General features: G+C 36.0%; 7 protein-coding genes and 10 non-coding genes across 28 annotated transcripts; 12 read left to right on the top strand and 5 right to left on the bottom strand.

Annotated features, from left to right (window-relative positions):
• The first annotated feature begins 15,030 nt into the window (after positions 1 to 15,030).
• LOC138309649 (SMC5-SMC6 complex localization factor protein 1-like) lies at positions 15,031 to 43,694 on the top strand. The gene is given in 18 exon segments (XM_069250865.1): positions 15,031 to 15,214; positions 15,216 to 15,302; positions 19,659 to 19,978; positions 21,100 to 21,283; positions 24,065 to 24,449; positions 25,248 to 25,405; positions 26,268 to 26,300; positions 26,654 to 26,836; positions 29,318 to 29,493; positions 32,246 to 32,359; positions 32,910 to 33,069; positions 33,415 to 33,571; positions 38,086 to 38,249; positions 39,374 to 39,435; positions 40,263 to 40,384; positions 41,182 to 41,253; positions 42,312 to 42,446; positions 43,093 to 43,694. Coding segments are annotated over 18 exon segments (2,892 nt in total). The 5' UTR covers positions 15,031 to 15,172; the 3' UTR covers positions 43,431 to 43,694.
• Positions 43,695 to 60,598: 16,904 nt separating this feature from the next.
• Trnak-cuu (transfer RNA lysine (anticodon CUU)) lies at positions 60,599 to 60,671 on the top strand. The gene has a single exon. It is a non-coding gene; the product is annotated as a tRNA-Lys (tRNA).
• Positions 60,672 to 64,448: 3,777 nt separating this feature from the next.
• Trnay-gua (transfer RNA tyrosine (anticodon GUA)) lies at positions 64,449 to 64,538 on the top strand. Its single transcript is given in 2 exon segments — positions 64,449 to 64,485; positions 64,503 to 64,538. It is a non-coding gene; the product is annotated as a tRNA-Tyr (tRNA).
• Positions 64,539 to 66,484: 1,946 nt separating this feature from the next.
• On the top strand, positions 66,485 to 66,557 carry Trnat-ugu (transfer RNA threonine (anticodon UGU)). The gene has a single exon. It is a non-coding gene; the product is annotated as a tRNA-Thr (tRNA).
• Positions 66,558 to 68,564: 2,007 nt separating this feature from the next.
• Trnat-ugu (transfer RNA threonine (anticodon UGU)) lies at positions 68,565 to 68,637 on the top strand. Its single transcript has one exon. It is a non-coding gene; the product is annotated as a tRNA-Thr (tRNA).
• A 5,736-nt stretch (positions 68,638 to 74,373) lies between these two features.
• Trnat-ugu (transfer RNA threonine (anticodon UGU)) lies at positions 74,374 to 74,446 on the top strand. The gene has a single exon. It is a non-coding gene; the product is annotated as a tRNA-Thr (tRNA).
• A 2,187-nt stretch (positions 74,447 to 76,633) lies between these two features.
• On the top strand, positions 76,634 to 76,706 carry Trnat-ugu (transfer RNA threonine (anticodon UGU)). Its single transcript has one exon. It is a non-coding gene; the product is annotated as a tRNA-Thr (tRNA).
• A 645-nt stretch (positions 76,707 to 77,351) lies between these two features.
• Trnat-ugu (transfer RNA threonine (anticodon UGU)) lies at positions 77,352 to 77,424 on the top strand. Its single transcript has one exon. It is a non-coding gene; the product is annotated as a tRNA-Thr (tRNA).
• Positions 77,425 to 81,017: 3,593 nt separating this feature from the next.
• Positions 81,018 to 81,090, top strand: Trnat-ugu (transfer RNA threonine (anticodon UGU)). The gene has a single exon. It is a non-coding gene; the product is annotated as a tRNA-Thr (tRNA).
• Positions 81,091 to 81,621: 531 nt separating this feature from the next.
• On the top strand, positions 81,622 to 81,694 carry Trnat-ugu (transfer RNA threonine (anticodon UGU)). The gene has a single exon. It is a non-coding gene; the product is annotated as a tRNA-Thr (tRNA).
• A 966-nt stretch (positions 81,695 to 82,660) lies between these two features.
• Trnat-ugu (transfer RNA threonine (anticodon UGU)) lies at positions 82,661 to 82,733 on the top strand. The gene has a single exon. It is a non-coding gene; the product is annotated as a tRNA-Thr (tRNA).
• Positions 82,734 to 83,863: 1,130 nt separating this feature from the next.
• On the bottom strand, positions 83,864 to 136,775 carry LOC138308473 (protein tyrosine phosphatase type IVA 2-like). 4 transcript variants are annotated; one of them, XM_069249456.1, is made up of 6 exons: positions 136,631 to 136,775; positions 106,650 to 108,065; positions 105,804 to 105,896; positions 90,324 to 90,454; positions 87,771 to 87,845; positions 83,864 to 87,402 (listed from the first exon to the last, which is right to left on the bottom strand). In XM_069249456.1, exons 2-6 carry the CDS (start codon positions 106,761 to 106,763, stop codon positions 87,291 to 87,293), a joined length of 525 nt encoding a protein of 174 aa, XP_069105557.1. In that variant the 5' UTR covers positions 106,764 to 108,065; positions 136,631 to 136,775; the 3' UTR covers positions 83,864 to 87,290. The 4 variants fall into 4 exon arrangements, with proteins under 4 accessions (XP_069105557.1, XP_069105559.1, XP_069105560.1 ...); XM_069249458.1 differs by lacking the exon at positions 136,631 to 136,775 and adding an exon at positions 129,940 to 130,082; XM_069249459.1 differs by lacking the exon at positions 136,631 to 136,775 and adding an exon at positions 115,883 to 116,253.
• Positions 136,776 to 141,585: 4,810 nt separating this feature from the next.
• Positions 141,586 to 150,304, bottom strand: LOC138308446 (stromal cell-derived factor 2-like). 2 transcript variants are annotated; one of them, XM_069249429.1, is made up of 7 exons: positions 150,146 to 150,304; positions 148,440 to 148,552; positions 147,068 to 147,150; positions 146,139 to 146,278; positions 145,568 to 145,601; positions 145,364 to 145,411; positions 141,586 to 144,631 (listed from the first exon to the last, which is right to left on the bottom strand). In XM_069249429.1, exons 1-7 carry the CDS (start codon positions 150,222 to 150,224, stop codon positions 144,466 to 144,468), a joined length of 663 nt encoding a protein of 220 aa, XP_069105530.1. In that variant the 5' UTR covers positions 150,225 to 150,304; the 3' UTR covers positions 141,586 to 144,465. The 2 variants fall into 2 exon arrangements, with proteins under 2 accessions (XP_069105530.1, XP_069105529.1); XM_069249428.1 differs by lacking the exon at positions 145,364 to 145,411 and having other exon boundaries at positions 145,520 to 145,601.
• Positions 150,305 to 155,452: 5,148 nt separating this feature from the next.
• Positions 155,453 to 190,563, top strand: LOC138309442 (uncharacterized). Of its 3 annotated transcripts, none has more exons than XM_069250638.1 (5): positions 155,453 to 155,548; positions 165,889 to 165,978; positions 174,289 to 175,926; positions 189,065 to 189,230; positions 189,524 to 190,563. In XM_069250638.1, exons 3-5 carry the CDS (start codon positions 174,868 to 174,870, stop codon positions 189,658 to 189,660), a joined length of 1,362 nt encoding a protein of 453 aa, XP_069106739.1. In that variant the 5' UTR covers positions 155,453 to 155,548; positions 165,889 to 165,978; positions 174,289 to 174,867; the 3' UTR covers positions 189,661 to 190,563. The 3 variants fall into 3 exon arrangements, with proteins under 3 accessions (XP_069106739.1, XP_069106740.1, XP_069106738.1); XM_069250639.1 differs by lacking the exon at positions 155,453 to 155,548 and adding an exon at positions 155,633 to 155,674; XM_069250637.1 differs by lacking the exon at positions 155,453 to 155,548 and adding an exon at positions 164,628 to 165,156.
• Positions 190,564 to 193,499: 2,936 nt separating this feature from the next.
• On the bottom strand, positions 193,500 to 208,089 carry LOC138309444 (transmembrane protein 272-like). Its single transcript, XM_069250640.1, has 8 exons — positions 207,944 to 208,089; positions 204,842 to 204,977; positions 201,290 to 201,346; positions 200,187 to 200,255; positions 199,433 to 199,543; positions 198,143 to 198,202; positions 197,324 to 197,533; positions 193,500 to 197,112 (listed from the first exon to the last, which is right to left on the bottom strand). The coding sequence occupies exons 2-8, from the start codon at positions 204,966 to 204,968 to the stop codon at positions 196,925 to 196,927; spliced, it is 822 nt and encodes a 273-aa protein (XP_069106741.1). The 5' UTR covers positions 204,969 to 204,977; positions 207,944 to 208,089; the 3' UTR covers positions 193,500 to 196,924.
• A 7,600-nt stretch (positions 208,090 to 215,689) lies between these two features.
• On the bottom strand, positions 215,690 to 230,441 carry LOC138308835 (glycoprotein-N-acetylgalactosamine 3-beta-galactosyltransferase 1-like). 4 transcript variants are annotated; one of them, XM_069249855.1, is made up of 6 exons: positions 230,187 to 230,441; positions 226,444 to 226,523; positions 225,141 to 225,229; positions 224,045 to 224,107; positions 219,781 to 220,448; positions 215,690 to 218,491 (listed from the first exon to the last, which is right to left on the bottom strand). In XM_069249855.1, the coding sequence occupies exons 2-6, from the start codon at positions 226,455 to 226,457 to the stop codon at positions 218,300 to 218,302; spliced, it is 1,026 nt and encodes a 341-aa protein (XP_069105956.1). In that variant the 5' UTR covers positions 226,458 to 226,523; positions 230,187 to 230,441; the 3' UTR covers positions 215,690 to 218,299. The 4 variants fall into 4 exon arrangements, with proteins under 4 accessions (XP_069105956.1, XP_069105957.1, XP_069105955.1 ...); XM_069249856.1 differs by lacking the exon at positions 230,187 to 230,441 and having other exon boundaries at positions 226,444 to 227,626; XM_069249854.1 differs by lacking the exons at positions 226,444 to 226,523; positions 230,187 to 230,441 and adding an exon at positions 225,976 to 226,340.
• Positions 230,442 to 240,065: 9,624 nt separating this feature from the next.
• On the bottom strand, positions 240,066 to 255,753 carry LOC138308527 (glycoprotein-N-acetylgalactosamine 3-beta-galactosyltransferase 1-like). Of its 3 annotated transcripts, none has more exons than XM_069249543.1 (6): positions 255,637 to 255,753; positions 254,927 to 254,991; positions 254,125 to 254,237; positions 250,936 to 251,016; positions 248,940 to 249,607; positions 240,066 to 243,649 (listed from the first exon to the last, which is right to left on the bottom strand). In XM_069249543.1, exons 2-6 carry the CDS (start codon positions 254,956 to 254,958, stop codon positions 243,479 to 243,481), a joined length of 1,065 nt encoding a protein of 354 aa, XP_069105644.1. In that variant the 5' UTR covers positions 254,959 to 254,991; positions 255,637 to 255,753; the 3' UTR covers positions 240,066 to 243,478. The 3 variants fall into 3 exon arrangements, with proteins under 3 accessions (XP_069105644.1, XP_069105646.1, XP_069105645.1); XM_069249545.1 differs by lacking the exon at positions 240,066 to 243,649 and adding an exon at positions 243,656 to 244,517; XM_069249544.1 differs by lacking the exon at positions 240,066 to 243,649 and adding an exon at positions 247,323 to 247,382.
• Positions 255,754 to 268,226: the final 12,473 nt, after the last annotated feature.

Raw genomic sequence — 268,226 nt, 5'->3', positions numbered from 1 at the left:
GATGTTCCACATAATATTGTTGGGAAAAAACTTAATTCAGATACATGTTATGTTATATATTTTGTGTTAAACTTATAGGCATGTTATTTTCGATTCAGTTCACATGCATACATCATCAAACAGTATTTACAACCTAGTCAGAAGAATCCTTGTGTTTTCTATATAATAGTGAACTCTACAATCAAATCATCACATACTCTGTAGTATCAAAGTCTCAGTCAGGGCTTAACAGTAGTTATCTTTTTTACCATGTTAATTTTCAAGAAGGAAATCTTAAATATTATCATTCAAGTTCAGCTTAAATGAATATGTATTCCATTGTATTTCTCTATGACTTTTGTAAAAAAAAAATCCTGATGGATTAGAGAATCATGACTGCATATAAATAACTGTCATACTTTACATTTGGAATATATGTTTACATTTTTTTTTTTTTTTTTTGTATAGCATACTTTGTACTTTGCTTAGGAAATTGTAATCTCCTACTTACAAGTATTTCTGTACTAAATAATTGCTAACACACAACACATAAAAACTAAACTTAATAGTGAAATACAACACAGTGTAATTATATATAAGGTGACCATGTGTTATATGAAGCTTACAATGTACAGTTAAGCATAGGTGAATGAACATGTGGCTTTGCGAGTGCTGTACTCTTTTCAAAATAGCTTAAATGTTTTGTGTGGCATAGAAATCGGTCCAGTGACTGATTACATGTATATACCAGTACTACACCAAGCGTATGGAGTGGGTGTGTGCCATAATAGTATCTCTGCCAGGAATCTAAGCATCTGGGCTCCTCGGCTGCCCTTGGTAACATACCTACTGACAACAACACTCGCCTGGTATTATGACATTTTACAGCGCTGATGCATACACATGTATCTAAAACAGATTAGTACTGCAAAAAAAGCTTACAATTTATTAATCCACATAGATGAAAAACATTCTACAGCATCAACATTATTGTGAGATCAAAGCAGACGGACAATGAGATTAAAAAATATAATATGTAACTGATACTAGGTTCCCCGCTGGCTGCTGATAAAAGTATTAATTAAAATATGCAAAATAGATACGGATACTTCAATATTAAGTATATGTTTAATACCCACCAGAAAATATGTATTAATATACATGTGTACCGTTTTCTCTTATAATCTTACAGTAGATATATATGGCAGTGTGCCCAGATTTTTATAGCCGGTTAATAATATACATCAGCTGCTGATTACATAGACCAAGTATAATGGAAGGTCACTGTCCCTAATATATATATAATATATTATATAGTAATCCTGGCTACTCTACAGTGATAGGGGCCGCGTTATATATATATAGAGGCATTTAACCGGATATATAAATCTCTATACATTATTATAGATAGTGTAATATGGTTATATTATATACCACCTGAGATGCTTCAATGTAATGGCATGGTATCAAAGGATACATATAAGTTTAGAATATTTGGTTTAAGTTTATACTTTTCATGGTAACAGACTGTATTATTACATACATGTACCTTTACATACTGTATTTGTATACGTTACAAAACAATACTGTAAAATTGCAAAGTTGTGCAAAGAGAATTGTTGTCTTATTATTTTAGATGTCTCATTCTGAACGATTCGTTCTAGTTCCCATCTATAAAGTCCACTAGATTGTATCCAATTATATAATATCATTACTATAAATAGGGATAAATTCCGTTATTCTATGTAAACCGAGTATATTCGATCGAGGGCTATTTAAAAGACAACTAGCTAATTGTTACAATTAGTATATAAAATAAAACAAAATCTTTTACACCGACTTTCATCTCAGAATCCAGCTAATTACAATTGTAACTCAAAGAATTTTTTACAAAAACTCCAAATGTAAACCTGAAATAAATCCAATAGTAATAATGATGTTCTATTACCCTGGCCGTCTTCATGTTTCAACCAGGTCACACACTACTAACGTAAACCTTGATGTATACTCATCAACAACCTTTAACCTTAATTCTCTCTTCCTTTACTAATCTTAGACCTTGACCTTCTCTAATAACCTGACACGCGAACCATGGGGGGGGGGTGCTTTTCCCAATACATTTTACCTGACCAACAATTGTTAAATTTGATCTCTTTTCTATCTTCTATTAGCCTGATAAACTAATGTTAAACCTTTAACGGCTCTTTTCTCTACGCTTTAATTACCTGATAAACAAATGTTAAACTTGAGCTCATTTCTACCTTTCTTACCTTGATAACATTGTTAACCTGTGATATGTTTTCTACCCTTTATATACCTGAAGCCTTGTGAACCTTGACCTATTTTCTAGCGTTATTTACTGATTAGCAATGTTAGAACCCTTGACCTGTTTTTTCTACCTTTATTACCTGCATAATCAATGTTAACCCTTGACCTCTTTTCTACGCCTTATTACCTGATAGCTAATGGAATGTATTAACTGACTCTCTTTCTAGCTTTTTACCCAACTAATAATAACCGTTGACCTCTTTCTACTTTTACCTGAGCAAAAATGGTTAACCTGACCTCTTTCTACTTTTATTACTGGAGTCGAACAAAGACCTTGAACCTCTTTTTTCTTACCTTTATTAGCCTGGCAATAGATACGCTAGACCCTCTTTTCATAACTTTATCTACCTGACAACCGACTTACCTTGACTCTCTTTTTCTAACCTATATTACCTGATAACAATGTTATACCTGACCGCTTTTTCTACCTTTACTTTAACCTGGATAACAATGTTAACCTTGACCTCTTTTCTATCCCCCTTTATTACCTGAATAGTCAGAGTTAACCTTGACCTCTTTTCTACCTTTGGTACCTGATAACAATGATTAACTTGACTCTTTGATTCTATCCTTTTTTTACCCCAACCATAAAGACCGTATGACCTCCTTTAATACTTTTTAGGCCTGACTCACAAATGTTAAAACCTTGACCCTCTGTTTTCCGTAACCTTTATTACCCGACAATCAATGACGGCTTGACCTCTTTCTACTTTTATTACCTGAGTAAAAGGGGGGGGGGGGGGGGGGGGGGTGGGGGGGGGGGGGGGGGGGAAATATGTAGAATAATATTGAATTGTTATTTATTTAACTATTTTCATAAATTGTATTAAAGGAAAAAAGATATTAAATTAGGTAATATTAAGGATAAGTGATAATGTTAACTTTCAAATGATATTTTTTAAGTTCGCTATCATCAGTCTGACATTCAATATCATTGAGGATCATTATATCATGACTTATTTTAGTAATATATAATAATAATTCACTATACATACCATGTTTTATAGAGTTTAACAACACATTATACTGGGTAGATGTCTCTAATAAGTAACCATTGATATTCTGAGGATTTGTAAAAATTTTGTTCCTGTTATTGTAGATAGGTGGATTGACATTTCAAGAAAGACTAGAAAGGACAAAGAAACAGCCACGTTGTGAGCTTATTGCCACTACCAGTTTTCACAGACACAAGCGCTTCAAGGTAATTAAATAATCTTCATTAAGATACTTCAAAAACTGTACAATAAAACTATAGATTTTATTATGTAATACTGTATTTCCAGGTTTAGGTCCAACTGTTTGACACAACTATCGAACTGACCTACTTCTCATCCCAAAACTATGGGGGTAATTTAGAAAGTTGGTGGCTCAATAATCCTTATTAAAGTGTATATGTAGGATTCTGCGTAATATTATAATCAACAGATACTTAGTCCTACCTGGTTATTACGAATTCTGGGGACTCTCCAATTGCGCTTTTGTATAATGCAGGTTTTGTGTACTAAGTGGGTTAACATTTGTAAACAAAACACAGGTATTATATAGTGTTAGGAGAAACAAAGTGAGACATTTAAACAAGTTGATGTGGATATATCCGCAATTTATGTCATAACACTTTACAGTATGTGTATAAACAACTACACGGCATTAATGTGGATTTAAAACAACACAAAAAAGTACCCCAGGGGGACTCAAAATCATTACATTTTACCTGGGATTTTCGTATTATCCGATTCCTCTACTAAACGGACAGTAAAATGCAATGTGCTGGGGATGTTCAATTCCATTCGTATAAAACTGAGATTTTGATTTTTATATCCGAGTTTGTATTAAGTGGGTTGAACTAGTACTTGTATATATAGAAACAAGATAACCCCTCCACCTTTTTTTCAGAGTTGATGCCCTCTTTGTTACAAAATGGTGATTTAGGAGTCTAGGAAGTGAGTTTGTCTTTGTGGACGACATATACAGTTATTTCAACTTTATTGTTTGAAAATTAGGAAAAACTGTTTAGGATTAAAAACTATTAGAAACAACTAGAGATGCTTTGTCACTTACTGCTTCAATTATCTGACATAAGGCTATAAAAAAGGTAACATGTACATGACGCTATGGGGATTACCTGCAATAGGTGTGAGACAATCCCAAAGCTAGCTACTTTTTATTGTACTATCACAAGAGCTCTGTACTTGATTGATATGCTATCTCATGTATGTATAAATAGTCTCTGAGCGACAGGCCAGCCTGCAAATAAAACTCTATATACCTGTAGCACGGCTGGCTTACTTTATCACTCTATTTTGTAAGTTGTATAACAAGAAACCTAGCTGTTTTCACGCAGTTTAAAGAGAAGTTATATTCTAATTTATGATAAGGTATATATAGGATGTATGAGGGATAGATAGCAAGTTTGGTTTGGTTTCTAACTTCGTGTAAACAGCTAGGGTCATTTAGGGATCTGCCTGGTTTTAGTAGAGGTGAAAGATAAACAGAAGTTAGCCAGAACAAAAACCCACTGGCGCGTATTACACTGGTAAACTAGGCATACCTCAATCATGGGATTTGAACTTGAGATTATTATTACCACAAACAGCCATTATACACCAAATCTAGACTTACGTGGTTGGTTGAGATCCCATGTGGGCAGTTTGCCAAGTACAAGCGCTGGTCTGCGTTGTTTTTCTCCATGTACTCTGGCGTTTTCCATCTGCACAATCAAAACCGTGGCACATCCTTGCAATGACCCCCTGGCTGTAAGAATTGTAAAACTAAACAAGCAACAATCTCAGGGATTTGAACTTTCACCATTATTATGTTTACATAGTTATAATGTATGAATATGACAGGATTTATATATAGCATTGGGCATAATGATGTTTATCTAAATAACAAGATAGCAATGCTTGGCAGTCCGATGTTAATTAATGCTCTCACCTTTTTTCATCAATCATTCTTTGTATAACAATTACAGCAAAAAATCAATCAGGCCCGTAGATTTTCTCTTTGAAATTAAAATTAACAAACATCGTGATTTAATTTAGTCAGAACTTTAAGGCCCCAATCACTACATTACATATGTAATACTTAAATTAGCTAAAAATAATTCGACTGAAGTCTTATTTTTGCTTACGTTTCAAGAAATTGGTGCTAGTACTAAGTTTATTTAAAAATTAATAATCATTATAGACATGACTGATTGAGTGGCAAACATGTTTCAGCCGCAGTACCTAAACAATGAAAACAATATCTTACTGATATTTGATATTTTTTGTTTATTTCTAGTTCAAGAATTGGAGAGATGGCAAAAAGTGAATACAAAGAGACAAAGATTCTCCATATAATTTTCTTCCCTGAATTCCTTCACTCATTAGTGATTTGGCTGTGCTATAGCAACAGTCCAAGATGTGCTTTTTATCGGACAAAGGTGCGCAGATAAGCCTCAATTTTCCTAAGAACAAGTGGAGCTGACCGTGGAAGAGATCATGCACTCTCGCTGGTGCGTGTCATGTTTTTTGTGGCTTTCTTCATTAGCAATGACAAGTAGAATCATAAATAGGCTAAGCATACCAGGCTACAGCAAACGCTATGACATGAAATTCAATTGTTCACAAACACAGAGTGGAATTGTCCGAGCTCCTTAACGACCGGACAGGTAAGGGACATCTACTGGTTCTCAAAGTATCAGCCCCGCAGTAATGTCATTGATGATAAGCTACAAGATAACTACGACGAAGAGACTTATTTTCCTCTTATTCGAATGTCTTCACAGAAAACCAGGTTGATAAGTCAATGAAAAACAACTGCTGTACCTTCTGATTCAAAGTGGTCATAGAGTGTTAAGAGAGAACACTTCATCAAAGTTCCGCGGAAGCAAATAACTCTCCACATTAAGATTTATTCATTGGTAAATATTGTGTTATAAAGACTTACAAGAATCCCATTGACCTGTCTATTGAGTAAATATTTTACGCTAGTTGATTAAGGAGATATGTCATTATTTATAGTAAGGCAATTGTGAATACATTACAAATTTCATTGGAATTCAAGCCTTGGGAGAAAAATTACGATATAAGTTATAGCTTTACTGGATAATTAAATTGTACCCAATACAGGAAGGAGTATGAAGAAGTAAGTGGCTTTTATAGGGAGTGAGTGGTAATGTATAGATCAGTAGAGCCTAGCTTATTAAGGATGGGGATATTCTTGATCAGGCGTCTGCAGTACAGATACAGACTGTATTAATGGGGGAAGTGTAAATGAATATTAACCTCATACTTGTGCATTAAATTGAATTAAGGTGTTACTACATAAAAACCTCAGGAAAATGGTGTCTGGTTGATCAGGAGATCTATGGTGTTTTAGGCACTTTTAGATACATAGAAAAAAGTCATCAGCTTTTGTGTTATGGGTATATATATATATCTGCGTCATAGCTTCAACTTTCACAGTGGTTTTGATAATATTCATTAAGCTTGCAATAATGGCCCCTCGCCAGTTGAAAGTTTTACAAATAGGAGGAATGATGTTTATACAATGTGCTTACTGTTGGTGCTATTGGAAGCAATACATATTATAAAACTGATCACAAAGTTCTGTGTAACGGCCATTATACTGATACCAAACTACTTAGGATGTGTATTAGATGACACAGCTCCGATATGCACTTGTATAGAGTCTAAGACACCATGGTAAATAACCAGACACCAGCAGAATGAAGGGGAAATTTCCACCTGTTTGTGCCTTGACATTAACAACTTCTATTTCAAACAAACTTTATAACATGAATATAGTCATGCATTGTGTTTTACTCACAAATAACAGAACTGTGAAGTTTGCACTTGATCAACTTATATATAGTTTATATCAATGAGGTCACATAATGTACCCCTGTCCTGTGCATTTATTTGTTTACAATACTCTGAAGACAGCTGTATTCCTGCTAATTGTAAGTTAGTTAATATATTGAGATTAATATATGATATCCTCAAGATCACAAGTAATTAGTTGAATACCAAGATTTTTGTTGGTTCCATGTCCTGTCACAGTTCATGAATGTATACATTACCTGACCTGCTCATTTCATCGGACATATTAAGCTGGGTTGAGGGGTGTTATTTTTTAACAAAATGTTATATTCATCATTCTTGAAATCTATAAGGATTCCCGGCCGTCCATGCTATTTTTAGCTGTAATGATTTGTCTAACCAATCTTGCAGGGTTTGTGAAAGGGCCTGTCAGAGAAAAAATGTATCCAACATCAAGCTGCTTTATGCACGTTTTAGTGTTTTAAAGGTATTCAAAAAGTATTTTCATATAGAAATGAACTAACCTGCTCACTTTGTTAATTTGTATAAACTATTATTTACGAGTGAATGGTAAACTAGGGCATCTGAATGACTGTGATATTTGTGTGTGAGGTTGTTACGTGAAGCTGAGGTGTGATATATATGTTGATAATGAACATTTGATTTTTAAAATACAAGGTTGCTTAACTGAAATGAAGGGCATTTGTTTGATGTCTGTCGGTTTGTCACGAATGTTGGGTTTGAGTTATTTAAAGTGCTGTCTCTAAAAACTTTTTTATCAAACATGTAATTGTCAATTTTTTCTTGAGTTTGGGAAAGATGTCACATTTGCTAAAAAAATCACTTCCATACGTAAGGTCTAACCATGGCCATTGATTGTAAAAAGCCAGTTTGGGGGCCATTTCTAGGCCAGCATTGTTTGATATCTGTACATGCAATAATATTACGTCATACATATCCGGAGATGACTTTCATTTTTTTTACCTGTTTGACAACCCAAAGTTTTAACTGGTGCTTTCTTAATAGGAGGATCATCAGCATATCAGACAATAAATGCTCCTTATAACCATGTGTAGACTGTAGAACAGAATGCATGGTGGTGATGTATAGATTGTCTACAATGTAAGACACACTGTTTTGTGATGGTCTGTATTTATCATACATACCAAAGCTACTGGTTATATACTCTCCTACATAGTCGTGTTGATTTTTTTTAATTTGTCAATATGGCTAATTCTCTCATCCTTTCCTTTACATATTGGTGTAGTATTTTCCTCATTGAGAAATTTATAGGTATATTGCTAATTCATTGTCAACATTTTCCTTCCAACACTTAATTATAACCATATATCTCTACATTGAACTTGACATACATATTGCAAATTAATTACATATTCATTAAAAGTTTATTGTATATATTATGATTACTTATATATGTAAAATGTACTGCATTTTGTGGGTCTTGTCAACCATTATGGAACATTTAGTTCTGTCAAGAAACCTATAATTTACTTATTGATAGCGAGAAGAAGGAAGGACAACTGCTAATGTTTGTGTTGTTTCATACTGAATATATTTCATGTCGTAATTTTTGTTTTTCTTTAGAAATACCACAAACAAATAATGCTGTCACTAGTTACTGCCTTTGAAGATATTCATAATTATATAGAAATGTTTATGATATCTTTTACTAACAAAAGTGCTATTTCTGTAAATGTGTTAGATTTTTGTATACAATGTAAATAATGATAGCTTGTATATAGTGTGTAAACATTCATAAAATTGTAAACAAATAGAGCTTATCTTAAGCTCAGGTGTTACATATTTAAAGAGGCATATGATTTATTGGGATGTACCTGTTTTTGTTTCCTGTTTTTGATCTTTGTGTAATATTTATACAAACTCTCTGTTAACTTGTTTCAAAATTGATGTAAAAATTAACCTGTTGAAAGCATAATTCCTGGATGTATGAGGTTATAATTTCATATGATGTAGAATCATGTAGTGCCATATAGAGATCTCATCACATCCATTAAAAACATCAATACCGGTCGCTGTTTTGGTGCAACCTACTTAACGTTTTGTTTCTTGTTTTAAGTTATTGTTATTAATTATTTTTAGTGGAATATTCATCACAGGGTTCTGATATTCTATCAATAAGAACCTTATACAATATCACACCCATTAAAAATGATAAACAAAACAATAATGTTTTGTTTTATATAATGACAGGACTCCTGTGGGGATAATGCCTGGTTTAATCTGTAAATGTAATTTCGATAAATGGTTTTTCATTGTATACAAACCATGATCAAATATCTATTTAATCATTAATTCCTTAATGTCTATAAGGTATAAAGGCTGTGAAAGTCACCAAGCACTTTGATCACCCTCCATATGTGTGGATTTTGTAACAACATCAATTTTTAGGTGAGAGAGATGGTTTTGTCAGTGGCATGTCTGAAGATATGCATATCATTTTAGTGCCAATTTTTATGTGTCACACCATATAACCAATGTTATTTGCTTTAGTTTCTGTTTTCAGCAGATCCATATAAAAACTCAGTCTTTGTGTTAGTATATTGTATTTTGTAAAATTGTTCATGTTAGTGAGTTCTTTGACAATTTTTGTTTCAATTCCTCGGACCAACTAGGATTTTTCAGAACCATCTGGTGCTATAATACACATTTAAGGAAGATCTTGAATGTTTTTATTTAGTTTCCAGTACTGCCTAAATTCGACAGTCCATAAACACTAATATAAAATTATTCATTGTTTACTCAACTGTTTGTGTCCTGACATAATACATTACGGGGGTTCATTTACTATTGAAATTCACAAATGGGGATGATGCTATCATTAGTAATAATTTACTGTGAACACTTTACTTTTAAAAAAAGGTGCATATTGTAAAAATTTACTAAAAAATGGTGCTACTATTCTAACTCTGAAAATGGCCCCCCCCCCCTGAGGATAATTTTACTGTCTTTATTGTTTAGTGCCTCATAAGTAACTGGCTCCACGATCATGATGATAAAATAATGTATAATTAGCAGTGCTTTTATAATTATTGTACATGTATGTATAAACACTTGACAACGATGTTTTAATTATTTTCTTGTACATTAATGTTACATACTCACTCTTCTATTTCATTAATTAACTGTACATACACTTATAGTGCTACTCGACATCTCTATATTTTTCATTATTTGTGATATATTATGTTGAAATAATGTTTTCTATCAAATAAAAGAGGAAATACACACATTTTTTGTGTTTTCATGAAAAACAGAAGTATCTCAAAAAATATCGGTTATGGAATTTTTGGTGAGTTTAAATCTATGTAGGAGTACATGTATTTCCAAGACATAAAGGTTACGATTATATTGGTGAGTAAAATCTATGTAGAAGTACATGTATTTCAAAAAACATAGGTTACACTTATTTGGTGAGAATAAATCTACTAGGAGTACATTTATTCCAAAAACATCAGATAAATATTAAGTGTAAGTGTTGATATAGAATTTTGAGATGGTATATTTTCTGTCTTTTAGACACTCAATTTTGAAAAAAACAAATTTGGAATCATTTGGTTTTTATAGTTGTGGACTCCAAATAACAAAAATTACCCTGCTGAATTTGAAGACTTTAATTCACTTCAGAAGTTTTAACACATATTACTGACCTGATGGCACTGAGAACCGTTTAACAAATCAACCACGACTGTGGGGAGATAAATAAAATCACAACTGAATCATTCTCATAGTTATTATGTGTAATACCCGATGTTGAATCAGGCTTGGAGTCTCGATTGGTTTGACCTATTTATTTATATATATAGAGAGAGAGAGTTACACCCTAGGAAAAGCCAGGCACAGCAGTGTCTAAACCGGCACTACGCTACGATTCAGATCGATTAACGTATCCCGATAGAGGTGGAGCACTATGGCTTTTTACAGGCTTAATATATAAAAGGATTTTTAGAAGATAGGTTTTTAATTTGAGAAATAAAGGAAAAGTGGTCATGCATTGCCACTATTATATCCGTTTAGCTGTTACCCGACCTGTTGGATCACCTATTTCGCGAGTAGCACCACTAGGGATTATTAATTAACTGTCCCTACATACCTTAAATACATCAGATGACTCCCAACTGCTGGCCGGTCCCCTCATCAGGTCGAATCCTCCTTCCCTGTAGAACTTTCGGCGCTTTTTCCACGACGTACCTCCAGAGGGTTTGAGACGGCTGGGTTTGATCAGCAACAACCAGGGTTAGCCGGTCCCGGCTTTTCGCATCCCGCTTGTTGTTGTTATGCGAGTAGTTGTCTAATTTTTTCCTGTTTCATCGCTCACGGGCCAGCGATACTGTCAGGTCCTTCTGCAATCCGTCACCTTTTGGCTAAGCATCGTTGTTGCGTGACACAAATCACCTTATCCTCCCTCTTTCCTCAGAATATTCCAAACTGGAAGAAACTTCTGCCTGCCTGCTAAATACCGCTGCTATCAAGGTTACTCCGGGCCTGCTCTGGTTACCCTAATAGACGTAGGGCTATCATTAAGGATTGGGACGGGACAAACACTACATCCGACTTCTATCGGTAAGCACCATGTCTTCCATCCTCGATGTTGGAATTCTTCCACGCATCTGCTGGTATTTCTGCTGCTATCCGTCTTTGGGCCTCCTCCATCATGTCTTCCCATGGTTACTGTTAGCTTCCACCAACACTAGCTTGACTATAGGACTGACGGGACCATAACACAACATCGGGCGGAGTGGTGTTGAAGCCACCTCTGCTGGGAAACCCATCCTCTGCTTGATGTCTGCCCTCATTTCCCAGTCTCTTGCTGTTGCGAGTATCCCACCAGCCTCTACGTTTCCTGTAGCCCCGGTTTCCCGACTTCACAAATGTGACAAACTTTGGCCCTTTCGATATCGTCCGCTTTTTCCTCCTTGCACGGTCTAGACTTGCTGCTACCAGCCCTCCTTGAGGACCTGGTCGTGGCGCCATGTGTATCTTCCATCTGAAAGTGCCAAACTGGCATGATGGTGAGGACATGTGCCAGGTTAGCTGGTTTCCCTGCAAAGTACACACTCAGCGTTGTCGCTTGATTCCCCAGGTGAATAGGGCTTGTTGGGCTTGGCAGTAAAAATAGCCTAGGTTGACTTTCAGAATGGCAAGCTTAGTCTGTTTTTGAACCTTCCATCTTCCTGATATCATTCCAAGATAATTTACTCTGACTCACCTCACCTACCCAGTGTGTCCCAACTGCCCTGCTGTCTCTTGCTCACTGCCTTCAACTGCCTAGCATCCTTCATCCTCCGTTCTAAAATATGCTGCATGCGGCTCATGTCCCCATACGTGTCCGTTGATTTGCATTTACCCACCTCTGGCCTTGTGCATGGTCCCCAGGCCAAACCGCCATGATGCACGCGAACCCTACGATAATCACCATGCCGATAGTCTTTGCCTCTGCTCCTTTCACCCAGAGCTGTTTTAGCGTCCTACTTTCTTCCTGTTCGATGTAACGACACTCGCTTACCTGTCCTTGGTTCATCCGCATCTGTCCCTCAACAGTGATGAATTGACGTACTTTGGTAACCTCGAATCATCGTTTAACGGATTTGAGCGGGAGTTGGAGTTTGGTCCCTGAGCTGTTACAAGCCTACAACTGCTGAAGCTGCGTGGAATGTTCAGCATCTTCGAAGGTGTCCACTGATCATCCTCTCCATTGCCTCTACAGATGTAAGTGGTACTTCGTAGACAAGCAATGGCCACAAGAGTCTGGGTAGTACGCCATGCCGGTATATCACAAGCTTTGGATTTCCCTGGTAAGTCCACTTCTCAACTGCCTTCATCCATTCTTCTGCTGCTTTCTCATCTCCAACTACACACTGTTTCCCTGTCGTTGAGGAGTGAACCATCAAACCACTTGCCAAGGCTCTTCACTGGCTTCTCTGCAAACAGTTGGTATGTCCACAATCCTCCGATCTGAATCCTTTCCTTCTTCACCTTGCCTGCCTTAGAAGAACGAGACTTCCGAGACTTTGGCTGGTTTTGAACCTCATGGCGGGCCCAAGTGATCTGCCTCTTCTAGATCTCTCAGAGTCCACCTTCCTTTCCACCACACGGTCTTCGTCGTCACCGTCATATCGGCCATAAACGCTCTCGTTGGCGGTTGCCCTGCTGCCTGCCACGACAGGTACGGGGACCCCCTATCTCATCTTCTATCATACAGCTTTGAAGATTAAGGTTCATCCCTTACGCTGCTGCAAAGCGTATGACTGATATCAGTGCAGCCCATAGAGACAATCCCGACCTCACAGCTCCTCCTTTTCCAAGCTGTTGTGGTAGATCTCATACAGTCTTTGAAGCCGCATCTGGAAAACTGTCGAAAATAATTCCTTGAGAAGAATTCTGAATTTCTCGGGCACAGTGATTACTTTTCCATCGATCCATCTCTACTAGTTTGTGTGGGTATGGAACCGTACGCATTGGCCAGTCGAGCCAAAGTACCGCAACATTGTCTTTGTTCTCCCTTGCTTCTCTGATGATTTGGGGTTAGTAACGCTGGTGTGTTTCCAGACATCCAGATACACCAGGGATGCCTCCCTTCTGCACTGAAATGTCTATGTATTTGTTGTTCCAGCATGTACTTCGTCAATCGCCCCGGCTAAGACGGCTAGCATGACCTTTCCCTCCACATTCAGTAAAGATATGGTTCTGAACTGGCTGATGTCCCTTTGGAGTTATCTTCCTTGGGTATGAAGCACCCCTCTGCTCTGTTTTCCAGCTCTCCGCCAAGCGCCCTCTCCTCCAAACCTTCCGAAGCAAAAGCCATAATCTTCTCAGCAGTCTTGGGCAGTTCTTGTAAACCCTATATGGTAATCCGTTGGGTCCAGGTGCTGATCCTGCTCGTGCCTTTTTGATAATTTCACGAACCTCAGAAAGCTTCGGCTAGCTCTCGTCAAATGCCTCTGTTGGCTCTTCGACCTCCCTTATCTTGGTGTTCTCTGCCAGATCTTCTGCTCTCATAGGATCACTGTGGGTCTTCCTTAGGTGCTCCTCCACTTCCTCCTTGGAGCTTACCAACTTCCCTGAACCCTTGCTCCCGAAAAGTTTCTTCACGAAACTGGAAAGGGTTTGTCACAAAACTTGCCCTCTTCCTGCTTCTCTCTTTCCGATTCCTTCTATTGGTTTCTGCTCTTCTCAGTGTCTTCAGTCTTTCCCTGAGACCATGCGTCAGTTCTCTGATAGGTTGTTTCTGGACGTCTGATGCTTCCCTGAATTGTTTCTTCAGTGCTCTCAGTTCCCTTCTGATGTTACCAATTTCCTTCTCTCTTCTATTTTCCCGGTTGTTTCCACCTCCTATTTTTCGTTTCCTCAGTTCCAAATCTCTCTATTCCCATGCTGTATATGCATGTGGCCATTCATTTAACCTTCCTATCGATATTTCCAGCTAACATTGCCTCAAGGATGTTGTCGACGTCCTCATCAAACTGCTGCCATACTACCTTTGTTGACACTCCCAGGCCATTTTACACGTTTTCTTCTCTCCTCTCCTTGCCCTATCTGATCCTCCGCCGATTCCCTCTGAGAGTCTGCCTCTCCGCCTTGCTCCTCTCCCCCCTCTGGTGCATGGAGACTGTGGTTACTGTGGTTGTTTCCCGGAACCTCCTCCTCCTCCGTCTCACCAGATTTCTCTGCGCGTTGCGCCAGGTAATATTCAGGTAATATTCAGTTGTGCCTGCTATAATATAAGGACACTGATTTAATAATTATTCGCTAACATTTATTTTGTTTTATTATTCCTTTTATTCGAGCTATTAAATAGACTGTACGCTTAATTACATTACTCGTCGGAAAATTCCGGAACGAATGCAGATTTCTTCTATTATAACTGCAGTATCTACTTCCGGTGGAATTGTCGAAGAGAAATGAAAGCGGGAAGCTCGAAGTAATCTGTAAACATTTGGAATCAAATGAAACAGTTACACTGACTGTGACACATACTCATGGCCATTAAATCTGATTGAAGTGTGATTGATTTATACAAAATGGCAGCGAATTTGAGGACAAGACAGAATGGCAAACGAGTGTTTTCAACTGTCAGGATTTTCTGATGACGAAAGGAAGGAGATGGGGAAGATGGTTGCAAGATTAGGTGGAATCGACTTCGATTCACAGGTCCCAATTCTTTGTAATGTATTCGCTGTGGTATTTTGAGCTCGTTCGGTTCACGATGCTAATCGGATTTTGATATTGCTTTGTCACAATATTTTAATCATGGCCTGCTGTTGACGATCTGTTAGTGACAGATAGTCAAATGCAACAGGTCATTATTTTTTTTTTGCTATCAAAAAATAGGAATAGACGAATCAGTATTTCTCTTCAGTTACTTTCTTTACACCATTATCACCATTGAAAAGTTTGATATTAGTTTACTTTAAATATTAAAAATAATTTATAATTATTGTGTCCCGAAAAAAAAATTGGTAGCACTAGTCTATGTCCTATATTGAATACCCCTTTTCGTCGAACTGGTCGTACTGTCCCGACCATGTCCCTATATAATCTATGTAACAAAACTCCGGATAGCTCGAACAGCTATTCGTTGAATACCCCTTATTCCTCGAACAGAAATATGTCCACGTTTCATCAAATACATAGTATTTACCCATGTAATTGTCGAACAGGTGTTCGGCCCTTGAGATTTTTTGTCACACCTGACTGCACCGACCGACATGGATAATTGCTCACGATCTTGTGTATATACAGGTGATGTGTCAAGCCATTAGGTAATTAAGGGATTAACGGTGTCATTAATACCTACCTATATGATCGCAAGTCGTTGATTGATGCTAACTTTATTTGAACATTTAAGAAAAGGCATTAAATTATTGATGTTTCTCTCGTAATAATCTTTGCTGTAAATATGAAAATACGGAAGTTGTTGATCCATGTTAATAGAAATAACGCATTGTGAAATGACAAAAGAGGCAGAAGATATTGCTGACGTCCAACTAATTAAATAAGTTCATTTAAAAAAAAAATTCTTTGTTGTTTTCATTCGACAGGCTAATACAATGTTATTTATTGAAAGATGTAAATGATATCAAACGATATGCAAAGTACATTTTATCTGTGTGTTCCGTATCTTTTCCTGTACAATTGTATTTTGTAACTTTACTCGCAAACACATGTATTACCTAACATTTTACAAAATAGACATCTATATACATATCGTTTCTTATGTCCGTAATTATGCTGGTTAATTCTTTATTGTGAGTATGTATTAAAGTAAATGTTTCCTTTACATTTCCTTTAAATCGCTATTAGTCATAGAGTTCTGCATGGATTTTAACCAACTTTGGCCACAAACATCCATGGGTGAAGGGAAACAGAACTTGAATAGGGAAATAGAGGTAAATCCTATAAATCTCTACTTGTCTAGAGTTCTGCATGGATTGTGACCAAATTTGGCCACAAACATCTTTGGGGGAAGGGGAACAGAACTTGTATAAATTTTGGCTCTGACCTCCTGGGGGCAGGAGGGGGTGGGGCCCCAATAGAGGAATTAGAGGTTAATATTCAAATTCCTTCAGAAAAGAAACAATGAACCTGTATTCAGAACATTATATAATTACATGGCATTACAAATCAGGTGAGCGATACAGGCTCTCTGGGCCTCTTGTTAATTACATATGTTACATTTTTGTATGTGCAAAATATCTCCATGTAAGGCCTTATAGATGCATATTGTACTGGGAATTAAAGGGACATGAACCTAAAATAAACTTTTCTGTATGCTAAGATACGGTGTTCAGATGTTTATTGAATATTTTATTACAATGTTTGGTTATCTAGAAGTAACAGGAAAACGTGGGGAATACCTACCCCCAAATGATAAAAATAATCCCGTTATATTTTATTTTTTTAACACAAAACGAAAGCTGGTCAAAAGCGAGGTATTATAATTAATGAACAACAAACTTGCTGACACATCAAGAAATATCAGTTTTCCACATTTTAAGATGATTTTTAGCCCTCCATCATCAGCATGGTGGGCTATTCAAATCGCCTGCGTCTGTGTCCGTCGTCGGTCATCTGTCGTCCGTCCGTAAACAATGCTTGTTATCACTATTTCTTAAAAAGTGCTAGCAGGGATTTTGGTTCAAACTTCACATGGAGTGTCCCCTTGGTCCATATTTGTGCCATACAGATTTTTGAGGCTGATCAGAAAAACAAGATGGCCGCCAGGAAGCCATCTTTGATTTTTAGGCAGTTGAAATTTGTTTATCAACAGATATTTCTTGATAACTACTGAAGGGATTTTGTTCAAACTTCACATGGAGTGTCCCCTTGGTCCCTAGTTATGCCATACAGATTTTGAGGCTGATCAGAAAAACAAGATGGCCGCAAGGCAGCCATCTTTGATTTTGGCAGTTGAAGTTTGTTATCAATATTTCTTGATAACTACTGAAGGGATTTTGTTCAAACTTCACATGAAGGTTACCCTTGGTCCCTAGTTGTGCCATACAGATTTTGAGGCTGATCGGAAAATTAAGATGGCCGCCAGGCAGCCATCTTTGATTTTGGCAGTTGAAGTTCGTTATCGATATTTCTTGAGAACTACTGAAGGGATTCTGTTAGCTCACCTGGTCCAAAGGTCCAAGGTGAGCTTATGCCATACCGTGGCGTCCGGTGTCCGTCCGTCCGTCCCTCCGTCAACAATCGACTTCTTCTCCATAACCGCTGGTTGGATTTCAACAAAATTTGACTGGTAGCATCCTTATGGGCTACTAACTGAAAATTGTACAAATGATGCAGCGGGGCCAAAAGGGGTCAATTTGGCTATTTCCATTTAAAATACTTCTCTGAAACTAAGCATGGGATAGCACCCAAAATGCAATGGTAGCATCCTTATAGGGTGGGGATTCAAAATTGTACAAATGATGGGGCTGACCCCCTGGGGGCCTGAGAGGGGGGGTCAAAAGGAGTCAATTTGGCTATTTCCATTTAAACGGCTTCTTCTCTGAAACTAAGCATTGGATAGCACCCAAAACGCAATTGTAGCATCCTTATATGTTTGGGATTCAAAATTGTACAAATAATGGGGCTGACCCCCTGGAGCCTGGAGGCCTGAGGGGCGTGGTCAAAAGGGGTCAATTGGGCTATTTCCATATAAACGACTTCTTCTCTGAAACTAAGCATGGAATAGCATCCATAATGCAATTGTAGCATCTTTATAGGGTGGGAATTCAAAATTGTACAAATGATGTGGCTGACCCCCGGGGGCCTGAGGGGCGGGGTCAAAAGGGGTCAATTTGGCTTTTCCATATAAACGACTTCTTCTCTGAAACTAAGCATGGGATAGCACTCATTATGCAATTGTAGCATCGTTATAGGGTGAGGATTCAAAAATGTGCAAAAGATAGGGCTGACCCCCTAGGGGCCTGAGGGGCGAGGTCAAAAGGGGTCAATTTGGCTATTTCCATATAAATGACTTCTTCTCTGCAACTAAGCATGGGAGATATATATATATATATATAGCACCATAATGCAATGGTAGCATCCTTATAGGGTGAGGATTCAAAAATGTGCAAAAGATAGGGCTGACCCCCTAGGGACCTGAGGGGCAAGGTCAAAAGGGGTCAATTTGGCTATTTCCATATAAATGACTTCTTCTCTGCAACTATGCATGGGAGATATATATATATATATATAGCAACCATAATGCAATGGTAGCATCCTTATAGGGTGAGGATTCAAAATTGTGCAAATGATAGGGCTGACCCCCGGGGGCCTGAGGGGTGGGGTCAAAATTGGTCAATATGACCATTTCCGTATAAACGACTTTTTCTCTGTAACTAAACATGGGATTACGCTCATAATGCAATGGTAGCATCCTTATAAGGTGGGGATTCAAAATTGTGCAAGTGATAGGGCTGATCCTCCGGGGGCCTGAGGGGTGGGGTCAAAAGGGGTCAATTTGGCTATTTCCATATAAACAACTTTTTCTCTACAACTAAACATGGCATTATGTTCATAATGCAATGGTAGCATCCTTATAGGCTGAGGATTCAAAATTGTACAAATGCAGTGATCCATTTATATTTACCTACTTTCCTAATCGCGCACGTTACTAACTCTTGTCGTAATCCGGTTTCTATCGGAATTTGTTTGTGTTTGCTTCACCCACGTTTTCGACCCACCATTTTGTTTACGTTCATTTAATTTGTACAGTGCATTGTTGGAGGTCATTAAAGTTCAATACTACTATTTTTATCACACTGCAGTCTACAAAATTTGACCGGGCCGGTTCAAAATACAGAAAGATGGAATTTCCATTATAATTATTTCATTCGACACATTTGCACAATATATTACTTAGTAAGGTATCTGACACGTCTTAAATATGTATTTTACTCAACTTAACATGGTTTATTTAGGTTCATGTCCCTTTAAGGTTTTAGAAAGTAGTTAGCGAGCACTTCATGTCTAACAGACATATTTTTAGTTTGATTTTCAATTTATTTACAGGGATTCAGGTCAAACTGCACTCACGTTGTCTGTAAGAAACTCTCTAGAAGTGAAAAATTTCTTGGTGGATGTGCCACTGCCAAATGGATTTTACATCCAGATTACATCCTAGAATCATCAAAGGCTGGTCAGTGGCTGGAGGAGCAGTGCTATGATTGGAGCCAGATCAACACTCCTGATGCAGCAGATGTTCCAGCAGAAGTTCGAGAAGCACCTCGTAGATGGCGTTATCATTTTGAAGTTTTTGGAACAACAGCATTTGCTGGGTGGAAAACGGCTGTTGTTGTCAGTGGTGCAAGAAAGAATTCAGTGTATAAAAGGTTTGATGAAATTCAAGATTTAGTGACTAAATATAACATTTGCAATTTGCATTGTATATTTCACTCGTGCTCACCCAACTGCGAACAATGCAAGTATATATAAACCCCTACCGCTCAAAGGCTGACTTGTATTGAAGTACTGTTTGAGAGTAATACATTGTTGCACTAGTAGGTCAACACAGGTTGAGGTAAATCAGTATTACTGATAGAGTAGTGGAGATGTCATTTGGGTGAAAACAATGTAAATGTTCGTTATAACTGTTGCAAATATATGGATCTGCTATATGAATATCTTGTAACTTTCATTCTGCCAGTCTAATCAGTTTGATGTACAATGTACAAATAGCCACACAAAGTTTAAATGATTAATCAAGGGTTTCATTATCTTTCAGGAGAGGCAGTGTAATTGCAATTTCAGGGGGTACTTTTCTATACCATCTGTATGCTATCCAATGTAATTTAGTCCAAATCAGGTGGTACCACAGCTAGGTCTGACCGGCAAATAGTACCGGATACCACCTGATATTGAAACCCCTGGGGTTGTGATTTCTTAGAGTTTAAATTTGTTGGTTTTTCATACCCCTTGCAATCATTTGGTTAGGTGCCCAGATTGTAACATTAGTAATAACCGATTTATCTATGCCATATGTGTAACGACAATGTCTTTAAATAGCACATCTACAGTACTTTCAAACAGTACTTTGATACAAGTCAACCGTTGAGCTGTATACTTGTATTGTTCGCAGTTGGGTGAGCACGAGTGTAAAAATTTATTTAAATGTTCATTATCTACAGACTTGTTTTTGACACAATTTAACATTCCAATTTAACTATACACAGGCTAATCACCTGTTAGTGTTTTGTTTTGCCGTTTAAATAAAGTTGAAGATAGTTATCAGCTTATTGATTTCTGTTACTTCATCAGCAATTCTGAGAATCTTTAATATTCATTCAGAGTTCAAGAGTTGCCTCCATTAATAAGCTTGCTATATAATTTATTGTAATTCATACCATAAAGTTCTCATTGTATGATATTAGTTGTGTATATCAAGTCTAATAAAATTAATCCTAAACCGTATAGAACTTATTAGGATATCTGTAATGAAGTATCTGTTTTTCAGTTTACTCCATAGTGGAGGTGCTGAAGTGTACAATCTAAAGCTTCCTGTTACACAGCCTGAGAAAGTAACCAACGCACTTACCTATGTGTTTGCTAATGAAAAGTGTGCAATACATGTGGCTCACCTGATCGAGTACGGTGTGTTGTGTCTACGGCCGGAATACATTGGTGATTATCTCATCAAGGTAAGTCTATGGCTGTAACATGTAGCCCATAGAGTATGGTGTGTTGTGTCTACGGCCAGAATACATCGGTTATTATCTCATCAAGGTAAGTCTATGGCTGTAACATGTAGCCCATAGAGTATGGTGTGTTGTGTCTACGGCCAGAATACATCGGTGATTATCTCATCAAGGTAAGTCTATGGCTGTAACATGTAGCCCATAGAGTAGTATGGTGTGTTGTGTCTACGGCCGGAATACATCGGTGATTATCTCATCAAGGTAAGTCTATGGCTATAACATGTAGCCCATAGTTGTATGGTGTGTTGTGTCTACGGCCAGAATACATTGGTGATTATCTCATCAAGGTAAGTCTATGGCTGTAACATGTAGCCCATAGAGTATGGTGTGTTGTGTCTACAGCCAGAATACATTGGTGATTATCTCATCAAGGTAAGTCTATGGCTATAACATGTAGCCCATAGAGTATGGTGTGTTCTGTCTACAGCCGGAATACATCGGTGATTATTTCATCAAGGTAAGTCTATGGCTGTAACATGTAGCCCATAGAGTATGGTGTGTTGTGTCTACGGCCGGAATACATCAGTGATTATCTCATCAAGGTAAGTCTATACCTGTAACATGTAGCCCATAGAGTATGGTGTGTTGTGTCTACGGCCGGAATACATTGGTGATTATCTCATCAAGGTAAGTCTATACCTGTAACATGTAGCCCATAGAGTATGGTGTGTTGTGTCTACGGCCAAAATACATTGTTGATTATCTCATCAAGGTAAGTCTATGGCTGTAAAATGTAGCCCATAGAGTATGGTGTGTTGTGTCTACGGCCAGAATACATTGGTGATTATCTCATCAAGGTAAGTCTATACCCGTAACATGTAGCCCATAGTGTATGGTGTGTTGTGTCTACGGCCAAAATACATTGTTGATTATCTCATCAAGGTAAGTCTATACCTGTAACATGTAGCCCATAGAGTATGGTGTGTTGTGTCTACGGCCAAAATACATTGTTGATTATCTCATCAAGGTAAGTCTATACCTGTAACATGTAGCCCATAGTGTATGGTGTGTTGTGTCTACGGCCAAAATACATTGTTGATTATCTCATCAAGGTAAGTCTATACCTGTAACATGTAGCCCATAGAGTATGGTGTGTTGTGTCTACGGCCGGAATACATTGGTGATTATCTCATCAAGGTAAGTCTATACCTGTAACATGTAGCCCATAGAGTATGGTATGTTGTGTCTACGGCCAAAATACATTGTTGATTATCTCATCAAGGTAAGTCTATGGCTGTAACATGTAGCCCATAGAGTATGGTGTGTTTGTGTCTACGGCCAGAATACATTGGTGATTATCTCATCAAGGTAAGTCTATACCCGTAACATGTAGCCCATAGTGTATGGTGTGTTGTGTCTACGGCCAAAATACATTGTTGATTATCTCATCAAGGTAAGTCTATACATGTAACATGTAGCCCATAGAGTATGGTGTGTTGTGTCTACGGCCAAAATACATTGTTGATTATCTCATCAAGGTAAGTCTATACCTGTAACATGTAGCCCATAGTGTATGGTGTGTTGTGTCTACGGCCAAAATACATTGGTGATTATCTCATCAAGGTAAGTCTATACCTGTAACATGTAGCCCATAGAGTATGGTGTGTTGTGTCTACGGCCAAAATACATTGTTGATTATCTCATCGTTGATTATCTCATCAAGGTAAGTCTATACCTGTAACATGTAGCCCATAGAGTATGGTGTGTTGTGTCTACGGCCAAAATACATTGTTGATTATCTCATCAAGGTAAGTCTATACCTGTAACATGTAGCCCATAGAGTATGGTGTGTTGTTTCTACGGCCAAAATACATTGTTGATTATCTCATCAAGGTAAGTCTATACCTGTAACATTTAGCCCATAGTGTATGGTGTGTTGTGTCTACGGCCAAAATACATTGTTGATTATCTCATCAAGGTAAGTCTATACCTGTAACATGTAGCCCATAGAGTATGGTGTGTTGTGTCTACAGCCAGAATACATCAGTTATTATCTCATCAAGGTAAGTCTATGGCTGTAACATGTAGCCCATAGAGTATGGTGTGTTGTGTCTATGGCCAGAATACATTGGTGATTATCTCATCAAGGTAAGTCTATGGCTGTAACATGTAGCCCATAGAGTATGGTGTGTTGTGTCTACGGCCAGAATACATTGGTGATTATCTCATCAAGGTAAGTCTATACCCGTAACATGTAGCCCATAGAGTATGGTGTGTTGTGTCTACGGCCAGAATACATCGGTGATTATCTCATCAAGGTAAGTCTATGGCTGTAACATGTAGCCCATAGAGTATGGCGTGTTGTGTCTACGGCCAGAATACATCGAGGAATAGCCTCATCAAGGTAAATGTATACCTGTAACATGTAGCCCACAGAGTATGGTGTGTTGTGTTTACGGCCAGAATACATCGAGGACTATTCATTAATGAATCTGATATCAAAACTGATTTACTGTAAATCCATTTAATTTTGTGTATGTGTCGTCTATAGTATTAACTTGCAATCATAGGTTCTTACTGGCAATCATTCATACACTTTTATACAATTATTCATGAAATATTGGAATTTGTGTTAAAACTTTCTTGTAAACTAATGCACAAATTTGTATTTCAGGAAAGAAAGTTGTGGTCGTAAAATTCTTTTTACCAATTAATTGTAGTAAAAGCTCTAAATCTACTGTTTTTGGCATTTAGTATATTATTTCCTCTTTTTGTTATTGGCAGGATCCACAACCTGATCCGTTGGATTATCTAGTCAAAGTACCGCAGAATTCCATTTTTCAAGGAGCTTTCCAAAATGACAGTGTTGTGAGCAGTCAGACATCAGACTTAGAACTGAGTCAGCATGTTGGACCATTAAGTAGTCAGAATACACCAGAGAGGAGATATTTGTCAATCCCAGGCCTCGGAAGCACTAGTTCTGTACCGTCACCACTAGCTATTCCAAATCGACTTGACATATCTGAATCAGACCTAGACTTTCCTCAGCGGTTCGGGTCATCTAGTTGTCTAAACACACCAGAGAAAGCAGTCCCTTCCATTTCTGAACTTGCTAGTAGCAGTTCTAGACTGTCACCTCTTAAAATTTCAAACAGACAGGTAACAAGAGGTGAGTAAAACATGTGGAACCCATCACAGAACTCAACCATTATGTATCCGTCTGATAACAATAGACTCTAATAATGGATGACTCCAATGCTGGCCTCAGTAAGTTGATCCTTCCTAGCTCCTTAGACATTTCAGTGCTTTCTATAGGTACAATTATTTTAGATAAAACTCATCGATAACAAAACTTACTAGTGTGTCAGGTTTTATTTTTAATTTAGGCCAAAAAAAATTAAATTGTTAGTTTCTCAGGCCACTTTTTTAAAAAGTCAGTGCGGGCGGCGGGAATATTTTTTTATTTCTTATTACTCTGAAAACAAATGCGGCAGATAACATTTTATTTTTTTCTCACTTGAAGGACATGAAAATCAATGAAAAACACGTGTAGAAAATGTAAATTCTTACTCAGTCTTTAAGAACAGCTTTTAAATATCTCAGTCGTCACTATATCCAAAAGAAAAAACAGTTGAAAATACATAATCCTGGGAGGAAACATTCCGTTTTGAGCAAATACTGACATCGGCAGCCATTTTTACCGGAAATGAAAGGTGCATACTAAAATTGGAGCCAATTTCTGGGTGCGTTTTCGAATGGAAATTTCAGGCGAGTTCGAATGGAAATTGGGGGTGTGTTTGATGCGGCGGTCTCGATTTTAATTTTAAGTTATGGCGCATAAAAAACGTTGGTGCGGGGGGTAAATGTTGATGCGGCGGGGCCTGAGAAACTAAGAATTAATTTTGTTTGGCCTTAGTAACAATTGAATAAAATGTAGTGATGTATGATTTCCATTGTTTTGTTTCAGTAAGTGATAGAGTAACAAGAAACAATAAGAAAGGAGTGCAGTCTCCCCTGAGGGTAAAACCTGTGTTGCCAAGTCCAGTCCTACCTGTTCAAAAGAAACGAAAGGCCAGCGAAGTTGAAGGAATAGAAGATGCCTTTCAAGAACTGAAAAAACTTAAAGTAATGTAGTTGGTCATGTACACTTAAATAATTTGACACTTTTCCTAGACTAAATATAAAAATTCTAGGTTAAGGGTGCACAAATTACATTGATATAGGTTTTGAAATTTTATGTAACACAAGGCAAAATTGCCATTAGTACGTTTTACAAACATTTGATGTTGCCATATATGACAAAAATGTGTAATTTTGGTTAGCTGTTTGTATTTATCAATCAAACTACAATGATAGAATTTTAGTTTTAAGGTAAAAAAATACCTGCAAGCAAGTATTTGACATAGTTTAACCAATCTAATCTGTATGCCTCCCCCACGAAATTGAGAGGGGTCACACACAGTAGTGTTACAGTGTTTTTCCTGCCTATATATTTGGGGCAAAAAATAAGGCCCAATTCCCAATTGTATTTCTTGTTATTTTTCCAAATATCTATGTCTAAAGCTTCCCAATCATCGTGAGTTGATGCCTATATTTTGTGCAACGAAACTAAAATATTCTGTAAATCCTTAAGTCTGAAACATGGTATTTTAATATTACATTCTTACACTTGATTCTTAGAGAAGCATAATTGTCTATTTCTACCTTTTCCAAAAATTCCATAAAACACTGTTTTTAATTTTTCATTTCCTACTTTTATCGCAACAACTAATTTCCCAATTTTAACCAGGTGGCAATTTCCCAAAATACCCAGGAAAAACACTGTGTTACTCTATAACCATCAGATCTTATCCCATTCAATCACATTGCACATTTATGTTTTTCTTGATAAAATTACTGGTTTAATGAGATAACACAAGTTTTAATGTATTTCTTGTGTTTGTCCTGAATATAGGTGTCTCAGGAATAGATTCCTATGGAAGCCTAGTGGTCCTGTGTGGTGTCCAACAGCATGCAGCAGGTAAGTCATCTGTTCTCTTTTGATTTGATTTGTTTAACATTCTATCAACAGCCAGGGGTCATTTAAAGGATATGGTAGGTTAAGATCGTGGAGGAATAAGTCTAAGTACCTGAGAAAACTGAATAACCACAGATGGTCACAGAACCTGGCAACTGCTCCATCAGGGTTCTAACTTGTGATCCCAGTGGTGGAGGGCTTTGATATAAATAATTTGATAAAAATGCTTGTAATTTTGATTTACTTGTATTTATTTTATACCAGGATTTCATTATAGAAATGCTGTTATAAACTATAGTAACTATTAGATACTGATATATTTCTGTGATTCCTCTTTACTTGCTTTATTTTTGCAGCCCAACAGTGTTCCCATGGAATTTTCTGTGGCTATGACCAATTTTATCCACACCTCTTTGGAGGAGGAGACCTGTAGCTCAGAGTCCTTGTCACACGCCATAGACCTCATCTCGTCCATGATTGTGTCGACAAAATACCCCAAGATAGATACCATACACTTCATGATGGTCATGCTACTACAGGTAATTAAAAACTACATTAACTCCCTTAAGGTGACAATTGTCAGTGCTAGTACTACCTGGGTTTAGTACAATCTCATAACAATACAAAATGTCAGACTTTATTATACACTATATTCATATCTTTTATGACACAACTATTATCATATCTGTCATTTGTAGTATCTATAGTGTGAAGATTATAGAACACTTTGTCGTTTGTAGTATCTATAGTGTGAAGATTATAGAACACTTTGTTGTTTTTTTTATTATCTATAATGTGAATGAAGATTATAGAACACTTTGTCGTTTGTAGTATCTATAATGTGAAGATTATAGAACACTTTGTTGTTTGTAGTATCTATAATGTGAAGATTATAGAACACTTTGTTGTTTGTAGTATCTATAATGTGAAGATTATAGAACACTTTGTCGTTTGTAGTATCTATAATGTGAAGATTATAGAACACTTTGTCGTTTGTAGTATCTATAATGTGAAGATTATAGAACACTTTGTCGTTTGTAGTATCTATAATGTGAAGATTATAGAACACTTTGTTGTTTGTAGTATCTATAATGTGAAGATTATAGAACACTTTGTTGTTTGTAGTATCTATAATGTGAAGATTATAGAACACTTTGTTGTTTGTAGTATCTATAATGTGAAGATTATAGAACACTTTGTCGTTTGTAGTATCTATAGTGTGAAGATTATAGAACACTTTGTCGTTTGTAGTATCTATAAATGTGAAGATTATAGAACACTTTGTCGTTTGTAGTATCTATAGTGTGAAGATTATAGAACACTTTGTCGTTTGTAGTATCTATAATGTGAAGATTATAGAACACTTTGTCGTCAGTATCTATAGTGTGAAGATTATAGAACACTTTGTCGTTTGTAGTATCTATAATGTGAAGATTATAGAACACTTTGTCGTTTGTAGTATCTATAATGTGAAGATTCTAGAACACTTTGTCATTTGTAGAATCTATAGTGTGAAGATTATAGAACACTTTGTCGTTTGTAGTATCTATAGCGTGAAGATTATAGAACACTTTGTTGTTTGTAGTATCTATAGTGTGAAGATTATAGAACACTTTGTCGTTTGTAGTATCTATAGTGTGAAGATTATAGAACGCTTTGTCGTTTGTAGTATCTATAGTGTGAAAATAATAGAACACTATGTCATTTGTAGTATCTATAATGTGAAGATTATAGAACACTTTGTCATTTGTAGTATCTATAATGTGAAGATTATAGAACACTTTGTCATTTGTAGTATCTATAATGTGAAGATTATAGAAACTTTGTCGTTTGTTAGTACAGTGGAACCTCTCCGAAAAACGATCATGGTCGGTGCATATAATTTCGGTCCGGGTTTAGAGAGGTTCGGTTTGGAGAAGTGAACCGAATACCGATCATTATGATCCGGATTTAATCGATCGGAAGTCGTTTTTTACACTAGTGCACCGCATGTATGCCTAGTGTTCGTTAAAACCGACCGATATTGATTGTTAATGTGGATGTTATCACAAAAGAGAGAATCATACGTTTAAAAAGGAATGGATAACAGCAAACTTGACTTTGTTACCGCTTATAAACGTAGTTTAGTTAGTTAGTTGTGTGAATGTTCTTGGGGATGTTCTCGTCTGCAACCTACGACCGATCGCTTCCGGTTACGTCAAGAATCAAATTATATGGTCTAATTACACGATGATCAGTCGATGCCGGTCATTATATGACATAGTCATTTTCTAAAACAATACATGGCTTCGGTTCCTTCATACAGATAATTTACGTTATCCGACAACTACATATATGTAAATAAAAAACCTGTGTGATTTGAATACGAAACTTTCTCTTTATTACTAGCTCTGCTTGTTTTCCTACAGTAAACAAACCGCGTGCACATGGTAGACCTTCGTTAGATATCTAAACAATAGACATAATTAAATAATTACACCACGATCTCCGGTATAATTACCGTGTACCTATAGCCTTCACATCTGTATACATGCCCAAGGACATGGCATGCAACAACTATGGTACAGGTAAGCTTACGTGTGTATTTCACGGTCGGTTGATCATTCAAGCAATCTATCGTAGTATCTATAGTGTGAAGATTATAGAACACTTTGTCGTTTGTAGTATCTTTAATGTGAAGATTATAGAACACTTTGTCATTTGTAGTATCTATAATGTGAAGATTATAGAACACTTTGTCGTTTGTATAAACACTTTGTTGTTTGTAGTATCTATAATGTGAAGATTATAGAACACTTTGTTGTTTGTAGTATCTATAATGTGAAGATTATAGAACACTTTGTCGTTTGTAGTATCTATAGTGTGAAGATTATAGAACACTTTGTTGTTTGTAGTATCTATAATGTGAAGATTATAGAACACTTTGTTGTTTGTAGTATCTATAATGTGAAGATTATAGAACACTTTGTCGTTTGTAGTATCTATAATGTGAAGATTATAGAACACTTTGTCATTTGTAGAATGCTGCCTGTGAGAGTCTAGCCATGAAGTCATACACGGCTTTGATGAAGTTATTACAAGTACATCCGCCGACCTCTCCAGCTTTGATCAACATGTACATGAAGACATTGATGCGGGGTACAGAAGAGATAGACGACTCCAACCAACCCTGGCAGTTCATCAGGACAGTTATTCAGTAGGTCTTGTACAAGCATTAAATTAGCTTCCTATAGAGTCTATTGCATATTATGAGATGATTGTTTGCAATGCGCTGGCATTTATAGATTCCATAGAATTTGTTTAAGTTAGATCTGGAAAACGGTTTATCAATGATGATTTAATTCACAAGATAGAACAGCCATTTTGATGGTGACCGTTTAACTTTACCTTGTCAACATTAGTGATGTCGTAGCAGTCATGTTTGGTGTCATTTACACCCTCATAGACTTCACTTTGGCTTGGTTGGTTTATATACAGTGGAACCTCTCGAAACCGATCATGGTCGGTGCATATAATTTTGGCCGGTTTAGAGAGGGTTAGGTTTGGAGAAGTGAACCGAATACCGATCATTATGATCCGGATGTAATCAATCAGAAGTCGTTTTTTACACTAGTGTACCGTATATATGCCTAGTATTCATTAAAACCGACCGATATTGATTGTTAATGTGAATGTTATCACAAAAGAGAGAATCATACGTTTAAAAGGAATGAATTACAACAATCTTGACATTGTTACCGCTTATAAACGTAGTTTAGTTAGCTAGTAGCGTGAATGTTCTTGGGGATGTTCTCGTCTGCACTAACCTACATACGGCCGATCGCATCCGGTTACGTCAAGAATATGGTCTAATTACACGATGATCAGTCGATGCCGGTCATTATATGACATAGTCATTTTCTAAAACAATACATGGCTTCGGTTCCTTCATACAGATAATTTACGTTATCCGACAACTACATATATGTAAATAAAAAACCTGTGTGATTTGAATACGAAACTTTCTCTTTATTACTAGCTCTGCTTGTTTTCCTACACTAAACAAACCGCGTGCACGTGGTAGACCTTCGTTAAATATCTAAACAATATACATGATTAAATAATTACACCACCATCTCAATTACCGTGTACCTATAGCCTTTACATCTGTATACATGCCCCAGGACATGACATGCGACAACTATGGTACAGGTACGTGTGGATTTCACGGTCGGTTGATCGTAGACTTCAATGCAATCTATCTGTGTCGCTCAGGTAAGGCCGGTTTTCAGAAGTGTATTTTAGACACATTTGACTATTCCGATCTCAAAATCGGTCCGGTGTTCGGAATTGGGAGGGATCGATTTTGAGAAGTTCTATATACTATTAATAAAGAGGAATTCATTCCGTACATGACATCCATGTTCGGTTTCTAGAGGTGATCGGTTTTGAGAAGGTTCGGTTTTGGGAAGTTACACTGTAGTAGAAGTGACAAATGAATGTGAATATTATAACATAGTTTTACAGTTCTTAAGTACTTTGTATAAGTACTTAAATGTGCATGTGACAGTTGCATATTAGTCTACACAATTGTACAAATGTTTTCACGTTCATATTTTATGTTTGTCATCACAATATTAAAAGTTAACATGAAGGAACAAGGTCATAAAGCTAGACTGATCATCATGATGTGGTTTCTTATCATTCTGTTGCTTGTCTTAGTATTGATAAATGATAAGTTTTGGAGCAAATGTAAATTGATTCAACTTTGTTAACTGTAAATCAGAACTCAAAATATCCTGTTTAATTTGAAGTGATTAGTTATTATCACATGTGTTTGCTGGGATATTGTTTTGGTCTCTGTCCATCAGTCTGTTGCCATGGAAATACTTAGTCAAACATACCAAATTACTGTCCGTTTTGTTTGCGGACTATAACTCCAAAACCATTCAACACAGCTCCAGGAAATTTCCTGAATACATTTGTATATCAGACAAGTGCTCTTGTTTTGCCTTTTGATATTGCAAACCTTCCATGTTAGATGTTTTTTTCTGTTTCCATGGAAACTTAGTCAAAAATAGCAAATTAATGTTTCTTTTTGTTTCCGAACTATAACTCAAAAAACATTCAACCCAGCTCCTTGAAACTTTCTGTATACATCAGACAAGTGTCCTAGTTGTGCCTTTTGCTATTGCAGACCTTCCATTTTTGGATTTTTTTCCGTTCCATGGAATAATAGTCAAAAATACCTAATTACTGTTTCCTTTTGTTTTGGTAATATAAATCCAAAACTGTGCAAAGTAGATCCATAAAACTCTCTGAATATATCAGAAAAGTGCCTTTGTTAGGCCTTTTGCTTTTCTGTGTAACATGTTTCTTCTGTTACCATGGAAACTGATTAAAAAATATCAAAGTACTGTTTCTTTTTGTTTCTTGGCTCTAAATCCAAAAGCATTCAATGCAGCTCCTTGAAACTTTCTGTATACATGTATATCAGATTACTGATTCTTTTTGTTACCTGATGTTATTTTTTCAGTTTTACAATACTCACATACATTTAAAGTTATACTTGGATAGTTGTTACTTTGACCTTGATGTATTTGGGTTTTTATACCAACTGCAAGGCGCAGGGGATAATGCAACGCTTTGCAGCTTCTTGTTTTCAACTAAACTTTACACTATATCTTGAAATGCTGTTAACTCATATATTCATTGTATACTCTGATTACATACAGTTTTACAATGGGCCTACCAACTTTGTGTTCATGTTCAAGGTTGACTGTTAAATGCTATTCATGCATAGGAAAATTATATCATTTTCTGAAAAAAAAGTGAATTTATACCTTGTAATTAATACCTGCTCAAAACACTTACAAACTCATTGTTATCTAAAGAAATAATTATGTAAGCTGGACATAATCTTTATTTTTGATTTTTACATGACTAACCATATGCTGTGATTTTGACAGGAATATCATAGAACAGCCATTGGAGTCGGAGAGTGCTGAGTTCACCAATAATTTTGTGCTGTTGGAGTTTGTTGTTGCGTTGCTAGAACAAAACTTCAAATTCTGTGTACACAGGTATGTACCTTGTTTTGTCTGCTTCATAAATGCTAACAATGATACAAAAGGTTAACACAAATTTGTTATTAGTTATTAATTTCCATTTTCAACAACAACAAAAAAATGAAAATGAAAGGGATCATCCAAGTAAGTTTCAGTTTGGTCCCATCCTAATGTTTTGTTCTGTCATGTCACGATTTCATATAAAGGCTGCAGGGCATTTATGTCTTAAAGATACTTCTAGTTTCAGTAATAAGATTTCTGTAGAGTGTAAAAGGGACGTGTTAGATTTATGTCTGTTTTGTTTTCTGTAAACATGGAAATTTATGTGACGGGTAAATTTACGCTAATTATGTGAAGGATGTTTAAGCGAGAAAATTTCCATAGAGCGTATTGTTTCATATATATATATATAATGGAAAATGTTGAAAAACGTTAAATGTATTTATCACAAAATTAATGTCATTGTGAAATGTTTACCTGTGAAAATCGTGAAATTAAATTTTTGTTAAAATGTCTATATTTACAGTAATAGTTATATTAAGATTGAATCATCTACATACAACAGATTTACTGAGATTGACCAGAACAACAAGAAACTGTTGAATTGTATGATCACTCGGGTTCTGTGGCCAGGTTCATCACAATTCACTATGAACGCCAAGTGTCATGATCTCCTGTCGTTCCTTAGCAGCTGTGTCTCCAGTAACCTATATAAGACCCAAAAGGTGAGTGATGCATACTTCCATATGTCAATTTAGATTTTCATGAATTAGCTCACCTGTCTAAAGCGCATGGAAGCGACTGTCTACTAGCTGTGAACTTTTCACTTTAAACAACATAAATATGAAGGGCTTATAGACTTTATATCGGGCATGTAGTAGACTAGGATGAAGGGTTACCAAGTTTTTTCAAATGAATCACCTTGACCTTCATTTAATGTAACAGGGTTCAAATGGGCTAAAATTGTTTTTTTCCTGACATTAAATTAACGGATATTTCTCTCATTGGATAGAAATCTACTAATTGTTTTGACTTCATGTCACTGATTGATCATATCACCTACTCTGTAGATGCGGGTATTGCCAGTGTTACTGAGCCTGATATCCATGGTGGGGGAATGCTGTCGACTAGCCCAGACCATACCAAACAACCTTACTGGCAGTCTGCTGACTTCTAAAGAGGAAGGAGCTATTGCATTTGTACAGGAGTTATCCAGAAACATTGATGGTATGAAAACTTACTGTACACACATAAGAAGACTGTAATCTTAATAAATAACTTTCCTCATGAAAAGCATTCTGATAAATCATGTTGATTTAATTTTGATTCAGTGTTTTGTAATGGCTTTTGTATCGCCCGCAACGATAGTTTGACTATGGTGCTACTTTTTCCGGCAGTGGTGGGACAGCATTGTCCTCTTCGTTTCTCAAAAACTTTTTAAGTCTAATCCTAACCAAACTTTAAACATAGCTGAAGGACATCATTATCACCTCAACACATCTAATTATTGCAGGATTCATTTCAGGGTGTGGGATTCAGAAGCTGCGATGCTAAACAATACTTAGTTCTTTTTCTTAAAAAGTATAAGTCTTATCCTAAACAATCTTGGAATAGAGCTAAAGGCCATCATTTACACCTCAACACACCTAATTGTTTTTCAAAATTTCATTATTTTCATTTTTAGAAAAAAAACAAAAATTTTGAAAAACTCCAGGAAACGACATCATACGACAACCCTAAAAACACCATATATTTTAAAATAAGAAAAACAATTGCTGAATGGAATATTTTTGAAAGACATGTGACTTGAATAAACTAAAAAAATGTCTAAACTTTCTTTAAATGAATTTGAACATTTTTATCATACCTGGGCATTTATTAATCAAACGTTATTTAGGAGATGTTACATTTTGGGTACTCAAACCTGCTGAAACACAGGACTGGACTGGGCATGCTTCCAAGCTCTGTATTTATAAATATACGCACTGCTGAGGAGTAAACCAAATCATGAAATTAAAAATAAAAGCATCTATTTGTGGAATATTAAGAAAAAAAATCTGGATTCAAGCACAAGTAAGAAAATTTTTACAATTAATTTTAAAAAGAGTTCCAATTTGTCATGTTCACCTACTGGATATCAGTTCTAGTTTCATTAAACTTGATGGGTATAAAGTTTGGATGCAAAGACAAAATATTGAATACTGTAAACATGAAAATGTATGTGATGGGAAAATTTTTGCTAATTATGTGACTGAGTTAACATTTCCATGTAACCTTGCTTTAAAAAAAAAAACTATTTTTTGAGAACTGTTTTTTTACACAGGGCTTCTCCATAATTTCAGTGGTCAAAATTGGACATCATAAGCAGAACTTACTGTCTTTAGCCCACCATCATCAGATGGTGGGCTATTCAAATCGCCTTTCGTCCGTGGTCCGTCCGTCCTTCCCTCCGTCCGTTAACAATTCTTGTTACCGCTATTTCTCTAAAAGTACTGAAGGGATCTTTCTCAAATTTCATATGTAGGTTCCCCTAGGACCCTAGTTGTGCATATTGTATTTTGGGACTGATCGGTCTACAAGATGGCCGCCAGGCAGCCATCTTGGATTTTGATAGTTAAAGTTTGTTACCGCTATTTCTCAAAAAGTACTGAAGGGATCTTTCTCAAATTTCATATGTAGGTTCCCCTAGGACCCTAGTTGTGCATATTGCATTTTGGGACTGATCGGTCAACAAGATGGCTGACCAGCCGCCATCTTGGATTTTGATAGTTAAAGTTTGTTACCGCTATTTCTCAGAAAGCACTGAAGGGATCTTTCTCATATTTCATATGTAGGTTTCCCTAGGACCCCAGTTGTGCATATTGCATTTTGGGACTGATCGGTCAACAAGATGGCCGACCGGTGGCCATCTTGGATTTTTAGCCCACCATCATCAGATGGTGGGCTATTCAAATCGCCTTTCCTCCGTGGTCCGTGGTCCATCCGTCCGTCCGTCCGTCCGTCCGTCCTTCCGTCCGTCCGTCCGTTAACAATTCTTGTTACCGCTAATTCTCAGAAAGTGCTGAAGGGATCTTTCTCAAATTTCATATGTAGGTTCCCCTAGGACTCTAGTTGTGCATATTGCATTTTGGGACCGATCGGTCAACAAAATGGCCGACAGGCGGCCATCTTGGATTTTGATAGTTAAAGTTTGTTACCGCTATTTCTCAAAAAGTGCTGAAGGGATCTTTCTCAAATTTTATGTACAGGTTTCCCTAGGACTCTAGTTGTGCATATTGCATTTTGGGACTGATCGGTCAACAAGATGGCCGACAGGCAGCCATCTTGGATTTTGATAGTTAAAGTTTGTTACCGCTATTTCTCAAAAAGTACTGCAGGGATCTTTCTCAAATTTCATATATAGGTTCCCCTAGGGCCCTAGTTGTGCATATTGCATTTTTGGACCGATCGGTCAACAAGATGGCCGACAGGCGGCCATCTTGGATTTTGATAGTTAAAGTTTGTTACCGCTATTTCTCAGAAAGTACTGAAGGGATCTTTCTCAAATTTCATATGTAGGTTCCCCTAGGACCCTTGTTGTGCATATTGCATTTTGGGACCGATCGGTCAACAAGATGGCCGACAGGTGGCCATCTTGGATTTTGATAGTTAAAGTTTGTTACCACTATTTCTCAAAAAGTGCTGAAGGGATCTTTCTCAAATTTCATATACAGGTTCCCCTAGGACCCTAGTTGTGCATATTACATTTTGGGACCGATCTGTGAACAAGATGGCCGACAGGTGGCCATCTTGGATTTTGACAGTTAAAGTTTGTTACCGCTATTACTCAAAAAGTACTGAAGGGATCTTTCTCAAATTTCATATATAGGTTTCCCTAGGGCCCTAGTTGTGCATATTGCATTTTGGAACCGATCGGTCAAAAGATGGCTTGGATTTTGATAGTTAAAGTTTGTTACCGCTATTTCTCAAAAAGTGCTGAAGGTATCGTTTACAAATTTCATATGAAGGTTCCCCAAGGACCCTAGTTGTGCATATTGTTAATTGGGACCGATCGGTAAACAAGATGGCCGACCGACGGCCATATTGGATTTTGATTGTTAAAGTTTGTTACGGCTATTTCTCAGAAAGTACTGAAGGGATCTTTCTCAAATTTTATGTGTAGGTTCCCCTTGTACCCTAGTTGTGCATAGTACCTTTTAGGACTGATGCATAATGCCTTTCGGGACTGATCGGTAAACAAGATGGCCAACCGGGGTGCCATCTTAGATTTCATTGTTGAAGTTTGTTACCACTATTTCTTAGAAAGTACTATAGCGATCTGTCTCAAATTTTATATGTCATGTGTTTGAAAAAGTTTGAAAAGCAGGGAAAAGACCCCTCTTTCCATTGTCAGACATAGATCATTCTTTGGTGGGCGCCAAGATCCCTCTGGGATCTCTTGTGACAGATAAAGTTTGTTACCGCTATTTCTCAGAAAGTACAGAAGGGATCTTTCTCAAATTTCATATGTAGGTTCCCCTAGGACCCTAGTTGTACATGTTGCATTTTGGGACTGATCGGTCAACAAGATGGCCGACCAGCCGCCATCTTGGATTTTGATAGTTAAAGTTTGTTACGGCTAATTCTCAGAAAGTACTGAAGGGATTGTTCTCAAATTTCATATGTAGGTTCCCCTAGGACCCTAGTAGTGCATATTGCATTTTGGGACTGATCGGTCAACAAGATGGCCGACCAGCCGCCATCTTTGATTTTGATAGTTAAAGTTTGTTACGGCTATTTCTCAGAAAGCACTGAAGGGATCTTTCTCAAATTTCATATGTAGGTTCCCCTAGGACCCTAGTTGTGCATATTGCATTTTGGGACTGATCGGTCAACAAGATGGCCGACCAGCCGCCATCTTGGATTTTGATAGTTAAAGTTTGTTACGGCTATTTCTCAGAAAGCACTGAAGGGATCTTTCTCAAATTTCATATGTAGGTTCCCCTAGGACCCTAGTTGTGCATATTGCATTTTGGGACTGATCGGTCAACAAGATGGCCGACCAGCCGCCATCTTGGATTTTGATAGTTAAAGTTTGTTACGGCTAATTCTCAGAAAGTACTGAAGGGATTGTTCTCAAATTTCATATGTAGGTTCCCCTAGGACCCTAGTAGTGCATATTGCATTTTGGGACTGATCGGTCAACAAGATGGCCGCCAGGTAGCCATCTTGGATTTTGATAGTTAAAGTTTGTTACGGCTATTTCTCAGAAAGCACTGAAGGGATCTTTCTCAAATTTCATATGTAGGTTTCCCTAGGACCCCAGTTGTGCATATTGCATTTTGGGACTGATCGGTCAACAAGATGGCCGACCGGTGGCCATCTTTGATTTTGATAGATAAAGTTTGTTACCGCTATTTCTCAGAAAGTATTGAAGGGATTGTTCTCAAATTTCATATGTAGGTTCCCCTAGGACCCTAGTTCTGCCTATTGCATTTTGCGACCACCATCTTGGATTTTGATAGTTTTAAGTTTGAAAAGCAGAAAAAAGAAGTGTAAGTTTGAAAAGCAGAGAAAAGATCCCTCTTTCATTTGTCAGACATAGATCAATCTTTGGTGGGCGCCAAGATCCCTCTGGGATCTCTTGTTTTGACATGTGAGGACTTTTGAAAAGATCCTATTTAGATTGGTTTTCATTCCTGACTGTTTACCTATCATTACACTTTTTGATCCATTGATAATCTGTGTTTATGTGTTGGTAGTGAGCCATACCGATGAGGAACTGTTGGGATTGATACTTCGCTCACTACAACCTGCCTGGCTGTGTCTGTATGTGTGTCTAAGCCAATTAAACATCCTGGACGACTATCTGGTGTTGGAGGGGCTCCCGAGGGACGACATCTACAAAATTTCCCTACACACCATAGTAAGTATATAATGGTACTAGAGGGGCACCCAATGGACAACCTTTACAGGATAACCCTACACACTATATGTTTTGTAAGTATTTAAATGGAAATAGTAAGACATCATATACCTTATTAATATTTAATTTTAACATGATTCATTTTACAACGATTGTGAGACAAGTTGAATATCATATACTGGGTGACTAATCACTTGAGTTAGTCTGGATGAAAGTTCCTAAGGCATCAAAATGTGGGAGGAATCGCGGTATCCGGGGAAAACCCTTTTGATGGAGCAAACCTATTCAGGTTTAGTCGGGAACATTACCTCACCTGTCCTGGTGAAAGGCAAGCATTTTACCACAATGTCATTGATCCAGCCAGGCATCCTTCATACTGTGATAAATTTAATGGTACTGGAGCGGTTCTGAGAGAGAATAACACTAACAGTGTCATTGTATTTACTATATTAACTCCAGTATTTGCCCAGGGCACTTCAAAAATTGCAAACAAAATACCAAAATGCATCAATAAAGAAATGAATAATTTCTAATCTGTATTTAACAGTAAACTTGAGGCCTTGAAAAGGGGAGGGCTGTTTACAGGGAAGAGGTGCTGATTGGTGTGAATGCAGTGATTTGATGCATATTACAGTCCAGAAAATCTGAAGATTTTGCAATTAAAAATTTCAGATTACATGTATATAATTGTGTGAATGGAATCTGTTGCGACATTCATTTGGCTTGATTAGTTTAATGTCCTACTATAACAGTTAGTGTCATTTAAGGACATGTTGGGTTGCTGGAGTACCCAGAGAAAAAACCACCAACCAACGGTCAATACCTGCATGACGACTGTTCAACATATGAGATTCAAACTGGTAACCTGAGGTGGAGACCAATGGTCAATACCTGCATGACGACTGTTCAAAATGAGATTCAAACTGGTAACCTGAGGTGGAGAGTTTCTGGTAATACATTGTATGTTGGGGATATCTTAACCACTCATCCGCTGCAGCCTCACATCAATACGATTCTTTAAAATCTTTCATAAGAGAAAGAATTATAGGTTACTGTTGTGACCTACCTGGTATTACATTGCTGTATCTTTTCCATGGTTAAGGATCTTGCGTTATTTCTTTCAGGTAACAAAGTATTTTTTCCTGTTGCCAAAACTTCAACTTCTTAAAGAAAAGCAAGATAATGGGTAAGTTATTGATTATGGAATCATAAGAGCTGTATAAAATAACAATATTGACAGTGTTTAAAAGATTCCTGTTAGGCTAGTGTCATTTAAACATAAAAGATAATTTTATCCATGACATTCATATTTAATATTGTTTCTGTAATATACAGTTGTCTTGCATGTATAAGAAGTGTTAAGAATCAATTTATAAATCAAAATTGATAATTGGTTGAGGATTACTTACTAATTGTTGATTATATAATTGACTGTAATGTACTCTCCTGGATTTATGTTTTAGCTACTGTTATTTTCATGCTTTTATGATGGTAATTTTTTTGTAATAAGATTTGATTATGCAATTTAGACTTCTACACTTCTACTTGATCTGTAATTGAAATGTTTGATACAATTTATTTTTGTTATTTCTGACTGTCCGCAAAATTTAATTGCACTTGAAAATCAGTTTACAATACAGTAGATGTACTTCTCCCTGATGAATTATATAAAGATGAAAAGTTGATTTATTGTTTGATGTTATTGTATGGTATATCAAAAATGTCTTAAAATGTTATTTTGCACTTCAAACATAGGATTTCACAAAACTTGTATATAGTGTAGATTCAGAACTATATAGCAAGTTCATGAGTTATCTTCCCTGTCATAATTGATTATTATCTTTCATATCTTTCATAATAGTCATTGAAATGGCACTAGAACTATCTATTGAATTGAAAAATTGATTTAATACTACTGTAATTACAAGCAGTTTTTTTTCAAAATTATCAAAAAAAATTTGTCATTGATTACTAGTTATGTTTCTTAATTAAATTTTTCAAAAAATTTTAAAGGCCAAAAACTGTTGTTTCAACTCGGAAGAGAGCAACAGACATGAATGACACCATGGCCAGTCACTCAAAGGAAAACAAATTTGTTAAGGATGCTACTAAGGCCAACAAGCGTAATGTCAAAGGTAAGTATACAAACATTTTAGAGAAAAGTAAAAATCAGATACCAAATTAACCCATCAATATTTGATCTTTTTGAATTTAAATGGAACCTGCTTACTTTTTAAACCAGTCACATAAAGATATCTTTTAGAAATTAACTCTGCAGTCTTGACACTAAAGGTTATGAAACAGTATCAGGCAAGTACATAATGTACAATAGTAGAATTATTTAAGGCATGTAAATAATTTCATTATAGATGTTTAGTGTCAAATTAATAGTGAGAACAGTTTGAAAGCTGATTAAACAAAAATATCCACGTTATCATTTCGTGGTAGCTTAGTGGTTAAGATTTACCCACATATTACCACTAGCGGAGTAGCCCTCCACCTCTGGTTACAACTTTGAATCCCATATGGGCATTGACAACTGGTCGGTAGTTTTTCTACGGGTACTCTGGCTTTCTTGGTTTTATTAGTTTAACATCCTATTAACAGCCAGGGTCATTTAAGGACGTGCCAGGTTTGTTGGTGGAGAAAAGCCGGAGTATCTGGAGAAAACTACCGATCAATGGTCAGTACCTGGAAACTGCCCGACATGGGATTTGAACTCGTGACCCAGAGATGGAGGGCTTGTGGTAATATGTCTAGACTTCCGCAGCCCCTGTTCTCTGGCTTTATGACCTATAAACCTAACACATCCTTAAATGGCTGTTAACAGGATGTTAAACTAATTAAACAAAACTTTGAAACAAAGTCTTTTATCAAAGTATCTAACTGTAGTTGATGGACTAATCGATGTAAATGTTGTATTATTTACTAGGGGAAACATCCCTCCACAAAGCCTGTATTAAAAATGACGTCATCAACTTGAGAAAACTGCTAAAGATACCAGGTAAAGTTATGTAACACAAGTAATTGATGGTATGTTGGAATCTTCATATTACTACATTTCTTAATATTTTACTCCCTAATTGAGACCCATCTCATTCTTCCACCCACCCAGCAAGCATGATGAATGAGTTTATATCATTTATGGAATTGTTCCTAAATAATCAATAACATCTGTAAAAACAAAACTGCCTTGTGAAACTACTTGATATACTGGAAGACTGTAAACAGACTTATTTCAGTACAATCAAATTTTAGTGCAAAGGATGAATCTGTGCAATCACCACAATGGCTATATAAACGATATACACAAAAACAATTAATACAGTCATATTTAAAGGGACAATTCTAAGAGAACATTAAAATTTGTACATATATCGGAAAAAACCCAGTTCTAATGGAAATTAGATCAGTCGGTTTTACTGTGATATGCCTGAAAAGATATGTGTGTAGAAGTTCAAATTGGCTCGCTGTCCACCATTACACATTGTGGTCGAACTTCTTGTATGCTGAACCCTGTCTCTTGCTCGTAGAGTAATGCAACTGTTGTCTAGAACTGCTCAAATCGCTATGACAGTAGTATGTTTACCTTATTAGATGAATTGTCTTGTCTAAAAATCATTTTATCATCTCAGTGGTTATGTAGTTTATTTGTTTAACGTGCGTGACTTTGGCTCGGGTATGGGTACAGCGTCCATATTGTACTTTCTTAGTCGTATTGATCAACGATTTGATATTTCAATGATATTAATTAAATACTTAACAACGTCGTGGAATTTGTCAATTTTTTACGTTACATGTTTCATAAGAAATGTAGAACAATACATTTATGCCATATTTTGCTTTGGTTATGTAAAAGAATTAGCCTGAGTGAATTGTCCCTTTAAGCGTAGCATTTCCGCAACAAAAAGTGCTTAGATGAGATTACCACTGAAATATGTATGTTTACAGTATACATAAGCTGCTGCATGAGACAAGTCTAGAAATTCTCATTATTGATGGACTGTAAACTACAAATATATATAATAATTACAGCTGTTGCATAATATTTTATATGTACAGGAATAGACATTAATGCCAAAGACAATGCTGGCTGGACACCGCTACATGAAGCCTGTAACCATGGCCACATACAGTGTGTAAAAGAACTCCTAAGCTTTGTACCATCAAAAACTGTAGACACTTTCTTCAGTTCAGGTATTTACTTAATACCCTCAAAATGATGTCAGGGATCTACAATAAACTGCTATATTGTCAACCTCTGTATAAAGACCACCTGTTTGATAAGACCACTTTCTAGCATCCCAATCGACTAATTTTAATATTTAACCTGTGTATAAAGACCACCTGATTATTAAGACCATGTTTTCCTTGTGTGGTCTTTATAGACAGGTTTGACTGTATCTCCTTGTCAATATGTCACTGGAAACCCAAACTACCAAATTTTTTAACTTGACCTTTAGCCTAAAAATTCTGTGGCACAATGTCCTATATGGAATGAATTACTGATTTCGCTTGCACCAAAAGCAAAATAGATGATTTTATTTATATGTGTTTTTGTGTCAGTTAGGCACATATAAACACGATTATACATCAGTTAATGTTCAAATGATTGGTATCGTTTAAGCTGCGATTGAGCATCTTTAAAAATTATGGTTAGGAACATTAACGACTACCTTCTTAGACTGATTTTGAAGAGTCCAAAGTCTCCAGAATAACGGATATAACTTTAGGTTTGTTTTAATACCTGTTGTAAGTCAAAGACATTATTAAACGACATTTGTGTTTGTTTCCTGAGATATGTTTGACACAACACCTACAGGGTTTCCATTGTACTTTACAGGTGATAATGTTTGTAGAAAGGCAGACCTGTTGCTAAGTAACAATGAAGGGATTACTCCTCTACATGATGCTGTTATGAACGACAGACTAGATGTGTGTCGTCTGCTGCTTCAACATGGTGGTAAGATTCATTGTATAGGTAAATTATTCTTATCTAATGCACTGCTTGGTACACAAAATCTTTCTAAAGAGGATAAAACAAAAAAGGATGGTGTCAAATTAACAGGCCATTCTGTTGTTCATTTGGCTGAGCAAATGTACATTGTGTGCTGTTCAAAAACTTCTTTTGTAGGACAGAACACAGAATCAGAGTATCAAAATGAAATTTTACTTGCTTGAATTAAAACAAATTAAACATAAGAGAGACCACAAAATATACCAATATTTAAGGCAAGTGAACTTGAATATAAAGTGGAAAGTTTGGTGGGGACAAGGTTGTTATAAGTAAGATAGAAGGTTAATGTAACTGTATCACACCATTTAGACTTGGCAGAATGACTCAATATGAATCACTAATAATGTTCTGAGTACTTTCAGATGTCCATTAAAGCTATTGTGATACCATCTTTTCTGTGTTAGTTTATTTGATGTTTAAAGGTGATAAAAACAGATTTTAAGTATGCTATTTTTGTGTTGATATTTGTTTATTGTGATGCACTTTATGATTTCCAACAAAAAATACAGGTTGTATTTGACGTAATTTCAATAAAATGTGCTTGAAACGAAGTCCATAAACACCCTTGTCTAGAACGATCGCATCGCTTATCGCCCCTGATATCACCAGGTGGCCGTAGATTCGTGACGTCATCTGAGACCAACAGCTGTGACAAGAGCCGGGAAATTCAATGGGACAGTGTTGCGGTATTGGCGATTATAAATATATAAAACAGTCGCGCTACGTGTAGTTGCTATATTGATAAGTGGAAATGTATCCGTATATATAGTATACAATCTATAACATACCCTGATATAATAAAAACGATCATTTACTCATTCTAATCGTTATATTCTGGGCTATAAAATTGTTATGTTCTTTAGGTCAAAAGTCATTTGACATCGTGTCCGTGTGTGTCAACTCAGGTTCGAGGAGGTTGCGGTTGACTTTTGTCTGTAAATTAAAACTCTAAACATACACTTTAAAGTTAATATCAACAAGAAGAAATAAAAGTTTACAAGAAAATGGACCAAAACAAAAATGACACTACATATGCTACATGTACATACATATAATGCATATTTATAAAAGTAGACCCCGACATCCTTCATACCCTTTCTAAAACCCTATCATACCGCGACAAACGTGCCCCCTTCCCGACTCATGTATGTATGTACTACATACCTCTGTTTCCTATTTGGAAATCCTTCAGAACACCGCACAGAAAGGATTAGGCTTATTTTTTTTTTTAAAGTTCTGTAATAAGTTTTACGGATTTATTCGACAAAATTTCGGGGCTTTCCGTGTACGAAAATAGAATAACATGTAGGCCTACAGTAGTAATAATGCACGCACGACCGATAAAAAAGACGGGACAAAACATAGATACTAGATACAATGGCCAAATATGCATGACATGTACTCGTGGACAAGATATGCACGTTTAATAGTTCAACTAACACAGGGCCATGAAACAACCTATTTCTTATAAAAGACAAATCATTTACAAGACCGCTTCATTGTATTATCTAACCGTGCGCAGTTTTGGAAAATTTCAAAAGTATACGAACAGTCCACAGGGATTTGAGAATTAGTTTGTATCAATATGGACACGCTAGATAGCCTATTGACCATTATGAGACGATTTAGGGGTCTAGATGAAAAAAAATCGGTAAAAATCGTATTATACATATACGCAAGTGTACTATGAAGAATATAACAGGAAATTAATGAGCACGCAAATTGCGGGCGAAATTTGCGAGCATACTATTTACAATGGCTGTGACGAGTTTTACGATGTATTATGATGATTTTAAAGCGTTCTTAACATTGTAATTTTTCGATTTTAAATTACCTGCATTTATATACTGATAATATTGTGAATGTCGTCATATCATTATGCAACCCTACTCGATCTGAACATACCGGCTTCACACCATCGGCACATTGTTGTGTAACTCAAAGTACATGTACAAAGAAATGTAATAATGAATTAATTGTCTTGCTAAGACTTATACACATTTTTTTAAATACATGTAGTAGAATCTCTAAAAGGAAGTATGAAAACTGTGCAGGAGGACCCTTTGTTTTTTTCTTTTATCATGCGCGTATGTTTGTAACAGATGATTTTTTTCATCAAAACGTAGGTCTAAGGAGGTGAGCCGCAATGTATATCAAAACTCCCCGGTTAATTTTATGTGTAAACTATAAATTACATACATGCACAGTCGTATTACTCCAGGGTGGAATGAATAGGAAAGTAATACTTATTCATTCGTGAAAAATGACCTTATGTTTAACCCCCACATGATACTCTACATGATATATGTACTCGACATTAATGACATCATCATTTACATATAGTGACGTCATTTTATAGGTTATGACGTCAATAATGTGTCATTATGTAGGGGATAAACATGCTACCCAATAAGTCGGAATATAACATATTTTTCTCCGTGTGTAAGACCTAAGACCTGTGGCTAAAATCCACATGCATGTTGGCAGTTCCGCGATCGGCACACCGGCTTCCGCTAGTTGATTGTCTCAGATGACGTCACAACTCATCGGAACTCAAGGGAGGTAAGTCATAGAAAAAATTATGTCGTCAAAAAGATGTGAAGACTGATTTCATTAATTTTACTATTTAGAGACAAAATATAAGCAAATATCAAACTGATATATGTTTTAATAGGACATACAAATGTTTCTAGCGTATTATCTCATTTTCCATGTCCCTTCTGTTTTTATCACCTTTAATGTTGCCCCATTGAAAATAGAATGTCACGTGATTGTTTTTGCACTAAAAATAGAATGTAAACATAGGTCGTGTTTGATAAATATCTCTGTTAGCAAGCAAGTTGCACACTCTTTCACTGTTCGTGAAGAGTGTTGAAACAGTATATGTTAATGGTGTGTGCTTGTTCAAATTTATAACAAATATGCATTTTACAGTGGCTACTTTCGGTGGCCTAGTTAGTCTAGTCGCTGCGAACACATGTGGGCCTAAACAATGCATGTAATTTGTAAACACTCACTGTTTTTCATTGACAGCCTATGGTCCTTGGTTACGAATAATCCACGCACATTATATAAATCCTAATTGTTACGACACAGTATTGTTTGCCAAAGTGTTTCCTCTTAAAATATCTACATCTAGACACTTGCAAAACGCTCACTTGCCAGGATGTGACGTGGTTGTGACGTATGTTTTCTTAGGGGGGCGTCTCAAACTCAAACGCATTGGGTTATTCATTATGCGACAAAGCGCCGTTGTAGACAAGCTTTATATTATAATTACGACTTTGACTGGTTATAGAGCTTATTGTCAGAACCGTAACCCACTCCAAAATAAATGAAATAACAAAAGGGCAATTGTTAATAACTCTATTTGTCCTCTGGAGACGATTCGTAAAAACATGTGAAAAGAATGTAATAGTTAGAAGAGTTAGTTCCCTTACACCTCACGTTAATTAAAAGTCTTGAAATGACGCTTCACAAAAGAAATATTGGAAGACTTTTGTTAAAATTATTTGTAAACAAAATTCTACAGAGAGCTTGAATTCAAACAAAAATCTGCAAGATGTCTTGTTTAGTTTATTTGATTTATTAATAAAACAGTTCTTTAAAAGATTATTAGGGCAACCAGACTTATCACACATTATCAACAATTTTTATATCAAGACAAAGTATAAAAATACACAAGTTTGTAAAAATCAAGTACATTTATATAATTCTAAAAGTTTATAATATTTTAGAATAAAAAATAAAACACTAATTAGTACAATCTATTGCAATTTATATACACCTGAAATGCCCCACTAATTTTCCGAAACAAAAATTAAAATGTTTCTTAAAAAAACAATTTTACATAAGAAAATTCACTGAATAATTGATGTTAACAGTGCAGATTTATTTCGATGTTTAGTCATCTGACACAGTGATAGTCAACTAATGTGAGGTAATTATAACGAAGTCGGGATTACATAAGACGACCCGCATTATAAAAATTAACATTTAGTTGTTGTTTTTTTTAATTAAAGTGAAAAGGAAGAAAAGGCTAAAAGAACTTATCTAAAAGCATCAGCTAGCAGACAATCAAAGAAATCAAAAGTTCAGGTACACACCAAAACGACAAAAGACATGGTCCGAGAAGAAGATATTCAGTGCATGGGATGCCACATGACATAGGGGGAGGATTTCGACATTGGTGACGGTTCAACATGGATCTAGTGTGATGACTGCGACAAATGGATTCATGTCGATTGCTGCTCTGATGAGGATGGCCAACACAATGAACACTTTCAGTGTCCAGAATGTCGATGATCGTCTAACATAAGACTGCACGATGGGTCGTTGATTAGTCTATAGGCCCGTGTAGTAGGCTGTACGAACTACAAGTACCTGTGTACCTATGCATGTACATTTACACACATCGTATTATTGGCTTTTCATTGTATTATGTTGTAGGCATAACATGAAACTCCGATAACCATGAAAACCACCTCTCGTGTGGGTCTCCATTGGCACAGACATCTTGATCAAGGCAACAAGATGTATATTTGTTGCAAGTCATATTCATTAAAATATGAAAAGTAGTAATGATGAATTGAAATATGACATTAAGAATGTAGTCTCATAATAAGGGAGATAGATCATGATTTTTTCATGCAGACGCTTAAATTATGACAGTGTCCCAAGCTCTACAAAATTTAATCACTTACTTATAGAGACCGCAGAACCAAATGATTTCGCTATATACGATATATTAACGTTTACCACTGTCCAGGTTAAATGGAGTTTTCAAGTCTGGTCACCTGTCACTAATTTTGAAGAATGGCATCTGGCATACCTGTGAATAAAAAGAAATAAAGATCTACCATCTTGCTAAACTTTTATGTGGGGGGTTCCATCTTATGTTGAATTCCGCACCAAAAATTGACCAAAATATTCATGAAATTCCAATATTGATTACCTCCCCCTGTCAGACACACACTTGACAGAATTTTAAAATTTCTTTACATATTTTACATCTACATGTATTGCCCAACCCACACATTAAACATTTGAAACTGATGCGCCCTGAATACCCAATCAGCAGGCTCCGAAACATTCACCTCTCTATGAAATCTTGTGCCCAAAAGGGGATTTCCAGGAATCTATTTTTGGTTTGATTCTGCGGTCCCTATAGCATTTTACATATTTTTCAAATTTACCATTTTTGGAAAGCTACATGTCCATAAGGTCTGATTCCAAAATGGGAGTTTGCTCTCTGCATGGGTTGGTCTGGTACTGCAAGCTATGTACTCGTATCGACGATGAGAGTTCCTGTAAGAAAAATTATGAGAATTGAAACATTTTAGAAATAAAAAATTAAATATTTCAATGAAATTTGAACCTAGACTTTTGACTTTTACTTATAACTATAGTATAGTTAGTGTACTACAGGATAATATGAACAACTGAATTAAACTTGAAGATCAGGGGGAGATAACTCATATTCTTTACCCCCACCCCCATTTTTGGAATATCTAGCAAAAAATATCCAGAACTAAAAATTTAAGCAAAGCAAAGTTCCAAAAATGGCCCAATACTATAGATATATGACTTAGTAATCAAAACAATATCATAAAGAAATGATTATAACATATTATGTCATAATTTATCTGATATAACACAGAGAAATGATGGTGCAGCTTATAAAATATGGATACAAAACAGCCCCAAAAATTTCAAATTTGCCCTGATTTTCTGAATGAGATGATTCTAAAATTACAAATGTATACCAATTGATGTGAAAAAGGGAATTATTAACCTCTGAAAGATTCCAAGGACAGATAAAATCAAATCTAGAGCAACGTTTGAACCCGAAAGACTGGTCAGAACTTAAGAATCGTGGCTATTAGAAAGAAAATAATTTTGAAAAATAGAATAAAGCTTATCCTTCACTCACATCTTGATGTAAACTAGTCAGTTACAAGATCTGGAAGTGAAAGAATTCCACAATTCACCTCTAAAATTGCACCAGGCTGACTGCTTATGTCTCCGTTTACCAGAGACCTACAGACAATGGAAGGGAGATAACTCGAATTTCACTCGACTATCCATCTCGAAGAAATTAAGAACACTGATAATTGAACCAAAGAGGTATATAAGAGAAATATATAGAGAAAAAAGACAAATTATACTCACAAATAAATACTCAGGTCATTTATGGAAAGGTAAATCTGTCTAGTATTTTCGTGAAATGAGTTAACTCCCCTTGGCGCTGTCTTCAAGTCAGGAATAAGCTGTTAAACTTGTCTGCCCAAAAGGTATCATGTTCAAAGCTCGGCTGAAACAGGAAAAATGAATAAATGAATAAATAAATGATAAAATAACTAAAATGAATGAGTGAAAGTAGCTGATTAATGAACACTAAAAAACAGAAAGTGTTTTATATAGATCGATTAGGTTTCATGGCCATTTAAGGATGTGTCAATTGTACTTGGAGGAACCCAGAGTACCCAAATGAAAACCACCGACCTACAGCCTGAATCTATTACCTATTCCTGACCAATCTTAAACACTTAATATTAAAAAAGAAGACTATACTGTATATTTTACAGAACCAAACAACACTATATATCCATATGATGAATAAATACATAAGATATTTGAGTTACATGTACAGATAAATAGATTAGTGATTATGATAAATAGATAAATAGAGGGAAAGAGATAATGCCTAAAGCCTAATATTATGCCTGAATAACTCCTAATCACAGTGTATCATGCGGATGCATAGAAGTTTACTAAATATCATTGAAATACACATCATATTCTAAGTCAGCTGACTTCTTACATGTACACCCCCCCCCCCCCCAGCCAGGACCCTAGACCCTGTGACTGCCCCAAACCCCTGTGTCATAATCGTGACATAAACATCTTCTGTATAATCACTTTCTAAGATATTGGTTCATGTGCTAAGCTATATTAACAACATATGTGTAATGTGATTTTTTTAACAAAATCCTCCAATTTACAGTGTTGTTATCAAGACAGGAAGGCCTCCGTATTAAAAATAACTACCAAATATGTATAAAGTACAAGCAAAATACCTTCAACATTCGATTTCCAGTCAAAAACATGCAGATTGGGTTCAGTCAAATGGTGTCCAGGGACGCTGAATGATGAAAACGTCATATCCGGTTGTCATCCTATAGAGACCGCAGAACCAAATGATTTCGCTATATACGATATATTAACGTTTACCACTGTCCAGGTTAAATGGAGTTTTCAAGTCTGGTCACCTGTCACTAATTTTGAAGAATGGCATCTGGCATACCTGTGAATAAAAAGAAATAAAGATCTACCATCTTGCTAAACTTTTATGTGGGGGGTTCCATCTTATGTTGAATTCCGCACCAAAAATTGACCAAAATATTCATGAAATTCCAATATTGATTACCTCCCCCTGTCAGACACACACTTGACAGAATTTTAAAATTTCTTTACATATTTTACATCTACATGTATTGCCCAACCCACACATTAAACATTTGAAACTGATGCGCCCTGAATACCCAATCAGCAGGCTCCGAAACATTCACCTCTCTATGAAATCTTGTGCCCAAAAGGGGATTTCCAGGAATCTATTTTTGGTTTGATTCTGCGGTCCCTCTGATGCATTTGATTTCAATTTAAATGGAAATATGACATATGACATTTTTAAATGAAATATAACTTCAACATATTGAACACATCAGTATCAAAAGATATTCATTCTTTTTCAGCAAAGTTCCAATACCAAGGAGGAGATATCCCAAACAACAGTTGTGTTGGAGACCCCACCCGGTCACAATTTACTGACAACGGGCGAACCAGTCGTCACACTCCCTGTATGCTGAGCGCTAAGCAGGAGCGGAAACTACCACTTTTTTAGACTTTGGTGTGTCTTGGCCAGGGGACAGAACCCAGAGCCTTCCTCACAGGGGCGAACGCTCAAATCAAAACCAAAAGTGAGGCCGTGCCAAGGGAGGCATAAGGAAAGATAAAGTCAACCAGGAAGAAGAGAAAAGATCCTTAATTAAGTCGCCTTTTACGAACATGCAATATGGGCAGCAGGTACAATTCTAACGCCCTACCTGCAGGGCAGTACTGATATCCAATGAATGGCGTGACTAAACTGATGCGAGGTTCATTTGCATCTAATTTTCAAACAAAAAGCATTCTGTTAGACAAAAAATTATTTTGTTTGTTTGATTAATTAACGTCCTATTAACAGCTATGGTCATGTAAGGACGGCCTCCCATGTATGCGGTGTGTTGCGTGTATGTTGTGCGAGGTGCGTGTTTTGGGATTTTGTTTTTGAGTTTTACGGCCCATCGAAAACTAAGGTCATTTAGGGCCAAACTACAACTACAAACTATTATCAGGATAAAAAATCAGGGTAAGAAAAGGCAAGTAAGGATTAAAACACAGATTGTAAACGTTTATTTGATAAAAAAAGGTTTGCATGGGATAAAATAGTTTTGGCTAAAACACACGAGAAAACTCATGCAAAATGTTGATGAAACGATGAAATGTTGAGTTGATACGATGATATGATGAGAAAAACGTTCATATTTTATCTAAAATACCGATTTCTCTGAGATAATTAAAAATACGATTATGTCTCACGGCATGAAACAAAGTGTACATGTCGGAGACATCGTAGTGCTTATCTCGTATGTACTTAAAATCAATACAGTGCACTAAGATATGCTCCACTGTGAGAGGAGAATCACATGCATGGCATGTGGGAGGATCCTCCCCTCTCAATAGATAAGAATGTGTAAAATATGTGTGTCCAGTTCGGAGCCGAGAGAGAACAACTTCCTCTCTGCGGTCTCTCCGACTGGACAGTTTAGGATTAAGTGTAGGTTGAATTTTAAACAGTTTGTTGTTTGTTTCGGTAGACCACCTTTGTTGCCAATGGTGTTTGGGCTGAGTGAATTGAAGGTTTGATGTCGGTGTATGGTAGTTTCAAATCTGTTTGTGCTAGGCGAAGAGCAGTCTTAGCTGCTTTATCAGCCTGTTCATTCCCCTTTATACCCACATGACTAGGAATCCAGAGATAAGTAATTTGAGTTTTAGAAGACAATCGAAATGTTCGGATCAAAAGATTTTGGATTAATGTGTTTCTAGGGTTTCTTGATTTCAAAGCCTGAAGAACCGAAAGAGAGTCGGAACAGATAATTGCCTTTTCAATGCGGTGTTCTTCGATATGGTCAAGAGCCAGACCGATAGCACAAGATTCCGCAGAGAAAATGGAGGCAACATCCGGGAGTCGGATAGAGGAGCAGTGATTAGATGTACAGCATGCTGCCGCAACATTATCACCATCTTTTGATCCGTCAGTGTAGATCTGAACATGGTCAGGGAAAGCCCTAATGCACTGGGAGACTGCGGTAAATTCATATTATGTCTTCTTGTATAGTGGAACTATTGCCCTTTTTATAGTGCTATATCACTGAAGCATGCCGCCGAAGACACCAAGCAACACACCCCACCCGGTCACATTATACTGACAACGGGCGAACCAGTCGTCCCACTCCCCGTTTGCTGGGCGCTAAGCAGGAGCAGAAACTACCACTTTTATAGACTTTGGTGTGTCTCGGCCAGGGGACAGAACCCAGAGCCTTCCTCACAGGGGCGAACGCTCAACGCAAGGCCAAAAGTGAGGCGGTGGCAAGGAAGGCATTAGGAAAGATAAAGTCAGTTAGGAAGAAAAGAAAAGATAAGATCCTAAATTTAGTCGCCTTTTACGATCATGCAATAGGGGCAGCAGGTACAATTCTAACGCCCTACCTGCAGGGCTGAAAAATATTTGGAACGCAAAACTGACAAGTCTTGTGCAAACATAATAGTATCATTAAGCGATTGATTTTAACAGAGAAGTATGAAGAAATATAAATTCTCCAGCAGAGTGAGAAGGGTCAACTACAAAAGACAGATAATCTGTCAAACTCAAGAGCACTATAAAAAGTGCAACAGTTCCAATACAAGAAGACACAACACGAATATATCACAGTCTCCCCAAACACTACACACCGCATACATGGGATTATCTGTCAAACTCATGACAATTTTATTGTGCATTGGATTTGTAACACGCCACATCTCACAACACCATTTCATAGGAACGATAGCGCGTGGGAGGAAGATAAACAGCAATGTAGGATTTATGGCAAAAATCACAAATTGACCAGTACAGCGCCAATTCAGTCTCGCAGGCATACAGATTTGGCAAATTAACATAAAAAATTGCGAAAAATTGACTTCCTTGGTGTGATGATATTGATCTCCAGATAAGATGTCTCCATTCTGTTCTCATTCTTAGTTTCTTGACTGCTGCGTTAGAATTTTACCTATTGCATGATCGTAAAAGGCGACTAAATTTAGGATCTTATCTTTTCTCTCCTTCGTAACTAACTTCCAACGTCTCCCTCGACACGACCTTCCTAGGCCTCCTGCCTGTGAGAATGGCTTTGGGTTCTGTCTCCCCAGGCCGAGACACACCTGCTCCTAACTCGTTTGCCCGATATCAGTATAATGTGACCTGTTGTGGCATGTTGCTTCGTTTCTTCGGCAGCATCCTTAAGTGATATAGCACTACGAAATGTGCAAGAGTAACACTTTACAAGAAGACACACCACGAAAATACCACAGTCTAACGGCACACCTCGCAACTCATACGCACAGCATACATGGGAGGCCGTCCTTTCATGACCCTGGCTGTTAAGAGGACGTTAAATTAATCAAACAATTTCCTTCAGTTCCTTTGGAATTAGTCCCTGTGTTATCAAATGATGGCCATGAACTATTGCCTACATTAATCGCAGAATGGAGACACATACAGATTGTCTCCTCCAGACCCACGCCTTGGATAGGCGTAGCCGCTATCAGAAGGAGTTAATCTGGATTTGTCTATCGCATTGACACCCCGTGGGAAAATTTCACATTTTCTGAAAGTAGTCTTGATCCTGTTTAGAGGAAAATGTCTGGTCAATGGCACTGTGTAGATCTGTAAAGGATAGAAACAGGAAGATTTATGGATAACATTTTGTAAATGTTTCAATAGTAGTAAGAAATCTTAAAATTTGTATCAGGAATTTCTTCTCGTTTCTGTTTTCCCACAAGGTTCTATAAGAAACACAGCTCGTATATATATTCAATAACGATTTATTACATATACGGTAAGCAATGACATAGACAGTGTACGTTAGGTTGTATTGATCATATCACATATGTAGATATATATATATATAATGAGTAACACTCACCAATCCTAGATATTTTCTTTTGATACTTGAAGCTCTTTTGTCTTGCTGTTACAGTCTCCGAAACTCAAATCTCAACAAAACTCACTAATTTTATGCACGTGAATGTTTATATGACGACGGCTACCCCGATCGGGCCCCTCGTGCTTGACCGGTAGTCTACCACGACCGGTCTAACATACACATACTTAAACATTATAAAAACAAAGCACGATAATTACATATTGAAAGAAACTTCCAACCAAAAGTATAACAAATAGCTTACATTACACATTATATATACAAGTGACTTCAAAGTGACAACCGTCACAAATTTATAGGATTTGTAACTGGTTGCTTTAACTGGAAGTATAATCTTTATATCCATCAAAGAATTTTTTTTTTTTTTTTTTGTATCAAAAATGTCATTTTTCAGTTTACAGGCCTTTTCCAATTATCAAGTTTGAGTTTGCAAAACCCAAAGTTGTTGACTAATCAAGCTGCCGAAATAATCAACATCAACGTGCTGCAACAGATGAGTAGTGTACGATGGCAAAGACAGCTTAACACTGTTTTCTCTGGCCTCTGCTTGGCAGCATGTGGAAACAAAAAAAATGGTCCAGCCATTTTATCAATAGTTTTCCGTCCATGTAGCCATAAGGCGATGTTCCAAACAGCCATTCCTCAGGTATACCTGTAATTGCAAATTAATCAAGTACGTACTTACTTTGCAATTTCAACTCAAAATAGTAATAAATATTGGTAACAAAATCTTTTAAAAGTAAACTGGCGAGTGAATTTGCGACCCGAATTTTTGATCAGTTCAAATGTCACTGAATAACTATTCATTATGCATAATGAGAAGATATTCAGTACAATTTATAACAATAGGACCAAAATGCGGATCTCAATTCAAATTCACTTTCAATTCCACTTTGTGATTTATTTCGTTTTTCAATACATTTTCAAAATTTTAGCTCGTGCACCTATCGCATGGTCGTAAAAGGCGACTAAATTTGGTACATTATCTTTTCTCTTTCTCATAAACTTTGTTATTTTTTACGTCTACCTTGACCCCTTCTGTTGTGCACTCCCCTCTGTGAGGTAGCCTCTAGGTTCTGTTCATGGCCGAGACCAACCATAGTCTATAAGTGCTCGGCATAAAGGGAATGAGACGACTGGTTTGCCCGTTGTTTGTTTGTTTGATTTATTAACGTCCTATTAACAGCTATGGTCATGCAAAGACGGCCTCCTATGTATAAGGTGTATGTTTTGGGAGACTGCGGTATATTCATGTTGTGTCTTCTTGTATATAGTGGAACTGTTGCTCTTTTTATAGTGCTATATCACTGAAACATGCCGCCGAAGACACCAAGCAACACACCCCTCCCGGACACATTATACTGACAACGGGTGAACCAGTAGTCCCACTCCCGTTATGCTGAGCGCTAAGCAGGAGCAGAAACTACCACTTTTATAGACTTTGGTGTGTCTCGGCCAGGGGACAGAACCCAGAGCCTTCCTCACAGGGGCGAGCGCTCAACCAAAGGCCAAAAGTGAGGTGATGTCAAGGGAGACGTTAGGAAGAATAAAGTAATTTAGGAAGAAAGAAAAGAAGATCCTAAATTTAGTCGCCTTTTACGATCATGCAATACATTGTAGGGACAGCAGGTACAATTCTAACGCCCTACCTGCAGGGCAGTATAATGTTACTGGGTGAGGGCTAGTTGCTTGATGTCGTCGGCGGGATGTTTCAGTGATATAGCACAATGAAATAGGCCGTCCACTATATTTATATTTCCACTAAGACAACACGAATATACCGCAGTCTCCCAAAACACGCACTTCATACACGCAACACATAGCATGCATGGGAGACCGTCCTTACATGACCCTGACTGTTAATACGACGTTGATTAATCAAACAAAGATTCATATGAATTTTGTATATATGAATTTTTACACGTACATGGGATATATTGTTTTAGAGTTAATTAATCAAACAAACAAACAAACAAAGTATATATGTTTTCCCTATTACTAACATCTCTGTAGGAGAAAATGACCGAGGACGGAAGCACCTTCCCATCAACAGGCAAACATACAACGGCTGTGGTATGGTTCGTTGTCGAAACCTGTCTTGTATAGGCTCCTCACTTGGTGACACATAATTTGTCTTCGGCATCAACACCATTGCCAAAACCAGTCTCGTTCATTTTGGTTTGTTCTTAAGTCTGAATTGTATATTGAAATTACAAAGAAATTACGTTATAAGTGGACAAATATTATATACAGGTACTGTCAAACATGCAAATAATGATTTATCTGCTCTTTTGTAATGATCAATTTAAGGGAGGAAATTCGTTAATTACACCTCCCTTTTATTGATCTTTAAACATTTAGGTGATATAAAAAAATTATTTTGATAAAATAAGAGAATAAACATTAACATTATGAACTAATGCATTTTAAGTATCATGCTGGTAATATGATAATTTCAAATGAATTTAATTTTTGTTTGTTTTTCCAAAATGAAAGAAGATATCTCGGCCCCATCTTTTGTGCAGGTAGGGCGTACCTGCTGCCCCTGTGGAATGATCGTGACTAAATTTTGGATATTATCTTTTTAGGTCATCTTTTTTAGGTCATCTGACTGAAGGTCAAGATGACCTATTGTCATCGTGTTTCGTCTGCCGTGCGTCGTGCGTCAAACTATTTATACAAAAGCTTACTCCTCTTAAACCCTTACGTAGGTTACATCCATAATTGGTGTGAAACATCATTGGGGAAGGACAATTATATTTCATGTAAATGAGATAGGTCCGACCCTAGGGGCAGAGGGGCGGGCCCCAAAAGGGAAATTTTCTTAATTTAAGCTTTAAAATCCTCCTTTATCCTTGGATGAATGGCACACAAACTTGTTTTGAACATTGTTGGGAAAGGCTAATCATATTTTATATAAATGAGCCTACTCCGACTCTTATGAGCAGAGGGTCGTGGCCCCAAAAGGGAAAATTTTCTAAATATAAGCTTTAAATCTGTTTTTGAAACATTGTTGGGAAAGGCCAATCATATATTATATAAATGAGTCTGCTCCGACCCTTAGGAGCAGAGGGTCGTGGCCCCAAAAGGGGAATTTTCTTACTTTTTCCTAGCTTCTCCCTTGACACCACCTCACTTTTGGCCTTTTGGTTGAGCGCTCGTCTCTGTGAGGAAGCTCTAGGTACCCGCGGTCACATTATACTGACAACGGACGAACCAGTCGTCCTACTCCCCGTATGCTGAGCGATAAGCAGGAGCAGAAACTACCCCTTTTACACACTTAGATGTGTCTCGGCCAGGGGACCGAACACAGAGCCTTCCCCACAGGGGCGAACGCTCAACGCAAGGCCAAAAGTGAGGCGGTGCCAAGGAATCATTAGGAAAGATAAAGTAAGGAAGAAAAGAAAATATCCTCAATTTAGTCGCCTTTTACGATCATGCAATAGGGGCAGTAGGTACAATTCTAATGCACTACCTGCAGGGTGTGTTGCTTGGTGTCTTCGGCGGCATGCTTCAGTGATATAGCACTATAAAAAAGGGCAATAGTTCCACTATACAAGAAGACACAACATGAATATACCGCAGTCTCCCAAAACACGCACCTCTCACAACATACACGCAACACACCGCATACATGGGAGGCCGTCCTTACATGACCATAACTGTTAATAGGACGTTTATTAATCAAACAAACAAAGATACCGGCGGAGACTTACCATTTTTAAAATATACTGCAGTCTCCCAAAACACTTCTTATTAACTGTTAATGAGACTTTTATTTAATCAAACAAAAGCCAACGCATAACATGCAATACCGTGCTTACAAGTATACGTTCTACTGTATAATTAACTTAATTTTGATGTTTCTAACTATTCGTAAACTGCATGTGGGTTAATACATTAATATGCAAAGAATGGAATAAAAAAACTTAGTACAATATGCAGGGTACTAATAAGTTACCATGTAAATATATTCAAAATATTGCTAAGAAAATAGACACGATAATCGAGTCGAGATTCTCCTGATGGGCGAGGATTAAGTTGACAACAACTATAACAATAACATAAAAACGTTTATGCTTCTTTTAATGATGATATGTTCAATAGCAATAGGTTAATTACGTTTCATGATTGATAATCGAGAAATCTACATTGTCGGTTTTAATTAAAATATAATTAATTTACCCTTAATATATATCCCTTGTTTATTTATGTATTTTCATATTCCAATCAAACGAAATAACTATAAAATCAACACTGTATAATTTCTTAGTAAATACTGTATATATTTTATACGTCCTTGGTGGAGACTAATGCGCGATAGCCTTTAAGACCGATGTATGATGAAACAGCCAATCAAAATCACGGAACAAGAATGAGTTGACCAATCAAAACCGTAGAAGCCGAAGCATTGTACACAGGCTTTAACATCTACATCTACTTGTTTTAAATAAGTCGGTATGGAGTTATTTTTCCCTATTACTGCAGACAAAAGAAGCGGGGTTTAACTGGATCGACACTAGCAAACGTACACCAATAGAGTTATACCATCATAATTGTATGCAGAGCCTGTCTCGTCCGCCACAACACGGCCTAGCACATTCACCGAATGTAAACACTGCTGACCTACATTTATACACACATGGGTCCGACTGAGTCGATAAATAACTACTGTTCATACAGAACAATACAGTATAACTGGGAGTTATTTAACTCTGTCTTCATCGAACTCTTAAAAGTTGATACATCATTGCATTAATCACATTAGAAGCTATTTACGCAACGGTATATTCAACTGTGTTATGAATAGAACGAAAGTTTCGTGGTTTTGATTGGTCAATCATGATCATCTGCCGGGATTTTCTCTGGCGGACACAGCACACCAGTCTCCATTACAACCATGTTTATTGACTTCTGTTTATATCGATTAAAACTCAAACTTCACAAATTCATTCACCTAGCATTTAACGCATAAACTGATTTAAGATTTATTTAAAGATCAGTAGACCGAAGGCAGCCTAAAGAGAAAGAAGTAGAAAATCTAATTAATATAATAAAAACAATTACATAAAAACGAAATTAATTATAATGAATGTATAATGAAATATTTAATCTGGTTTTAATGTATAATCATAAAGATACAAAATTATGGGAAACGGGAGAGGTATTTCGATCAGTATTTTTGAATTCTTTTTCGTTATCTAAATTGTGATTTAATTTCTCTGATAGCAGCGATCAATAAAAAATAATAAAATTCAACACACACAAAAAAATATTTTAAGTCTAACGTTCAAAGCATCTATTAATAGTGTTAATTGAAACTTTTCATTTGAAAATCATTCAATGTTTTAATGAATTGTATTAATTAAATACCCACATTACAATTTACAAACACATAATATTCCTTTGAATTTTAATTGGAAAAAAATTATTTCACATCAAATGGTTTTCTTTTGTATTAGAACATAATTTTTTTAATGTCCAAGATCAATTGCGAAAAAAAGCACCTTTTAATTGTTACTTCAATACGTGATATTTTTATGATGTCCAAAAGTTTATAAAAATAATTTATCTCTGGAATCCAGTGCTACTCTACCTTTGTTATCTATGTGTATAACATCGTTTTATCAGTCATTACAATTGTAGCAGTTGGTTTCGTGTACCTACTTAGTACATATGGGTATTCATTTTTTTTTTTTTTTTTTTTTTTTTATTCATTTTCAAAAGTTTTGTACATACAAATACAATACAACATATATGAAAGATGTATGTTGGAGTTATAGTTCATAGTTGTCAGACTGCTGTACTATGGCGGGAAGAGATAACAAAGAGACACGAAAAGGCGGGAAACGGAAGCGTAGAAAATAACACAATGTAAATATTTTTTAGCTTTCATAGTTCATGACAGCTGTTTAACGATACGTAGAGGTAATTTATATATTTATATCAAATAATTAATTAAACATTAGAACAAGTAGTTCTGATTAAATGATATATACGATAGAATGCATTATTTTGTGTAAATAACAGCCCGGCTAGCTCAGTCGGTAGAGCACGAGACTCTTAATCTCGGGGTCGTGGGTTCGAGCCCCACGTTGGGCGTTTATTTTTTCTCCCTTGACCAATTGATCAAAATATGTAGTCTAAAATGATTGAAATCAAATATTCGCATATGGCTTAAGTCGTAAACATTAAATTATATTTTTTCTTCTAAATTTAAAAATTTCATATAAGAGTTATCTCCCTTAGCACACTCAATGTGAAGCTGCTGTTATATTACTTTAATGGTTAAACGTCGGTCAATTTAATATAAAAAATAGACTCTTCCATTTGCCAACGTTATCAACAGTGTCTGTCTTTGATTATATTTACTTATTTTCGCATTTTAATTCAAAATTAATGTGATGTCTTCATAAATGTAAAATGGTTAAATACCACCTAACTTAACTTTTTTAATATTTATAATATAAATATATATCAAACACGGAAACAGGACGGTCAATAAAAGCTAAGACAATTTGAAATCTACGCGTTGTCGACATTACTTTATCCTAAAAGATGATTAATTTTGGGATGTCATCATATCTCGTTGATATAGTCCTTTGACACCACCTAACTATTGGGCCTAAGATGAGCGTTTGACCGGACACAATATAGTCTATATAAAAGAGTGGTAGTTTCTGCTCCTGTTATGTCAGTATTAAATGACCGGGTAACAGGGTGGGATGTGCTGTTTGAAATCTTTGGCAGGATGCTGTCGTGTTAAAGCACTACAGAAATAATATTGACCCCAAAATTTCAAGGATGCCCCACAGCCTTTCGAAAACATATACATTATTTACATCGAACTCTACTTTTAAAAAGCTGTTAAAATGACGTTAATTAATCAAACAAACAAATTGATCTGCTGCCAATTTTATAGTGTTGTCTCACTGAAGCATACTGTCAAAGAAAATCAAACACCACATCCGGTCACACTTTGCACTACTAAAGGCATTCTCTCTTTCTGCTGTCTGTTACGCAAGGACAGAAATTACCACTATAATAGAATAGAGTGTGTTTCGGACACATGCATGTAAGAAATGATATTGAACTTTTATTTCATTAAATTTTTACTTGAATGTTGTATAATAATTGTGACTCTAAACGTTTATATAATTATTTTCTTAGTCCCGACTTTGATTAGTGAAAAGTTTAAATCTATATTAGAAGATTAAACGATGACTCCAATACGATTTCAGTCAGTTCACCCCATGGTGCATGATGACGTATTTATTCCATTGATAAGCAAAAGTTTTACATTTCAATCATATAAGACAAATAACGTCATTTTGTAGATAGCGTTGACTTATCAACATGCTGCGTTTCAAATGACTGATTTCTTCCTCAAATATATTCTTATTCTTTCTCTGAAATTTGTCAAAAGAATTTGCAGACTTTGTTTGAAATATGTATTTCACTGTTAATTTAAATTCATTGATGTTTGGAGCGGGGAATTACACATTGTTTTTAGATAAACCCATAAAAATTCTTCAGGATTAAGTCCAGACGAGTGAGAAGGTCATTCGATGTTTGATGGTATTGAGATAAAATTGAATGTATCGAACAACTTCTCTAAAATAATAACTGATTGCTGTGAGGGGTGTCGCTCAGTCTTGCTAAAATCATGCTACTTCTAATCTGATCCCTCTGTGAACAAACCTGTGGATAAACGTCTTCAATAGATCCATATACCACTCCGTAGTATAATCTGATACTACAGTAACAGTATCGGCTTTTAAAAATCATAGTCCTATTATCTAAAAGTGCTGATACTACTAAGAGCTGCCAAACAGTTACTGTTTGGCTATGTTATGGCTTTTCTGCGTGAAAAGCAGGCTTGTCTATTCACCAGAAACACATATTCTGTTTATGTCCTTGCCCGTTAAAGGCCCATTACCTTTCCGGAGCAAAATATAAAGGTTTCTTAAAAAAACATTAATAACACCAGAAAATGCATACCGATGATCTAAAATAAGGTTACGACACCAAACATATGCAAGATTGCCTGCGTAATATATGAAAACAGCGGAGAGTCAATTCGCTGTTTTGCCGTCTGGCGCAGTGATATTCAACTACCGCGCGGTATTTAGGACGACGGCGGGAAACATAATACGACCCGCGTTATGAAAATAAACATTTTATTTATTTTAATCAAATCGTTCAGAAGGTGATGATAAATGTAGTATTAACGGTAAGTTAATAATTTTTAGGACTCTACAAAATTATCGATCCTGTTTTACATTCCCATTTTAAAAATTAAAAGCCGTTTCGGAAAGGTAGTGGGCCTTTAAGCATAAAATGGGTTTTTATTAGAATACCAAATGAAACCCGTAAGTTCTCTTGTGTTCATTCATTTTTGTTGTAAATACAATACGAGAGGAAATGTCAGTATATTTAGGTGCTGCGTAATTGATATAGTGTAATGTTTTAGTTTTAAGTCTATCAACAGATGAGAGTGCCATCCAACTTCCTGAATACTCATTTTGTCGATTCCATCGGTGTTTCGTCCATGATTCTCAGATATTTGTTAATAGTGGCATTATTTCTTGTACTCTTTCCGTTCAGACTTCCATCCTGTTCAAGGGGAACCCAAATGCTACTTTTTATTTCAATGATATAGACCTATAAAAAGGGCATGAGTTCTACAATACAAGTAGACACAACACGAACATACCGCAGTCTCCCAAAACACGCACCTCGCACTTCACACACGCTGCACACGGCATGTATGGGAGGCCGTCCTTACATGACCATAACTGTTTATAGGACGTTAATTTTTGAGATAAGAAAACAAACATTTGTATTGTGGGAATCATTATGGGATCATGTAAGACCTCCATTTTTCCTCTCTTTCCTTGATTATCATTTCCACCCCTTTGTCGCCAATATTCCTGATTGACTTTATATCATCAAATGTTGCAGTATTGCCATTATTCGCCTTTTAGTTGATGTGTGACAAAACTTGGTAATCAATCAAATATGTGAAATTAACCCCAATGTGGGGAAAATCGTTCGTAGATAGAGAAGAGAAAATTTGGCTAATAACCCACAGAATTTTTTGTATAAATACAGGGTATGGTGTTTTCTTTCATACCTACACGTGTAATACTGGCTGGTCTAGGGCAATACACTCATGTCGCCTGAGGCTGTATTGCATGGCTACCCATGCAATAAAGCCTCGTGACGTCACGGCGTCAACAAAATCTCTATTTCCTCGGTAAAATTCCCCATTTTTTTCACAAAATCGACTGGTTTTACTATAAAAGATGCAAGCAACGGAATTTGTGTTGAAAACATCACGTAATTTTTCATGTATGGAAATTGACTTCCAGTCGTGGATTTCTTCGAATTTATTTCAAAATGGCGGGATATTATAGTTGTGAAATTGCAGTAAAACGTCGTGGTATGAAAGAAAAATATTCTTTCATAAGTGGATATGAAGGATCCGGATATTCTACCCTTGGGATCACAAAATGTTGCAAAACCCTCGGCAAGCCTCGGGTTTTACTACATTTTGTGACCCTCGGGTAGAATATCCCTATCCTTCATATCCACATATGAAAGAGTCTTATAATATTTACCCTTTTGAAATAGTTGGGTTCTTTCTATGATAGCTTTATATTCTTTTGTACTTTCTTTATATAGTATCTGTGGTATGTAGCTTTAACATTCCCTATACATTGTACATACCGGTCGATGGAAGATCACCTAACACCAGTAATGTATATTCGACGACTGAACCAAGAGGTACAGGTAGTGCATATATGTATATAACACCTGTGTATACTCGAGATCGAACGCCCACTAGCTAATTTTGTTTGTCAGAATTACGCATGGCCCGTGATAGCTCAGTTGGTAGAGCGGAGGACTGTAGTGGTTGAGATCAAAGCTATCCTTAGGTCGCTGGTTCGACTCCGGCTCGCGGGATATTTTTATTTTTTCTAACAACAAAATCTGACGACTTTTATTGGTATTTGTTTATTCCCTTATCATTATTTGATAACATTCGTTATCTGTTTTGAAATGGATAAATTCTTTGAAAACGGTCCATGTTAAAAACATTCTCATTTCGTTTTATAGAGGATCTGACAACATCCCATTAGGGTCATGTTCTAGTCACCTTCCATCCTGACTGATTAAATAATGACCTCTCTATGTCTTGACAGAAAATTCACGGAACGAATAGTTTCCAAAGCTGTCAGAATCATTTCATAAATATGTGGTCATTTGACATATTGAAAACAACAGTCATTTGCATAGGCATGCTGTGACGATAAAAATCCTTTCTGCCGTGTAGGTAAGGTGTTCGTAAAAGGCGACTAAATTTAGGATCTTATTTTTTCTCTTTTTAATAAATGACTTTGTTTTCCCTAACGTCTTCCTTGACAACGCCTCACTTTTGGGCATCTGTCGAGCGCTCGCCCTTATGAGATAGGCTCTGGGTTTTGTCCCCTGGACACACCGAATTCTATAAAATTGGTAGTTTTTACAACTGCTTAGCGCTCATCTTACAGTTATTAGTATGGCTGGTTCACCCGTTGGCAGATGACCAGATGGGATGTGTTGCTTGGTGTCTTCGGCAGCAGGTTTCAGAAATATAGCATTACAAAAAGGGCAACAGTCCCGCTATACAATCAGACACAACACGAACATACCGCAGTCTCCCAAATCACGCACCTCGTACTTCACACAAGGCCGTTCATATATAACCCTGGCTGTTAATGGGACGTTAATTTAACCAAACAAACGGAACCACAGATGTGAGCGCTCAACAGAAGGAAAAAAAGTGCGGCGGTGTCAAGAGAGAAGTTAGGATGGATAGAAAATATAAGTCTTAATTCAGTCGCCTTTTACAATCACCTGACTGTTAATAAGACGTTAATTAATTAAACAATACACAACCGTTTTCATATGGGGAACAAAGGTATTTAAACAGAGTACAGGGAAGAGCATCCCCAATGAAACAAATTACACTGATAAAAAACACTGATAAAATGACATTAAATCGTTGTTCACGTAGGTCTGCCATATCAGAAGTAACATTAAAAAATCATGTATTTAAACTGCTGATAATTCCACCAATCATATTGTGACATTAAAGGAAGGTTTTGTCAAATAAGACAGATAAGCTTAGTATCTGATTAGCATAATCTTAACTTTTACACGGACACGTTATTTTAATTTCTACGTGTGACATTTAAATAAAATAGAATTGGGTTTTTTTTTTAATTTTCAAAATATTGTAACTTGTCTGAAATAGACGTCTCCGGGATAACAATATAAGACCGGTGTGTATAAAGGTTCCGGATTATACAGGTATTAATTTCTATAAATAAAAATTTCAACAGGGATCCTGATTAGACAAGGTTACATTGTAACATCTAAGTGCGTACCTGTATACTAATGTCAAACGTCTTTTTCTTCCTCAAAAACTTGATACCGATAGAAAACGAGGTAATCAATATTGTATACTGTATATTGACAATGGGGACAACCTACGTCACCGGAAGTGATATAGGACACACAAAAACAATGAAAAAACGCCCGCTTCAAAATGAAAATGAAAATTTAATTCGCGGGTATTCGTCGAAAATAGCGAACTAAACTACACGCGAATGATAACAAATATACAGTAAACATGGCTAATCAAGGATTTACTAATCTGTACCACGGATATAATCTATAGTTTGACTAGCATGTTTACCTGTGGCTGAGTGCTATCGCAATAGAATGTCGTAGTAAGTGTTATATAGTCTGATATACTCCCACAATGAAATCGATTCCTGTCTTATGTAGACTCCCTTGAAGGCAACAGCTGTTAATTGAATTTACTTTCTCAAGATAAAATTATATATAAATTCCATCGAGACAACGCCTCCATAGCTCAGTGGTTAGAGCACTGGTCTTGTAAACCAGGGGTCGTGAGTTCGATCCTCACTGGGGGCTTCTAATCATACTTTTTGACTATTTGAGAAGTTCATTTAAGCATTGAATTATATGTTTGACATGTGTGAACTACACATTGATTGTCTGCAAAATATGCAAAGACGGAAAAGATCAACTGGGATTTAAAATTTTTGTGCTTACATTTCATATTCATTGTGTGGTTTCTACTTATATAAAAGTGTTCAGGTTAGACCAAGAAAGTCGTGTATAAACGATGTATAGACATTTTGACGGTAATCAGTATATAGACTTCACTTTGTATTGGTTAAAAATGTAAACTTTATTTCTTTTACATTGATTACGAACTATTTTAAACAACTTATGCAAATTACTCTCGATTGCCCGGATATAAGCGAGGAGTGCCCGGAGAAAACCCAAGTCATCGGGCAGGTGACCCCTTACCTTTTCATGTCCTTGCCGGGGATCGAACCCCGGCCTGCTAGGTGAAGGGGGAGCGACATTTTTATCCTTAAAAATAATCTTTCAATGTTCCCAGCAATTAGGACCCCCGGGGTTGGGGCCCCGAAGGCTCCTCACATTTCATTTAATATAAACATTTGAAATCAATATATCACAGACTTTAAAACGCATACATTCAATTTATTTTCATTTGCAATAATAATACAAAGATCATGAGTACAATAGTGTTAACTAGATATCTAAAACAAAGGAACTGCAATCATTAGAAATTAAAGATATATCGCCACCTTTAAACAATGTAATATCTGCAGCAATATACATTTTGAACAACTGATATTTCTTCTGCCGTTTGATAATAATATCTAATGTAATCAATGTATTTTCTAAGTGTATACTTAAAGAAAGTTTTCAAATTCAACTTTTGACATATCACTTACTACTAAGTTGCGCCTTTTAAATATACAGAAACGAACTTCTCCAAAAAAGAAGTTAATGAAATACGGATTAGTAAGGCGAGCGACTTAACCACTACACCACCCGATCACCCTTTGTATTGTTTATTTGTTTAATATTAAATATATAGAAATAAACTGGTTCTGAACATGTTTTTGTTTTTGTGAGGGAGACTTTGGGTTCAGTTCCCTGGCCGATACACACGAATGCCTATAAAAGAGGTAATTTCTACTCCTGCTTAGCGCTCAGCATACTGGGGTTGGAATGACTGGTTCGCCCGTTATGAGTTAAAATGTAACATTCAAACAGGGGCTCAACTGACGACCAAAAGGTGGTGTCAAGGAAGAAGAAATTACTTTATGAAGAGAATAAAAAATAAGGGAATAAATTCAGTCGCCTTTTACTATCATGCAATAGGGGCAGCAGGCAAAATTCGAACGCCCTACAAAGAACAAGGAATTCTAACTCCCTACCTTCAGGGAAGATGTTAGATACTACATATAATGGGTTTTATTTGCATATGTGTACCTGTTAAAACATAGACCTGCAGCAGCCTTGTATCGTTTATTTACGCATTGATGTCACTACTTTAAGTGAAACGGATTTTCACAAAAGTTTGCAAACAAAATTCATAATATTTCATAACCCGATGAAGTTAAAAAATAGTAACATTAACGCTTGTCATTATCTTTAAACTAGATGATACATAAAATACGTTTAAACGTACAATTCCATTGATTTTCCAACGATTTTTTTTTTCTTAATCAATAAGCTTTTTTTTTTTAAAATTATGACCATTTATTATTCTGTTAAATAGAGTACATCAAGTGTTTTCCTTAGAAACCACTCTTCAATCAATATTAATGATGCTCATACACAAGGTTTCTTCATGGCTGTCCTTACATGACTATGGATAGGACGTTAATTTAATCAAAGTCATCATTTGCTGTGTGACATATAAGATTAGCAGAGAAGTTTGAAAATTAAACGTCATTGTATAGTGATTTGAGAAAACAATAATTTGAAAGTGTCCTACAAAATGTATCTACTAAAAAATTGATTTATACATATTATTTAAGACAGCTGTTATCTGTGGTTTGATTCATAAAGATGATTTATGATTACATCACCATCGCCTCCATAGCTCAGTGGTTAGAGCACTGGTCTTGTAAACCAGGGGTCGTGAGTTCGATCCTCACTGGGGGCTTTAACATCTTATATCTGGTATATTGGGACTGGTACGAATTCTTTTAGATTTTTTTTTATAGAGAATGACGCAAAACCTGGTTAGCGATATAAGCATTTGTCCAATACTAAATCAAATTTGCTAATGTATCCTTTTGTTGAGTGAAAGAGATTGAATGAATTGTTCAAGGTCATCGTTGTTTGATTTCGTTTTTCACCGAAACGGAGGGTCCATCCGTCTGTCCCTCGGCCGGCTGTCTGTCTGTAACGCTTGGTATCCGTGCAATAACTGCCACAAGTCTTCAGAGATTTTCTTGTAACTTGGTCACATGGTCAAATGTGCTAAGGGCTCGGATGAGTTCGCTCGGAACTGTCATCGGACCCTATTTGGCGGAATTATGGCCGTTTGAAAAACGAAAATCGCCATTATCGTCGGTTTCCGTTCAATAACTCTCACAAATATTACCGGATTTTCTCGAAACCTGGTAACATGGTAAAATGTCTCGGGGTCTTGGCCAAGTTCGAAAGGCACTTTCATTGGACCCTGTTTGGCGGAGTTATGGGCCTTTAACGAAAGCGGGGGATATAAATTCCACGAATTTGCTTGTTTTTTTTTAAGATTATAACCCGCACTTCATGCACACCACATACATGGGAGGCCGTCCTTACAAGACCATGACAGATATGACGTTATTTTAATCAAACAAAGAAAAATACACCGACTTAGCTCTTACAGTCTTATTAATGTCAAAATTTTAGTTGATAATTTATAAAGAAGTATCAAGTATGTTTTCATAAATAATAAAGTATATGATTATTTGCATCAATAGCTCAGTGGTTAGAGCATGAAAACACTTGAAGAAAATTGGCACATTCGATAATGATCAATGTCTAGTATGTAAATCCGATTAGGAAACATTTACAGAATGTGTTTCTTGAATTTTTCAGAACTTTGTTTTAGCTTTTAGCCTATATTCAAACGTTAACAAAGACACTTTTTCATTTTTTTGTTTGAGTTTTACGGCCCATCGACAACTTAGGTCATTCTGACCTAGGTGGATCAACATAACAGGTTCGAATTCCTTGTGCTATAGGAAATATAACATATCTAGATGGCAAATGAGATCATCCTATCAAATTGAAGAACAATGTTCTACTTCCTTGGTTTAATTGTACAAATGAAAAAAGGACATATACACAGACATGATCACTATAATAATACTTAAATGTACAGCTTTAAACTTAATACGATTTGTAAAACAACTTTTTAGCAACTTTATATACTGTAAGCTTACCTTTGTTTTGTTTCTGAATTCAGTCAACAGTCCCACTATACAAGAAGACACAACATAAATATACCACAGTCTCCCAAAACACGCACCTCGCACAACATACACGCAACACACCGCATACATGGGAGGCCGTCCTTACATGACCATGGCTGTTAATAGGACGTAAATTGATCATACAAAACAAACAAATCTGATGCATGCTGTTTTGACTGTTAATGAGGATTGAGATGCCGTATTTTGTGGAATTTCCTGCATAACTTTGTTAATCTTGTTCTAAAAAAATAAGCAAATTTTTTTTTTAAACATTTATTTACATTGCCTCTGCAGTGACTGCACAGTACCTATATATACATGTAAGCAATATCATGCGCGTTATTCAATTTTTCTGCAATCCAGGGAAAATTATAGGACCATAAATCCCCCCAAGAAGGCAATTTAATGCTTATCTCTCCGTTTTCTGTTATTTTTAAGCCAACCTGTCGTGTACACTACAATCACTTATACTTCCGACGTCATTCGCGGTAAAACAATAAGTCCATGAAAATAAACATAAATCATCAGTACACTTCCAACATTTTGATGAACATGTTTCATCCTTAGGACATTCAATATTTTAAAATCATAACTACAATTATTGTTGCGAATATCATAGAACGATTGGGGTTTCTCATTCCGGTAGCACGCAAGTATGCACAAAAATTATGCAACACGTCATGTCGTTCAGAACGACGTCCCAATACATGTTATACATATCACTACACCAACGGGAGTTATGGGAGAATTATGATCTCATAAATACCTTTTTGGGTTGGTAAGGTTATAGTGTCCGTCCCGAGCATATGGAGATATTATCAAATGACAAAGAAATATTAATTGTTCAAAAATTATATTGATGCAGATAACGTATCGTTAAAAGGTTGTGAGATTTCTTTAATTTAGAATTATTTGAATTCTTATATTCTTGATATCTAATTCTTACTCTCGCATTGTGTTCGAATTAATTCTCGGTAACTTTTTTTCAAATGAAAGAGAATTGAATTATGCTTTGTAATATTAGTGATATATTGATTTCAATTGGGTTTTTTTATTAGATATTTAGATGAAACGTGAGGAACCTTTAGAGCCCAACCTCAAGGGTAACATTAAAAGGTTATTGTTTGAAGAAACACTGGTCTTGTAAACCAGGGGTCGTGGGTTCGATCATCACTGGGGACTTGACAACATAATTTTAGAAACTACCACTATTATAGCCTATGGTGTGTGTCGGGTTCTCGGCCAGGGAACAGAACCCAGAGCGCTCAGACCTCAGAGGTAATGGTAGACAAAACTGGTTCTTGGTATGAACGTGGCAATTCACATACTACTACATAAATCATGCATTTACATCCTTTTTCGGGAAAGAAAGAGAATAAATGAATTCTTTAGAAATAAATCGATGGAAGATGTCTCCTTTTGTTTTATGGTTAGTATTTAGCATACTTCCTTAAGGGTATACGCTCTCTGACAACATGTTTACCAGTTCGCTTGTACGATATATGTTGTATATATTCTAAAATTGATGCTGGTTTATCTAGACCTCTTTTTTCTAATTTACACTCTACAAATGTCTCTTTTATAAATTTTCGCCCTCATCGCCATCCTCAGGTACATAGAAACAAAATCCTCCTTGAACTTCTTGCTATCTATCCTAAAGATATAAAGAAGTTTAAGGTGTATTTATACTGTTTAAATTATACATATTTCCCCCTCAGGGGGACGATATTTTGCAAATGCGTTTTTTTTCTAAGGGTGTGTTTTCCATCTATCGTAATAAGGATTTTGCCCAATTCCTTCAGGTTAGATAATCTGTAAATATTCGTATATCTAAATGAAATGTTTGTTTATTATTTCTTTAAAGATGCTACACCACCGATAGGCCAAAATCAATAGTTAATAATTGACACTAACAAAATTGAAAAACATTAATTAGTTTTTCTTTACGAAATTTCGGTAGTTCTACTCTTAAGACAAGAACTTTTTGAAAATTTATATTTGGCTTTTCTGCATACACAATCAGTTCTAGGTTTTCATTCACAAACAAGAAGACAAAAGCCGAATATACGGCAGCCTAAAAAAAACACGCACCGTACACTACATACACACTACACACCGCATACATAGGAGGCCGCCCTTTATATGAAACTGGCTGTTAATAGGACGTTAAATAATTAAACAATCAGTATTAGTATATAATTTAATATGGGGACAGCGCAAATAAATTCATTCGTAAGGGCAACTACCTTCGTGTGTTAAATGGGTATTGTAGAATTCTTAATTCATAATCATTAGTGTGTAGTAATTAGCATATATTCTGTAGAACTATAATCCAAGTGTAGAATTCTTAGTTAATAGTCATTGGTGTGTAGTAATTGGCGTATAAACTGTAGAACTATATTCTTATATCATTATAGTGTCCAATAAGGGAGGGAATGGGTGTTAGGGGACAGATACAAATAGGTACGCGGTAGATCTCTGAGACTGGAAGTGATTAATGAGTTTTAGGTCTGAAACTTAAACTGTATCTAAGTACCCCGAGCTCTCTGTATCTTAATGTCCCCCTCCCCCCTGGTCAAGTAGAGGTTTGTGAGATATAGGTCCACTCTCTCAGATGCGGGCATTCCGGCATTCGGTATCTAAAATGTCCCTCTCCCTTCTTATATAGATACAAACAATTAGGTCTAGTTTAGATACAGTTATGGGTATAGGGGTATATAAGAAGCAAGTAGGATAGTTGGGGGGGTTCGGTTGGTAGTTTTGAGTTGGGAAGTTTTTAGCGAGGCGGGTAGTTTAGAGTTTGAATAGAGTTGCTGTTTTAGGACTTAAGGATACAACTATATTTGATGTAGATTGTGACTAATGTGTTTATTGTTAATAAACTTGTACATAAAACTTCTGCGAATTGTTGTATCACCTGCCCCCGGAACGCTACAGTATTTTTCAAATAGTGGTAAAAAGGTGCAATCTCTATATGTACAGAAACATCATTCTGAATATGAAGCGAGTTAAACAGCAACAAAATGTATGTTTCAGGGGAATAAACACACACTAGGTGGCATCGAGGGAAAGGAAGCAGAGTAAAGATAAAGTCCTAAATATTGTCGGTCTTAAATCATAACAGATACACACACACTGGGTCACATCGAGGGAAAGGAAGCAGAGTAAAGATAAAGTCCTAAATATTGTCGGTCTTAAATCATAACAGATACACACACACTGGGTCACATAAAGGGAAAGAGAGAGGAGAAATCACAAGATAAAAATAGATAAAAATAAAATAATGAAATGTTCTTAAATCATGACAAATTTAAATCGTATATCTGCTAGTGATAATCCCTTCTTTACTTTCGACATAAATGGAGTGAGACAACTGATTTGCCTGTTTGAAAATGCGAATGGGTCGGGAGTGTTTTTTCAGTTTTTCATCACATGCAGGCCCTGCAGGTAAGCCGTTAGACTTGTACCTGGTGCCCATATAGCATGATCGTAAAAGGCGACTAAATTTGGGATCCTATCTTTTTTATTCTTCCTAACGTCTTCACTTTGGCCTTTGGTTGAGTGTACGCTCCTGTGGGGGAAGGCTCTTGGTTCTGTCCCCTCACCAAAGTCTATAAAAGTTTCTGTCCCTACTTCCTGTTGCTTTGCAGTTTCATTGATATAGTACTATAAAAATGGCAACAATTACACTATTCAAGAAGACACAACACGACAGCTTGCACCTCACACACACTACTCACCGCATACATGCATGGGAGATCGTCCTTAGATGACTCTAGCTGTTAATAGGATGTTAAATAATCAAACAAACAAACAGTATATTTCTTAGCATTCGTTTATTTGATCAAATATTTCATCCGATGGTATTTGGCCTTAAGTAGCAAAGATACAAAATTGGGCCCTGCAGGTAGGGCGTTAGAATTGTACCTGCTGCCCCTATTGCATGATCGTAAAAGGCGACTAAATTTAGGATCTTATCTTTTCTCTTCTTCCTAACTGACTTTATCTTTCCTAGTGCCTCCCTTGGCATCGCCTCACTTTTGGCCTTGAGTTGAGCGTTCGCCCCTGTGAGGCAGGCTCTGGGTTCTGTCCCCTGGCCGAGACACACCAAAGTCTATAAAAGTGGTAGTTTCTGCTCCTGCTTAGCGCTCAAGCCCAAAACACGCACCTCGCACAACATACACTCAACACTACGCATACATGGGAGGCCGTCCTTACATGACCATAGCTGTTAATAGGACGTTAATAAATCAAACAAACAAACAAACAAATATATACCATTGGTTTGCTTATAAAGCGTTTCAGTGAGTTTCAATCAATATCACATTTATTTCCACAAAACGTTGTCTATTCAAAAGAAATTTTATTGATGTTCCTGGGAGAACAGCTGTTATCTATGATTTATGAAGTTGATTAATTACTGGAAGAGTATCGCCTCCATAGCTCAGTGGTTAGAGCACTGGTCTTGTAAACCAGGGGTCGTGAGTTCGATCCTCACTGGGGGCTTCAGAATTCAATTTTTAGTTATTGAAGAAGTACATAATATATATTAAAACACAGTTAGCGTAAATCGTTTTGTTCTTTTTGTGTTGTATTTCGTTGAATGTACAGGATGTACCCATAACTGCTCTATAATTGACCTGTAGCCAGTTTATATTCAGATTTTGGACCGCTGCCAGGTTTATGTGTGACATTTTTTTGGACAGTCACTTATAAACCAGTTACAGGTAAATCCTGATCACAGCTCAAAGGGTCAAGGCACAATTCCAGAAGAGTTTTAAAACACTTTTATAAGAAATACATGTATGTAAACAACATATCATTCACAGACAATATTGACAACAATCAGAATTTCAAGCCGTTAGTATCAATTCCAACTTTGAAAATAAACTTTTTTAAATTCATCCTGCACTGTTTTTAGATGGTAATATTCTTTTAGGACTGAATGTACAATGTTCTTCAGCACACGAGCATGTTCCATGTTGCACGTACATAGCAAATACTGCATTACTGCTGCACCATCAAAATTACATCCAACCAGTTTGTGTGTAAGATCGTCAATTTCGATGTTAGTTTCTTTCAACCCGAAGTTCAAGTATTCCCAATATTCCTGATTATATCAGCCGACTGCAGTAGAACTATACTGACAAATTCTGTATTTGGATACTCAGTTGTAGAAATGTCAGCACCAACACATTCTTTACGTTCAACTATATTTCTGTATATCTTATCCAAAAGTAAAATCTATTTGTTCTCCTGGGTTGTGAAAATGGAAAAAAAACTGCAGTAAGATTGCCTGAAACTTACTGATACGAAGACGCAACAAGAATATACCGCAGTTTCCCAAAATACACACCCGCACTTCACAAACGCAACGCACGGCATGCATGGGAGGCTGTCCTTGCATGACCCTGACTGTTAATAGGACGTTACTTTAATCAAACAAACGAACAAACAAAAGATCAGCAAGGCTGTCCTTCCATTGGACTTCTGGTATCGTATAGTGGTTCGATTATGTGAATTATCTAGGAGGGCTGAAGTTGGTTGCGAGTTCCTAGTTCCTAGTTCCGTTTAAGTTAAACGGAACTCGGGTCTGGTTCCTAGTTCCGTTTAAGTTAAACGGAACTGAGGTCTAGATATCAGATCCGTTTATTTTAGGAAATCTGTGTTATAGATATTAATTCTGTTCTGTATTATGAATGTAAGCTTTAAGTTCGATTCCCGTATATAATATGTAATTGAACATGCAATTAGAGGTAGAAATCCTAATAAACGGAACTCGGCTCGTTGACCAGTATTTTTGTTAAACGGAACTCGGGTCTGGTTCCTAGTTCCGTTTAAGTTAAACGGAACTGAGGTCTAGATATCAGATCCGTTTAAGGAAATCTGTGTTATAGATATTAATTCTGTTCTGTATTATGAATGTAAGCTTTAAGTTCGATTCCCGTATATAATATGTAATTGAACATGCAATTAGAGGTAGAAATCCTAATAAACGGAACTCGGCTCGTTGACCAGTATTTTTGTTAAACGGAACTCGGGTCTGGTTCCTAGTTCCGTTTAAGTTAAACGGAACTCGGGTCTGGTTCCTAGTTCCGTTTAAGTCAAACGGAACTCGGGTCTGGTTGCTAGTTCCGTTTATTAAACGGAACTAGGAACTAGGAACTCGCAACCAACTTCAGCTTTCCAATTATCTATCTCTCAGGTCAGAAGGCTTGGTTGGTTTTAAAACAATGATCGCTTGACAAAAGGTTGTTTTACTCGTTAGATTTTTTTGCAAACAAATATCATTCAGCGGATGTATGTCCATGTGGTTGAAAATGACCAAAAAGAAGAAAAATTGTATTGTTTACATTTTGCAGTTTGATTATTTTGGCGTAAGGTTTATCATCAATATTAATGTGACACTTTAAATCATGTAGTATTTGGTTTTACTGAAATTTCGAATTGGGAGGTTTTCGAAATATTTTATCAAAAAGAATTGATGTCTATGGGGATGACAAAGCGTACAGGACGAGATTTAGGGTGAATCATTAAATGGGCTAAAACATCGTATTAAAAGAAGGAAAATTGAAAGTTGAGGATTCTACAAAACCTTATCAGCTCAAAAGGAAATTGATTTATATTTGTTGAGGAAACAGCTGTCATCTATAGATTGATTCATTAAAAATGATTTACAATTACTTCACCAACGACTCCATAGCTCAGTGGTTAGAGCACTGGTCTTGTAAACCAGGGGTCGTGAGTTCGATCCTCACTGGGGGCTTTAACATTATTTTGGGTATATTTGGACTGATCAGAATTATTTCTAGAAAGTGTAATACCGAAAGGAACGTATTAAAACCCGGTACGTACGGTAAGTAATTTCTCCAATACTGAATCAAATTTGCTAATGTATCTTCCTTGTTGAATTGTACAAGTAGGTCGTCGTTGTTTTTTATTATTGTTAAGATTAACCATAATGCTATACGACGATATAGCTTCATAATCAGTGCCAAATCAGTAGTTGATGTATATCCATATTACGTACTTTTAATAGCCAGGGTCATGTAAGGTCGCCTTCCTATGTATGCGATGTATTGTGTGTATGAATTAAGTGCGTGGTGCGTGTTTTGAGAGACTGCGGTATATTCGTGTTGTCTTCATATGGGGTCTTCAACAGATTTTTGATGGTATAGTGCAACTAGATGAGAATTGTTTTTTAAGATTATTACAATAATAGAAGGAATGTACTATCAACGTATACAATTTGCGAATGTATCCATTGTTGAGGGAAACAGATTAAATAATTCAAGATACCAGAAATCAGCTTTTTTTTAAATTTTGTCTAATCAACTCTTGGTGCACATATCTTATAAAGTAGGTCAAGTATATATCCATTGATAAAGTATATCAATATGTCAATGATAACGCCTTCATAGCTCAGTGGTTAGAGCACTGGTCTTGTAAACCAGGGGTCGTGAGTTCGATCCTCACTGGGGGCTTCCGTACATATTTTACACCCTGTAACTACATTATTTGTTATGATGTTACAAGGCTTTAAAGTTAAATTTCCATCCATGTTACTCACCGTCAAAAGTAAGCAACATTTTGAAAATTACAATATTCACAATGCACAGGTTTTAATTTTACAAGGTGAAATAAAAACTAAAAATGAATTTTGGCAGCACTGACCAAAATCATGATATTTACGTCTACGGTAGAGTTAAATGAGAACACATTCATATTAAGAAGTGAAGATGTTGCCAACAATTTTATTTCATATTTTTAATATTGTTATTAGTATTGAATTATGAATTGGTTTCTCTAGATTACTTTTCACCTAAAAATACATAAAACATAACAAACAAGAAATATACCAGTGCATAAATTCGGTGTTGTTTCAATTTTTTTTAATTTGTTTGTTTGTTTGTTGATTAATTAACGTCCTATTAACAGCTATGTTCATGTAAGGACGGCCTCCCATGTATGCTATGTGTTGCGTGTATGTTGTGGAGGTGCGTGTTTTGGGAGACTGTGGTATATTCATGTAGTGTCTTCTTGTATAGTGGAACTGTTGTCCTTTTTAGGTCATCTGACCTATTGTCATCATGCACCGTCCGTCGTCGTGCGCCGTCCGCCGTGCGTAAACTTTACATTCAAACGACTTCTTCTCAAAAACCAGAAGGCCCAGGGTACTGATATTGGGCCTGTGACATGCTGGGATGAAGGGCTACCAAATTTGTTCAAAATAATGACCTTGATCTTCATTCAAGGTCACAGGGGTCAAATAGGCTAAAATCCTTTATACAACTTCTTATGAATAACTAAGAGGCATGGAACTTGATATTAGACCTGTGGCATGCTGGAATGAAGGGCTACCAAGTTTGTTCCAATGAATGACCTTGATCTTCATTCAAGGTCACGGGGGTCAAATAGGCTAAAATCTTTAAATGACTTCTTCTCAAGAACCAGAAGGCCCAGGGTACTGATATTGGGCCTGTGACATGCTGGGATGAAGGGCTACCAAATTTGTTCAAAATAATGACCTTGATCTTCATTCAAGGTCACAGGGGTCAAATAGGCTAAAATCCTTTATATAACTTCTTATGAATAACTAAGAGGCATAGAGACTTGATATTAGACCTGTGGCATGCTGGAATGAAGGGCTACCAAGTTTGTTCCAATGAATGACCTTGATCTTCATTCAAGGTCACGGGGGTCAAATAGGCTAAAATCTTTAAATGACTTCTTCTCAAGAACCAGAAGGCCCAGGATACTCATATTTGGCCTACAGTATGCTGGGATGAAGGGCTATCAAAAATTTGTTCAAATGAATTGCCTTGATCTTCATTCAAGTTCATGGGGGTCAAAAAGGCTAAAATCTTTAAACAACTTCTTTTCAAGACCCAGAAGGCACATGGTACTGATATTGGGACTGTAGCATGCTGGGATGAAGGGCTACCAAGTTTGTTCAAATGAATTACCTTGACCTTCAATCAAGGTCACAGAGGTCAAATAGGCTAAAATCTTTAAACGACTATGTTGTATTGTACTAATAGTCAGATGACCGTTAAGGCCCATGGGCCTCTTGTTATAGTGTTATATCACTGAAGCATGCCGCCGAAGACACCAAGCAACACACCCGAACCGGTCACATTATACTGACAACGGGCGAACCAGTCGTCCCACTCCATGTATGCTGAGCGCTAAGCAGGAGCAGAAACTATCACTTTTATAGACCTTAAATTAGCCTAGCTGTTAAAGGCCGCGTTAGCGTTTTGTTGAAGAATAATTTATTCTTAAGCGATTGAAACCCTCCAGCGGTTTAATTTGGTCTTCAGATCTAATTCGATGTAAAACATGTCATTGCGAAAAAGTTTGACACAAACATATAAGTTTACCAAGAGGAATCCTTTGAATCTTGATAATGAAACAAAAACATAATGTACATTACCCCGAGGAAATGAAAAACAAAAAAAGCTCTTACACCAACAGCTATGTTTATTTTCTACCAGATAAATTATGCATGTCTAACCTTCCATTTACTCACTCAATACACGCCGAAGAATCGTTTTGATTTATATATACCATAACTGGGCGAAGATTTTCATTTATTATTTCTTCTCTAGTTACCTACTAAAACCATACGTTTTGATGAATGAAGTTGTGAAAATCATTTAAAGGCAAGGGAAAACATGTTTAAAAAATTGCTAAATTTAGGATCTTTTCTTTTCTCTTCTTCCTAACTGACTTTATCCGTCCTAATTTCTCCCTTGTCACCGCCTCACTTTTAGCCTTGAGTTTGAGCGTGCGCCCCTGTGAGGAAGGCTCTGGGTTCTGTCCCCTGCCCGAGACACATCAAAGTCTATAATAGTGGCAGTTTCTGCTCCTGCTTAGCGCTCAACATACAGGGAGTGGGACGACTGGTTCGCCCGTTGTCAGTATAATGTGACCAGGTGGGGTGTGTTGCTTGGTGTCTTCGGCGGCATGATTCAGTGATATAGCACTATAAAAAGGGTAACAGTTCCACTATACAAGAAGATACAACATGAATATACCATAGTCACCGAACACACGCACCCCGCACAATATACACGCAACACACTGCATACATGGGAGGCCGTCCTTACATGACCATAGCTGTTAATAGGACGTTAATTAATCAAACAAACAAACAAGTATAGTGTGACCGGGTTGGGTGTGTTGCTTGGTGTCATCGGCGGCATGCTTCAGTGATATAGCACTATAAAAAGGACAACAGTTCCACTATACAAGAAGACACAACATAAATATACCGCAGTCTCCCAAAACATGCACCTCGCACAACATACACGCAACACACAGCATACATGGGAGGCCGTCCTTACATGACCATAGCTGTTAACAGGACGTTAATTAAATTAAACAAACAAACAAACAAACAAACTGACCTTCCGGGGTCGCATAGTGATTCGATTAGGTGAATTATCAATTCATCAGGTCAAAGGATATGGTTGGTTTTAAAAACAAAGATTATCTGACAAACGTGTCTTTTGCCAATTAATTTTTTCAGTTTACAAACAATAAAGAGAGTATTTCCATGTGCCTGGGGATCGCCTAGAGGCCGAAAATTTGTAAAAGAAGAAACCGTGGTATTGTTTACACTTTGCATTTTGAGTTAGTATTATCATTTTATCAATATTAATGTGGCAACCCTTTCAATCATGTGCTATCTGGTTTCAGATAACTGAAATTGTCGCAAGACCATAAAAGGAGACAAATAAATACCAATGATAAACTAGGTAAGTTAAAGCTGTTTTAAGTGGATTAAGCAATATTCCATCAATATAAACTAATATCCGTTCGCGGCAAATTCGAATTGAGAGGTTTTCGAAATATTTTATTAAAAGAATTAATGTACATGCGGTGACAAAGCTGACAGAATTGAATTGATGGTAAATCATTAAAATGAGCTAAAACATCGTATTAAAAGAAGGAAAATTGAGAAAGGATCCTACAAAACATTGTCTGCTCAAAGGAATTGATTTATATTTGTTGGAGACAGCTGTTATCTCTGGCTGGATTCATAAAGATGATTTATACTTACATCACCATCGCCTCCATAGCTCAGTGGTTAGAGCACTGGTCTTGTAAACCAGGGGTCGTGAGTTCGATCCTCACTGGGGGCTTAAACATCTTATTTTGGGCATATTGGAACTGAATTATTTTAGAATTCTAATACCACAGTAAACGATTCAAAACCTGGCTTGTGATGTTATAAGCGATTTTCCCAATACTGACCATAGGCTAGATCGTCGTTGTTTATTATTTTTGTTTTTTCTCATGTTTTGGGAAGATTTAGCATAAAGCATTAATACGATGATGTAGCTCCAAATCAGTCAAATCATTAGTTGATGCACATCCATAAAACTAGTTATTACCTCCTATTAAAAGCCATGGTCATGTAAGGCCGGCCTTCAATATATGCGGCGTGAAATGTGTATGAAGTGCGCGGTGCATGTTTTGGGAGACTGCGGTATATTCGTGTTGTGTCTTCTGGTATAGTGGTACTGTTCACTGGGGGGAATTAAATGATTCAAGATACCAGAAATCAGCTTTTTTTATTAAATTTTGTCTAATCAACTCTTGGTGCACATATCTTATAAAGTAGGTCAAGTATATATCCATTGATAAAGTATATTCAATATGTCAATGATAACGCCTCCATAGCTCAGTGGTTAGAGCACTGGTCTTGTAAACCAGGGGTCGTGAGTTCGATCCTCACTGGGGGCTTCCGTACATATTTTACACCCTGTTCAGTAACTACTTTATTTGTTATGATGTTACAAGGCTTTAAAGTTAAATGTGCCGTAATTTCCATCCATGTTACTCACCGTCAAAAGTAATCAACATTTTGAAAATTACAATATTCACAATGCACAGCTTTTAATTTTACAAGGTGAAATAAAAACTAAAAATGAATTTTGGCAGCACTGACCAAAATCATATTTACGTCTACGGTAGAGTTAAATGAGAACACATGGTTATATTATATTTCTTACGCTTTGTGAAACGAATTTCTTTATTTCACAATTTTTCACTTCATCAGTCCAAGGCATTAAGATGTATCATGAAACTATCGTATCGCTATCAAGATAGGACTTACTGTTTTGTCTATATTATGTTATGTAAATGTTATCCCTTTGCGACAATAAAATATTGACAACCAGAACTTGCATTGTGTATAATACGCACTTCTAACACACATCATATAGACCATAGCCTATAAAAGTGGTAGTTTCTAATCCTTTTTAGTGTTCAGTATAAAAGGAGTGAGACGACTGGTTCGCCAATTGTCAGTTATCCATTTTAATAATAAATTTGGCTTGGTGCTTCAAATCATTCCTCTATCCCACGTTATAAAGAGACGTTTCCTGAAACATTGCCTTTCACTAGGCCTATACGATCGTATCGTTGTTATAGTCCAGTTGTTGGACTGTACGCTGCACGCTGTCGTTGGCTGGTTATCTTGATCCCTTGATCAGTAATATTGTCAGATAATAAGATTATGTGTAGAGGGATGTGTAAAAATAACTGCCTTTCATTAAATAAATCTTTGATGTTCACAAAATACAGAACCATACTTGTAAAGCTTTTCATTTTGTAGCGATATCTTTGGAGTTTATTTGATTGATAATGATTGAACATAGTATTTTCCTTCACATTTTCCAGTAAGATCTCCACCATGATCAAAATATCGCCTCCATAGCTCAGTGGTTAGAGCACTGGTCTTGTAAACCAGGGGTCATGAGTTCGATCCTCACTGGGGGCTTTGACCTTGATTCTTTGACCGGTGTCGCGGTGACCTAGATTAGTATTACATGTACTTGTTTTTTTGCTAAAACGTTGATATTCATCTGCATGAAAATATATCTTCGCTTTAATTTGAACTTTTGGCTGGCTGAACCGGCTTAGTCTTGGATCTTTTCGTCAATCTATAGACTTCTTTAGGAGGATAAATCCGACAATTCTATTACTATACATATAAATATTGCTATTTCTTTCTTTTGTCGTTTTGTTCAGTTATTATATCTTTAGATTTAAAATCAAGACTGTGTTCCTTATGCGGTAGAAATATGATAGGCCGACTGTCCCTTCAGATTCATAAGCTGTTTAATGTTGGTCCTTAAAAGAACCAATTCCGATTCAATTGATCGTTCATAAAATGTATGCCAAGGACGTTCGGACATGTAGGATAAATGGTTAAGATATTTGTTGGAGTAATTGTACACAAAATGCAGTTATCAATTTAATCAAGTGGTTGCAGCTAGAGTTCAACAATTACATGAAGACACAGCATGGATATACCGCAGCCTTCTAAATTACCTACTCACACACCGCAATACATTGTACACATGGGAGGCTATCCATAAATGATCGTCTGTTAAAGGATGTTAATCTAATTAACTAAACCATAGGGTAGTACATTTGTATCTTTGCAAAATTAAATTCATACAAACTGAATTTGTTTCTTTCTTTCTTTGATTAATTAACGTCCTATTAACAGCTATGGTCATGTAAGGACGGCCTCCCATGTGTGTTGTGTGCTGCGTGTATATTGTACTAGGTGTGTGTCCTGGAAGACTGCGGTATATTCATGTTGTGCTATACCACTGAAGCATCAAATTCATGCCAAGCTTTGTGAAAATTCACTCTGATGTCTTGACTTGACGGTAGGGTTTGAGGACATCCGCTGAATTGCTGCAACAATTTTTTTTTCAAAATGAAGGTTTTTGTAGTTATGTGATATAAAGGATATCAAATGTGTCTTTTCATAAAAGATTTGATGAAATTCTCCTCAAAATCTTAATTTTTACTTGCCAAGGCTCACTGTGAAATCACAAACGCAAAATTATCTCCCCTCTTCAAGAGAAAATTGGGGTAAAAACAACACTACATTGATGGTAATTTATATTTATTGACAAAGTTCAATATCTGCATATATATATATAGATATATATACACAAATGCAATACTTCAGATTCATATTGTTACATAAATGCTTATGGAAAGTTGACATTTTATATCAATTTCAATAAACTCTTTCACTTTTTTAAGATCTGACATTTAATCTGAAATCAAAAGCAGTAGGTGATTTCATCTACTTCTCTCTGTGCAGGCAGTATTTTTGGAACATTAGAGTAGTCTCCCATTGTGTCATGTTAATTACAGTCAGTATCACAGAGATGTGAATTCAGGGGAGATAATTTCAATTTGCAGAGGGGAGATAACTCACCCAACTCTTCCATTTCTTGTTTTAATAGCAAAACTGAAATGATAAAACTATTTCATTGATGATGGATGATTTGGGAAATGATGAAAATATGAGAATATAATTAAAAATACTTGAATGGGCAATGACAACAGGATGTAAAGGGCTCGGGATGGAATTAATATTTCGGTTACCATGGTTACCGTAAATTTCTAGAACTACATATATAAAACTTATCTCTTGAAAATAATGTCATGACGCTAAACAAATTTCACAAATATTATTGTTTTAATTTTCATTATATGAAATCAACAATACAAAATGTTGAAGAAATTGATATACTTTGGGCATGTTGTATAAGAATGTGAAGACTAGTGCTTTATGAAGGAAGATTTACTTGGAAGCAGGAATGCAGTGAGTTATACCGATACTAGACTGGAAACTTGGATTGTATCCCAGTACAGGAAATCTGTCAGAGGAAATCTTTAGAAGGAATTGGGGATCTGAACTGTAGTGAAACACCACTAGTACTCTGTACTATTAGGAATCAAGATGGAAAATGTTCTCTTAGGTGAGCTATACCTGGCAGGTGACAACTTTTGGACAACATCGAAGTTGTTCTACTAGGTGTATATTTTAAAACAAGAATGAGATCAACTTCCTTACTTATTAATTTTACTTGTTTTGAAAGGAACAGAAATATCTCTAGCATTGATAAATTATTTAATTCTGTCAATGGCGACAGGGGGAGATAACTATCCAACTCGGCAAAAATGATATAATTTTATTAATTCCCATGAAATTATTTTACATGAATATCACAACAAATTACCTCCCTTGATGATTTAAGTGCAGATTTTGACCCTTATATAAAGCAAAATATACATTTAATCTCTTTTTGTCATTAATGGAACAAAATTCCTTATTGTATTGGTAGACTTCATTCATTCCTTCTTCAAAGAAATTAAAATGAAAACAGAACAATATTGAACCAGTGTCATGTGCCAGATATATAATACAACTTTCTTTTCTGAACACAATCACACAAGCATACAATAAATAATTCAAAAAAATTAATCAACTATTCATTATCACCAGTACATGAGTACCATCCGACTGTTTACATCATTTTCTATCATAAAAGTCTCACAAATTATGAACAAAATAAAAGCATTGCCTAACAACAGCAATATTGTATTACTCTTTGTCCTTATATAAGATCAATAAATTAATAAACTCAATGACCCTCCCCCCTGAATTTTCATAATGGACTGGTCTAGTTTTTGATTAAGAAGAGTTCAAACATTTCTTCGGGGGTGATTGAGTTTAACCTATTTTGTTCAAATGTCATGTTGTTCATGGTTTAGTAACTAGTCTGTGACAAATCAAATATATAAGGGGTATACAAACCCACCTTGCTGGTCTTGTCAAAGTTTATATTTATTGTAATCTCAAAATAACAGAACAAAAATTGCATCCTATTTTTAATACCAGCAAAATGTCCTAGAAAGACTGTTTCAATATTCTAACATTTTAAATGTCTTCAAATTTTAAAAAAAAATTCTACCACAACACTACAAGGTTTGTCTGATAATAGATGACATTTCCTCTGATAATTCCCTGATGTTCAAATATGTTATTTACCGGCCAGATAACTCCACATTTTATTATTGTATGCAAGTCTTTGAAGATTCCCAGAGGAAGCAGCCAACCAAACCAAAGTAAAACAACACTGCCTTGACAAATCTCAATTTACCCGACAAGCATCATCCCTAGAGATTTGTTAGAAGTGTAAATGGATTTTAAACAATATACTCTCCATTTCTACCGGGTAGGTATTACTGTATAGTTCTTAAATTTTGCAGATGAAAACTTTCATGATTTACTGTTTGGAACTATTCGCAGGGGTTTATTTTTGTGAATTATCTATTCAGGCTTTGAAAGCATAATTCATACAATAGATTTTTATCAATTTTGCGAGGTGTTAAATTTTGCGAATTTTGATTAATTCGTAAATTTAATGAAATTGAAACCCCCACAAAAATTATTAACTATACAATAAATGGTAACACTTGAATTTTGATTTGTCTGGTAAGGCCTAAGGTACAAATTCAATGATCAAGAATCTTTTTCGCTTTTTAAAATTAATCTCGCGACTAATTCAGATATGTATGATCTTAAAGTCATTTTATTTCAGTAAATCTAGAAAATTGTCTCACATTCAAATATTTGGTATCAAACCCTTTTCTCTCTAGGGAAAATGACTTCTTCTGAGATAATTTTTGGTATAAATTAATCCCTGTTACATGAAATAGGCTAGTTAATTATAATGGCAAGAATAGTCTATTACAGAAACAAAGGGATGAACACATTACATAAGACAAGACAGTGTATGCTTGCATTGGTCAAATTAATTCCCTCCTTAAAAGTCCCAAAACTTACATCAAATCTTATTTGAACATCAACTCCTATTGATTTTTATCAATAATAGTTTTCTTATTTCTTCTTTATTTAGACATTTCATTATAATTATTTGTAACATGGGAACATTTTCTAATCAAAGCATCATGGAAATACATTCAGGGAAAGTTTCTTATAATTCATAAACGTGATGAAGAAAAACTTTTTTTATCAACCAAAAAAATGATGATCATCTAGAATATCCTTGATGTTGTTTTTTTTCAGTATTATGTTATAATTAAAAAAAGCTTCATACAAATCCATCATTACATATATATGTACGAATTAGGTCTATATAAATGTCATGACTGATTTCATTGGGTGTCACAAATACTTACGCTGTAAAAAAAAATATTCCCAAATTGATTTGATATTAAGAAGTCATGCCCATTTTACCCTTGTACAAATTTTCAAACCAGATTAAATTATATATAGTGATTGTTTTATTAAATATTGATGATATCATGGCAGCCAATCAGATCACAGATATTGTTTAGTCCTGATCAACTCGACCAACCATATTCCACCAAAATATCACATGCCCTTACAGTTCTTCAGACCCTGACCAATCACAGTTAGTGTTACTTCTGACTGACCAATCACAGCCAGTGTTACATGAGTCGGATGAAACATAATTTATGACATGAGCTATTTGATCTACATTATACAACACTGCTTGTGTCCATTTCCACGTAACTTTAGGCGCGACTTTGGCCGATAGTCCGCAAGGAAGGATAGTTGCTTTGCGTTGATGGCACCTCGCCGCTTGCTGTAAATCAAAATAACAATGTCATGTAGAATCAAAATTTTACTGGGTAAAGTTAATTCTTTTGACATTACATTTTCAGATTTGAACATTACTATTTCCAACAAACGTACTATATAGCAGCAGAGATTATTCTTTCTTCATTTAACTTTTTTCTCAACAATTTGAAGTTGATATATTATAGAACACTCCATTTTCATTTGGGAAAATTTGGCAGTCATCTCCCTTAAGTCAGCATTAATTTCTTTTTCATATTCAGAATGTATCTTACCATGGTTTCAACATTAACTGAAAATATTCACATATAACTTTTAGTTTCATTTGGAAAAATTTGACAGTTACCTCCCTTATATCAGCATGTGTGTACTTACCTTCGAATTAGTTCCACAGCATCTTCATATTTCATGCCACATTCAATCAAGGCCAACGCCACCAGTACTGGGGCTCTGTAAGGCAAACCAAACACAATAAACAACATCAGAATAATTAGTTGTCTGAGGCACTATGTCAAACAAACATCAAAATAATCAAACCTGTCCGCAAAGAAGGGATGCGATTGATACAATCAGTAAAAGGAGGAAATCTCTCCCTTTACTCCTTAAAAGATCATCATTTATGATGTTTTAGATCACATCTGACATCATTTGTTTCCCATAAATATTGTTCAATGACCTCAATCAGAGAAAGACAGTCTTTATAGTCAAATGTTCTTTCTACACCTGACATATATATTCAAAATGACCTATTGACAGGTTTGACATATTTTGTGAGCCCTAAAATTTGACTTATTTTGTGAGCCCTGAGATTTGACTATGTTGTGAGCCCTAAGATTTGACTTATTTTGTGAGCCTTTACATTTGACTATGTTGTGAGCCCTAAGATTTGACTTATTTTGTGAACCGCGAGGTTTGATTTATCTTGTGAGCCCTAAGGTGGACTAATTTGTGAGCCCTGAGGTTTTACATATTTTGTGAGCCCTGAGGTTTGATTTATCTTGTGAGTCCTAAGGTGGACTTATTTTGAGAGCCCGAAGATTTGACTTATTTTGTGAGTCCGAAGATTTGACTATTTTGTGAGACCTGAGGTTTGACATATTTTTCGAGCCCTAGGTTTGACATATTTTGTGAGCCCTAATCATAAGGTACCTCCGTCTCCTGAAGACTATATATACCATCACTGAATTTTACAGTTATTATTGTATAATAGAACTAATCAACCAACACGTGTCTGACACATACAAGCTCATACTGTATACAGTAACATACTATTTATTTTGGTAATCCTACCTCGTAACCACCGACATAACCACAGCTACTAGACAGCAACCTGTGGTTGTCATGGTTTTGCAGTTATAAAAATATCGCTCAGCCAATTAACCCCGCCATGTAATTACGAATCTACAAATAGCCTTATGGCAACAACAGGCTCGAGCGGTAAGTAGTCTGGGCAAACAAAAAGGTCCAATCAATAGACTGATTTTTTTTTAGCAATTTAAGTCAAATATCTTAATTTTCGCCATGGCAACCTCACACAACAATACTAGGATGTCTTCTAATCTTTAATCTTTTACTCTGCTAGCTTATCATCAGTTACACCCCTAGGGATGTAAACAGATCGAGTAGCCAATAACTAAACCACATTATAAGGTTTCAAGCGAAATAACATGTTTTTCTCATGCTAAGTAAATGAGTACAAAACTTTAAAGCACTGAATCGAAACTATTTATCCAAAGAAATGAAATACAGGTGAATAGCCCATCAAATATATATTGCATGACTAATCCAATTTATACTTCACAAGATATTAGGACCATTCTACAATTCAGTTGAAATTCCATATCTTTGTATATCTACCAGGTATCTTTACATTATATTGACTGTTACAAGATGACTATGCAACATATTTTGCTCTGAAATAAACTCTATTCTGCTAAATTTAAAGGTATTACCATATATTCGACCCAATAAGTACCCTGCTGCCCCTATAAGCACTCCTTTCCCTTTTCTGAGGCCTCAATAACTCATGTTGACTTGAAAACCGTGTATAGAAACTATTTGATTTCTTTTGTATGTCTTGCCCTGTGCAATAATTAGAGTGAAAGATTAGCCCAAATTTGGTTTTCTTTAGAGCCCTTTCATTTTTGAATTTTTAATCGCCCTGGGCGCTTATTAGGTCAAATACAGTACTAGAAATAGCATTATAATGGGACGATATAAGTATACATACAGGTGAGAATTTTGTCTAAAACAGAAAATTAATTTAATAAGACAGATCATGAGATCATATAATCGTTTCACACTAGGAAATATCCAGGCAAGAACCGTTTTTATACCACCTCCAGACGATAGATATAAAATATGTGTTATCCGTCACTGACACCGACAGCTCCACATCAAAGCTGCAGTATCATGACGGTTAAAATATTGATAGGAAGCCAGGGATTATTTGGCCCTTGGGAGGACAGATAACATTTATAGCCCGAGTTAATCCCAATGGTGTTATAGAGAGGACTTATTGACCTTACAAAACTGTAAACGACCAGGTGTACAGCTACAGTATAGGTAGGCCTATAGAATTGGAAACGTGGGATTATCTGTTTAAATTCAGGACATTAAACGGTGGGAATGGTCTCAAACAACGTATTTTTGCAACACAAATCTCAATGAAATTGCTCGTTGTGGAGAAAGTTTCTGGCCGATTAAGTTACAAACCATGCAGACCATAGCAACACTTGAGTTCTATGAATTTCCAGCTTATATATAACACAGTGCAAAAACATCCTGAAAAGTTATGATGTTTTAAAGGCGGGCACATGGTCTGATGCAGCTACACAGCTTTTTCTAAAATAGAACTATGCATGTTGTTGCCATGGAAACAACAACAAAATTCCACCAATTTGTAGCTGATGCCACCTTATAGCTTACCTTCCGAGTCCTGCAACGCAGTGTACAGCCACACAACATCCTGGCTCTTCCTTGAAGCGGGTCTTGAGCAGATTAAACCACTCGTCCATTACCATCATTGGAGGAGGGTTTCCATCATCAAACTGCCAGTCCTGTAAACATCCAATCCAAATTGCTCTTACAAATTAATCATCCAATCAAAGTGAAAGCAACATCCAATCAAAATTGGTCTTACAAACAAATTATCAAATCAAAGTGAAAGCAACATCCAATCAAAATTGGTCTTACAAAAAAATTATTCAATCATAGTTAAGGTTCTCTATATTTTACTTATAAAGGGGAGATCACTCTTCAAGGAAAAACGAAAGCATAATATTTCAATTCAAAATTGAACTGTTCCCCTGCTGTTTGTAAAACACACCTAAATAGATGAGAAAAGGGTGTTTTTTTAGAGGTGGGGCACTTATTGGGTCAAATAATCTATAGAGATGGGGCGCTTATTGGGTCAAATAAGTTTGAGGTACATCAATATATACAAAATATATAAATGAACCTTCTTTGTGTTTGTTTGTAAAATTAACAAATATAATGTGTGTATATAGGTTTAGCAGTTCAATAATCTTTCTTTCATAGTGTTGCTTAGAAATAATGAGTGTAAATGTTGTTTGCAGACCTACAGACAGGATGAAGAACTTTACAGCCCTGTGTGATGATGTTGGGTTATCACTGAGGAACATAATGGAAAGAGATCCTAGTAACACCAGCTATTTCTGTATACAACTCAGTAATCCTTCCTATTTCACAGAAGTATAGGTTGACCTACACGCTAACAGGGCATTTAGATCCATCATCTCCCGACACTACAAAAATACTTCCATCCCGCTGGAAGACTTACATGTATGTTAGGTCTATATATAAACACCAAAATACTTACATCCCGCTTTAAAACTTATATATTAACATTACCTACCAATATATAACAACACCAAGTTATATTTAATACAGAAACAAGACGCATGAAACATATATTAAAGGTAAATGAATAAGAAACTAATGTATTTTGTTCAATTTAGATCTGTACATTTGATATGCATGTACACAAATTCCTAACCAATGTGATATCTATAAATCACTCAAAGAGTCAATGCAAAAATGCTTCAAAAGTGTATGGTATCTATATATGACTCAACAAGAAATGACTCAACGAGTCAATGTAAATGCTTCAAAGGTGTTTGATATTTAAATGCCTCTAAGCTATATATTATAAATGACGCAATGAGTCAATGTAATTAAATGCTTCAAAGGTGTATAGTATCTATAAATGACTCAATAAGTCAAATCAAACCCTTCAAAGGTTTATATGGCATATATATAAATGACTCAATGAGTAAATGTTCATGCTTCAAAAGTGTATGGTATATATAAATGACTCAATGAGACAATGCAAGTGCTTCAAAGGTGTATGGTAATTATATATAAATGTATAGCAGTTTATAGAATTTGGGGCCTGGTTGACAGGTTGATTAATAATGGCATGCCGGGGTCATAAAAGGACAACATCTGGTGTAGGTAGTGTGTTGTAGAACTTGCGAGTGTGAAGGTATATTTGGGAGACTGCGGTATGTTCGTGTTGTAGAACTTGCGAGTGTGAAGGCATATTTGGGAGACTGCGGTATGTTTGTGTTGTAGAACTTGCGAGTGTGAAGGCATATTTGGGAGACTGCGGTATGTTTTTGTTGTAGAACTTGCGAGTGTGAAGGCATATTTGGGAGACTGCGGTATGTTTTTGTTGTAGAACTTGCGAGTGTGAAGGCATATTTAGGAGACTGCGGCGTGTTTGTGTTGTAGAACTTGCGAGTGTGAAGGAATATTTGGGAGACTGCGGTATGTTTGTGTTGTAGAACTTGCGAGTGTGAAGGCATATTTGGGAGACTGCGGTATGTTTTTGTTGTAGAACTTGCGAGTGTGAAGGCATATTTGGGAGACTGCGGTATGTTTTTGTTGTAGAACTTGCGAGTGTGAAGGAATATTTGGAAGACTGCGGTATGTTTTTGTTGTAGAACTTGCGAGTGTGAAGGAATATTTGGGAGACTGCGGCATGTTTGTGTTGTAGAACTTGCGAGTGTGAAGGCATATTTGGGAGACTGCGGCATGTTTATGTTGTAGAACTTGCGAGTGTGAAGGCATATTTGGGAGACTGCGGCATGTTTGTGTTGTAGAACTTGCGAGTGTGAAGGAATATTTGGGAGACTGCGGCATGTTTGTGTTGTAGAACTTGCGAGTGTGAAGGAATATTTGGGAGACTGCGGTATGTTCGTGTTGTAGAACTTGCGAGTTTGATGGCATATTTGGGAGACTGCGGTATGTTTTTGTTGTAGAACTTGCAAGTGTGAAGGCATATTTGGGAGACTGCGGTATGTTTGTGTTGTAGAACTTGCGAGTGTGAAGGCATATTTGGGAGACTGCGGTATGTTTGTGTTGTAGAACTTGCGAGTGTGAAGGCATATTTGGGAGACTGCGGTATGTTTGTGTTGTAGAACTTGCGAGTGTGAAGGAATATTTGGGAGACTGCGGTATGTTTGTGTTGTAGAACTTGCGAGTGTGGAGGAATATTTGGGAAACTGCGGTATGTCCGTGTTGTGTCTCTTTGTAATAGTGTAACTCTTGCCATTTTTATTACAATGCTATAACACAAAATGTAGGCCATAAATTGTCAATTTTGCTTAAATGTCATTATAATAGCTGCCATAAAGGTCATTCCATATGACCCAGAAGTGGAAAAATGCTAGACACTCTAACCACTACATCACATCAGCTGCCATAAATAAGAAAGAGAAATAGAAGAGCTCCCCATCTACCATAAAGGACATTAACCTACACATCTAATGTGTCGTACATTAAATGTGTACATGGGGTATTATGTTGTGGGGTTAACCTCCACATCTACTGTGTCGTACATGAAATGTGTACAAGGGGTATTATGTTGTGGGGTTAACCTCCACATCTACTGTGTCGTACATTAAATGTGTACAAGGGGTATTATGTTGTGGGGTTAACCTCCACATCTACTGTGTCGTACATTAAATGTGTACAAGGGGTATTATGTTGTGGGGTTAACCTCCACATCTACTGTGTCGTACATTAAATGTGTACAAGGGGTATTATGTTGTGGGGTTAACCTCCACATCTACTGTGTCGTACATTAAATGTGTAGAAGGGGTATTATGTTGTGGGGTTAACCTCCACATCTACTGTGTTGTACATTAAATGTGTACAAGGGGTATTATGTTGTGGGGTTAACCTCCACATCTACTGTGTTGTACATGAAATGTATACAAGGGGTATTATGTTGTAGGGTTAACCTCCACATCTAATATGTCGTACATTAAATGTGTACAAGGGGTATTATGTTGTGGGGTTAACCTCCACATCTACTGTGTTGTACATTAAATGTGTACAAGGGGTATTATGTTGTGGGGTTAACCTCCACATCTACTGTGTCGTACATGAAATGTGTACAAGGGGTATTATGTTGTGGGGTTAACCTCCACATCTACTGTGTTGTACATGAAATGTGTACAAGGGGTATTATGTTGTGGGGTTTACCTCCACATCTACTGTGTCGTACATGAAATGTGTACAAGGGGTATTATGTTGTGGGGTTAACCTCCACATCTAATATGTCGTACATTAAATGTGTACAAGGGGTATTATGTTGTGGGGTTAACCTCCACATCTACTGTGTTGTACATTAAATGTGTACAAGGGGTATTATGTTGTGGGGTTAACCTCCACATCTACTGTGTCGTACATTAAATGTGTACAAGGGGTATTATGTTGTGGGGTTAACCTCCACATCTACTGTGTTGTACATTAAATGTGTACAAGGGGTATTATGTTGTGGGGTTAACCTCCACATCTAATATGTCGTACATTAAATGTGTACAAGGGGTATTATGTTGTGGGGTTAACCTCCACATCTACTGTGTCGTACATTTAAATGTGTACAAGGGGTATTATGTTGTGGGGTTAACCTCCACATCTACTGTGTCGTACATGAAATGTGTACGAGGGGTATTATGTTGTGGGGTTAACCTCCACATCTACTGTGTCGTACATTAAATGTGTACAAGGGGTATTATGTTGTGGGGTTAACCTCCACATGTACTGTGTCGTACATTAAATGTGTACAGGGGTATTATGTTGTGGGGTTAACCTCCACATCTACTGTGTTGTACATTAAATGTGTACAAGGGGTATTATGTTGTGGGGTTAACCTCCACATCTAATGTGTCGTACATTAAATGTGTACAAGGGGTATTATGTTGTGGGGTTAACCTCCACATCTACTGTGTCGTACATTAAATGTGTACAAGGGGTATTATGTTGTGGGGTTAACCTCCACATCTACTGTGTCGTACATTAAATGTGTACAAGGGGTATTATGTTGTGGGGTTAACCTCCACAACTACTGTGTTGTACATTAAATGTGTACAAGGGGTATTATGTTGTGGGGTTAACCTCCACATCTACTGTGTCGTACATTAAATGTGTACAAGGGGTATTATGTTGTGGGGTTAACCTCCACATCTACTGTGTCGTACATGAAATGTGTACGAGGGGTATTATGTTGTGGGGTTAACCTCCACATCTACTGTGTCGTACATTAAATGTGTACAAGGGGTATTATGTTGTGGAGTTAACCTCCACATGTACTGTGTCGTACATTAAATGTGTACAAGGGGTATTATGTTGTGGGGTTTACCTCCACATCTACTGTGTTGTACATTAAATGTGTACAAGGGGTATTATGTTGTGGGGTTAACCTCCACATCTACTGTGTCGTACATTAAATGTGTACAAGGGGTATTATGTTGTGGGGTTAACCTCCACATCTACTGTGTCGTACATTAAATGTGTACAAGGGGTATTATGTTGTGGGGTTAACCTCCACATCTACTGTGTCGTACATGAAATGTGTACAAGGGGTATTATGTTGTGGGGTTAACCTCCACATCTAATATGTCGTACATGAAATGTGTACAAGGGGTATTATGTTGTGGGGTTAACCTCCACATCTACTGTGTCGTACATTAAATGTGTACGAGGGGTATTATGTTGTGGGGTTAACCTCCACATCTACTGTGTCGTACATTAAATGTGTAGAAGGGGTATTATGTTGTGGGGTTAACCTCCACATCTAATGTGTCGTACATTAAATGTGTAGAAGGGGTATTATGTTGTGGGGTTAACCTCCACATCTAATGTGTCGTACATTAAATGTGTACGAGGGGTATTATGTTGTGGGGTTAACCTCCACATGTACTGTGTCGTACATGGAATGTGTACAAGGGGTATTATGTTGTGGGGTTAACCTCCACATCTACTGTGTCGTACATTAAATGTGTACAAGGGGTATTATGTTGTGGGGTTAACCTCCACATCTACTGTGTCGTACATTAAATGTGTACAAGGGGTATTATGTTGTGGGGTTAACCTCCACATCTTCTGTGTCGTACATTAAATGTGTACAAGGGGTATTATGTTGTGGGGTTAACCTCCACATCTACTGTGTCGTACATGAAATGTGTACAAGGGGTATTATGTTGTGGTGTTAACCTCCACATCTACTGTGTCGTACATTAAATGTGTACAAGGGGTATTATGTTGTGGGGTTAACCTCCACATCTACTGTGTTGTACATTAAATGTGTACAAGGGGTATTATGTTGTGGGGTTAACCTCCACATCTACTGTGTTGTACATGAAATGTGTACAAGGGGTATTATGTTGTGGGGTTTACCTCCACATCTACTGTGTCGTACATGAAATGTGTACAAGGGGTATTATGTTGTGGGGTTAACCTCCACATCTAATATGTCGTACATTAAATGTGTACAAGGGGTATTATGTTGTGGTGTTAACCTCCACATCTACTGTGTCGTACATTAAATGTGTACGAGGGGTATTATGTTGTGGGGTTAACCTCCACATCTACTGTGTTGTACATTAAATGTGTACAAGGGGTATTATGTTGTGGGGTTAACCTCCACATCTACTGTGTTGTACATTAAATGTGTACAAGGGGTATTATGTTGTGGGGTTAACCTCCACATGTACTGTGTTGTACATTAAATGTGTACGAGGGGTATTATGTTGTTGGGTTAACCTCCACATGTACTGTACATGTGTAGTACATTAAATGTGAAGAAGGGGTATTATGTTGTGGGGTTAACCTCCACATCTAATGTGTCGTACATCAAATGTGTACAAGGGGTATTATGTTGTGGGGTTAACCTCCACATCTACTGTGTCGTACATTAAATGTGTACAAGGGGTATTATGTTGTGGGGTTAACCTCCACATCTACTGTGTTGTACATTAAATGTGTACAAGGGGTATTATGTTGTGGTGTTAACCTCCACATCTACTGTGTCGTACATGAAATGTGTACAAGGGGTATTATGTTGTGGGGTTAACCTCCACATCTACTGTGTCGTACATGAAATGTGTACAAGGGGTATTATGTTGTGGGGTTAACCTCCACATCTACTGTGTCGTACATTAAATGTGTACAAGGGGTATTATGTTGTGGAGTTAACCTCCACATGTACTGTGTCGTACATTAAATGTGTACAAGGGGTATTATGTTGTGGGGTTTACCTCCACATCTACTGTGTTGTACATTAAATTTGTACAAGGGGTATTATGTTGTGGGGTTAACCTCCACATCTAATATGTCGTACATTAAATGTGTACAAGGGGAATTATGTTGTGGGGTTAACCTCCACATCTAATATGTCGTACATTAAATGTGTACAAGGGGTATTATGTTGTGGGGTTAACCTCCACATCTACTGTGTCGTACATGAAATGTGTACAAGGGGTATTATGTTGTGGGGTTAACCTCCACATCTAATATGTCGTACATGAAATGTGTACAAGGGGTATTATGTTGTGGGGTTAACCTCCACATCTACTGTGTCGTACATTAAATGTGTACGAGGGGTATTATGTTGTGGGGTTAACCTCCACATCTACTGTGTTGTACATTAAATGTGTAGAAGGGGTATTATGTTGTGGGGTTAACCTCCACATCTAATGTGTTGTACATTAAATGTGTAGAAGGGGTATTATGTTGTGGGGTTAACCTCCACATCTAATGTGTCGTACATTAAATGTGTACGAGGGGTATTATGTTGTGGGGTTAACCTCCACATGTACTGTGTCGTACATGGAATGTGTACAAGGAGTATTATGTTGTGGGGTTAACCTCCACATCTACTGTGTCGTACATTAAATGTGTACAATGGGTATTATGTTGTGGGGTTAACCTCCACATCTACTGTGTCGTACATTAAATATGTACAAGGGGTATTATGTTGTGGGGTTAACCTCCACATCTACTGTGTCGTACATTAAATGTGTACAAGGGGTATTATGTTGTGGGGTTAACCTCCACATCTACTGTGTCGTACATGAAATGTGTAGAAGGGGTATTATGTTGTGGGGTTAACCTCCACATCTACTGTGTCGTACATGAAATGTGTAGAAGGGGTATTATGTTGTGGGGTTAACCTCCACATCAACTGTGTTGTACATTAAATGTGTAAGAGGGGTATTATGTTGTGGGGTTAACCTCCACATGTACTGTACATGTGTAGTACATTAAATGTGTACGAGGGGTATTATGTTGTGGGGTTAACCTCCACATGTACTGTACATGTGTAGTACATTAAATGTGTAGAAGGGGTATTATGTTGTGGGGTTAACCTCCACATCTACTGTGTCGTACATTAAATGTGTACAAGGGGTATTATGTTGTGGGGTTAACCTCCACATCTACTGTGTCGTACATGAAATGTGTACAAGGGGTATTATGTTGTGGGGTTAACCTCCACATCTACTGTGTCGTACATTAAATGTGTACGAGGGGTATTATGTTGTGGGGTTAACCTCCACATCTACTGTGTCGTACATGAAATGTGTACAAGGGGTATTATGTTGTGGGGTTAACCTCCACATCTAATATGTCGTACATTAAATGTGTAGAAGGGGTATTATGTTGTGGGGTTAACCTCCACATCTACTGTGTCGTACATTAAATGTGTAGGAGGGGTATTGTATGTTGTGGAGTTAATTAGCCTACATCACACGGCCAGACACACAGGCAACTTGACACCATTCCAGAGTGGATACAGGGCAGTGGGTCAAGGGCTAACAAGTTTTTTTATTTACTACTGAGGCCACACAGTACATTTATATAATTACTGACAATAAGTATAGTCCCATGTCAGCCACATTATTGTAATAGCTATAATCCTCAACCACATTAGTATAGCATACCTACAACTCCATGTCTATGAGTTATCCAAGTGAAATCTACGGACTACCTAGCTAGGCTAATATAGATAATCTGATCCATGATGCCTCAAGTCCCCAGAGATCAAATACTAAGTTACATTACTGTAATCCATCCATTATCCTCCAAAGTTTACTCTACTATTCCACCAAATAAGCGCCCCTTCTAGTTATTGATACCTCAATTTGAGCTCAAATTTAATTTACACTGCAAATATGAATACAGTACCGGGCATCCATCTTTTTATAGATTCAGAAGTCAAATCAAATGTCTTAGAAATCTGACATGAAACATATAACAAATAGGCATGTACTTTAAACTCAACAGTCAAATCTAAGTCAAAAACATACTCTGTCCTGCTGTATACTTTATAAATTACAGTGTAAAAGCAAAACCGTATTTCGAAATAATCAAAGCGACAAGGCCACTCATAGTTGCTGTGACTGAAGGACTCAAACAAAGGAATAAAGAAATTGGTTTTTCATTGAAATACTGAATTTAGTATACTTTTTTTTTTTTAATTCTTTATTAATTACTAAATTATCAATTTCATCAATGTCTCTTCAAAGACAAAAAAAAATAAAAATAAGTTAACATATCTGTATCTTAATATCCACTTAACATTGAAGAATATTTTCGGAAAATATAACATTAGAAATATTACCATTTACGGATATGTTTTGGTTTCCTTTTTAGAAAACTAACATCGGTTGCTTTAACGACTTTTGACTAATAAATCATGGCCAGATAATCATTGCCAAATAAAAGGTACATTATTTTATGACGAATATCACTCGGATTTATTTTAAATTCACAAGAACGCTAGCCGCTAATATCAAGAAAACTTCATGTACTGTATCTGACTTTAGCAAGTCTTCGTAAGGCTACCGTACATTACACGACAATATAAGTTCATTTGTCACTTTAAATTGTTCGTACATATAAAGATCTATATTATCATTATATTTTGTAAGTTTATGTTGATAAATTTTGTACTTTTTCCCTTTCAATACAACGCAGTTGTCGATAAACAAAAGACACAACTTCCAGTGAAAGATCAAGGGAGGTAACACGTACTCAAAACTTTTTACTTTTACTGCGCAATAATATCATCAGATATAGTTCATCAATGCAACCAACACAAAAAACTTTACCTTCCTAACGTTTGATTACAATAATCGATCAGTAGCATGAATTACGTAAAACTTAAATAAACATACACAATCCAAAATCCACCGAAAGTCTGCCGCGGAGGAAGACAGCGAAAAAGGCATTGTTCGTGATTTTCGAGAGACTACTGATCTCAGAGTAATACAAATTCAATGTCTGTGGTTTTGAATACTGGGGTTTTATTTTTTCATACCATCAAGTATTAAGTGAAATGAACAAAACAACTTTTAATTTTCATCGCGGAGTGGTTTCATTGTTTTGATGTGCACAGGCTCGCCGAGAGTACCTAAGAATGCTGTTTCACAGTATAAAAAAAAACCACTGGATTCTTTATTTGAAATCTTCTTAGAAAAAAGAAGATTCTTCTTCAATTTTTTTTTTTTTTTTTTGCGTGAAATGTTTGTCCAATGGTTCTATTAAGCCTCCTCTCAATTGTCTAAGAACTCTGGGCGCTTATATAAATGATTACGGTAGGTTTGTAATATTAATCCCTTGTGTTAAACAACACAGACATTATCACAGTACGTTTGTACTAATAGTGTGGGCATTGTAATCCTAAGCCTTGGACTTACAGACTAAAATGTACTTATTAGCTCAGTAAGTCTGGAATAACAACTGGTGTGAACTGTCAAGAGAGTACTCGATGATTTAAATAACATAAAACCTAATAACTAGTACAGTTAATACCCAGACAATGTGGCCAAGTGGCTCAGTAGTAACAGATCCATGTCACATGATGTGCCTTTTACCTATTACAAGACAGAGCGTGATTATTATGGTATGTAATCAAAATTTCAGCTGTTCACATAATGCAACAAGACAATAGTCGCAGGAACTTTTTACAAACTGAACTTATTCACATTTTTGGGAAAATATAAAAACCCTGTGGTGTGCCTCACTATATATATAAAACCCTGTGGTGTACCTCGAGTTCACTATATATATGTACGAGTATACAGACCCCTGTGGTGTGCCTCACTATATATGTGTATACAGACCCATGTGGTGTGCCACACTATATATATGTGTGGCGTGCCTCACTATATATATGTATACAGACCCCTGTGGTGTGCCTCACAATATATATGTATACAGACCCTGTGGTGTGCCTCACAATATATATGTATACAGACCCCTGTGGTGTGCCTCACTATATATATGTGTGGTGTGCCTCACTATATATATGTATACAGACCCCTGTGGTGTGCCTCACAATATATATGTATACAGACCCCTGTGGTGTGCCTCACAATATATATGTATACAGACCCCTGTGGTGTGCCTCACTATATATATATGTATACAGACCCCTGTGGTGTGCCTCACTATATATATGTATACAGACCCCTGTGGTGTGCCTCACTATATATATGTATACAGACCCCTGTGGTGTGCCTCACTATATATATGTATACAGACCCCTGTGGTGTGCCTCACAATATATATGTATACAGACCCCTGTGGTGTGCCTCACTATATATATGTGTGGTGTGCCTCACTATATATATGTATACAGACCCCTGTGGTGTGCCACACTATATATATATGTATACAGACCCCTTTGGTGTGCCTCACAATATATATGTATACAGACCTCTGTGGTGTGCCTCACTATATATATGTTTGGTGTGCCTCACTATATATATATGTGTGGTGTGCCTCACTATATATATATATGTATACAGACCCCTGTGGTGTGCCTCACTATATATATGTATACAGACCCCTGTGGTGTGCCTCACTATATATATGTATGTATACAGACCCCTGTGGTGTGCCTCACTATAAATATGTATACAGACCCCTGTGGTGTGCCTCACTATATATATGTATACAGACCCCTGTGGTGTGCCTCACTATATATATATGTATACAGACCCCTGTGGTGTGCCTCACTATATATATGTATACAGACCCCTGTTGTGTGCCTCACTATATATATGTATACAGACCCCTGTGGTGTGCCTCACTATATATATGTATACAGACCCCTGTGGTGTGCCTCACTATATATATGTATACAGACCCCTGTGGTGTGCCTCACTATATATATGTATACAGACCCCTGTGGTGTGCCTCACTATATATAGTAGATAAATTACAGGAAATGTGATAGAAACATTGTGTGTCAACAAGCTATGGTCACTACAGTCGCTACAAACACAGACTCTTAGTGACGTCAAAAACATGTCGCATAACACCAATCTCTCCAATACACAACTCTCTACGTCAAAATATTCGCTATCTCCACAAAACAAACACCAATATTGATGTCTTCTCTCTGACATCTTCAGACAGTCTCTTCTCAGCTTTATACACAACGTGATTTACTATCACTGCAAGCTCAAGGGTAAATTGCTAAAGTGGTGATGTTAGTATTATCTGACTAAAATTTTTGGTGAAAATGTTAAATGGTGAAAATGTTAAATAATATGTTCAAATCATTTCATTCGAAGTTTTGAATATTGGGGTGGGTTTTTTTCACACAATAAAGTATCACGTGAAATGAACAATACAACTATTAATTTTCATCGCAGAGTGGTTTCATTGTTTGGATGTGCACAGGCTCGCTGTGCATATCTAAGAATGCTGTTTCACAGCATCAAAAATAAAATCTTACAGCAATTGGTTTGGATAAAAATAACTTGGACCTATTTAATGATAACAGACTACAAATCTGTAACCATTGATTAGCCTTATCATCACCATCTTATAACTCCAATTTAGTCGAGGAAAATAACTGGCAGTATAGTGAAGGGTTGACTGTGATAATGTTAAATTTTACTTTGTCTATAAAAAGCCTAATGAACAGAAGACATCCAGACTAAAACACTTGTTGAAGGCCTTTTTGTATCCCCATCAATAAATGTCTGAGTTTTGAGACAAACAAGACCAACAGATGTTGTACTTGATTGATTGATGGACTTAACGCCCTTGTTTGGGTATACAGGTATATCCCTGTCTAGGATTAAGTACCAGATCAACCCCTCACTGTACCTTTATGTGAGTTTGGACTGTTGAGAAGGGGGGAGGAGGGTACAAGATAAAGCCGGAACTTGCTCAAAATCAAAAATTATTAAATTTATTGAAAATTTACTTTTGGAGTATTTATATAAATTTTAGAAAAAAAATTGAGAAAACTGAATTATTATTGTCCAAGAGATAGGACAGTGAGCCAACAGACAGTAATTTTCTCGGTCTGTAAAATTTCCTAGTGATGAGAAAATCTGCTGTAGGGTGACCTGAATCACCAGACACCCAAGTGTTTCTGTCATCCCCTTTGTCAACCCATTCAACCTTAAGACACATTTAGACTCTTCGAAATTAAAGATTAGACTAGTCCATTATGAAATTTCAGTGGTGAATGAATTAAATAAATTCCTGTCTGGGCCAGATCCTCCCAATGAATGGCATTCCTCCGTTCAATACTACAGGAGACATTAGAGTACACACATTAACAGCCACCAGTTGACTTCTATCGACTTCTATCGAGGTCAACCTCTACAAATAGGTCACCAACAAGTCAGGCTGGTGTGTGCAATAGATGATTCATCGCCAGACTGTGATCTAAAGTGTTTGTAGATCAACAATTGGTTATAGAGATTTGTGCATCTGAATCTGAAGTGGATGCTCAGGGTCACACCCCTGAAATATCATAATGGACTGAACTAGTCTTCGATTTAGGAGAGTCTAAATGTGTCTGGAGGGGTGAATGAGGTTAACAGGTTGTCACTACAGACAGGTCGAGGTGTTAACATTATATATGAGATATCCCATCAATGCAATTCAAAATGAATCATCAGTTCTATTCTTATTCATGAATCACTATTGATTGATAGTAAACGATGGGAAACAGAACAGTTAAGATTATTGTTAACTAGTTGGTGACAAATGAAGCAATAGGTTTAGTCATGTTGGTGGTAAATTAGACAAATGAAGCAATAGGTTTAGTCATGTCGCTGGTAAACTGGACATATGAAGCAATAGATTTATACATTTAGTCATATTGGTGATAAACTGGACCAATGAAGCAATAGGTTTAGTCATGTCGCTGATAAACTAGACAAATCAAGCAATTGGTTTAGTCATGTTGCTGATAAACTAGACAAATGAAGCAATAGGTTTAGTCATGTAGATGTTGAACCCTTAATTAAGCATCAGATTACTTTAACTTACTGTAATATATATCTTAATATCCATACTCATTTATGTCTAAATCTTGTCTTCAATATACAGACATGCGAGATCTAAAAAAAAACTTTTAACACCACTGACATATTAACTCATTGAAACCCTGAAACCACATTTAGACTCTTCTAAATCAAAGACCAGACCAGTCCATTACAAAATTTCAGGGGTGAATGAGTTAAATGTATAAATAATACATAACCTGTCACAGCAAATTTATTCAAACTTCCTGATCAGCAAGTATGTATTATTACATATTATGTAGTATTATAATACATATATAACAATGTTATATAAATAGAAGGTTAATATAGTCAGGCCTAATCAAACACAATTTGACTTGTATATTATCAGCGAAGTTTAAAAGCCTATAAATATATATAGGACATTCAAAATTAGTTATTCTCCTATTTAAATCTTTGAGTATGTGTATTAAATCATTTCAGAGGAGTTTACATTATAAACACATGTGATTTGTCAATTCACATGTTAATTAAGTCCAGGGCCAGATTTAGGGCTAAAATTCTCCATGGCCATTTTTTCCCCCAAATCATGATCAAAGTACAGTAAAAGCCATGTTTTTGTTGACATAATTTCATGTTTCACTTTTTCACAACAATTTAGTTTAGTGATTGAGACGTCTTTGTTTCTACTTTACCTGTATTTGAATTTGAATTTGGCCCTAAATGACCTTAGTTGTCGATGAGCCGTAAAACTCAAACAAACAAATTGAATAATTCAGTACCAAATATGTTGAATTTAAACACCAAACGAACTTTACTAGACAACGGTTTGTTTAATAAGTTTAAATGTCCTGCTGACAACTAGTCATATCAGGATGGCCTCCCTTGCATGTAATGTGCTGCGATGTGTAAATGTATACTTTGGGAGGCTGCGATATGTTAGTGTGGTGTCGCTATGTGATAGAGAAACTCTTGCCCTTTTCTTTTATCTAAGCTAAGATATAAATTTATAGTTGACTAACTGGTCATGGATGGTCAGGTTTTCATACTCTTGACCTTATAATTATCTCCATTTCATAATCAGTCGGAATTCATGGATCACTTATCCTGTTAAGACGGACTAGTATGTACTTTATTGACGAGACTGTACATGTGTACCTGACTTTATTGACGAGACTGTACATGTGTACCTGACTTTATTGACGAGACTGTACATGTGTACCTGACTTTATTGACGAGACTCTACATGTGTACCTGACTTGATTGACGAGACTCAGTACATGTGTACCTGACTATATTGACGAGACTGTACATGTGTACCTGACTTAATTGACGAGACTGTACATGTGTATCTGACTTTATTGACGAGACTGTACATGTGTACATGACTTTATTGACGAGACTCAGTACATGTGTACATGACTTTATTGACGAGACTCAGTACATGTGTACCTGACTTTATTGACGAGACTGTACATGTGTACCTGACTTTATTGACCAGACTGTACATGTGTACCTGACTTTATTGACCAGACTGTACATGTGTACCTGACTTTATTGACGAGACTCAGTACATGTGTACCTGACTTTATTGACGAGACTGTACATGTGTACCTGACTTTATTGATGAGACTGTACATGTGTACCTGACTTTATTGACCAGACTGTACATGTGTACCTGACTTTATTGACCAGACTGTACATGTGTACCTGACTTTATTGACGAAACTCTGAACATGTGTACCAGGTACCTGACTTTAATGAAGAGACTCGGTACATGTGTCCCTAAGTTTACGAGACTTGGTACATGCGTACTTACCAAGACACGTATGCCCTGGGTGTCCAGTTTTTCTGTTTTGTAGGTGGGCTCGCACACCCGCACCACATCTTTAGCACCACGCTTCTGGAGTTCCTGAAAACATTCAAGTCGTTATTAATTATATCATTCTGATACGACGTATTACAGAGTTACCTCTCTTGATTGTGAATTGTGACATCCTTATTTTGCAAGCGTAATTAACATCAATATCCTTATTTTGCAAGCGTAATTAACATCAATATCTCTTAAAAGTATCAAGTTGTGCTAGCTTGTTTTCTCCGAAAAGTAACGCTCCAATAACATGGCGTCAACATAAATATATCTATAAGGGCAGATAACTCCAAATACAGAGTAATCATAGTATAGATAACCCACGTCATTAACAGAGATCAAACGTGACCAATTAACAATTGCAACACCCCATGGAAAACAAGAGGCAATTGTGAATTGTATACACAGGATAATGTCTTCAGGTAATCAAATTATGAATAATGTTAAATTTAGTCTACTTCAGATCACTTTTACCTGAAAAAGAGTTTATTTAAATGAAACAAACTTTTCAGGTCAATTACAGTTGAAAAACATCCAAACATGACCTATATAAATTGGCATGAATTTCAGGTGGAAAGTTTGACTGCAATTAAGATTTTCTCAGATCAATTTGACCTGAAATTCACCTAAAATTGACATTTAATTTTCTTCAAGTGAAACTGACCTCTCATGTCTGATCATTTTCAGGTGAACTTCAGGTCAAGCTTTTTGCAGGTAAAATATATTGGCCTTAGGATATTTTGTCTGTAAGTACTACATTTAAATACCCGCCCTGAACAGAACATATATGCTTACTTCTATAAATTTATCCATGGTAGCATCAGTCGGCCTATCCATGATCAGAAACCTCATATTCTTATACTCAATTTCAGCCGGGTCTGGTCGTCTCGCCTTCATGTTAGCAGACATTAGCTAGACAATTCCTTCAATATCAATTAGTCCAGATCAAAGGAAAGCTTTGGTTTCCTTTAATAAATCCCTTTTTCCTCAAGATAACTGGAGACTCTGATGTCCCGCAGTTGAAAACTTTTACAGTAACTTCACACTTTACGGAAAGTAGCACATCGGAACTCTGTAATTTATCCGTCAAATTATGGATCCCGAATCATACTATATATATCACACCATCAAACAAAGACGTGCATTAATTCAATTCTGCAAGCGTTGATTTCGTGAAAGGCATCCACATTAAAAACAAGTCTTGAAATAAATATCCACGATTCACGAAAAAAATAAATCCAGATTTCCTAAAATTTGAACACAATATACATTGGTATAAAGCAGAGAAAAATATATCTATATTCTTAACTATTTGAATATCAATGCACCACCTATGGTATATATATCAGTTTTTAACTAGAACACAACATTAATATAGAATATATATATCTTGCTCATGGAACAACAATCAAACACTCAAGTGAACAGGATGAACTCTGAGGTACAAACAAAAGAAAACGCGACAACTCCACCTAGACTAAGTGATGAAAGACGTGTGGGCGATGTCAATCCTGTTGTTATCTTGACACATCCAACTCACGAATAAATTTGTTAAATTCACAAAGTATGTCTGTAGTTTTTTAGAAACTAGACACAATTTTCCGTAATTTACCCCATCTAATCCGCCGAATTGTTATATCTCTACGGCGTTGGATTCTGTTTTTTTTTCACGAAATGGGGGACTATTTTTTCTCAGGTATATCTTTAGTCAATGCCAATTTGGAAGTAAAAAGTATATTTGATCACTTGTTATGTAACAGCCCATAGGAGTTGACATGTATTTTAATGTTTACGTTACACGACGACGTTACCAACAAAATCTCAGGGGAGGTAAATCTCACTGGAGGTAAACACAAGCACCGTTAGTTTATTGGCTGGTTCAGACACTCACGCCAATTACACTCAGAAACAGCAAGACAGGCACAGCTTGCTTTGGCAAAGGTGACGGACAATAACACGACGCAAAAAGTACGATGAAACAACAGGTGATCGCACGGACCGTGGACGAGCTCGTCTCCACACTAGGAAGGGTGGATTCGATGAGGACAGCAACCAGACGATGATAAGAAAGGCGATGACAAAGACGATGACAAAGGCGATGATAGAGAGGAGAAGAGGAATATACACGCTTTACAGTGCGTGTTGTGCCTGGCAGTAATCTCCACTGTTCGTCACGAACTCCATAAATGTGTGACCCAATTCACCAAAAAACTGAAACAACAGAAAAACGGAGTGTTACAATAAAGTAATGGCAAAATGTCGTCAATATGTCACTCAAAATTTGTTTTAAATTGGTAAAATATATCATTTTTATTCAACCAAGATGCTTGTTGTTTCATATTATCAAACACCAATTAAGAAAATTACTACCATATTAATATCATAATTTATCAGCTTTTAAGTAGTATAGTTCTATTAATAAAACAGGTGAACTTATACTTGGAGGAGTCGGTCAACTGTTGTGTTTACGAACAAACAAACAGACAGATTGACGGACATTGTACTCATTATAGCTGTGTGTGAATATACCAGGCCCTGGCACCATAAAACTATTCTCAGCCAGATTTTTTACTCACGTGTATGATTTAACACAGACTTGACTGAAAAAAAATGTGTCTGAGAAAGTTTTATGGTGCCAGGCCCAGAGCTACCCGGAGAAACTACTTCTATTCTTCTATATATTATATATGTGTATTACAATTTCCTATACATGTACATGATAATTTTACAATTAATTTTTTTTTTTTTTTTTTTTTTTACTGGTATATTTTTTCAGTTCTAATTTTCATATTTTTTTTAAATGGTCAGATATGAAAGCAGAGGTCAATGTGCGTAATAAAACAAGTTCTAACTTCAGATTACTCACCATTATTGGCAATTTAGTGCTCTCTGTAAACACTAGGTATAATATTTAAAGTTGTAACAGGAAGCGAATATAATTTTTTGTTTGGCCGTACATATCTCAATCGTAGCTTAAGTCAGAAGGGAATCCCCCACAGTTTTATGGTAAATACAATATCAAATGAAATGTGTTCTTCAGGAAAATTCACTACAAATAAAAACACTAAGTATTTACACAAAGTTCATGTTGTAACAGGAAGCGAATATTATTTTTTGTTTGGCCTTACATATCATTTGTAGCTAGTCAGAGGGGGAATCCCCTACACAGTTTTATGGAGAATACCATAATAATGTGAATTCTTCAGGGAAATTCACCACAGTTCTCACATAGCTGAGGCACTGGAGCAGTAAAACAGGCCTAATGGTAAATTAAACACCTAACTGAGAAATGATTTTTATCAACTGGGATATCAACTAAAGGTAATTAAATATCAATAATAATGGGTATATTAGAATATAGATCTAAATGTTGTAGGGTCAATTTACACTTCATAACATTGAAAATGTTACATTTTTTCATTGACATACAAACTAAAGAAGCATTGAGGTCCTTTTTGTCTGGTGTGATTATAACCCTGCACTTTTCTAAATTACCTTTCATGAAACATCTTTTGTTTTTTTTTGTTTTTTTTTTGATAATTTTCGATTTTTTAACATTATGAAAGATATTCATTCATAGAATTTGATTTTGAATATCTTTATTTCATTACCCATTTTAATGAAAGAAATATTTTTCTGTGATTGCAAATGAACATAATTTTGATTAATTAGCGGAGTCATTAATTTAACTTCTTTAATTTACAACCAACTATATTATATCATGTAACTTCAAATGATCGAGCAGACTAATGGAATGACGTCAACAACTTTGAGTTAACGATGAGTTAGCATATTTCAGCTTTCAATGAAAATCAAACCATATTTCATCAAAGAGTCAAATGAATTGTTATAAAATATACTAAATAAAATGACCATTAAGATGTACTTAATTAATAAAAATACCATATATACTACCTTTCATTGAACAAAGAATCAAGTTCAGAAGTTTTCTTTGGGATGGAAATAATCAAAGTTGTATGACTATCACATGAACTGGTACGTTAGTATGACGATACAATAATATCTGATTAGATCAAACAAAATATTTCTGATATGTTTTGAGGATCCGGAGAAACCGTATTGTATCAAATCATACTTATTACATAATTAACTGCTGGTTTCAATGATGAAATAAGCTAACCAGATTGTATGACTATCACAAGAACTGCCACGTTAGTATGACTATGTAATCTGATAACAAAATATTTGAGATATGTTTTGAGGAGAAATTCCGTTCATACTGAGAAACACATGATCGCACCTCACATTGGTCAGGTTACTCGTCCGTTACTTGCGTGACTGAACCGTGGAAACGAACATCCATGAATATCTGAGTCGTAAAACAACTGTGGACGTCTAGCGACAGTCCGATACGAATCCACACACATAGGAAGTTATACTGGCGTGTCACGGGGTGGTAAAGATGTGAACAGCTATCAAATCACAGGTATATCACAGGTAAATCAAACAGGTACTGTCTTAATAGCGGGCCAGTTTTCTCCACGATTTATAGTCACAACTTGTAGCTTCCACTGTGAACTATGTTGTGGGGAAACTGCGTAGGACTGTCTATATATCTCTGCACTACCTACGTACACACATGTGTACCTGTATATATTTACCACACGAGATTGACAACTGTATATATTTACCACACGAGATTGACAGCTAGAGCTAGGTACTGTATATATACACACACACAACTTGCCCTGCTGTGTATTACTGTGGAGAATCACCCCTACAACATGTTACACATTTACAACATGTGTCTATCACAGTCAGATAAACCAGGAAAATTAAACTAAAAAATAATTCACACAGATTACATTATAGATCTATAAATAACAACAACCTCCTCTATGATTGGTCAATATCTGGTGAATGGACATTGATCTATTTTTAGAACAATATATTTCTCTACAATAATTAGTTTATCGTCCTAAATAGTATGTAAGAATTCTCTACAATAATTAGATTATCATCGTCAATAATTAATAGATCTATCTTATATTGGGACCCTTCAGTTTTGTTACAGTACATATAAAAGCAAAAGGCCATTAAAAATGACATTCAACAGTTATATATATAATTAAGTTTGGCTGCAGTCATTCAGCAGATTACATCAACCAATGATATGAATTATTTCTTTGAAATAAATCAATTATGATTTCTAAACCAGTTTTTGAAGTACAAGCATAGTGAACATCATGTACACTTTCCCTCTTTCCCTGCAGTGTCACTTGCACGACATCTCTAATCCACTCGGCCACTGCCGTCCGGCACAAGAGATGAAATTAACAAGAGTTATCTGCCCTTGACATCATTTTGCTAAAAAAACAAACATGTTACACTCACGAACGCATGATAAACAAATCACTACACATATCCATGATCACAAGATAACCAACTACAGTGGGACTCACTGAATTTGAAATTGGTTCTATTGAAATACTGCTTAATTTGAAATCAAATTACAATCCATGTTTACATACATGTATGTTTATTGTCTTTCTCATTGGTTACATTGAAATCTTGATATTTGGAAGAGATTTCCATTCCCCGAGAACTTTAATATACAAAATAGTACCAGGTATATACCCCACATGATAGTGGACAAGGGTTTATTCTTAAATAGATACGGTAGTGATGAGTTCAGTTGGCCTACATATGTTGGAGAGACGAAAAACAAAACATGTTTTGCTATAGACTTTTGTCTTACACACGAGGATCTAAACATGTGTACATCAACAACAATGATTACAGTACCTGACAAACAAAAACATGAATGTATTGTTGTGTATACAGTAGCAATGTTACCATGGCACAAGTTCACCTTCATTAACCTACAAACATGATGGTTGTTATGTAGAGGGTAACTGTAAATATCATCAGGTTGTTTGGAGGGGGGATAGATCAGTTACATATGGTGGGGATATCACAGCATTCCTGATCAAGCTATCATTAAAGCCTTATCAAATCATGTTCATCTTTAGGAAATTTATTTTACGATTATTAGAAAATTCTGAAAAATATTCCAGTAAACATCCTAATGCTTTTTTCTTCTTTTTTTTTTCCATTTCTGAGACATTTTATTATATTCAAGCCTTCTGTAACACAGTAAGAACAGAAATATAAGAAATTATTTAACTGTCACCTACATGTATTTAATTAGCCACAGCCACACAAAATGACAATAGGTACAGTATATTACCTATATAAAGCACACCTGTCTATAAATGTAAAGGATGCATTTACCTTATAAGCAATTTCCTACCAACTTAACTAAATTAACCTCTGTAAATAGGACACCTGTCTATTAAAGACATTTTTCCCTTTGTCCCTTTTGTATCCTGGTGTGCATATATACCATGTGTGTGTATATATTCAATATTGAAAAGCCAAAATGAAGACATTTTCAATAAAGTGTTCACACCTGAAGGAATACCAAGGCCATAATGAATGGGTCGGATTCCACCTTACCATTCAAATAAAGAATTGGAAGACCTGCTAATAACAACAGAGATATGCACAATGCAAACTTGAAGCCTGAATCCTAATAAGTCTGTCAACATTTCTCAGAAAATCTCTGGCCTGGAATTTACCTGTACATGTATATCCTGAACAGGTTAAAGGTCATCATCCTGTTTAGGTCAAAGGTTATCATGTTACAGATCAAGTTCACATGTCCAGTTGTTTTTTCACCCTTTCTGTGACCTCGATTTACATTAAATTGTCAACTTTAGTGATGGCTGCATATTTTAAAAGATTTACATAAAATAGTGACAGGTTGTCAGCTTATCTGTGAGCATGTATAGTCAAACCTGTCTATAAGGACACCAATGCAAAGGGACACACCAAAATGTCCTTTATTGACAGGTATCCTGCATAGGTTAATTATACAGAAAATAGCACCAAAAGAAGTAAATGAGGCTGATGAGTCTGTCCTTTATCGACAAGTGTCCTTAATGACATGTGTCCTTTTTAGACAGGTGTCCTTTATACAGAAGTCAATTATACTTAAAATAGCACCAAAAGAAGTAAATGAGGCTGATGAGTCTGTCCTTTATCGACAAGTGTCCTTAATGACAGGTGTCCTTTATAGACAGGTGTCCTTTATAGACAGTGTCCTTTATAGACAGGTGTCCTTTATAGAAAGGCTTTTATAATTCACTGTCAAGTAAGAACAGTTTTGTTTGGAGGTGGTTACGATTTTTTTAGCGTAGAACACACCTTTTCAATAGATGACGACTTTATCAACCGTTACGAGGACTTTAATGTGAAACCTCAGGTATTGTTATATTTAGTGGCCTACACATAGCGAGAACAAGAAAGCAATGTGTGTGGTATGTACACAATAGAACCCGCCCAAATCTAACCAGCATGGGTACATCTAGAAATTATATCCAACAACACGTAGCAGATTTACCACTGGTGTTTGACATAGTTGTTGATTGGACGGGTCTGTAGACAACTCACACCACCAGAGCTGGCCGACTGTCAACAGGCTGTACAGTGCAGGGACGACCCGCTCATACTACCAATCTCATCCCATAACTAGCACAATGCGATATCCATCCACACAGAAAAAAGTTTTGGCACAAGTAGTTGGTTGAACCAGTTTCCCAAGAATTGTTCCAATGAAACCAGACAGCATAAACCATACCTTTCCTACTAATAAACCTATTCTATACCTGTCTTTAGGGTCAGGTGACAAACTGCATGGAGATCTCCAGTTCACTGACCTTTCACAAATAATTACCTGCCTGTGACACATATTTTAAACTGGAGACATCAATCTTTTGATTGAATTTCAGGAGACTCCCCTGTCCAGTGTGGGAAACTTAACAGGTATTATATACCATTCCTGCATCCTGAATTTATTTTCTATCGGCCAAAATGTAAATACCCGAGATACTCTTAAACACCAAATCAACATTCTCCACATGAAAAGCTGTTCAGGAGTGAAAAATGTTTACTTAGTTATCCTAGCTAGTTAACCATCCTAAGATTTTCTTTTAAAATTTGCAATAACCCTGGCGATTTTTCATCTAATTTTTTTCAGTAAATTAATTGTCACTGTGTAATTAGAGCACATTGATGGATAAAACTGGTCAGGCATAGCACTCCTCTGGAAACAAGTATAGATTTCCTCTAGATCTACTGTGGTAATTAATTAAAAATAGCATAGTTCTATCTCCGCTATGTGTTTCTTTTCTTAGATAACCTTGATTCTCTCTACTAAAGTCTTAATTAGTCCACCGAGCACTTGGCACAGCCATATTGATGTTAGAGACAAGCTATTACAAACTGTAATTTAACATCATGATCAGTGACTAATTCACTAACTAATCATACCACCAATTTTGTGCGTGATTTTAGCTGACAAGTATGCAATCAATGCACCTTGATTTTACAATGTAATGCTTCAGTAAATAATTCTCTATGTAAATAACTGCTTTCCTCGGCTTTAGTAGATAATAATTGCAAAGTTTGTCAGTAATTAGACATAAATCGTCAGAAATTACACAGCATTAACACTAGGTCATATTACTGCTTCTGAAGAAATACTTGAAGCAATAAAGAAACTTTTTTATATTCAATGAAGCTTTCCTACGGGAAATTGTTCAGTTGTTTGGAATTTTTGTTATAATAGTACATGTATACCGGTTACCTGTATGTAGAAGAATATCAGATTATCATAATTATAGCAAACTACTATAAAAATCTAAGTGACACAAATATAGGTTATTTTTAGAAGATAATTGATTTAAAATACACAAATAGGGAATGCAATATGTTGAAAATAATCAACAAAAGACAATTGCATAGTTTGTGCCCTCAAAAACCATTCAAATTGTGTTTTTTCACCAGTTTTCCCACCCCATATAAACTATCAAGAACATCGATGCAGCCTAATACTTGGACACTATGTCTCACTGCCCGACATTCATTCTTCTTTTATGAGAAAATTGATATTTGAAGCTTTATATTTTTTTTCTTTGCAAATATAGACATAAGTTACTATATACAAACATGCATAGTATGAAATAGGAGATACCTTACATGGTGCATTGTCATTCCATACAGCTATTGTAAATCAGCGACTGATTCGACACAATAGGCACACATCCGACAATGAATACAATAAGTCAACAAACATATACCTGTAAAATACATCTAGATTTACCAAAACTAATCAGCGACTTGTCACCTCGTCATAACAAATGGCCTGAGACAATCAGTAGTTGTAAGGTCTCGTGTGTCGGGGTGTTCGGGGAGACTAGGGGGGGGATCTGGTGCCAACTGGTACCGACCACCAACACCATACCAATACCACTGTACATAGAATAATTATTGACTATCTATGGTAAACAAGTAGTACTGGCAGACCGTAAACTACATTGGTTAAGATGAATTGATATCGCTTACACAAAAGATATATCTGATACCTACTTCTTACCAATGTATTATATCAGAATTTACTTTAAGATGTACTGTAAATGTACTTATTTTTATTTTAGCGCAAATGCAAAAAAAAATTTAAATTATGATATATAAGCATGGAGATTTATTATAGGTAATTGAAATAGTGCAATTCGGTGGTTGAATTCTTGAAATGCCATTCTAGAAATTTCAACCAAGCCAATCTATATAACATAAATACTTTTCAGTTATTTATCTCTTCATTTTTTGGTGGGTTTTTTTTCCCCTTTCTTTTTTTGGAATCATTATAACCATGACATCATATTGTTTTTTCATATTGTTTTCCCAAAGTATATGAACACTTTCAAGTTGATAAACAAATTATATATAAATATAGGCAACAACTGAGGGACGATGGTAGCAAAATTGCTTCAACTAATGGTCAAGAAAAGGGAAAGGGGAAGGTAAATTGTGTCAACTTTAGTTGACATTGGTACAATAAGGTAAATAATGGTGGACAGCAGATATATATCAGCAGCCAGTCTGTGATCTGTAGAGGACGAAGATTAACGGATACAATGAATGTATTGATTAGAGACTTGTACCTTGAAGGTCGTGGCACTGTAAGGTCAATGTCCGAAGCAAACCTGCATACATAATTCCGAGCAGCACGCAGTCACACACAGACTCATAGATATCCCTGTATGCAGGACACATTCATCACTAAACACAAAACATGCAATGTTACAGTCAGATCCATTCTGCTGAAATTTTCTCAGGAAATCTAGACTGACCAAGTTCAAACTTACAAGGTCACCAAGACATCACCACAAGCCGTCACCATTTCCGAGAAAGTTACACACATGCACAAGCACTTTTCAGCTGTCTTTTCATTTAGGCAGTGGCTGCCACGTTCATGATTTGCATTCAACCAAGAGACTATTGACAAAACAATGGAATAGCCAAAGACGTCTGCACCAAAATCATCAACTGGCTACTTGTGCCGACTGAACCGAAAGTATTAAGAAAATCAAAGTGCCAAGGCCACTCATAGATGCTGTGAATGAAGGACTCAAAGAAAGGAATAGAGAGTTTTTTTTTTTTTTCCATTTAAATATGAAATTTAGTAAACTATACATAATTAAGTGTGCAGTGTTGAATTTCGGAGTTTAAAAAAAATATTTACGATATACCGTATTTATTTTATGATATTTGAAGTTTTTCAAGAACAATATGTTGAATAACTTATTATCCTGAAATAACTGTAATAAATTTTATTTCTAAATTATTTTTGAAATAACGATTTCAACACCAATGAAACCGTTCAGAATCTGAGTATCATTTTTTTATAATTCTTTATTAATTGCTAAATTATCAATTTCATCAATGTCTCTTCAAAGACAAAAAAAAAAATAATAAGTAAACATTTTCGTATCTTAATATCCACTTAACATTGAAGAATATATTACCATTTCCGGATATGTTTTGGTTTCCTTTTTAGAAAACTAACATGGGTTGCTTTGACGACTTTTGACTAATAAATCATGGCCAGATACTTTTGCCAAATAAAAGATAAATTATTTCATTACGTATATCACTCGGATTTCTTTTAAATTCACAAGAACGCTAGCCGTTAACATCAAGAAAACTTCATGTAATGTATCGGACTTTAGCAAGTCTACATAAGCCTAACAGTAACTGGTTGGCGAGATATTATCGTGCAGAACATTTCTCGCGAGTATTGCTTTTGCCCAATTTTGACATATAATAAAACATGATCATATACGTTTGTCAAGTAAAGGGTACATTATTTGGTTACTTATAACAGTCACATTTCTTTTGAATTCATAAGAACGCTATCATCAAGAAAACTTCCTGCAATACATCGGACTTTAGCAAGTCTTCATAAGGCTACCGTACATTAAACGGAAATATAAGTTCATTTGTCACTTTAAGTTGCTCGTACATAAATAGATCTATATTATCATTATATTTTGTAAGTTTAAGTTGATAGATTTGGTACTTTTTCCCTTTCAATATACCGCAGTTGTCGATAAACAAAAGACAGAACTCCCAGTGACAGATCAATTAACTTTTACTGCGCAATAATATCTCAGATATAGTTCGTCAATACAACCAACACAAAAAACTTTATAAGCGTTATAAGAACTTTTATTTGCAGTTACCTTCCTAACATATGATTACAATAATCGATCATTAGCATGAATTACGTAAAATTTAAATAAACATACACAATCCAAAAACCACCGAAAGTCTGTCGCGGAGGAAGACAGCGAAGAAGGCGTTGTTCGTGATTTTCGGGAGACCAGTGTTCTCGGAGTAATACAAATATTATAGAGTCCCAACTGAACACTTAAAACTCTCCATCCATGGTGTATAAGTATCTACAAATTCAATGTCTGTGGTTTTGAATATTGGGGTTTTATTTTTCCATACCATCAAATATTACGTGAAATGAACAAAACAACTTTTAATTTTCATCGCGGAGTGGTTTCATTGTTTTGATGTGCACAGGCTCTCCGAGCGTACCTAAGAATGCTATTTCAAGAAAAAAAGCCAAATCAGTCACAAAGAAAATTCTCCATACAGAGACTTTAAATGTCGCGCGGGGCGAAGAAGTGATAATGCATCATTGTTCAAACACAGTATTGTAATGTTCTGATCTTCTCACTGGGAGGCCGGGGTACACCATGTGAGATCTTCACATTTAAAACTCCACTGATGTTAAATTTGCACTTAAAACCTAGGCCTGATAACCTGAAGGGCTTGGTCATTCATAAAACTTGTACCTGGTACGAACAATTCAGGTCAAAGGTTAAGGTCACTTAAAATACGTTCATTCAATTGGTTGGATTAGAGATATGTCGGGCTTTCCATGTTGTCTATTTACAGCAGTGTATATTGTGACCGTAATATGGGGACACCAGATACCACATACCGCCTACACAAATTCTTCGGATACAACAACTCGCTGAAATAATTCGGTCCAGGACTGCTGGGTAACATTTCATTCCAGTCCATTTGAGACTTAGAAAGTCTGCATCTACGCACCAAATCATCAGAAGAATGCTGACAACACAGGGCGACACCTCAGTACACAATGATGATGGCTTACTGGTCACGATCAGCATACATTAATCTCACCACATCTTTTTTCACACACATCTATATTTGTTTTCTTTATCTCTAGAACAACATTCCATCTCATCTATATGCATGTGTATGTATATAGAAACACAGCTAGGAATACACCAAACATTCTATATAATGTTTTAATGTACAATATCAATTATAGATACATATTGATAATATATACTACATGTATATGGGTCTGATGATCAATTATTGCTGAGCTATGCACTTTAGTATATACTCTTGTGGTTAACCCAAGTTATTTAAAAGTTAACAGTCCTTATGGAGAAGTTTATACTTGAAAATACTGCCTCTGGGGAACAGAGATTGGTGTCCTAATTTATTTTAAACCTTAAACACAATGCCCTTACCCTATACTGTTATATTTATCATTTATCAAAAAGTTTTCATCACCATTTACAATCTAAAATCAATTAGGGTTTTTTTTACAATCTAAAACAGTCATTTTTTTTATTCTCATTTACTACTGCTCATTTTCACAATTCATTTGACCACTTGAGTTATAAATTGCTGTTGGTGAATTTTGACAAGTGACATCACAGTTAAATGAACTAAAATAAACAACAAAATTTACTTTGTTTTTAACTAAATGGTTATAATTGACAACTATTTAAATATTCAGGAGTCAATACTGTGATAATTTACACAATTCTTCAGACCTCTGCACATGCAATCAAACAAAAGAGTCAGTGCTATAGTTGTTTCTATATATAAGTGCAGCTACTACAGAAAGTCACTACACTGAAGCTTCATCTTATTGTCTTTCTTGATTAATTGACAAATGCAGTCAGTATGTAGACATTCGTGACATAGATGGTCATTCATGCCCTACAAAGAACGCCAGGACAACTGTAAATATACACATCCTACACATTCTGATGTGTACTACATTCATCTCCTTTTATGGAATTGTCTGTGATTGGTCAGAATTCCCTTCCTGGTAGATAATAGTGTCACACAACCACAACATGCTTCCCTGTAAGGCATTAAGGCCGGATTGACAAAATCTCTGTTACTTGGACAAAATCAACAAACACTCCATTTAAAATTGTTTCAGATTAATATTTTTAAAAACTACAACAACACCCATCATATTGTTTTCAAAAACTGAAAACTAGAGGACTTCTGGTAATATGTCAGAACATCTTAACCACTTGACTACCACAGACCCTTTGCTCTTGAATTACAGTTAGTAATCCAAGTATGGTATTATATTTATATGGTGTTTATTAATATTTCTTTAAAGGATTTGTGCAGCCAAAATTTTTTTTTGATAATACGTCAGGATATTGCTTTGGATGAATGAAAAATCAAGTCCCACCCAACGAATTGCCTAGCTTTTAGCGCTATCGGTTGGTTTTGGTCGTGATTTACGGGTAGTGTCGACTACGGTTCAGAGATAATGAGCTAGGCGGTCACGTGGTCTTGTGATGTCAGAGTAGTCCGCGGCTACACAAGGTAAGCCTAGTACTATACATCTATACAGCACATATACGTATACGTTAGATCTACAATTTGAGTTTTTCGAGTAAATGGTTATTCTAGCTTTATGATGTAGATATTTTCAGTTTCAAAACATTCCATTTACACCATTTCAAACATTCAAACAAGTATATATCTAACTTTAGATTAGATAATCAGCCCAATTTGATAGCGATATCAAAATGATGTTCGGATCAGTCTGGACTGAGATTTAGATAGAATATTATGTAAATTTCTGTGTAATAAAAAACAGTATAATGTAACACTATCTTTTTACGAGTAAAATCACAAAAATAAGCATGAATATATCTATGATGCGTGTTTTTATTTCAAACTTCTGCCATAACGATGCAAAAACAGCACAGTTTTTGAGTAAAAATAAAATGTGGACGGTTGTCAGTTATGTGATATTGGAGTAACAGTACCGATCTTATACCGAAAATAATATGTATATCTATAATGTTGCCTTTGAAGCTTTATCCATAACGTTTACTAAAAAGCAGAAATACATCAATGATATTTCTGATATAGGTTTTATAATTACAGTATAAGTGTAGATTTAAAAAAAAACCCACATTATTTGAAAATTATACTAATCCTTAAAATAGCCTATTCATTGTCGATCCTTTTGTATATCATACCGAGATTTGAATAGTGTGATATATGAACAAAAATAAAATAAATAAGTATATTTAGTGTGGTAATGCTGTAACCCTTCTTATATGACTATACATGTACATTCGAAACGGTGAATATACATGCTTAGAATTCTTACTTATACCTTAGAAATTACGGAAGATTGCTATATATGCCATGATTCCGTTATTACAGTACTTGACTGGAATAATTTTTAAGGTTAAACCTTTAGTTGAAATAGTTCTTAGAACCATTTTTGTTTCTAAATAAGTCAACTTCCATTATTATTTTATCTGTGTACGACATATATATATGTGTGTGTGTGTAATATATATTCCTAGGTATGATCAGGGATATTTTATTTCCATTTGCTTTTACATCTTCATTTTAAAAAAAACAGGTGATAATAAAATACCTAGATCATAGATGTACGGGGTTTCCATTATTCAAATCACAATCCAATTAACCGATGTCCTAACCTGATTGACAGTAAGACAATACCAAATACCCGATATAGTCGACCGAATAGCAAATTGCCCGCGGCCAGGTAATTACAGGTGAGTTCGATGAATGGCATTGTGTACAGGTAAACAACATCCTGGTCCTGGTATTACATAACCATCAAATCAAAGGCATGGCTAACTATATATCTATATCGGTGTATCTATTCGTATATCGATAAAATATTGAACGCGACCGCACTGTCTTTGAAAAATAGTTTGTTTTGCTTAATATTTCAATATTTTGATCTTTTATACTATCAAAAATTTTATACTATCAAAAATAAATTCTTTCTACCACATGTTGAAACGTATTACGGTATTGTAATAAATGTATCTCAATTTATTCGGTTAGAAACACAACACAATGTTTGTAATGATCAATCATCGGTGTCTACGTACGTCAAGCATCATATCCTCGATGCTTTAATCAAGGATTTCTTTACTTGTTATACGTAAAATTTCATTTTACAATCACAAACTTTGCAATTCACAATGTATCAAAGATACAGACTACAGGAAAATATTATCTAATTAAAGCTTATTCGTTGCTGAACTCCTCGACAAAAGAAATCCGAAACTTTTATTTCTGTGCCGGGATTTTCTTTCATAATCACACGAAGATACCTGCTACTAGAGCATAAATTAGAGTATTTGAAACATCGAACTTCACTCTTTTGGTTATTTATATTCGAGCCAAAGTTATTGTACGATTAACTTCACTCAAAAATAATCATAAAACATTGTTGATCGACTTTTCCTGTGACCGTCGATATAAGTGATAGCACATCAGTTATAGTACAGCTATAAGCCACAGACTATTATGACGTCACACGCTTTAGAGCTAGAAAATATGCATAATCGGGTGGTCTGAAAATTTGACCTCGATACAGACGGCTTACGGGTTATTCCGGTCGCGCGCAGTACGGAGAGGTTTCTACACGTGCTTATAAAGCCATTTCCAGCATAAACTGAAATTATCATTTTTGACTGCACAAATCCTTTAATCTGAGCTATTTTTACACAGATGTAGAGATGACACACATCCTGATGTCTGGTGCTGTAGGTACAAAATTAAATCTGGTACAGTTTGTAAGGAGCTCAGGTGTTAGTGTGATAAGTGTATAAGACTGATAGCATTGATCTTTGACTCCATATCACCCTCACGCACAAACCTCATTCCTAATATAGAAAGTCTTTACATGTCACCCAGTCCAATCTAATCCCGAATAATCCATCAACTTTTAACCTGACAGAGAACTTTAGGCTTATTTAGTTTACTCTACCTGCAGTTCTTTTTCTTTTTAATTTTGGACTTTTTTGTTTTATCATGTATCGATTAATAGGTTGGGTCATTTAAGGACATGCCAGATTTAGGAGATGGAGAAAATAGGCCAGAGGTTCAGTTGATAAACCAAACTGCCAAAAGAAATTTTCAAACTCGCACAACACATTCCCACATATAACAAGGCTTCATTGGGTATAATTATTTGAAAATAAATCTATAAGAAACTTGTAATTTAGATAAATGCATAGAATAATCACCCAAATTAATAATTAATTATTATCCTGATGACCTTTTGGATTGTCCATACCAACAAATTATTATATGTTAAGAATATTTATACATATATGTTGTTTAAGATTTTCAATCATTTAATTTGTTCAACTTGAGATTATTGAGTGAATTATTCACACATTAAGCTTACAAGTTACGTGAAATAATACACCGTTAGAAAATCAGTACAAAATACACAAGATCCTAGTAGAACCCAAATAACATTGAGCATGACAAGGATAAATCAGAACAAATTGCCCTTTAGATACAAGTTTATTATATCGTAATGTGAACTTGGTAGCACTAGAAAGTCTCCCTGCTGAAACTGAAACTCGATGGAAATGTCATTCTATAGGTCTATAAAACAATGAATAGCCTATTAGTACTACATCCTGTTACCCTATACCTGGCCCTTCGGCTTTGATCATCAAGTTGCAAGGTCAAACACACTCGACTTAATTTCCAAATGTCACAAGTAGTTTTACTTAGACTTGATTGTATGACTCACTACATGTCGATTACTGTATACGTTCCTTAACACGCTGGGGTCATGATCAAGCAAATTTCTTTGTTACGTTAACGGTCCTTATATTGCAGGGAACACATTTAAGGATTTCCCTTCCAATACGTGGATATATAGAGTTTACACAATGAGTGGTTGTTGAATATTGAATTTATTCCACACGAGTGAGTAATTTTTTAAAAGTTACAAAAGACACAAGCTTTAGCGAGTGTCTTTTGTAACTTTTAAACAAGAGGCCCAGAGGGCCTGTATCGCTCACCTGGTTTTTTGTTAGTAATTATCACAAGACTCTGACAATTAGAAAAATAAGCAAAATTGACTCCCAAAGTTTAATTTTTGAATCACAACCATACAATGATGCTATTGATACCATACAAATATGCTATCCAATACATAGGTTCAGAGACAAAGTAATTTATATGAAAATAGTAGCCTAATTGACCTTTTGACCTCGCATCTATTGCCGTCTAAGGCCCCGGGGGTCAGCCCTATCATTTGTACAATTTCAAATCCCAACCCTATAAGGATGCTACCATTGCATTATAAGTGCTCTTCCATTCTTAGTTGCAGAGAAGAAGTCGTTTATATAGAAATAGCTAAATTGACCCCTTTTGACCCCATCCTTCAGGCCCCCGGGGGGTCAGTCCCATCATTTGCAAAATTTTGAATCCAAACCCTATAAGGATGTAACCATTGCATTATGAGCGTAATCCCATGTTAAGTTGCAGAGAAAAAGTCATTTATATGGAAATTCACCACTTTTGACCCCGCCCCTCAGGCCCCCGGGGGGTCAGTCCTATCATTTGCACAATTTTGAATCCCCACACTATAAGGATACTACCATTGTATTATGGGTGCTATACCGTGCTTAGTTTCAGAGAAGAAGTCGTTTATATGGAAATAGCCAAATTGGCCACTTTCGACCCCGCCCCTCAAGCCCCCTGGGGGTCAGCCCCATCATTTGCACAATTTTGAATCCCCACCCAATAAAGATGCTACCATTGCATTATGGGTGCTATCCCATGCTTGGTTTCAGAGAAGAAGTCGTTTATATGGAAATAACCAAATTGAACCCTTTTGACCCCGCCCCTCAGGCCCCCGGGGGGTCAGCCCCATCATTTGTACAATTTTGAATCCCCACCCTATAAGGATGCTACCATTGCATTATGGGTGCTATCTCATGCTTGGTTTCAGAGAAGAAGTCGTTTATATGGAAATAGCCAAATTGACCCCTTTTGACCCCGCCCCTCAGGCCCCCGGGGGGTCAGCCACATCATTTGTACAATTTTGAATCCCTACCCTATAAGGATGCTACCATTGCATTATGGGTGCTATCCCATGCTTGGTTTCAGAGAAGAAGTCGTTTATATGGAAATAGCCAAATTGACCCCATTTGACCCCGCCCCTCAGGCCCCCAGGGGTCAGCCCCATCATTTGTACAATTTTGAATCCCCACCCTATAAGGATGCTACCATTGCATTATGGGTGCTATCCCATGCTTGGTTTCAGAGAAGAAGTCGTTTATATGGAAATAGCCAAATTGACCCCTTTTGGCCCCGCCCCTCAGGCCCCTGGGGGGTCAGCCCCATCATTTGTACAATTTTCAGTTAGTAGCCCATAAGGATGCTACCAGTCAAATTTTGTTGAAATCCGACCAGCGGTTATGGAGAAGAAGTCGATTGTTGACGGACGGACGGACGACGGACGACGGACGCCACGGTATGGCATAAGCTCACCTTGGTCCTTCGGACCAGGTGAGCTAAAAATAACTTACGAGTGTGGAATAAATTCAATATTCAACAACCACGAGTAGTGTCACCTGTTTCTACCACAATTATATTCGTTTTTAGCCGATAGAAATACGGCAGGGATACAGTAATGTGTATTTACCGAATAATGCAAATAAGGTGTAGTAATATTTTCATCAGCAAAAAGACACTAATTAGTATTCAAAAGTCATCGTTTGATAAATAATCCATCAATATCAAATTCTTTTAAATTGGGAACATCTTTAGGGTCAAAAAATACTCATTTAACGTCTTACTGAGTTCAAATCTTCATAGTTGCTTCCAGAAAATAAAACTCAATGTCGGACTACGTGTATACATGTAAAAGCATTCGCACGACACTGCATCATCTATTTCCCGCCAGATAATCATCAAGCCATTACCATCCAGATCAAGTTTGTTTGAATGATTAAAATGAAATTCTTATCCGTCAAGATGTATTATTAGCACTAAATGTCAATTTAACATGTATGAAAACGTCACATACTTTGACACAACAACCACGATGCACCAACAGCAGTTTTGGACGTCAAGCGGCGATCACAACATAGAATGACGTCATTTGATTATTGATGACGTTGACAAAAATGATGTGACACTGAGAAATAAGTAGTTCGGTCAAAGTTCACATTGTCAGCCAAACAGAATGCGTACAGATTTTATACCACCACATGTGGTATATAAACAAATTGTTAATCAACAGTGAGAGTTAAATAACACCACCTATTGAGGTAGAAATATATACACTCATTAACGTGGAGAACATCACTCATTTGGCTATTTCTAACAGTAAATAATAATAAGCCATACACATTATTTGTCTTGTCATTCTCTATATTTTATGGTGAATAAAAGTAAATACTTAATTCTATTTAATCCCATAAACAACACTAAATTCATTTTTGTAATAATGACCACTTTCCTTGCTAAGGCATTTATTTCTTCGATCTTGAATAAAAGTCAAGGTCAATTGCTCATTCATTTCCACAAAATTAGTAACTCTTCAACCCCCTTATCACTGGCTACTGGTCAAAAAGCTTCAAATTAGATTTAAATTCTGGTCAATATTAAATCCACTTAAAAATTAACAAAAAATCAAAACAACTTACATGATATACCACAATTACATTTAGAGGCAAGCTCATTTCAAGTACCAATCAAAATTTTAAAGTACTGACCACAAATTCAAGCTCTTGTTTGTTTCATCTTTAACACAACTATAATGTAACACATGATTTAATAAAGCTGTTACTATAGAGATAAACAATACCTATGTACTTCTATTTAATACGGGGTGCCAATTCATTACTTTCATATTTTACCACATACCCTCCACTTAAGGTTTCGCAAGTTTGAATCCGATCTTTTAGGACAGTTGCCAGATACTGGCATCTAACAACCTAAAATGGCCCTGCCTGTTAATAGGGCGTTAGCCAATCAAATCAAGTCAAACTTCCATAAGTGATATATATATACCACACAATGGGAATATTTCCTTACATAAATTTACATAAATACTCACATTAATGATACATCACGACGGTCCCCCAACCCGCTGTCCTCAGACATATGAAATCCTCCACACAACAAAGTGTCAATGTATGTAAAATTAGAGATGGGCAACATCACGATTTCCATAAATAGCCATGACAAAATATCACAGATAATGTATTTCACCTATGTAGGGAGTTCTATATATATACACGCTGACACAGTAAAGTTGAATCCGTTCAAGTTTTCTGCATAGCAATGTCACTCACCAGATTTAAATTACTGTACAGTTACACTGTAATTTAAATTCTTTGATTATAAAAATAGTTCGACTTTAAATGACAACTGGCTATATGAAATTTAATATGATATTGCTGTGTCATCAGACAGACAATTCTAATATTTTCAAGCATTAGATCCCATGTTTTGCATCTCATTGTTACAAACTATATAATGTTTCTACTCTTTGACACAAATTTCCTGAATCCATGTCTAGGGAATTTTTTGTTTTTTACCAACTATAGTATGGTCACATGGTTATAGATGCCGAAATATTACCATGCCACAAGTCCTTCACCGCTGGGTCGCAAGTTTGAATCCCATGTGTGGCAATGCGGGGGTTTCGAGATCCCAAAACAATGTGGGTAAAGTGCAATTAACCGTCGATTGGTCCCACATTCTGGTTATTATGACTTCACGAAACACACATCAAATGATGACATCATAATCACCGGATTTCACGAAACTCACATCAAATGATGATGTCATAATCACCGGATCGTGGGACTAATCGACAGTAAATTGTACTTTACCCACGTCGTTTTGGGATCCGGAAACCCCTGTATTGCCAGATACTGACTGGTGGTCAGTGGTTTTACTCTGAGAACTCTGGTTTACCTCCACCTATGAACCTGAAACACCCTTAAATGAATATTTTATACAACCTTAAACTCATCAATCAGAATGTCGCCAATGATCCAAACATTTAGAATTTCATAAATTTTCATGATAAATAATCAACTGAAGTATTTTTTTGTTTAAAGTTGTATTGCTGCTAATTTCACTGTAAAGATATGTAACTTAAACATTTGATATTTAAACATTGACATGTAACTTGATGATTTAGCTCCCCAAAAGCATATGTCGGCCTATAAGAGAGCCGAAATCTAGGAATCATATATTCCTGGTTTTGAATAAAGCGCCTTCAATCACCGCCATGTTCAGTGACTTCGGGTTTTGTCGGATTCCTAATCGTATCACGTGACTGACGTTCGACACGACCTGCACGTGGTGAGCCAGGTAACTAGCGTAAGCACACATGTGTTTGTTTACGTTTTCCTTCTGGCCTATATGAGCAAATCATGCTGGTATATATCCACAGATTGAGTATTTGAAAAATCCAATTTACACATTACCGTAAAATGTTGTGTGTATCAAATATTGTAATCTGCGAGCATTATTTTCTTTATAGATAGAGTCTGATGAGGTCGACCACATGTTTTGTTTATGAAAAATTGTTGATATTTTCTCTTGGTTGCACAACTCTCGTTTTACTTCGAGATTGTCGCGACGATGTTCCGAAGAGTTCGGAATGATTCGGCATCTTTCGAGCCTATTTTTTATGTGTACACGTTAAAAAGATTTTTTACCTTTATAATTAAAGATACTTCCAGTGCTGCAACTTTATAAAAAGTGGTAAAATTAGAAAGTTTAAACCTCAGATAGACGGAGAAAAATATGTATAACACTTAAACAGTTTTCACTATGACCAAAAGAGCGAAAGTTATAGACCATACAACTTTAATTTCCCCCCTGGAGAGCCCCTCCCACTAATTAATAATACTAAAGTAACTACTAAATACTACACCAAGCAACGGCTTAGTATGGTTAAGTTGGTGAAGTTCAATGCCATAAAATTAACCTTGACCACATATCATAAACCCAGACTATTGTTATAAAATTACAAAAGCAAATCCGGATTTGTTGGCAAAAAACCTACACAAACTAAATAGCAACTTCAAACCATCAAAGCTCATTCTAAAATTTCCTTTGGATCATGGTCAAAATATTTTGAAGGGTTTGCAAAATATAATGTTTAACTTAATGTTAAACTTGTATCAGTAGCATAGATTCATTTAAACACACCCCTGGACATACCAGGCCCGTCAAGTGATTCAGCAAGTGGCTAAGGTGTTACCTCTACCCCTCTAACTTTGGATTTCCAGGTTGAACTTCCCTGATTTTTTTTTCATTTTTTCCTTTTTTTTTTTACATAAATACATTTTACTATCATTTATCAATCAAAATCAATATGAAGACATGAACATTTAATCTACTACTGAAAATCAATCCTGAAAATCAATCCTGTTTTTACTATTTTAATTGTTTTATTCTGATTTCTCTCTTTTTCTTTCTCTGTTTTCTTCCCTTTTAATGGAGTGAGTGCAAAAAGTGAAAGTCAGACATCTATTACCAACCACGATTATGGCTAAATCTATAATTTTTGCATTAATAATTAATGCATGGTTACAGAAATGTGATACAATTCAAATTGTGTTCACACGATACATCCAACCCCCCCACTGTAAGAACATAAGTATAAATAAGTATGTGGAATGATTCCCCAGTACAGCTCTGATTAACAGCCAAGTAATTACATAATTACACCACACACACCAGTGAAGTGTGGCAGTACAATGGCACAACTAATGTGGTACTTGCAGACAGAAAACACAGACTGTGGGTGGAGGATGCGAGAGACAGCTTGTGCAGGACCAACAATCGTTAGCCCAGATTGGCATCTGAAGGATAAGTTTCCAACCAGTACAAGATATATACATGTTAATGTTCAATAAATAACAGGGTTTTTCTTCAGTAAATCATGGTAAATGTCTAAACCATACAGATGTACAGTATTAGGGTTTACTGTTAACCTACCAGCTGAGCCAAGGTGGTCTTGTGGTTAAGGTGTCAACATTTCTCTACCTTCGCCCACAGGGACCTGGCACGATTTTTTTTAAACAAACAGTATTCATATATATATTATAGTATCAAGGGTATGAACTCGGCAGTCGAGAAAAACGGACCTATTTTCTTAAAACCATGATTATTTTAATAAATGGGTTATATACAGTATTGACGGATATCTTACCTAAAAAAGAAATAATTTATCTTTCCATTGAGTGCTTGATGAACAAAATTGGCCAAGTATTGACGAAGTTATGGCTTGATGAATCGAGAAATTTACGAAAAATATGCTAGGTAGACATTTCCCTGTCCGGTCGAAATGTCGTCTCGGCTCTAATGGGCACCTCAAAAACCAAGCCAAAACCACAAAATCTACGCTTGTGGTGGTAAACAGTACCCATAACTGTGTTCATCCACAACCTCCTTTGGAGGTGTCATGACCCGTACTTTGTAGAAACTCCATTTAAAAATCGTGTAGCTCACTTACTTTAACCGTCACCGCCATGTTCATTTGTTTTTCGGAACGCTTCTCGAGTTTACTTACAAGCACACGATATGTAAAGTCGAGACTGTGACACTCCTGGCCTTAGAGTCCATATCTGCGACACTCCTGGCCTTTTTTACTGTTGGTGACATTGTCTTTAGCATCATCAGCTTTGGTACAGATGCACTAACATCCAGAAAATCCCATCAGACTGTCAGAGTGCGGTAGTTGATATTTACAACAGCTTCAAATAACAAAGGAGTACACAGGTACCCAGTTTTGATGCAAAATTGATGACAAATGTTGATATTTTAGCTAGTATATTTGTTATATAAAGCAGTGACATTCATTCTTTCTTTTTAATTCATTTAAATATCTTAATTGATATTGTATAATAAATCTATAAATATTTTGTAATTAGTAACATTCACAGTTGCAATGTCTCGAAATTAAGTCTGATAGGGTAGACATTTTAATTGAAATATATTTTTTACACGTCAGTGGTAGATAGAGTGGTAAAGATATCCCTACATATTACCACAAGCCTTGGGTTCGAATCCAATGTAAGACAGTCGCCAGGCCCTGACCACTGGTCGGTGGTTTTTCTCCAGGTACACCGGCTTTTCTCCACCTCCTAAACCTGGCATATATTGAAATGACAATGACTTTCTTAAATGGCCATTAAACACATCAATTTGAATATTTTAATAAATCTGTGACACAGTGAGAAAATAAATATTTCAAATAATTATCATCATATGTAATAAGGTTAAATGTGAAAGCTTCCTATGTACTCTGACTGGTAGAGGTAAGCCTGGCGTTTACATTGCACGTGTGCTGTCAATGCCAGTCTGTATATTGAGAAGATTCTCGGCCAGACAACAGGTTGTCCTCTAATTGTCTTTCAAGCCTCCCCTCTAGTGCATTTCGACCCTCAGCTACATATAGATCTAGGTTATTTATCATGTACATACTATATGGCAACATATCAAGCTATCAACATAAACAAAATTTAACTTACAAACATTAAACAAATAACAAACTTGCATGTACTCAGACACAACTTGGTAATTAACATTACATAATAATTTGCTTTGATTGCTAATTATTGGTATTAACGGTGTAATAACAAACAGGGTCATTTAACTTAGGAAAGCCGAAATACCCAAAGAAAACCACAGACCAGCAGTCAGAACCTGGCAACTGGCAACCCAGACATCCTAACCTCCCCCCCCCCCCCTCCACCTAAGCACTAGTACTATCAGCAGTATAACTTTCTAAGAGACCAAAGATCATGAAGTGTCACTTTTACCTGATCATTTATGTGTGTGTCTAATGGTCTCATAACCATAGGTTCAAAACTAATCAAATTACAATGATATTTTTATCAGAATAAAGCTATATTAAAATGGCAACATTGATATAATGTATTGATGTTTTCACTTGAGTTTTGTCTGTGACCGATGCACATACAGTTTTATATTCTTTTTTTTTAAAAAGCTCATTTAAATTCTTTCAAGTCTGTTTTTTTCTAAATAATTATGAGAGATAAATCTTTAATGTCTTTGGTTTCTCATCCAGCAGTCACATGTACAATACATGAAGTACACGAGTCCCAATATGTATCAAGTTAAATATATTGCAAAAACTGACAGCTGGGAGCGCTCATTGATGTTATTATGTAACTACTGAACATTATACTTGTGTATTCCGTCAGGGATTTCTGGTATTTCCCAAACAACGCACCAGACAATATGGTATATTGCGTAAGATTTTATCTGCAAGTGTCTATCTAATGGACTGTATAAAAATAAACAGTTTAAATAGAATATATTATACATTTTAATTGACTTAATCATGGTCTATTTGCCCATTCATCTTTTTAATTGACCTTCAAGGATTTTAAAACTTACTTCAACAGAACACACATTTAAATTGAATTATGGTCGATTTTCCATTTATCATTGATCGACCTTCAAGGAGTAAACTCAGACATTAACAGAATAAGCATTTAAATTGATTTAATCAGATTTTTAAAATGGCCCAATTTCCCATTCCTTAAATCTTAATTTATGACCCCTGACCTTGAGTGACCATCTGACCTTGACTGACCGTCTGACCTTGACTGACCCTGTCCTGAGTGACCCTTGTAGCTTGTTAGTGTGTAAAAGCAGCCAGCTGAACACCTAACTCATCTTGGAATTCCCGGCCAGTGTAAACAAGAATGTGCCACCCACCCCAAACTATACTAGAATACATTGAGTTACCTGATTTATACCAGGCATTGACCTCTCGCCATTCATCTTATCTCCTATTGTAATCTAGATCATCCCATACATACATGTCATATAAATACCATTCACAGATCCCTGGGCCAACAACATATTTGTCTGGGACCTGTAGTCTGTTTACAATATTATTCTCAGTTTCTAACTTGAGATGTAGATAACTACTTTCTAAAATTAATTATTCAACTTGAGGTAGTTCATAGGTATGAGCTTCTAGCTTCTTATAAGACAATTTGTAGAGAAGTGAAACAAGCATACAGAAGTGAAAATGTTGTTTAGTTTAATACAAGGGTGAAAAATGTCTAGTAATGTTTTTCCCACTTAGTACCACAAAGTCAAGATTTCACCTTCAAAAAATGTCAATGTCACTAAAGGTCGAAAATAGCAGTAGAAGAGTTATCTACCCTTTCACACTGATAACATTGTATTTTTCAATTTATCTCTTCATAATCAATTCATCATCAAGAAAATATAAATAATTCATAATTTATTAAAATAGAAAAGTGGAACAATATAGTACAACTATATCCCACCTTCTGTTTTAAAATCAGTCACCCCTGAAATTTCATAATTGACTGATCTTGTGATTGATTTAGACGAGCCTAATTGTGTCTACCCTACTTCAGGGGTGAAAGAGTTCATTATCAAATCTTCAGAACATCCATGAACTAAAATGTTTCAGTAAATTAATTGATATTCAGAAAACATTAACACTCAATATCAAAATAATTACCTGGTATGATCTTTCATAGTTTAGTGATTTCTTTAACTTGACCGAGCTGACTCTAAATAGTAGAGTGGTCATCAATTTAATTGTTTTTTAAATCAACACCAAGGAAAGCAAGTTCAAGCAACCTGCTTGCTGAATACAATTTGTAAAATACAAGGCTGTGAATAAACTAAGAAGAGGAAACATTCCCCCTAATGCTTATAATGTTTATAAATGTGACGTCATAATTTACGGCCAGATGGCCGAATTGAATGCAAAAGGGATAAAGGTCATTTTGTGATTTTCAGATCACATTTGACATGATTTGGTTCTGATGACTATTGTTCAATTAAAGGAAATACTAGATGAATAGAGGAGGAATCACATTCCTGAAAATTAAATGTGGCAGTTACTGAGTTTGTTTGTTTGATTAATTAACGTCCTATTAGCAGCTATGGTCTTGTAAGGATGGCCTCCTGTATGCTGTGCGTTGCGTGTATGTTGCGCAAGGTGCATGTTTTGGGAGACTGTGGTATATTCATATTGTGTCTTCTTGTATAGTGGAACTGTTGCCCTTTTTATATTGCTATATCACCGACGCATGCCGCCAAAGACACCAAGTAACACACCCTACACGATCATATTATACTGACAATGTCCCAACCAGTCGTCCCACTCCCTGTATGCTGAGCGCTAAGCAGGAGCAGAAACTACCATTTTTATAGACTTTGGTATGTCTCGGCCAGGGGACAGAACCCAGAGCCTTCCTCACAGGGGCAAACGCTCAACTCAAGGTCAAAAGTGAGGTGGTGCCAAGGGAGGCATAAAGAAAGATAAAGTCAGTTAGGAAGAAGAGAAAAGATAAGATCCTAAATTTAGTCGCCTTTTACGATCATGCAATAGGGGCAGCAGGTACAATTCTAACGCCCTACCTGCCAGGCCAAGTTACTGAGTTACAGAGTTATAGGTTTCCTGTTGTTCTAACATTACTAATAATAATATTTTATCAGTGTTAAGGTCTTAATGACCACATGCTGCGACGGCTTAAGTTCAATAAATGTCATAAAACTGAGAAAACACCACACTAGTTCAGTTTATCACCAATATCTGATCAAAGAGCAAAAACATGTCATAAAAATAATCACGTCATGTGTATATTTACCTAAAAAGTAATCTTACTACGTTTAATGAAAACGTGTCACAAAAATAAACATGTCATGTATATCATATATATATCTAAATAAGTATTCATGTTTAACAGTGACAAGTCTTCATTGAATCAAAATCTTTGTATTCGAGAATTTGATTTAATAATTTTTTTACTTTCAAAAACGAAATATATAAAATTATTTTAAAATTGATCGTAGAAAGGTGTCTTTAAAACTAAATCTTCTAAATTGGACTGCCTAATTAATGGTATACCTATTTACACTGGTTATATAGAACTTAAAATTCAGAGAGTATTGAGCAATCAATTTCATAAATTCCATGTGCCGCTTCGCTTCCATCATTTCATTATTTGCGACAATTCCTGGCTGGTAATCATGAATTTTACAAGAGCGCTTGAAGGTCAGGAAATATCATTCCAACAACCATCCATCTGTTATTTTTTGTAACTTGAAATACGGATCAGGCAACACATAAATGTCTTTTCTTCTATGAAAATCAAATCATTCAATGCAGAGTTAATTTATACATGCATACTTTATTCGACCCAGGGCGGTTAAGAAATTGAAAAAGTAAAATTGTGCATAACAATCGAACCAAATTTAGGTAAATAGTTTCATATTAATCAATTTACAAAATTAAACTGTGTCATTATAAGTCAAATTGACGCCTCAAAACTAGGATGAGCGATTATAGGGACGGGGGCTCTTATCGATTCGAATATAGTATGTGTCTTGAATTGAGGACATGCCAGAACAGACAACTACATGTATTTGTGATATTTTGTATACATGATACTTGTAGTTAATCAAGTCTATGATCCTATATTTGGTTAATGGATTGGATTCTAATTGGTTCAGATCTGTTGTGAGACTATCAGATCTGTGGGACTAAGACACACACAAAGGAAGAAATGTTTTATTGTTTTGTGAACTAGGAAGTATTTAATTACTTCAAGAAAGTAAAAACATTTAGAAGATCAACAGGGCATCCAGTAGACCACTGAGAGTATGTTTATGACGCTCATATATCAGATTTGACTCTTGAGTTTCAAGCACATATAAATGTAATATATATATCTATTTGTCATATTTTTTACCCTTCAGATTTCTGAGAAATGTTTATTTTACTTCTCAAACTGCTGAAAATCAATGTCAACTGGATGTCCTGATCACCATGATTTAATAGCTTGACTATTTTCAATATGACTGTTGTGAGATCCCAAAAAGATGTGTGCAAAGTATGATTTATCATCAATTAGTCCAACCTTTCCGGATTGCTACCTCACCAAAATCACATCAAAAGAAGAAGTGACAATAACCGAAAGGTGGGACAAATTGACAGTAAATTGTACTTTACCCACATTGTTTTGGGATCTAGAAATCCCTATAATTTATAAAATTGATAATTTAAATACAACTGTGAACATATAATACATTCACTGAATCATGCAGTATTGTCTAGCTCTCTAATGAAAATATTATTCAAATTCATCATTGACACTGCATGTAAATGTGTGACATACCTTGAATTATGAATAAATAATTTTTAACAGGAAGTTCTATATATATATATATGACTATACTGTCTGAACTTCACAAATTTTATAGTCAAATTATTCTTCAACTACACAAATAATGAGATAATAGTTTAATGTCTAATTATTATTTTATATAAAGTATATTATTACTTACACGTAACAGCACTTAAAAGGTATTTGTATATCTATTGCTAGTTCTGTTACCATTTATTAAATCTCATTTCAAACATTGGCAAATAGAATTTAGCAAACATTATAATTAATTTAAGTCAAAAGCCGAAAGGGCAATCACACACATTAAAGCCTGGTTTGCATTTACATCATTCTCATATCCTTTATACCTTTTCTTAAGGTCCTCACTTTTTTTCTGAAGCAAAATTTACATTATATAGGGGCTAGACCTCATTTTTATCTTTAGTAGGAAAACACCATTTAAGCATTTGTGGAACACCCAGCATAAACCCTGTTAAAACATACATTAAACATTCATAATGGACACATGTATTACCATACCCATTACCAACTTTTGCCCTGACAGTCAGATATATCGCGCGCCACAGGGCATTTCATAGTTTGTGTATTGGCCTGGTCAGTGCACGTGACCTTAAAGTGCCTGAGGTCACCATCATATTCGGCCTTACCTTGCAGTCACCTTAAGTGTCAACCGTGAGATGATTACATAGAACCCCAAGTTCATAACATCACACCGCTTTTAATCCCAACGATATCCGGAAAAATACATTTTGAAACCGACGTTCAAGCTCTCGATCTCTTACTGAACATCAAACTCGCTATGGTCTGGGTTCAAAATGGACTACGATTGACGAGAATAAGAGTAAGATTGAGTTAAAGACATTATGTAATAGACACATCGTTCGTATTGTCCAAAACGTTCAACAAAAATCCGCGGTTGCACAACATGCGGTTCATTTTCAACATGTTACTGAAATAATTGTCATAACTCCCGGTTTACACCTATTTGACCCTGTCTGTCTGCATGAAATTAAGCTTCTAATACCCTGAAAATGGAAAGTTTTGAATACTTACCAGTATATTTCTACACATTGATCGCAGTAGTTGTTTTGAACTCGCTCTTTCAGCGAGACAACAGGGAAATATGTGGATTCTAGTATTTCCACAACTCACATTAGACAAGCAAGATGGCTGTCAGTATTGTGACGTCACGGCTAGATGTTACCAGGGGCACTATAAGGGAGAATCACGGAAAAGCATTAATTTACCTTAGCATATATATAATCAGATGAATTTAAATACCAAATACAAGCACTTTGTAGCTTGGGCATTTGGGGGTCAAAAGGGATATAATATTCCATGCACTCAATATTTATTATAATAAACCAAAATTTAAAAAAAAAAAATGTTAAATATGATTTTTATAAACGACTCTACTATAAGTACTTTTCAGCATAGGCCTAATTATCATCTGGAATTCCAGTAGTCGTAATTTTTCCGTAAAATTTCCGTAATTTGGATAGCTTAATGATATGTTGATCATTTTCCCCGACACGGGCTACAAACTTATTATAGATATTGATTTCGGTAACGGATCTAGCCTTTGTCATGTTTTTTTTTAAGCTAATTGCAATTAATCACGCAACAACAACAATAACAAACAAGAAATCCTTATATACGATAAACTATAAACTACCTTATAATCAACAGTTCCTTGTAATTTGTAAAATTTATATTTGAATTCATACGGACAAGAAAGGAAAATTTACAATAACAAAAATAATCTATTTAATATAGAGAAATACTAATGTACTTATTATTGCTTATTTTGGTTTCACTTTAAAAAATAAAGTTTCAGAACACATATGAAGTAATGAAGTTTTATCCACAAATAGTTTTAAAGACTTTCAGGATAATACCAGATATCAGATATTTCAGTTATATCAGAGATTTCGATAATGTAACGTGACGCTACCCAAAATGGAACACTTTTGAAATATGTGATACAGAATTTTCTGTATATGATCTAAACTAACAAAAACTGCCGTGAACAAAAACTAGGTGCTGAATAATAACTGTGACAATTTTCATAAGCAAGTTTCTTTCCAGTTGCTATGTCACTAAGAATGTTTGAACTTTCTTTAAATTAATTCAAACATTTTTTATCATGTCTGGGCATTTATAATCAAACTGTAGTAAGGACGTGTTCCACTTTGGGTACTCAAACCTGCTGAAACACAGGGGTGGACTGGACATGCTTCAAAGCTCTCTATTTATATATATATGCACTGTCGACAAGTAAACAGATCATGAAATAAAACCTGAAGGCATTTTTTGTGGAATGTCAAGAGAAAAATCTGGATTCAAGCATACGCTATAATTTTTTTACAATTATATTTAAAAAGTGTTCAAATTTGGATAGCGTCACGTTAGAGAATACAGAATAAATTAATAGTTATGGACTTAAATCTGTTCCTTGCGGAACGCCAGCATTTGTACTTTTAACGAGTGTTTTACTTATATAACAGAAAACAAGACAAGTCTGCTGCATAATTATCCTCTATAACCCAGGGGTTACTATCACTGTCGTTATATTGACCTCTTGAACAGGTCATGGCAAAACTGAAGGCAACAGAAGACGCAAGTTATTTGGTGTTTGAGGCACATCAAAATGATCGCATAACGGTACATTCTGGTTGACTGTACATGCATATGTGAGGCTTTGAATTCGGGTGTCGTTTACTTAATATTTAAAGGAAGTCCCTGCAGTCATGTGATGGTCAATTTTCCTATCCTGAACTGCCTTCAAGTTTACTATGGGATTCAGGGATGGATATAACGACAAAATCTCAATGATTGGTCTAAAAGAAGTCTAGCTGACGATGTCCAGAGAGGATAACCTGTCGTTTAGATCTGCCTCCAGGGTCCAGTCATCTGACATTGGAAGTATTTTTCTTTCCCTTTCGTCCCAGCCCGACACATACTGTTCCTCCTGCACAAGACCGACAGTTAAAACCTTCTTCTTGCTTATGTTCCCTCATGATCTTTCGTTCTCACCGGGTCTGGTACCAGTCCCTATCTGTGTAGATGACATCGAAGACTGAGTACAGGAGGAATTCCAGTTAGGCTGGTGTATATCCTGATGTATTTCCAAATCAACTGCCACCCATTTGCATCCCGTCTTGTCCATCTTCACAGCCTTTATCTTTCTTTCCTCTTCGTTGACTTGTCAAACCATTTACCAAGGCATATGATTTGGTTGAAGACTATTGACGAGACAGTCTGCCTAGGACTTTCCCTTCCTGATGATGATGCATTGTGACTTCTGTTATTTTAAGCGCATTCTTACTCATATTGCTGTTTCCTGCAATGCAACCAGCAGCCACTGAGCCTGGACAAGGGTACCTGTCGTAATGGTTAGGTCGTCCATAAATTCTCGTAATCAGCCAAACCTTTGTTCCGGTTTTTGGACCTCTGGTCTAATGTTCACCAGTCTGCATCAACATGTCCATTCACATCTGAAAAAGATTGACCCATCCAGATGCCATTTCCTAGCCGCTGTTGCCACGTGTCCTACAGAGAACTCGGAGTTTGATTCCGCTGAAATAACTACTAATTCTCTCTATGTGAGTTTGGTAATAGTAATATCTTAAAGCCACTTCTATCTGTATGTGGGGGAAGTGCTCCATATGCCTTTGCAAGATGAAACCACACGACTCTCAGATCTGACCATCTCCCCTACTCTTTCTTTCTACATCAATAAGTTGACTGAGATGATACTGGTTTGCTCGATGCATCTTGGGAAGCGTAGGATTCTTCCTTTCTGGACTGACGAATCAACAGAACGGTTGGACGTTATACATGTCGTTAGACGCCTCTCAAGAAAGGAGATTATTTCCGTCTACGCTTAACAGAGAGATTTTCTAAATTGCCCGATATTAACGGAGTTCTCCTTTTCGGTACAACAGGTATCCCTCCAAGTGACTTTCAGTTATAGCCACGTTCACCTCAATCAAGACATTCCTTGTATGATATCCCATTTGGCCCGGGAGCAGACGAGGTTTTTGTTCCCTTTAAAGCTTCTAAATGGTTTCTTCTCGATCGTATGTCCATTGGGAGGCGGAACTTCCTTACCTTCTCACATGTCCGAACAGATGATCCCGGTAGGCATCATCTCCTTGTCCTTCCCCACTTTCTGTATTCTCGGTGTCATTAGTTGTTCTCTCAATCAAACTCTTACTTTTCTATGCCGATCTTTCCCTTTTCCCTGTCATCTTATCTGTCTTGACAATTCGTGAAGCTTCTTTCTGATCGTCTAGATACATGTATATCTCTCTCTCCCTCTCTTGTTGGAGACTTCACCTAATGTTGCTTCTCTTACAGGAGCAGAACTCCTTCATTTCCTTACGGAATGCACGATCGTTGTGAGAGTTGTAATATTCTAACCATCGATGCACACAAAATCTTGTGGAGATAACTACCAAATCCAGCCCAGCTTAGCCCACCATTGATTGCCACTTGCCCTCCCCCCTCTCCCCTATCCATGATGTGGCATCTTGAGCGTCTGGGCAGTTTTGATCCATAGTGTCCTGGTTGCCAGTTTGTTGCTTCAAACAGTAAGAGGTCCTCTGTGTTGTGTTCCCGACTACTGTCGTCTTGTGACTCACTGGAAGTCTCCGTGCACTTTTCCTGTTCCATCAAAGGTCTTCATTTCTTGCGTGCTTGATGTATCCTGACACCTCTAATGTTTTGCAGACCTTGCTACAGTGCTTTCCTGATTTCTACCTGTCGATGTAGTTTGCCTAAGCCGTAACTGTAGGTTGTCTGCTCCCCTTCTCGGAAAACCATGGAATTATTGCTCTTCGCCCTGTGCTGTAGCTGGCCTGGACACGTATGCAAGTGTCCCTTCTTAGGAACTGGATTTTGGGCTGCCATGTTCCAGTCTTTTCTTTCGGACAGCCAGAATCTCCTCAGAGGTCACTGAAATATCCCCGGGGTAGAAAACCTATATAATACTGATACCATGATTATATTGGCATTGCCAATCCGTTGAGAGGCAAAAGCCAAGTCCATGTCTGTAAATTTGGTTTTTGCCTACCATATTCGACCCAATAAGCATCCACATGGCATTTTAAAATTTGGAAAGGGACACTAAATAGAACCAGATTTGGACAAGCCGTTCATAACATTATTCCACAAAGTAAACCATCAATCAATTTGAAAAAAAGTTATATAAAGAAACCTACACAGTTTTTGTATTTTCAACACGCATTAAATTCAAAGTAAGTGAAATTGTGGCCTCAAAAAGGGGAAGGATCATTTATTGGGTTAAATACGGAAAGTGAACGTATTCTATTTTGAGATCTTTAGACCAGTGTCATCCATGTCTGAAAATCTATTACCAGCAAATGCAAGTTTTTACCTACCTGTATATAAAAATATACTCCAAGTCAAATAAGGTCAAAAGTCATTTTCAAGGTCAGCAAATTAAATATCATTGTTATATTCCCTGTTATCTGCTGTTGTGGGTAGGTATTGATTGCGACGTCATGTGTTTCCAAGGGTAACATCTTATTTTCTTCCAAGAAAATGTTTAGCTCACAAAATAATGATGTCATAATTGATACCTACCCACAAGTAACCGTGCAATATGCAAACACAGAATGTTTCTAGAAAATGAATTATGTTTAAAATGACCACTTTTAGTCTCCCACTGAGTTGGTGTAAGCAGATTTGTTTTCCTGTATAGTGATATACAAGTTATGCCAGAAACAAATATATGTCTGTTTAGGATTAATCGACAGACCCTAATTTTTTCAATCAGATTGAATTTTTTTCCCCATTATAGAAAGTCGGGATTTCAATCTCAGACTCTGGTTCTGGCCTTACTTCAGAGTGAAAGACACTAAAATAAAAAAAAAATAATAAAATAAAAAAAAATCTTAACCTACCGACCCCATTCTTTTTGTCAATGTTAACCTAAACAGACATATATTTTTTTGGCCTTTTGAAAAAAAAAATCAATGAAAAAAGTTTGTCATATTTATTCAAGATAAATATAACCATTTGTAAAAAAAATAATGTTGTGAAAAAAGTAATGATGAATGATCAATGATTTTACCAAATATTTCACCCTCATAACGTTTTTCTTCAATGACCTCACATTCCATTTCATAACCATTCAGTTTGTACACGTAGCAGATAAGCTCCATGTACAAAAGTACAAAACAATTTCAATGTTCATGTAATTGTATGACAAATAAGAAACCTGTTGTATTCTAAGAGGAAATCTTTCTTATTCAGACATTTTGCTAAAAATGAAATCAAGAATGCAAGAGTTATCTCCCTTGACACAATACATTTTGTGAATATATTCCATAGTTGACATATTATGCATGAAAAAAGCAATAAATGAACTACACAATAACATCCAATTTCCTCAAAATATGTGAATATGAAGGGAAAAGTGAATTGTCCTTTAACTCAGTCACCCCTGAAATTTCACAATGGACTGGTCTAGTCTTTGATTTAGAAGAGTCTAAATGTGTCTTCGGGAGTGAATGAGTTAAAACGATCTGTAAACAATCAAGTTTCCTATATTACAGCACAAAGTGAACAAGTAGACATATAAACATATAATTTCTCTTAAACACTCAATTTATGTCCTTTTCCTGAGGTATGCATGTGATTTTCATCTACGAAAAAAAGGTGAATTTCGGCTGATATATGTGGGTTTTTTTATTATTTAAACATCAAGATTGGCAATATTCTAGCAAAATCACATTCTATAAGATCTTTTAATTTCTAAAACTGCTGTTCATTTCATATTGGAAACTTCAGCATTCCTACAAAGTTTACATTTTCAGATTACCTAAAAATTAATGTGTCAGTGAAATTCTAGTTAGATCAATAACTCTGAAAGTAACGGATTGTAGTGGGCAGTTTTCTGTAAACCAGTTGATGTATTCATACTGATGCAGCACTTACATAAAAAATAATATGAACTATATTGTTACACAATTGCAGCAGAAAAAGTAAGTACAAAAAACAAAATCTTGATTCCACAATCAAAAAAAGGTTTCTAATGAATAAATCAAATATTTCATATAGGATCTTAATAGATGTTGTACAAAAATCTCTCCAAACTTACATGCTTATACTGTATCAGAATCTAACCCATTCATACACTCCACTCAGAGACAAAACATATCATTTACTGTAAAATTCTTAACAAAAAAGTGTCCTTTTGTTTTTTTATAAATGGAAGATGATATAAATATGTTGACAGTAAATTCTTACTTCTTTGAAGTCATCCACTCAATCAATATCTCAGACTATAGACTAATTAGATTACACTTTTGTTCCAAAAATTGATATTGTATTCGACCCAATGAGTGTCTAGAGCACCCAAATAAATGAACAAAATGAGGGAGGCTGAATAGAACCTTATTTGAACTACTGTTTCATAGTACAAAATAAAAGCCATAAATTAATCTGTAACAGAAATGAAATAAAGGTTTTCAGATTTTTTTTCTGTATTTGATTTGAGGTAAGCAAAATTCAAAAGGGGGAGAAACATGCTTATAGGGTCGAATATGGTACGTATATAATATCTGGACAATAGTAGATAGCTCTTCATTACAAGAGCAACTGATTCGCAGTAACATAAAGCATATCACAGCAGGGATATCAAGAAGAGGCCCATGGGCCTTAACGGTCATCTGACTATAAGCCTTTTTGACCCCTGTGACCTTGAATGAAGATCAAGGTCATTCATTTGAACAAACTTGATAGACCTTCATCCTAGCATGTCACAGGCCCAATATCAGGTCTCTAGGCCTCTTAGTAATTCAAAATAAGTTGTTTAAAGGATTTTTAGCCTATTTGACCTGTGACCTTGAATGAAGGTCAAGGTCATTTATTTTAACAAACTTGGTAGCACTTCATCCCAGCACGCTGCAGGCCCAATATGAATATCCTGAGCCTTTCTGTTTTTGAGAAGAAGTCATTTAAAGATTTTAGCCTATTTGACCCCTGTGACCTTGAATGAAGATCAAGGTCATTCATTTGAACAAACTTGGTAGCCCTTCATCCCAGCATACTACATGCCCAATATCAGTACCCTGGGCCTACTGGTTCTTGAGAAGAAGTTGTTTAAAGATTTTAGCCTTTTTGACCCCTGTGACCTTGAATCAAGATCAAGGTTTTGATTTGAACAAACTTGATAGTCCTTCATCCAAGCATGTTACGGGCCCAATGTCAGGTCTCTAGGCCTCTTAGTTATTCACAAGAAGTTGTTTAAAGGATTTTTAGCCTTTTTGACCCCTGTGACCTTGAATGAAGGTCAAGGTCATTTATTTGAACAAACTTGTTAGTCCTTCATCCCAGCATGCTGCAGGCTAAATATCAGTACCCTGGGCTTTGAGAAAAAGTCGTTTAAAGATTTTAGCATATTTGACCTCTGTGACCTTGAATGAAGGCCTTTCGGTTATTGAGAAAAAGTCGTTTGAATGTAAAATTTACGCACAGTGCACGATGACGGACGGTGCATCATGACAATAGGTCACCCGGACCCTATGGGTCAGATGACCTAAAAACATAAATATTGTACTTAAAGAAAATATAGATTTAAAGCACATAACATATTCTTCACCCAAAAGTCTACGTTAGTCTACGCTTTGTACCAAAATGTTCATTTTAGATAAAAATCTAAAATAAATTAATGTATTTAAATCTGTATTTTCCTCATTCATCCCTAAAAAGTCATTATAGAATGATCTAGTCTCTGTTTTAGAAGAGTCTTTACAAATCAGACAGACAGTACTAGAGTCTTTTTCTAGGAATGCCGATGAGACACAGAGACCTTATGAACCCCCATTTTTTTGTAGGGATCTATAAATTTTGTCCCATTATAACTCGTCATGGTCGAATGTCGTAGGAGCTTCATTGGTTGGTTTAACAAAGATCCCCTCTTTGGCCTGCCAGTAGTTGAGTTCTGACGGTGATGGATATCCGCTTACCTCCCTTTGTCCATGGATAGGACGACCATAGGTATCACCAGCCACATGTAAATAACTGCAACAGGAAAAACCATTTACCCGTACTTTTATTTCATGATTTACGTGTGTCAACGTATCATGATATAGTTATTTCAGTGATAAGTACACCTGTTAGTACTGTTACAGTACTGTTTCACAACATAGTTTTTGCTAATCACAAATATTACATGTGGAAAACGTTTTAGTGCTTATTAGTGAAAATTTTCCCCTCACATAAATTTCCACATTTACAATAGTTATTTCATAGCAATTTATGTAATAAATACTTTGTAATGATAGTATCTTCCACATCATGCTCTCCTTAATTCAAATATTATTCACTTATTATTATATAACACTAACTTTTCTGTAACTATCAATGCGTGTCTTTATTAATTCTACTGTTATTTATATTTTACAATACTTACTTTTTTGTAACTATCAATGCATGTTTTTATTAATTCTATAATTATTGATATTATTTGATACTTACTTTTCTGTAACCACATTCCAGATCCTGACTTTTTCCTTCCTGCTCCAGGGTTTATATTAATTATATTATTATTGATATTATTTGATACTTACTTTTCTGTAACCACATTCCTGATCCTGACTTTTTCCTTCCTGCTCCAGGGTTTATATTAATTATATTATTATTGATATTATTTGATACTTACTTTTCTGTAACCACATTCCTGATCCTGACTTTTTCCTTCCTGCTCCAGGGTTTATATTAATTATATTATTATTGATATTATTTGATACTTACTTTTCTGTAACCACATTCCTGATCCTGACTTTTTCCTTCCTGCTCCAGGGTTTATATTAATTATATTATTATTGATATTATTTGATACTTACTTTTCTGTAACCAATTCTGATCCTGATTAGGTTTATTATTATATTATTATTTGATATTACTTCTTTTTCTGTAACCACATTCCTGATTCTGACTTTTTCCTTCCTGCTCCAGTGTTTACCAGGACACACCACTACCCAGTTATCACCTAAACAAAACACATTATATACAGCAATGTTTTACATTGACGAACAATGCTACTTCTATAAAAACGGTTCGGGTAAAATTGTAGACAATGATATTTGAAACATACTCAAAAGTTGTAAGAGTATTGAGAATTTTAATTTCAACGTTTGATGTTTTGCTCCATGTCATTTTAAATGAAACAATGGCCTCAACAAAAAGGACAGAAAATATAAAGTGGACCCTGAACTAACACTTGTATCCAAACCATGGAAATTGTAAATGTTCTGGTTCATTTACTTCCATTTATCCAATAATCAAACTTGTACCCTTATCTATCCGTCATATATTGTGAGTTTTCCTGATTTTATCCGGATTATTGCGGGTCCACTGTACCAGGCGTCTGACTAAAATACTGTGTTGTATCATATTGTAAAGAAACAACAAAGCTCAAAAGCACTCTGCAACTCATGTAACTCTTTCATCCTTGAGCACTTTTTGAACTCTTCCAATTTAAAGGTTAGAACAGTCTATTATAAGATTTTAGGGGTTGATGAGTTACCTTCATCTCCCTCGCCTTCCTCCCCAAACGCGCTCACTTCCAAGTTGTGTGAGAGAGGCGACTGAAAGTGATGACTATGTAGGTTACGGCGTGTGTTTATATGCATTAGTCGCACTGTCTGTCCACATTTTACTGGCTGTCTGTAATGTTAAAACAAAGTTAGTTACCTTATCCAAATGGCTTTTCATTTTTAAATTGTACCTGGTACTTGAATAATTTGATGACTGGGCTCACGCTACCCATTCGTATTTTCGTTAATAACGAATTAATCTGGCTAATTGCTATAATAAATTCATCCTAATTCGCAAAAAAATGCTTAAGTTTTTCTTCACACACCCGATATCCAATCACGCGGATACAAGCTTCAAACATAGTTTTTTCAGTCACATTACTTTCATAGCAAGTCTAAAACAGTTGATAAATTAATCAGTTACTGTACCATATATATTTTAATGTTGAAGGGATGTAAAGTAACAATACCCACGACAGAGTATGGTTTAATGATGATCAGGATCTTTTGTATGTGTGTACTTTTCACTTGATGTATAAAATACATTATTTGATGCTCCTTAGTAATTTAATCTTTTTCATTATGGAACGCTTTAAATGCACAATTTTCTTAATGAAATTCTTATTTGCTAAAGAGAAAAAAATAACTTTTGCAACTTTTGCTAAGCAAAATGGTAAGTTTGTGTGAGCCCAGGATGAGTTTCCTGGCATCCTCTTTTTAAATAGTTGATTATCACTACCCGTACCTCATGTGGCAAAAAGAGTGAAATAAACTGTTATTGTTGATATCCATGTGGGGCAGTTACTAGGTATTTATCAAATGCCATTGTTTTCTTCAGGTGTTAATTTCTTTGCAGTTAACAATAGGATGTTAAACCGACCAATCAATCTGCTAACACATAAAGTCTAACTTTACTTACCCTCGTATACATCCAATACCAGTCTTGCCCCGGACCTGCCAGTAACTGTTGTGGTCATCTGATGAGTCTACAGCTGTGACTGACTGTAAAAAGGACAAATAAAATGAGAGTGATGACTATTCCTACAGAAACCGATAATAAGTGGTGGCTTATATAATCTTACATGGGTCTGTCTAGTGGACAAGGATATCTCAATCCGAGTGAAAGATTTTGGCTTGTTAACCTGACGGCAAAAATCTTTCGCAAGGGTCAAGAAATCCCTGTATACTTGACAGATCCATGTTCAATCATATTTTCTACCATACTCAGTAGAAAATATTATGAAAATTAAGTTGCTTTCCACCTTTTTATCACGCCATTATCAGTCACATTGTTAAGCATAAAAATTGACGACGTCATCGACAATGGACGTTGCTGTTACATCGTATCTATTGATGACATCACATAATTGTCTAGCACGTGTGAGCTGTATTACACCCCCCTGTATAAAATTAATAGAATCTTACATGGGTCTGTCAAGTGGACAAGGATATCTCAACTTTAGTGAAAGATTTTGACTGGTCGACCTGAGGCTTGCCCAGGGTTGAGATAGCCCTGTCCTCCTGACAGACCCATGTTTTATTCTATTTCTCCCATACCTTAACGAAACATTATGAAAATGCAGTTATATAGAAACATTTCCAAATCGCCGCTATCATAGGAACATCGCAATGTGTCAAAATGAATGACGTTGCCAACAAGAGTTGGTACATGAAATGATAACGTCATGTCATTGCCTAGCATGTGTGAGCTATCTTTTCCCTACCCCAGTAAAAGATTATTATCTTTTCCCTAGCAACTGTGGGATTAATAGAATCTTACATAATTCTGTCAAGTGGACAGGGCTATCTCAACCCTCGGCAAGCCAAGGGTTGACAGCCAAAATCTTTCATGAGGGTTGAGATATCCCTGTCCACTTAACAGACCCATGTTTGATTCTTTTTCTCCCATACAAAAATAATGAAATTTCAGTTGGTTTTCAGCTTTTTCATTGCGACATTATTGCAGAAACGTGGTTATGCGTCAATATCAATGACGTCATCTACAATACGCGCCGCAGTTACGTTGCGTGTATTAATGATGTCACGTTATTGCCTAGCGTGTGTGAGCTGTCTTACACTCCCCTGTGTAAGATAGAGATATCTTTTCCCTAGCAACCACGGGATATCCCTGTGAAGTATGGGAAAAAACCCTGTCAAGTATGGGAGAAAGAGTTATCTTTTCCCTAGCAACAACAACAACAACATATCCCTGTGAAGTACGAGAGAATAATATCTCTTCAATTTTTTATTATGAGCAAAAGAACTGTAAGAAGGTTTTAATGTAAACAGACCTGTTGTCCACTTCCGGAGCCGTACTTTACATCATGCGAGTGGAGGCGAACATTGTGATAATTGTTCAGTAATTTTAAACTTGATCCACAAGTTACGTAGTCATAGTCGAAACCTAAAATTGAAAATAATTGGCATAGTTCAATTTGTTGAAGAATAAAAAAAAGTTCAATTTACATCATAATGGTTTCAATATCAACAAATATGGAAATGCCAGAAATATAAACAAATCATTTATGATCATTATTATCAGTTGATTATATTACCAGTAATTGATCAGTTGATGATAATGTCATATGTAACTTGATAGAAAGCGCAGCGAATTCTTGTGATAGAGGTGTCTCGGTAACGTTATTCTATATAAATCATTTCCACAGTGATCATGTCAGCATATCGAACCGACTAACACTTTGTCATAGAAACATCCTTTTTTGGGGGGGATGTGGATGTTGCGCAGTGGTAGAAGGTGCAGGTATGTTTGGCTAGGCGATTTGGTGCAGTAGATCGTGAGTTCGGATCCCGGACAGGGCACGAGTCAATAAAATGTTATGCTTTGTTAAATTGTCTTTCTTTGATATTTAATCATCCAGTATATGTAGAGTTGAAAAACTTTCTCATAAACCGGACACTGGAAGTCAACACAAGATCCAGCGTTGCGCAGGACGGTATCCAAAGTCACACTCCTGCGTGAATACAAAATCACACACTCGCGTGCTTACAAACAAGTTATACTTTGAAAAATTTCAAAATGCAAACATTAATGAAAGATAAACATTTCAATTTATTCTTACCTGAGTCTTACATTAACATTTTATCCCGAATCTTAACTTAAAAGCCGTTTTATGTGAGCAAGTTGCTTCGGAATTTTCCGCCTAGCAATGGAGAATGACATTGAGATATATTTTGTAGTCGCAGTCGTGTATTTTTGCAGAAAGTGAAAGCAGAAATATCTTGTGTTCAATTTTGTTTTTCTTGTTATATACTAAATGCCAGTAATTCAGCAAAGTTATGATTCTAATAATTAATAATTCTATAAATGGTTTCTAGCAGTACAGTTAGTCAGCGCACACAATAAGCAATACGAACAAAACACATGTCAACATCGATAAGATGTGTCAGGGGAGATTACTCTTTCACCGTAAGAAATCCTTTATTTACCTGGCATATTTTTATTTAGTACCATAGTTTAAAAAATTAACTAACGAAAGAATGGATTAACTGCAGCACTCTCAGATAGGCTTTGCCTATAATTATATTACTTTAATGACAATTTAAGACAAATGCCATGTATGCGTCAAATCATACTTCAAACTATTTTTTTACAATAAAACGTTTTTCTTAAAAACTAACGTGTTTTACTGAGGGGAAATGATCAGCTGACAAACGTCATGTTTTCTACATATTCTTATTTTATTATGCCTGATCATTTTTACAATTTATAAAAATGGTTTATACAATACCATTGAATGGTTATGCTTACTGCGTTATAAAGAAACTAATTCCTTTATCCTAATCAAATAACAGAAAGAATTAAAAAAAAACAGTTTAAAATCGATGACACGACTTAGCTGACGACGCCTTGTGCTGAACGTCCAATGTAAACACCGTCTTTAGTTGTGTTGATTTAGAAGTAAGAAATCAGGAAATACTGAAGATTATGTTCTCAACATGAACACCAAACTTTGATAATTTTGTGTACATAAAATACCTGTGATTTTATCGACCATTAAAGCGATAATGAAGAATGAAAACATCTTCGACCATACTTCAGTTGCCGGCCACGCCATGTTGGATATTGTTTCGAGTGTCTCGAGTTTTTATATCAAATTCAATGCATAACAATCCGAGGTTTCCGAATGTGCAAAGGTGACTTCCAAACCTCCACTGTAGAAGAGCTTCGACACACGTTCTGACGTTTGATTGGATGAGAGAAAAATGAGGGATTTCACCCACGTGTGACTTGTGTACACATGTTTTTACATTTTATAGAAAATCAGTCACTGGCAAAATTACCCATTCAGGCTGTTTTAAAATTTTGATAATGATGATGATTCTACTACCTCTCCGTAACGGATTTTATTTTTAATAGGAAATTAAAACAAATTAATAGCTGCAGAAACATATTTCTGATATTTGTAGCCGAGTCGGACTTATCTTCACCTTCTGAGATTTAAATAGTATTTAAATCTCTGTCTTCACCTTCTGGAAAATTAATTAAAATGTATTAAATGTTAACTTTCATATCGAGTTCGTCTTCTGTGTCCCGCCGTCGTCTTAAATTACCGCGCGCTAGTTTACTATCACTAAATGATAAACAAGTATTAGCTTCCCAAAAAGCTAAGAAGGCTACCATACAGCATTATCTATAAGGAAGCAATAATAGGAAAGCTTGACGCATTGTTCTGTTCACAGTTAGTTGCCATAGTTCTTATGACAATTCATTTTTTGAAGAATGATGCTTTTGCATTCAATGTAAAAGATAAACAACTTCATGATATTCATGAAAGGGCCAACTAGGCTACCTTTCCGAAACAAAAAATAAAAGTTTGTCTAAACAATTATAGCATAATATGGCCAAAGATGAGGTTACACACCAAACAAATTGAAGTTTTGCCGTCTGGCGCAGAAATAGTCAACTAACGCTTTGTAATTATGACGACTTCGGGAAACATAATACGACCTGCGTTATCAAAATGAACGTTTTGTTTATTTTAATAAAGTTGTTCAGAGGGTGCAGTGGGCCTTTTCCTAATGCTAACAAGTTTTCCGTCTAATATACGCTGTACTGATATACGTGTACATGTACTTGATATACGCATAGAAACAAGCATAACATAGAGTCATCACAAATTCAGTTTTATAAATCTCCACAGGATTATGTCCTTGCACGTGACACATTTTATGTTGAAAGTTTCAATAATGTGATGAACATTTTTCATGACAAACGGATTTCATTTAGCACCTTACAATATAAAACACGATCTGAGCTAGCAGTCTGTCATTGGAATAAAAACGTGGACAGACGCTATACGTCTATAAATCGTCATAACATTCCAAATGCTTGGAGGTCCGAAAAAGTGTACACAGCTTTGAGCTACACATACAGATCAAGCATTTGGAATAGAAATATGAGAATTGTGTTTGATTTGTAAATGACCACCTTATGTACGTGATATTATGGTGATAAATTTTCATATTTGTATTATGCAATTTGTTTTTATATAAAATTATTCTAATATTGACCTGGTCAACCAGTTTATAAATAATATCTATGCCATGTGTCTCCTTGTGATATAGAAATTACGCTTACTATACGTCATATTATAGTTTTACACCTTTATAAAACGGCCAACATTTTAATGGAAACGAGGACGTGACTTATTGTTGGTTGTATTATTCCCACTGATTCCGTACACGCCGAGGTTCATCCTCGATACTCCAGGGGTTCCGATCACATCGAGCATGGTGGAGGTTTAACACTTGAAACTACCTTTTTTGGCTTTTATAGATTATCTTTGCTGAAGAAAGGAACATAGGACCTACTTTTCGAAACCAAACCGAAAATGCTTAGAAAAAGAAGATGTTTCTGATTTTTAGAAAGACAAGATCCATAAAAAGATGCAGGAGTGATATATAGTCGTGGGATGTGTCATATCCGGCAAGGTCTATATAATCTAAAGGTTATAATATAAATCTTAAAACACCAAACCAAATAAAAGCAAAAATATAGTTGATAAGGGAGGAAACTCTGGAAGGCTTGTGCGTTTCTGATACACAGGCATCGGAAATTCACAGCCTTTTTGAATATGGTATGCAAGATATGGTCACTTTCATTGAGCCTAACTCTCTCTGTGGGTTAAACGAAATCAAAAAATAAAAGTGGTTCGGTCAACATAGTTATTGTCGCATACAAGTCTTTACACGATCCTGGCTGTTAATAGGACGTTAAACTGATAGAACCAAACCAGTGTTTAAAACCAATTCCTAGATTCCTGTGAAACTGAGCAGATTAGGGCTTTACACTGAAACTTAGAATAAAGCTATATATGGAAATTATCTATTTACATACAGACAATGAGATGAGATAACTCATTGTTTGTCATTCCCGGTCACGATGTTGTGTTTAAATTGTAATTAGAATAATCATAAGTTTACGTGACGATATGACTCCTATTTGACCTTGTGGGGTTTTTATCGGTGATATCGGACACCTTGGTGTTTATAAGAAACTCGCTCCTGGTAGTAAAATGTGAACCATTCGTGTACTATTTGTTTTGTTCGGGTGCAGGGATTGGGTTTCTTGCGACATAAAATAACCCGGCGTTAACATTTCTTAAAACAATTGCATTTCATACCAATGTAATGCCATAGTCTTTTGAATAAACAAATATAAGAAAAGATTTTAAATACCTTTCCTCGAACCGTTACAGCAATGTTTGGACAGAACCGACCAAAACTGGAGCTTGACACGAAACATAAAATCGCTTGTTGAAATACGAAAAGCTAATTGGCTCTTTTATTTCGAAAACATTTCTAAAGGGAGACGCTCAGAGATTTTTTACGTCGCGGTAATGTTGGTGGATTACTTGAAAATCACATTTCTCTGCATGGAGTCATCCTGATGACAACAGGGTTTTTTTATTTAAACAAAGACACTACACATATAGATCGTACATTTCTTCTGATTTCCTTTCGCGTGTTGATACGAAGTAAGGGATTGTGATCTAGATAAAGAGGTGGTTATTTAAAATATAAGGATGGTCAAAACCAGCCTCTCATGAAAAAATGGGCTCATTCACCCATTTTTAAACATTGGAACTTTTCTAATTCTGGAGTTAGAACAGTTCATTATTACATTTCAGGGGTGAATTAGCTATTAAAAAGTCTATTGTTTCTTTGTAAAAGTTTACAGAAAAAATCCAATAAGTATGACATCTTGTATAGAACAAAATAGCGCAGACAGAGAAACCCACAAAATATGCAAACATTTCGAAAAATGACAAGATTTCAATTAAAATCATATTTGGAATGTTTCTCTTTATGCTTATTTTCATATTTGTTACAACGTCCATGAAGTTATCTTATAGGTATACATGCATGTACTCCAGTTAGCTGACATAGATCTGAAAGCACATGGACTTGACACGAACTTCCAACTAATGATATATATTACAAAGATACTATAATACTTAGATATATCGTTTGTTGGAAATTCGGGTCACGTCCCTGTACATGAATACTGTGTCACTTCGTCCCACACAACTTAGATCATACAAATGTTTGTCGTATATGGCAGTCGTCCAGTGGGATTATCTTTATTCTTCTAGATCAATGAGATGTTTGTTGGCCCAGGACGGTACGAGATGTGGGGCAGATAAAAGATTTTAGTGGGCGGGTCTAACAGCCTATACTTACGGGGAAATCCGCTAAAACAGTCTTGTTTACAGTAGCTTAAAACATATATGTCGATACAATTTAAAATGACGAATTCCGCTATTCTACTTTATCTTTAACTTTTAGACCAAAGTTTTCATTTTTTTTTAAATAAAACATTTTTAGGTTCGGAAGCTTACATTTAAGAAAAAAAGCAATGTTAGAATCTAGAGCATTTTCAGAACGTTTAGGTGTCTCAATATAAAAAAGGTCCAGTCAAATAAAAAAAAACCATCATCGAAAACAATTTTTTTATGTATAAATGGGTTATTATTTTTGAAAAAAAAAAAGTTTTATTTCGGAAAGGTTAAGATAGTGGGCCTTAATATTTATAAATTAAGTGTTATTTTGAGTCATAAAATTCCCAATCTGTTCTAATTTCACATCTAAAACACTTTTTGTCATTTTTTCCCGATATGCTCTGAAAAAAAAATAGAAAGAAAAAGAAACATTCGTACAAACAAACAAAAAACAAACAAATGTGTCAGAAAAAAAATAATTCCAAATACTGTACATGTAATCGTCTTAACCCTGCGAGGCCAAGCCAAGTTAACACGCCAGTTCGCCAAGCATCACAGATCATTGTAATCTTTATTTAGATTTAATGGTTTCAGGTCTTGAGTTACACTTTCAATACAAACTAATGTTGTAACATTACGATAAGCCGAGTGTAAAAATGTCAACGGTCAGTAGAAAGGCTGGTCAAGGGTCTGTCTCACTGACCGACCGGACACCGGTCAGTCTGAGCCCTCTATTGAGTAAAGTGACATGTCTATAATTAGTCGTACTTTTAATTTCGCACTTCAAAGAATAAGGTTCGAGTACAATTAAATGTGTACATAATTAAGCTGATCTGGTTTCCGCCTAAGAAGACCCCGGGGCCCCGGGATAGACAGGGCTAGGACTCGCCCGACAGTGGCCCGACATCGATAGCGTAATCATTCTATCCGGACAGGATATACATGTATATGAACAGGATAACAACATTATTGTTATATAACAACAAGTAAAGTTATTAAAAGTGTGTTACATTTGTGGAAATAAAAACAGTATTTAATAACGGCAGCTATGACCAGTGATGTGTTTGGGCCGGGGATAGGGTTGGTTATTTTATAAATATACTATAGACTGTACGTACATGTATACAGTTATCATTAAAACAGATGTATATGTTTGTTCTTGAGAAACTATATACATTGACGTTTCTCGTTGACAATGTTTCTTTCACCAGAATTTGTCACTCCAATCAATGACATTACATAGTACTCTAATAATTGTCATATTTTTAATTTAAAGCTTATTTTACCTTGAAGGGCTTTGTAATGAAAACATCACACATTATAAGCATACACTTGTATTTATTTTATGAAGAAAATAGCGAATAAATTTTTTTTCCCATATTTCCGTGGTTAAGCTATCAATGCTTATGGTCCGAGTGGTCAACTGAGTGACAGAGGTTAATTAGGTCCTGGGTATTTAATTTAACAGGACAATTGTATTTAGCTGGCGTTTGATGACGTAACAGTTAGAAGGTCATTGTGGGGGTTCCCCTTCGCGACTCACCTGTTCTCACCTGAGCCTATTGATCTTTACCTACATACCTGTACCAGCTGCCAGTGTAAAGACCGACAGGTATTTCTACGATGACATCGCGTTTACCTGTGGAATGTATTTTCAGGTGAGAATTCCTAATCGATAATTGTATGTTAGTTATGTAGCAACTATTGTGACAGAGACTGGAATTCGTGTGTGATGCGGGGAATTAAATACCATCATATTTGGATATATTTATACAACTAACAATGTAAGTACATTACATATCTGTATATACAAATGTACCTGTACGACTTAGCTTTAAGTAAGACGGTTTCTCTATCAGTTTAACAGACGTTTTGAAAGCAAACTAAGCATGACCAATTCAAAAAAATATATATACAATGTACGCTGTACCTCGAAACACACACAGACATCCGTGTTTGTATATATAAATAATGTCTGTACATGTACGACAAACGAAAATATATCTATGCACCTTTATCTTCATCAGAGGTAAACATTTAATGTGTTCGTATATTTTACTGATGGGAAATATATATCTCTCTGCTATTCAACTTGAATTCCCAGACATGCATGAATGATACATCGGTACACAATGTGTTCTAAACGTTCTGCGATTAAATTATTCAACAGCATCTGTTTGAAGTATCAGATTTAAATCTTCTTAACCTATCGATGGCGTGTTTGTGACATCTCCCAAGTAGAACTGAGTAAGACCACTGAGCGAGTAAGTAATATGTCATGTATATTGATAAATTCTTATTCGTCAGTAATCTGTTTCTAATTCATATGTACAGATGTTATTTTTTTCTGTTGCTACAAAATGTCGATATAGACTGACGGTTATATACTCATTGTGACTAAAGCTTTAAATAGTAGGAGTCACATGGGCGGTAAATGGTGATAAATTACATTATATAATATATGCTTTCAGAGAAAGAAGAAATGTTGAATAAATGACGAGTTAATTATTTTAAGAGACGGCTAATAGTTAACACATATTCATTCAGAAATATCATGATTATAATACATGTATGCTTTTAACACTACATCGTGCAGTTTCGATGTTTGAGCATTGAATCTCACAGGCACCTGACAGAATGCTAACTATATCTCTTAAATTTTTGAAAGACATCTGGAAACTTACTTTTATACAGGTCTAACTGAATTTCCCATGATCTTTGTATAAGTTGCATCATCACTTTTCCCTGATTTTAAGGATCTGGTTATTCCTTAACTTCAAAGTTCTTTCATATACAATAGTTAAGGAACTTAATTTCCTTAAATCATGTAATGCTACATATTGAGAATTTTAAGTTATGAAGTTAAGGAATATTAATGAAACTATAGGGTCTGACGTATAAATGTTGAATTCCTAACTACTGGTAAATAGCCCACTCGGGAATGACTATTGGAATCGATTGATAAGTGATACGTCATCTACGTCCTTGTTGGAATGTACCATTTTTCACGTGTAAATATTCATGTGTCGTGTGGAGAAAAATCGAACGGTTTCTTGTCTTGCAGTGTTTTTTCGTCATCGATATTCCAGGGCTTACTACAGAACATTCTGCTTACTATCACTGTCGTAATATCCACTCCTGGCCTATGTCATAGTAAAGCTGAAGGCTCCGTCTTCGTCAACAGATGAGACAGGTAGTTTGGTCCTTTGGTGTGCATCAAAAGAATCGAATATCAATATATTGTGTGCTTTGAAGGTGCGCGTCCTTCCAAAATCTTCGTAGAAAGACTTTGTTGGCCTGTGATTGGTCAGTTTTTGTCTCCTGAAATATCTTCAATGTGTATTATGACATAATCCAGGGTTGGAAAATACGAAAATAATTGCAAGTCTTGGAATATCAAGGTTGGTGTAATTTATGTGTATGAACATATTACTTTTTAATCTATAATATCATGTATACAACACCACATTATCAGCTATCGCATATCTTATATACAAATTAGATAAAGTGGTTTACATAAAAGAGCAGGATCCCGGAAGTCAAATCCTTAAAGTTGATTGATAATCTAAGTTATACATACCCTTTTGGTAGAAACATCATTATATTATACGCATGCCGAGTAGATGTGTTTCATACTAACGCTAATGTATACCATCCTCCTCTAGTCAAGGATATGGTTCGATACTCTCCATACAAGTCTTGGCTAGTGAAGTTGATCCTCCCCATGCTCTTTGCGTCACACATGATATATGCTATAGATTCCAGGGTAGGTTGGTGCTTTTTATCCGGGTATTCTGGCTTTCCATTACAATCAAAATATGACTGTGTTTTAATTACAACACTGTAATACACGATCAAACATAATTTGTAAAACCAGAGATCATCATTTCTATGTTGAAATGCTGAACACGTGGTTTAATAATGATGTACCAGTAATGTAAAATATCTCAATCATGTCGATTAACGTGATGGATATTCAAACTTTATACACGATTCACTGGTGGCCCCATCCTCAATCGATAGCTTTTTGTGGTGGTCAAGAAAACATTGCATAAAGCGACGAATTATATTTTCAACAGTACCTAGTAAACCTATACTTTTGAATAGATTTTGCTCATTTTAGAACTTATCCAAAACTCCCAGGTCATGTGGTTCAGTGTTTCGTTCAGATAAACAATTCTAATGACACCAGGTTCGTATGTGTACAACATACTCGCGTGATTAGTAAGATATAATATATAAGTAATCTACATAGCTTACGATCCAGTGGCTGTTTGAAAGTGTCAGGGGAGATAACTCACGCGGAATGTCATCAAAGCAATAAGATTGATAGATGTACAGATAATCTCTTTTATCTATGTTATAAACAGGGACTGCAGAATGTATTACACGTAAGTATGTCACAGTATACACAGGCCACCACAGAAAACTGTCTTGTATGGTCTCATGTCACTGTAATGTGGACCTATACAGATTTGACCGGGGTCGCAGTGGTTAAGATATCCCGACATATTACCACAAACCTTCCACTTCTGGGTTGCGAGTTCGTATCAAGTTGCCAGGTACTGACCACTTGTCGGTGGGTTTTCTCCGGGTACTCCGATTTTCCTCCGCCAACAAGCCTGACAAGTCCTTACATGACCATGACTTACTCCAACAATGCTAGAGGTATAGCACGACGAGACACTTTTGGAACATTACGTCGTGTTTAACCTCTAACTTCCGATAGGCCATTTACCCGATGCTGAGGGTAACATTTTCAAAGTTTGGATTGTGACAATATAAAACGTTTAAATCATATTTAATTCGTCATCAATGTCAAATACCTACCTCTTTTTCATAAATCAACAAGGTTTTTTTTTGACAAATCAGCCGTAAAATCCATCCAAAATAAATATTTACATCTCCTAACGTAAACTTTCATGACCCAGACAAAACTTCATGATGAAACGGTAAATAGAAAAATCGAATTGCAAAGTCCTCAAAACGCTTGATCTGCCTTAACTTTTACTTGCATTCTGCCCGCTTGAATACACGTTCCGTTTTTTGTAGTAACCAGCCGCTATATTTAAAACTAGGTCAAAATGTTAAAGAAAGTATTCATCATATTTAATCCGCTAAAATACTATTTTGTGAGGCCTCAAGTTATGGGTTTCCTAGATAAATGGGATAATTAATAACTAAACTGTAAGTACACATCAATGTTATCACTGTTAGAGCTATAAATATTGATATTATTGCACTTTTCATTCCGCCTTCATCTGACGTCGGAAGCTGCATCAAAGAAATGACCCTTCGGAAATGAGAGTCGACAGTCAGCAAAATAAACGTCCGATAAAAAAAACGGCTGACCAGTCGACTCTCGTGTTATGGGAGTAGACCATGACTGTGAATAGGACGTTAAACTGATAGAATCAAACCATTTTTTTAAAACCAATTGCCAGGTCCCTGTGAAACTGAGCAGATTAGGATTTAACACTGAGACTTAAAAATACATGTATGTAAAAAATCCTAAACTTTTGTTTGTCCTGTACTTCTGTTCCTGTTTATAGCGCTCAGCATGAAGAGAGTGGGACGACTGGTTCGCTTGTTATCAGTATAATGTGACTGGGTAGGATGTGTTGATTTGGAAAATGCTTCAGTGAGATAGCACTATAAAAAAAGACCAGATTTCCCCTATTACAAAATCACAACGCGAACATAGTGCAGTCTCCCTAAACATGAACGACCACGGAATTTCAGGCTATCGATAGTGAAGATGTACCATCTTTGTTATTAGCAAAGAAAACTACAGCATTGATAATACAAAAGAACTTTTCACGGCGGGCAAATGTTGTGTTCACACGATAATAACCGTAAACTCTGGTCAATATAATTCGGTCGGAGAATAAATATTTAACTTAATCTTGTATCGAAGGCCCTAGTTAGCAATATTTATGTCTGAATGTCCTGGTATATAGGTTTCTGACGTAGGCTAGACAGGTAAAACAGAAAAGTAACTACACGAAATCACGCACACTTAGATGGAAGATAAGTTAAAATATGAACACTTGACGATGAACTATTTAAAAATACTATGATCACATACCCTAAATGTGTCGGCAATGTTTTTACCCATTGCCCAGAGTCGACACCTTCCTGTTAATGTCTTTGCCAATTGCTACTGTCGGTACCCCTATGTCTATTGCCCATGCCAGTACCTCTTTGTCCATTGCCCTTGGCTCTACCTTCTTGCCCATTGCCCTTGTCTCTACCTTCTTGCCCATTGACCTTTTTTGTTATTGCCCAGAGTCGGTACCTTTTTTGTTATTGCCCAGAGTCGGTACCTTTTTTGTTATTGCCCAGAGTCGGTACTTTTTTTGTTATTGCCCAGAGTCGGTACTTTTTGTTATTGCCCAGAGTCGGTACTTTTTCTTATTGCCCAGAGTCGGTACTTTTTGTTATTGCCCAGAGTCGGTACTTTTTTGTTATTGCCCAGAGTCGGTACTTTTTGTTATTGCCCAGAGTCGATACCTTTTTTGTTATTGCCCAGAGTCGGTACCTTTTTGTTATTGCCCAGAGTCGGTACTTTTTTGTTATTGCCCAGAGTCGGTACCTTTTTTTTGTTATTGCCCAGAGTCGGTACCTTTTTGTTATTGCCCAGAGTCGGTACTTTTTTGTTATTGCCCAGAGTCGGTACCTTTTTTGTTATTGCCCAGAGTCGGTACCTTTTTTGTTATTGCCCAGAGTCGGTACCTTTTTTGTTATTGCCCAGAGTCGGTACTTTTTTGTTATTGCCCAGAGTCGGTACCTTTTTGTTATTGCCCAGAGTCGGTACTTTTTTGTTATTGCCCAGAGTCGATACCTTTTTTGTTATTGCCCAGAGTCGGTACCTTTTTTTGTTATTGCCCAGAGTCGGTACTTTTTTGTTATTGCCCAGAGTCGGTACTTTTTTTGTTATTGCCCAGAGTCGGTACTTCTTTGTTATTGCCCAGAAACGGTACTTTTTTTGTTATTGCCCAGAGTTGGTACCTTTTTTGTTATTGCCCAGAGTCGGTACCTTTTTTTGTTATTGCCCAGAGTCGGTACTTTTTTGTTATTGCCCAGAGTCGGTACTTTTTTGTTATTGCCCAGAGTCGGTACTTTTTTGTTATTGCCCAGAGTCGGTACTTTTTTGTTATTGCCCAGAGTCGGTACTTTTTTTTGTTATTGCCCAGAGTCGGTACCTTTTTTGTTATTGCCCAGAGTCGGTACCTTTTTTGTTATTGCCCAGAGTCGGTACTTTGTTGTTATTGCCCAGAGTCGGTACTTTTTTTGTTATTGCCCAGAGTCGGTACTTTTTTTTGTTATTGCCCAGAGTCGGTACCTTTTTTGTTATTGCCCAGAAACGGTACTTTTTTTGTTATTGCCCAGAGTCGGTACTTTGTTGTTATTGCCCAGAGTCGGTACTTTGTTGTTATTGCCCAGAGTCGGTACTTTGTTGTTATTGCCCAGAGTCGGTGTACCTTTTTTGTTATTGCCCAGAGTCGGTACATTTTTTGTTATTGCCCAGAGTCGGTACTTTTTTTGTTATTGCCCAGAGTCGGTACCTTTTTTGTTATTGCCCAGAGTCGGTACTTTTTTGTTATTGCCCAGAGTCGGTACTTTTTTTTTATTGCCCAGAGTCGGTACTTTTTTTGTTATTGCCCAGAGTCGGTACCTTTTTTGTTATTGCCCAGAGTCGGTACCTTTTTTTGTTATTGCCCAGAGTCGGTACCTTTTTTGTTATTGCCCAGAGTCGGTACCTTTTTTGTTATTGCCCAGAGTCGGTACTTTTTTGTTATTGCCCAGAGTCGGTACTTTTTTGTTATTGCCCAGAGTCGGTACTTTTTTGTTATTGCCCAGAGTCGGTACCTTTTTTGTTATTGCCCAGAGTCGGTACTTTTTTTGTTATTGCCCAGAGTCGGTACTTTTTTGTTATTGCCCAGAGTCGGTACCTTTTTGTTATTGCCCAGAGTCGGTACCTTTTTTGTTATTGCCCAGAGTCGGTACTTTTTTGTTATTGCCCAAAGTCGGTACTTTTTTTGTTATTGCCCAGAGTCGATACCTTTTGCCTATTGCCCAGAGTCGATACCTTCTTGCCCATTACTAATGTCGGTACCTTCTTTCCCATTGTCTAGAGTTGGTTCCCCATTGCTTATTGTCCATGTCGACACATGTTTGCTTATTGTCTAGAATCGATACCCTCTTACACTTTTGGTCCCTCTCCATTGCTATTCCCTTTGCACTCCTTTCCATTGGCGATGCCCCCTATCCCCGTTTCCCCGTCGGTGCCACTTTAATTGTATCCCATATTTAACCGGATCAGATAGCCTTTATTCGAAACATCAAATTTTCATGCCAATGGTGATAATACATTCTAGACAAGATCGATTTTGTAGCGGACTCCATTATTTTGACGATATTTTTCTTTGAATCAATACATTCCAATGTGTCTCCCTGAATACACAGGAACTATATCTTGAGGCTCAATATGACGTGTGTAAATCGTTCCTGGAATGCAGCTATGATCAAAACACCACAAGTGATTCAGCATCAATCGTGGTCATGTATAGCGATTCGAACGCACCCTAGTGTCAATGCGTGGTGAAATGACACGCGCCATTATACTCAGTAGCGACACATGTCAAAAGATGATTTGCATTTCTCAATGATATAAGCGGCAAATTTGGGAAATGATTCGATCTTCTGTGGGTGGATTTTGTCTGTTTTTGTAGCTGCCCAAGCAGAAATAATGACTACATGAATTTGTGACACTTGTTTAAAACATGACGTCATGATAATGATAAGTAGCGATAAAACTAGCTAATGACGAATTGTCATGACCAGACGAGGTTGCATGGAGAGGGACGAACTAAATGAATACCGAACTTTACGTCCAGGAGAGCTAGTGGGGTTACCCAAATTAAATTTAAATTACATTAGGGCATTTCTTTCCAGAATCAACCCGAAAAAACTCTTTACCTCATGAGCATGTTTTATACGTTGAGTATAAAGCATTCTAAAGAGAATGTTAAATATGATTATTTGGTTGACTGCACTGTATAATGTGACCGGGTGGGGTGTGTTGCTTGGTGTCTTCGGCGGCATGCTTCAGTGATATAGCACTATAAAAAGGGCAACAGTTCCACTATATACAAGAAAACACAACAAGAATATACCGCAGTCTCCTAAAACAAGCATCTCGCCATTAATACACGATTAACAGTGCATTCAAAGGCGGATGTCCTACCTTGTAGAGAGAAATAGGTCTATAGAGTCAAACGCTTGTGGCAGAATCTGAAGAGAGGTGAATGATTGACATTGTTGTCATCGTCCGGAGGTTGAAAGTTTTTGGGAAATAATTCGTTGTGCTTCCACAAGTTGTTTCCAATAGGCTAGGGGTTAGGCTTCAATGATCGTTATTTGTAACGATATGTTCAAGGTCATGCATGTATACATATGTTCAAGGTCATGCATGTATACATAGTATCAATGAAGAACTCCCAGGTACTTTTGCCAATCAATTTCTATTCTCTATATATACATTCTACACAGGGGGTGATCCAACTTCTGTGGATTTCGTCTATGTGTGTATGAAATGGTCTATAAATTAAAACCCTCCTGACACAAACTTAAAAATGATTATATTGATAAATATGTCAAACACTTTATTTACCAACAATATATTTTCGTTGGATGTGTCAATTAAGGAAATATTCTCTTGTTTAATGGTGCCACTAATGTACGCCAATAATTATTTGTAATCTAGATTTATGTGCCGTGACAAATGTGGAGTAAAACAAACTACAAAATGGCGTGTATTCCTTCACAAATTACTCACAGATTTGACACCATTTCATAAACCGTCAATTTGAAATGTTGTGACAGCGGTGCTAAATCCCATACTTTGATTGAAGACGAGATATTTTTCACACATTTCGACAAGATTAAAATCTATAACATGTTATGCTAGTAGCTAAATATTTTACACCTTTACAAACTTCTCACCACACTCGAGGCGTTAGACAATTTGTAAATTAAAATGTGGTGATAGTAGTGCCCCACGAGGTCCGGTGTGGTCAGCCGTGTGACGAGTTGAAGTCCTGATAATACACATAAACACCCTATTAGTCCGCTTACACCCGAGATGTATTGTATATACCCAGTAATAGCCGGATTAAATTTGATCGCCGACCCGGCAATTAGCCTCGACCAAAAGCTCATGTGTTCCTTATAACCAATTCGTTAACGCAAGTTTCAAAATACGTCAAATCACGCGTTCTTTTTTACAAACGGAAACCACACATGTAGGACGACAAATTTAGATGGTTATAAGCACTTGCATTTTCTGTTCGTAAATACGGAATAGATATGTGTTTGCTCACCTCTTGAAATAAATTAGTTGTAACTTCAAATTTTATTTGCATGCTTTATTTATTTATTTATTTATTTATTTATTTATTTTTCTTTATCATATAAGAAATACAAAATTTCATTGTTTACCAATGACGGAACATCAGGCACAAGTTAACAATTTCTGTTATTTAATTTGTTTATATATAGTATAAGACCTGAAGGTTTGATCATGAGCCACAATGTGGTCACGGCTGACTGATCAGGGCTATGTAAATATTAGACAAAGCTGGTGGGATAATACTATTGTTGTTGGACTAGTAGGAGACGAAATGCACAGCTCAGATTTCCGAGCTCAGAACTAACCGCTGACGTACGTCGCGAGTCGCTAATTAATATATCTACAGGTACTTCATACAAGCGTGACATGCGTTAATTTGAGTAGAGCGTGTCAACGGCGCTTTAATGTGCCAGAGAGGGAGGAATACTCAAGTACCCGACATCTCGGGAGTTTAATGTCACTAAGTGCCCGACACCCCGGGATTTTAGCCCGTCACTAAGTGCCTGACACCCCGGGATCTATTGCTAATACCCTACACTAATACTGGAGGAATTACCTACATATCTACTTACATTTTCCAATATTTACGTACAAACATATTGGATTTAAATTTAAAATGTGTGATGTGGGATAAACTTGAATGTTAACACAACAAATGTGCGTGTAGACTAGTGAGGGATTCTCAAACAAACGGAGATCGATGCTACTTTGATGTGATATTCTTTACAGTACGGGATATATTTACATACTTATTACTTATATACTGGTGGTTAGTTTTGAAATCGAAACCTGATATTGGATTTTTCACCATACATGTATATTTCAGACAGACAAGTCTATGGAATAATTTCGGTAGGTATAGGTCAATATTGATAACGTGTGTTACTATATATAGTACATGTACTCAACTTCAGATATTAATTTCAAATCGAAACCTAATATCAGGATTTTCTCTACTCTATATACATTATTATGTAATTTCAACAATCAATTGAAGCATATGAATGTCGAGTGACACTCGATATGCAGAGGTATTTTTAATGTTCTTATCTTACAAATTAAAGGACATGTTCATTTACTATTTCATACGGCTAAATACACCCACAAAAATACCTCATAACAATGTCATGCTCATCCTTTCACGAATGGTGTTAATCTGAAATTTAAACATGATATTGGATCTGACCTGTGTATAGTCAGTAAAATTTATAGCAATAAAATCATATCCTAGAACCACTATGTTTCATGTTTTCTTGTATTTAGAAAATAAGGAATAATCTACTCATATGTATACCTTGAATCAGTTTGAAAAGAACATTTCATGCTATATGTGTTAATATGTAATTAGATGCAATGAAGAGAAATTAGTTGGAAAGAGTAACAATGATAATAATGAAATATCACTTTTATGTATTTGTATATGACAAATACAAATATACCTGTGCATGTATAATACAAAAAGATAATTCAAAATACAAATCAGCATTTTTTGAATATTTTCTTGAATCTTCCCTCGAAATGGATAAAGACCTAGACACGATTATATACATGAAGATCTTTTATTGATTTTTTTTTTCTTTCCAGCCAAACGCACATGCATTGATGAAACAGATATTGGCCTACAAGTGTACTAGAGTGACCGTTAGTGGACATATGTGTACTATTTAGTACCGGGTAAGTACCAACTCCAGCACGTGGAATGTTAATTGGACTAATGGATAGTCCATGTTTATCAATTATAAGACACACTGACCACTGACCACTATATCTCCGGCCATGCTGACATCAACTCTCTTGGATTGGCAGGCATAGTCTAATTTCTTATTCTTGGACATGTGTCCGTCCATCGTAGACAACTAAATATTAATTAATTAATTGATTAATTGTTATCATCTTTAATACGATATCTTCCTTGTGTTCTTGTTGTAGGGAGGAGGTCATCTGTCGTTTTAAGTCAACGTTTGATTTTATATTCAGTCAGTTTTCAATGGAATCGAACCATGGATTTTTCGTGTATTCTCTGAAGGGAGTGAACTATCTTTCCAGACTTCTTTCATCACTTTTAAAGTCTAAGACTAAACACCAAAATTAAGTTAAAAACATATACAACCGATGAAAAGATCTTTATTTGTGAGATGAAGATAAGAAACTACTGTATTTTCAAGAATATACATGTGTATGTACAAATTGTGTTGTTCACGTACTCGTAATCGCAATATAATCGATTTCAGATTTCAAATTAACACCACTTTAGTATATAGTTATCAGGGCTAAAGTGAGTCACCCGAGTTATTACAAGATTCTGAAGTCACTACTTATGTGACATATAACGTGTACACATGATAGATTTTACGATGTTTTCTGTGGTTGATGTATATATATAATTACCTACCCGCGTTTACATGGCAATAAAACCCAATGATCCGATGATATAGATAATTGAAGCACATCTTTTCCTACCCAGGCTTTATACCTTGTTGTATAGTGGACTATTTCTGTAAGATGTTGGTAGTTATTTAAATCCACCAGTCTCCAATAATCCATATATTTAGCTATGAATTGTTTAACAAAAGGCCTAATGGTTCTGATATGTTTCTGGGTTACGGTTATTACCGTAACATATCGCATGCTAAACACATTTTTGTATTTCCATTCATGATTTAAGCTGGATTTTTTTTGCCAAATCTAGTAACGACATTGTTACGTTTGATATCGAAAACTAATTCCGCTTCTTCCTGGTGACAACATTCGAAATATTGTTTTTAAAATGATTGCTCAAATACCCAGCATTATGTACATATAGATGTATGTGCTACCATCCACAGTATTACTGCGGTATATTCATGTTGTGTCTTCTTGTATAGTGGTACTGTTGCCCTGTTTATAGTGCTATATCACTGAAGCATGCCGCCGAGGACACCAAGCAACACACCCCACCAGTTCACAATATACTGACAATGTGCAAACCAGTCGTCCCACTCCCTCTATGCTGAGCGCTAAGCAGGAGCAGAAACTACCACTTTTATAGACTTTGGTGTGTCTCGGCCAGGGGACAGAACCAAGAGCCTTCCTTACAGGGGCGAAAGCTCAACTCAAGGCCAAAAGTGAGGCGGTGCCAAGGGAGGCATTAGGAAAGATAAAGTCAGTTAGGAAGAAGAGAAAAGATAAGATCCTAAATTTAGTCGCCTTTTACGATCATGCAATAGGGGCAGCAGGTACAATTCTAACACCCTTCCTAAACAAGATTTATTTAAAAATATGTCATAAGAATTAGGAACATTCTCAGACATATTGGAACGTTGTGGAAGGGGTTCATCTCCTAGCAAAGTCATTTGTCAGGTAAAGGCCTATTGGGCCGCTGTTTAATATTTTTTTGAATACCGAGATCATCACACACCGTTTTCCGATTTACGCCTATTTCAGACATTATACAGCATTTTACTTGTGTTAATTTAGTTTTCACGTCTAGGCTCTTGTTGTGGAGTCAAGATTCACTCTGACCAGAAAACTTGTAAACATATGAAATATTATACATCGCTATATTTACAGCTTTCAATAGACCTGATGTACTTTCTTATCCTGGTAAAAACTATTAGTCGGTTACGCCTCGTGACGTCGGGTAATAACAAATTCCGGAATCATCACGAAGTCATCATATATATTTACTCGCCTTTTGTCATTTGAGAATCCGTCTATGAAAAACGTACGGAATGAACTTGCCTCTATATATGGCGCATGTATACTACTGTTAAAAATATAATTACACGATGACAAGAATTTTTCAAAGTATTTTCCCCATACTTTGAAAAAATCTTGTCCGACTGAGTTCGTCAGACTGGTTTTACAAGGGGTTTAATGGCATTTAAACCACTTTAAAAGCAGTCTGACGAACTCAGTTCGTCATATTTCTTCTTTGCATACTTCAGAGTCATCTGCCCCTGCAGGTAGGCATTAAATGTAACGCATTTTTTCGCAAGAAAATATTACGTCGTTTTCTGAAAAATGACGTTTTGCTGGTTAACATATGACCACACAATCAATACCTACACGCAAAGGCAGACAACTCTGTAATATGCAAATGCGGAATGGCATAAGAGCTATGTGATGGTATAGGTTCGTCATAAAGAGGAAACTGATAAATAACGTTCGATAAAACGAAGTTAATGATGGAATTCGACATTCGTACGGATAAGGTACCGGCCAGATTTCGTAATAACGGGATGACTGACAGAACTCGCTATATCGATGTTACATTATTTTAATTCGGTATAATTGCACTTTTAAAGTCAAACCTGTGCGACTTGGCTCGATTGTGATCGCGATAATGGAATAATCAATGGTCAGAGTTCGACAAAACGAAGTTAGTGATGGAGAATCTTTATTACAAAAATCATCGAACATTGAACTCTGTCATTCCATCCTCTGACCTTTTTTTCCCACTTTCCCACCGTTTTTCAGTCTTTCCATTATGGAGAAGTATTAGAGCGACTTCCCGCCTTTGTTTCTGTACCCATTGACCCTCGTTCTGACTTAGCTTGCATTTGCAGGTTGCTATAGACATACTTCCGACCTGTTTCACCCCGGAAGTTGCTTTTGCATGAGAACTAACCAGAATACCGGGAAATCATGTGCCTTTTGTTCAGGGGCAGATTCGGGCCAAGTAGTTTAGGCTTTGTACATGTGCAATTAATTACAAAGCAAATTTTAAAGTTTTGTTTAATTGAAAAAAAGTTTGAAGGGTTGAGTTGGTTAATGTAACTTAATGGTTGTACATAACGCATCGATTTAATCATTTAGACCAAGACGAGCCCTTCTGGCAGCGGGTAGGGAGTTTTTTAAGTTTATTTTATAAGATTCGTAAAAGGCTGAAATATTTAAAGGCCCACTACCTTTCCGAAACAAAAACATGAAAGTTTCATGTAAAGAATAACGTGTCCAATGATACCACAGTTGCATATCCAAGTGTTTACATGACCTTGACCTTCATGTCCACGTGTTACACGTCCTTGACCTTCACCTAATCTGTCTATTTCTTTGAAGAAACGTTAAGTTAAACATTCCCGTATTAAAGCCACAATCTGCTGCTTTTCTAGTGTATAATGCATATTTCGGGATATGTTTCGTTTGGACGTTAAAGGTCATATGTCCGTAAAAGTCAAACTTCGTGTCTAATAGTTTGTACTTTACATCTGGCGAAGCCAGTGATGTGAAACTTGTGGTAGTGCTAAGGTCAATTTCCGATAAAGGTCGAAGCCATTTTTTAGGGTGAAAACAAGCAACGTTTTAATTAGCCAAGTCCATGGCTCGGTGAAGGTCGAAGGTCTTTTTGTATATGTTATTTATAACACAAGGGCAAGCTAGTGATGAATGCAAAATAGCAAAATTGTCTACTCAACGAAGGTGTTCCAGTATATACCATATTCTGATAAGTGGCTGATGTTGATAACGCTCTGAAACAAGACAGAAAACGATGACGTTTTACTCCGTCAGTACTGATCTACCTGAGTTACTTCCCTTTGTTTCACTCCGTCAGTACTGATATTCTGATATAACAGAGTTACTTCCCTTTGTTTCACTCCGTCAGTACTGATATTCTGATATAACAGAGTTACCTCCCTTTGTTTCACTCCGTCAGTACTGATATTCTGATATAACAGAGTTACTTCCCTTTGATTCATTCTGTTAGTTACCTCCCTTTGTTTCACTCCGTCAGTACTGATCTACCAGAGTTACTCCCCTTTGTTTCATTCTGTTAGTAGTGTACAAAGAGTGAAACGGAGTGAAGTGGTATGACTAGGAGACTCCATCATGTATTGGTCGAATGTCCTCTCTGTTTTGTTACTATACAAAACGACATTATTTCGCAATCAGAAAATCAACCGATCTCAAAATTTAGTTTGTGGTCGTGCCAGCTATCTATGATATAATTAACACCCCTCTTCTCCGCATAAAAACGATTTCCGCTACACTTGCGAAGCCTGGCGGTCCTTGCCATTTGCCGATGTGTTATATAATAACACGATGCGCGAGTGACGTATTCTTTGTCTGTTCTCTTATTTCTCGCTAGTATAATTGAATGTTTTGGTAAATTTGTGGGATTCTTTCGGCTGATGATCAAGTTCTCCACGTATATCAACTCAGCCATAGTGTACTGTTACTTATACGTGTATAAATACGGAAGCTTATTCTTATACACTGAAACTCCTCGCGCAAGGCACGTGAGGTATGTGTTGACACGTGCAGACGTCTCAAGTTTTTCGACTTTAGATCTTAAGGATCTTCAGAATATCTCGGACAGACCATGATTCGAATCTGGAACCATCCGAACATTAGACGGGTGCTCTACCAATTGAGCCCCTCGACCATTACAATATTCTCTGCCTCTTAAGTCTTCGACCAGTGGACTCATTACAAAACCCAAGTACGGCTTGACTTTTGCGGTTTCAACAAAATACGCGAAATTTGATGACGGGCGAAAATAAGTTGCTTTGCAGGATGCATTACATGTATAGTTGAATGTACATGCGCGTCACCTTTTGAAAAAGTTCCAAATTGCTTGACACAAATAATAACAATTCGACAACTTGTACGGCGTTATATAATATACACACATCAAAACAAATAGACCCAGATTATTGCATTTCATCAACGTAAAAAAAACACCCCAAAGTTATCCTCGTCTGTTTCAAACGCTTAATTGATGTTGACTGTGGACGAACAGGTACATCTGAGTTGGCTAAACGCTTAATGATAATGAACTTAGATGTGTATAGTAAACGTTGATGTGACGCTGATTACCTATCAGCGCTGCCAGAATTCGGCAAACATACATTTTTTCATAAAGAAAAATTTTTCATTAACGAAGTAGATGGTGGTTTTGGCAGGTGTTTGGAGAAACAGTTTTGCAGTTAGAAATGCATATTGCATCGCATGTTTATAAACAATATTGCAAAACGGCTAAGACCAAAGAATAGAAAGCCAGAGAGCGTGTGTTCAGAGATATTTTTTTCTAGACCTGTTTTTTTTTGTCGACAGGAATGAGAGAAAGTATAGTTTATGCTATTGTCAGACCTATTCTACCGTTCTATCGGTTTTTTTTAATATATGTGCCTTATGCCGATGGACAGACAAGTCTGCTGTAAATCAAAGTTTATCTAGTGCTGTCAAAAGGTGGTATAGCCGAATTTCTCCAACCTAGACGGCGGAGTGTCGAAATGTTCTAGTATGGTGTGAAGGAGAAAGGAAAATTGGACTTCATTATGACGTCATCATACCGGCACGCTAACGCACGCCATGCATTTGATATGCAAGAATGCCCAAATGTCTGTTACACACCAATGCATGTAGAAAGGTATTATTTTGCTGCTCTGCAGCATCCTCAATACCCCAGGGGTTATAATCACTGACGTTATATAATGAATGACCGCAATATTGTCATCAAAATGGATGCTGGAAAAAGTCGGGCGTAATACATGTATATATAATACGGTCACCATTACACAGTGAAAGCGGCTCGTGCAGGGGTAGCTACCTGTATATTTATGCTGAAATATTACTGATTTTGTATTCTTATTGATACGCACATACTAGACAAACATTTGACTTTAATGTGTTTTAAAATTTACTGCCAGCTTTTCTAACTGAAACATATTGAGCTATCAAACACATGAGGATGGGGCTCTATTATTATCTGATTCTATCTATAACATCTTAATGTATGTTACATCCTTTGTCACTTCCACGTCAGACAAGTGTACGCGGGCTCATTTGCTAACAGATGTGCTTTTTCTCAGGATCAGTATTTTTGAAAAAATATTAACATAATATCAAAAATATTTATCTTATCAGGATTATTTGCTGGGATGTGAGTATTTATTAGTAAGCCAAGTTTCTGGAATGTGGTTGTGAATTTATCCCATAAAACGGTTGATCTAACATGATTTAATTTGAATGGCGTAAAAATGAGCAAATTAAGTTAGAGAATACAGTTTTGTGATGCAGTTTAGTCTAAATATTATAGTTGAATGCCTCCAATGAGCAAGTCACAATCGTATATATACACACAAATAACAAGATGACCGACCTCTCATAATAACATACAGAGGTAACAGAGCTGATAGAAGAGAAATAGAGAAATCAGATAAAATACATGCTATATTTTAAAGAGAGAAAGAGGGTGAGGCAATTTGCAATTGTAATAAGAAAATGCAGTGATTTTTATTTTCACACGTGTTAATCTCGATCCTTTTCAATGTAGAAATCTGCCTATAATCTGTTTGACGGAGGCTGAAGTGTTTTATGACCGTATCGAAGTTTCTTACTTGTTAAATTTCTTGTGTTCAGTGAAGTTTGATAAGTTCGTTTGTCATAATGTGATTGTCAGAAGCAGAAGTTAATTTAACATACACTGCGTATTTTGTCGATGAATCGTCTTCTCAACTTTCCGGAACAGGTATTTTGACATTTTCTCAGCCGTAACCCCAGACTAAAATTTATAATTTCTGTATCCACGGCGAGTATATTATAATTTGTAATAAACAAGAATTGTATTTTTAAACCAACATTTTTGGGTAATGAAATTGCACCTGGGCTAACAGAAAATAATGTATTTATCATTTTATTAAGCAAAACAACGAAATCTGTTTATGTGTATGTACCTTTTATAAACAAACAAACATTATCCATAATATCGTAATAAGTACACTACACGTTAAACAGCAGCTACTAATTCTATACGAACATTATGACTACATGATGTTGTACCTATACTTCTCTGGCAGTTTGTTATAATTGCGCGTGCATTGCGCGAGGGTTATATATATATATATATATGTATATATATATATGTAGGATGTATGTATAATGTACATAGGATGTATGTATATAAGATGTAGAATGAAGTACAGAGACGAGAGCCGTCTGTTCTCTAAGTTACTCCAGTATTTGATGTGTATTGCGCATCACTTTCAATACCCCCACGGTGTGTAATCTAGAAGCCTAATAACGGTCCGCCAGCTGTCAATTCACCGCGAGCACGAAAGTGCGGGCAAATGGGGACATGAACGTAGTATAACAGAGAAATATTTGATCTACCAGAGTTCTTTCATTTCTTTTCACTTTGTCAATACTAACGGACAGTCACAACATTTCTGATTAATTTCCGGCAATCTTCGGAAATATATTTACGAAGAATGCCGGAATTCTCCGAGATGATCCGATTGTCTTGATGAAGTGAAACGAAGGGAAGTAGCTCTGGTATATCATAATCAACTGAGGGATGTCTGTGAAGCTTTTCTTGACTTCTGTTTTATTTGCAACCCCAATATTGCATATTTTATACCTGTACCTTATCATTTAAGGCACCACATTGTGACCGGGTTTATTTTCATTTATTGTTCGTTGTCAATTCGTAAATTGAATGTTAACTGTACGATTTTATACCATCGATTGAATATATCAGCTGGTGAGCTATTTGCAGAAAAAAGGACAGTTACATTGGAGAATAATTGTATTATTAATAAGATAGTGTAATGACTTTAAAAACACCAGAAGCTGAATGATTTCCATGCCGATATTTTATCTGCTAAATCGTTAATAATGCTAGTAAAGTTAGATAAAAATAAATGCATGCATCATGTAACATGCTAAATATGAATTTTGATAAATAGGAAATGTCCACGTACTGGTGAACGAATTGCAAGATATGTCGGTAACTCTTTATAATTCTATAACGTATGTGATGCTGCATGAAGAATAAAAGAAAAAAATCAGCAAATAAATCTTCAAAATTATTTTAAAGATTTCTGTTATTAAAGGAAACTTCAGTATTTAATATTTAACAATTTAATTAAGATAAGTAAGTTTTGTTACATGCTTGTAAGAAACAATTACAAACACATATATACAGTATAAACATTTAAGTTTGCTATAATGATAGCATTGTAAGAAACAATCAGTATTTCTAATGATATTCTTATATTGTAGAATCCGACATATTCATGTTGATGTGGCGAATTAGCAGCGGTAATAGTTACACAGCGTGCGCCGTTACAGAATAGATAGACTAGATTGAGGAGAGCGGCTTGTCCTTCATAATGACTGGGAGGCCGAGCTATAGCACTAACCACACAATGGACGGGACGCCGGGATACAGTGGCTGGGATAGATGTAACATAGAAGTTCTCTGCTATTAATCAACGCCTAGTTCCATTGACTCCGACATCCCTATCATTTCTGAGGAATTCACCATCTTGCCAAACTCCGCCGAACCTCTCGACAGTCTGCTTTGGGAGCGCGAGCACACAGCACGCGCAATAGATATGCATTGCACGTGAGCTATATATTAATGGGCAATATAACATATGATTCCTTTATTACCGTTTTCGAATTTCAAAGGGTTTTGTGAATAGAGCAATATGTAAGTGGATGTGGTGAGTGGTATCAAATGAGAGAAACTTCTCGATCATGCTGAATCTTAGTCTACAGAATTCTAAAGTGAACCATACCGAAATATATACGACGATAAGCTCTGGTGATTAACATTTGTGTAATACGTCATCCAGAATGATGGATTTCGATACAATGAAATCCGATATTTTGAAGGACACGTTCGACTTAATAGACGACATCAAATCAGGACGGGATTTAGATTTTAGAAAAATGAAGTTATTTTCGAAACCTATCGACTCTTTCTTCTCATCGTCATCGTCGTCATCATCATCGTATGACCCACGACGACGAAATAGTAACCAAAGGGTGAATGATTTAAAACATCGATTCTCGTCAATTCCGTCATTTTCAACTTTCAAGAGGACGACTACATCGACGGACTCGGATGGAGACGGTGACACGTTTAAACGGACAAATGTGAAACGTTCAGAATCTACATATTCTACCGGAAGTTACGAAACGACAGATTCAAATGAGACACTGTCGGAAATGTCAGATTCTTCATTTTCACCCGGAAGTTCAAAAAGTCGCTTAAGTGGCCATGCTAGAACGAATTCCTCTTCTTCTGATAGTTCAAAGGTCGCAGAACTGTCAAAGAAATTAGAGGAAAACTTCTTAAAAGACGAAAGGCATTCGATGCCTCATGAAATGTATTCAAAGTGTGATCGGACGCTAAATGACCTTGACCGTCCAAGGTCAGTTCCTCTTCATAACGGAAATCCAAATATTTCTAAAAATTGGAAAGATAGTGATTCAAATTTCAAATGTTTCCCTAGTAAGGTCATGAACTCACGTGACCTCGGAACTTACTCCCAAGGCAGACACATTTCGAACGGATATGATTCTAATTCCCGGAGTACCGTAACAGGAAGCGGAAGTAGACTGAACTCAATGAGTAGTTTTGATTTCCCGTCTCTCTCTGATCGAATGAATGAATTTGATGGCGAGTCAAACTCATCACTTCTTCCGACGTCACCTCTGAGTCCAAGGTCACCGATTGACCTTAGCTCACCAAACCTTCCAAATCCCCCTAGTTACGAGTTGTCAAGGAACATTTGCAAATCTGATCCGGGGGGACTTCCGGCCACAAATTCACTAAAACAGGATCGGGAAGCCTGGGAGGAACGGACAAATCGTATACAGGACGCTCTCAAATGGCTCCGGTCCGAACTGGTGAGTATGATTGTGAAATGAAGGGTGCTCATATGGGGTCAAATAAGTTTGCATTAATAGGCATTGGACATTCATGAATGTTAAACCTAAATTCACACGACACAATATTATAAACACTTATGAACAAATACAGTTTTGTTCATATTGATGTACAAACCTGATACAACATTAAACAAAGTGGTGTACGTCCAAATTAATTATCATAATATTTACATTTGGATTTCTTATACATTGAATTTCCGTCATAGCATCCAGTGGACGAATCGGTCCAAAACTTCGATATACATAACTATACGCATCTAGGGGGACTAACATATATGACATATTAGACTGATCTCTTTAGTACTTTCTGAGGAAAAATGGTAACAAACTCAATTATAGAATTCAATATTAATATGGTCGTACATCAGATGTCGTAACTGTGCTTAGAGCGAGAGATGTTCAGGAAATCATACCACTTTACATTACCACATGGTACCCCCTCCCACCACCACCACCAATTATTCCCTCGACTCATCCCATCCCCCATTATACCTCCGAAGTTACTATATACATTATAACAAATGGAGAAGAAGCAGGATAATTATGTTATAACAACCAACTCTCCGGATCCTATATCGTCTCTGTTTCCCATGGGACACATTTATCGGAAAACATGGAAAGAGCAGAGCCAATTTAATTTACAGAAATGACTCATTTTAACTCCATGTTCCGTGTTTGAGTCCCGGAATCAGGCCCTTCCGTGTCCCAGGCTCGGTTATAACCGAAAGGCGAACCTATTATCAGTCAATCATCTGGACCGATCTGTAGCAGCTGGGAGGTCAATATTACCAGGTCACAATTTAATCTGCTCGACGGTTTTATTGTATCCGTAAATCGATTTAAGACAAAATGTGCACATTTGCACAATGATATAATTTGATTTTCATTTCTTCTAAAATTGAATGTGGTTTAAAATGTAATCTTGGCAAACACGCATTCCTGAATTATCACATGACATGCTCATTTCTATGCCAACTCGTAACTGTCGAATGCTGTCAAAAGCAATTAATCAAATAATTTTATATGTTGATGAAAAGCAATTGTTATAAAATGATTAACTGTAATCGTATCCAGATATAGAAGTCCACAAAAGCAATGGCAGATGGACTTATATAACCCAGGTTTGGTTATCCTCGCCCGATACAAGTTTATTGTAGACCCAATATTTCTCTGTATTAGGTCACTAACAAAAATTATAACTAATGCTATTTTGTTCAGATTAATTTGACCCCCTGTTCATTTCCGAGGTGTAAAACGATTCGTAAATGTGACGTAATTAGCAGAAAATCATTATTTGTGCTTATCAAGGAGTTAATTTGTTGATAGATTTTCAATTAATTAGATAATGGTTATGAACCTTGCTTAAGCATTGAGGATTATCAACATTGCATTTATTCATTTACTAACGAAATATAATGCGTATATTTCATTTATGTATGTTAAATGCTTATCTCGACCAATAATCGCTGTTTAGATATACCGTTTATATCTATAAGATATAATGACACAGGAATTAGTTTCGAATTCCCAACTGTTACCTTCGATCATATGTAATTTGATGTCAGGACTCCGTGCATGCCATATAATCAAATAATTAGCGAAAAAAATACGAAACTACGCTAGTGGTAGAAAATACGAAAATACGGTACATTCCAGTAACATCAATTACTGATTTGTGCCAAATTAATCCTGGGGTGGCCATCATTCCTGGCGTTCCTGATTCATTTAGTCAGTTACATTGTTAATTTTGTGGTTCCTGATGCGCGTGCCAATAAATATCTCGGTGAAATAAAAACGAAAATTCGCAGTAAACATAAATCTATATTCATAACATCGAACATGGACGACAGAACGTGAAATGTTCTACTGGTTCCCGTCTCTTGAATTTTTGATAATAAAGGGAATCTTTCTCCAGTTTCTAATACATATTGTACAAGCGATATTCTTAATACCAGAAGTTTCTCCGAGTATGCTTAAAAGATATTTTAACAATCGCAACATCTCGCAGAAATTTTGATATATTTCCGATGATTGCCCGGAATTTTTTTCGATATGTGATATAGCAACGGTATCATTGGTAACCATGGTAACCCAGAAAGAGATAATTGTTGTCGAAAGTTGTAAGAATAACAGTAGAAGTGATAATTTTATCATGAATTTCAGCAGATATTTATTGGTGAAGAAAACATCACTGAGTGAAAACATCATCCTCGATAGCTACCCCTTGAATGTCGAGGATCGATCAACACATGCTATTACCAAACGGACTACTTTCCTTTGTTGTCTGCTCTAGTAAATATTATTGTTAAACTCCCGGAAGTTTATATAGAGAACCAGCTAGAATGCACACTTGTATAGTGTAAATACTCTCGCCAATCGTCAATATAACATCAACCACATTACTGAGATATGAGTTGTTTTTATCACCGACACATCGTCTTGAGTCAACAAACTTTGACATCAGTAGTAGCTGGCATTTTCTTGTGGTTTACTGTCATTGCCATGGATACGGACTGAGATAGAACTTGAAAGCGCGCGTGCCCTCTATTAAATTCTCGTTCATATTGTGTTAGCGTGACTTTGTGATGGCGATTATCTTTAGAGATAACAGTTACTCTCAAATTGTTTATATTGTCGAGTCGTTATTTATTGTCGAGAACATTATTGTTGCTTATATTGCCGAGTATGTTCTTCTGTTATTTGTATACTGTTAGACAATTAATTGGGCTTAAGACAGTGGTAGATCTAGAGAACTATCTAGAGGGCTTCCGTGAGAAAAAGAAATGAAGAAAATGACGAAAATCCATTATTTTTTAAAGGAACTTCTGATGATAGCCGAGTTTCCTGAAGCACAATACACCCTTTCTGGATCTGCCACTGAAGGACAATAAAGGAAACAACATTTTACCTTCTTTGTACAAAACATTCGTTAATTAGCATTATTTTGTCCATATTTTGCAGTTTCGGTGATAATATCAGTCATAGTTTTGAACATGTAACGATTGCAATGAAACAAATAGATGACCTCAAAAACAAAACTGATCCATTTCTGAATTCTATAAGCTATTTATACGACAAAAATCTATCGCTCTAGGTATTGATTCAGAACATAATTCCGTCGATTTTGGGACAAAAGTGAGAAACGGAAGTACACCTGACACTCTAAAAGCCGGACCGGGCGCGGATTGTTTATTTACAGAAGCCGATATCTTAATGGAGCCGGGTGTTATATCACAACAGTGCTATATTTAGATTAACGTCGTGTGTATTGGTATATCGTAAGTAAGGAGTGGGAGGGACTGTTCATTATCCTGTCTTCGTAAGTACCAGGGAGGGTTAATTATTTGTCTAGTGTAATCCAGTCTGTCCACGACACTGGTAATTTAACTAATGCTACCTATAAGTAGGCTAGGAGTGTACATGCTTGTATTGTGTAAATAAAAGGATAGGTTTTGGTTGATCTATCTACACTTCAGATACTTATCATCTGTTAGGAATAGCTCAGCATCCCGATAATAGTAAATGTTAATATGGGCTAGAAGTTCGCTTTTCTCGGTTTGTATAGTCTAAAGAAATAGGAGAAACGCACCGGTCACTACTGTCATTACTTTTCTTCAATTATATTAATATCTTTTATAGCCACCACACAGAGAAGCTCGACACGTAAATCAATATAACATCATGGTCCTGTCTCGTCGTGTCCTGTCGCAATCTGGATCCTTCGGCACTTTCCGTAAAATATTTCTCGTTTACGGTAAGTGTCGAAGGTTACCAATTGATCCCATCGTGGTTTGGTAAATGGCAGCAGGGCAGTTTATATGTTAAATCAATTTCTGTTGGGCTTTTTTCTTCTGGAAACTCTGATGAATTTTATTACTGATATCAACTGATGGCTGCCCTGACTGTTTCGTTCTCGTATTTTTCGTGTGTAGGGAAATACCCTCGCTACAGTTACTGTCAATGATGTTACTACACTGTCCATTACATTAATTTCGTGCTTTATCTAAATCGGAATCCCGAACGGGAATTTGTTCTATTGGACCCGGATACGACAGTTAATTATAAAATCAATGCCCCGATCACGAGGCCGTAAACACCCGATACTTACCACATTACAAACACCGACTATCTACATATAACAGACGTCGCTTTATCTTACTTAGAAGTGAATATCGAGTTTCTACGAAAGTTGCAAAACAGGTTTGGTGGATGGCTGAACAAGCCCCCGATAATATAAATCGATTTTTTTTTACAAGTATTTGTTCAGTTCCATTCTCTTAAATCCCTGCGGGAATTTCGCGTGATGACCTGACCTGGAAACTCGATGTTTGAGTTTTGTTACGAGTTAAATCGGTAAAATTATTAGACAGAATACCTGGTCCAGTTTCATAGCCATCTTTTAACTTAAAGAAATTTCTTAACTGAAAAAAAGTTTAAACCATATTTTCAAGTAAACTCACATACAAATGCATTTGGCGCTAGGATGGGGAAATTGAAAATTCTTCATCAATAGAAAATAATTTAAGAAATGTTGAACAAAATGGGCCCGGATTAATCAATGTTACTTCCCTTCGTTTCACTCAGCAAGTATTGACATAGTGACACGAAGGGAAGTAACTCTAAGATATCAGAAAGCAGGCTTCCCAGAGGTTAAAATCACACTAACCACTTAGCCACACCACCGTGGTCATTGAAACAATGAGTACATGTATCAATCGTGTGATAGCGATATTATCAAATTCAGTTTATATTTTATGATCCAATTATATTTTTATATATATATATTTCATGTTTTCATTTATCTCATATCTCAAAAACGCACCCGATAGAAGTCATAAGAACGTCGAATTTCTTCTGTCTTTTTCATCAACAATTTGCCTGTACATGTGATATATATATCTTAAGCAAAACTACCATGTAGATCAATCGGGAAACTTCGGTACTCTCCGTAAACGAGAAAATACAAGTTCTCATTTACGGAAAGTGACAAAGGTTCCCGACTGCCATGTAAATACGGCCATGTAACATATAATAATAAGACTCATATCTTGATGCTGCCGTGATACCTAAATCCGGATGACTTTTCGTAATAGAACTTATCTCTATATATATCTAATACGAGGTACCTTTAATTCTATATAAATAGAGTCCCGTCACACAATCTATACAGATCATTTGTCTCAGAACAAGCGTAAATTAAATTATCTACACGTTTATCTCCTACCTAGCTTCTCGTTCTTTCTATAAATAATTTTCCGTATCTATAACCCGCTTCCGTTTCCTATATTTGTGATATTAGTTTGACCTTTTCGTGTCTAACATCCAGATGGCGGTCTGCCCGACCCAGCCAAGAATATAAAACAGAAAACGGAATACTAACATATGGAATCGATTAATAACTTGCTTTTTCACAAGGATCTAATTTTGTCTGGTTATAAAATAAATAAATCAAATTATCTCCCCTAACCTTAACAGGTGGCGCTGTCGGCGTTTTCCAGATGATTTATATTAATGCTATAAAAATTTTTACAAGGCAGGGGAAAGAACAACGGAACTTTCGACTGTGCGCTACTTAATGTTTAAAGTTTATTCGTATCATACAAACACATGTTTGTAAAATTCCTATGTTATTAAGGGTGCGCTATAAAAATCGCTGATAATAGTTGATCTGGCTAAGTAAGACGACGTGTTGGGATAGAAGTTAGAAAACCAAACATGTTCTTTCCTCAACTTTTTCATTTACTATAATCTGCCGGAAAACGGAAGTTAACAACTAAACATCGAAAACAAGAAACGGAGACGGATTAAAATAATACACAAAACGTATATGAAAACAGTAAATTCCGGAAATTCCATTGATAGTATTATTTAAAGAATAAATTATGTATATAGCATAGTTAACATTCAATCAGGTGTCATTTCCATGATCATTGAGCCCGTAGAACACGTTTACATTGATTACAAGTTTAATTTATCAATGAAACGTAACCACGAACACCTATTTATCACTTCCGAGGCAATGAGTGAGTTCTGTCATTAAAAGAAAAATCCCCGTTACAATACAATGTATATAGATCTACATTCTAAAATGAAATGAAACCAAGCAAACTTTGCAAAAAGGAAAATCGGCAACAGAAGCAAACTGTTCTGTTGTCATGTATATACTTCTACATAAAGTGCTCTCAGCATTGCTCAATGTTATAATGAATGACATGTAATAGCCTGACGGATGTCGTCGCTATCTTACAAACATCTCAATATGGTTTGAAGCCAAGTGCGTTAACCCGAGCCGGTAATCATGTGTTGACATGTACCACTCTACTTGATCTCGTCCGGAATGTTGTGTTGTAGAGGATGCCAATTTCTTCTCATCCCTGGGACTTAGCTATTTCAGCCGAGATATTAGCGGGTTCTGATAATGATCACATGCCATTGTTTGGACAGGAACCAGTTCAATGTTTCAGCATTATTTGTAAAACCGTCGGTTCGTTTTCTATCGTCATTCATCTATTATTACGTCACCTGTGACCTATTCTAATCGCATTTTGCCCGGCGTCGTCCGTCGTCCTTCGTCCGCCTTCCGTCGTGTGTTCGTAAACAACTTACATTTTCGACTTCTTCTCAAAAACCGCTGAAGCAATTTCATTGAAATTTTGCTCAAACTTTCTAAGGCATAAGGCCAATCAAAATTGTGAATTATATGACCCCCAACCCCCAGGGGGCTGTGGGAGGGACCGAAAGGTGTAAAATTTACTAAAAATTTTAAAATCTTCTTCTCCACTCACAGATGTGTCAGAATCAAATACTCTTCATAGATAGAAAGGTCTCAAGGCCCCCTACAAAAATTGTGAATTAAATGAGTCAGTTTTCCCCCTTTTGGAGCATTATTTGGTCATTTATAATAGAATATTACTCAAATGTTGTCAGAATTATCCCTATGAGATGGCCATTGAATCCTATAAAAAATCCATGACTGACCCCCAGGGGCCTTAGGGGCGGTGTCAAAAGGGGTCAAATAGGCTAAAGCTTCAAAAGTCTTCTTCTGACATTCTGGAACAGGTAGAATCAAATACTCTTCATAGATGGAAAAGTTTTAAGGTCCTTTACAAATATGAACGTTATTTGCTTATTTTTCATAGGAAATTAGTCAAACTGGGTTAGAATATTTAGCCTGAGATAGCATTTTATCGTCATATCCATATTGGTCCTGGCCGACCTCCAGGGGCCTTAGGGGCGGGGCCAAAAAGGGTCAAATAGGCTTAAACTTCAAAAATCATCTTCTGAATTCATCTTCTGAATTCACAGATTTGATGGAACCAGATACACTGTACTCTTCATAGATTGGAAGGTGTTAAGGCCCTTTAAAAAATTGTAAATTACATGGCCCTGGGGTCTCATATTTCCCCCTGGGGAAGGGGTCAAATTTACTTTAGTTTATATAGGAAAACAAATTTATGAACATTATTTGCTTTGCTTTCATAGGAAATTGGTCAAACTTTGTTAGAAATATAAGCCTCTGAAAGCATTTTAACACAATATCCATATTTGTCCTGGCCGACCCCCAATGGCCAGAGGGGCGGGGCCAAAAGGGGTCAAATTGGCTATCTTTTCAAAAATCTTTTTTCTGAATTCACAGATTCGATGGAACCAAATACTCTTCATAGATTTAAAGGTCTTAAGGCTCCGATTTTCCCCTGGGGAGGGAGTCAAATTTACTGTAGTTTATATAGGAAAAACACATTTATGAACATTATTTGCTTAGTTTCCCTATGAAATTAGTCAAACCGGGTTTGAATCATTAGCCTGAAATAGCATTTAAACACCATATCCATATTGGTCCTGGCTGACCCCCAGGGACCAGAGGGGCAGGGCCAAAATGGCTAAAATTTCAAAAATCTTCTTCTGAATTCACAGATTTAATGGAACCAAATAATCTTCATAGATTAAAAAGTGAAATTTATAAAATCATTGACACTGACTGACTTCTAGTTTGGTTTTGTTGTTTAATCTTGGCAAAGAAAATTGGAATTTTAAGCATAAGGTTTGGTAACATAATACACTAACTATCAAAATGAAAAAAAAATTCTAATACGAAGGTTCAACTTTAAACTTTATTCTAATTCGTAAATATTTTTTACAGATTTGAACCAGCACTCAGGTGACCGCCAAGGCCTCTTGGGCCTCTTGTGGTGTATAACAATGTTTTGAAGAAAAACAATAAAGCCTAATGAGGCGACATATAGACGATGAACGGGACACTGAGAATATTAAAAGTTAACCGGTTTTTGCCATCTCGCATTGTTAGATCGCAGAGGTAAAAGTTCAATGTTTCAGCACATTTTTGAAAGGGCTTTGGTAGTGATATTTATATGATGGATGTACATTGTAATGCTAATGAAGACATGCATTGAGATATTTATACTGTTCGGGGGATAAGGAGTTTAGACACTTTAAGCAACAATTGTACTTGACGAAATTCTTATCTCTTGATTGGGAGATAACCGACACAGAAGGCAACAATAAACAAAATTATAGGAATTCACCGTATTTACCAAAGTAAAGCAAAACACAGGATATAATTTATACCTCTAAAATAGAAATTTGCCGTTTGTTCTTCCGGGGACTAAAATAAAGCTTGCAAACAATTACGACAAACCATTTTACGAGTCTTACAGGCGAAAAATAGCAGGTCATTTTGGCTTACTATGTCAAGGTCGCTGACGCCCACCATTCCCCAGTAATTACGTCATTTCTCAACACTTACAGAAAATGACAAAACAAAACAACTTTATTGCGGCGTAACCAAGGCCACAGAAACAAGTGTCTATTTTTTTCTGTCTTCATTGTTTATCTGTTGATCTAATTACCGCTTTCCTGTGTTCCTATCTCTGGGGCGTACCTATGTGTTTATTGTTATCTGTGTGAGACACCGTAACACACATATCTGTGACAGACATACACATTGTACCATCACCAGACGACAAACACATGTACATGCATTATCTGGCACGTACACAAGCGCGTACGATTGTGTAACTCAAAACTGATAGGCATCTTTCGTTAGTGATTATCTGAGTTATCTCCCCTTATTTACAGCTGATTCTGCTGAAAGCGGTCGAAAACACATTCATTTCGATCACAATATCTCGGAGATATTTCTGACATATTCGGAAAACATGTATATCGATAATTTCTGAAGATTGGCGAAGATTTCTCCGAGATGTTACGATCAGAGTTTATGTTTCGCATTTCTATCAGAGTTACTTCCCTTTGTTTCACTTCGTTACAGTATATAGACCACTACATGGGCTACTAAGAGTTGGGAAAATCGCATGACGTACTTAAAAAAAGTCGTAAACATGTTGAAGTAATAATGTTTTAGAGTAATACAAGTGCGAGATTGCGAGGTGCAATTAACAACAAAAAAAAAAAAAAAATCTCGCGCATAATATTGATTATAAAGCCCCGTATTTATCAAATAGGATATATATTCTTCCATCAGAAAAAAACAGATTTACATGTTCATGTGCTAAAATTTGCTTTACTTTCGTTTCGCTTCGCAATATCTGTAATATTAGTGAAAGTTTACATGCATGTAATTATGCAAGACAGGCGGAGATTGACAATACAGCGAATCCATGATATGATATAAATTATAAAAATGTTCGAGATCAAGTTAATCTCAATCTCTTATTACAGAATTACGGATGAGTAACGGAAGTAATTAATCCCACATCCTGATATCACAAATACACAGGGACTTGACACGAATTTCCTACCAACGCTTAATATATATTGGCAATTAATTGGAAATTAGTGCCAAACACCCGTGATCGTAGACACTAAAACTCAAACCACGACTTATTGATTATATATCATATTATTATTGATGGTGTTTGTCTACAGGCCTCTGGTATTATGTAGTTGTTATCGCTGTCAACATCCGTATCGTTATGCTACGGCACAGCCGGATAGTAAGACCGGATAGCGCACACCAAATTGTGATGAAAATTAAAAAAATGGATTACTGAAATGTTAGTAAGTCTGCCATATGGACAGGTGTATCTGAAAAATAAAATGGAATTATAGCCAACAAACCAGAGTTACTTCCCTCCGTTTCGCTCAAGTGAGGTAACTCTAATCTAGATCCAGATTGCTATCGCAGTTAAAAAATTCAAAGTTTCAAAGATTTTGACTTGACATGGAAAAAAATCTATTTCAACAAATTAATATTCTCACGATCAGGTGTAAGAGTACAACGATGTATTCATTATTTCATTATGACCGATAAATGGCGAAAATTACGGGCTGTTATAGTATTTTAAAACTCAATTTAGTCTGATATTTCATACAAAGCAAATATCCATTTTAGTATGACTTAAGAATTACTGAGAACAAATTCTTGGTCTTTTAGGTCTTGTCGTTTGTATATTCAGATCAAACCCTTGTTGTCATTGGCGACTCCCAAAAAGTAGGATTTTTAATCAGGTGGGTGTTATACAAGGTTGGCCGCTAAGCCATATATATATTGTGTATGATAACAACTTAAAGATGCTCCACCGCCGACAGAGCATAAATGATATTCGTCATTTGAAAAATACAATGTAGTTGGTGTTTAATTGTGTATATATATGCCAAATTAACACAAAAAAATAATACAAAATGATCTATTTCGCCTTTGATGCATGCGCAATCAGTACTTCATTCCATATAGGATATAGTGCCACGGAATTTTTTCATGATGCAATTAATTATTTTTCATATTTTTAACTTTAAGTAAAATTAGAAGCTCAAACTTTTCAATGGTAGTAATGGTGTAAAGTAAGTAACTTTTGTATCTGAAGAAAAATACTAAGTCGTCTGCTCCTGTTTTTGATAGTGAAAAATTACCATTTGTCAGCGGTGGATCATCTTTAATCTTTAATATTCCGTTGACATGTAGTGATAAAAGATTGTGACAGTATATCTAGTCCGCGATATACAGCTACATATTTGAACCAATACACATCGACAGATAGAAACACACTATTCTCCTGACCCAAATATCTGGAATTTAGACGAACCCTCTCACAACTAATTAACAAAGTTATGCTGGAATCTGGTCGTCTACCTCGGATCACCTCGCCGTATTAATATCTTGGCGGTGTGTTCCGAATGTCTGGTCCCCTATTACAAGGTCTGGTGGTTCGATCTGCTCACCATCTGTATCCAACAATTACTCATCGACAGCGCACGTGCAGACCTCCACCAGATTCTAAATATACCGTCTGGAAGTAATTAAGCAGTCCATCATTAATCAACATCGTATGTTACTATATATCGCAACCCGTTCATTTTCCTCAAAACGTATCTTGAGATATGTTTCTTATCAGCCGTTTAACCCATAAACATTTCTTTTGCAATTCTGCTTATCAAATCTATTTCTACAAGACTTGTTGAACAATTTATCTAGATAAGTAATTGAGTAACGGTTGTAAAATTTATAGGATATGTTGAACAAAAATCTATAATCAAATGCTATAGATTCCTGTAGGCTCATTTAAAAGAATGACCTACCATTTCCATAGTTTCCTCAGAGCTTGGCGTGGTTTTAGGCCGGTTTTGTGCTTCGTTTGAAAACGAATTTGACCTCTTCGATTATAAACAGGTATTAGGATAACAGGAAAGTATGGGAATGTGTATTGCTGATCTGCATTCCACAATTTACATTTTGATCTACTTGAGTTCTTTATCTTCAAAGAGTTGCTTCCCTTCGTTTACCGACTCTATCAGAGTTACGTCCCTTTGTAGAGTTACTTCCCTTCGTTATTGATGACGTGAAACAAATGAAAATGACTGTGATATTTCAGATACGTAATACCGGTATTTAATGCTTTTAGGATACATGTAGGATCATATCAGAACCCTGACTTAATGCTTATTCCATGTTCTTATGATACATGTTCTATACTTTCATGGCTTCTTAAGGGTTCGGGATATAGCTCTTCTCTCTTATCTTAATGTTTATTTCATGGTTGTAACGATACCTTTCCTATACTTTCAGGGCTCCCTAATGGGCTCGGGATAAAGCTCTTCTCTCTTATCTTAATGTTTATTTCATGGTTGTGACGATACCTTTCCTTTACTTTCAGGGCTCCCTAAGGGCTCAGGATAAAGCTCTTCTCTCCTCATTGATCTTAATGTTTATTTCATGGTTGTAACGATACCTTTCCTTTACTTTCAGGCTCCCTAATGGGCTCGGGATATAGCTCTTCTCTCTTATCTTAATGTTTATTTCATGGTTGTAACGATACCTTTCCTATACTTTCAGGGCTCCCTAATGGGCTCAGGATAAAGCTCTTCTCTCTTATCTTAATGTTTATTTCATGGTTGTAACGATACCTTTCCTTTACTTTCAGGGCTCCCTAATGGGCTCGGGATATAGCTCTTCTCTCTTATCTTAATGTTTATTTCATGGTTGTAACGATACCTTTCCTTTACTTTCAGGGCTCCCTAAGGGCTCAGGATAAAGCTCTTCTCTCTTATCTTAATGTTTATTTCATGGTTGTAACGATACCTTTCTATACTTTCAGGGCTCCCTAATGGGCTCAGGATAAAGCTCTTCTCTCTTATCTTAATGTTTATTTCATGGTTGTAACGATACCTTTCTTATACTTTCAGGGCTCCCTAATGGGCTCGGGATAAAGCTCTTCTCTCTTATCTTAATGTTTATTTCATGGTTGTAACGATACCTTTCCTATACTTTCAGGGCTCCCTAATGGGCTCGGGATAAAGCTCTTCTCTCTTATCTTAATGTTTATTTCATGGTTGTAACGATACCTTTCTATACTTTCAGGCTCCCTAAGGGTTCGGGATATAGCTCTTCTCTCTTATCTTAATGTTTATTTCATGGTTGTAACGATACCTTTCCTATACTTTCATGGCTTCTTAAGGGTTCGGGATATAGCTCTTCTCTCTTATCTTAATGTTTATTTCATGGTTGTAACGATACCTTTCCTATACTTTCAGGGCTCCCTAATGGGCTCGGGATAAAGCTCTTCTCTCTTATCTTAATGTTTATTTCATGGTTGTGACGATACCTTTCCTTTACTTTCAGGGCTCCCTAAGGGCTCAGGATAAAGCTCTTCTCTCCTCATTGAGTCGCTGTCAGGACACGATAGAGGATATAAAGAGACAGAGGACAGTCCTAAACGAGAATGACGAGGACGATTTAGAGGAGGATGAAGACGAGGAGGATCACTGGGAGGATTGGGAAATAGCAGGTGCGCATGAAAGCATAAATGTACTTCTCAATTGTCATCTCGTGGTACTGTTGAAGGAAGAATTGACGTTTTATCATTCATAAATGAGGCCTTTCGATACCAAAGAAATGATTGAAAAAACAACAACTTACACATTTATGTTTTTATTCATTGCTCTGATTTTGTGTTTCGTATTCATGAAAAAAAATCAACAAATCAAATCATAATTGAAAAAATGGATGTACAAATGTAAATGGGTGTTTTCTTCACTTTTTTATTGAATTCTGATATAATTTCTATCCTTTTGTTTTCAGAGTTCGACCGACAGTGTCGAGAAAAAGATGTGTTAAACAACAAGCTGAACCCATCCAACGGAACCGGAAATAGTAAAATAACTAAATTAAGCGGAAGTGACTTTCCTATAAGACAGGACATACAGGCTGTTGTATGACGACAATAAACCCACCGTAGTGTTTTCCGCTGTGCCATACAATGCCAGTTTTGAGCTATTTTTAAAGTGCATTTCATCACCATTCGGGGGTTACATACGCTGCGCATGCGTATAAGAACTTCCGTTTCATAACTTACAAGCAAGTGAGCATTATTTGAGAAGGATAAACATTAACTGATGAGCGATGGTATAAGTACTGACATGTGTTTCAATGTGATCGCCCCATCTTCTCTTCTAGTGCTTACATCTGTGTGGAAATGAATTCCTTAATTGATACACAAGTTCCTCCGTTTGACGTCTAAATGGAACTCGGATAATGGATTGTTTCCCTTGAATCTTCCCATTAGCTTCCCAATTGCGCGTGTGATAGTCTTTTAACGTGCATAATTAGCAGAATATGCCAAATGGAGAAACACATTGATAAAAAAGGATTTCAGTCGCTAAGTTACGTGATCGAGAATTCCAGATATTATTAAAAGTTAATTCATTAAGTTGATGTGACCCCCTTTTCACCGTTGACCTTTGATCTCATGCAATACTGACTTGTATCTATACCAACCAGGAAATGCACCGACAACGTGAAATGTCACCTTGGGTGGCTATACGGATAGGAAATCTGTAATACACGACAATTTCCTGGTTATTACCTTTAACTCTCGCACCCGCAGAGATCACTCAAAGACATTTGTTATGCATGACGTCATAGTGCCAAAGAATAACTGCGATTAGAAGTGACGTCACTAGTGCCAAACCAGCAGTACTGTTTCCGGTACATGCGTACTTACCCCATTCCTGGAATTTATATATAGCTTCTATTATTTGTTGCTATTTTTAAACTAATGACTTTTGATTAAAAATGAAAGTCACAAAAATATTAATAAATACTCAGCAATGTCGTTTTCATGACCGTCGTATGTTTTCTGTATTAATGCATATACAGAGCACATGGATCTGAGAATTAGTTACAGTTTATATAATTATGGACCTACCAGAGTGCATATAGACCATTTTAGACGTTTTAAAGGTCTAGATCAAAAATCAGTAAACATCCTCTTACGTGTATAGTACAACGTAGAATATGATTTTTACCGAATTTTCATATAGACCCCTAAAACGTCTGATGGGTCCATAATTATATAAACTGTAACTAATTCTCAGATCCCTGTGATGCAGAGATACATTCAAATTAATGAGGCCAAAACCATACAAAAATAATTGCGCTATGTCTAAGACTATATATTATTAAAGAGTGTGTTTGTTGGACAGACTATATGAGGTGAATTGCATCCAGATTAATTGGTTTAGAAATTACAAACTAAAACTTCATATAATTAGTTTAATCAGTATTTTTTTCATATAATGATACATATAATACAGTAAATAAACACATTGCGGATCGGAAAACAAGCTTAATGCTCACATAAATTCCTTTCCCTGAAATATCAAGCCAGAGGAATGTTCGGCACTGGAAACACCTTTTACAAGATCTGTATTAAGAAAGTTTAACGCAGAAAATATTAAATTTAGAAGAATACAAGATAAATACATACAATGAACATACATGTGGTGATTACAATATAAGAAAATGGATTCAAAGTTCTATTAAAATTTGGTATAAAGTGTTATTAATAAACAGCCAATATTAACAACGCTGATGAAATTTCACTTCAACAAAATCGTTTACTTAATTTGATATAGGTATGTTCTGCTAGAAATAATTCTTCGTTTTTTTGTATTATATAGCTCTCATCTCCCCCAAAGTAAGGTTTTTTCGACAAGAATTATATCTAATTGATGTAGTGTATTTTGTCTAATTATACTATAGTAAGAACATGATAATAAAAAATGATGATTAGTTTCGACTAAACCACAGGTACAAAATGGACTATCTTCTAAGTTTCTTATATATAAATGTTGTTTGAGATTACTACATTTTAGTCTTAAGCGAGTGTGTAAAATTTGAAGATTTCTAACTCCCGAGTTAAAATATAATGGGGGTTTATTTATACTTTTTTGCAAAAAGCGTTTAATTATGCCAATAGACGGATTTTCACGAATTTCTACTGGTAATGAATTCCATAACTTAATTGAAGAATTTAAAAAAGAATCTTTATAAAATTGTGTTTTGCAATTTAGTAGCTGTAAATTGTCTGAATGTCTAGTATTATACATATGACCTTCTGATACCTTATTTGGAATTATACGTGATAGATAATCTGGAGTTTTCCCATGATACATTTTGTGGAACTGCAAAATTTTATGATTTACTCTTCTTTTAGATAATTTTTCCCAGGCTAAATCTTTATACAATAGACTTATACTTGATAATTTGGTAGCACCTGTTACTATTCTTGCTGCCTCCAATTGTATATTTTCTAAATTTTGGCATATATAATTTGGTAGGTTGTCCCATACAAAATCAGAATATTCTAGAATCGGTCTTATAAATGAAAAGTAGATAGTTTGGAGAGAGTTCCTATCTAGAGTATATCTTAAACTTCTTAAGACACCTATCCTTGGAGAAACTTTTTTTAAAAATATAATCTATGTAATTTTTCCATGTACCATCTTCATTTAATACAACTCCTAAATGTGTGTGGGATTTTACATTTGATACATTGATATTATTCATAATTGTGGGGTCGTAGTGTCTATGTGTTGTTTTCATAGTTATTAATAATCATTCTGTTTTTTTCTAGATTAAAACGTACTAACCATTGGTTTGCCCATGCGTGTATCTTTAAAAGGTCATAATTAATGGTATCAACAGCAAATGTAGGATTATCAACTGTTATATACAAGGCAGTGTCATCAGCGAACAATTTAATTTAACAATTGATATCTTTCACTATATCATTAATATAAACAAGAAAGAAGAGTGGACCTAAAATTGAACCTTGAGGTACACCTGCCTTAATAGTATGTGTCTCAGAAGAAGTACCGTTAATTACAACTTTTTGATGTCTATCAGATAAATAGTTTTCACACCAAGATAATAATTTCCCAGAGATACCAGATTGTTTCAATTTAAATATTAAACCCCTATGCTAAACTCGATTGAATGCTTTGCTTATATCACAGAATACAGCTATATATAATTTCCTTCTCCGAATCCAAAGCCCTCTCAATTTCGTTTGTAATTTCGTTTGTAATGTCTAATAATTGGTTAGTTGCAGAATCTCCAGGCGTAAAGCCTGACTGACTTTTAGTGAAAAAATGAAAATTTGTTTAAAAATGCACCTTTTCATTAATTTCCCAACAACACATATCAAAGATATAGGTCTATAGTTTGAAACAGTACTTTTATTACCTTTTTTAAAAACTGGCGTAACATTGGCTGATTTCCAAATTGTAGGATAAATACCACAATCAATAGATTTATTAAAAAAAATTGGTAATAGCTAAAATCATTGACTCTGATTTTGCTTCCTTAATGATACGTGGACTTATATTATCGGGACCGGAAGTTTTAAAAATATCTAACAAACGTATTGCATCCTTAACATCCTGTGCTGTAATAATAATATTTTCAAGTTTACGTTCAGGAGTTGTTACGTCAAGTGGTAAAATGGCATTATAGTCGTCTAATGTTGACTGATTTATAAAATAATTGTTGAAAATGTTTGCTTTTTGTTTATCATCCCCATACTTTATGTTAATGTGAATAAGTGTTCATATAATTGTTCGACTTATCTTCTTTGGATCGCCTTTGAAAACAGAACCAATACATTTCTTAATTATTTTGTTATTAGAGAAATGTATAATTGGACTGATTGCGTTGATATAGAGGTATATTGTGCATGTTGCATTAGGAAGCAAACACAAAATGAAAAAAAAAATTCTAAAACATAAAATACAATTTATTTTAAAATACTCAAACCATATACAAATATAACAAGAAACAAAACTATTATATAATGGAATCCATCATTGCAAAGATCATACAATATACCAATAGATAGTATATGTTTACAGTCACTGATCATGAGTTCCGAATCGTTTTAGTAATATCATTCGACGTTTTACATAACGCTATTAGTACAAGAACAAAGGATATATGTACCCAATCTACATTACGTTTCGACCTAAAGACGACACAATTCTCTGTCGAGAAGTCTTTAGTTACTACTTGAAGAAACACAAAGGGAAGTAACTCTAATACATCAGGATGTACACACAGTGATTCCTCAGTAGATGATTACCACTCGTGTCGGATCATATAAAACAAAGCAATTTTGAATAATGTCATATGAGTTAATCCATGACCCTTGGACAATAAATGGGTAATAGGAATTAAGGTTTTAATCATTCTCTTGGTAACTATCGTTCATTAGAAATAAGTGGCCGACAAACACAAGCATATCTATAGTGTTGCTATTGTGCATCTTTATCTTCAACAAAAATTAACTGCGTTGAAAGTTTAGAAATTGGTAGACTAGTATAACAATGAAATCCAAAAGTCATGGAATATAGACATTAAGTACATGTACAACATTTAGATTTTGGTCGTATATAAATGATTTAAGGCTGATTAAATAAAATTAAATAAAATTAAAAAAAATAGGTATAAACATCATTTGCATGCAATGTGAAATATCTCAAAACTACACATCCATTTTATCACATTTTCAGAAAATATCTTAAAGGCATGTAATATTCTATGGTAGGTTCACATTGATTAAAGTCTTGTTATAAAATCTCGCTAAAAAGGAATTTTGCTTCTTTTCTACACATCATTGATAATAGTAAACAAATACTGATTTATATCCTGGTCACGGCACCAAAAAACCTGTCACAATATGTTCTTTTTGTTTTCTATTTCAAGTGTGCTATGAAAGGAAAATATTAATTTGTACAGATTCGTTATTGTAATTCTGTCGAACGTTTCCAATGCTCGATATCTAGGCAACGTCTAAGAATAGGATAATATTAGACAATGGATAACGGGTTTAAATATTCCGTCTTTGCATATTACAGAGTAAGCTCCATTGCGGGTAGGTATAAGTTGTTACGTCATTATCTTGTGAGCACAATTCATGTCGTTTTTTCCGTAAAGTATGACGTTACGATCGCAAACACATGACGTCACAATCAATACCAACCCACAAGGGCAGATAACTCTGTAATATGCAAATACAGAATAGGTAATATCAAATCAAAAATGATTCACCAGACTTGATGAATAGGTCTTAAAAGGAAAAACTATATTGAATGATAATAATGATGTACTTACAGCTAATAAAAGAAATCACATTTTAGCTGTAGTACTTTCACACAAAGACATTGGGTAGTGAGAAAATAGGACTTATATTTCCTGGGTATAAAACACACGTTTCGTTGTTTCTTAGTATAATATTGAGACTTTGACCATTCGACAAAGCAGGTTCAATAGCAACATCTCTGGAGAAATTTCCGGCGACCATCGGAGATTGCCGGAAATTTCTCCGAGATGTTACGGTTGATACTATATGAGACCGGAATCTGCCGAAGTGTTCCAAGTACAAACGTTTTGATAAGTGAGCAATAAATATTCACATATACTGAAAAAACACCATTTTAGGTACATTATAAAGAACATTTACATCAAACAATATGGGTTGAATATCATTATGACTGAGGTCAAAATTATACACCTGCGCCAAAGATCGAACCCCAGACCTCACAATAGGCTCCGTATGTCTCGTTCACGTGTAGAGGTTAACGGAGCCTATCAGTCTCGTTAGATCAACTGTAGATGTTTCACACATTTTTAATATACAATGCTAATTTTGAAACATTAAGGTTTGATTTTATAAAAATAAGAGATTATCAAAAATATAAATGACTGTATAAAATCACACATAATTTTAAAAACAGCTCACGTTAAATGGAAGACACGGCGTGCCGAATCGTTACATGGAAAACAATTCATTGGAGGTAAAATGTGAGATTGGAATGGAAGCACGAGAATGCACACAGAATGGTGACGAAAACACAGAAAAATGACGAAAACACAAGATTATGATTAAACACACTGATTAGGAAAACACGTACTGGACTGTCATGGAATGATGATGATGGTGATCAGGATAATTTTATGATGACGATAATAATGATAATGATGATGATGTGATGATGATGATGATGATGATGATGATTATGATGAAGGAACGAATAATTGGAAAGAAAATGAAAGCGAATGGAACTCGAATAGCAACAGGTGGAACGGAATGGATATAAATGTGTATAGAATGAAATTCAAAATAAAAAGGAAAGGAGTGGAAGAGGTCATACTAGAATGGAAGTACGTGGAATGGAACTGGAAGCACGCGGAATGGAACCGGAAGTACAAAAAATAGCTAGAAAGTACACAATGTGATGAGGACATATACAGTAACGCAATATCCTCTGTTAGCTTGGCTTTCTGCCTGAATATAGTATATCCGAGTTAATTACCTTCGTTTGACTCTGTCAGTACTGTCGGAGTGTAACGAAGGGACGTAACTTTAAACAATCGTGAAGCGATAATGATAACAGGTAATGATCACAAAAAACATGTATAGATTTCTTGAGTCCTTGATTCTTTCTTCCAATCTCCACATACATGTATGTTCAAGTTTGAATCATGTAACATACATGTACCAAGTGATTAAAATATAATTCAACAAAGGTCAACGACGAATATGACTACCGATTAAATAAAAATGATATCACAGATTTTACTGAAAACAGACAAAAGTTGTATGTGTCTCGTATGCTATAGGAGACACGTGTATCATCTGTCGGAAAACACACGTGGGTCATCTGCCTAAGGAGACACGTGTGTCGTGTGATCTAGGAAACACTTGTGCCTTCTGTCTCAAGAAAGAGGTGTGTCGTGTCTGCACAATGAGGTAAATACACTCTTCTTTTCCATGAGACATTTAGCATCACCGTATCCTTCACAGGGACCGGGCACATGTACACACTTCCTAACTACATGTTTCATGTATTTGATGCTTGTATGAACTAATATGAGTAGAACATAAGTAGACGTTTTGGTAATAAAATTTGGTAAATGTCACCAATGTAACATGGAATATGTGTCCATATGTTATACCGTGTTTCTAGACCAAAACGTCTCAGTTGTTCTACAGAGACTCTGTACGACATGTCAAAATCTTTCTGATTTATCAGATTTACTTCCCTTCGTTCCGGAGTAAAACAAAGGGACACAACTCTGCTAGACCAAATATAGACGTTGTTCTTTGTGGTCTGAACTCAGTCACGTGTGTGTGCAGACGTGTCACGAATGCGCCCTATTGTTTCCACATATACACGTCATTACACACATGATCAGACACGCTCCGCCACACATGATGTAGAAGGAGGTTATGCTCCAGTAAGCAAAGTAATACAGTGTCGGGTGACAATAATTGCTGGAGTCGGCGTCGGATACCCACACGGAATTAGCCCCGTACACCCATCGGTTACCTGCAAACAAAGAAAAAACCCATTATACTCTTTAATAAAGTGAAATTTATTTAATCATAATTTTCCTACTCCTAAATCGGGAATCTTCGGTAATATTCGTAAGCGAGAAATTATTTTCTCGTTTACGGAAAGAGCCGAAGGTTTCCGATTCTGACACCTTTGTCAACAACAAAATAGGAAGAATTACGTGTACCGATTGATTGAGACTTACCCAGAATAAACCAGACTAGTAGAAATATATTGAGGATTTGGTCTAATCCGCTCGTCGTCTGGGTTGGGCGTTGGTTGTCGCTTTCCTGATGTCGGTTTTGCATGTTCTGACAGACGAGGGACATAATTCTCACCAGACACACAACTCCCATCACAACTAGATATATAGGTATATACTTAGCAACCGGACACTCGTCCATGTACACAGCACCTGAAGGTGAAAACAAACGTTTCAACAGTCCACAGTTCAAATAATTTTATTAACTGAAAGTGCTTGTTTCTCTCCTTGGCAGTTTACTGCAGAAAAAGTTTGTATCGTTACAGTCAGATTTAAAGTGACTATTAAAAAAATCCAGTTGACAGTAAAGACGACCGGGATATCTGACATCAAGTATATAGAATGTATTGTAGATTTTTGTCAAATCGGTATGATATATGGTACCCTAGACTTTTGAAATCTATTCACAAGCCCCTGTGTCATTACGCCCGTCCATCTCTCCCATACCCAGGGTTCATTGCGATCACCACATTCATTCTAGACCACAGGCGCGCGGATTTTGTTTTAATAAAGATATTATAATAGTTGTGTTATATTCTCGTATCTCTGGCCGGTTATTTTTAATCTGCAAATACCCGTGTAGCAGGCTGTGCTCAGTATGTAGCTCTGCAAGGAAGGCAACTAAGGCGGGAACTACGTTCATTCAGTAAGGGGAAATATTATACTATCTTAAGTGTTCCTAACAAAAGGAAAGACAACTCTATTTAAAAAACCGTTAAAACTTAAACGTTCGTATCATTTCCATGTATCTGAGAATCTTACCTATAACTATTTCTGCTACTGGTAGAGCGGAGAAGAGAGCCAGCAAAATCATACAGAAAGCTGCAAAACATAAAAAACGGTTAGTATCCCATATCAGTTGAGGTTTACAATTATAGAAATTTTACGGATTATTATTCCGATACAAGTGCGTGATAGCTGTTAATGCAACGTATGTAATTAATATGCGGTCACCTAGCCAGCATTCTCATCTATTAGAGTTCTTTCCCTTCTTTCCATTTCGTCACTACTGATTTACTTCCCTTCGTTTCACTTCGTCAAATCTATCATATTTACCTCCCTTCGTTTCACTTCATCAAATCTATCACATTTACTTCCCTTCGTTTCACTCCGTCATATCTATCATATTCACTTCCCTTTGTTTCACTTCGTCTACAGTCGAACTGAAACGAAGGGAAGTTTCCGTAGTCAATCGCGACATCTTGGAGTTATTTCCGCCAATCTTCGGAAAAATATCCAAAGATTGCCGGAAGTTTTTCCGAGGTGATTCGATTGTTTTCGTAGTCTGATAGACGGAGTAAAATGAAGGGAAGTAACTCTGATAGATCAGACTGCCCATTAAAGATACACTTCATCAGTGATACGGGTTATAAAAGCTTTGCTATTGTCCTGTGCTGATATGATGAACTGGCACAATACACATTGTATTCACAAACGGGAAATAAACAAACAAGAGTCGAGGAAATATACAACAATGTCGTGACGCCAGGAAATGTACCGGAACTACTTGTATGCACGGATGCGGTGTACTTTAAAAACTAAATCGAGGGCCGTGTACAACAAGGGGACATTTACAAATGTTGTTGCTGGGAAGTCAGGATGATGGCCAGTCAATACAATGTTTGAACTGCTAATACACTGATAAAATCCAGAACACAAATTCCAGTAGCTCTCAACCAAGTGATTTGTAGCGCGACTGAAATTTATATCTTTTAGTACAGAGTAAAAGTGCAACGTTGAATAAAGCTCACTTCCCGCTCTAAGTGGTAGCTACATTTTGTTGGTACTACTCGACTTGTAGTCCGGGCCTGGTACCATCAAACTATTCTTAGACATGTTTTACTCAAGTCTATGTTTTTTACATAGACTTGAGTAAAAAATCTGTCTAGGAAACTTTTACGATGCCCTGAATTCAAACATGGAGTAAAGCAATTTTCTAGAACTACTTGATTTTAGTTACCTTTTTAGATTCAGAGACTGGTTTGAAATAAAATTCACTCTAAGTAACTTATGAAAAAGTTAATTAAAATGAGCTGAGTAAAGGTGACTTACCTGAACTCAGAAATACCTTGCATAGAGATTTACAGAGAACATAATTGGAGCTTGATGACCTCTGGGCGGCCTTTACCCGGCCAAATAGGGACTCGTAGGACGGAGGAGATTCTGGAACAAAAAGGTATCAGTCAAAAGTTACCAGGACTTGTCAGTGATGCAACTGAGAGAGGATAGCGAATGCAAAACAAAAAGGACACAATTACATATCAATATGGAATTTCATTATATATAGAGAGCCTCCTATTGCCGTCCATCCAACCACCAACATTAAACAGTATACCAAAGCTATTGTCCTTTATTATGAATAGTAATAAGGTGTTAATACAGAGTCATCCTCAACATTCCAGGGGTTACTATTACTGTCGTAACATCCACCCATGGGCTAGCAAAATTGAAAGCTCTGTCTGCGACTTTTCACGTACATCAAAAAAATCGAACAAAGGTATATTGTGGTTGACTTTGTGGCTTTAAACATAGGTATCGAGATCTGTAATCGCCAAAGAAAGTCTCTATTGGCCTGTGATTGGTCAGTTATTTTCTACTGAATTGTATTGTCTTCAGTTTTACATGTACTATGGTCCAGGGGTCGATTTGACGATAATGATAGTAACCCCTAGAGTATCGAGGATGAATAGGTGAATTATTCAGGCAGAATCGAATCACTATGATATAATCATCTCTGATCTACCTGAACCATCATGTAACTTTCACTTTCATTACGCACGTGACGTCTTCCTGTCCACTAACCTACCTGATCCGGGTTCTCGTTGGTACTCCGGCAATGGCGGAAGAACTTCGATTGTTGACACCACTTGGACGACTGAAACGGCAAACAATAGAAATATGTAAATTAATTCAATACATATGATGTCATCATGATTACGACTGAATTCAGTCATTGCTTTGTTAGTACTCTGCACGGGTATTCCGGTTCTATCACCTATATTGAATTATTTCTGTCGCTTAGTTGTCTCGTTCACATAATTACTAATTTGGTGTCTATCTTAATTTTAAAAAATATAAGCCAATTATTAATACAGATGACCCTGACGTAACATAACGCCGATAGTTTAATGCAACAAGAACGTTTTCATGTACAAAACTGCTTCTTTTTTCATACCAGACCTACAATTGTACGTAATGTGGTAGGTGTAGATTATGGCTAGATATCGTCGCCAGTTCGCTTTAGTGAGATAACAATAGAAAAGAAATGATGACTTCGCTATCACAAGGAGACGCAAATGAAACCTGCCGTAATTACACGTGTATGTGGCACACAGGCGATGCCGTCGAATATTTTGGGAGGCCGGAGTTTTGTTATCTTTATGTGACAAAGCAATGCAATTGTTGACTTTATGAAAAGCGCACATCATAAATGATGATATGTTTATCCTTGGCAGTTTTATCGCTTGTCACATTCCTATTAGATAAGATATATATTAACAACCGATCAACAAGTATTGATTTTAAAAATAAAAGTAATCAGAAACAGTGTCGGATGATTACGGTACATTGTATCTATGATAGATTACAAAGGTATCTATTGTACACATCCCCCATTGTTATCCAGGTAAACACACGATAACGTAGCTCGGTGTATACCTATAACTTTCACCTGCTCTGGGTATAAATATAGACATTGTGAAATTTCATATTTGTTGAGAAGTATACAGTCTCCATTGTGTAAGGTAAACACAATGTGAATACCTGTAGGCATCACACATAATATAGATGATATAAAATTAAAACCTTAAATCATGATCAGACAAAGACTTTCTTTCAGAGATGCAATTATCTAAATTATCCTATTTGATTACTGATAATCTTTGAGCTGTATTACTATTAAATCCATACCTGTGCTATCTCCAGACCGGTAGTCGGGTGACTGTGAGAACTCAGTATTGGTTCCATCTGTGAGAAAAAATCAAATTCATAATCTAATGTAGTTATATAAATTATGACATAAATAGATTTGATTTAATAGGTCGGTTTTCAGAGAACCCTCGATATTCCAGGTATAAATATAACCGCCGTGGATGTAATGACAGTGAAAGTCCAGAGGAATGTGACTAAAATACAAAGTATTAGAACCGTTTCCTTTTCAACGGGATTTCGAATTTACATTTGATAATCAACAAAATTATGTTCTGGGATATAAGACTTTATTTCCTAAAGTTGAGTTAGGTTAACATTATTTTATGTAAATTGTAATAATAACATCTTGCTGAAAGTTCAATATATTAGATACGAATTCGGGGGGTTTCCCGGCCATGTCACGCAACCCTTTTACAGAACCCGGATGTTTAAAGAAAACAGTCGCGATGGTTTGTTTTTAAATGAGTTTAAATGAGCAGTAGAATATTTACACAGGATTTGTTTTCTACGACAAGGACACGCTAATTTGTTAAAAGTTTAACGTGATTGTACACTAGTGTGTATTCAAGTATTTAAAACGATTTAAATGGCGAACTTCCAAGATAAGATTAGGATATTTGGAAGATCTTTATATAGATAAAATGTTACACGTTAACACAGACATAAAAAAGTTGTATTATCAATACATACTTAAAAGTAATTCCTAAGCCCTTTTGTTCGAGTCACAATGCATAGCCAAACCTTTCATAATAAAACTCAGATTTTACGGAATTATATCCCTATACAAACATCGGCCGTTATGCATGTTTTAAAACTGAGGGCACAAACACACACAGAAATGCCATGCAAACAAATGGTGTGAATAAATGAATGCAAGTTATTACAAACAAGAGGCCCATGGGCCTTAACGGTCACCTGAGTTAGAATATATAATGAAACAAATAATGAAACAAATTTTATAAAGACATATAAACACTATATGCTGGGCCTTGAAGTTGGTCAGTGATTTATAAATTTGACCTTTTTAGACTATGAAGAGTATTTGCTTCCATCAAACCTGTGAACTTAGAGGTATTTTTTGAAATTTTAATCAATTTGACCCTGTTAAATTTGGTCCTGCCCCTCTGGTCCCCCAGGGGATCATCGAGGACGGATATGGATGTTAAAATGCTATATCTTAGGCTAATAATTCTAATCAAGTTTGACTAATTTCCTACGAAAATTGGGCAAATAATGTTCACAAATATGTTTTTCCTATATAAACTTAAGTAAACTTGACCCCTCCCCAGGGGGTAACGCGAACGTGAGACCCCAAGGTCATATAATTCACAGTCTTTATAAAACACCTGAAGACCTTTCCATCTATAATTATTTGATTCTACTATATCCAGAATTTTAGAAGATTTTTGAAGTTTTAGCCTATTTGACCCTTTTTTAGCCCCGCCCCTCTGCCCCCAGGGGGTCGGCCAGGACCAATGTGGATATGATATTAAAATGCTATCTCAGGCTAATAATTCTAACCAAGTTTGACTCATTTCCTATGAAAATTGAGCAAAAAATGCTCATTCATTTTTTTTCCAATATAAACTATAGTAAACTTGACCCCCTCCCCAAGGGGAAACAGGAGATCCCAGGGTCATATAATTTACAATTTTTATAAACAAACTTTAAGACCTTTTCATCTATAAAGTGTATTTGATTATACCATTTCCAGAATTTTAAAGAATATTTTTGAAGTTTTAGCCTATTTGACCTTTTTTGGCCACGCCCCTCTGCCCCCAGGGGGTCGGCCTGGACCAATATGGATATGATATTAAAATGTTATCTCAGGCTAATAATTCTAACCAAGTTTGACTCGTTTCCAATGAAAATTGAGCAAAAAATGCTCATAAATGTGTTTTCCTTATATAAACTATAGTAAACTTGACCCCCTCCCCAGGGGGAAATGTGAGACCCCAGGGTCATATAATTCACAATTTTTGTAAAGGACCTTAAGACCTTTCTATTTATGAACAGTATTTGTTTCTACCATTTCCAGAATTTCAGAAGAAGATTTTTGAAGTTTTAGCCTATTTGACCCATTTTTAGCCCCGCCCCTCTGCCCTCAGGGGATCGGCCAGAATCACTGTGGATATGATATTAAAATGTTATCTCAGGCTAATAATTCTAACCAAGTTTGACTCGTTTCCAATGAAAATTGAGCAAAAAATGCTCATAAATGTGTTTTCCCTATATAAACTATAGTAAACTTGACCCCCTCCCCAGGGGAAAACGTGAGACCCCAGGGTCATATAATTCACAATTTTTGTAAAGGACCTTAAGACCTTTCTATTTCTGAAAAGTATTTGATTATACCATTTCCAGAATTTCAGAAGAAGATTTTTGAAGTTTTAGCCTATTTGACCCCTTTTGACCCCGCCCCTAAGGCCCCTGGGGGTCAGTCATAGAAAATTTGTTAATAGGATTAAATGGCCATCTCATACTGATAATTCTGACAACATTTGACTCATTTCCTATTACAAATGACCAAATAATGCGCAAAAATGTGTTTTCTCAATATAAAGTATAGTAAACTTAACCCCCTCCCCAGGGGGAAACTAGAGACCCCACGGTCATATAATTCACAATTTTTGTAAAGGACCTTAAGACCTTTCTATCTATGAAGAGTATTTGATTCTACCACATCTGTGAGTGGAGAAGAAGATTTTTGAAATTTTACTCAATTTTACCCCTTTTGGCCCCTCCCACAGCCCCCTGGGGGTGGGGACCATATAATTCACAATTTTGATTGGCCTTATGCCTTAGAAGGTTTGTGCAAAATTTCATTGAAATTGCTTCAGCAGTTTTGGAGAAGAAGTCGAAAATGTAAATTGTTTACGGACATACGACGCACGACGCACGACGGACGACGCACGACGGACGACGGACGACGCACGACGACGGACAAAAGGCGATGAGAATAGGTCACTTGAGACTTCGTCTCAGGTGACCTAAAAATGCCTTTTCGGATTTCACATGAAAAGATTGTATACTTTTGCAAACAATATATCTCTTCAGTAATACTTTTAGCATCTTTGCTATTTGTCTAGAAACTGAATGGGTTAAAATTTAGCCAATTACTTTATAAATAAAAAAGCAAATTTCTCGACTTAAGTACTATCTACTCTGTAATACTTTTATCTTTTTTTTTCTATTTTTCTAGAAGTTGTGAGAGTTAAAATTCAGTTAATTATTTATATGTAAAGCTGCACACAATCGTAAATAAAAACGGAAATCTGGATCAGTACCCGGATAGTAAACACTGTTGTTTATCTCTACATGTAGCTTTCCCCTTTTTCGACTACTCTACTTTATAAGATATACGCCTACCACAAATAAGGAGATGGTTTTACACAAGCTTAAAGTTTGTTACCAAATCCTAATGTACATCATTATATTGTATTCTACATGTATTGTGTTATCTTTGAATCAAATATTGTTTAAACTAACTACTGTAATTCATATATATAAAATAGAAATCAATTTCCCGACCTTGTGTTATTACAGTTTGGTAATCCGGGGGTGGGGACGTGGTGAGATCGTCCGCGGGTAGGTCCTCTGTTGTAGTTACTATAGACGAGCCCGCGGGGTGGGGCGAATATGGCGGTGGCTCCAGCATGGTATTAATCTAAAATAATAATGAAAGAAAAAAAATATGATGATAATTTATTTTATTAGAGTGTCACACATTTTTCAAACATACAATAAAAGATATTTGAATTAAAATGTCCATTCTAAAAGACTTACGAGACACTGTTAAAAATATAAACATTCGATTGAATAATAACACCAGCATAGTCGTGAAGTCCACAACGACACAAGATCCCGATATCTCGAATCAAAATTAAGTCAAAACGGACACATGTCAACAGATTTTGATGTAGGTGATGCAGCGCTTGTTGTTTCGAGAAATCGGGACTTCGACTCACACATCATAAACAGCAGGTTATCAATCGGCAATCTTCGTCATTTTCCGTAAACGAAGCGGTATTTTTTTTACTTTGCTGTCTTACAATTTACGAAAAATCTTTACTTTAATTAAACCTTTATCTCTTTATATATGTCAATAATTTTATATAATTCTTGATCACACGCAATTGTTACACAAATAATTACAAACAATCAGACCAGAGGGTAGAGGTGACTTATCAATATAGGTACTAATTGTTAGTACCTGGCAATATTATCTATTCAGCAACATATTGACTAATTGCCAAGTGCTAGCTCACCCGATCCAAATCTACATACATATACACATATATACCCGTATACCAAAGAGCATTCTATAGCTATAACTCAACGCCAAACTGTATTTATGTAAATTCAAACTCAGTTCTGGATCAGACCTAATCATAACTTGAAGCTCCCAAAGAAATGTGTTTTTTTCTTTACAAATTAAGAATCATTTTACAATGTTGAATTTGTGCAATTTGAAATATGTTCATACTTAGCATTTAAATGTCATTAAATTGTTAATGTAAAATTCATTTAGGCATTAAAAGTTAATTTATTTAAAATGCAGCACCAGTGAACAATGAGAAAGTGTGCATTGTTTCCATGACAATGGGAAACGTGAGACATGCTGGATGTACGTGTAATATTAAAAGTGACGTAACTGGATCAGATACCATGACTTAAACCAGATGAGGGTGCAGTGAAATTCCTCGTGAAATTACATACCTTTTCTACCACACATAAATTGTGTTGTGTCAAACGAGGTAGACCTCTGTTACATTTGTTTCTATAAGACATACGCATGATACAGGGAAGCTTCTAACACCATCTTTATTCATTTTATTACATCATGTGCTTTAATCTTATTCATTTTTTCCTATTTGTTTTATAAAGCATATGTCACAAATACATACGTTATGATTTAGGAGGATTGCATTGTGCTGTTTAACTTCTAAGCTGTAACATCAAGGATAACATAAAACAGTTCTGGAGTTATTAAAAAAATCTTTCATTTAGTCGACGTCTTTTGATCAGTACTATATTGGACTGACTAAAAATTTACCATCCTGAACCAATGTTTTCAAACGACCTCTGTATTTCTCTATACTAATTAGCTGAACGTCATATTTACAACCAGTGAAATTTAAGGACGTGTCTGGTTTATAGAAGGCGAAAACTGGAATATCCGGAGAAAAAACCCACCAAACAGTGGTAAGTACCTGGCCCACATAAGATTCAAACTTGCCACCCATAGGTGGAGGATTTGTGGTAATATGTCAGTACATCTACACCATTCGGCCAACGTGGAACCATTATTTCGTTAAGAAAGAGAAATTATATGAACCTATTACTAGATCGCGGTCCCTCAATATGGTATCCTCGATACTCTAGGGATTACTATCACTGACGTTATATCCACCCCTGGACGGGATATAATGGTACACTATGATTGACTGTGTTGCTTTGAATTTGGGCGTAGCTCTCTCTCTCTCTGTAACTTTCAATGAAAGTCTCTGCAGGCCTGTGATTGGTCATGTATTTTCTCCTGAACTGCCTCAAGTTTAACCATGAGATAGCCCAGAGATGGATATAACCTGAGTGATAGTAACCCTTGGGGTATCGAGGATGTTAATATGGCGACCGAAAATACCACTGAGAGATTGTTACACGCACTTGAAATATGATCAACTGTCCAGAAAGTATAGTATAATCCCTGTGATACAGTAAGCATATAAATTGTAGTCAGTGCAATTTTTATAATAATCTCTCCTAGGGCCGAAATATTAATCCGGAATTGAACGATTCAAGTCATTTTTTATCCGTCTTTGAATCCGGAGTGTCGTCAGTTGACCTTATCCTTTTATCCGGAGAGTTTTCACTTGACTTTTTTTTTCTTTTATCCGGAAAGCTGTCGTTTGGTTACCCTTTTATCCGGATTGTCGTCAGTTGGATATATTCTTTTATCCGGAGCCATGTTTGTCAGATCTTTGTAAGTTTTCTATCATTTCAACCGGAAGCTTGTTAGTCAGATTTTGAACGACATCAGGAGTGTTGCCGGTTTGTTATCGAGTTATCCGGAGTTATGTCAGTTGGTTATCCTTTTATCCGGAATTTTGCCACTTGCTTATCCTGTTATCCGCAGTGTTGTCATTTGGTTATCCTTTTATCAGGAGTGTTGTCAGTTTTTAATTAGAGCCTTATAAATAAGGTCTTGGCCAGTTGATTTCCTTTTATCCGGATTTTGGTAGCTAAGTTCTGAGACTATTTAATCGACTGTCCTATTATCCGGATTATCGATAATATTAAAACTTATATTTACTACAGACTTCAAATTTAAATCAGGATATATGTTTTCCTTGTAAGATTTTGTCTTATAGTGAATAAACCGCATTACACATGTTATGTACACTGAACATTGTATATATATACACACACACATATGATATATATACCATAATCAAATCAAATCTCGTCAAAATCGAAGAATGAATATATACACGATCTTCATGAAGTAAATATATACATGTAAGCTTTCAACATCCGTAAAGATGGTGTAAACATTAATCTCAAATATCAAAAGTTCAGATATGAATTGACGTTTTCGGAGGGTCTCGACAGTAAATATCCTTGCTAACATACCTTTATCGCGAGCCACCATTGTCGTTTGGTACGGGTAGATCCATGTTTAATCGGGTGTATGGTTTAGTGTGTACACACGAGCCGGGTTATAAACATGTGTAGTGACGTCACACCACCGCTATTAAAGGCCCATTGTCCACATACACTGGTCGGCTGGGTTTAACAAAATCGAAAAAACATTTTTTTTCTGAGAATTTCCTTATTCGTGTAGTATCGTTTTCCTGTTGTGTCCTATAAATACCAAACCAAGTAAATTAAAGTATGCATATCGGATTAAATGATTCGATACAAAGGATGTGGGCGCGTTTGAGACTAATTTTAGATTTCACGAGTATAAATAATGTCGTCAAATCTGTCTATAAAAACACACAAAGGAGTGAGTGGTCCTTATAGCCAGGTGGTCTTTATACACAGGTTAAATTGTGTTGAAATTGGTCATTTCGGACCCAATGCTCGATACTCCAGGGGTTACTATCACTGACGTTATAGAACGACAGTGATAATAACCTCTGGAGTATCGAGAATGTTTGAGCCATAGAAAATAGTCTAGTTGAATTTACACGATGTAATTGACCGACAAATATCGTTCGTGTGGTCCTATTAAGCAGGTGGTCTTTATAAAGAGGTGGTCGCTAAGGCAGGTTTTGTTGTATACATATGTACACTTTGTATATAAAGTGTAAATCAAGAACATAGATGCTACCAATTTTTTTTAAACATAATTATTGATCGTGTGATACCGTAAGCAAAAAAAATTCTAAAATGCACTAAAATAACACTCAGGAAGCAAACAATCTGGGATAAAAAAAAAATTAATAAAAATTAAACGATCCCGTATATAGGGACAGTATGACAGGATAAAACAGACAAAATATACTTCTGGTCAACACTTATAAAGAAAGTGTGGTATTTTGTAGATACCTACTAAATAAAAATTTTGACAGTTTCTACACTTTAATTTTACCAATTTGAAATTTAACAAAAAAATTGTACATGATGTGATGAACGAGAAATAGAAGATGTATTTCACTTCCGTTTACAATATCTCACTTGACATTCTGTATTTGTAGTTCTCAATCTATCTGACGTAAACGGACATGAAATAGATATTGTAAAAGGAAGTGAAATGTATCTTCTATATCTCGTACATGTACAAAACTGGTTTTTCCCGTGAAACTACCAATTTTAGACTATACGGTGTAAACATCCCTACAGACACAATCGTTTTTAAAAATAAAACTCGACGTCTAAATTGAGATGGTATCAATGGAGACAGAAATGAAATAAATGTTTGATTCCCAAATTTAGTCGTCTTTTCAAGATCACATGACATTGGAGCAGTAGGTACAATTCTTACGCCCTACCTTAAGTCAGGAGTACTAGTGCAGGTAATATCATGGTTTCTAAACTAAAAAAAAACAGATATCATTTTTCTTGCGAATGTAAACTTTTTTCCACAGAAAGGTATTTCATGTAACAATATACCTTTATTATAGGTAAGGGATACAAAATGTACCTACAAAATACACAGTAGATACGATCAGTTTACATACTCTTTTATTACCACAGGGACTTGACACGAATTCCCACCCAAACAATGATATATATTATATAGATATATATATATATATATATACAAGAATATGTTATAGTATGATCATACTTTATATAAATACTACCTGGGGTGAATAAGAAACAAGTGTGCATCGTTTTCGGGAGGCTAATTAATATTTTGCAGGTAGTATTATATAATTATACCGTTTGGAATTCGTGTCATGTGCCTGTGCGCGTTACTGGGGGTCGCCTAGGTGTGATGACACCTAATAGACATGTAAGATAAACTCACAACAAAATATTTATCACTGTGTTCGCTCATTGTTGACATCAGATACCCGATATCGTATTACAGGATTTTATCGTGATTCGTAAACTGAAAGGTTTTTTTCCACATGTTTTTTTTCTGTGGGTGAAATAAATTATTTATTATTTCACCCATGATCGAATGAACAACCGGTTTAGTTTTTTATTGCTATTTACAATTCAATTCTTATATGTTAAACAGAACGTAACGATGAATACAAACAGAGCGTGACGATGAATACAAACAGAACGTGACGATGAATACAAACAGAGCGAGGCACATTGCATAAATAAGAATATAAATATAAGTCACTTGCTTTATATTTAGTAATTCTAACACATTGTTGAATTTGTATAAAGATCATCTGGCGCTAAAGACTATTTTCTTTGTCTTAAACAGACGTGTAGCTACCACAGAATCGCGTACTCCTGTGTGATCCGCATCATTTCCCAGTTTATTTAAGAATAAATACTGATTACGTTTATACATTTAATCTATTAAAATAATATCTTTACCTGTATCCAAACCATATTATTTAGAAATCCTCAATAACAAAATTTAATGTATCCGCTATTTTTAAAAGTTGTACGCCGATAGCCAATATATCTACTATGGATATATAAAGTTCTCAACAGAAGTCGAAATGTACAGAACATTTTATATATTGTTTGTTTGTTTTGTTTGTTTGATTAATTAACGTCCTATTAACAGCTATGTTTAAATCAAAATTTGCATTATTATAGCATTATATATATATATAGAAGATCAGGAAAATCTGAAGTTAAAGAACCTAATTCCTTAAAATCTGTAATATTTATGTAATTCCGATGGTGAATTTTATGTTCTTTCAAGTAAAGGAATGTTCGTTAAAATGAGCTCTCATTTTCCACTGTTGTCATTTACTAACATATGGTCACATGGAGGTAGATATAGCATATAAGCTCTGCGTTTCCTATTGTAGAAACATCGATTTAGTATGACATGCTAATTATGTACTATTTTGACGCCATAGCCGCGTCGATACTCCACTGTCCTAACGTTGTGTTCATCGGGGTGGTATCATATTGCCATCATTTTTTCTTCTTAGTAACAAGGACATTTTCCAAAAAAACAACTTCATATCTTATTTAAAAAGGACCTTTGATATGCCACCCTCGTAGTAATGACTTCAAGAAAGGTTCTTACTTGATGTATAAAATACACTCATTTTTGAGACATTGATATTACAATATTTGAAAGTTGTTCATTATTTCAGCATTATCATACAAATAATGTGTTCTGGACATGATACATACAATGTATATCCAGAATTCAATTGAATTTACCAAGAAATGGTGCGGTTTTCATTTAGAATGATTCAATTTCATACAAAGCATATTTTGAATTTCAAAAGAAATGAAAGCAATTTCAATCTCAGAATACCAGAAAATCGCTACACAAGAGAGGTTGTATATTCATTACTTGTTTTGACACGCTCCTGTCTAGGGTTAAAGGGCTTTGCCTTTTTAGATTGTCAAGACCGGACCTTGTCTTATGCGGTTCCCTGTGTATTTTCCGTTTCAATTAATATTTATTAAAACTAGTACAATTCCGAAACGTGGATATAAGCGTACTGTACCGGTCAAATGTAATGGTCCCGATGATATCCGTTTTAGAAAGTTACATTGTACTTATATAGACGGAATTGAACAGTTTAACCAGTGTTATTAAAAAGGACGTGCAAGGTTTAGGAGTTGGAGAAAGGTCGGAGTACCCGGAGAAAAAGCACCTACCAGCGGTCAACACTTGTCAGTTGCTCAAAATGGGATTCAAACTGCTACCCAGAGGTGTAAGGCTTGTCTTAATATGTTTGGACATCTATTTAATATCCATTTGATAATCTTAAGTTAAAGAACCTAATTCCTTAAAATCTGTAATATTTATGTAATTCCGATGGTGAATTTTATGTTCTTTCAAGTAAAGGAATGTTCGTTAAAATGAGCTCTCATTTTCCACTGTTGTCATTTACTAACATATGGTCACATGGAGGTAGATATAGCATATAAGCTCTGCGTTTCCTATTGTAGAAACATCGATTTAGTATGACATGCTAATTATGTACTATTTTGACGCCATAGCCGCGTCGATACTCCACTGTCCTAACGTTGTGTTCATCGGGGTGGTATCATATTGCCATCATTTTTTCTTCTTAGTAACAAGGACATTTTCCAAAAAAACAACTTCATATCTTATTTAAAAAGGACCTTTGATATGCCACCCTCGTAGTAATGACTTCAAGAAAGGTTCTTACTTGATGTATAAAATACACTCATTTTTGAGACATTGATATTACAATATTTGAAAGTTGTTCATTATTTCAGCATTATCATACAAATAATGTGTTCTGGACATGATACATACAATGTATATCCAGAATTCAATTGAATTTACCAATTTAGTCAAAGAGCTAATAAAATCAAGCGCCAAGCCTTTCAAACTCATCATTTGACTCTTAAAAGGTAATTCACAAGGCTTTTGTAGGAGGTCGGAGTATTTTCTCTGTGATATATTGATTTTTCAATTTCTTATCTCGCAGTTGTTCATTGAACATACTGTAGTTCTCAAGATTGTACGTCCTCGATACTCCAGGGCTTACTATCACTGACGTTATAACTTCCTTAACTTTAAGGAATGCCTTTACAAAAAATAAGGAAAAATCTGAAGTTAAGGAGCATTTACAATGTATAACTTCTGTAATGCTTTTCTATGGAGTATTTTAAGCTAAGGGATTCCTTAAATTTAAGGAATGTTTGTGAAACTGGGAAATGAAACCATGTCTGCTTATACAGTTCAGATCGGCAATAACGGGTACCGTGAATTTTAGTCCAAAATAGCATTCGTCCATTTTAACGGACCAAAAAGGAAGGGCCGTTAGCACCACCTTGGCGAATACCTTACAGCGTTTGAAATACGTTTTATTGACATATGGCACAAAATAAAACACTTATTTCACTTAGATATGTACTTGTATATTTTTTAACTTAACTAAAATGAGATTAGTCTGTTTCGCTGAAATTCATATCGAGACATCGAGGCATCATCTTGACAAAGATAATTTTAAGAATAATACATTGATATAACCGTTATGCTGGAGTCTTCACAATTAAATAAGTCAAGAGTTAGTACCAAAACATTTCTGTTCTGTTGCCTTCAGTTTAACGATGAGATAGCCCAGGGGTTGTTATAACGTCAGTGATAGTAACCCCTGGAGTATCGGGGATGTGTAGTCAGTATACTTGAATGTTTGTGTTGTTATATCGAAATTAAACTTTATTGACATCATCATTACATATCATACCGACATCTATCAAATCACATAAGTATGACAAATCGACCTTATACATTTATCATAATATAAATAGTAAACACCGAGGCCCAGTTACACGAACATTCCTTAACTTAATATTTTACAAAGATATCGGAAGTTAAGAAAAGTTTCATAACTTAAGATTTTCCCTTAACTTCTGTAATGCTTTCCTATGGAGAATTTTAAGTTAAGGGATTCCTTACAGTTAAGCAATGTTCGTGAAACTGGGGCATGTATACATCATATATATATATAAAGTTTGATATAAAACTTACATCACTTACCGTTTATATACAGGTACATCCGTATCCCTCCTTGTCAGAACGCTGAAAACAGGTAACAATGCTTTTGATGTTGAGATATGGGTATACCTATAGCACATCGCAATCGATTGGCCCTGATTTCCAGGTATTACATAGATAGTTATATAAGTTAATCCATAGTGGTCAAAGAGAAGTAGGTCAAGAGGACCCGCCGGGAACTGACCGTCTACTGACCGTAAGTGTCCACTGGGATGATAATTACTGTTATTTGTTGTCTGGTCGGGTATGAATCTTGATCCAAGTGCTTTGTTAAAGGGTCAAGGAAATCAAAGCTACCGTAGTATATATCCGCTGTTAATCGCACAGGGGGCCAACTCAATGAAAATGGATTTGGTGGATGGACTGATGAACATATCTGACAGTCATGTGATTTTTTTCAGAAAATATGAAATTGGCAAAATTATTTGAAAAAAATCGGGATATTTGAGTAGATCTAAATATCCCATTTTTTAAAATAATTTTTCAAATTTCATATTTTTTGAAAAAAAATCGCATGACTGTCATATACACTCATCAGTCCATCCACCAAATACAAAAAATGTATGACAACACCCATTTTCATTCAGTTGGCCCCCTGTGGTTAATCGTACGTAAAAACAGAAAAAGTGTTTTAAAAAAACCCACTCATTATGTAACTTTGAAAGTATTATGTATGGGTTTGGTTCATGCCCAAGAAAAGTTTAAATGAAAGGAATATTCAGATTTTTCAATAAGAAGCTTTTAATTAATTTAAGTTCATTTATCCAAAAATTGTCATTACTCTTATAGAGCGTTTTGTACTTTATGTTTACAATACTTAACGTGTATAATAATTGCAAACAAATACAATTTTCTATATCGTATATGTGTGTATCTCATGTACTACATTTCTTATGTTTATATTTCTATATACACGTGCCTGTCATGCACAAAACTGTATTATACATTTGACACCGTGTCACACAGTTACTGTGTCCGAGTTAATAATAGACCTTGAAATCTATGCTCTTTTTGGCTCCAAACTCAGTCACTTTCAAACCTGTTATTTAATGACTAAAGTGTTGAATTTCAAATATGGAGAACATCCTTGATCCAATAGGTATGATGGTTGTGTATCATTGTGGCTGCAGTTGTTAGATTTCTTCCTTAAGATATATCCATAAATTGTGAAAATGTGGTTTGTCATTTTTGGCCATTCTCTTTTTTAAGTTTTTCATCTAGAAACCACAGAGCGCATCCTTGAACAAACTTAATATTTCTCATTTGGATGTGTCTGAAGCGCCTACACATTTTCGATGAAAACGCAGTTTGTTAAAAAATGCTCTTTGTTGTTTCTTAGAAAAAACAACTATCAAAAATAGACAGAAAATGACAAAAATCAAATTTGGTTGATTGACACATAGTGTATTTCAAATGATTACCATTGCAACTAAAGTTTCAAAATCAGAAAACGTCAAATATAATCAAATCAAGAATGCACTACATATTTCAAAATACAATGTAATTATTTAACATTCATTTTTAAACGTCGGTGGATATAAGGGTCAAAAAGGGCCATGCATAATTCTTTATTTCTCCTTTTGCATTATGGCCAACTCACCCGATTTTCCCGGTTGTTTTTCACCCGCCATGTTTCCGCAACAGGACCAAAGTGTCAAATTTCTCACAAAAATGGCACGCATATCAAGCCATAAATGCAATTATATTTCAGGGCAAAAACAAGTTCAAGACGCTTTGCTCTGTGTTTACAAACTTTGTCAAATGTATGAAATCTGCGATGGTTTGTCTAGATTCTAGGTTTTCCTAGGCGAGGATTCTCCCAATAGCATAGAGTAACTCCAGCATAACTCCTCGTTGTATTGTTGCAGTTCTCTACGGGTATATAAACTCAGGTAAGGTGACAATGCTTTTATAAATACGAGAAAATGACAATGTGCTTTGTGGAAGGTAAATAATTTTCCAGGAATCATAAAATGTCATTATTGGTAGAAACTTATTCATATATCATTTAATTTTTCAGTAATCATAAATTATCATTATGTTTATATTGGTATACATTCTAATTATTTAAATATTAATTATCATTATCGGTAAAAGTATAGTAATAAACTTTATTTAAACAAGTTATATAATTTGTGTAAATCACTTTTGATGGCCTGGATGAAAGTACAGAAAAAAGTACAAGTATACGGAGTAGATTTATCACCATTTGGGATATTGTAACAAAGCATACACAATAACAAAGAAATCATTTTTATTCAATGTATTATATTGCAAAACCTGTCAAAATGTCATTTATAAGAAACAATTCTTATTAATTTTCGTTGTTCATTGATGTATGAACGACATGTTTGTTACTTTTTGTTGATCACTGGTGTATGAAAGACATTTTGATAAATGTATTTTTGTCAGCATGTCGTGTTGAAATATCTGACAAAACATGCCGTTCACACACTAGGGAACAACGAAAAAACTGTGTCATTTAAATTATGAAGAAAAAAACATACACCAGTTTACAACAGTAAATAACAATATTTCTCAATACTCTACCTGATGTATGTAATACCCTATTGTAGGTCAGAACAGAATCAGACTTGCTCACACGTTATTATGCATCACGCATTCAGTAAATAGTAGTTCTGTTCAACTGCTGCAGGTAGTAGCGGTGATTTAACGGGAATCTTAGAAGACAAACATTTATAAATACATGTAGATAAAGTTATTGGATAGGAATGCTTTGGAATTGTCTCAATAGAGTAGCATTACAGAAGTATATTAAATAAGGAAAAGGTTTCAGTTGAGGAACTTCATTTCTGAATTTCTATTCAGGATTCTGATGACACTGGACCCTTTTATTAGAACGTGACTATTTCGCAAATTGAAACCAAACACAAAAATCTCTTAAGTATAAATATATATTATGAAATAAAATTGTATTGACGAAACACTTTTTATTAGTATAAAATAAGAGAAAAATATAATTAATATGTTAGATTAAACGAGTTTTCCATATAAAACATTACATTATTGAAATCATGATATTTGTTAATGCTTATACATCGGTAATATTGTACACATTCTCGATAGCCCATGGGTTTTATATTATTGCTATCGTAATATCCACTCCTGGCCTATGTCATAGTAAAGCTGAAGGCTCCGTGTGCGTCAACAAATGAGACAGGTAGTTTGCTCCTTTGATGAGCATTACAATAATCGAATAACGGTATATTGAATTGTATGGCATTATAGTTGAGCTTCGGGGGATAAGTTTAGCTCCTTCACTGTGGAGAAAGCCGTTTCATGGGTCTGAGTTCCTGCCATTTGCTGCTCTTATATACCGACATTTTTTCAAACCTAATTTTACAATATTACCGTTAATGACATAGTAAAGTAAAACACTAAAATCATAAACGGCATTCCATTACAAAATGCTGACATTTCATTGTGTAATTTTTTCAAACTTTATTCTAGGGTCTCCTACAATACCTCGCAAAATGTTAACACTGGACTTTTCGCTCGCTTCCTTGCATCTGAAGTGCTTTAGCCCAGGTGATACAAATACAATCTATCTAAAAACCGAACGCAAATTGAAAGAGTAGCAATTAATATATTGCGGAAAATTGCCATATAGAAGCTTCAAAATATCTTCAATGACGCGGCTAGACACATGACATCGGAAGCCGGCGCTACGCCATGAGAAGCTAAGAGCAGACACTCGGGGCCATGAAAAACCGTGCTGGTTCCCCAAGGAGCTCCCTAATTGACCATTTCATGGCGAGCAAATTTTAATATACATTGTACATATAATAAAGTTTTGTGAAATATAAAAGTAAAAACTCATAGATTAGGATAAACATTTGTATAAAAGCGACCACACTAAGGTCGCGGATAAAGTTTGCATTGGGTATGCTTTCAGATCAATCAGAATGACTTCAGAGTTACTTCCCTTCGTTTCACTATCTCAGAAAGGAAGCAACTCTGATAGATCATAATTATTCACTTTTACTTTATGCACAGTGATTGTTGCAAGCAAGACGTGTATAAGAAGATCCGGTTTGGCACAAGAACTTTACATAAACATTGGAAAACAAATATTTGGTCTTTGATAAAAGTCATCTATAGTAAATACATGGCAATCTTGTCTAAAAGGCTAAAAACAATATGTCTGTTTAGGGTTACCCGACCGACCCTAATTCGTTTCCCACTTTTCTACGAAAAAAATTAAAAAGTCGGGATTTCGATATCAGACTCCGGTTCTGGCCCTCATTTTATAGTGAAAGACACTAAAAAGAATAATAGAAAACAAATTCTCCCGACCGACCCTATTTTATTGCCAATGGAACCCTAAACAGACATATTTTTTGGGCCTAAATTTTGAGTATTTAATAAATATCACTGAATTCAATCCTGTTTCTTATGTCACGTGCCGAGGCCCGAACCAACGGTGGAGCCATCCATCGAAGAACAGATCGTACCTCGACGTTACACAGATACCAAACACTCACCCGCACCACAGCAACTAGATGTTGGACTCAGTCGGAACGCCTCGGCATTTTACTCGAAGAAGTGTTCCGAACTATGTTGAAGTATGCGTCCGAAATCCATGAATCATAAACCGTCGATCCTCTACCCTCCCGCACACCTACATCCATCCACACGCACCCCACTCACACCCAACACACACTCGATCACCCAAACACAGCTGCACACACACATACATATAATCGATCCCGATATCTCGGAGTAATCTCCGACAATCTTCGGAAATATATAACATATTTCTAAGTTTACCGGAAGTTTCTCCAAGCTTATCCGATTGACATTAAAAGGCACTGATTCCCATTGCATTACGGTTTATTAGTGTAAATAGTTTCTTTTTCGCGGGGGTGGACCTCTTTTGGACGAAATAAATCTTTCATGTCGGACTTTCCATGTCGCCCCCAAACGTGAGTTCTGTAAAGCATGTGTTCTAAAAATAGCATATGTTCCTCGTCCATGTGATGGTACGTCACCGGATATTGACTGCAACAGTCGGCGCCCTGCAAAAATGGGAGGTATTTCAAAACAAGCTCAGCATCAAGTCGGCGCCCTGCAAGCAGATAGTGTCACGGAAAAATACAAACCTGGATAGTCAAGGACGAGTCCAGTACGAGAGGAGTAGGTACATCATAGATCTGCTAGCACTCAAATCCATCGCTGTGAGTTTGATATCCATTAGTTATCAGATTTAGGGATTTGGGAGTTGCAGAAGATTTCAACCTAAGCCATACGGCGTATGGTACATTTTAATTGTCAGCTACATTCCAAAAAGGGAACACGCTTTCTATGAGGAAAATCAACTCAATTATTTTACAGGGAGAGATTCTTTCATATGTGGATATGAAGGATAGGGATATTCTAACCGAGGGTCACAAAATGTAATAAAACCCGAGGCTTCATATCCACTTATGAAAGAGTATTTTTCTGTCATACCTTGTTTTATCGCAATTTTACAACTATAATATCCCACAAGAAATCCACGGCTGGAAGTCAATTTTTCATACATGGAAAATTACGTGACATTTTCAACAAAAATTCCGTTCAAGTTTGTGAAAAAATGTTAAAAATTTTACCGAGGAAATAAAAATTTTGTTGACGCAGTGACGTCATGAGGCTTTATTGCATGGGTAGCCATGCAATACAGCCTCAGGCGGCATGAGTGTAATCCCCTAGACCAGCCAATATTACACCCGTAGGTATGAAAGAAAATGGTCATCAGGAAGATGGAATGGAAACTTATGTCATGCCATAGAAGATTGGTTTAATCGCAATAACTCGGAGAAATTTCCGAAGAGATGTTGTGATTGAAGATCAGTTGTCAAATGAGAGGAAAAGGTTTGCTGATGAAATGTACAGATTGGTTAAAAATCAAATGGAATGCAATATTTGGTTATCCAGCAAACTACATAAATCGGTTGATCGTCAAATGACGGAACAAAAACTCTGGTCGTCATTGTACGAGGTGAAAGGTGGTGTCGTCATACGGATGGAACCGTTAGCAACGTTCGTTTTGACACCTGGGTATGATGTTTCAAAGGTGGTTGGCTTCATCATTTCACAAAACGATTTTGTTATATCTTTTTAAGTTGACGGGTAGATTAGAGTACTTGAGAAGAAAAAAAACAACAACAAATGTATTACCTACCACCTCTGTCTAAAGACCACCTGTTTAATAAAACAGTTTCACAGCGTCCCAAATTGTTCATTTCAGAACCATTTGGTCTGTGTATTAAGACCATTTGACCATAAAGACCCTTTTTCTTGGTCTGTTTGGTGACTGTATACGTACCGTTTTGACGCCGTTGTTGGAGTATTCATCCAGATATTCCGGCTGTAGACCTAAGGCGTGCTTCCACGGCGAGTCGGTGTGGAACGTCTCCCTATCAAACTTGTCCAAGGAACTGAACACAGACACGCCGGAAGCTTCCAAACATCTCCCAATCTCTACATCCTCATCCCCGCCATCTTCCCGACAATAGTTCCCGCCAAAGCCCCACTCCACTATCTGTTTGAGCGCCTGTCGATTGATGACGTACCCAGCGCCACCACTCATGTACCCCTGGTTCACGAACAATTTAAAATGGTAACCAAGGTAGCCGGCCTTGTCTGTCGGGTAATGTGACAACAGATACCTCAGATTCTCCATGACAACAAAAGTATCATCGTCTGCTTTCAAAAACCAATCATATTGGTTTAGATAATGTTGATAGATGTGTTTTATAGAGTATCTGACTTTTCCAGTGAGATGTTCCTTGCTCTCGCCGATAGCACACGTGGAGAGAATATCGGGTCCGTTGCGTCCTGTACACAGTATGTAGAGTACCCTGTTACAACGTCTCGCCCACGTCGTATTCACCACGGCCACTTTGTTGTCAAGGTTTGCTTCCATAGTTAGGATGTAACACAAAACAGTCACGTTTTTGTATATCTCATCAGCCGCACTTTTCTCCACGTACACTGAAAGAAAATCAAAACCAAGATGAATCTTTAAATAATCCTATCTTTCTTGTGTCGACTATTTTCATTGGCTTAAACATTTACTTTATCAGCCAAGAAAGGAAAATGGCGTTGCCGTTTGTAACGTCATTTATGGGCTAATGAAGTAAATTTTAAAGCGAATTGAAATGCTTGTAACAAGCAAATTTGAATTAAGTAATAATTAAGTATAACTAGAACTTTGGATAAAGGGGATATTTCATGAACGGAACCATTAATCTAGAATATGTGCATGTGTTACTATCACTGACGTTATATCAAACCCTGGACTTTCTTGTAGTTAAACTGGAGGCAACAGAACAGAATCGGTGATTTAGTTATTTAATGTACATCAAAAGGGCCGTATAATGGTACACTGTGGTTGACTGTGTGGCTTTGAAGTAAGGCGTCGCTCTCTTTGTAGTCTTCAAAGGAAATCTTTGCAGGCCTTTGATTGGTTCATATGTTTTCTCCTGAGTTGTCGTCAGTTCTGCTATGACACAGTATATAATCAAGGTGGATTTTATGTAGCAACGTAACATTGTATTCTGATATAGCAAAATTATATAACATACCGTTACGGGTGTATTCATAGTCTTCGTAGCTAAAATTTCTCTCCATATGTATTTTACATTGACACTTTTTACATTTGTTACAAAGCCAAACATGTACTTTAATGATTTAAACATGGGAAGCTTATTCGTTGAACAATATTGAGATTGTATAGTATTTTAGTCACATATTCCTGCGGTGGATATTACGACAGCGATAGTAACCCTTCTAGTATTGAGGATGATCAATTGCGTTATCGTACGACAACCTGCAGTCACCAATACAAATCCCTGTAATATACCCTACATCTAAACTAAGCTTCAAGTGGCGATCATAATCTGCTTCCTGGAAAGTATAACATGTATGTCAGATTGTCACACATTGTGGGGAACAAAGAGAGTCGTTGTATTCGTTTATAACACATTATATATACTTCTCTTCAATAAAATGAAGGGTTTATACCATTACATTTTTTCTCGTGCAAGATGTGACTACAGTATAATGTACAATATACATAAATAACTCTTAAACTGACGGAGTGAAACAATTAAACATGAGTGATTTACAAGCCAAACGACGTGAAGACGTCAAGTTGAAGATGTGATGTGGACATAAAAAAAGCATCCTCGGTACTCCAGGGGTTCCGATCACTTACGATATCTACACCCATGGACTATATCGTAGTAAATCTGAAGGCAGCTCTGGGGAACAAATCTGAACCCATCACAGGGAATAAAAATCTTTGAATACTACAAATAGAGCGAACTTCTTCAAAACCACACAGCCAACCACAGTGTACCGTTATACATTTTTAGTGTACATCAAATAAGTAAATCACCTGTTCTGTTCTGTTGCCTCCAGCTTTACAATGATATAGTCCAGGGTGTAGAGATCGTAAGTGATCGAAACCCCTGGAGTGTCGAGGAGGTTATAAAAAGGTAAAAGTTGGATCTGATACATCAAAACTTATTAATAAGTGATTTTTTTAAATTGCTTTTGTTTTTCAATATAATACACTGAAAAAAACGAGATGATGAGATCGGCCAATACGAAGAGCATCCTCGATACTCCAGGGGTCCAATCATACACGATCTCTACACCCCTTGACTATCTCATAGTATAACTGGAGGCAACAGATCAGAACAGGTGATTTAGTCCTTTGATGTACATCAAAAGAGCCTTATAACGGTACACTGCGGTTGACTGTGTGGCTTTGAAGTTGGGTGTCACTCTCTCTGTAGTATTCAAAGGAAATATTTGCAGGCCTATGATTTGTTCAGATTTGTTTCCCTGAGCTGCCTTCAATTTTACTATGAGATAGTCCAGGGGTGTAGAGATCGTAAGTGATCGGAACCCCTGGAGTATCGAGGATGCATGGAGAGCAGAAACAACATAAACAGTATGTAACTCAACCTAATTCAATCATTGGCTTCAAATTAAATGTACTTCGTCACCCTATAGAGAAAAAACATTGATGTTGCCGTTTGTAGCGTCACAATTGGCCGAAGACGTAAAGATTCATAAGAATTTCTTGATGATTTTTAAAGATATTATATACAGCAGATTGAATTAAAGAGATTAATTATAATACATATAGATTGTTCATGTTATGGAGATATAAAATAAACATTTAAATGTACTCTCACCATTGTGTCATTGTGCATTATTTAGACGACATTCGGATTTAGTCCAGAATTATTAGTAAACATAATACATGCATATAAAAAATTATTACATTCATCAAATGTATGTTTTAATACGATGAACATAATTAAAGACGCTCCATCGCCGACAGAGCATAAACGATAATCATCATTTAAAAATAATTGGTGTTTAATAGTGCATATCAATGTCTAATTAACACAACAAATGAATAAAATAATTTATTTTGCGTTTGGTGCACTTAATTCCATATAAGACAGAATGCCATGGCAATTTTTCTGGATGCAATTAATTCTTTTTAATATTTTTATCTTGAAGTAAAATAAGAAGCTCAAACTTTTTAATGGTGGTAATGGTGTAAAGTAAGTAACTTTTATAACTGAAGAGGAGTACTTAATCCTATGCTCCTGTTTTGTTTGAGAAAAAATACAATTCGTCAGCGGTGGAGCATCTTTAATATTCATGTAGTAATATACCTTCGGATATGACAGAGTCTTAAGTCCACTACGCTTCGTAAGCTGATTACGTGGGTAACTGCCGATGGTATTAATAATGTTATAATTTAAATAAAGTATACATATGTCCGTCCATGCGACCTACGTACGAGTTGAATCATCCATATATCTTTTCAGGGCTTCTGCTATGCGTGCTAGTTTAACAGAAATATTTGATTTCATTCATAAAATTATCCCATCTTTAAAATGTCCCGTACTTGCATACGCGTCAAAACATATTCTATTTGTGAATACTTGGTAGTCCATCTTATTTTTGCACTTTACCATTTTCACAAGAATCGCAATAGATTTAAACCCAACATACGCAGTTCAGTTTTCAGGTTTTTTTTTTTTTTTTTTTTTTTTTTTTGGTAATCACAAACAAACAATTATCAAACATTGTACCAATCACAAACAAACAATTATCAAACATTGTACCAATGGCCTAGAATAAAGATGAAAGACGTGTATTATGACATTATTCCGTGCAGATAAACCTATGATATAGAACGGTCAAATATCGTCTTGTAAACATACCTGTCATCTTGAAACGCAAAACCGACTATTACAGAAGCGTTTTATATATAGGCCTACACATTTTCTACGGCCAAAAACATGTTTGTTTCTGTTTTTCCCGTGCGAAGTCGATCGTATCATGTGATATTTTCCGGAAATCGAGACTTTTACGTGAACTTCTTCGTTTCGTGTCGGATTGTATTTATTGCTGGTCACAATATTTTTTTTTCTTGAAATTTCACAGTTGGTCTCAGTAACACCTGGCTCTAGTCAGCAGAATGTGGTAGTTTTCTGTTAAATGTTTGTGATTACAATAGGCCTTTAACTAACCACAATGCCGTATATTTTACTTACTAGAGGAATCCTTCGCAATCTGTTGTAGTATCCCGGCGATACGTGTTTTACGGACATGCTCTGCTGCAATAGATGAACAAACAAAGAAATCAGTCAGGCGGAAAAGAATCATTAAAAGACTTATGGTAAAGGCAGTTAATCTAAAATAGTGCTATTTTGTATTCTTACAATTTGTTTTCATTTGTCAATGTCTTTATGCTTTTTACTGCGATTTAATTTCATGTTTCATAACTAACAACTGTCTTTTATGGCAACTTACTTTGACGATTTATAATGTTAGTAATGTTTATTTTATATCTAAACGAGTTCGAACTGCCAGATTACAACATTTTTAATACCACGAAATTCGCAATTACTGTAGTTTCCTCGCAAAAATTACTGTAAAGCAGATAGATTTCGGCGGGATGATATATTTGTCTTTGCGATTTCGCAGGAGACTGTTATAGATATTTTGAAAACCAGATCGCCGCGAAAGTTTAAAACTTGTAAAATTTATTTTTTTCCCCTTTTCAGTTAATTTTGCAAAATTTTTCTCCGACTTAAATAATGAAAATATACAGTAGGTAGGTTTGCATTAAATAGCACTTTTAAATTTTAAGTAAGTTCTACCATTCAAATTTTAAATTTCTAAATGATCTTACATGTCCGTAACAACCTGTACGAATTAAAAATTAAAAAAAAAACAAAAACAAAAAAACCAGCAATCATTACCCAATTATGGTCAATTAAACACAAAATTAAAAACTCAGATTAAGAAAAGCATTAACAAGGATAATATTCATATATAAATAATTATATTGAAGGTTGTTGTAAGGAAGAAAGACAGGTAAAATATATAGAAATATTGAACAGAGTATACAGGGACACTGTATTATACATGTAATATTGAATATATATTTTTGTTTAAAAAAAAACATAAAAAAAAGAGAAAAAAAACAACAATCATATAAATGATCTAGCGTTGGCGTTAAACCGGAACTTAGATTTGATGAAATAAAATCGTTTGAAATTAAAAAAAAAGAAGAAGAAAAACCCAACAATTAGTATAAATGACTGAACAGTAAGTAGGGTAAAATTTCTTAATGGTCTTACGTACCTTTTTCTCGGCTGGTGTTCAGATAGGAGAAAGTAAATAATGTGATGAGAAATATCATCAGAACAGCCCATCTGTTCAATCTGTTCAAGCTGTAAACATTCAAATAAAAAACGAAATTAAGAAATGAATTGAACATAAAATATTTATCATTATTAAAAAATAAAATGATCAGAATCGAATTTTTTTTCTTTAAGTTCAATAAAAAAATTCAAAAATAAAAAAAAATATTAAAAATCACACAAATATTATTATGCATTGAATTTCAAAGAGCTAAAATTATTCATAAAAGTTGAAATTACCCTCTTCAAAGCTGAGAGTAATTTCGTTTACCGAATGTCATATTTCACCATGCTGTAACGTATCAAAGGCTTCAAATCTTTCCGAAACATTTTGCTTTTTTTAGCATTAGAAAGTAATTCAGTAGGTGATTTCTCAGCGTTGTGATAATCCAAATGAATGTTCATTCACAAATGAAAGCTTTCAGATAAAATAGTTGTAGCTTCCAATATCAACTTGATTACAAAAATGTACATTAAAATATTTCCACTGACATGGTAATGATATGAAAATTATTTTTACCAATTATTTGCATTACTCACTTTGTCACCTAATATTAAGTTTTTAATATTCGCGCGAGTTTTATTTTCTCTAAAATTGCGAAACTTAAAACCTCGCCAAATTGTTTATTTAAAACGGATCAAAAGGTACAAAAATAATTCGCGAAATTAAACCATCGCGAATAAATTGGAAGCGATAAATCGAGAAATTTAACACCCGCGAAATTTAACGTTTATACAGTATATTGTGATTTAATTGTCTATAATATATATAGTACCATCCTGTAGGAGTCAGCTTCATATTTCTCTGATCTGGTGACTGGTGGGCTGGAGAAATTACAAGTAACGTGCGAGCCCTGGTGTCCTCTGTTTGTCGCAATGCGTAAAACCTACTTTCAGTTGTAGACTGATAGTGCAAATGATAAGATATTCTTCGAGATAGATCACGTGATATAATAAGTAAGTGTTATTTCCATTGAAATGTTAATATTTCCTTATTGGTCTCCTTAAAATATCATGTTTCCATCTCCAGATGTCGACTTCGTACAAGTGGGTGTCATTCACATACTCAAAGGTGAAAGGTCAGCTTTTATAAACCGGTTGATATTGTTTACATGGTACCATAAGGTACACTGTTAGTTATATAATACCTATATAATATATAATAAGTTTATTGCCACTAGCAACTTAAATACGGTAATATTTATATAAAAATAAGCAAAAAAATATAACTTCAGTAAACTTACCTAGTCGACCTCATGATTCACCGTCCAAGCCACCAACAATCAGGCCATGCTTTCTTACCAATCCAATTGTGGTCGGCTTTCTGTGTTCAAGTCAAAATACCGTTCTACAGTTATTTCAAACAATACAGAATGCTCTACTGGTCTTTCAATGTATCGTTGTAGTGTTACAATATTGAGGTCGGGCTCCATTGTTTCAAAATCTTCAGATTACAGCCAAGAGCGCAGACGAAGTTTATAATGTGGGAAAAGATAAAGACCTGTTTAAGGTATGCAGTGGACCGCTTGACAAAGACGTTATGTTACCTTTAACTAAATTAGAAGAACGGACAATTTACAACTATTGTTCCGTTAAAGTTTACCTTGAAGTCACAGGGGTATACAAGTTTAAAGGCATTGGCCTATTCCGATTGTGCATTAAATAGAGTTCGGCATTGTTGGATTACTGAGTGCTGCGATATCACTGCGTTAAGCTTGTGCTGGTTATTGTCATTGTGGCCAATTGGGTTAAAAAGGCGGTTTGTTTTGCATGTAAGGATATGTGTTATTTTCTATTGTTCGCCAATAACATAAGTGGTCCGAAGGGTTGGCTTTATATGGGGCAACCTGGAGCACCCAAAAAAAATTCACGGACCAGGGGTCAGTACATGGAAACTGCCCTACATAGGATTCGAAGTGTCCAATACGAGCTGTGTAGGGCTTGTGATAATATGTTATCTAAACCGCTGGGCTATCTCAATCGTTCAAAGGTTTTTGCCTATTGAATCCATATGTTGAGAAACAAAGATGAAAATTTGCATAGAGCAAGCAGCAATTTATGCTTCAGTGGTGATGGAACGTAACTCTTTCTAATCTTCCTGCTGAAATGACATAAGCGCGGAACATCATTTTTAGATGTCAATTCCATCACCAATAAAAACATTTATAGTCCCGCACAAACGTTGTTAGGTATCACGTGGAGTGTGAATTAGTCCCGTTACCGCGCAGTAATTAACGGTGTCACAACACCAAATGTTTACGCCGTATTACGCATGTAATCTAACATTTGATTGGTGCTGCAATGGGACATTATGTCATTGATATGTGTGATCAAAGAGTTGAGTATTACATGTCAAGCTCAAATAAGCAAGCACAATTATTTCAGAAGATTTAAATGTAAGCCTTATACGCCTTATCACGTTATCGCCGCCTTCAATTCTATGTTATTTGTTTATTAAACAAGTAAAAGGTTATTTCAAAAAATGATTTAATTATAACACAAGCACCCATTACATCTAATTGCTAGTATGTTTATCTCTTAATATGTCAGGACTGCATAGGTTTTAACTAATATGGCCGATAGAACCTGCGAAATGTTTATAAAATATAAAAATATGAGTGAGCCAGGTAGCTCAGCCAATGTCGGTCAGCGTTTTTCTGCTCCATCGGAGACGATGGCATACAAATTTAGGTCACATGTTGGTCACGTGATTACTTCAACATACTGATCTACCAGAGGTTATATTTAATAGTCCAGTAAAAATTAGAAAAATGTAGGCATAACTTCCAAATAATTGCAACAGAATTTGTTTTCTGTGTTTTCGGTTGGAGGATCTTTGTTTTTTAACATGAAAAAAAATCGCCAAAATCATATGTTCGAAAAGTTCTTTTTTCAACACCCGAAAAACAAGAAAATATAAAACAAATTACACTTTTGACCACTTTTAAAGTACAATATCTGATATTTTTTGCAACATTTGAGATATGAAATCGGATATATAGTAAGACAAACTTCAGGTCAGTACAAATAAGTTAAATGATAGAATAATTTCAGTCAATTTAAGTACAATATCTGATATTTTTTGCAACATTTGAGATATGAAATCGGATATATAGTAAGACAAACTTCAGGTCAGTACAAATAAGTTAAAATGATAGAATAATTTCAGTCAATTTAAGTACAATATGTGATATTTTTTGCAACATTTGAGATATGAAATCGGATATATAGTAAGACAAACTTCAGGTCAGTACAAATAAGTTAAAATGATAGAATAATTTCAGTCAATTTAAGTACAATATCTGATATTTTTTGCAACATTTGAGATATGAAATCGGATATATAGTAAGACAAACTTCAGGTGAGTACAAATAAGTTAAAATGATAGAATAATTTCTGTCTATTTAAGTACAATATCTGATATTTTTTGCAACATTTGAGATATGAAATCGGATATATAGTAAGACAAACTTCAGGTCAGTACAAATAAGTTAAAATGATAGAATAATTTCAGTCAACTTAAGTACAATATCTGATATTTTTTGCAACATTTGAGATATGAAATCGGATATATAGTAAGACAAACTTCAGGTCAGTACAAATAAGTTAAAATGATAGAATAATTTCAGTCAATTTAAGTACAATATCTGATATTTTTTGCAACATTTGAGATATGAAATCGGATATATAGTAAGACAAACTTCAGGTCAGTACAAATAAGTTAAAATGATAGAATAATTTCAGTCAATTTAAGTACAATATCTGATATTTTTTGCAACATTTGAGATATGAAATCGGATATATAGAAAGACAAACTTCAGGTCAGTACAAATAAGTTAAAATGATAGAATAATTTCAGTCAATTTAAGTACAATATCTGACATTTTTTGCAACATTTGAGATATGAAATCGGATATATAGTAAGACAAACTTCAGGTCAGTACAAATAAGTTAAAATGATAGAATAATTTCAGTCAACTTAAGTACAATATCTGATATTTTTGCAACATTTGAGATATGAAATCGGATATATAGTAAGACAAATTTCAGGTCAGTACAAATAAGTTAAAATGATAGAATAATTTCAGTCAATTTAAGTACAATATCTGATATTTTTTGCAACATTTGAGATATGAAATCGGATATATAGTAAGACAAACTTCAGGTCAGTACAAATAAGTTAAAATGATAGAATAATTTCAGTCAATTTAAGTACAATATCTGATATTTTTTGCAACATTTGAGATATGAAATCGGATATATAGTAAGACAAACTTCAGGTCAGTACAAATAAGTTAAAATGATAGAATAATTTCAGTCAATTTAAGTACAATATCTGATATTTTTTGCAACATTTGAGATATGAAATAGGATATATAGTAAGACAAACTTCAGGTCAGTACAAATAAGTTAAAATGATAGAATAATTTCAGTCAATTTAAGAAATAATCAAGGATGAAAACAGCCACAAATCTTTTTGAATTTAGCCTGTATTACCATTTTTGCTCTTTTTAGATGCAAACATTAATAAAATAATACCCTGAAGACAATATCAGTTTAAGTTTTATGTCTTAAAAAGAAAAAGAGCTAATGATCTACAAATATTCCCAATAGTTAATGGAAGGGATAGAGGTCGAGGCATACTGTCCAGATAGGACCATTACAGAACAAGGGGACACAATAAAATATTAGTAGAGGTACACGCGAGACTTCGGAAACATTCATGCACTAAGTTCCAATGTGGTTGACTGCGTGGGTGTGAAGTTGGACGTAGCTGTCTCTGAAATTTTCAAAGGACGTTTTTGCAGATCTTTGATTAGTCAGTCTTTTCCGAACCGTCGTCGGTTGAGCGACAGTGATATTAACCCCTGGAATATCGAGGATGATTTAAAGAAGGCCTTCCGTGTATGCGATGTTTTCAGTATGTGTAGGTTACATTTTTTTACAATACAAAAGAGATAAAAGAAAAGAAAAAAAGTATACTTACAATTTTCAGTAGATGGTACCACGCTGTTTTGTTATTCCCGCTCGTTAAGACACGTTTATCATTACAAACGATAGATTGTGACACATTGATCAGCAGATTCGTCCCATGTTGTAAGTAAAAGTTACACTTACAAGAGAAAACATAAGATGTATATACGGTTGACATCCTGTACGTTTCCTGATACGGACTTTCTTTGTTGAAAATACCAAGCACATCAATGTGTATACGTATAAACTTCCGGAATGATATAGTACTGAGTTTGCATCAGTGTTTATGGGTGGGAACAGTTGGTCATAATAAGCTTAAGGTTTAAGGCCATGTTTAAACTAGTGTTTTTTGCATACATATATATCACTTCGCTTATAGCATATAGGAAGGCATTTCAATTATCTCAAATACATCTATTATTAGACTGCATGGCCACTAGACCCTGAGTTGTTGATAGACTTCCTCAGCATTTACTTACTACATCATCTCCCTCTAGTTTGAAGTTTAGAATCAGGCATGTAGCAGAAACAAAAAGTAATCAAGCCAAATTTTAGTGACTTTAAAAAAAAATATTCTAGAAACTGGTGGCCAGTTACTCAATTATACAATTTAAGGAATGCTTATCATAAAACGAACACTAGTTTTGAGAAAACAACCATTTAATTGCTGTATTTGGGGCAAACATACACTATTTTTTCCTGGCAAGGTCAAAACGACTCGATGTGTATGCCTATGTAAGTCGAATCCGGTCAAACCAGCGCTCCTAATACATGCTATAAACACTAGTAAACATAAAGGCATGGCTATTTGGTGACAGAAATATGACTGAATCCTGTAGACTTGCAACAAAAAATGTACAATTTATTTAATATTTTGCTAAAATTTACAAACAAAACAACAATCTACGAGTCAACAGTAATATCTAATGTAACATCGGATACATAGACACTTCTAACTAAGTTATGTTCAGGTACACATAAGAAGTGATATATAGGCAAACAAAAATCACTAGTTTAATCTGGGTCTTAAAACTTAATTAAATAGAGTATATGTTCAATATTTCTTTACGTGAATTGAAAAAAAAGTTCACGTAAAATTTCAATTCACGTTTTTTGTTTAATCAACATGGCAAAAATTGTGTATCCACCGTAGTGTAAATGTACTACCAGTCAGAGTTTATTGGTTCGACGGTCAACTGATTAATATTCGAATTTTAATGCATTCTGAAATAGCACATATTCTCTCAATTTTTACTTCATATTTGTCATGTTTATATATCTGTATGTTAGACACTTATCCATTAAGATGTGTTTTTTCTCTATATTTTCATTGATATGTACTCTGAGCTTAATGAGGTGGTTTTAGTTTTCCAACCTTATTTTCAGTGAAAGGCTGACTTTGATATTTCAATATGGTATGTATTCTGTAAATATTGTATATTTTGAAGTCGACCACCACTCATCATTGATGCCCCAGGGGTTATTATCACTGACGTTATATCCACCCTTGGACTTTATCATAGCAAAACTGAAGGCGGTACAGAAAAAAAAACCAACCTGACTAACCAGAGGCCTGCACAGACTTCCACTGCATATTACAGAGCCACACAGGCAATCAAATTGAACCGTTAAAGAACCAAACTACCTGGTCAGCTGTTGTCGCACATAGAGCCTTCAGTTTTAAAATTCGAGGGGTGGATATAACGAAAATGAAAATTACCCGTGTATCGAGTGAAATAGGACTGGTGTGTTGTACCTCGCCGGCTTTCTGTCCAGGGGATGTATGGCATTAGAAACATTTTTTATTGAGTTATGTTCTGAATTTATGTGAGTTGTGCATAGTGTTATTTACTAGTAATACTGTAAAATAATTGTATTTCGTGTGCTATTTAATTACGCGATCACGGTAAATTCGCGAAAGTTTATCTCCGAGAAATCAATAGCCCTTGCGTGAAGGTATCCTTGTGACGTCATTATTTTGTGAGCGCAATTCACGTCGTTTTCTCCGAAAAGTATGACGTTACGCTCTCAAACATATGCCGTCACAATTAATCCCTACCCGGAAGGACAGATAACTCTGTAATATGCAAATACAGAATAGTGGAACTCTTGCCCTTTTTATAGTGTCATATCACTAAAGCATGCCTCCGAAGACGCCAAGCAACACATCCGAACCGGTCACATTATACTGACAACGGACGAACCAGTCTTCTCGCTAAACTGAAGTATTTTCGAGGCGATATAATTTCGTGTTTTTGCCTTATAACGACATTTCATCGACTTTTCATTTCAAAGCTCAACTTTATTTATAGTCGGATTTTTTTGCCGCTGTAATTTTTCGTGAATGTTGATTTTCCGCAAAATAAATTGTCTCACAGTTGTTGATGTCCTTACCTCCGCGCTCGTGAGGTGAAATGGATTATCCGTTGTCAGAATAATTTTGGTGACGCGTGGAGTGCCCGGATGTGTTTAGACCGATAATCCAGTGGGATAGCGCTATGAAGTGGACAATGTTTGCATAACTCATCGACTCGGAAAGGCTATATACAATGTATATACAGTGTATAAATAAACGTGCAGTTGATAAAACTGCACAAATGCACTTAATGCAGCCGTATATTGCCAGCATAATCACATTTGTAAGTTATGATAATTGAAGAAATTATAGTTATTACTCAAGAAAATGTAAAGCGATGTTTACAGGGCAATAAAGATAAAGGCCATTTATTTTCGATATTACTTGTTGAAGGCCATTGTATGTTGGCGCCTTCCGTGTTCGTACCTGTAAGTCCTGAGTATCAAGGATGTGTTCGTACTTACACTATCGACACATTTACAGGTTGACTTCCCGGTTCTCATTGGCCAATTTAAAGTTAATCTCGTGGCACTTGATATCGTGTGTTTTTGGTATTTAGCTGGTCTACAAGGACAGATTTGTTTTACATTTTAAGCTCCAATATCTGTTCAATGGCGTGAAGGTGAGCAATATAATGCAACCCTCCTCCATTATTTCAGTAATCGTGCGTATCGAATGTCATGTGGAATTTTAAAATATGCATGTGTAGTTAATTAGCCGCATTATTGTATCTCTAAATCCTTCTAGACAGAGAATGGTTTCGTTTGAAATCTACAGTAGGCCGGATACGGATATTTTTTCTATCTCATCTATAGCCTGTCAGGGTTAGTTCTAAAGGTTTCTAGGAACTTCATGGTGTTGGCCACAGGGACATGGCACGAATTTTAAACCAACAGTATATATATATAGATAGTATAGTATAGTACTATAACTTATATATATATATGTTTATTGTTGGTTAAAAAATCCTGCCAGGTCCCGGTGGTGACAGCCGGTTTTTTTTCTAGTAGCCAACAAAACTTCTCACCTTGTAACTACAAATGTTATCTCAAATCACAACTTGCTTGTGGGACAAAATATTTAAATAGTTGTAATTTACTGTTCATATTACACTGATATTGACTACACCTTTAGACTAATTTGTTTTCTACATTTTGCATGTATTATTAACCTGTTTAAGCCGCCAATACAATTCGTCGTTTTGGATTCATATTTCTTTCAGGTAAAATGTCAATATTAAGGTCTTTGAAGTGTCTGTGTGGTTATTTTGTTCAAAACACATGTATGAATTGTATTGTTGTCTATTGTTGTGTGTATACTAAAAAAGGTTTGTTAATAAATGCACTTCGTGGGGGGACTTTCAACATGATTGTGGTTTTGTTATATCAAATTCTTCAAATGATTTATATTACATGTATATAGTGCCACCCTGGTGCTTCAAGGTAAATTCAAAAATCACTTTCAAATTCAGTTCTCAAACTTTTTTCTTCCTCGGGTGTCGCAAATATTCCTTGGGGAAATTGTTTTATTTGTCAACAATTCACACCGCGCTTTATTAGATTATTTTCCAAAGCAAACTTTTGGGTCTTTCTCTACAAAGGCTAACTGCCTTTCCGAAACGGCTTTTGATTTTTAAAATGAAAATGTATAACAAGCTCGAGATTGACAATTTTGTAGAGTCACAAAAGTTATTAGCTTTAAGGTCCACTCATCTTAGGCCATCAATATGTATTTTGTTATGTTACTGTTGTTTTTAAGAAACCTATTAGTTTTGCTCCGGAAAGGTAGTGGGCCTTTAATTCAAACGTAATACTACATTCGTATCATAGATTACACTGGGTATATTGCATCTATTTAGTATTGTAACCTTATTTTGGGCCATCGATACATATATATATATGTTCTGATGTTACTATTGCTTTTAAGAAACTTTTTTTGTTTCGGAAAGCCTTGGGTTTACAACTATACGTAAGCATGACAGTTTGAGCTGTCCGTTCAGTAATGTATTTAATATGATATTTTATTGTAACACGAATTTTTCCACGAGAGTATTTATTTCACGATTAGCACAGGTTAACGTTTCGTTGTTATTAATTTCCCGATAACACACCTGTTAACATTTTGCAACATAGTTTCACACATTTACCAAAAATTACGCACGGGTAAAAAAATCGCGACAAAACGTTCTCGTATTTTGCGAAACTTTTCCCACATCGCACAATTCCCTTAACAGTCTACTGTATCACCGTGTCCAACCGTACTTTGGAGATTGCGGTTGAAGTAACGCAGAGTTTGCGGTTATGAGCCGGAAAACGGAGGTAAGTCGGAAGAGAAAATGTCATATTTCTCACCAGGAAGCTTTTTTCAGAAATCTGAAGTGTGCACGGAGAACAGAGATGATATATCCAAAATCGGGAAGCGGTAACCTGTTTCTGTATGGCCCCAGTATTTCAAACACCTACGTACAGTGCATAATTTTTGCCACTTTTCGCCAATTGTCAAGTTCATATTCTCATGCTGCTTTACAAATCGAGTCTAGACCAATATCAAGTGATTATATTATAATTTCGAACCCTTGTAAACAGCCTCTCAAAAGATTTTCTAAATCTAATACCGGATGATTGAGAGATACGATTTTGAAAATGTGTCGGTAAAAGTAACGTCATTATTGCGGTTGACATAAAGTAGTTTTTCGTGGTTGCGGAAAATGTAAAGTAAAAAAGTAACGTCATTGATTGTTGCGGTTGGGATAAAGTAGGGTTTATGAGTGCGGATTGTCAGATGAGTCCTAAATGGACGAAATGATACCATCTGGTGCAGCTTATCCCCCTTTTCGACTTAATACATCGATTACTAAATTATTTATAATTAGGTGCCAGTCAACTGTGTATCTTTTTACATCGTTTTTTAGCAATGATTCAAGTGTTGTTAAGGTATAATTTATAATTAGGTTTCATTGATATCGGTTGAGAACCGGAAAATTTTCCTTCTTAGACACTAGTAAAATTATTGGCATTTTGGCGTCACTTTTTACTTCAATTCAATTTCAATTTTATTTTATTGCGCTTTTGTAAGTACACAAGTAATTTGATGGCAAATAACAAGACAGTAACAACAACAAAATCACACATTAATGACATATACATAATATCCGAATCACTTTATATAGCGAGCAAGGCTACTCTCCTCAGTTCCATCGACTGTATTATAAATAAGCATGAATCACGTATATATTTGTTGTCCTCGGATTTTAGAATATCAATTAATTTTTCTTTATCGGAGAGATTTTGATTTATATTATAGTTGGCAAGACATCTTACTCTTGCTTGCTGATTTAAAGAACAATGAAAAAAGAAGTGCTCTTCATTTTCCACCACCAAATATTTTTTACATAGTCTATGATTTCATAGGGATTTTTTTCATTCGCCCAGTTGCTATTTCTTAGTCATGTTCACATAATCTAAATTTAGCATATAAAACGCGTAGATTTTTTAAAGCGTAATAGGGACGTCGTCGTGGGACAAAATTTTACTAATGCCGAAGAAGGAAACATTTTTGTTTCTTGTCTGATTACCTTGATTCTGTTACGACAAACATAATTCTAAAAAAAAACGATGTATCGAGCATTAAAATCGGTAGATTATTTTTCGAAATATTGCCGAATATGACCAAAACACTCTGAGGTCATGGAAAATGGCAAATATCATCCGCCCATTATAGCTATTGAATGACCAAAAACCGCAACCTCATCCTTCAAAAATTCAATTCAGTATTTCATGGAAATTTCTTGACACAAACAAATGTCATTCAGTCGGGGTGTTTTTAGAACATCAACACACAAATGGAAAGTGTTTATATAAAAAAATATGGCTTAAAACATTATGAAATTTTGATTTGTTTACAAAAAAATCCGATTTCGATTTTTTGTCGTGGAGTGTTTGAACTCCACAAAAAACATCGACAATATGCGAAACATGCCTTGAATTCTTCAATGTGTGCTACAATCCGTGAGCGACTCAGTTTTTTGATAGATTCTCTAGAATTTCGCTATTTGACAATTTCGTGGACCTACCCTTTCAATTTTCCATCACCTTCCGGTGATAACCGCAAACTCTGCGTTACTTCAACCACAGGTGTTCGTTTCTAATATAAGTATAAGTATAATACTGGGTCAAGGTCTATAACTCGGCCGGCCATATAACACTACCCAATTTCAGAAAAAGTATGATTATTATCCAACCGTATAGAATATGATAATAGGAATACTCTCAATCGACAGCCAGATAATTTATCTTTAATTTGGTATATGATACAATATAAATCACGCCGTATAAATGTCACTAGGTATCCAGAAACATCGGAAAACAGCCAGATTTCAACTGGTCGGACACTGTGGTGTCCTCCGATAAACACGCCAGGGCTCTAATGCCTTGTAATGGGTAGCTCAAAAACCACTGCATGTCAACATTTCAGCTTCATAGGAATTAAAGTTTGGTAAAAAACAAACTTACCGGTATGTTAGTGTTTAACTATAAACCATCCATTTGCTCAATACAGCCTTTTGAAATTTCCGATTGAAAAAATGTGTGTCTCTAGCCGTCATGTTGATATGCGTGTAGTACATTTGTTTTCTCGGCGTTGATTGGTCAATTAATTTTCGAGAGCCAATCAACGCCAACAAAACAAATCTACTGCACACATACTTACATGGCGGCTAGAGACATAAATTTTTCAATCGGAAATTTCAAAGGGCTACGTTAGGCAAATGGATGGTATTTATCCATGGATTTACTAACCGGTAAGTTTGTTTTCTACCAAACTTTTATTCTTATGACGCTGAAGTGTTGACATGCAGTGGTTTTTGAGCTACCCATTAGAGCCCTGGCGTGTTTATCGGAGGACACCACAGTGTCCGACCAGTTGAAATCTGGCTGTTTTCCGATGTTTCTGGATACCTAGTGACATTTATACGGCATGATATATATTGTATCATATACCAAATTAAAGATAAATTATCTGGCTGTCGATTGAGAGTATTCCTATTATCATATCCTATACGGTTTGTTAATAATCATACTTTTTCTGAAATTGGGTAGTGTTATATGGCCGGCCGAGTTATAGACCTTGACCCAGTATTATACTTATACTTATATTAGAAACGAACACCTGTGCTTCAACCGCAATCTCCAAAGTACGGTTGGACACGGTGTGTATAGAGAAAGGAAAAGTATACAAGTGCAAGTTATTTCTTCATGCAAGATTATATACATTTGTTGATATTCGCTATCTTTTCATTTGTTTATGTTGATTTTGGACAAATAGTTTAAACTAGGGTTTACCCGTGTATTTTATAGCTCGCCCCTTGATGAGAGTGGGGAGTACGGAATCACCTTGGCGTCGACATAAATGGCGTTGAAATTGATCAGGTTAAGGTTTTGGATTTCAGCCCCCGAATGATATAACCCTGCATATCAATAGGTTTTTGGACACCAACTCGCAGTTGTTTGGGAAATCAACTGAATTTGAAGATGTTCTCAGGATTACTCCTGATGGATGAAAGTGTTAGTAATGAATGATACAGAAGGTCAAGGATAAATATTTCCTGAAAACAGTCCTATACAATTTATAAAAAAAAATGCGGTTTGATGCGATTGAAGAAGGGTGTGTGTGTATTTCAACATGTCGGTCGGAGTTGCCAGCCTTCGTATGTAGAGTTACATGTAACCAACAGCCCTATTCTGTTACAATTTTTATGGTAACTTTGTATAATAATTTGTGTTCGTAACAACTGGCATTGATTTCTACAATAATTTTGGATTCTGATTATTGTGATGGGTATGGAGAATCAATAAAAGGGAGAAACTATTGGGTTTTACCCATGTTTTTTATTGTGATCAAAACAAGCTCTGCAACAAGGCGACAAGTGGTAAATAAATTTAATAAAACTTGAAATGTTCACATGGATATAAATACATATACGACTATGACGTTTATAGAAACAAGAGGCCCAAAGGGCCTTAACGGTCATCTGACTACCTTGGCAATAGTAAAATTAATTGTATATGGTGTCACTTTGTCAGGACCATGTTAGGATCATTTTTTCAATTTCTTTCAACAAATTTAATTTCAAACAAGAGGCCCAAGGGCCTTAACATATAGGAAATTAATTAGATATAGTGTCATGGTAGCCATCTTCGATTTGGGATCAACCAGAGATGTAACAACACATTGTCGGGACCATGTCAGGATCATCTCATGCAAGTTTCAGCCAAATTGCACCGGTAGAACTTGCGAAGAAGTTCAAAATGTGTTTTCAAGATGGCGGCTTTGGCGGCCATCTTGGATTTCGGATCGACCCGAAATATAACAACACTTTGTCAGGACCATGTCAGGATCATTTCATGCAAGTTTCAGCCTAATCGCACCGGTAGAACTTGAGAAGAATTTCAAAATGTGTTTTCAAGATGGCGGCGGTTGCGGCCATCTTGGATTTCGGATCGACCCGAAAAATAACAACACTTTGTCGGGACCATGTCAGGATCATTTCATGCAAGTTTCAGCCAAATCGCACCGGTAGAACTTGAGAAGAAGTTCAAAATGTATTTTCAAGATGGCGGCTGTGGCGGCCATCTTGGATTTCGGATCGACCCAAAAAAATAACAACACTTTGTCAGGACCATGTCAGGATCATTTCATGCAAGTTTCAGCCAAATCGCACCGGTAGAACTTGAGAAGAAGTTCAAAATGTATTTTCAAGATGGCGGCTGTTGTGGCCATCTTGGATTTCGGATCGACCCAAAAAATAACAACACTTTGTCAGGACCATGTCAGGATCATTTCATGCAAGTTTCAGCCAAATCGCAGTGGTAGAACTTGAGAAGAAGTTCAAAATGTGTTTTCAAGATGGCGGCTGTGGCGGCCATCTTGGATTTCGGATCGACCCAAAAATAACAACACTTTGTCGGGACCATGTCAGGATCATTTCATGCAAGTTTCAGCCAAATCGCACCGGTAGAACTTGAGAAGAAGTTCAAAATGTATTTTCAAGATGGCGGCTGTGGCGGCCATCTTGGATTTCGGATTGACCCGAAAAATAACAACACTTTGTTGGGACCGTGTCAGGATCATTTCATGCAAGTTTCAGCCAAATCGCACCAGTAGAACTTGAGAAGAAGTTCAAAATGTGTTTTCAAGATGGCGGCTGTGGCGGCCATCTTGGATTTCGGATTGACCCGAAATATAACAACACTTTGTCGGGACCATGTCATGATCATTTCATGCAAGTTTCAGCCAAATCGCACCAGTAGAACTTGAGAAGAAGTTCAAAATGTGTTTTCAAGATGGCGGCTGTGGCGGCCATCTTGGATTTCGGATCGACCCGAAAATAACAACACTTTGTCGGGACCATGTCAGGATCATTTTGCAAGTTTCAGCCAAATCGCACCGGTAGAACTTGAGAAGAAGTTCAAAATGTATTTTCAAGATGGCGGCTTTGGCGGCCATCTTGGATTTCGGATTGACCAAAATAACAACACTTTGTCGGGACCGTGTCAGGATCATTTCATGCAAGTTTCAGCCAAATCGCACCGGTAGAACTTGAGAAGAAGTTCAAAATGTGTTTTCAAGATGGCGGCTGTGGCGGCCATCTTGGATTTCGGATCGACCCGAAATATAACAACACTTTGTCGGGACCATGTCAGGATCATTTCATGCAAGTTTCAGCTAAATCGCACCGTAGAACTTGAGAAGAAGTTCAAAATGTGAAAAGTTAACGCACGGCGGACGGCGCACGGCGCACGGCAGGCGGACGGCGGACGGCGGACGACGACGGACGAAACATGACGACTATAGGTCATCCTGACCCTTCGGGTCAGATGACCTAAAAATGACTAATCAAACATCAAAATGGTTTGCCACATAAAGAGCAGAGCAGTTGGACGAGTTTCTAGCTGATAAAGCACAGGAAAATCTGCAAAATCACAGAATGGACATATTGTTATATTGTTCGGTGGGCAGCATACATTTTTAAATGTATTCAATACAATTAACAATAAAATGGCTTGTTACATGCATAATTAACAATAAAAAGCTTTAGTAATGAAACAGAAATCTAAGCCCACAGATTAACATTCTAATGTGTCAGAGTTACTTCCCTTCGATGTCAGAGTTACTTCCCTTTGAAGGGGGAGGAACTCTGACAGATCAGACTGAAGGATTAAGAAAGCAATGTACATGTAATACCATATAGCAGGTTATTTTCACAGACCAAACTTTTTGTGATATGACCTAAAAACGAGACAATCCAATTTTATCAGTTTAAATTTTCATGATATAAATTTAATATTGTTCAGCTATATCTCAATATTTCGCAGATCAAATTTTCGCAATCATAGCAATGTTCCACAACATCAAGAAAATATCCTACTCGATAAAATATTCGGCTATACGGTAAAAATTTAATGTGCACAGAAAAGAAATATAAAACTGATGGAGATCTGGAAAAGACATTTCTCATTTGATATCAAATCACATACACCCGCTATCTGATATATACACACACATACTAATGAAACTTGTCAAGAACACCCAATAGTTGTATGAACACATACTATTACCGCTGTTAGATACAAAATAATCTGACTACCATTTTTACATTCACATTCAACGCTATTAGTCAATTCAACTTGTAAAAATTGTGAACACATAATGGACTATGGGCAATGTTTATCATATAAGATGATCGTATATACAATGTACCTTTAAGGATGTGCTCTTTATTACTCCTTGATGAAAAATGCCCAAATTTTCACATTTGTATAATCTTTGCATATTTTGAATGGTTACCATGGCAACTACATTAACAATGATTCCTGATGAGAGCAATAATGGGTTGAATACCTTATCACACATACAATATGTGTACACTTATGTTTGAGGCACCCATAATTGAATGACTGTTAGGGAATACATTTTCAGGTCAAATGTCAATCTGTTATGTCACAAAAACATCACAATATGAAATCTTATTTGTGTTGTTGCTTATGGTCTACAAAATTGATAGATTTCAATATTTTTCCTTGCATCAAATTCGCCACTTTAGTAAATCTGTGATAATAAAGTGTGTTATAAAACTAGATTAATATTTCAAATAAGCTGGCTATTTTTCTCACTATTGATTATAGCACATTGGTATTTGACCCACTCTTGGTTTTTAGTGATATAGCTCTAATACCAACCGACCGATTAATTGATCATCTGTCGGAATACTCCAAAAGGGAACTTGTTTCTAATTATTTATTTTTTGTTCGCCACAGACTCGCAGAAAATGAAATAAATCTAATATGAAAGTAAACTCATGACAAAATCTTTGTGCAAAATAAATATACAAATAATTCTAAAGCGACAGTTGGAATGCTGATAATTACATAAATACTAACATGTATAATATAAGTTAAGGACTTTTGTTCTGTCTTTCTGATCTAACAAAGTTACTTCCCTTTATTTCACTCCATCATCCAAGCCGTATACTGACTTATACTTCCCTTAATTTCACTCGGTCAGTGTGACCAAGAGAAGTTACTCTGATAGATCATGATTTGGTGTAAAAAGGAATGCTGATATGTGTATATATATAAATAGTAGCATGTATAATATACCAAACTAACTAATTCACCCCTGAAAGTTCATAATGAACTGTTCCATCGTTTGAATAAGAAGAGTTCAAATTTGTCTACAGGAGTGAACGAGTTAAAACACTTATGGTTCTGTTAGGAAATATATTTAAATGATAAGCTGATTGTCACTGACTTCATACTTATTTACCTAAACTAAACATCATTAAACATTACCGAGACTCAATCAACAAGGGGGAATAACTTTTTAAAATGAAAAAAACCAGTTATATTTTTTTACTAGGCAATCAGTACACATGATATAAAAAAAATCATTACACAGAATATAAATTTTGAGATTTACATCCAATTTTCATTAAAAAAATAATTATAGACATTATGCTTTGTCTTGGAGACATTGGAATGTCGAGAGTATGAAATATAATAAAACTCATTGTAAATAAAATGGGGACATCTACGGTATAATATAGTGTCAACTTCTTAAAAGATTAATATTCTTTTTTTTTTGTCTCTTGTGTAAGCTTCAACAGATCACTGATATGAAGTCAATTCTGCTGACCATACCGTATACTCCAGGGGTTACTATCACTGTTGTTATATCCACCCCATCCTCGATACTCCAGGGGTTACCATCATTGTCGTTATATCCTTGATACTCCAGGGGTTACTATCACTGTTGTTATATCCATCCCATCCATGATACTCCATGGGTTACTATCACTGTCATTATATCAAACCCATTATCAATATTTTAGGGGTTACTATCACTGACGTTATATCCATCCCATTATCAATACTCCAGAGGTTACTTTCACTGACGTTATATCCACCAATCCTCGTTACTCCAGGGGTTACTATCACTGTCGTAATATCCACCCCATCCTCGATACTTCAGGGGTTACTATTACTGTCATTATATCAAACCCATCCTCAATATTTCAGGGGTTACTATCACTGATGTTATATCCACCCTATCCTCGATACTCCAGGTGTTACTATCTCTATCATTATATCCACATCCTCAAGATCCCAGTGGTTACTACCACTGTAGTTACATATCCATTAACTTATCATCCTGTGCAATTAAAGCTCATGTATTTCAAAATTAGAATTCGCAAAAAATAAATTATCATGAAAAACTTCTGACTACAAGAACACAAACGTTTTTAAATGAAAATTTCAAAAGAAATAGCAATTATAAAAATGTGACATGAAAACATTGTACAAAGTAATCATAAAAATAAATAAATAAAATAAAATGCTTTTAGATTTCCATGTGACTACTGGTAAATCTTTTACAAGACTACACTATCCACACTATCCTCGTCTGCCCCGTGTGTGGAATCTTTGAGGAAACACATCGGTAGCGTTCGTCAGACCGTGTCGTCCATACACACTTGTCCTATAAAGCATGTGCTCCATGAACGCCATTGTAGCTGCATCCACGTGGTGATAGGAAACTGTGAACTGGCTACAGCAATCAGCTCCCTAAAAATAGCAACCAATCAAATTACAGTTAAAACTGTAAACTGGCTACAGCAATCAGCTCCCTAAAAATAGCAACCAATCAAATTACAGTTAAAACTGTGAACTGGCTACAGCAATCAGCTCCCTAAAAATAGCAACCAATCAAATGACAGTTAAAACTGTAAACTGGCTACAACATTCAGCTCCCTAAAAATAGCAACCAATCAAATTACAGTTAAAACTGTGAACTGGCTACAGCAATCAGCTCCCTAAAAATAGCAACCAATCAAATGACAGTTAAAACTGTAAACTGGCTACAACATTCAGCTCCCTAAAAATAGCAACCAATCAAATTACAGTTAAAACTGTAAACTGGCTACAAAATTCAGCTCCCTAAAAATAACAACAAATCAAATTACAGTTAAAACTGTAAACTGGCTACAGCAATCAGCTCCCTAAAAATAGCAACCAATCAAATTACAGTTAAAACTGTGAACTGGCTACAGCAATCAGCTCCCTAAAAATAGCAACCAATCAAATGACAGTTAAAACTGTAAACTGGCTACAACATTCAGCTCCCTAAAAATAGCAACCAATCAAATTCAAGTTAAAACTGTGAACTGGCTACAGCAATCAGCTCCCTACAAATAGCAAACAATCAAATGACAGTTAAAACTGTAAACTGGCTACAACATTCAGCTCCCTAAAAATAGCAACCAATCAAATTAAAGTTAAAACTGTGAACTGGCTACAGCAATCAGCTCCCTAAAAATAGCAACCAATCAAATTACAGTTAAAACTGTAAACTGGCTACAGCAATCAGCTCCCTAAAAATAGCAACCAATCAAATTACAGTTAAAACTGTGAACTGGCTACAGCAATCAGCTCCCTTAAAATAGCAACCAATCAAATGACAGTTAAAACTGTAAACTGGCTACAAAATTCAGCTCCCTAAAAATAACAACAAATCAAATTAAAGTTAAAACTGTAAACTGGCTACAGCAATCAGCTCCCTAAAAATAGCAACCAATCAAATTACAGTTAAAACTGTAAACTGGCTACAACATTCAGCTCCCTAAAAATAGCAACCAATCAAATTAAAGTTAAAACTGTGAACTGGCTACAGCAGTCAGCTCCCTAAAAATAGCAACCAATCAAATTACAAGAGGCCTTAACGGTCACCTGAGTACAGATATAAAATGAAACAAAGACATAAAGACACTATATACTGGCTCTTGATGTCGGTCAGTGATTTTCTAAATTTGACTTTTTAATCTATGAAGAGTATTTGCTTCCACCAAACCTGTGAACTCAAAAAGAAATTTTTTGAAATTTTAGTCCTTTTTACCCTGTTTTGTCCCGCACCTCTGGTCCCCTAGGGGATCAGCGAGGAATGATATGGATATTAAACTTCTTTATCTCAGGCTTATAATTAACTCCTATCAAGTTTGACTCATTTCCTATGGAAATTGAACAAAAAATGTTCATAAATGTGTTTTATCTATATAAACTAAAGAAATCTTGACCCCTTCCCAGGGGGTAATGTGAGACCCAGGGTGATATAATTCTCAATTTTATAAAACACCTTAAGACCTTTCCATCTACAAAGAGTATTTGATTCTACCAATTCCAGAATTTTAGAAGAAAATTTTGGAAGTTTTAGCCTATTAGACCCCTTTTGGCCCTGTTCCTCTGCCCCCAGGGGGTCAGCCAGGACCAATATGCATATGATGTTAAAATGCTATCCTAGGCTAATAATTCTAACCAATTTTGACTCGTTTACTCTGAATTTTGAGCAAAAAATGCCCATTAATGTGCTTTCCCATATAAACTATAGTAAACTTAACCACCTCCCCAGGGAGAAACGTGAGACCCCAGGATTATATAATTCACAATTATTGTAAAGACCTTTCAATCAATGAAAAGTATTTGATTCTACCATTTCCAGAATTTCAAAAGATGATTTTTGAAGTTTTAGCCTATTTGACCTCTTTTGACAGTTCCCCTAAGGCCCCTGGGGGTCAGTCATGGGAAATTTGTAAATAGGATTCAATGGCCATCTTATTCTGATAATTCTGACAACATTTGAATTATTTCCTATTACAAATAACCAAAAAATGCTCAAAATTGTGTTTTCCCTATATAAACTTCAGTAAACTTAACCTCCACCCAAGGGGGAAACGTGAGACCCAAGGGTCATATAATTTACAATTTTTGTAAAGGACCTTAAAGTGTACTCGGAATAAATTGGTATATAAGGCTTGATAAATGCGTCTTTGGATAAAATTTAGAATGGAGAAAGTACGAGTTTCATAGCGATTACGGCATTAGAGATAATACAACTTTTCTCTCAAACACACCTGAAGCCCCAAGCCATTGACCCCGATTCGGGACCCCTGACCTGTGACGTCACGAGGACAACGGGACCTATTCTACTCGCATAAGATAGAGAGGCGATTTTTGGTGTCTGCCATCTAATATAAACTATCTGTTTGTAAATATCGATTTTGAAGACACAAATACCTGTGTTCATGTCCGATACCTATTTGATATCATCCTTAATAAGATATGAGTTTGAAAAACGCTTGAAAACAGCGATTTATACCATGCATACATGTATATTGATGTACCTGTCTTAGATAAATGAACATCTCTACGCAATTACTGCATAATTATACACAATAAAATGTTCATAATAATCCACATACGTTGTATATCTGCGGTGGTTGGAACCACATATATGTGAATACTATATCAAGGATTCTTGATTATGTTATATTATCCAAAGCCCGACTCGGGTATTTGAATGATTACTCAGGTCAAACCCGCTTAACATATTTCTGATTTTTTTTTTATATAACCTGCCCATACGATTAAGTTATGATTCCAAACAGAATTTTTTGCATATATGTAAATGCATCTACTAATTGCGTTATATCTGAAATCGATCTATTTGTTTTTTGACAAAATACATTCAGCTTACATATAATACAGTACACTCGACGACTTGTTGATATTTCGCTCAATTTCATTCATTAGTGTCTTTCATTGAAAAATAAGTCATGCACGGGTCAGACGAAAACAATGAGACTGAAGATGTCTATGTGACAAGTCTAATCCAAGTAGCAGATATCAAGTACAGAACAAAAACAGAACTGTCATTCCAAATAGCCAATGTCGTGCTGCGTTAACCTCTATACCTGTATACAGCAGTAACTTAACCGCGTAGTCAACCAAGACTAATGAGGGGGCTAACCAGATTACATAAGAAAGGTGTTTAGTGACCTATCACGCTTTGTTGATTAGCTCGCATTAGGTCTCAAAAGTAAGATCACAGGTAAGTTAGCGATGGACCATCATGTAATTGTTGTGTAATGTAATATTTGTTTACAATTAAAAATCCTTGGTTTACAGTAAAATAGACCATTCCAACATAACATATAACAAGTGTATCAATTACTAGATGTACAGTATATATTTCAGAAAGACTCATTATACATTTGTCTTGTATATATGTTCTGGTTACACGTAAATGTATTTTTATAACAAAAACTACAAAATTATTTACAAATGGCATGTCGAGAAAGAACAATGCAAATATAATGCTCAACGGATGACGACGAACCAAAGGCGATTAGAATAGGTCACCATGAGATTTCTTCTCAGGTGACCTAAAAAGTAGCAATCAGCTCCCTAAAATAGCGACCTATCAAATTAAAGTTAAAACTGTGAACTGGCTACAGCAATCAGCTCCCTAAAATTGAAACCAATCAAAATTAAAATCATCCTTGATACTCCAGTGGTTCTATCACTTATGATTTCTACACCCCTGGTCTATCTCAGAAGAAGGCAACAGAACGAACAGGTAATTTAGTCCTTTGATGTACATCAAAGGAGTCGTATAACGGTACACTGTGGTTGAATGTGTGGCTTTGAAGCTGGGCGTTGCTCTCTCTGTATAGTCTTCAAAGGAAATTTTTGCTGGCCTGTGATTGGTTCAGATTTGTTCACCTGAGCTGCCTTCAAGTTTTGATGATAGGAAATTGAACTTGCTACAGCTGTCATCTCCCTAACAAGAGGCCCAAAGGGCCTTAACGGTCATCTGACTACCTTGGCAATAGTAAAATTAATTTCATATGGTGTCACTTTGTCAGGACCATGTCAGGATCATTTTCCATTCCCTACAACAAATTTTATATGAAACAAGGGGCCCAAGGGCCTTAGCATGTAGGAAATTAATCAGATATAGTGTCATGGTAGCCTTCTTTGATTTGGGATCAACCAGACCTGTAACAATACTTCGTCGAACCATGTCAAGATCATCTCATGCAGATGAAGTTTCAGCCAAATCGACCAGGTAGAACTTGAGAAGAAGTTCAAAATGTGTTTTCAAGATGGCGGCTTTAGCGGCAATCTTGGATTACGGATCGACCCGAAAAATAACAACACTTTGTCGGGACCATATCAGGATCATTTCATGCCAGTTTCAGCCAAACCGCACCAGTAGAACTTGAGAAGAAGTTCAAAATGTGTTTTCAAGATGGCGGCAGTGGCGGCCATCTTGGATTTTGAATCGACCCGAAAAATAACAACACTTTGTCGGGACCTGTCAGGATCATTTCATGCAAGTTTCAGCCAAATCGCACTGGTAGAACTTGAGAAGAAGTTCAAAATGTGTTTTCAAGGTGGCGGCCATCTTGGATTTTCGGATCGACCCGAAAAATAACAACACTTTGTCAGGACCATGTCAGGATCATTTCATGCAAGTTTCAGCCAAAACGCACGAGTAGAACTTGAGAGGAAGTTCAAAATGTGTTTTCATGATGGCGGCTGTGGCGGCCATCTTGGATCGACCCGAAAAATAACAACACTTTGTTGGGACCATGTCAGGATCATTTCATGCAAGTTTCAGCCAAATCGCACTGGTAGAACTTGAGAAGAAGTTCAAAATGTGTTTTCAAGGTGGCGGCCATCTTGGATTTCGGATCGACCCGAAAAATAACAACACTTTGTCGGGACCATGTCAGGATCATTTCATGCAAGTTTCAGCCAAATCACACTGGTAGAACTTGAGAAGAAGTTCAAAATGTGAAAAGTTAACGCACGGCGCACGGCCGACGACAACGAACGAAACATGACGACTATAGGTCATCCTGACCCTTCGGGTCAGATGACCTATAAATAGCAGTAATGCAATAATTTGATTATAAATATCACCATAACGTGACCCCCACTGGAATGTTGTCAGATTCTCTATGAAACAGAGTAGGTAGATATAAGAATCCATATTTTTATAAAAATTTATAATTACCTTCCCAACTCCGTTTTGAGAGTATAAGTTGAGGTATCCCGGGGGAATGCCCCAAACATGCTGCCATGGTTTATCTGTATGGAATGTCTCCCTGTTGTACTTATCCAGTGAACTGAAAACTTGTACGCCCGACGCCTCTAAACATCTCCCGATCTCAACATCCTCGTCACCACCATCCTCTAGACAGGCGTCACGCTGAAATCCCTGCTCCACGACTTGTTTCAGAGCCTGTTTATTAATAACATATCCAGCCCCACCACTCATGTAGCCCTGGTCAATGTGCATTTTGAAGTGATATCCCAGATATCCTGCTTTGTCTGTTGGATAATGGGACAATAAATATCTCAGATTTTCCATTATCACATATGTATCATCGTCTGCCTTTAAGAACCAATCGTAGCTGTTTATGAAGTGTTGGTAGGAATACTTGATAGCGGCACGCACCTTCCCAGTCAAGTGATATTTACTCTCGCCAACAGAGCAGGTCGACAGTAGGTCAGGTGCCCTGTGTTTGGTACACAACACGTATAAAACTTTGTTACAGCGTCTCGCCCAGGTGTTGTTCACGATTTGAGACTTCCCAGCGAGCTTTCCCTCCGTAGTCAGTATAAAGCACACCACTTTGACCTTCTGGAACAACTGGTCTGCCTGTGTGTTGTCTATATACACTGAAAGAGATGAAAGAAACTTATAGAAAGTAATGATGTCTGCTTACGATGCTCCACCGTCGACAGAGCATAAACAATACTCATCATTTGAACAATAATTGGGGTTAAATCATGTATATAAATGTCTAATGAACACAGAAAATATTATGAGATAATTTACTTTGCTTTTGATGCGAGAATAATTATTACTTTATTCTATAAAGGACATAGTGCCACAGATTTCTTCGAGACGCAATTAATTATTATTAAATCTTTTTATCTTGAACTAAAATCAGAAGCTCATACTTTTTCAATGGTGGTAATGGTGTAAAGTAAGTAAATTTGTAACTGAAGAAAAATACTAAATTAAAAACAATTTTTCTGCTCCTGTTTTTTTATTGAGAAAAAATACCATTTGTCAGCGGTGGCGCATCTTTAAACTAAAATATTATTGTTGTTATTTTTGATGTTTTCTGATTGATCACTGGCAGGTCTTGACAAAATGCAATGTCAGCCTGAGAGCAATAAACACCTGCTCAGAGGTTAAATTCTAAATATATCAGGGATTCCTTGTGTTAACCTACATAAAAGTCAATAATTGTATAATACCCTTGAGGAATAGGAGGTGGATGACAGATATTTCTGTTCCATTTAAAAATGGCAGTAAAATATTAAAATAAATTTTTAATTTTCACAGGGAAGATATTTTCACAATTTCACGGAACATTGCTGTGATCATAAAAATTTGATCTGCTAAATACTGAGAAATGAATGAATTATAAATGAATACCCTTATAGCCCAATCAAGCAATTCTAAAACCTCTAAAATATGAATTTAATATTTTAGTACAAAACACCAAATCAAATACAGTAAAATATCATTGCCTCTGTTTTCTTATATCAAGTAGTTGTGGGATGCAATGAGAGGGTAAAGGCATATATTTATTATACATGTATAGGCAATGCCATCCTCCATACTCCAAGGGTTACTATCACTGACGTTACATCCACCCCTGGTCTAGTAAAACTGGTTGTACCAGAAGATACAGATGATTTGATTTTTTGATGTACATCAAAGGAATTGTATAATGGTACACTGTGGTTGACTGTATTGCTTTGAAGTCAGGGGTTGATCTCTCTATAATCTTCAAAGGAAATCCCTACAGGTCTGTGATTGGTCAATTTTTTCTCTCTTGAACTGCCTCAAGATTTTCTATGAGATAGTCCAGGGGTGTTAGATTGTAAGTGATTGTAATCCCTGGAGTATCAAGGATGAAGCAATGCTATATACTGATATATTCATGAGACATATTTCGTGGCATGGACATAACAATGACAAAACTACTCACGTGATGACTCGTCTTTATACTGCTCTGCTAATGTCTTTATGTCTATCTTCCAAACATAGCCTCTCACTTTAGTGCTAAAATCTGTAATCATACATCACATCATAAACTTGGTGCCATATTCGGCCCAAAATAAAATTGAACAACAATAAGAAGGGTGCTTAATTTAACTTTGAACTAGCATTTCATTTTTTTTTTCAATCTGCATTTCATTTGAGGTCATAGACATTGTGAGCTCATTAATGCGGAAAGAGTGCTTATAAGGATGGAGGTAGTAAGTCAGTCAAATACAATATACATGTATAGGATGGAGGCAGTAAGTCAGTCAAATACAATATACATGTATAGGATGGAGGCAGTAAGTCAGTCAAATACAATATACATGTATAGGATGGAGGCAGTAAGTCAGTCAAATACAATATACATGTATAGGATGGAGGCAGTAAGTCAGTCAAATACAATATACATGTATAGGATGGAGGTAGTAAGTCAGTCAAATACAATATACATGTATAGGATGGAGGCAGTAGGTCAGTCAAATACAATATACATGTATAGGATGGAGGCAGTAAGTCAGTCAAATACAATATACATGTATAGGATGGAGGCAGTAAGTCAGTCAAATACAATATACATGTATAGGATGGAGGCAGTAAGTCAGTCAAATACAATATACATGTATAGGATGGAGGCAGTAAGTCAGTCAAATACAATATACATGTATAGGATGGATGGAGGCAGTAAGTCAGTCAAATACAATATACATGTATAGGATGGAGGCAGTAAGTCAGTTCAAATACAATATACATGTATAGGATGGAGGCAGTAAGTCAGTCAAATACAATATACATGTATAGGATGGAGGCAGTAAGTCAGTCAAATACAATATACATGTATAGGATGGAGGCAGTAAGTCAGTCAAATACAATATACATGTATAGGATGGAGGCAGTAAGTCAGTCAAATACAATATACATGTATAGGATGGAGGCAGTAGGTCAGTCAAATACAATATACATGTATAGGATGGAGGCAGTAGGTCAGTAAATACAATATACATGTATAGGATGTAGGCAGTAAGTCAGTCAAATAAAATATACATGTATAGGATGGAGGCAGTAGGTCAGTCAAATACAATATACATGTATATAGTCAGTCAAATACAATATACATGTATGGGATGGAGGCAGTAAGTCAGTCAAATACAATATACATGTATAGGATGGAGGCAGTAAGTCAGTCAAATACAATATACATGTATAGGATGGAGGCAGTAGGTCAGTCAAATACAATATACATGTATAGGATGGAGGCAGTAGGTCAGTCAAATACAATATACATGTATAGGATGGAGGCAGTAAGTCAGTCAAATACAATATACATGTATAGGATGGAGGCAGTAAGTCAGTCAAATACAATATACATGTATAGGATGGAGGTAGTAAGTCAGTCAAATACAATATACATGTATAGGATGGAGGTAGTAAGTCAGTCAAATACAATATACATGTATAGGATGGAGGCAGTAAGTCAGTCAAATACAATATACATGTATAGGATGGAGGCAGTAAGTCAGTCAAATACAATATACATGTATAGGATGGAGGCAGTAAGTCAGTCAAATACAATATACATGTATAGGATGGAGGCAGTAAGTCAGTCAAATACAATATACATGTATAGGATGGAGGAAGTAGGTCAGTCAAATAAAATATACATGTACATGTATGTTTGTTCTATGTTGTTTTATAGCAATTCAGGATACAATTTTGTGAATGTAATAGTACCGTATTAGCCTTATAAGCCCCCAGGGAGCTTCAATAATTGTAACAAAGGGGCCACTTATCAGTGAACCAAAACATCAGTTGTGGACGGAAAACGTCAGCCATATTTCAAAAAAAATCTGTACTCATCAGTCATGGTACATTAATATCTGTTACAGTAAACATGCATACATCGTCGGAGACCCACGGGTGATCGCACTACACTACACTTATCACCCGTGGGCAAACTCATCGTAAAATCCTCGTAGGTTATTGATATGCATGAAGAATTTGATTGGTTCCAGTACGTTATTGCGATGGGATGTCATCCAATCAGAGTAAGCGTAATATACAGTATACGGCAGCAGAAACAAGGATGGCCAACACTTGCACCTGGCAAATGTTTGGGTACACGATACTGTGAGCGCACGAGAAGTGTATACATGTGCGTGTATGGGTCAGGTAAACAATGAACAAAAGCGTTGTTAGCTTCGTTCATAGCAGTATAGGACTTTATTAGGTATTTCTTTAATAATATTATGCTTTATTGGGGCAGAAATAGGTATTTCAAGTGTTTTATGCTAATACCGTAGCCTTAATGTTATTAGGTATAAGGTATTAATTAGGGCATACGTATGTTGTAGCTCAACGTCATGGAGCCAACACCGCCTTGACATACATATTGTAACCATGCAAACACAGCTGGTTAACACTCACCTTGGTCAACAACTCCATTCTACCCTTGGTGTCATACCTCCATCCTCACCATACTACCATGACCTATGTGGTCACATGAGATAGTATTGGAAGATAGATATCTGTATGATTTGTCCTTGATCGTTTCTATACAAAACTTGCTTGTTTTTATGGCCGCCGCCATTTTTTGTTTATCTTCAAGCTAATAAACCAGCCTTCATTCTGAAGAGTTCCGAACTATTAATCGAGTATTCTAATTGGTCAATACTAGTATGTGAATTAGCATATTCTACGAGGATTTTATGATGAGTTTGCCCACGAGTGATAAGTGTAGCATAGTGTAGTGCGATCATTCATGGGTCACCAACGATGACATACATATGGCTTTTATCCTTTTAGATGTTGTGATTTACATGCAAAAGACTTGCAAATTCATGTAATATGGGATATAATGCTGATGTTAGCGGCATCACATGTTGAAAAACATTGTCAAATCAATGAAAAGGGGCATTTATACAACTTCCAATCTTCTCCAGAAAATGGAAGGGGCACTAATGGGGGAGGGGCGCTAATGACAGCGAATATGGTAGGTATTTACAAATATAGGCAATATGTTTCAAGATAACATTCTGATTTATTGACTTACTTCCCTTCATTTCACTACATCAAAACAAGTTAGACTACGATTTGCAGAAATAATAAACTGTATTTCTTTTATTACTTTAATCCTCACCTTCATCAAGACAGGCAATGAAGACCGAGCACATGGAGACGACTGCCACGACAGCCAGGTTACGTAGGTACAGTCTCCAAAACGGTTTGTGCTTCCACACAAAATGCTTTATTCTGAAACAAAATCCAAAAATGAAGATCTAAATTTATTATTTCATCTAAAGCATTGGATCATATAAATACCCCTCCTTATTCAGCAAACTTTAACATACAAACCTGTCTATAAAGACCATCCATGGGGAAAACAAAATGGTCACTATAGCTCTTTATACAATACATAGAGCAAATTGTGTTGGAATTAACCATTTAGAACCCTTAAATAAAGTGGTCTTATCAAGAAGGTGGTCTTTATACAGAGGTAGTCGCTAATGCAGGTTTGGTTGTACAATTATAATATATAAATGATCACTGATTAGAAAAAATGTCTTTCGGGATGTGTCAAAGATACAGGTAAGAGCTGTAGTTACCATGTATTGGGAGAACTCTTAGCAGTTGTTAAGTTGGATTTTGTGTACCTGAAACAGTGGTTAACAAGCTCGCCACTCTAGTAACAGAGGAGACAGTGCAGCAGCCAGAACAGAGATTGAATCCGAAACGTCTTACACTATTGCTAGATGTTCTACCGACTGTTCTACCTGGTCACAGATGAATGAGATGATCGACTCAGTCCAATGCCACTACATTCTTCCCTCCTTTCACCAAGTCTTTCAATGGGCCTCAGAAATTTTAATACTATCTAAATCATCATTTAAAATTTTGATATCAGAAATCGTGAACTTTGCTTGGGATAGAACTATATATACCTAGTCTTCATGTCTCTTGATAGAAGTCTCATGATACATCTGTCATCTCGCACCTTTTACATAACCTAAAAACAAAAACAGAAATATTGCTTAGATAAGGTTTTTTTAGTATCATTAGTTCATAGCATAGCATACTCCAACAATGTTAGAGGTATAGCACGACGAGACACTTTTGGAACATTACGTCGTGACAGACAGCAAAATAACGTCCGATAAAAAAACGGCTGACCATGGCCAGTCGACTCTGATGTTATGGATTTATGCATAGCAATTAGCAGAACAAACTGAAGGCTCTGTTTATTTATAAAATAATCCTAAATAAATTTAATTTTAAAGAGAAGATCAGTGCCTTCTACAATAATTAGATAATCGCGACTTGCACTGTTTGGGAAGCTTAAACTGGTATTATCCGACGTTATTTAGCCACAGGCGTCTACTTCTGGTTTGATAAAAAATATAATAACCTACCCCTACTATAGTAGGGTAAGGACATTGTATTTTTCCAAAACCAAATGTAGACGCCTGTGATTTAGCTGACAACGCTGCACCTGTGGAAAGAAATTATCATAAATTCAATTGTATTTGTCCTTTATTAACAATTTAGTTTAAAAAAATATCAAAATTATGTCTTTTAATTAAGTTAATGCCGAAGCAATGCGTTTGCCACGTATATCTGCCTTATCTTTTGTTTCTACAGATTTACAACACACCTGGACACGAACTGTGTCAACTGCCAAACAAATCCATGTTGGTATTTCTACTTCCGGTCATTAAGAGTGATCTCCCTTACTTACTCAGGTGAGAAGGGCTCCAAACGGGAAAACCTTGGGAAGGCAACAATTTAAAACTTGATTTTTTTTACTGTTTCAGATTTTGAAATGTATGCTTTGAAATTGCGAAAGAAAATAATTCTTTGTTGATTATTTCTTCAAGTAAAAACGTATTTAAAATGTAATAAATAAATTTTAAAATATGAACAATGTGGATTTTTGTTAGGTCCTATTTTGGAGGTCCTATCAGATTGGTTTTGACGGTACAATTGTACACGTATCTGTAAAAATATCCCCATACTCTTGTGGTGGACGAGTAATTCATCGTTTAAATTTCAAGTACAGGCAGACAGCACGTGTAAGAGATGTCTTGAATTTGATGAATAATTGAATAAAAAATAACAAAACAAAACAATACCATAGAGTGTTCATTATTTTATATCAAATCTATGCTGTGGATTTTTATATGTTTACTATGTTAGGACCGTCACGTGCAAGAAATTGACATTAATGGGCCACCTGCCGAGGCTGCGAGGCTTCGACCTACATGTACATGTAATGTACTTGCTTTCTATAAATCACTGTCTGGTATCTAAACCTACCGAAAATTATAGCCCACCTAGATCTATCATTCATACACGCATTTTTCAGTGAATGAATACCTTTATATACAGATGTAGTTTATAGACAAGTTTCATTTTTCAGTGAATGAATTGTATGGACCTTTATATACAGATGTACTTTATAGACAAGTTTCCTTTACAGGGGCGTAGGAAGCGGGGGGGGGGGGGGGGGGGGGCAGGGGGGCAAACATGTCTTTTTGCTCCCCCCCCCCCCCCCCATTTTCGTCGACTGAAATTTTCTAAAAAAAAAATGGGTCCTCCTGCACATTTTTCGTACTTCATTCTAAAAAAATTTCCGCTGCGCGGCGCATTTCCTAAAACGTTTAAGCACATAATGTGCAAACATTAAGTAGTAAAACTTCAATACAACACGAACTAGACTAAAAATGTCCATCAAGGGATTCTATGTACTATTTAAAAAAATGTCTATTAAAAGAGCAATTTGTTTATATGTCTTAGCGAGACAATTAATTCATTTTTTATGTTACACAACAATGTGCCGATGGTGTGAAGCCGGTATATTCAGATCGAGTAGGGTTGCATTATTATGACGACACAATTATCATTTCTAAATGCAGGTAGCTTTAATTAAGCATTGAAGTCACTATTTTTTAATTTCATCGGGGTATGGAAGAAATTTTGTTTGCAAACTGTGTGAATCCGCGAAGCGGATTCTCACAAAAGTTTGCAAACACAATTTATTATTATAAAGCTACCACTGCTTTATATACAATAAAGAGGTTCCTTTATATGCAGGTGTTTGACCTTTATATACAAATATATCATTTATATACAGGTGTCCTTTATAGACAGATGTCCTAGATAGGTATCCCTTGCACACAGAGGTCTTACTTTATATACAGGTGTCCTTTATAGACAGATGTCCTAGATAGGTATCCCTTAAACACACAGGTCTTCCTTTATATACAGGTGTCCTTTATAGACAGATGTCCTAGATAGGTACCCCTTAAACACACAGGGCTTCCTTTATATACAGGTGTCCTTTATAGACAGATGTCCTAGATAGGTACCCCTTACACACACAGGTCTTCCTTTATATACAGGTGTCCTTTATAGACAGATGTCCTAGATTGGTACCCCTTACACACACAGGTCTTCCTTTATATACATGTGTCCTTTATAGACAGATGTCCTAGATTGGTACCCCTTACAAACACAGGTCTTCCTTTATATACAGGTGTCCTTTATAGACAGATGTCCTAGATTGGTACCCCTTACAAACACAGGTCTTCCTTTATATACAGGTGTCCTTTATAGACAGATGTCCTAGATTGGTACCCCTTACACACACAGGTCTTCCTTTATATACAGGTGTCCTTTATAGACAGATGTCCTAGATAGGTACCCCTTACACACACAGGTATTCCTTTATATACAGGTGTCCTTTATAGACAGATGTCCTAGATTGGTACCCCTTACACACACAAGTCTTCCTTCCTATATACAGGTGTCCTTTATAGACAGATGTCCTAGATAGGCACCCCTTACACACACAGGTCTTCCTTTATATACAGGTGTCCTTTATAGACAGATGTCCTAGATAGGTACCCCTTACACACACAGGTCTTCCTTTATATACAGGTGTCCTTTATAGACAGATGTCCTAGATAGGTACCCCTTACACACACAGAGTCTTCCTTTATATACAGGTGTCCTTTATAGACAGATGTCCTAGATAGGTATCCCTTACACACACAGGTCTTCCTTTATATACAGGTGTCCTTTATAGACAGATGTCTAGATAGGTACCCTAGATTTATAGGTATGACCCTTAGGTACCCTTACACACACACAGGTCTTCCTTTATATACAGGTGTCCTTTATTGTAGACAGTTTCCTTATAGAGATAGGGTACCCTTACACACAGGTTCTTTATATACAGCCTTTATGACAGATGCTAGTCCTTACACACACAGGTCTTCCTTTATATACAGGTGTCCTTTCAGATGTCCTAGATAGGTACCCTTACAACACAGGTCTTCCTTTATATACAGGTGTCCTTTATAGACAGATGTCCTAGATAGGTAACCCTTACACACACACAGGTCTTCCTTTATATACAGGTGTCCTTTATAGACAGATGTCCTAGATAGGTACCCTTTACACACACAGAGGTCTTCCTTTATATACAGGTGTCCTTTATAGACAGATGTCCTAGATAGGTACCCCTTACACACACAGGTCTTCCTTTATATACAGGTGTCCTTTATAGACAGATGTCCTAGATAGGTACCCCTTACACACACAGGTCTTCCTTTATATACAGGTGTCCTTTATAGACAGATGTCCTAGATAGGTACCCCTTACACACACAGGTCTTCCTTTATATACAGGTGTCCTTTATAGACAGATGTCCTAGATAGGTACCCCTTACACACACAGAGGTCTTCCTTTATATACAGGTGTCCTTTATAGACAGATGTCCTAGATAGGTACCCTTTACACACACAGAGGTCTTCCTTTATATACAGGTGTCCTTTATAGACAGATGTCCTAGATAGGTACCCCTTACACACACAGGTCTTCCTTTATATACAGGTGTCCTTTATAGACAGATGTCCTAGATAGGTACCCTTTACACACACAGAGGTCTTCCTTTATATACAGGTGTCCTTTATAGACAGATGTCCTAGATAGGTACCCTTTACACACACAGAGGTCTTCCTTTATATACAGGTGTCCTTTATAGACAGATGTCCTAGATAGGTACCCCTTACACACACAGGTCTTCCTTTATATACAGGTGTCCTTTATAGACAGATGTCCTAGATAGGTACCCTTACACACACAGGTCTTCCTTTATATACAGGTGTCCTTTATAGACAGATGTCCTAGATAGGTACCCTTTACACACACACAGGTCTTCCTTTATATACAGGTGTCCTTTATAGACAGATGTCCTAGATAGGTACCCTTTACACACACAGGGTCTTCCTTTATATACAGGTGTCCTTTATGACAGATGTCCTAGATAGGTACCCCTTACACACACAGGTCTTCCTTTATATACAGGTGTCCTTATAGACAGATGTCCTAGATAGGTACCCTTAACAACGGTCTTCTTTATATACAGGTGTCCTTTATAGACAGATGTCCTAGATAGGTACCCCTTACACACACAGGTCTTCCTTTATATACAGGTGTCCTTTATAGACAGATGTCCTAGATAGGTACCCCTTACACACACAGGTCTTCCTTTATATACAGGTGTCCTTTATAGACAGATGTCCTAGATAGGTACCCCTTACACACACAGAGGTCTTCCTTTATATACAGGTGTCCTTTATAGACAGATGTCCTAGATAGGTACCCCTTACACACACAGGTCTTCATATACATGATTTATATACAGGTGTCCTTTATAGACAGATGTCCTAGATAGGTACCCCTTACACACACAGGTCTTCCTTTATATACAGGTGTCCTTTATAGACAGATGTCCTAGATAGGTACCCCTTACACACACAGAGGTCTTCCTTTATATACAGGTGTCCTTTATAGACAGATGTCCTAGATAGGTACCCCTTACACACACAGGTCTTCCTTTATATACAGGTGTCCTTTATAGACAGATGTCCTAGATAGGTACCCCTTACACACACACAGGTCTTCCTTTATATACAGGTGTCCTTTATAGACAGATGTCCTAGATAGGTCCCTTTACACACACAGGTCTCCTTTATATACAGGTGTCCTTTATTAACAGATGTCCTATGATAGGTACCCCTTACACACACAGAGGTCTTCCTTTATATACAGGTGTCCTTTATAGACAGATGTCCTAGATAGGTACCCTTACACACACAGGTCTTCCTTTATATACAGGTGTCCTTTATAGACAGATGTCCTAGATAGGTACCCCTTACACACAGGTCTTCTTTAATACAGGTGTCCTTTATAGACAGATGTCCTAGATAGGTACCCTTTACACACACAGAGGTCTTCCTTTATATACAGGTGTCCTTTATAGACAGATGTCCTAGATAGGTACCCCTTGCACACACAGGTTCTTCCTTTATATACAGGTGTCCTTTATAGACAGATGTCCTAGATAGGTACCCCTTAAACACACAGGGCTACCCCTTACACACACAGGTCTTCCTTTATATACAGGTGTCCTTTATAGACAGATGTCCTAGATAGGTACCCCTTACACACACAGGGCTTCCTTTATATACAGGTGTCCTTTATAGACAGATGTCCTAGATAGGTACCCCTTACACACACAGGGCTTCCTTTATATACAGGTGTCCTTTATAGACAGATGTCCTAGATAGGTACCCCTTACACACACAGAGGTCTTCCTTTATATACAGGTGTCCTTTATAGACAGATGTCCTAGATAGGTACCCCTTACACACACAGGGTCTTCCTTTATATACAGGTGTCCTTTATAGACAGATGTCCTAGATAGGTACCCTTTACACACACAGAGGTCTTCCTTTATATACAGGTGTCCTTTATAGACAGATGTCCTAGATAGGTACCCCTTAACACACACAGATATACAGGTGTCCTTTATAGACAGATGTCCTAGATAGGTACCCTTTACACACACAGAGGTCTTCCTTTATATACAGGTGTCCTTTATAGACAGATGTCCTAGATACCTAGTAGGTACCCCTTACACACACAAGGTGTCTTCCTTTATATACAGGTGTCCTTTATAGACAGATGTCCTAGATAGGTACCCCTTACACACACAGAGGTCTTCCTTTATATACAGGTGTCCTTTATAGACAGATGTCCTAGATAGGTACCCTTTACACACACAGGTCTTCCTTTATATACAGGTGTCCTTTATAGACAGATGTCCTAGATAGGTACCCCTTACACACACAGGTCTTCCTTTATATACAGGTGTCCTTTATAGACAGATGTCCTAGATAGGTACCCTTTACACACACAGAGGTCTTCCTTTATATACAGGTGTCCTTTATAGACAGATGTCCTAGATAGGTACCCCTTGCACACAGAGGTCTTCCTTTATATACAGGTGTCCTTTATAGACAGATGTCCTAGATAGGTACCCCTTAAACACACAGGGCTTCCTTTATATACAGGTGTCCTTTATAGACAGATGTCCTAGATAGGTACCCCTTGCACACAGAGGTCTTCCTTTATATACAGGTGTCCTTTATAGACAGATGTCCTAGATAGGTACCCCTTATACACACACAGGTCTTCCTTTATATACAGGTGTCCTTTATAGACAGATGTCCTAGATAGGTACCCCTTAAACACACAGGTCTTCCTTTATATACAGGTGTCCTTTATAGACAGATGTCCTAGATAGGTACCCCTTAAACACAGGTCTTCCTTTATATACAGGTGTCCTTTATAGACAGGCGTCTTTAACTTTTGCGTAAGTCAATTTTTAAGGTTCCCTAACTACTTTGGGGACGAGTCTCGTGACTACGGAATTCGAAAAATATACCACAAATCAAGATTTGGGAAAAATAATAAAATGTGTTTATAAATCATAACCTATAGTATGGTGGCCTATTTCTGCCATCGAGTTGCCGACTTACGACTTATGATGTCGACATAATTAAGGCATTAAATCGACATCATATCGGAAGATGTCGACATAAACTGAAGAATATGTCGACTTACCACATGTACATGCCCGATTAATGATTCCAAGATAATTATGTAGAAAGTCGGTAACTCGGCGATTAATCGTGTTTATGCTCGGGTGTGACACCGACTTGTCAGGTATTGATGTCGACATCTTAACTACTAAAGATGTCCACATCTGGTCTTGAAAGTGGAAATCAATGGCCATCCTTTCATAAAGCACGGTGTATATGCAGTAAGGCACCATACAACAAAGATCGACGTTGATTTTGTTAATTCAGGTTTTTTTTATTCATCCCGGCCATGCAGCTGTACAGTTGGTAGTAGAATACACATTGTGCACACGGTGTGTACTACGAGTGGACACGGAGTGCACGAGGTTTAGACTACAGGTAGACAACGGAGTGCACAAGATTTAGACTACAGGTAGACACGGAGTGCACTACGTGTTAACACGGTGTCCACTACAGGTAGACATCGTGTCCAGGTAATATGTCAACCACATTCAGACCACAGACAGACTAGATGATCAGTCTTACAGAGATATGAGAAAACATTACTTATTCTGCACTCTATATGGACTTTTACAAATAGAAATATTTATTGCGATCAGAAAATTTATAATTATTGCGATCAGAAAAATTATATTTATTGCAACATAAAATTGCCGTCAATTACTGGAAATCAATCGTATTGTAATGTTTATTTGATTTGATACATATAAAGTTAAATGTATCAATACATATTATCACACAATTAATTTATAAATGAGGACGTTTAGTAGAAGTTATAAAAGCAAATTAACTGCGTAACAAAGTAACTGCGTACAGGTTGTTACTGTAAACCACGTGTGTCTCATCAATGGATCGTTCAAGTCCGCATTTTCCCAGTAAACCTAATTTTCTTAGCTAGTGATATATAGTTTACTAAAAATTGACTTTGTGTCTAATAAATCTTGCTTTGGATAGTTCGAGCCAGGGACGTAGATGAAATCCCGGATTAACACAGAAGACAAGGCTCTTACAATGTAGATATTGATGTATATAAGAGACCAAAAAATTATTTGAACGGATACGTGCATTTATGATTACTGGATATCGCATTGGAACATTTTGATCTTTATATCTTTATACCGATAGTTGAAGGATGATGTGTTGATATCAACGGCAACACACAATGTGTATGTGAAAAGCTCTAAGATCTTCGTACATTACAGATGCCAACAACAAAAATTAAATGATTATTGGATACTGAATTGAAACATACTTACAATTATTTTTGTAATTCTAATCCAATGTTTGAAGATATGAGGACTTTTGAAAAAAGTTCATAATTTACATTAGGTCATAATGGTCGTAGCTATGGAATTCATATGGGCCATGAATTGGAAAAGCTTATACTTGAGGTTTTAGGGTAAATGTAAATTATAATGTGGTACAGGTTTTAAGCTTATCGATTAACTACTTGAAAAAGTCATATTATAAATCTGGATACTAAATCCAAGGAAATTTAACAATTCAGAAGGAAGAGAGGCAGTGAAACTTAAAAAAATAGACAAAGAAAGTTCTATATGCATGTCAAAAGTAGTTACATGTAACGTTATATTCCAATTCGTTTAATTAGAATATGATTATGACTAAATTGCATGAATTATGTACGAAAGGTCGATGTATTGTGGAGTAAGATAACGATTGTCCACAAAAACCACAAAACACACTTACATTGACGTACGTAGCATTAATGACCAAAAAATGCATCAAAAGCGACCATCACAATAATTTCAATGACATCCATTTGTTGAATGTTGTAAATATATTTATCTACACTATGTATTTTATAAAGAAACTCATTCAATTTGAAGTTTGAAACTAGATCAGCTGAACGTTTGTGTGTCAATACGCATGTCCAGAATTTACGCGACGCTCGACAAACGCGACAACTCGACGGCGACGCTCGATAATATCGGCGATCGCGATAATATCGCTCTGTCGCCGTCGAGTTGTCGAGCGTCGCCGTCGAGTTGTCGCGTTGTCGCCGTCGAGTTGTCGCGATCTCGCGTTGTCGACCTAAGTTAACAGGACGATATTGCGATATTAGTAAATGGCACTAACGGGCCACCATACCCAGGAGATGTTTTGATCAGCAAAATATTTTGATTTAAAAGGATATATTGATGGGCATAATAATAGCAAGGACATATAACAGATTAAGTCCTTCATAAAATGTTTAACTTTGTATTATGGAATATAGTTTTCAAAACGGCAAGGTCCGCGAAATAGTTTTAAGCCCTGTCAAATTGTATACGTATGCATTTGCTACGCGTTGAAATATGAGAAATCGTCCGTAGACGTTAAAAGTCGGCATTAGAAATTACATTTTATTGTGACAACCGATTGAGGAACCTGTAAGCACTGGCTTAAATAAGCAATAGTTTAGTATAAATAAATTAAACAGTCAGAGTCAAAATATACATACATAGTTGTTGATTAAATTCTGTATTTGATACACTTATTTTAATTTTAGAAACTCTGATAATTTGACAATATCCGATTCTGACCTTCTTTTACAAACCGCGTGAGTTACGTGTACATAGAGTACGTGTAATGGAATATTTTGATTGTCTACTATACATGTACAGTATATTTTTCAAAATATTCCTGTTCGAAAGGTAGACCGCTAGTCTAGGACTGCAGTACTAGTTGCCATGGTCACTAAGACTTCATACTGTTCCATCAGCTACGCGGGTATGATCATTTAAATTACCTAACATTGGTGTAATAAAGGTCATGTTTCGGTAAAATTTTATTACATACATCATTTATTCATGGAGCAACTTTAATCCTAATGCAATTAAATTACAGTTTACCTAAGGCTTACAACCAGACATCTTCAAGCTTGTATGTTTGTAAGATAATTCATAGAACGTATGCTTGTAAGATATCTTATAAAATGTAACATATAAACTTTTTTATTATTGATATTTTTCTTTTGATGTAATTTTGACCTTGCAATGCTCCATGAAGAAATATAACTTGCCGCTCATAGAAATTGTCAGATCAGTAATGCTGAAAAATATTTTCGTGAAAATACAACTGTACGTTAATTATAATTACTATATAAAATGCAATATTTACTAATTTTCGGACTATTGGGTCTTCGGACTATTGGGTTTTCGGACTAAAGGGCCTTCGGACTAACGGGCCTTCGGACTAACGGGCCTTCGGACTATTAGGCCGTAGGGATATAAGGGTGTCTTTTAGCATGCTGTACTTGGGTGGCAGCCTCTCTACATTTATACATTGTACTCGTCTCACAAATACGTACAGTTATATAATAATGCTAGTCAATAGCTTTATATAGGATATGTATTTAACTGGTTGTTGCATTTTAATTAATTTGATAATGAACCTTTATATAATATATCAAAAAATAATCAAATTACCAAGTGTATAATTAACCCTTAAAATAAAATCCTCCCGGGACGCGGTTAAACACCAAAATCTGAATACATCTGCATCTATTTTTATAGTAAAAACACGCGTTCTTTGTAGTCAAACATAGTAAAACAAGTCACTGCAATTATGGGGAAAATCCCCCACGGATCGTGGTTTCATTTCCACCATTTGAAATTGCTAAACAATACTATCATATCATTGTTTATTTCCCATATCCTTTCCAATCAAATGGTTAAGTTTTGCGTAGCCCACTTAGATTTCTGGGAATCTAATACAAGTGTACACATAATGAGGAAAATGATGTGCATGTACGGGCTTCTGTGCTTACATGGCAGCTTCACGCCTGGTATATGCTTCGGTAGGTTCCGAACGAAAATGTATCATTTTGTTTGTCAGAAAAACTCTTCATAGATTGAAAGGTCTCAGGCCCTCTACCAATATTGTGAATTTTATGGCCCTGGGGTCTCGGAATTCCCCAGGGGAGAGGGTCGAATTTCCCATAGTTTAATAGCATTATTTGCTCATGAATGATTTCATGGGCCTGATAGGCCAATATATGGTGCTTATACATACAGTGTATGTCTTTGTTTCATACTGTATCCGAACTCAGGTGACCAATCAGAAAAAAACATGGCTGACATGTTGCTATGCTTTTTTATTACTGCTATATAGACTTCATTTTTAGTTTTTCCATGTTATAAAATATTTCCAAGAGGAAAGAAAAAGGTAAAGAATTACAGAAATAGAGAAAAGATCCATCTTTTATTGGCATGATTTACATCAGTCAGTAGTGGGTACTAAGTTCATTAAAATTTAATGTACAACTGCAGGGGTGTGGGAAGAAAAAGAGTCCTCCTACACATTTTTCGTACTTCATTTTAGAAAATTTTGCCGCTTTGCGTGTTATAAGTTAACTGACGAAGTTCATCCTAATAATTAGACAATTTCAAGTTTGACTTGAGGAAAAATGAGAGTTCTTACCAATTGTTTTACATCTTTGACATAAACAACATCTTAAAAATGCTACACTGCTGACAAATGTATGGTGCCATATTTCTGCCATCGAGTTGCCGACTTACGACTTAATGATGGCGATATAATTAAGGCAAACGCTCCGGTAAAAAGATAGATGAAAATATATATAAATGAATTGCAATGAATTGACATTGGAGGTAAAACAACGTCCAGGGAGGATTAACACCCATAGATTGAACCAATATTAATTGTAAATGGCCATTAAAACGGTTAACCGTAATCAAAAAATCTTTATGCCTTTATATAACAAACGCTTCGGTAAAAAGATAAATGCAAATGTATGTTTATGAAATTCAATCTTTTTCACGACTTTGGAAATGAAACCATGATCCGCGGGGGATATTTCCCCAAATTGTACAAAACACGTGTTTTTTTTTTTTTTTGTAGTAAAAACGTAGTAAAAAGAGTCACGTGCTAATACCTCATTCATGCCATTGGCCGAAATATGAAGGTGTATTATGGATAACAAGTGATCACGTGATTGCGTGTTTACTTCAAAAAATAGTAATTACTATCACTGGAAAGTTTGAGTTTCTTATTTTACCAGATATATTATTAAAAATAATTAATTGCGTCCCGAAAAAATTATATGGCACTATGCTCCATCTGGAACAACATTAAGTTGTTCAAATGATGAGTATATCATTTTCGTTCTGTCGGCGGTGGAGCATCTTTTAGGTAGACTTGTCCGTTTATCAATTACACGAAAACTTCTTGACGTCCATTTAGAATATATTTTATGCCGTGAACATGATTAAGATGATTTCTTGCAATCTTGAAAATATAAATCGTATGCTTATACACAGAAGTCAGTTACTGTTAATTTTCGCGTTTGCAAACTGACACGTTTAACTGTTAGGAACTTATTTGAGGGGTTTATGACGTTATTCACACCGGTGGACTATCTCACAGTAAACCTGAAGGCAACAGAAAGCACAGATAAATGGATCATTTGACGTACATAAAAGGAGCCGTATAACGATACACTGTTGTTGACAGTGCTTGAAGTTGGACATCACTCTCTCTCTCTCTCTCTCTATCTTTCTCTCTCTCTCTCTCTCTGAAGTGCTCCCTGGAGGTCTCTGTAGGTCTGTGATTGGTCAGTTGTTTTGCCCTAGCTGTTGTCGGGCACACATTATATCTGACCGCCAGTGCTTGTGTACTCGACGTGTCAATGCAATTAAATAGTGAAATGTGTGTGGTGGTCAGAATCCAGATCAGATCGATTTGCCAAGATGTAGTGTTGTTCATCAATATAAACAGAATGAAAGAAATCAATGGACAGTGTATTCCTTACGGGTCAAACCAGAAACAAATAAACATAGAGATTGAAAAACTCATTCTTTGTCAATGTTGACAGACAGCGGGACCTCCCGTTTCCACAATTTTTACCTTAGCTAACTTTGCTAGAAGTGCGTTCTTTGAAACAAGATATTTTTGCATCAACACAAATTTTAATATTATATCATGGTTTGATGTGACCAGTTTTCACGATTGATGTTATTTAACATGATTTTTGAAAGCAGTCAGCAATTTTACCTGGTTTTTCGAAAATCAGCCATTCAAAACCAGAAGTGCATTTTGTTTTAAAAGTTAAAGTATTAATTTTTTTTCTATCCAAAATTGCACTCAAACCATCTGAAAATTACTGAACTTTTATGACATATCAAAGTTATTTACATCAAAAGAGTCGTAGTAGAACGTCGCTGTCTCTAGATCTGTAGTCTTCAAAGAAACTTTTCGCAAGCCAGTGATTTGTTCAGATTTGTTCCCTGAGCTGCCTTCAGTTTTACTATGATATAGTATAGGAGTGTAG

The sequence above is a fragment of the Argopecten irradians genome, chromosome 15 (assembly GCF_041381155.1).
Source record: "Argopecten irradians isolate NY chromosome 15, Ai_NY, whole genome shotgun sequence".
Lineage (NCBI taxonomy): Eukaryota > Metazoa > Mollusca > Bivalvia > Pectinida > Pectinidae > Argopecten > Argopecten irradians.
This window is presented reverse-complemented; position numbering and strand designations above follow the sequence as displayed.

Bases quoted from the DNA above. Each gene is read 5' to 3' on its own strand.
- LOC138308473 (XM_069249456.1), bottom strand. From the start codon at position 106,763: ATGTCTGCTAACATGAAGGCGAGACGACCAGACCCGGCTGAAATTGAG. The intron at 87,846-90,323 runs GTAAGCTATAAG...TTTGCCTTACAG, and splicing joins TGCGTTGCAGGACTCGGAAG to AGCCCCAGTACTGGTGGCGT. The intron at 87,403-87,770 runs GTAAGTACACAC...TTTGATTTACAG, and splicing joins GCTGTGGAACTAATTCGAAG to CAAGCGGCGAGGTGCCATCA.
- LOC138308446 (XM_069249428.1), bottom strand. From the start codon at position 150,224: ATGGCGTGGCCGGCAACTGAAGTATGGTCGAAGATGTTTTCATTCTTC. The intron at 146,279-147,067 runs GTAAGTAAAGTT...TTAACATTACAG, and splicing joins GGTATTGGATGTATACGAGG to ACAGCCAGTAAAATGTGGAC. The intron at 144,632-145,519 runs AGAAGTAATATC...TTCCTGTTGCAG, and splicing joins AGGAATGTGGTTACAGAAAA to TTATTTACATGTGGCTGGTG.
- LOC138309442 (XM_069250638.1), top strand. From the start codon at position 174,868: ATGATGGATTTCGATACAATGAAATCCGATATTTTGAAGGACACGTTC. The intron at 175,927-189,064 runs GTGAGTATGATT...CTTTACTTTCAG, and splicing joins AATGGCTCCGGTCCGAACTG to GGCTCCCTAAGGGCTCAGGA. The intron at 189,231-189,523 runs GTGCGCATGAAA...TTTTGTTTTCAG, and splicing joins GGAGGATTGGGAAATAGCAG to AGTTCGACCGACAGTGTCGA.
- LOC138309444 (XM_069250640.1), bottom strand. From the start codon at position 204,968: ATGCTGGAGCCACCGCCATATTCGCCCCACCCCGCGGGCTCGTCTATA. The intron at 199,544-200,186 runs GTAGGTTAGTGG...TTTTTGTTCCAG, and splicing joins CCAACGAGAACCCGGATCAG to AATCTCCTCCGTCCTACGAG. The intron at 198,203-199,432 runs GTAAGTCACCTT...TATGTTTTGCAG, and splicing joins CAAGGTATTTCTGAGTTCAG to CTTTCTGTATGATTTTGCTG.
- LOC138308835 (XM_069249854.1), bottom strand. From the start codon at position 225,998: ATGAAGCTGACTCCTACAGGATG. The intron at 225,230-225,975 runs GTACTATATATA...GAATGTTTACAG, and splicing joins AAGCTGACTCCTACAGGATG to CTTGAACAGATTGAACAGAT. The intron at 224,108-225,140 runs GTACGTAAGACC...CATCTATTGCAG, and splicing joins GAACACCAGCCGAGAAAAAG to CAGAGCATGTCCGTAAAACA.
- LOC138308527 (XM_069249543.1), bottom strand. From the start codon at position 254,958: ATGAGACTTCTATCAAGAGACATGAAGACTAG. The intron at 254,238-254,926 runs GTATATATAGTT...ATTTTGTTTCAG, and splicing joins TCAAGAGACATGAAGACTAG to AATAAAGCATTTTGTGTGGA. The intron at 243,650-248,939 runs GTAATTATAAAT...TGCTATTTTTAG, and splicing joins CTCAAAACGGAGTTGGGAAG to GGAGCTGATTGCTGTAGCCA.